Source organism: Myodes glareolus, chromosome 17 (assembly GCF_982192425.1).
Source record: "Myodes glareolus chromosome 17, mMyoGla1.1, whole genome shotgun sequence".
NCBI classification, from domain to species: domain Eukaryota; kingdom Metazoa; phylum Chordata; class Mammalia; order Rodentia; family Cricetidae; genus Myodes; species Myodes glareolus.
Genome location: NC_142042.1, coordinates 8,475,376 through 8,763,733, shown reverse-complemented (window position 1 = coordinate 8,763,733; position 288,358 = coordinate 8,475,376).

The window sequence follows — 288,358 nt, the reverse complement described above, 5'->3', positions numbered from 1 at the left end:
CTCTGATGCGTCATCAGCACTTTGATAAATATTTTCTGTATTTATGAAACATTTTGTGGATATTTTACAAACCCACAACTACAAAATTAGTGTGGGAAATCTCTCTTTATCAATTCAATCCTGTTATCACTGCCATGTCTGAGCTTTAATCTACATTCCTAATACTATTTGGAACCACATGAAATCCCGTCAACTCTTACATAGGACAATACACACATGCGCGTACTTGTGCACCAAACATTTTAGTATACTCCCCTTTAGATTTTTCTTTAATCCTTAGGGAAAGAAGGGCTCCTGCTTCATTGTATTATACCCTTTCACTGTGTAAGCCTTACATATGGACTTGGACAGTGGACAATGTCTTTTAAAATCTTGTGATGAATTACATCATTTAATATGACATTCTCATGAAGTGCTTTGCGAATTTAAACTAATTTTGATTTTAATGATCTATGTTCATATCTTGCAGGAAGAATAAAATTTAACCTGTTGACCTTAAAGAGAATAAGATTCAGACAGTAGGCAAAAAGTGGAATAATAATAAACAAAATAATATTTTCAATGTAATGATGCCTAATGATATTCTTCTCTACTCACAGATTGGTGTCTAGGCCAATTGCCATCCAAAAGCCTTCATCCAGCAACTGATGGAAACAGATGCAGAGACCCACAGACCAACATTAAGCTGAGCTCAGGGAATCTTGCTGAAGAAGCAGTTGCCCAAAGTGTCATCACTATAAGGCAGAATGAAATGGCAAAACCAGTCCCTGTTTCCAGTGTAGGAGACTCCAGAGTTGCAGCCTCACCGCTTGTCAGTGAGCTTGCAGACATCAGATGAGCCTTCATAGTGTAGTGTTATACAGTTCAAGCATGCATCCACTGGGGTTATACCACTCAAAAGCTGCAAGCAGTGTGCAGTCTATAGGTTCCTCAATATAATGGCTTTGACATGGCTCAAATAATTTTTCTTCGCCAAGTGTGACGGTTATAATGTGAATAAAGAAGTGAGTATTGTTCAACAACATAGAATGAGATTCAAAGATAAAATGAGCTTCATTTACATAAAATGAGACACTATTTTTAAACCATTTGTTTAAGTTTGGAGGAATGGATGCTGTGGGATATTTGATTGCACTGTGACATTCCTAGACTGTGTTGATAAAATTAACTTCAAATCAAGGTCTGAAGCCAGGTACTAGCTGGCCAGAGCTAGCCATAGAGAAACCAGGAATAGAAAAGGGAAGACAGACAGGAAGGAGAAGGCATGGACTTGGATTTCACACACTCTGTTCCATCTGGGTCTTGTGTAGAGAAGAGAGAAGAGACGCTGGCTGGGACTCAGATAATAAAAAGAAGGTCAGCTTGTTGCTCCTTCTTAACTTCTTTGCACCTCATTATCTGACTCTTGAGCTATTATTGGTAATTGAACAATTTAGCAAAAACACAATTTATAAACTTTTTTATTTTCATCTTTGTTAATTGTACTTTTAAAATGTGTGGACTCTATTAATTTTACAGAGAAATATTGTGAAATTATTTCGTACTCATTTAAAACGTTCAATTTTCCAAGTTTTGCTGTAGACCAATACCACAGTCACTCTCCTTGTATAACCATTTACTCTTCTGGATGAGAGGCTGACAAGCAAAACAAGAAGTTGTATGTCAACATGCAAGCATTAATCTCACTTAAATTTCTGAATGAGTGCATGGGTGGATTTCCCAACAGTAAAGTTGCACCCCAAATTGATCAAGTTCAGCATCATCAACAGATGTCCCTAAAACCATTAACAACTAATGGATTGCATAAAGGAAGCTAATAGCTCATTTGTCTACTCTAAATCCCATCAACTCAACCTTTAAAAACCCCACTTTCTTCTCATTACAGAATTAAGTCCATTGTCCTTTAATTTTTAAATGATGAGTATTTAAAATCAATTAAGGCCAAAAGACCAATTATCTGTTGAATTTGTGACAGCCAAAGTGTTTTGAATAGCTGCTGGAAAGAGCTAGCTTGGGTAGAGCAGGCTGCTGACTGATGAATCAGGAAGAGGAACCAAAAGCAGATGCATGTAATGTTAATGTATGCATGTTTGTTCCCAAAGGACTATTAAAGAAGATGTGTGTGTCTCCTTCCCGCACTTCCCAGGGGTTTTTAATAATGAAAGCTGATATTTAAAGGTGTTTACATTTTCTCTACCTATTCAAGGGGCTTAAAATTTTCTCACTTGTATCTTATTGTTATATAGCCCCCTTAATACTATAGTACCCATGGTTATCCGCTGTGACTTGTTCTGTAATTAAACATAGTGCTCATTTATGCTGGTTATTCCTCGACCAGAGTCACTAGATTCCTTCGAGTTCTTTGTTTATGTTGCAGAAGAGTCCTTCTCCCCCTAATTGTAGTCAGGTAAATGCACACAGCCATGCAAAATTTCAGTATGCTTATTGCATTGCTTCAGAAGGTTCTAGTTTTGGGATTTTAATGTATGTTTTCTTGTCACTCTGTCACTGAATAGGAAGCTATATTTAGTGAGTTAAGAATAAAGGCTTTACTATTGCTCCTAGTAAACAATGACATGAATGCAAATCTGAGGTAAGAAAGCAAGTTTGGAAATGTGAGATACTTCAGCTATATGATATATTCTTAAAAGTGCTACTCTGCAATAAGCATTCCCTTATTTTTATGTGATCTGACTTCATCTAACATATTTTATTGGAAAAATAACAAGCTTTTTACTTAGAATTTAATTGCTTAACTCTTAGCATATGAATAAGGAATATTTCAAATTTGATTTAATACCACCTGATTGTTAAACTTAATTAAAATGAGCTAATTTTGAAGGAGACTAAATTAAATGGGGGGATATGTAAGTGGATGCCTGTTGAGTAAAAAGCCTTATTCCCTACTTTTAAAAATTAAAATATAATTCACACAAAGGAAAATAATATTTAACGTAATATTATGCAAGTTTTGGCAAAGGCACACAATTCCCTGACCATTAAGAAGAATAATAGAGTATTACTATCAAGCCAAAACCTCTACAAGTTACTCTGTAGTCAGTCTTACATATTCACACACTGGACCATTTTCTGAATCTTTTGGTGACTATTACAAGTGCAATGTAAGGGTACAAGCACATGCACAGGGAAGCATACACACACTCACACACACACCCATACACACTCACACACACACACACACACACCCATGATCCTGCTCAAAGTCAGATTGGAATTGTGTAAAATCTTCACAAAAGTCTAAGAATAACAATCTCATAGGTAAGCCATGCAATTATGATCAAAATAAGGTTGCATTTTTTTATGTTTAAGCCTTCATTAATCAATATTTTATAGCTTTGTTTTGGTTAGTCTGACATGTTGATAAATAAATATATACTGGATGAATAACTATGTGATAGATATAGAAGAAATAAATTAGATATTTTGTGGTCATTGTAAAGAGCATTATTAATTTTAATTCCCTATTGATTTTTCTTTCCTTAGTAAATGTAGCTTTTCTACCTTTCCCCTTGTAACTTCACTAACCTCACTACTAAGTGTACTTCTTTTTCATGTTGTTTTTATAGATTTCTCACAAAGTTTTGCATTAGTAGCGTCCCTTTCCAACTTGTGTACAACTGTGACTTACTATTTCCTTTACAAACACACACAGTATCTGACAGTGCATAAGGTGTCAGTGTTTTATGATGGGCATACCATGTGTCTGGTCTCAGTACAATTAAGGTGTCGTTTTTGAACCACCTCCATTGTCTTATGGGTCTGTGTTTCCTTTCTCATTTAATCAAAATCAGAGATGAGTGGATGCCTATTTCATTCATTCTATTGCCCGCACTGAAACTACTGGTATCATTTTTCATATTTTATGAGGTATTGTTATCTTAAAAATAACATTCCTGGAGTAAGCCATTTATATTCCTGGATGTTTTGATAATTTGATTTCTGTGGCACTCATTTTGTTAGCATTTTTTTGAGTCTCTCTATCCCATGATCATGGTGGACATGAGAATTCTATCCCTTTCTAGTGTGTTTTTCCTTAGGATATTTTCCCAATGTCTTTGTCTTCCTTGTATGTATATAGCTTGATGCATATAATAAATTGAGAAGTAATAATTCCTTAAATTCTAGAATGATTTCTATAAATATATCCCATTTTTATTAAAATATTTTATAGAATTAACTTATAAAGATGCCTGGAACTGAAGTTGTCATTTTTGCAAGACTTCTAATTACAAATTGAATTTTCTTCCTAGATTAGAATTATTTGGGTTATTTTTTTATTATAAAATGAAAGTGATTTGTGCTTTTCAAAGACTTTGTCAGTGTCACATAAAACTGTTAGTTTTATGGTCAAAAATTATAAAATGCTACCCTCTTTTACTTTTCATTCTCTGTGACATGATCACCCACTCTGTCTTCACTTACACTTCTGGAAGCTGTGCTTGTTTCTTCTTTCCTTCATTTCCCAACTATTTGACTGCTTGTCTTAAAATAATTTCTCAACAATTTTTTAACTTGTACAATAATCAACTTTTTTCTACTAAAATTCATACATTTATATAACAATAATTTCTTAATATTAATTATTTACCTTTCCTTTCCTGCTGTTTAATTTTTCAGTTTTCTAATTCATTGCTTTAAAAAATGTAATTGCAACCCACCTTCAGAGTCACGTAAACGAATGAATTCCTTCCTTTACTGTATTAGTGGTAGTGAAAATTCAGGTACTTTATTAAGTTTAACTCCATAAAAAATGTACCTGATTTAATTTTTTCTGACCCCGCCATGTATTACTTTCAAATATTTTTAATAATTTCTGAGGTCACCTGTAGTAGGAGGCCATTTTTTTGTTTCCCGGCTGCCCAGACTCCTGAAATAACCACACAAAAACTCAGTTAAATCACTTCTTGTATTATTAACTCTAACTTCTTATTGGCTAGCCTTTACATCTTAATTTAACCCATTTCCATTATTTTATATTTTACTATGAGACCCATAGCCTACGGGCAAGGTTCCCGTGCGTCTGTCTCCAGAGACCTTTATGGTTTCTCCCTGACTCTGCCTCCCTTCTCCCAGCATTCAGTTTAGGTTTCCCTGCTTCGCTCTACTTCACCTGATCACAGGCCTAAGACAGTTTCCTGATTAACCAATGGCATTCACAGCATACAGAGGGGAATCCCACATCACTCACCTTTTATCAGATATCATTCTTTCACTGAAAGATAATTTAATTTTACTACACTCTAAGAAAATTCTCTGTTTAAGTTCTCTTGAATTTAAAGTTTTTTTTAATAATTTCAACATTATCTCACATATTCCATCTTTAAGAGTTTCTTTTTGCACATATAAGTAAAAGAATGAGTGTGCATTGTAGTTTAATGGAGTCCGTTATAAATCCCAACTAGAAAAAAAAATTGTCTTTTTTGATCCACTTAATGTTCAATGGTTTTCATGTGCTGGTTTATCATTCACAAGGAAATCTTGGTAAACAGCCCAGTTCTATGTGGTTTTTACCTCATGTAATTAAGCCTCTGGTGTTATGGTGCTTGTATGTTATGGTTAGTTACCCAGGCAACATGAACTAACCCTCTTCTCCTCACTTGATTTCCTTAGTTAGTGATCTCTTGCAAATGAATTCTGAAGATTGCATTTTCTGATATCTGTATTGCTGCACCCATCTTCAATGTGGTATTTATATGGGTGCTCTTTCTTTCCCTTAGCCTGTTAAAGTGTTTCTATTTTCTGTAGTTAGTTTTACCTATATTTCCATGTAGCATGAGTTTTGACTTTGCTATGTTTTTTTTTTTCTGTGTCAAGAAACCTGCATTTAAAGGAAATGTCCACCTGGACCTCTCACTTTTGCCTTTGCTGATGTAAATAAATTAAGAACTGTATTTGTCATGTTCTTAGTTTCCCATGTTTCTACTTCATTTCTCCCTCTATTTCTGATTGATTTATATATGGCACTGAATATCTGTTGTAAGTTTAACATATCTTCACCTTTTATTTGTCAGATGCACCACTTCAAATATTTTTTTCTTCTTTCAGGCTTTACAGCAAACAAAAGAAAAAAGAAAAAGGGACAGGATCTCACTATGCAACCCAGGCTTTCCTTAATGAGATTCTCTTGATTCAGCTTCTTGATTAATGGGGTTACAAGTATGTATCAGTGTGCCTAGCATGACAACAGATAACTCTAAACATAGTTTATGGAGAACTTCACTACTTAAGTGCAGAAATAAAGATCAGTTCTTCAGGAGTTTGCCTAGTAGGCTCAAAGTTCTGGTTTCTGTTTTCAGCACTGCACAAACTGTGTGGTGGCAGATACCTGTAATTCCAGATTTTAGGGTTTGTCAGAAGGAGAATCCTAAATTCAAGCTCTTAATTAGATACATAATGAGTTTAAGGCTAGCAGAAGCTAGCGATTTTATCTCAAAAATAATAAAGAAAAGAGAAAATAATTCTGGAAAAAAAGGAAATTGGTGATTATGTTTTCATCAGTTTCACCCAACAACAAATCAGGCAGGCTGTGATAACTGGCTTAAAGATATGCCCACAGGTGTGCAAGTGACATAAATGTTACAGGAGCCAACTACATTTTTACTGAATTTCAGGACCACTTCGTAAGATAGAAACAATGCTTGATATGGTTATCGAAGCAAAGAACCAGACTTGATAGACAGATCCTGGGCCCTCGGGGAAACTTAATACTATTATTGTGCTAAAATATCATTGTAACAAAATGATTCTTAATGAAATATCGGTGTACCCGAAGATTAGAGAACTATTCAGTTCTCATTAGAGAAGCTTCTTGCAGTGATGATACTTAGCTCACAGAACCACATCTGGACACTGTGGAGAGAGTGGGAGGCTCTGGGGTCCTCAGCCCTGAATGGGACGTCTTTGTTATTCCTCTTCACTCAAAGATCAGGGATCTATTGGGAAATGTAAGTAGAAAGATTGGAAGCATCAGAGGTGGTGGGGGATCTTAAGGAGACAGTATTTTTCAGGCAAAATGGGGCTGAGACACATGGATACACTATGATGACACACACAGGACCTAAAACAAGCTCAAGATAACAAAAACCCAAAAATGGAGGAGGAAAAATACGAACAAAGTCTCACCCCTGGCCAAGAAGATCATCACAAAGGAATCATGGTGACTTGTGGCTTTTGCATGGTGACCTTTGATCCCTGTGAACTTAAGTCAGTGAGACTTTCCATGAAAACATATGCTATGATCATTCTCTGTGTGATTATGTCTCAGTTTAGGTTTCTATTGCTAAGAGGAAACATGACAGCCAAAGGCAAGTTGAGGAGGAAATGGTTTATTTAGCTTACACTTCCACATCACTGTACATCATCAAAGGAAGTCAGAACAGGAACAGAAGCAGAGAAGAAACCTGGAGGCAGGAGCTGATGTAGAGGCTTACTGGCTTGCTTCTTTTAGCTTGTTCAGCCTTCTTTCTTGTAGAACTCAGGACTACCCGGCCAAGGATAGAACCACCCACAGCGGGCTGAACCATCTCTCAATGATCACTAATTAAGAAAATGCTTACAGCTGGATTTTATAGAGGCATTTTCTCAATTGAACTTCCTTCCTCTCTGATGACTGTAGCTTGTGTCAAGCTGACATAAATCACCCAGTATAGAACAGAAGGTGTAGCTTAGAACTGGTCAAGGATAAATATGTTCTTGTTTTATATTCAGTCATAATGTACTGGACCCAGGTTTGCCACTCTTTATGGGGGGGGGATTCGAAACAGAATTTCTCTGTTGCTTTGGAGCCTGTCCTGGAACTAACTCTTGTAGACCAGGCCGGCTTCGAACTCACAAAAATCCGCCTGCCTCTGCCTACCGAGTGCTGGGATTAAAGGTGTGCGCCACCACCGCCCGGCTTGCACCCAGCTTTGTATACTCATTTAAAACTGTTGAAGACTTCTTCTAGTTGTCCAAATGGGTTTTTACATCTTCTGTAGAGAAGTGAGAATTTTGGTTCATTAGACTTTGTGGAACTGATTTATTTACTCATTGTTACATATGTGAATGCTGCATTGGATGTACATTCTCCCTAGCTGCCTACCCACAAAAGAGAAACAATAGCAATAATTTAACGAGCTTCATAATTTAATTTATATCTGAGTTAGAGACGTACATGTAACAAGACGCATGACAAGGAGAGGGATGACATTCATTTATATGCATATGTGTGAACACAGGAAGGGGAGCGTGACTGTCAGTACGTGAGAAAGGACCATAAATGGTAGAAAATGCTAGACTTCTGTGGTCAGAAATAAGGTGCATTTATTATTAAGTGGGGTCAACCCAATAACTCCTTCACATCTGACCTAATGATGCCCCTAGTTTAACAGAACAAGAATTTCCTTTCATATATGAGAGCACGTAAGATCTGAGTTGCTCATTGTGTCTATCTGTAATTTTGTGGGATAAGAGTTATTGAAATGTTTAACTGAAAGCCATTTTGAATTTCTAATCTAAACATTTTTGATACAGCATATGCTGACATATTTGATGGCTCCCGAGTTTCAGAGACTATGGGATTTTTTTTCCTCCATGTTTTTAGAGATTTAGTAGCTGTTATGAAAAATTTGGCATAAAAGTCCCATAGGGAAATATGCGTGGTATTCTCCAAAATGGGTCTTTGCTTTAAATATCCAACATTTTATAAGCTTTGAAAAATTAGACAATTTTTTTTTCATGAAATAAAGGTTATGTGTTCTGATTGTGCCAGAAAAACTGGCGACAGGATTGATTTGGGGCACACATGTTGAGCTGGCTTTCTTACCATGGGTGGTTCTAATAAAGAAATATTTAAATATGAACCTTCTGGCTTTAATTCCAAAGATGGAAATATCAGAAATTAAATAGCTGTCCTGTTTGAATTGTGTTATATAATACATAGAGTTTAATGGGCCACAGCTTGGATTGGAATTTTGTTTGTTAATGAAATCAAAATTCATTATTCATAGACAAAAATAGGTACGAGCCTGAATGTTAGATATGGTGTTCAATGAAAATTATGGGCACTGTAATGAATTCAACGCAGTTTCATCTCCTATACAAAAAACAAAACAGAACAAAAACTTTTTACTGAATTTTAAGCAGCACCTTGGAAGCATAGCACACAATGGGCACACAGACTGATAAATTTTCATAGCTAAAGTTTCCATTTAAACAGCTTTGAGATCAAATCAAAAATGAAACAGTTCCTGATATCATCGAAAGTTATAGGCACACCCTTTAATTTTCAAGTATTCCTGTTTCTGAGAGCCACATCCTACCTTGACTTCTAATAGATTTTGTGTTTTATACGCATTAAGTCTCCCCATATGTGCTTTTTTTTTTGCTTTCTAGTTTTGTTAGATATATTCACTGTTTGCTAGGTTATTAGATCTTATTTATTTTCATTTTGCATACAGGCATTATTTAGTGTAGCTATGGCATGTTTTCTCAGATTAATATCCATGGAAGGACTACCATTTGTTGGGGTGGTGGGCACTGAAATGAACACTATCTTAGGTAGATAAGTGCACATTGTGATAGGCCCACGCTTAGCAAGAAATTTTTGAGAAAGAGCATGCCTTTGCTTTGGTTACCTTTTCCACACAGACTTAGGGTTCAGGTCTAATAATTGGTGTATCCACTTGTACGCTCTTCATGAAAATTTCAGGAACCTGATGCCCTTGTTAAAATATTTTCCCTTGTGTTCACATTGGCAATTCTGGTGTGTTTCCATGGAGCTCATTTTCATCTTAATTTGCATTATCCAACTGTCTCATGTACTTAAAAGTCTCTAAATTTCAATTTTTTAAGCAAACGTTTTCTTGTGTGAAATGTCTGCCCCATGAATCAGTCTATTGGTACTGCACAAACTGTGTCTTAGTGATTGGTTATTAAGGAAATTCATGCATTTGCAGACTAGAAATTGTCTATCATAAAGAGCGGATACCCTTCAGTCTAGCAGCTTCTTTCTGTCTAGTTACAGGTGATTTTTGACAAACCAAACTCCTTGAGTCTAAGAACTTCTAATTCAGTAAGTTTCTCTCTTAGGATCAACATTTTTTTTTAATATTGAAAACTAAGAAGATATATACAATAACTTTGATGGTTTCATTTATACTATTCTGTAGTCATTTTATTTTATTAATATTTAATTTAATCAGATTACATTTAAATATTTTTTATATTTACTAGATCAGTTTTCATACTTGGATATGAAAGGAAAAACAGGATAAAAGAAAATGAAGATAGATGTCACCAGTTATTTACCAATTCTGCTGAATAAAGACAAATACTTAATATTTTATCCAAATTACTGGAATGTTGTCCCTAATTTTGATGCAAATGTGTATGAGTGGGCCAGATTTGATGGGAAGACTTTGAACACATAATATATCGAACAGCATGTGTCATGAATGCAGTTGGATGAGTTAGAAATTTAGAAAACAAATCTGCATTGCCAATATTTCATTGGAAGCCATTCCTACATGTATATTTTATTTAAATCCATTAAACAAAATTAAATAACGGAAGAAATGAAAAAAGATAGAGACAGGAAAAGGGAAATGCATTGATCTTGGAAGAAAATCAACAAGAAGAGACTAAGAAGAAATTCAAGTATAGTGAGGGAGAGCATGGGCTATTAGAATATGGGGGAATGTGTACCTGACCTAGTGTATTTTGTAGTTCCATGCATTTATCTGCAAAATCTCACGATTTTACTTTTTTTCTTCTTGTTTTGTTTTGCCATGTAATGGAACTCTATTGTACGTACATATGTATATACATATATGCAGATATATTATATATATATAATATTATATTATATATATTATATATATAATTATATATATATAATTTTCATTAGCTTCAAAACTTTAGATCTAAGTACATAACCTAAAGAAATTGAAGAAACTGAAAGAGCAAAGGAAAGCATGAGTTAGAGGAAGATGCTAAGAGTGATAATACACATGAGAAACATGAACAGTCTCTGGTTTTGAAAGCTTGGTTTTCTCAGGGAGATAGAGGATTATAACCACAGGTGGATAGGAAAGGATGTGTGTGGAGTGTGAGATTACTGTGAAACATTCAAGAGCAGCGGGAATGTCTGGGCTACGTTCCTATTATACAACCACTTTCCCCCAATGGGAGATAAACACAGAGCCATAGAACATGAGGTCAGACCCTTCCGTTCTTTGTTTAGTTCTGCTAGAGTTAAGACTGACAGACGTAGATTTACTAGGGAGCAATTCTTTTCTGCTATAGATCTCTGACGGAGTCTCTAGTAATTGCTCATTTTTCCTTTCACTTCAAACCTGAGCTTGATATTTCACTACCATGTCCTCAGAGCTCTCGGGTGCTTCAGGGTCCCTTGTTGCTTTGTTTAAGCCACAATGCTGTCCACATGAAGCTTCTCAAAAGTGCTTCCATTAGATTGCGCCATCTGTTTTCTGAGTAGAAGAGTAATTGGTACCAGATGTAGCCTCAAGAAAGAAACTTAAAATCAAGATTGTGGGTTTTTTCCCTGTTTATATGCTCGGAAGTGCATGTATAATCTAATATGTAGGGTGGTAGATGATAACAAGCAAGTGTTGGCACCTCAGTTCCAGTGAGCAGTGAGCCTAGGTAAGGAAGACGTGACGGAAGGTGAGGCTTTGGAGTCAACTGTCCCTGGCATATAGTAGTGATGGTAATAGTAGGTATTCCATTGGTTGTAACATGATATCACTTCTCAGTAGATCCAAGATAGTAGACAGAAAATTGAAATGCTGCTCATCTCGCATCCTATTTTCAATGTTCCGATAGACGCTTTAGAAAGCAATTTTATACAGGTTCCTTGTTTCCTAAAGGATGTAATCCAAAGCCTGACTGTAGCTATAGTCAAACTTCCAAACTAATTAAATCTACAGTTCTGCCCAAAATTTTGACTAATAACAAACAGGACCTTGTTGGGAAAGATTAGAGGACTGAGACAGAGGGTAGACATAGTGGAGAAGATGTAAACTAAATTGATAAATTTCCATTTCATAAACATCTAAAACTAACAATGAATGTGTCTCCTTTCTGTATAAAACTGGACCAGTTGCCTTTTCGCTAAACTTTGCTTATCATATAGACTCATCTTTACCAACCTGAATATTCTGTAGGTCTCCTGAAAGAGTAGGATATCAGTAACATATAAAAGGAGAGGTGCAGACACAAACCAAGGAGAAAATGGGTTTTTGGTTAAGAAGTTGTAGGATCTTGTCAATTTGTGTGAAGAAAAGCCAGGAGTTTATTAAAGACAGAGGTCCTAATGGTGTAGCCTAAGAAGCATGACACAATTGAGAGCGGGTTAGATTTATTGAAATAAATGCAGTCTCTTAACATACAAGATTTCTGTCAGTTTAAACTACAAGTGAGCATTAATAACATGTGTGGATGTTTAATTTAAGACAGACTTACAATGGGTGAAAGTGAGTTGCTGGAACCTGCAGGACAAACTGAATTGGAAGGGTGCCTGAAGGCTCAGAAGATGTTAAATATAGGGCCTTCTATACTACTATTCTCTAACTTCAATTCCAGAAAAACCTGGAGAATCCATGTTTCTCTATACCTTCACAGAGAATATTTGTTAAGTGTGTTTTCAGTTTTCATAAGCTAGAGCTGATAGCAGGATTCTGCTAGGAATTAGGTTCTGCAGTTCTCAAAGGAGTGAAATCCAGAGACTACAGAATAGAAATAGTACTGGTTTGCTATATCAAGAACAGGCAGCACCCTTCAGAGAGTATTCCCAAACAGAGTACAATCCAAATATAACTAACTGATCATTATATATTTGGAAATAAACATATCAGGGATGACTACTAAGGTGTGGATTGGGATGCATGAGTGGAAAGAAACTGAGGCCAAGAAACAGAAAACTGAACTCAGTTTGCCATTGTTGACTCAGTGCCCCTCCCTCAATTCTAGCTAGGAGCTAGTTCACGGAATTCATGTGTGATCATGAAAAGGCAAACCTTCTTGAGGAAACATTCTTCAGTGTGACCCTCAGACAGTCACCCCCTTGCTTCTTCCAGAGAAATAAGAAGTATTTTATATGAAAACTGTCAATGAGATAGAATAAAGTACAACCTCTAGATTTTGTAAGTTATATCTATAAAGTTATCCTAATGTCCTGAACTGTAAAGTAACCAGCAGATTTGGGCATGTAGAATAAGAGATATTCTCACCTTATACCAAACTCATGATAATTATCTTTTCAGTCTTGTAATAAACTATAAAGTGGATATGCTTAATAAACATAAAAATAACCATGCTGTCTCCTTATTTGGAGAAATGTGTGCTATTAATATGAGCATTGCCTACAAGATAGTACTAGAATGCCAAACTTATGTATATGTCTTAGTTGGGGTTTCTGTTGCTGTGAAGAGAAACCATGACCAAGGCAATTCCTAAAGTAAAGCACTTAATTGGGGCTGCCTTTCAGATCAGAGGTTTAGTTCTATGTAAATTTCAAGTATTACTTAAACCTGCCAATGAGACACAGAAATAGGACAAATGATTCCTACCACACCCCATACCTATCTGTTTAGTCAGGGGAATCATCTTGAAATATTTCTTGCAATGGGAAAATGTGGAGGAATTTCTGCAGTCAATGATGATGCTGGGATAATCTTCTAGAAAATTCCAGATTATATTATATTCACAGATATCTTTATAGAGAATGCAGATTTTAGGTTTCTGCTAGGCTTTGATAGAGTGTAGTACACTCAGCAAGGAGACACATAATACTGGGTGTGACTTACACTTTCTGCTGAAATGGATGATAATTAATGCACAGGATTCCAGAAGTAAAGGAATACAAAAGCGTTCCGTGTTGCTTCAATGTTCCTACACAAACATATTTGGCACAGACAACTTTCATAAAAGTGCTTCTATTCAGTCCGACAGCTTCAGGAAGGGTGGCCCCAAATGACATGGGTGAGGAAGACGAGCAGATAGTTGATTGCCCAAACAAAACTAAAGGAGCTGCCCTAAATTGTAAGCAGTACTGGAGGGGTTGTTATTATGTTGTTGCTTGTATTTCTCCCAAATTTATCAGTAGAAAAGCTAATCATCAGCCAGGCAGTGGTAGTGCACACCTTAAATCCCAGCACTTGGGAGGCAGAGGCAGGCAGATCTCTGTGAGTTTGAGACCAGACTGGTCTACAAGAGCTAGTTCTAGGACAGGCTCCAAAACTAACAGTGAAAACCTGTCTCGAGAAATCAAAAGAAAAAAAAAAGGAAAAGAATAGCTAATCATTAATTTTATTTTGGTAGTAAACTGGGGTTTACAATTTTACTATATTCCTTTTAATGTGCCAATAATGTGCAGATATTAGATATGGGAAACTAAGCTAAGTAGGCTCTAAGGGGGCCTTTGATAAATTACTTAATAGGTTAAAATCCTTATGAGAGGGGGGTTGTAGACTCTAACACACTTATTTGCGTTGTTTATGTATTTTATTTAATATTTTTATTACATCAAACTGTACAAAGCAAGATATTTTGGACAGACAGAAAGACAGTGTAAGCTTGGAAGAATGTGACGAAGGAATTTTAGATCCTTTCAGGAGAAGAACACACATGGAGGATAAAGATATTCTCATGGAAACCTCCTCAACAAATATCTATACCAGGAAAGGTTCTTAGAGTCTATGACTTACAGAACATTTTGGATGATGGTCAACTTTTCCTCATCTCTCAACCCAGTACTTGCTCAACAGGTCCCTGTATAAAGTGACAAAATGTTGGGAGGTATTTATTTAATAAATTTGCCTCTTCCCGTAGATGACCAGCCACCACACTGATTAGTTCCCAAGTTGCTGGCAGTACAGGCTACTCCTTAGACTCTGATGCAGAACTACATCCCTGGAAAACAGGAGGAAGTCTTTCCACTAGAGGAGATACTGATTTGTCTTCATAAGAATAGAGTTTAACATGTGATGTGTTTAACCTTAGTAGAAACATTTCTGTTATATATAGTCTTAGTAGAAAGATTTCTGGCATTACTATATATAGTCTTACAGGATGCTTTTGTCATTTGTATGATTATTCACACACAACTCTTCCTATTAATAAAATCTAGCAATAGGAATAGCATTTGTAGATGAAGTCTATCTCATGTCCAACAAGGAGATTTAACCACTAAATTACTCATTAGAAACAACTCCAGGCTGAGCAAATGGCTCAGTGATGACAGTAATTACCAGAGGGTGTAGTAGACATTGATCTGCCACATGTTCTTAACGCCAGTGTCCCTATGGTGAGGTAGTAGGATGTGCATAGTGGTGTATGACAGTAATCCCAGCCCTCAAGAGGTAGAGGCAGGAGGATCAGTTATGTAGCAACAGGGAGTTCTTGGTCAGCACGGTGACCTAGAGACCCTGCTTCAAGAAAGCAAAATAAAACACCAAATCAAACAAAGAAAACCAAAAATATACATTGTTCCATACAATACAAGGAGGATGTCTTATAACCTCTAACATGTGCACAAGTTCAGGGCCAAGGTATGATTCCTCGATGTCTACCAACAGTCTGTACTAACCAAGGGACAGAGACAGAGCTGGATCATCTCCTCACTATACACAACAACCTCCACAAGGAATGCTGTGAACAGAATATGTCCCCTTCAAGTTTGCCAGTTGATGCTTTAAGTCCATTCTGACTTTCCTTGGAGATTTTCCTTCAGTAATTTACATTAAGTTGGTCTACAAGAGAGGGACCCTTTTGTGACTAATAACTCCATAAGAATAAAAAGGAAAATATTTTTTTCTCCCCATGTTTGCAATGAGAAAAACTCTATGTGGACATATAGAAAGAAGGCTGCTTACTGCCAGCCAGAGCCAGAATCCTCACAGGAATATGTTTGGTCTGGATGCTTATCTTGAATTTTAGTTTCTGTTACTGTGAGAAAATTAGTTTGTCTTGCTTGAAACACTCATCTTATGGTATTCTGCATATGGCAGTCAAGCGGACTTAGGCAAGAAGTTTTTGCTTCTATACTATAACCTCATGCTATAGGTCATGAGAGCTCACTGCGTGCATGGTAGAGCATATGGCAAACTTGTCTGAATTGAGAGCGGCTTTATTACCATTGTGGATTCTGCACACCGATCAGCAACAGGCAGGGATGAGTCCAGACTGTTGATACCATTGTCAAGTCTGATTTAACAGTGAAAATGGGTTGTCCCTGTACAATGTAAGGTCTGATTATAAAATACTTGAAAAGTTAATAAGCTGATTTGGAGGATTTGGGGATTTCTTGTTGGAAGATGTCTAGCTTTATTTTTGTTGTGATAAATACTATGAGCAAGACGGGGGAGGAAAGGTATTATTTCAACTTATGTGTTAGAATCTTTCGTTAGAGATACTAGGGGAGGAGCCTGAGCAGGAGCAGAGGCAGGAATCATAAGGAAAGTTGCCCACTGCCTTGATACCAGGCCCATTTTTGCTACTTTTCTTGTACAACCCAGATCCATCTATCTAGGGATGTACTACTCACGGTATGCTGGACTCCCCTACATCGATTGTCAGTCAAGCAAATTCCCTATAGATATGCGCACAGGCCAACCTAATGAAGAAAATTATTCAATTGAGATTCCCTCTTCAAAAGTGTATCAAGATGACAGCCAAGATTGTCCATAATAGGAGAGATGCTGGAAAGACACTAAATTAGAACTGGAGGAAGAAGAGACAACCCCCTGGACTTCTCCTTCCTCTTTACGTGCTGCTGTATGCTGCAAGCTATCAGAACTAGTACTTTTCTGCAAGGCTGGCACCAGGCGTCCAGGGTCTTTCCCTTCTGACAGAAACTGACCCATGTGAATGCTCAGTCAGGCTTTCTGAGTGATGGGGAGTGAAAGCATGGGCTTGTTCTGAGTTCTACAATCTTCTCTTTCTGCCTTTGAAAGCTCACAGCACCCAACAGCTTTGCAAAAGGGATTGCCCTGCAGCCATTCATGTGACAACACCCTTTGTCTGAAAAGGTCTTTCCTCTGTTTCTTGGAAAACACTTATCTTTCTAAGTACATTCAAGGGCAGCATTTCTTGGAAGTCCTCCTGACCCGCCAAGCCACTCTTGCCTCTAATCTTTGGTAATTTCATTTTTTGTATAACCGAGGCATTGTCCTAAACACACTTTACTGGAACCATCAGCCTGTGAGGCTCCTGTTTCCCAACACTGATTATACACATTCTAATCTATGAACATATTCCCTGATATTTTGAAAATTTCTAGCAATATTTGTTAAATCAAAGGAAAATATATCACCCAATATTAGGAGACATTGGAGGAGATGCAATGGAGTTACTTGCTTGCTATAGTACTTCTTTGTGTGTTGGGATGGTGCTGTTTGGTACTGATTTGCTGTATAATAAAAGATGTTGAAAGCAAATTTGTGGTTTCTGTTTTGTCTGCAGAGAGCTTTAAGTTTTTAATGCAAATACTTTGGTGTGAGTGCATCTTTGGTTGTCTTCATTTCTGACTAAGCAGCGTCCAGGGAATGAACCTCTGTATGCAACAAACAGTATCCTAGAGATGTGACTATATACTCAGCCCACATTATTCCACTGGGCCTTTTTCTAGGGAATTTGAGCCTGGGGCGAAACCGTTTCTCAAGATCTATTTCCCCATCTAAGTGCCCTAACTAAATACTAAAGACTGCACAAAAATGAGCAATTAAGAATTCAAGAGAAATCTTTCTGAACATTTTAAAGACACTTTCTCCTAAGCAGCCCATGTTTCCATTAAACTCCTGATTTTATTTGAAGTTATGAGTGTAACTTTAGGAATTGTCTCCCCACACATTAGAAAAAAGTAGATTGAGCCAGCTTGATTTTTATTGTGTTTTGAGGTATACTCTCTTAATTAAATTATCCTATGACAAATTCAAAGGAGCTCAGTAGGAAGTTGCTTTTGTTTCTAAGAAATACTTTGCTGGTAGATATCTAATTCATTTTTTTTTTAAAAAAAACCCTTCAAAAGGTAGAATTCCCCCAAAGACTAACAAAAATTGCTGAAACTATGTAACCTCTATAAACCCTCCAGGCCTCAGAGGTTAGCTCTCAAAGTGACGATCACACATCCAATCCCAGGTAATATTGGTGGGACATGAATGTGAGAGAGAAGGATGTGGGAAGAGGAAAGACATTTGTGATAGAGAGCAGAGAGCATTCATCATGTAAGCGTGCCAGATGTACAAAGACGTGTCTAACTCTGAAGTTTCAGGTCACATGTATATACATTGAAAGTACCTTTAAATGATCTTTTTCTGGGTACTGTGGTTGTGCCTGGCATCTCATTCACCAGTGCAGTAAGTTGGCTTTGATATTCCATTGCCATCATTAGAAGAATTTTTCCTACAGTAATGCTTAGAATTAAACGTGCTTTAAGGAGCAATACAGTAAAGTGTGTTTCTTACCAAAATGATTAATTTTCCATTAATTGTATTCCAGTGGATATGATTCATTCATCCCCTTTACAGACAAATTAATATGTATATATGAAATTTATTTCAAGACAAACAGGAAACAACAAGAAGATTTTAGCACTTTAGACATATTTTATTCTATAACTTCATGAACCATTGTTTCTTTTCTGTGTGGGAATGCTGCATCTTTTCAGACAAAGACAAGAGCATTTAACCTGCCTTGTTAATAAAATAACTTTTTATTGCGAGCCAGCTTCCTCATTACAAACATCCCGCAATGACTTTGCTTATACAGAACACAGAGAACTCAAAGTAAAGCAAAGGCAAGACTGTGTCCTTAAAAGAAACTGGCATTCTCATGGAGAGACTTGGGGAACACCGTAGAATATATTCAGTTCTTTGATTGTTTGCATCAAGGTCTCACCATGCAGGTCTGGCTGGTTTGGAATTTGATATTTAAATCATGCTGATCTTAAACTCATAGAAACTCATCTGCCTTTATCGCCCCAGTGTTTGGATTAAGCGCATGAAGTACCATGTCTGGCTTCACCTCTTCTGTTAAATGCTATGGGTAAAGTTCTACAGATATGTTCACCACAATATTTCCATGATATATAGATATCATTCTGAAATGTTCTATGACTCTAGTATTAAATTCCTAAATAACCACAGCCTATTTATCAAAGTTGACTAAGTAAATCACATATTCTAAGTAACACTGTTTAAAAGAATAACAAATTATGTAAGACACCTCCATTGAAAAAATCTTTTAATGAAATAGTGGTAAGTATATTTTAACTCTATGTATTCCTATTAAAACTAGATGACAAAATGGTTTCTGATAATGCAAAAATTCAGTTGGATTTGGTTTCTTTTACATCGAAAATATGTTATAAATTTGATATGGCAGATTCATTTATCTTAATAAGTGGTCTGTGAAGAGCTAAAAAATATTTCTCCAAAAACGTGTCTGAGGTTGTCTGACTTAATGTTTAATACTTCTGCCTAAATTATGAGCAAGTATTCACTTTGTCAAATTTTCAAAATCAAATTTAATTACATTAGAAGACATCCATCATACTGTGACATTCTATTATGTCTTCATTTGCGTTATTTCCAAAATGCTTATGTAAAAAAATACATTGTGTTTCACTCTGGATTAAATTATCACAGTCATAACACCATTATTCATTTTACAGAGAAATAAAAGCATGAGACTTTTTCCCTTCTGTAGTCGAGATCATACACAATGTGGCCATGCTTCTGACATTGTTCAGGAAATAATCCTCAAACTCAGAAACTCAAAGAACTGACACAAAGTTGAATGGGATAAAGAGAGGGATGGAGACATTGTTCAGATTTATATGAACACATCCAGAAAGGGATGGACAGGCTGTGATTGATGCTTCAGAGGCTCTGACACATCCTGAGATTAAAAATTGGTTTTGAAAATGGCAGGTACCTGCCAACAACCTGAGAGAAGTAAAGATATCTTTGCTGAGTATTTTGTTGATCGAGTATGATGTGTCAGACTTGAACTTATGTACACCCAGAGATTCATCAATCTGTCCAAATTTTTAGCTCTCAGGAAAAATGAAAATCATGAAAAAGTTATATTGGGGCCGACAAAGATTCTTTTATTGGTCTGTAGTTCCTTTTTAGAGTCGAATCAATAGGGACAATGTATTCATCTGCTCTCAGCTGCTTATTTTTCATTCTGTTTGTTTCTGCATAAAAACTAATGTTGTGGGGGAGGGGAATTCTGCTTCAGTATTAGACAAGAGAACTGTCAGGTGATGAAAACCACTATAATAGACTTTTAATGATGGAAATAATTTCGGGGTGTGTTCAAACAATCTATAAAAGGAGGACACAAAATTAAAATTCCCAGAGGTATAAACTATTGTCTTGCAGTTGTTTAAAGTTAGTCAGTAGAAGACAGCAGTTTCTTTATCAGCAACTGGCTCGAGAATATCAAAGAAAACACAAGCAGTAACCATCGATGTGGCTCAGCCTACTATTTCCTTGTCTTTGGCAAAGTTAGGAATTACTTTATCATCCTTCTTAGTTAAAGGATAAAGGGTATAATTCTCATACCATAATTAACATAGGTTCGATCCTGTAATATAGCCTCATTTAATACATAGTGGATGATGAGTCTGGATTATACAGTTGGGTGCCCTGTCAAACATGCAAGAGAAAGCTGAGGAGTTGGTGACTAGGAAACAGGGAAGAACGGTGGGAGCAATCAGAGGTATGGAATGAACTCAGTTCACTGTTGATTTTCCTGAATTAACATATAAGCATTTCATATATAACCAAAAACATGTATGCACTTAATACTTCATAGAACATTAGTTTAGAACCTGAAAGCCAGGGAAGTAGAGTGTGGAAGCCTTTGCATGTTGTCATAAGGCCAATAACAGATGTTTTCTTTCATTTCTTTTTACTTTATTAATTCAATGCCACCAATGTAATGTTTAAGTTGAAGATAAATTAGGGAGACACATTTTTTTCTTAGTCATTGCCCTCTGCTCTCAGTTCACATTGTGTTGAAATCAGATATTCTAAGTCTAATTTTTATACTGAGTATCTTCTGTTCACTAACATGCACACTCATGCCGATTCACTCTTCGTCATTCTGACTTTCATCTGGTGGACATACAAAGGGCTCTTTCAGGGACACTCTCCCAGCTGCCGTGAGCATGGCCTCTGCTCTCTGCACGTGATGCTCCAAGCTCTCTACGATGGCTGAATCCATTGCTTTGCTTGATGTTTTCTAATGTATGGTACCGACTTCATCTTTATTTTTCTATTCACAATACTCCAACATTTTGTCCAAATGTTGAAGTTTTACTGTAATTTTTTCTGAATTACTTTACTCTTCTATGTAAATCCTAATTTAGTGTGTTTAAATATGTCCGATCATTCTGTCTGGGAAGATAAAGTCAATATTTTGTTTCTTCATTAATCTCCCTTCACAGTGAGGTGCTAACATACAGTTTTCTGATAACAACCCAGGCAACTTTTCAAACATTTCTACTTTTTGACATTCTCTGTTAAACATCATTTGTGCATTTTTTATCTTCCCGTCTGCTCTCTTGAGCCTTGCAATGAAATTTAGGATCTATAGTTTCAAAAGGAATATAAATAAAATGAATAGAACATTCTAGAAGGCAATGAAGCTGTAGTCATTTCTTTCATTTCTTTTATGATTAAGCTCTTCACTGAAAACCTCAGTGAAATGACACTTCTATAGTCAAGCAGCAATGGCACAAGGGTATCCCTAGAAAGCATACTTTGATGCATGCAGGGCATGTGTGGTAGTTCTCACTAGAGGAGAGTAAAAACCCAAAGTCTAAATAATCCAATGTGGTGATATTTTGTTCATCCTATAGCAAATAAAGCTTGCCTGAGGATCAGAGTATGGAGCAAGCCACTAGACAGCCGGAGAGGCCAAGAAGTGGTGACACATATAGTTAATTCCAGTACTCAGGAGGCAGATGCAGACTGATTTCTACGAATTCAAGGCCACGCTGGGCTACACTAGATTGATCCAGTCTCAAAGAGAAAGAGAGTCAGGAGGTATTGACTAACATCTTTAATTCAAGTACTTGGGAATCACATGCCTTAAATCCCAACACTATGGAAGTGGAGAGAGAAATGAATATGACTGGTTGGAGAGAGGAATACAAGGTGGGAGGAGACAGAAGCTCAAGATATTCCATCTGAGGACTTGCAGAGACAAGATAACACATTCATTCTGAAGACTGATGAAGACAGGATCTTGTTCACCTTTGACTGAGGATTCGGGAGAGGTAGAAGTTCTCTCTTGTGGTTGGCTCCTTTACTTCCTGATCTTTCAGCACTTACCCTGATATCTGACTCTAGGATTTTACTATGAAAACCACTTAGAATTCTTGCTACAATCTGAACAATTTCTACTCCCAACTGTCATTTTTACCCCATTTCTTCTGAGAGTATACACAAAGACAGGAATCCAGAGAATATACACACAGACAGGAATCCAGAAAGTATACACACACACAGGAATCCAGAGAGTATACACACAGACAGGAATCCAGAGAAGAGCTGATGAACCCATGACAGAGGGAAGCTTCAGTAGGTATTAAATAAAACAATAAGGTTGGCACAACCCCTACTTTTTAAGCTGCTTAGTGATTAGTCAGGTTTGTTTAAGTAATGATTGTTAGGAATTTTTCCAAATGTGAGCTCTCGGCCGATGCAAAAATCTCAATCAAGCCAAATCACAACAAGCCAAGTTAAAAAATATTTGGGTTTAATGAGATTCATGCGCTCTTGTGTAACTCCAAGAGGGAACTGGGAGGCCGCAAACTTGACCACCTGGGAGTGAGGTGAGAGAGGAAAGAGACCATATGTTCCTCTTTTTGGAGCTCACTTAAATGCTCTGTGGGAATGGTCCAGAACCCCTAGGGAGGGGTCAGGACCTGGCATGCTGAGATTTGGAGTCCAGACCAATACAACTCTCAGGCTTGGGGGCTGGGATAGATGAGAGGGCCTGGAGTCTATGCTATCAACTTGACAATGGTATGTTAAATTCTCTTAGATAATTAAGGAATCACAATCTATTTTCATTTAAGAAAAATAGCCAAGCATCGTGGTGTACACCTTTAATCCCAGCACTCTGCCAACCTGGCCCATGGAAGAAGTCCTAGGACAGTCAGGGCTATATAGAGAAATATCATCTCAAAAATTATAAATAAATTAATAAAATTAAAAAATTAAAAGAAAGAAAATAATGAAGATTTTATAGCTGATAATTTAAAGATTTATGTGTAGGATTTTCTTTAAATATATTTATTTGTTTATAAAAATTTCCACTTCCTTTCTTCCTCCCTATACCCTCCCACTCCTCCCCCTCCAGCTCCCTTCTCCCCCCCCCCCACTCCCTCTCCTCCTCCCTCTCCAGTCCTAAGAGCAGTCAGGGTTTCCTGCCCTGTGGGAAGTTCAAGTTCCTCCCCTCTCCCTCCAGGTCTAGGAAGGTGAGCATCCAAACAGACCAGGATCCCAAAAAGCCAGTCCATGCAGACGAAACAAGACCCAGTGCCATTGTCAATGGCTTCTCAGTCAGCCCCCATGTCAGCCACATTCAGAGAATCTGTTTGCTCACATGCTCGTTTAGTCCCAGTCCAGCTGGCCTTGGTGAGCTCTCATTAGATCAGTCCCCTTGTATCAGTGGGTGAATGCACCCTTCGCAGTCCTGACTTCCTTTTTCATGTTCTCCTTCCTTCTGCTCTTCATTTGGACCGTGGGGGCTCAGTCCAGTGCTCCAATGTGGGTCTCCGTCTCTATCGCTATCCATCATCGGATGAAGGTTCCCTCTGGTCTTGCTTTCTTGCTCACGTTTTCCCTCCTTCTGCTACTCATTTGGACCTAGGGAGTTAAGTCCAGTGTTTCAATATGTGTCTCTGTCTCTATCTCCATCCATCGTCAGATAAAGGTTCTATGGTGATATGCAAAATATTCATCAGTATGGTTATGGGCCAAGGCCAGTTCAGGCATCATCCTCTCCTCCGCTGCCCAGGGAACAATCTGGGGACCTCTCCTTGGGCCTGAGAACCCCTCCAGAATCAAGTCTCTTGCAAACCCTAAAATGGCTCCCTTAGTTGAGATATGTGCTTCCCTGCTCCCACATCAATCCTTCCTCCCCCCATCTCATTCCCCCAAGCCATCCCTAATCCTCCCGCTCTCCCGTCTTTCTAACCATCTCCCCTTACTTCCACCCCTATCACCCGCCCCCCCCCCCACGTGCACCCAAGTTTGTCTGGCAATCTTGTCTACTTCCAATATCCAGGAGGATAACTATATGATTTTCTTCAGGTTCACCTTCTTATTTAGCTTCTCTAGGATCACGAATTATAGGCTCAAGGACCTTTAATTAAAGCTAGAATCCACTTATGAGTGAGTACATACCATATTTCTCTTTTTGGGTCTGGGTTACCTCACTCAGTAAAGCGTTTTCTATTTCCATCCATTTGCATGCAAAATTCAAGATGTCATTGTTTTTTACCGCTGAGTAAAACTCTAATGTATATATATATATATATGTTCCACACCTTTTTTAACCATTCTTCTATTGAGGGGCACCTAGGTTGTTTCCAGGTTCTGGCTATTACAAATAGTGCTGCTATGAACATAGTTGAACAAATGCTTTTGTAGTATGATAGGGCCTCTCTTGGATATATTCCCAAAAGTGGAATTGCTAGGTCCTGAGGGAGGTTGACTCCCAGTTTCCTGAGAAACCGCCACACTGATTTCCACAGTGGCTGCCCAAGTTTGCATTCCCACTAACAATGGATGAGTGTTCCCCTCACTCCACATCCTCTCCAGAATAGGCTATCATTGGTGTTTTTGAGTTTAGCTATTCTGACAGGTGTAAGATGGTATCTCAAAGTTGTTTTGATTTGCATTTCCCTGATAGCTAAGGAGGTTGAGCATGACCTTAAGTGCCTTTTGGCCATTCGAAGTTCATCTGTTGTGAATTCTCTGTTCAGTTAAGTACCCCATTTTTTAATTGGGTTAATTAGAGTTTTAGTGCCTAGTTTCTTGAGTTCTTTGTATATTTTGGAGATCAGACCTTTGTCTTTTGAGGGGTTGGTGAAGATCTTCTCCCATTCAGAAGGTAGTCTTTTTGTCTTACTGACAGTGTCCTTTGCTTTACAGAAGCTTCTCAATTTCAGGAGGTCCCATTTATTCACTGATTCTCTTATTGTCTGTGCTACTGGGGTTCTACCTAGGAAGTGGTCTCCTGTGCCTATATCTTGTAGACTACTTCCAACTTTCTCTTCTATCAGGTTCAAAGTGGTCAGATTAATGTTGATGTCTTTAATTCATCTGGACTTGAGTTTTGTGCATGGTGATAGATATGGATCTACTTTCATTCTTCTACAGGTTGACATCCAGTTATGCCAGCACCATTTGTTAAAGATGCTTTCCTTCTTCCATTGTATACCTTTAGCTCCCTTGTCAAAAATCAGATGTTCATAGATTTTTGGGTTAAAATCCGGGTCTTTTATTCAATTCCGTAGGTCGACGTCTCTGTTGTTATGCCAATACCAAGCTGTTTTCAATACTGTTGCTCTGTAATAGAGTTTGAAGTCAGAGAAGGTAATGCCTCCAGAAGTTCCTTTATTGTATAAGATTGTTTTGGTTATCCTGGGTTTTTTGTTTTGCCATACAAACTTGATTATTGGTCTCTCAAGGTCTGTGAAGAAGTTTGATGGGATTTTGATGGGGATTGCATTGAATCTATAGATTGCTTTTGGTAGAATTGCCATTTTTACTATGTTGATTCTCCCAATCCAAGAGCAAGGGAGGTCTTTCCATTTTCTGGCATTCTCCTCAATTTCTTTCTTCAAAGACTTAAAGTTCTTGTCAAATAGGTCTTTCACTTCCTTGGTTAGAGTTACCCCAAGATATTTTATTTATAGATTTATGTATGTTGAACCAGCCCTGCATCTCTGGAATGAAGCCTACTTGATCATAATGAATGATTTTTCTAATGTGTTCTTGGTTTCGATTTGCCAGTATTTTATTGAGAATTTTTGCATCGATGTTCATGAGTGAGATTGGCCTGTAATTCTCTTTCTTGGTTGTGTCTTTGTGTGGTTTTGGTATCAGAGTAACTGTAACTTCATAAAAAGAGTTTGGCAATGACTCTTCTGTTTCTATATTGTGAAATATATTGAGGAGTGTAGGTATTAGCTCTTCCTGGAAGTTCTGGTAGAATTCTGATTTGAAACCATCTTTTCCTGAGCTTTTTTTGGTAGGGAGGTTTTTGATAACAGCTTCTAATTCTTCACGACTGACAGGTCTATTTAGATTGTTCACCTGGTCTTGGTTCAACTTTGGTATATATTACTTATCTAAAAAAATGTCCATTTCTTTTTCATTTTCCAATTTTGTGGCATACAGTCTTTTGTAGTAAGATCTAATGATTCTCTGAATTTCCTCTGTGTCTGTGGTTATGTTCCCCTTTTCATTTCTAATCTTATTAATTTGCATGTTCTCTCTCTCTGCCGTTTGGTTAGTTTGGATAGAGGTTTGTCAATCTTGTTGATTTTCTCCAAGAACCAGCTTTTTGTTTCATTGATACTTTGCATTGTTCTCTGTGTTTCTATTTTGTTGATTTTAGCCATCAGTTTGATTATTTCCAGTCTTCTATTCCTCCTGGGTGAATCAGCTTCTTTTTTTTCTAGAGCTTTCAAGTGTGCTGTTAAGTCTCCAATGTGTGCTTTCTCTGTTTTCTTCAATTGGGCACTTAGTGCTATGAACTTTCCTCTTAGCACTGCTTTCATAGTATCCCATAGGTTTGAGTATGTTGTGTCTTTATTTTCACTAAATTCAAGGAAGAATTTAATTTCTTTCTTTATTTCTTCCTTGACCGGTGATTTAATAGTTAACTGCTCGACTTGCATGAGTTTGTTGGCTTCCTGGGGGTAGCATTGTTTTTGAATTCTAACTTTAATCCATGGCGGTCTGACAAGACACATGTGGTTACTAATATATTTTTGTATCTGTGGAAGTGTGCTTTGTTATTGAATATGTGGTCAATTTTTGAGAAGGTTCCATGGGCTGCAGAAAAGAAGGTATATTCTTTCCTATTTGGGTGGAATGTTCTATAGATATCTGTTAAGTCCATTTGATTCAATACCTCCAATAATTCTTGTATTTCTCTGTTAGGTTTCTGTCTGATTGACCTGTCCATTGGTGAGAGAGGTGTGTTGAAGTCTCCTACTATTAGTGTGTGTGGTTTGATGACTGCCTTGAGTTCTAGAAGTTTTTCCTTTACATAAGTGGGTGCCTTTATATTAGGGGACTAGATATTCAGGATTGAGACTTCCTCCTGATGAATTGTTTCTGTTATGAGTGTGAAATGTCCATCTCCATCACTTCTGATTGATTTTAGTTTGAAGTCAATTTTGTTAGATATTAGAATTGCCACACCCACTTGTTTTTTAGGTCTGTTTGCTTGGAAAACCTTTTCCCAACCCTTTACTCTGAGTAAATGTCTGTCTTTATGGTTGAGGTGTGTTTCTTGTAAACAGCAGAATGTTGGATCCTGTTTTCGTATCCAATCTCTAAGTCTGTGCTTTTTTATAGGTGAATTGAGTCCATTAATATTAAGTGATATTAATGACCAGTGGTTGTTGACTCCAGTTATTTTTTGGGGGGGTAGTAGAGTGTATGTGTTTCCCTTCTTTGAGTTGTGCTTTTGAAGGGTTGCTAGATGTCTGAGTTATTGTAGGCGGTGTTGGGAATGTTGGATTCCTTGGGTTGTGATTTTTCTACTAATACTTTCTGTAAGGCTGGATTTGTAGCTATGTATTGTTTAAATTTGTTTTTATTCTGGAATATTTTGTTTTCTCCGTTGATAGTGAATGATAGCTTGGCTGGATATAGTAGTCTGGGCTTGCATCCATGGTCTCTTAGTTTCTGCAGTACCTCTATCCAGGACCTTCTGGCTTTCATGTTTTCCATAGAGAAGTCTGGTGTAAGTCTGATAGGTTTACCTTTATAAGTTACTTGATCTTTTTCCTGTGCAGCTCTTAATATTCTTTCTTTAATCTGAATGTTTTGTGCTTTGATTATTATATGGTGAGGGGATGTTTTTTTTTTTGATCCAGTCTATTCAGCATTCTGTATGCTTCTTGAACCTTCATGTGGATATCTTTCTTTAGGTTGGGGAAGTTTTCTTCTATAATTTTGTTGAATATATTTTCTGGACCTTTGATCTGCAATTCTTCTCCTTCTTCTACCCCTATTATTCTTAGATTTGGTTTTTTTATTGTGTCCCACTTTTCCTGAATGGTTTGTGATGAGAATTTGTTGGATTTTCTGTTTTCTTTGGTCAGAGCGTTTATTTTTTCTATGGTGTCTTCAGAGTCTGGGATTCTTTCTTCTATCTCTTGTATTCTGTTGGTTATGCTTGTTACTGAAGTTTCTGTTTGTTTACCTTAATTTTCCATATCCAGCTGTCCCTCGGTTTGTGTTTTCTTCATTGCCTCCATTTCAGTTTTCAAATCTTGAACTGTTTCCATTACCTGTTTGATTGATTTTTCTTATTTTCCCAGAATTTCATTTATGGATTTACTCATTTCTTCAAACTTTTTGTTATAATTCTCTTCCATTTCTTTACTCATTTCCTCAATCTTTTTGTTATACTTATCTTCCATTTCTTTATGGCAGATTTTCACCTCCTGTTTAAGTTCCTCTATTATTTTCATAAAGATCTGTTTAGAGTCGATTTCTTCCATTTCTTCTGGAGTATGGTGTTCAATTCTTCTAGTTTTGTGATCCCTGGATTCTGTTGATGTCATGTTGCCTTTCAGGTTGTTGGAGGAATTCTTGCATTGGCGCCTGCCCATCTCCTCCTCTCTGGATGAAACTCCTCAGCACTCTCTGGATAGAACTCCTCAGCACTGAAACAGGGACAGCTGGTATTCCAAGGACAGAGGAGACAAAAAGGCGGAGGCAGTGGGGGCATGGAGGAGTTCCGTGGAACACTGAAGACCCTGCTGCAGAAGTTCATGTGAAGGAATTTTTAAAAATAACTTCCACTTCTTAAAACACAAAGTAGCAGAAGTGAGTGTACAGAATGACATCTTGAAGTGAGTAAGCACAGCATATCATTTACTGGTATCTCTCAGAATATATGACTTTTCCGTGTGCTTCTTCCTTCTGGGCCGTTTAGTAGAAATGAGGATTTCATTGATATTACTTCACTCAACCTTGGCTTGCAATATTTTGGTTCCTTGGGGTACCATGCTTTAGGACAGCATTGCTATACCATATTATATTTTGGCCTAAAATCTCTCTGCTCATCTGTGAATGGCTGGCATCTTGCCCCAAATATTAAGTTACATATTGGCTTAAGAAATAGGTACTAATTACCTGGTAAAACAGGGTAGATGCTAAGGCTCCTGGAGAAGTAAACTGTAGTCCTACCATCAAAGTTTTCTGAAAAGTCTTGGAGAAAATGGATCTCGGCTCAACATACAAAAAGCTCCACCACAACCAACTTGTGAGGGTGAATATGAATACTGATTAACATCTTAAATAAGGTAAAGGAAAATCACTCCATAAAACAACCTAAGTATCATATGCATTACCATTGTGGGGTGCTGGGCTTTTCAAACTCAATATTCATGCACTGGATCAATATTTTTAAAAAATATTAAGTGGAACATAAATCTAAGAACATAAAATTTAATGTGCCCTGGTTTTATCCCAAGTAAAATGAAGTAGAAAGCCTCAGAATGATGGAATTCCATGTAAATCTCTTAGGCTGTTTGCACAAAGCCCCCTATTTGATCCAAAATAGTATAAATGTGAACAAAAATAAAATAGAATACAAATGATTTCTTAAAAAAAACAACACAGAAACATAACTTAAAACTCTGACTGAACGTTTTATTTATAGGATAAATAGAAAAAATGAAATTTGTTTAAAGAAATAAAAATATGTACATATCAATGAGGGTTTTGTAATCATATTTTTATCTTAACTTTATTGACATACATTTCAAAAATAGAAAATTGGAAATTTTGAATTCTACGTGCATCCATCAGTCCATTAACACAACCCAAAGTTCTAGTGCCATTGTCTAATGCCTATTGTGCTACTTTAATCTCATTCTTCTCCACTTCTACTCTATCGCAGACACCAAAAAATCTGGTTAAAGTTACTATAGATTTAAATTCATTTTCTCTAATTTTATGAACACCATATCCTAAAAGATGCACTTTTTACTCACTATCATTATTTTTAGGTTTATCTATGTCATAACAAATAGTGTTTGATCATTTTCATTTTTTGCTGTGTATTATTTCATATGATTAGCTTGTTATGGAAGAACATCACTGATAATTTGCATTGTTTCCAATTTTTAAATATTAAATACTGAAACTTCTATTACATATGTTTTCTTTTGTGTTCATTAAGTTTTGTGTGCATGAGTTTTCTTGGCTAACAACCTAGATGTACAATGTCTGATATTTGTGAACCTATCAATTTAGGCAATGACAAAATTTGCTTTCCTAGCAAGTATATTGTTCCATTTTGTCTGATTGTAAGAATTACAGTTAATTCACATCCTTGCCAACCTTTGGTGTGGCCAGTATTCAATGTTAGCTATTTTGTTAGGTTTGACGTGCCTATCAATTCTGGGTGTTAATTTGTGTTCTCTGATGATTAGTAGCAACTAACACCTTCTCATGAGCTTTCCCCATGTATCTTCAGTAATGGATTAGTTAAAAACTTCTATTGAGAGTTTTATGTGTATCTATTCTGAAACTGACTTTTACCAACTATAGAATTTCCTAATATTTTCTCAAGTCTGTGACATGTTTTTCTTTCTTTTACAGCAAAAATTGACGTGGTGATGTTTCTGTGTTTTTATCAACTATAAGTTTTATGTACTTTTCTGAAATACACTTTTGAAAACATCTAAGAAATGTTGCTGCCAGGTGTGGTGCCCGCCTTTGGTCCCAGTACTTTGGAGGTAGATCTCTGTGAATCCAAGGTTGTCATGATCTCTATCCAAGGTTCCAGGTCACATAGTGAGATCCTGTTTATAAAAAGAAAGGTAGAAAATATCATTTAAATCTCCAACAACTTTTAGGTAAAATTTGCATTTCTTGTTTTCATTTTGTAAAACATAAACAGTTTGTTTTTATGCTCTGATTTAAAGGGGCACTCTTTTCTCAAGTGAATCACCATTGAATTTGTGTTTAGAATCAGTTTCCAATCTTCCTGTAGGTCCATATCCAGAAAACCGATTTGCAGAAGTGACATATTTGTAAGCCAGCCTGTACTTAATTTTAATCTAAGTTTACTCTTAAAATCTGATTGTGATAGTTTCCCCAGTACATTCTTCTTTACAGTTTGAACTATACAATCTCATTTGACTGTTTGGAAGAATTTCTGAGCATCATGTCCAGTTTGGCAAGGAAATTAGCAAGACTGAAATCTTCTGTGGTCTTCATTGATGACATACTTATTAACATTCAAGAATGTTGGCATTTTAGCAATATAGTGTTTAATTCATCAAAATATTGGGATGCCTATTAGTTCAAGTGTTCGTTGTAATTTCTCTCAGTAATGCTCTGAAGGATTTTTGTATTCAGATCTTGTATTTAGATTGTTAAATTTATGCTGAAGTGTCTTGTAAGTTTTAACACAAGCAAAAATACTATTTAAAATATTTTTATATCCAGTAGAGATTATTTCTGTCAATCTTGTATCTCACAACTTTGCTAAGTTCAGTTGTAAGGTTTCTTTAGTAAAAAGTATATTAAAACTTCCTCTGTGTAGACTATCCTCCTTTTTTTTCACTAAAAAACCTTGCCACTTGTTCTCATCTATGTGAACTCATGAACTTCTTTTCTCCTTCTCTTCAGGCATGCAGAGGGTAAGTGATGATTTACTTGTCAGACTGTAAATTCTTGTCTTATTCTTAATTTAACTTAGAAAAGAATAACTATCTTGGAAGCATATATTCTGAGAAGCATAGGATTATCAAGGCTTTGAATGCTGCCATCTTTTCATATTTGAAGAGTAATTTTATCAGTAATCTGTATTAGATTTTTATTTATTTAATTTTTGGTACCAGGTTTATTTTGCAGTTCAGGCTAGCACTGAACCTGTTAGTTCCCTGCCAGTTTCTAGAGTTCTGTTACTAGTTTACAGTCAAACATACTATATTTTCTTTAATCTATATTAAAATTTCACAATTGTTTCTCTGTATTTATTGATACAATCATGTGGTCTGGATTTTAATGAATATGGTAATTCTTGGATATTAAATGAATCTTTTATTCTTGGGTAAACCACTTTGTGATAATGGATTACCTACATTCTATTTTCTGGAAGAAGTTTGTAGATGATTTATGTAATCTTGTTCTTTATTTTATAGAAATTAGAGAATGAATCTATCCAGGGTTGTAGTTTATTTTAGAGTGAGACTAACTGTCTAATCAGTGCTTTTACAATAGGGTTGCTTGAGCTTATTTCTCAAAAGAGTAAGCTCCAAGTCTGCATCTCCTCCACTGGATTCTGGTTTATGAAGAACTCTAACACAGTTATTCATAGGTTTTAATTTCATTATACTCAAAGGCTTTCATTTTCTAACTTTCTTTCAAATCATGAGTTCTACTCCTTTATGTGGGTATATTATTTTTTTCTTTCCTATCCAGTTCTACTGTCTCTCTGTTCTTCATTCTTTACATGGAATTTTCTACTCATAGATTCTTTTAGATTTTGTCATAAACACACACACACACACACACACACACATACACACACACAGTATTTTGTGTGGAATTGGAAAAAAATGTGTTCAAGCCACCAGGTAAGACTAAGATCACAACCATAATTTTTGAGACAAATTTGAAGCAAGCTTTATTAACTACCAGCCAAAATGATGGACACTTTCCAGGTGCATACCCAGAATTCCCTGAGAATAGTACAAAATTACATAAGGCTGGGGCTTGTAATGGCAAAACCCACAAAGCTATTTACTTTCAACCTATATCCAATCGAAGCCAAGATTATATATTGATATACTTCCTGCCTATGTCCCTCCGACCTCCATGTGATCAAGTACATTCTGTGCAGCTGGGCAGTCAATCTTGTGTATAGAAATCAAAACACATGACTCATTATTGTGCATGAACAACATCACCCAGTGTTCCAGGAAATAAATGATCAGTCCTTGAGAAAGTTAGGATTTCAGGTTAGAGGCATTTTTGTTGTATATATCTCTTAAGCACAGTAATTTAAACTTACAACACAACTTTAGCCCTCACAAATTTTTGCTCAATTGGTTATAAGTGCTCACGGCTGTCACAGGACTAGAGTTCCCATCTCAGGTGCCTCTACTTGTAACTCCAATTCCAAGAGTCCCAATGCCTTCTTCTGGTTTCAGTGAGCCCCTCATGTGGATATACGCATACAAATGCGTATGTAAACACATCAATAAGCTTTAAAAATAAATTCCACATAATTTTCAAAGATATTTACAAAATATAAAATATAAGATGACATTTTCTCTTCCTCTTTAAAAACTTTTGCTTTAATTCCTTATTTTCTCTTCATTATTTTATTGATAAATATTTTCCCTTGCTTCTATTCTGTGGACTGTATGTTCCCTAGATAAATTATTATTTTTCCTCTTTATCAGTGTTTTTAATCTTGTATATGTGTGTGTGTGTGTGTGTGTGTGAGAGAGAGAGAGAGAGAGAGAGAGAGAGAGAGAGACAGAGAGAGAGAGACAGAGAGACAGACAGGCAGTGAAAGAGAGAGAGAGAGAGAGAGAGAGAGAGAGAGAGAGAGAGAGAGAGATGAGGTTCAGTAAACTTCTTTTTTTTATTTTTTAATTTATTTTTCAAGACCATTTCTCTGTGTAGCCCCAGCTGTCCTGGAACTTACTCTATAGATCAAGCTGGCCTCAAACTCAGATATCTGCCTAACTCTGCCTCCGAAGTGCTGAGATTCAAGTTGTGTATCACTGCCATTTGGCAGTAAACGTCTTTAATAGATATTTATTTTTGCTTTGACCCATTTACATGCAGTAGAGAATTGTTATGTTTCCATAAGCTTGTAGGATTTCAGTTCTTTTCAACATCCAGCTTTACTCTGTAGTGGTCTGATGTGATGAAGGGAGTCTTTTCAATTTTCTTGTATCTATTGAGACTTGCTTTGTGGTCAATTTTGGAGAATGTTCCTTGAGATACAGATTAGTAGATGTATGTATTCTTTTGTGTTTCTGTGAGATGTTTTATAAATATCTTTTAGGTCCATTTGTACTGTCTGTTATCTCCGACATTTCCCTGTTTAGTTTTTTTCTAGAGGAAATGCTTACTAGTTAGACTTGGGTATTCAAGTTTTTCATTATCAGTGTGTGAGGATCAATATGTGATCAAGCTGTAGTGATGCTTTTGTTTTGTTTTACAAATACTCCTGACACAAATCATCCAGGGAATTTGGGACAATATGAAAAGACGAAACCTAAAAATAATAGGAATAGAGAAAGGAGGAAAAAACCAAGCTTAAAGGCCCAGAAATTATTTTCCACAACATCATAGAAGAAAACTTTTCTAAACTAAAGAAGGCGATGTCTATAAAAGTACAAGAATCTTATAGAACACCAAGTAGATTGGACCAGAAAAGAAAGTTCCATTGCCACATAATAATCAAAACACTAAACACAGAGAACAAAGAAAGAGTACCAAAATCTGCAAAGGAAAAAGATCAAGTAACATGTAAAGTCAAACATATTAGAAGTCCACTTGACTTCACAATGGAGTCTCTAAAAGTAAAAAGGCCTGGACAGATGTACTTCACACTCCATGGGACAATAGATGGAAGCCCAGACTACTGTACCCAACAGAACTTTCAATCACCACAGAAAGGACAACAATATATTCCATAATAAAAATAAAACTTTAACAGTATTTACTACAAATTCACCATATGGAAGGTGCTAGAAGGAAAATTCCAACCTAAGGAAGTTAAACAACAGACAAGAAAACACTGGAAATAAAATAACCTCACACTAACAACATTAAAAGAAGGAAGACATTGAGATGTATCACCACCACCATCATCATCACCTCCACCACTACCACCAAAGGCAAAATAATAGAAATTAACAATCATTAGTCATTGATATCTCTCAGAATCAATGGTCTCAGTTCCCCAATGAAAAGACACAGCTTAATAGATGAATATGAAATAAGAATGTATCCTTTACCTGCATCAAAAAATAAAATAAAATAAACATCACCTCAGGTTAAAAGTTGGAAAAAGGTATTCCAAGCAAGTGGATATAAGATGCAAGCTGGTGTAGCCATTTTAATAGACTTCAAACCAAAACTAATCAGAAGAGATGTGGAAAGACACTACATAGTCATCACAGGAAAATCCACAAAGGGGACATCTCAGTTCTTAACATCTATGCCCTGAGCACAAGGTCATCCAAGTCTGTAAAGAATGTGTTTCTTTAATTCTAGTCATGCAAAGTTTTATCTTTTGAAATGATTGGCTTAATTTCCTATAGATAACTGACAGTTTTCTAGAATTTAGATAAATTTCTTAGAAACTATCCAAAAGTTATGGGTCTTGATCTTATGATTTATTGAAATAGACCTGCACTGTCTAAGACTAAGTATATTCATTATTTAAGTATTCATTGTATACATGTTGAATATGCTATACAATGTCTTTCGATGGTGACATTTTGTTCCTTGCTGGGTACATGTAGATATCCTTGTCAATCTCTTGGTGAATTATTGATACTCTTCCATTTAGCACATTATTATTTTTAAAATTTTTTAATACATTTTTAATTAAAAGGTGTTATGTCACTTTACCCTTTACCTTTTTCCCATCACTCCCTCCTGGTGACCTCCTTCAAGCTCCATCCATATTCATCAAAGCTGATAGCCTCTTTTATATATGCATATGTATGCACACATATAAAAATATAACCTGTTTTTTGCATGTGTAAGGTTTCAGGGCTGGCACTTTCTATTGGGTAACCTATAAGTGTGCTTATTCTGGCAGAGGCTAATTCTCACTCTCCTAATTGTCATTCGTTGCTTGCAGTTATTTTTCCATGGCTGAAGACCCCATGAAACTTCCCAACTTACATGTTAACAGATGTACTGATTTCGCCGCTGTTTCACTCTTATTTGTGCCGCCATTTCTAGGCAAGTCTGTTTTCCTTGTTTTCAAACTTTGGCTCATTGTAACACTTGTGAGACGACCAACATTCTGTCATGTCCACAAAGGAGAATCTCTGCAGTCCTCCACTCTCCATCTATAGAACTCTTTTATACTTCCATTGGTCCTATGATTTGTCTACTTGTTCTCAGAGACTCTGTAGAATCTATAGGGCCACCATCGTACAGGGTATCCACAGATTCTCCATTCACTCTGCACAGACCACCGAAACATCGAAAGTCATCTCCCAACTTCATTGCTCTGAGGTCACTGTCTTGAATTACCTGGAACAAAATACATAGAACAAATTTTTTGTTTTGATCTTTTTCTTGTTTCTTAAAGGAGAGTGTTTTTTTCTCAATCTTGGCAGGAAATATAAGGCTGCTTTAATTTAATAAAACCCACTGCTGATGACTCAATTCTTCATCAACATAGAATTCACCTGTGTACTAAATAATGTTTTCAAAGACAGAGGGTTTCCATAACTTCCTTAACTAATATATACAACTTCATTATTGAAAAAATGTTTCTTAGGGATTCATGCCTTGTTTTTGCTTTAGTCTTTTGAACTAGGCAAAATGCCCATGATATAAACTTTTGATTGATTAGTAATTTTTTTGATTGATGAGTTTTGTGAGTAAAAGAGCAAATGAAAACAGATAAAAGAGAAAATAAAAACTAGAGTCTAGTGTTGAACTTCTAACTGATATACTTCTAACTAGATATTTGTGTTTTCTTCAAATTCTTCATAAATTACTACCTTTGAATGAAGCTATAGTTCTAAATAATCCTTCTAAGGAAGTCACCAATGTAGAGTGAGGTAGAGACCTGACTGGGAAGAATTAGCTTCCTTATGCATAGAAATGATTTATCAGGACACACATAGAAAACATCATATATGAAGGGCTAGATTTGGAGGTTTGACTTTCTACAGGTTGGAAATTTTCAATAGCTATGGAGACTCCAATAGCACTCCCCAGAGGTGCCTCTTGTTCCACTATGGTCTACTCACCAGGTTTCAGGGTATATTAAAAGTAGATTGAGAGATTTAATGACAGAATTCATGTTTGTAAAATTCCCACCTCTCTCTTTCTTATTTTGGTTTTAGTACATTGGATAGAGACATATATATGGCACATCACTCCTAATAAAAAGGAATTTTCCATGGGAAGATTTAGTTCTTGATTTAGCCCTGAATTTCTAAGGTTTATATCAGAAGTGACAGCAAGGACTCTCATTGGGGATGACAAGCCATTGAAGTTTACTAGCATCTTCTTGTTTCTCATTTCTTGACAGTTCTAAATATTTTAAGTTCACATATTAATGTTCAAAACAGTACTTGTATAAAGAAAATAAATGTCATTTGTTAAATTGACAAGTTGATTCTTTCTATAGTTTCTTGTTTTCTTCCAAAAAAATCAAAGACCTCTTGTCTTTTAATTGGATATCATGGAGTATGTTCATGGAACTACTATATATATGACCAAGGACTGAAAAAAGCTACAGTAGGACCTTGAATTATTTCTACTGTGATTGTTTTAAATTTTATTACTTACAGAAAGATAGTTGCTAACTCTCCTAACACCATGTTGCACACATCTTTGAGTTTACAAAGCAATGGGAGTTCACATTGCCCTTTAAACCATCATATGTGTCAAGCCATGGCTTCATTTCACAAATGACAAAATTGGGCCTGACAGAGCATAAATGGCTTATCTATGGTCACTCAGTTAAAAAGTGGTGAGATTTACACATAGCTGTGATCTTGCTTATATATACAGATGTATTCAGTATCAGTTCTTATCTGCTGATATACAGATCAAATAGAAACTTTATACATTACAAGCCCATGATTAAAGTTATAACAGAAACTTTTTTCTCTGATGGTAAACGTGTGATGCACAGTAAGCTAACAACACACAACATAGGTCATGAAAGTGGCAAAGAAATACTATTATTGTTCAGAGTGCTAGAACTCTGCTCTGACATAGATCTATTCTAGAAAGATGGCTTTGACTTACAACTGACGTGATAAAATTTGGAAAATTTTAAAAATGTCTCCGATAGTAATGAAGTTGGTTTAAAACAGCTCAGTTTTGGAAGAAAATTCTGCTACCAATTGACAAATGGTTGAAAAGCTGGTCAGAGAAGGTGAAAGGCGTAATGAGATATCCCAGAGGACACATTAACATATTTGTTATAAAAGAATATAAAGTTCAAATTATTTCTTGGCCAGTAAAAGGTGACTCATCCTTGTCCCATGCTGCCATTGCAATACACTCTTCTGCAGCATGTAGACACATGTGGTGTGTGATCCAAATATGTCTTGGGACTTTCAACACAAGGATACAATTTGCTTAAGACAACCTTGTTACTTCCTTTTCCGAATTTGCCCATTAATATCTCCACAGACTAACAGGAGCTAATTTACTTAATAGATATAATAGCACCTCAAATAAGGTTATTAATCTAAAACATGTGTTCCAAATAAAGGCCATATTTCAGAAGGCAAGGGGCAAGCATGGTGTGACACTTTATCAATATCAGATCAAGTGGAAATGTTCATTGCTCCCTTATCAAGGCTCGGTTAAAAAAAAATTGACACCTGGTTCCTGACGAACAAATGGCAGCATTTATTGCTTTTATCTACTCTTCCTAAATAAGGTTTTTGTAAGGTTACCACTCCACACAATTTCTTGTTAATCTTTTGTTCCCTGATTTTGTAAAAACCTGAAGTTTCATGTTTCCACAAAAACACTCCTTTCAGAATTAGACAAAGACATATGGTCTCTTGAAAAATGTTGTCATTCTTCCAGCAGCCAAGTGGAAAGATTTGTGACAGAGTCTCCTCATAAAGCTTAGGGACAAATGAATGAAGACTTGCTGGCCTTGAAGGGACTACTATCCAAATCTTAAATCTCTAATGTGGTTTCTGCAACCACTTTAGAGGTTTTATTCTTCAAATGTGTTTATGATTTAGCACCGACCTTCACATCACACCATTATAAAATATCTGAGACTACATATAATCTGTCAAAAACATCATGCTATTTAAAGTAATTCTTCTGAAAGTTATCTACCCTTAATTTGTATAGAGGGAGGCATGAAATGAAGTATAGCAGATCTCCGTGTCTGGTAGCCTAACAGGGCAGCATTTCTCATAATAGCGCATAAAGAATAATAACAAAGCAAAGTGAATTTGTTTATTCCGTGTTTGGTAAAGGTCAGCTTTACAAGGACTGCTGGCCTAGAGAGAGCTGTGTAGCCTGCCTGGTATGTGAGTTTGAGGGCCTCACTTTAGAAGAGCATCTCCAAGGAAAGCACAGGGTTAATGTTGATGTAAAGTTTTGCTAAACAATGAGCCCCAGTTTTAAAATGCATGAATAGTTTAGCCAATTGTTCAATGCTTATTTTAATATAACTTAGGATGATATGCATGCCATTTTGTCTTCTTACTTGATCAACGTCTTTGATCGTTCAAGCATCTAAGTAAATTCTTAATGTTTCAATGTTTACTAAATATTTAGTGAAAGGTCATTCAGTTGGAGGCAAAACTTTGCATTATCTAATTTATTTGATATTTGCACAATAAAACGGGTTGCTATAATAAATTAACAAATGGATATTTACATTTTCAGATGCACTTTATTCAGCCCACACCATCAAGGCAATGAAGAATGAATGTGGGAAACTGACAGATTATGTGGCATAGTTAGCATCAAGTGTGTTTCTTGTTCATGTATAAAAGTTCAAAGAGAGTGAACACTAGGAATTCAGTATATTCAGTGCTTCCTTTAAAAAGTAAAACTTAAAATAATGTATTATAAAATTATATATATACATACACACACACACATATATTGAGGTAAATTGAGTATGTATGAAAAAGAGTGGGTTTTGTATATTTAGGATAAAAGAATTGTCATGTTATACTTTTTTCCTGCAGACATTTTGATAAAGGAATAACTTTTAGTTTCATGGTTTAATTTTTATAAAGACAGAGATGTTGATGTCAAATCATTCAAGGATGAAGTACTTGCAAATAAGTTCTGAGAACAACGTATAAATCAGAGTCAAATAGTATTGTGGACAGATGAGTCTTTATGGACCACCTTATGGATTTTCATCACTATTTTCATCATTATGGAAAGTGATCATCAATATAACCATCCTCAATATTGGGAAGAAATATGAATGGCATTTGGAAACGTTGGGGAAATTTTCATAAAAATAATACTATAGATTTTAGTTTCCTAAAACTTATTTAGGTGGTAATTATTCACTGCATTGGAAATGAATCTTGTTTTTATTTTTAACAAGGAAGACATTATATATGTATGTATATATATGTTTATAAGTGTATGTATGTATATATATATACATATATAATTAGATGCTAAAATGTATACAATTTTCTATACTGTTGACTGTTGTTAATTGACTCTGACTTACATGTTGTTCTCGTTCATACTAAAATGTGTGTATACACACATGTATACATATGCATGCAAAAATACTTACATGAAAATATGACTTGCTATATAAATTCTAAATTTTTAATAGTAAGTGATGATTTTTTTCTGAATCTCATTTAGAAAACATATATCTGATGCAGTTTTGTTAAACAGTCTGTATAGTATTGGAAAATTTCAGATTTGTGACAGAGAATAAGAGCAGGCATAGATTCATTTACTTTATGCTTTCTAGCCTAAAACAATTCAAGCATTGGTTCAACATCACACAAATATATGATTTCTAAAGCTTCTTTTTATACATACAGGAAGGGATTCAGTCAGGAAACTAAAATTTCTTAGTATACATAAAAAATGTTCATAGCAATATATATGTTTGCTAGAGCCTTAAGCTTAATTAAATGTACTGTATATACTGCATTCTATTAATAATTGTATTATTATATTTATTATTGATAGCGAACTTTTACATTAATTGTGTAAAAAGTATACATACCCTAAGGGAAATAAGACCTATAAATAACAGAGGAAATAACTTGCAGTTGGTATTCAGCCCCAGCAATTCAAAATGTAGTACACGGAGTCTGCCAGAAGTAGCTTCCCTGCATTTTGCATAGTCCACAGTTGCATGTTTCACTTGCTGAGAACTTACCATCTTCGAGCTCTATGATTTATATGTTGTTTTTATTCACAAATTATGTGTTTAAAATTCATCCATTTTCATATTATTTATTTTATTGAAAATATTCTGCAAATATCTTAGATATTCCAAAATATTTGCAAAATTAATAAATTAATCAGTGAGAATCAGTTTGAATGAACTGGCTTTATTAATTAAAATGATGCTTTCAGAATCTTCAAGAACTCCCCTGAATCTGTATTCTTTCTTAGTGAATAATGCATCTTATAATTGGAGATATCTTTCCCACTCACTAGTTCCAGAATAAACACTCAGAGACTTAATGTTACTTATAAATGCTTGGTTGATTGTTCAGGCTCATTATTAGATAACTCTTATATTTAAATTAACCCTTATTTCTGATATTTGCTTCCTTGCATGGTTCACAGGATTTTACTTTACTTTTTACGTGTCTTTTTTCTTTGGCGGCTGGTTGGATTCTCCCAGGCTCTGGTCTTTTTCTCCTGTATGTCTGTTTTTATTCCTTGCTTGGCTCTATTTTGCCTTGCCATAGGCCAAAACAGCTTTATTTGCCAATCAATGAGGGCAACACAAATTCACCGCGTGCAGAAAGACCATCCCGCAGCAACATTTAATGAAGTCGCAGTATAAAAAATAATCATTGTAAAAATATCAACTGTATCTTCTGACAACACACTACAAAAGGATATCTGTGTACCTCTAATTTAATCTTTCTAATTAATATTTCCGTTGCATTTTAATGGTCTTTGACCTAATAGCTATTTTTTCATACTCTTTCAATGTTTGAAAGTATTTTGTTAATGAAAAATGTAAAATATTCAGTTCCATGATTTTTAGCAAGACATAATGGACTTAGTTTAATGAAATATTGAGAAATGTGATGACATTTTTGAAATAAATATGGAATTTCTGTATAGAAATATATTGCATCATTGAGCACTTAGTTAATTCCTAAGACACAATAGAAATGCAAGAAGAAAGTTATCTCTGGTTGATAAACAAAAATGACTTTCTAAGCAATTGGTCATTATCATTACTCATACACTGGAAAGCTTGCAGGTTTTAAAGGGTAATATTCACGTAAGATTAAAGTCCTGAAGGACTTTTTCAAAGAAGAAAGGAAAGCAAGGGAAGAAACTGACTGAATCATCTCTCTTCACTACAGTTTGAGTCTTGATGGGAAGCAGCTGAGTGATACAGACTTGGGAGAAGATGACACCAAACGAGGTAGGAACATCTGAAAGTTGTCAGACTCCCACCACCAACTGGTGGCATATGTAAATTGAGTTGGAGTCTTTGAAAACTCATGATTAAGTGCTCAGACAGCTCAGCAGCAGATGTTCCTCTCCCCTATCATCCATGTTGAAACCCTCATGCTAATTAGGAATGTGGACAAATGTCACATATGGATTCGAGTGGAAATTTCTGAAGGATATTAAGTACAGATTTGGCATCTGATTGAAAGGACTCAATGGGAAGCAGAGAGAAGAAATCGCCCCTTATGGAGATTATGATGGCAGAGTCAATAGTTTTGGGGGTATCTTATTAATTTTATTTTACCATGGTTTATTGCTAACACCTGGCTTTATTTTTTGAAGACTGAATTTTAATAACATAGAGCCAGTCATCACATATGGGTGAAATGATAATGTTGAGAAAGCTTATGGTATGTAAAGAAATGGTTATAACCAGATTCTAAACAAGGAAGCCCACCATTATTTCCACAATAACCCTTTTCTTTAGCCATCTTTATTTTCCTTATATATTCCTAATCAATTTGGCGTTTGTTAAGTTACAGAATGTGTTTATTAATGACTTTATTTTTAACTACTGTTTTTTCTTGTTAAATAAAAATATAATTTCCTACAAGCTGTGGAAAGACATTGGCAAAAGTCCAAGGGCATAATAATAAATGTTATTTAATATATAGGCAGATATTTTTGGAGGCGAGACTAAACTTTCCAATAATAAGAAATGGTCAAACTCGAAAGATGTATAATGTAAAGTCTTTGACATAGAAGGCCTATGATAGTGTAGTGTATGATAAATAAAATAACATTGTATGGACTCAACAGGTTATAGCTGAGAATAAGCATGTAAATACAAATACATACATGCATATAATAACTGGAAAAAGAGGCTATGAATTTAAAGGAGAGGGGTATGAGTAGGTTTGGTATTAGAATAGGGAGGTGATAAATGCTATAATTAAAATCCAGTCTCAAAATAAACAAAAAAGTGAGCTTTATATCTAACAGTCAATGACCTGGGTGATCATTCTGTTCACCCATTTTATCAGTGAGGCCCCTTGTCATGACCATAGAATCTATTTCAAACTGTTCGACATCAGTCAGTATTATTCTTGAACCTGCCACAAGTCTCCTTAAGACTAATGCAACACCAGCTTTTTAAAGGGTCACTGAGTCAACTGTCCTTTTCTCTGTGTTTCTTTCCCTAGCTCATCAATCCTCTAAAACAGCAATAGTGGAAATCTTCACACCAATTCCTCTTCTGTTGAGAATCTATTACTGACATCCACCAAACATAGTGAAGTGCAAAATTCCCAACCATGGTCTTTAAAGCTTTAAATAAACCATCTTCTGTCTGTTTCATGTCACTTCTTACCATCTTTAATTCTCCTGGTGTTTCTGAACAAAGCCACAACAACTTCTAAGTAATTTTGTATAACCTGTGTAACAAGGAGCCTGGACTGTGATATCAGCCATAATCTCCATGTATAAATGTCTTCTTTTTGTGTTTTTTTTTTGTTTTTGGCGGGGGGATTTTTTTATAATGTACACTTTAGGTTAAACAACTTCTCAGTCAGGTTGTTTTATGAATTATTGTGTAACAAATGACTTCATATTATAGTGACTTAAAACCTGTTTTCTATATGACAATTTCTTTGTTTCAGGGGAGGCTTAGTTCATGGATTGGTTGATTCCTTGTGTCTCAGAGCCTTTAGTAAGTATATAGCCAAGATATTATGTAGAACAATGCCATTCTCAAGAGATCTCTGAATGATAGTATACTGCAAGTGCACACATGTACAGCTTAATATTATTATTGAGTATTGAACAGGGTTTCATATCACATGTGATTTTTTATAGTGTTGTTTGCAAAGAATTGGCTTTTGTCAGGGTAAGACATCCAGAGAAGGGAGAAAGGAAACTAAGAAAAAAGATAATGTCTTTTGTAACTAGTTTCAAGTTCATAGATACTTCTGCTATATTATATTCTATAGAAACTGATCAATGAGTGTGTTCCTAAGTGTTGAGTGCATAGGTTTTACTGTTTTGAGACAATAACATCAATCTATTCTAGAGATTTATGTCACTTGCACATGAATATTTCTCAAAGCTTCTAGCAACCTAACACTGGATCCTACCCAGAGTGCAGGTTCAAAAATCTCACCATTTAAATCAGTTCTTGGAGAAGATGAGGCTCTTAACTCTAGTTATTTAAATAGTGTCTGTTTGTTTAAGCTGAAGACTATAAAACTTAAGACACAGTATGTGCTCTCATCTCCCCACATGTATTTAAAGTTGATATAATTGTGAATCAAGTGTGAGATAACCCCTACAGACTTTTTCTTCTCATGCCAGTGATAGTGAAGGTCCTGAGGCATGGAGAGTCTGAAATCTACACAGGTAAATTGAAGAAAATCCTTCATTACTTTCCTTACTTGGAACGTATTTCTTTCAGGCGGTCAGCTCTGCATCAGAGGGCACTGGCCTTCTCTCTGAGTGCTGCGGTTTTGGAAAGGGAACTGATTATCTTCGATGGAACAATATCTGGATGTAGAGTTGTTGGAAGCAACTGAATTTTAGCTTCTTGTACTAGTTCTGTCTCTCTCAATCATTGCTGGTATCATTTTAAAATAGCACCTTCTGGCTATTACATATAATGCTACTATGAACATAGTGAAGAAATGTCACTGTGGTATGATTGAGCTTCCTTTGGGCATATGCCCAAGAGTGGTATTGCTGGGTCTTGTGGTAGGATGCTTCCCAATTTTCTGAGAACCCACTATACTGATGTCCAAAGTGACTGTAGAAGTTTATCCTCCCACAAGAAATGGAGAAATGTTCCTCTTGCTCCACATCCTCTCTAGTATAATCTATCATTGGTGTTTTTGATCTTAGCCATTCTGACTGGTGTAAGATGGTATCTCAGAGTTATTTTGATTTGCATTTCCCTGATGACTAAGGATATTCAACATTCCCTTAAGTGTCTTAAGTTCTTAATATTAAGAGATTCTTCTGGTGAGAATTCTCTGTTTAGGTCTGTACCCTATTTTTGAATTGGATTATTTGGTGTTTTGATATTGAATTTTTGAGTTCCTTTTATATTTTGGAGATCAGTCCGCTTTCTGATGTGGGGTTTGTGAAGATCTTTTCTCATTGAGTAGACTGCCTTTTTTTGTCTTATTGACTGTGTCCTTTGCTTTACAGAGTCTTCTCAGTATCAGGAGGTCCCATTTATTTATTGTTGCTCTTAGTGTCTATGCTACTGGTGTTGTGTGTGTGTGTATGCGTGTTTGTATGTGTATAATATATATGTATATATATCTGGTCTCCTGTGCTCACTCATTGAAAACTACTCTCCAATTTTTCTTCCATCAGGTTCAGTGTGCTCAGCTTTATACTGAGGTCTTTAATACATTTGGACTTGAGTTTTGTGCATCAGGACAGATATAGACCGATGATAGGGGAGTTCAGCCAATCACATTCTGTTTTGGAGGCATGCCGCCCTCAGGCAAAAGCCTGCCTATAAACCTAGCAAGCACGCTCCACTAACTCTTTCTTCGCCTGGCTCCTGCTTCCGGACTGATCATTTGAATTCTGGTGTAAGCTGTTGTAAGTCTTACTTCTGTTTATTAAAGCTGTATATTTTGTATCAAGATAGTCTGGGGACTTTTCATTACCAATCGCCCTGCGGCGTCTGACCTATTTGCATTCTTATGCATGTTGACATCCAGTTACACCAGCACCAACCTGGAAACAACCTAAATGCCCCTCAATTGAAGAATGGATAAAGAAAATGTGGTACATTTACACATTGGAGTACTAGTCGGAGGTAAAAAAAAAACAATGACACCTTGAAATTTGCATGCAAATGGTTGAACTAAAAAAAAATCATCCTGAGTGAGGTAACCTAGACACAGAAAGATGTAAATGAATGACTAACTCTTACATATTATTTTAACCCATTTGTATCAATCTGTATATCACCACAAGTTCGTGGCCTACCAACAAAGTCTCAGCACATCTTTCTCCGGCAGCCGGACCATGGCGTCTCTCCTACTCTTCCCTTCTTTTTCCCAGCATACAGTTCTGTCTTCTTTAACTACCTAAGTTGTGCCCTATCAACAGGTCCAAAGCAGTTTCTTGATTAGCCAATAAAAGCAACACAAAGACAGAAGGACTTCCTACACTTTTCCCCTTTTCTGTTTAAACAAAAAGAAAGGATAGTCATACAACTGCCAAGAACTATACATTCAATGAAATGATTCCTATTGAAATTCTGCTACACTAGTAAACCAGAGGACAGCATAATAGTGATCAAAAGGGCTTCATCCACCAACTAATGGAAGCAGATGCAGAGACCCACAGCCAATCATTAGGTAGAGTTTGGAAAATTCCCCAGAAGAGTGAGAGGAAGGGATCAAGGACATCACAAGAGCACAGTTTATAGAATCAACTTACCAGGGCTTATAGGGGGTCACAAAGATTGAAGAGACAGCCAGGGTGACTGTAGGGGTCTGACCTAGGTCCTCTGCATGTATGTTATGGTTGAATAGCTTGGTATTTATGTGGGACTCCTAACAGTGGGAAAAGGGGCTCACTCTGACTCTTTGGGAGGCTTTTGGGACCTTTATTCTCCTACTGAATTGCTTCATCTAGTCTTGATTTAATGTGTCTAGTCTTATTGAAAATTGTTATGCTACATTTGGCTAATATCTCTGAAAGGCCTACAATTTTATGGTAATAAAGGAGGGGAAAGGGTATAGAGGAGAGGGGAGAAGGGTAGAAACAGGGAGGTGAGGGGAAACTGTGGTCAGGATGAGTGAGAATATGAGGATATGAGAGAAGAGGAAATTAATTAAAAAGTTGAAATGCAAATATGTTAGAAAATAGACTTATAGATAAAAGTTATTTGCAAAAATTAGAAGTTTTGTCTATCTGGGTGTAGGTTATCTCACTCTAGATGATTTTTTTCTAGTTCCATCCATTTGCCTGCAAATTTTATGATATTATTTTTTCACTGCTGTGTAGTACTCCATTGTGTAATCATACCATATATTCTTTATTCATTCTTTATTTGAGGGGCAATTAGGTTGTTTTCAGGTTCTTTTTATTAAAAATAATATCACTATGAACACTGTTGAGAACATGTCCTTATAGTATGATTGAGCATCATTTGGGTAAATACCCAAAAGTGGTAATGCTGGGTCTTGAAGTAAATTGCTTCCTAATTTCTGAGAAATCTCTATGCTGACTGCCAAAGCAGATGAAGTTTGCACTACGACCAGCAATAGAGAAGTGATCCCCTTACAGCACATCCTCTCCAGCATAAGCTGTCATCAGTATTTTTGTTATTTACCATTCTGACAGGTATAAGATGGAATCTTGGAGTTGTTTTGGTTTGCATTTCTCTGATGACTAAAGATGCTCAACATTTCCTTAGGTGTCTTTCAGTCATTTGAGATTTGTCTGTTGAGAGTTCCCTGTTTAGGTCTATATGCCTTTTTTACTCGATTATTTGTTATTTTGATGTTGTTTCTTGAGTTCTTTGTATATTTTAGAGTTCTGTCCGCTGTTAGATATGGGGTTAGTGAAGATCTTTTCCTAATCTGTAGACTTCCATTTTGTCTTAAGGACCAGTTCTTTTGCTTTACAGAATCTTTTCAGTTTTAGGAGGTCCCATTTATTAATTTTTGTTCTCAGTGTATGTGTTACTGGGGTTATATTTAGGGAGTCATCTCTTGTGTCAAAAAGTTCAAGTGTGCTTCCCACTTCTCTTGTATGAAATTCAATATGGTTGGTTTCATATTGAGGCCTTTGATCTATTTGAATTTGAGTTTTGGGTATGGTGGTGGAAATGGATCTATTTGCATTATGTTGCATATTGATATCCAGCTATACCAGCTCCATTTGTCGAATATGCTTCCTTTTTTTTCCATTTTATACTTTTAGCTTCTATGTCAAAAATCAGGTGTTCATAGATGTATGGATTGATAATCAGATCTATTCCATTGGTCTCACGTGACTTACAAACATAAAGCAAAGAAAAAACAACCTATAGTCCGCAACCCCAGACAACCTAGAGAACAAAGAGGACCCTAAAAGAGACATACATGTATCTTCATAGGAAGGAGAAAAAGAAAAGATCTCCTGAGTAATATGAGAGTGTGGGGATCACAGGAGAGAGTAGAAGGAAAGGGGGAGGCAGAGAATGGAACAGAGAAACATGTAGAGCTCAATAAAAACAATAAAAATAAATAAATTAGAAATGTTAAGTAGGCTGTATAGAAGATTTCTTTTTCTTTCTACTTCACACTGTTTAAGGTTCTTTTTCATCCTGGCAATCAACACAAATATCACTTCAGGACAATTTTCATTGTACCTGAGAGAAGCATCCCATATCAAAACCATCCCAAATAGGTCCAGACTTCCTGATTTGACTATCACTATGTTCACATTGGTAAATGCTATGTCCATGAGCATTGTCAAGGTGCTGTTCATTGCAGTGCAGATCTGCCACAAGCAAAAACATTCTTACTTCATTTCTTCTTCTTTTTTTAACTTTTCTCTTTTCTTTCTTATTGTTTCCAAGACAATATATTTGACCAAGAACATGTCAAGTCAATTCATATATTTACTTTCTCTGTACTGCAGTGTGAATTGTGTTACCAACATATTGCTTATAGAAATTTTTTCTTATTATATATAGGTTTGTAAACTCAGAGTTGTAATGAATCTAAAGAAATAATGTCAACTCAAACCACTTTGTGCTACTTTCCTGTGTAATTCATCTTTGGAGTTTCAAATAAAACTCCATAGCACTGTAAATAAAACTCCCAGGGTCTGAGCAAAGACCCCAATGGGTCCCATTTCCTCATAGCTAAAGGAATCATCTATGATCTTTGCTGACACTTTATGGATCTGCCCTTCTTCCCTCCTAACCACCTGCAAATCCCAGTCCATTCAAAGTACCCCCTTCTGAATCTTTAGCTGGGGCTCTATCTGTTTCTATATTGAATTTATAAAGGATGTGTTGACACGATTTTAACAAAAGCTCCGTTATAGCAAGGGAGAAGCTAGGAAGAGGAAGAAATGAGTTTCTTTGTTCAAACCAGAACAAACCAGATGGTTTTATAAGCTACAGTAACTAAATAATATATCATTGATTCCAGCGTGAATAATAAAGGTGTTCAGGGACTGCTAGCCTCATATGTGAGGCTTTAGTTTCCAATATCTAGCAATCTGGAAACCTGCCATGGTAATAATTACTTCATGTGGGTCACAAACCACTTCAAAGAAAAGCCATGATACAGTAGAAGCACTTTGAAGAACATTTCATGAAACTGAATAAATGGAACATAAATTTATATCTTATTTTAAAATACCAAAGATTATGTTGGTTCTTAACATGACTCTTGCAGTAGACTGACTGCTTCTGTGCTAGAGCTCTGTGCTCTATTGCATTAGCGTCCCTTGTAATTGGGTACTGGTCTGTTGTTTCCGTGAAATATAAGGTTTAAATATTGGTGCATGAAACAGTTTTAGAGTTTATATCAGCAGAGATTGTGTTGTTTATTACAGAAATCTTCAGCTGACAGGTTTATACTAGCAGTCTAATAATTTCTCTTGGAAATCATTTTTTATTTTTCTTTTTTGTATTTTTTAATTTTTTATTTATTTCAAATACCAACCACAGTTTCCCCTATTTCATCCCTCCACCTGCTTTCTACCATATACTCCTCATAAAGTACCCATATACTCCTCATAAAGGGTAAGGCCTCCCATGGGGAGTCAACAAACCCTGGTATATTAAGTTGAGGCAGGACTAAACTCCTGCCCCATGCTTTAAGACTGAGTAGGAAATCATTTTTAAGTGTAGAATCCATTCTTATTTGAAATATTACAAAGTGCAAAAGACTATAACTTTCTTTAAAGAGTGCTTCAATATTTATATCAGCAAGGAAAGCAGTATTCCTAATACACCTCTGGAATTCCATCAGTTTTCTCATGCATTCCATGATGACAAAGCTGTATCCATTACGTAAATGAGAACTTCAGATAAGGAAGGCAGGATTTCAAAAGCTTATGCCCACCCAGAAAGAAATTCAACTCATTAAACTAGAAAAAAAAATAGGTTGCCATGCATAATGAACTATGTGTAAGCAGCGATTGCTCATTCATTTTCCAGCTGTTCAGACCCAATTTATTACACAGAAACTACATTAATTACAACACTGTTTGGCCAATAGCTTAGACATATTCTTAGCTGGCTTCTGTCTTAAATCAACACATTTCTGCTAATCTGTGTATCGTCATGAGATGTGGCCTACTGGTAAGGTTCTGGGTGTCCTTTCTTTTTGGCAGCTTCATGGTGTCTCCTTGACTGTATACAGAATACAACCTACATCATCTCCCCCTTTCTGTCTAATTAAAATGAAAGACTATACTTAACGTAGTAAAACTGCATATACAAAACATTTATTAAGCAAAAATTATAGGTACAAAATCTAGTCCATTTACATTTGATAAATTAAGGAAAATACTCTATTATCTAACCTATCTTTGTGAGCCTAAAGTTTTATATCTACTTTATCTTTTATTAAGAAACACATACACAGAAGTACATCCCACATCACTTATGAGACAATTTTTAGACAGATTATCGCATAATTTTAATGTTTTATTTATAAGAAGATTGCTTTTCCTATATTTAAAAGAAAAAATGAATAGCTAGAAATTAGTCATTCTTTTTCCATTTGAAGGAATATTACATATTTCATTCTATTTACTTTTTCTAATACTTTAATTGAAATGTGGACTTTTGTTTAGTGAATATGAATGTTTAGCTTTTTTAAATTTCAACTCTCTGCCTGAAATTTATCTTATTTATGGGTTTAAATTGGACAGTTATGAAGATTACTTTCAATGTAGCACATAGAGTTTCCATCACTATAATAAAATACATTAAGCATCAATGGTAGAGGAGGAATGATTGACTGGATCTCATGGCTTCATGATTGCTTAGAACTTTAGGACTGCGGCAAGGCAGAACTTTATAGTGGAACACTGTAGGAGAGCAAACCTATTGACCTTATGTTATTAAGGCAAGTGAAAGAGAGAGAAATAGGTGTCTAGGTAATAGTTTTCCTCTCCAAACATATTCCCAATGATCTAATTTCCCCCTCTCTCCTAATAGTAAAATGATTTAAGGACTGTTGAATTGTCCTACTAGCTAAAAACTAAGCCTTCAACAAACAAGCTTTGTGTAATAATCAAGATACAAAACAGAATATCTATCATTTTATTGTAATTCAGAAAATTAAATGCTTTACTAAATATCCAACAATGCATTGGCTAAGATTTGAAGTTATTGTGCCTCAAGCCTATTTCAAAAATATGCGTGCAATGTAAGTGTAGGCACTCAGTGATATAAGTCTCTTGTCACTATGGTGTCTTAGCCATTGTTCGCACTCTACCTTCCACCATACTACAATTTTATTGTTGAATTTTTAAACAAATGACACTTTAAGAAAGTCCTGAAGAGTTATTGCCAAAACTAAATTCTTGGTGATAAAAATATCATTATCTAAAATATCTTGTTACTACCACTAATGTCAAGTTTATTCTAAAGGTTATTCCAATTTTTTTCTTTTCTATATGTCAACACCCAGAAAATAAAAGTTTTAATTAAAGTAACCCAAAATATAGGTGACAGTTGATAAAGACATATTCATCTTTCACTGAATGAGTATGACATCAAGTAGATATAAGTAGTCAAAGACAAAGCAATAGGAGCTGTATATTTCCAAAGCAGTGAAGAGGCTCAGGGATTGCCAGAGAAGGGATCCATCAATGCCCTTTCCTAAGGTACAGATTGTCTAAAACTTAATGTCCCCACTTTGCTTTTCATTGCAGAATGACTGTACCATAGAGAAAAGGAATATGCTTAACACATATAAAACAGGCTGCTAACTCTAAGACACATTCCAGAAACTTTCAAAAGGGCTGAAAATGTGAGGAAATATTGGTTCATGTGCCCATGAGTAGGGATGAATCAGAAAAATTAACTCACAATGTAAATAAAAATTAGCAAATGGTGTGCAAAAACATTTAAGCTCAGCCGGGAGGGCATGCATTTAATTCCGGCACTCAGGAGGCAGAGTCAGGGGGTTCTCTGTGAGTTCCAGGCCAGCCTGGTCTACAAGAACTAGTTCCAAGACAGGCTCCAAAACGACAGAGAAACCCTGTCTTGAAAATACAACAACAACAACAAAAAAGTATTTAAGCTCTACCTGTGACTTGTGTCTCATTGGCGAAAAGTGTCAGCAGATGAAATCCTAAAGGTGGCCCCTGTGATCTCATCCTTGCGTATCCTTCACAGCCTTAACATCTCTCCTTTGCAAGGGGTTGACAAGGAGACAGCTGTCCTAGTACTTTACAGGTGACCAACAAATGCCAGCGGTGACTAATCTAGTCATGAAACTCATATGGGGACAGCTATTGGAGAAAGATGGATTTATCCCACCACTGCTGACTACAAAAGGTTACAGCAAGCAATGTGTGAGGTAAGAATGACCTTCACTTCACACACGCAAAGAGAACCCTATCACAACCAGAGGAACTGAATTTGATCAAACCATGATGAACTTGTCTGTGTGAAGTCACAAAGCTGTAGATAGGAGCTTACCCCAATAGAGGCTTGATTTTAGCCTCTGACGACAGTCACCCAAAACCCAACGGATGCCAACTCAGACATCTCACCTTCTGATTGTTAAGAAGTCAGTAAATTTTTGATGATATGCCAGCAAGAGAAACTTAATATTAAAAGATTAATTTGTGCATTAAATATGATAATATTCGTGTTGACATCTTCCTTACAAGTTGTAAGCATTCAATAATAAGTAGCAATTTTGTTGTCTTTGCAACAGCTGTTACTCCAATAAGTACTCAAACAAGGAGTCCCAGGTCTCTGTGTTTTAGAAGACAACAATCTTGCTCCACAGAGTTTTGAATATTGAACAGCTTCCTAATCTTCTAGGAGCTGTCCCAGATTGTATACAATTAGAGTCCTCAATTATGACCTCCTTTATGACCAGTAATTAGGAGTAACAGATGATGATGTAGACAATACACAGTTAATGTAATCATCAAGACCTGTACTTGGAAAAATGGGGGTTGTATTTTGGTCATGGAAAAAATAAGAATAACATGGGAGAGAGTGTGTAGAACCCTATGAATCGAGTCCAGAGAGGAGAACAAGTATCTAAGCATCCTCTTGTGCCACAGTGATGATAAAGGGAATGTCTGGATGTGAAAAAAAAAATCTTTTACTATAATTCTACTGCTATTTTATGTTATACTTTTGAGTCATTATAATGTAGAAACTGTGGGCATTTAAGCTCTGTCCTTTGTTCCCCTTTCAATTATCCCATCAGTTTTTTTTATTGATTTATTAAATATTTATCATAAAATATGTATAAGTTATGGACACCATATCAGGCTTAGTACATGATTGTGAGATCCATATAATTCTAAGAATCACCAAGACAAGAGAATGCATTTCTGCCCTAAAGGACCAAGGTCCATGTAGCCTACGTCGTTCCTTCTTTAAAACCCATAAAATTAAAGATAACTTATTTATTATTTTCAAAATCTGTCAAAGTTATGATCTACCTAAAACTTTTAGAAAATTAAAATATTTAAAATGTTCATATTTCTCCAAAAAGCCATGCTTATAGTTAGCATTAGTGGTGATAGAGATATTTTTATCTGACATTAGAAAATATTCCTTAAAATTATGCCACAAAGAATATCCTGATAATAAGGTGTTATACAGTCAACACTGTCTCTGGTTTCTTTTAATTTTTTTTAGCATGGACACTACAACTAAATTTCAGTGGATAGCTGGATGTCCAAAGTGCGGGCAATGACTATGAATATATCCAACACATTTGAAGATGACAAAATCCTGTCACAGTGTCAACAGCTTGGAAAGTAAAAGTGATGTAAAAAGTGAAGTGTATATCTCTCCCTTATGCAGTTTTAATAGTATTATTTCTAATTAATCGTTAAAGTAATTCACTGGAGAATTGTTCTTAACCGTTCCTGGAAGAAATCCCATCTTTATTTTGACAGTTCCATCAATGTCATTTTCCCTTTGCCATTTAACAATAATTGTGGTACAGAGCACCACAAAACATAAAATCTTAGTTTTAGAAATGCTGAGAATGTGACATCATCTTTCAGAGAAATGAGTCACAAAACAAAGTTTCCACATTTGAGTTCATTTTATTACAGACACAAGGTACATTGTAAGGGCTTGGATTTTGTGTGTTCTGTGTTTTCTTCAATGACACTTCATTGTATTTATGGCATCTATGATCATTTATATCGCATTACTTTAATAATTTTCTTTTAAAAACTTTAAAAAGCAATTTGTCATTAGACAAGCTAATTGTATGAATCTACTGTTTAAAAACATGAACACTTAAATTATAAAAAGAAACATTTTATAGACTTTCACTAACTTATAAGTAAACACTCAATTTTTATGTTTAAAATTGTTTATTAAAACATTTCTGTAAAGATCTTAAAAACCAATGTACAATTTTTTGGTGATTCTTATGAACAGAAACACCTAAATGCCTTTCTTCTTTGTTCTCTGTGATTCATTTCAACTCTACTGGAATGCTTTTTCTGAGGAAGACTCTTGGTAAGATTCAATGGGAAAAGTAGGAATAAGATTGTGACTAGGAAAAAAAAAGAAGATCCCAATAAACTACGAGGAAATAAAAAGAAGTAGCTGCTCGTTGTTGTAGCAGGAAGAGGGCAAAACAAATATCAATAGTTAGAAAACATCTTCATATTTTAGAAAGAAATATTTCAAGAGTCACAGTTTATATGATAGGAATCTTAAAGAAGGTGGGGTATCTAATGCACCCCCATGCATTACAATGTACAAAACGTTATTATATTTTTTTAGATATTTAATAGAAAATGGTATCATATTGTAGATTTGGTTATTAAAGTTGTGATTTTAATTAAGAGCATAAATTATTATATATTCAATACTATGGAGTAGTCATTCATATAGAATTAATATTAGTTGTCCTGGGTCCTTTGATCCTTTTCTGTTCACTACATTTTAAAATCTTTGCCACCTCTTCACATCAAATCTTAACCTTCTGGAATTATTCTAACAATTTTTTATTCATTTCCCCATCCATATCAAGGGAGGAAATAAATTGTGACTTTTAGTTAGCCAGATGTCATAGTTAGCTACAGTTTTCAGCATAACACAAACCTAGAGTCACCTGGGAAGATAAAACCACAAGAGAAATACTACTCTGATCATACTGATTGGCAGCCATGACTGAGGCATTGATTTTAGATACAGATTGATGTTGGAGAATACAGTCCACTGTGGATGGTACCTTCTCTAGGAAAGATGGACCTGATTGGAATAGAAAGGTAGGTGAAGGGAGCTGGGGAGCAATCCACTAAGCAACTCAGCATGTAGCATTTCTCTGTGGTCTCTGCTTCAAGCGCCTGCCTTGAGTTCCTGTCTTGGCTTTGCTTGATGACATGCTGTAACCTGTAAGATGATATAACTCCTCACCAAACTGCCTTACACCAAGAAATTTATCACACCATCCATAAAGCAAACTTTAACAACAAGCAAAATCTTTTCTATGCTGGGTCTGTCATTTGTAGACTGTATTATAGTTAGCAATTTGCTTAGTATCTCAGCATATTAAGAATGATTCTTACTATATGCTTCATAGAAGATTGAATGCCAAATCTCTCATGAAAAGAGAGCACTTTTTCCCTGGCAAGTAATTGCTAGTGATTTATTCCCTGTGATTATTTCTATATCTCACAATAATAGGAAGATACCATGTATCTTAATATATAGTTATTTTTAATTATATTCTTAACAGCCTAGAATAAAGAGGTACAAATTTTATCTCAATGAGTAAGTGATGTAATATCAGTCAAAAGATAATTACCTTAATCAAGTGGGTCACTACACTCTAGATAAGTTTTCTTGGTTTTGTAGTCTGGGAGTCAGAGGCCAGGATACAAGCATGCTTGGTTTCTTTTGAGGCAAATATTCCTAGCTTTTAGGCATGGCACACCTCACCATGTGCTCCTACAATCTCTATCTGTGGGTGTAGAGTGAGCTCATAAACACATCCTTCAAAGCCTAATGAAACTCTACTCTTATGAATTCAATTAATCTTGTAGGCTACATCTCTGACACAGTTGCACTGGGCATCAAGACTGCAACACAATGGATTTAGAATGCCACAATTTGATGTTGCCATAATTAAAGAAAAAGGAAACTAGTTTGACACTCTCAGATGAAAGAACTGTGAGAAAAACAATGTCTTTTAGGTACCCCACCATAGTAACTCAGCAATTAAGACAGTTATCTTCTTCTGGGAAACTTGACCACTGATAAAGATCTTTATCAGGATGTTGGCAGTGAGGATGTGATGTGAAGATAAAGGCAGATACAACTCAATTCTGCTTCAAATGGACATAACTTGACATCTACTTGGCCAAAGGTTGAAAAAAAGCTATTCAATCTGAGATGACTTTGAAATTGCTGGTCTAGATGTCTAGAAGAGAATGATGTAATATCAGAAGTAGAAAAAAACAGATTAAAGAGGAAAGGGCAGAAAAATGTGTTGGGCTAATTTGCAGCTCTTTGTAAGTCAGTTGACAACTTGCTAATTCTTATCTGCCATTATTCCTAATCAAGAACTTCAATGAATAGTAAATTAGAGATGATCCTGAATCAGGGATACTTTGTTGGTGTTAGCCAAGAATCCCCTGAAAAGCCAGTGAATTTGGTGTCTCATATATACAATGAGTTATTTTTAGTAATTCTCTATATTCAATAAAATCAAAGAAATAATGAAATATGGAAGGTTGGTTTGTTCAATTGTTTCAAATATCACAGATCCTTGGTGATCTCTGATGAAAAAATAATGTATAATTTAAAAAATTAAAATAGTTCAGTTAAAAAATTGCAAATTTTTTACTGTATTTGAGTAATGGAGGCATTTCATATCTAGGAAAGTTATCACAAATCCATCCACAATCTTAATAAAAAATAAATGGTACACAGAGATGATTGTCTCAGAAATGAGGGCTCTTTTTGGATTTTACCCATCTTCTGTCTACACAGCTTCTTTTTTTTTTTTTTTTGCAGTCATTCATGTGAAAAGCACAAAGTCTTGCCCCAGACAGCTGCAGAACCACATGAATCTCCCCAGGGAGGCCCGGATTCCTTGAAGGATACTCTGTGTAAAATGGCTTTCCACAAGGTTCATGGGCACTTTTTGTTTTACTTTGTTATCTAATAAAAACTCTTCGTGACCCAGGGTGAAAATGGGAGGTAAGTGGGGATTTTATAGCAAAGTGCAGGGAGAGCTCACGGGAAAGAGTTCATAACTTCTGTTTAAAATGAACTTGTCAATGGGAGGAGGGTAAGAACCATTTGTACAGCTGCAGCAGGCACTGTGAGAAAGTCTTCAGCAACTTAATAAACACTCTTGTCTTTGGCCACTGGGTAGTGAGAAAAAGAACGTATTAAAAAAAAAAACAACCTTTCTTTCATTTTTTCCCTTCCAATGAATGAATTAATGGAAGAAAATAGAACACATCGCTATTCATGTGTCTCTGAGAACTCTCTTGTCATGAAAGAAAATTATAGACAATTTTCTTTGCCACCTCTTCATATGCACAATAAAAATGGAAGATATTAGACATACGTTGTTTTGTTCAATGCTTGATAGCTTAGGAGTTTTGACAGTTTAATGATTTTATTAACGACTTTATTTTGTACTAACTTAAAAAATTTATTATTTCATTTCAATCGGTTCTTGTGGATACCAAGGAATAACATTGTTCAGAGGAAATTCGAGTGAAACCTTTGGGAAAATTAATAGTTTTTCCAGACATCTTGCCCATAAATAGGCAGAACAAACTACAGAGCATCACAAAGGTGCTTTATATGCTTGTGTGTTTCAAGCAAATGAAATGACTTACTGACTAAAACATGTGTATGTCACAGTCTGGATAAAAAATTATTGATTGTGCTAGTTAATATCAATTTGTATATCCAATTGTGGATAAACAAATAATAGTAAAACACCAGCGTATATAATTGTGTCTCCACTCACATGGTGTGTGCCTGTTCATGAGTGTGCACATGTAGTAAAGTGCACACAGAGATTAACTGCTGTCTATATAACCATGCCCAACTTCTTTTCCTACGTGCTACCCATCAGTCTCAGTGGCTTATCCTTGGGGAATAGGCACTTCACCAAATGATTATCTCCTCTGTCCCCCATATGCAATTTTTTCAATTAACTATTAAGTACATCAATTGCTTTGTTCTTATTCTCAGTGATCATGCGGATCTGGGGACAATGGCATGAACTGGCACAGGAGCTATAAAGCCCATTTCTATAAAAAGCAGTCTTGAATGATCTAAACAATCCTTTAGACTAAAACATTATCCCCTGTAGACTAATCACTGAAAAATGCAGTTGAGATGAACATGTCAATTAAATGAGTATTTAAAGTCTTCTTCAAGACAGGCTTGGAGGTATGAATAGGTATATGACAACCAATAAGAGAAGTACATTACCTGTGGTCACTTTTTAAAACTCTCAAAATTACTATTATTTGCTTCTTAGAATTTAGTATTATTTATTAATTTAAATACTTTTTGTCAGTGGTTTTGATGTTGCGTCTCTGGCCACAACTGCTAATACCTCTAAACAGAACACAGAACTCAATACTGTGGGTCACTATCAAGCTGTTTTTGTAGAACTCTATACTCCACTTCTCACGCTACATCAGATTCACTTGTGAGCTGTGTCTGACACCGAAATGAAACGACATCTAAGCTGTGTCCAAGCACTCAACAAATGCCGTCTCCTACATGCACTTACGATGCCGCGGGGCACTGGGAGATGGGAGAATGTGAACTAACTGAAGAATGGGAGTTGCTGCGAAGAATCTTGTGAGTGATGTAAAGAAACGTTAGTAAACTTCAACAAAATGATGCAGTCCTGCAATTGACAGCAGCAGGCAAATTCAGCTGGCATGAAACAAGTGAAATCGGATGACTGTTTGAGGGAAGGAGTCTGACAGGCTGAGCTATGAAGAAGGTGAGCTACTGAATGTGATGAGTCATAAGTATGGTTATCTGGATAGCTTTCTATATCTTGGCACAAGCATTAGGGTTTTCAGCTCCGTTTTTGCATGTGTATCATGATGTCGTCAATGACATCGAGAAACAATTTAGGAACACTTGGGAAAGCACTCAATTAGAGTTTGCCTGAATGATTTTCCTCATTGCTAAATAGCCACTATTGAACAGGTTGTGGAAATAAAGTGGGCCATCAGAAAGGTCACCCTCAAGTTTAATTATAATCACTTGCTTCATTTTATTTGGTGTAATGTCTGTGTGTGATTGTGGTATTCACAGCATTCATAGTCTGTGATCTGGTTACCTGAATGCTGTGCCCACAGAGAGCTATCAAACCATCTGTGAATGTCATGAGGTTTTTCACCTCCATCCCTCACCTGCAATGCGTTTCTCAAATGTCAGTCATCCGATCATCACTCTTTGCTCATCCTTCATAGTCAAACTCCAGTTCCAACTCTTTTTTCATTTGTAAGTTCCAGAAAGCATGTGTTTTGTGTGTCCCGTACCTTGCTAGGCTCAAGGGAATATCACGAAAAAATAATTATAGTAATAACAATAAAAACTAAAAAACAAAGACACTGTCCTCATGAAGTTTGGTGTCTCTGTGAGAAGCCAGAGAAATATGAAATAAGCATACAATGTTAAAGAGAGAGTTGGCACATGAGACAAACCCCACAGAACTAAGTACATGGGTTGGCTCAAAAAGCAGCTAAGCAGTATAATTCTGTGGAAAAAGTGCTTTAAAATATTCTAGAGTGAAATAACCAAGGAAGCTATGAAACTTTGTGAGAGAAGAATGCCTGGCAAGTACAAGGCAAAATAAAACTTGCAAAAAGAAAGTGGGGAAGAAAATGGAAGCAAGGGAGGGGCTTAAGGAGGACGGCAGGTCCAAGTGGACTAGGAACTTGCCAAGCTCTTGTATTGAGCTTAAACGTATGTGACTAGAAGCCGCTGAAAGTCTAGAAAAGCGATGATTTGTTTTAAGATTTAGAAAAACCCTTGACTTCCAAATGTGGCATAGATTAGAAGGTAAGGCTTAGAAATGGGGAACCATCTGGAAGGAATTGAAGTAGGAAGATAATAAAATGAATGACTACATCGAGAGAGGTGAGCAGTAGGAAACTCAGCAAACTCAAGATCCACTTGAATCCAGGTACACTACCTGCAGCATGTGAGCTGGGAGGCCTTGTAAAGGAAAATTTAAAGGATTTGTTTATGCACCTCAAAAGGTCAAAAGAGAGCATCTCTTTCTCTCTCTCTCTCTCTCATTTCATCTATGAAAATCTTGGTTTTTCTAGGAATTCTGGTGAGAAGTGAGATGATAGCTGTGTAGAAACAGTTACAGTTTGAGGATCAGTAGATAACTGATGATTCTAAGAAGGTAAGGGTTTGATTGAACCCTTGAATTCCCAGGGATAGAAGAAAATGTCGCAAAGACAGGTTCAGTGGGTGAACACTTGGATCCTATAACAACAAAATATGCAAGAGAAGAAGTTTGGATGAAAGTAATTTTAATTGTATTCTTCAAAAGTATAATAATTCATCTTTTACAGTGGCAAGAAAATTCTCTATTGTTATTCTAATGATGCATATTTACCTAATAGGATTCTAATTTACTCTTGTATCAGAAATGTTCTTCCTGAATATATCATACACCAATCATACATAGCTGTTGGATAAATATCTACTTGAAAACATTTTTGCAACTTGGTCAATAAATTTTGAAGAATACATTTTGGAAAAAAAATAAATATTATAAAATAAAATAATATATTGAGGCATAATATATTTTTCAAATTTAATGTTTTACTTTTTCTTTATTTTTCCATTACTTGATATTTGCAACTCAAATGTATTTCATTCATTTGCATCTTTCTAGGGTCTGGATGAAAATTTGTTCGTATTCTGTTGTTTCTTTCATTAGAGACCAGGCTCTATTTCCGTGATGACTTTTGTTTGTGTCACCAACCACCATCACACAGATCCGCCTTTCCATACATACCCCAGTTTGTAAGGACTGAGGATCACAGTCTATTGGCTCCCTGAGTCCCTCCTCATGTTCAGCACAGCATGCAATAGTGAACGCTATAGATAGACTGCAAACTCCGGGACAGCACACCTCTGCCTGCAGGCAGGTATCTGCAGATGATAGGCTGCAGGTGTTTGCCTGCAGGAACTCATTGAAAGTCAATGCAAATGAGGCCATTTTCTCTAGCAGAAGACATTAACCTGCAGGAACCTTGTAGGCACAGGTGTATTTTGAGACCATAATTGTGTACTTCTTAAACATATGCCTAGCACTATACATTACTCATAAATACTAGGTTAACAAAGTGAGGAGGCCCCAGTAAAGTTAGGAAAAGAGGAGTCATGACAAGGAGTATGGTCCAGCTTGAGATGATGTCTGTAGTTCCTTTCTTCCATCTAAGCTTCGTGTGTCCACCAGCAAAAGTACTCTTGTTCTGCCATGATTGTCAGAAAAAGAAAGTCTTAAGAAATGAAGAAGCAAGACCTGGGTTTGATTTCTAGCACCTGCATGGCAGCTCAGGACCTTCTGTAATTGCACTTCCTGGTTTTCTGACTCCCCCTTCTCGGTTCCTCAGGTACCAGACATGCACCCATACACAGAAAAGTGTGCATTCAAAGCTGGCATACTATCCATAATGAAAAGAAACAGATGCATGGAGTGGTGGTGCATGCCTGCCATTGCTGCTGAGGCAGGACTGTCCAGAGCTAGAAGCCAGCATGCCCTACACAGTGAGGCCTGGGCCAGCATGAGCTACACTGTGAGGCTCTGGCTTATGAGTAAAAATAATAAATAAACAATGATGATAAAGAGTTAAGACGAGCATTACTGACATTATCAAAAGCAGAACTGCATGCATAGTTTACTAGTACAGGTTAAAGTGGTATTAAATATCTGTAATTGTACTTTTTTGCCTTTTTAAAAAATTTTCTAAAATTGAAATGAGACAGTTTCCTTTGTGGGAAAGGAAATATACTTGGAAGAAAGAATTAAGGATGGGAGGTTATATTTATATATATATTTATATTATGTATTAAACATGAATATGCTTTTTTTTTTAAAAAAAGAAATGTTGAGGCGCTGTGAAGAATAGAAAATATAAGAAAGCTCAGTGTAACTCACTTGGAATTCTGCTGCATTTTAAACACAGCAATATTGTATTTAAGCTAAGGTTAAAAAAATTCAAAATTTGTTTCTGAATTTTACGAGTAACCAATACTAAGCCTCAATAATTCTACAAGGTCACATTGCGCTGCAAATTCAAATAGGAATTGAACAAATGTTATACACGTTCTGCCTTTTAAAGTTCTGCCACTTTCCGCTAAATTTTATCAGGGTAATCTGTGAAAAGAAACTCACTTCAGTCTCAAACTAGCCGCCTCATGGTGATCTTTGTCTAAGCAACAAGACTTTTGGTTTTTCTAGGGTGTGCTCTTCACAGTCACCTTCATGCTGATATACTGCCTTACAATTCTGCCATTTAAATTGGATAAGATTCCCACCATTGCCTTTTACAGTGTTACTGTCCCAAACTGAGAAATGTATTGTCTATTTCCTACACACCTTCTCACCCTTGCCTTCACAACATGTGCTCTTATAGAATCAAACTCTATAGCAAATCCTTAAAATAAAAACCGTCTTTGAACGCTCACTGGATTTGAATGCATGTGATTTTTTTTTTTTTTTTTGAAATTTAAGACAGCATTGGCGGGGGTTGAAAAGAAGCTACAAGGCCTTAAGCTTATCTTGCAACATTCAAATTAAAATATACATTTGACATTTGGAGGCGATTTAGCTCTGCTAAAGTTTCATATGCATGTGGGTGCTTAATAAATAATTTTTGGTGATGAGCCAGGAATGTGCTGCATATAGGGACTGTGCATATGCTCTTTGGTATTAATGAAGAAACATATGTTTAACAACACTTCCCTCAAAGCATGGGACATATTGCCTCCACCCTTTACTGAGCATCTCCTCCAAAAAGGCATCCTCATCTTGAAATAGAAGTGCTTTAACATCTAGGAAAGTTCTCCTCTTGTGGTTCTTCTTCATGCTTGCCAATAGTGTAACCTTCAAAAACACAAATCTGATAGTGCCTGTGTAGCTTAAAAGCTTTAGCGATCTGTTGCGGGGCACCTGGGGCCTTTCCCACATTTACAATCTGACTCTTGTGCAGTTTCCTGTCTTGGTTTTCACAGGGCTCCAAAGCAGCCTATTAATAGCTGTATTGTTCACCGTTCTCTGCACACATCATGAATTTTCACACCTCAGGGCCCCTTTTAGTACTATTTAATCAGCCTGGAATGTGTTTTCTAAACTCCTCTACATGTTAAAGTTGACTTCGACTTGGATTGTGTTTTCGGAGCATACTTCCCAGACTCCGTGGCCCTTTACTGCTCCATCCTGATTAATTTCAGCTAATTTCCAAGTAGGGTACTTGGATGTACACTCACATACTGACCTGCATTTTCTGTAGTGAGTGAGGGAATATACTGTAGCAGTAGAGGTTGCTAGGTCTATACCACGTCTTTGGAAATATTCTTCTCATACGCTTAACTAATTATCGATCCTCTGTCTTATCAAGTAGTTTTAGTAACTAGCCTCTAATTTCATGAAATACTAGGCTGTTGTAGGAGAAAGTGGAACACTATACATGAATAACATAGTAATTTGTAAAATATATAGAGAGAAAGGAGAAACATGGTCAATTATCTGAGATTCCAGGGTCAGGAATACATATTTTAAACAGTGACTATATACTGTTACAGAGATTTGAGCATGTTTATTTGCTGTAATATATTTTTTACTTATAGTGCAGCCAGTGATAATTTGATGGAAAATTGGAAATGATCAAGTTAAGGTGGTTAGCATGTTCTTGCTTCAGATGGTTGGAATACTTTTTACTGGCTTCTTTTTCTTTTAATTACTATGAAATATGGAATATTTTTAGATTTATTAGTGACCCTTTTGTGTTGTGAAACACTAGAACATTTTTTTTCCTATGTAGCTGCTTTTCGTGTGGTTATCCGGGTGCTCTCTATTCCTCTCACTCCTATCTTGTCCACTGGTCACCATTACGTCCTCTAATTTCGTGAGATCATCTTTTAGATTGTATACAAAATGGCTAAGAATAGATGAAATGTGTCTCTTTTTTACTCAGTTTATTTCATTTAATGTGATATTCTCCAGTTGCATTTATGTTCTCAGAAGTAACAGAATTTCTTTCTCTTTGTGACTGATAACATTCATACTGTATGGATGTCTTTGCCATTAACCACCCATCTGTTAATAAACAACTTGGTTGTCTGATTATCTTGGCTACTGTGGCAGCAGCTTCTTACAATGACTTCATAGACTTTAAACACACAGCCAGTTGTAGAGTTGTTGCTTTAAATGACTGTTCTCTCTTGTGTCTTTGGTTTTCTTTTGCTTTGCAGAATACCCAGACTGTTTCTTATATGGCTCTGCTACTTTGTGTTTTTCTCTGTCAATGGCATTTATTCCCTCTTTTCATCATTTCCCCGCAAACATATTTTATTTTGCTGCTTGTTTTCAGCTTTTTATTATGTGCTTTTTTCACAGAAGATTTTGCTTACAGTTTATATGGTCTTAAACTTGTTATCCTAACACTTTAAACTTACAATGTATTTTGATCATAACAGCCTCTGCCTCTCCCCCTCTGTTTTCCTAAATTCTCTTCAACCCCTTTCTCCTTCTCCCAATTTCATGCCTGCTTTTGTTTTGTTTTATTTTTGGTTAGTTGGTGTTGTTCAACCATCTTGGAGCATAGCAGGAAGGCCCTTGAATGTTAAGCATACAGGATTATATTTCCAAAGGGAAAGATAAAGCGTCATATTTCTTCCATCCAGAGAACTGGAAGTGATTGACCGACTGGTGATGTGCATTACCTGCTGAACCAGGCCGTATCAAGCTCTTACCATCAACACCTGAAGTGGCTACTAATGTAAAGGACCCTTATAACTAAAGGCTCCCCCAAGTTCTTACAATCAGGACCAGAAGTGGCTAATAGTCCACATGACCTCTACATTATCTGTCTGACTGAGACCAGGCCAGACCCTTAGGCCCTGAAGCTAGTAAAAGTAGTTATTTCTAGAACCAATCTTCTTGGAAGAGATGCCATGGACCCTGAGTGGATTTTTAATGTAATTATGCTTCTTTGTGTTCTGGGGATTGTATTACAGCAGTATTTTTTTTTTCAAATTCTACTGGGCTTAAATATATTGGGAATAAGCTGCCTATTCTAAGACTCTTCAAGGTGTGATCCAAGTTGAGTAAGTCAATCTTCACCAGATTGTCATTCTTACGTCTTAAACTTCCTCACATATACCCCATGGTGTGGGGCCAGCCACCGGAGTATGGATAACCTACCATAAACCACACCTTAAAGAAAATTGATTCTTCCTTCTCGGCAGCTCCTCACCTTAGGATGGAGTTTCATGAGTTGTTCCTGGTGCCACTGGAGTGTGGATTGGCTTGAACTTGTGCAAGCCTTGTTCGGGAAACCAGAACTGCTCTAAGCTATCTGTCACAATAAGGCCATTTTTATTACTATATATTTTCTCCCACATAAAAATGTTGCTTTCCTTTAGAAAATTTATACATTTTAACATACATACAAACTTTATATATTTGTGTTCTTCTCTTATATGAGAATGTAAGATGTATCCCACTTTTCTGAATTTTACCTTTTCACTTACACTGTAAAATCTTATTTTCATACAGTTCTCTGTAAGTTATGGATTGCTTTAGACTGATACTTGGGTAGTCATCATCTTTGTTGTTGTTGTTGTTATAGTTATAGTGTTTCTTTGTGCTTTCCATCTACATTTGGGGGTCCACTTTTACTGATGTGAATAATTAGGCAGTAGTTTAAGAAAATGGCTTCATCTAAAGGTAATACAGATTTATCCAATGGTTTCTGTACAACACAGATGGAACCCATTGCTTCTTTATTAAAAAAACAGATATAGAAAAATGTAAGTATTAAGTACCAGAGCTATCAATTTATATTTCAATTTCCCCTTGGGTTTTTTTTTTAGAAAAATATCTTTAGGTCATGAGAGAAGAGACACCGTTTAGACCTAATATATCCTTTTTGTTGAATAACCGACAATCTTCCCAGCTCTCTGACTAAAAAGACACACAGGTTTCCTTGTGATACTTTGCATTCCACTGCTTAAATGGAGTGATATTGTTTCTTGGCTCCTGTTCCTCTCTTTCTCTATGGCTAGTCCACTCCTGCTCTAGTCCTCACCTCTTTCTTCCCTCCCTTTTCTCTTTCTTCATGTTCTTATTAGAGATGACTCCAGTTCCTGCCTCACTGTTTCTCAGAAGTCAAAGGCAGAGTTCCCAGACTCTGTATGACCTGCAGTGGTTACTCCCCTTTATATCACAGAAGAGGAGCCTTTTTGTCTGGATTTGAAGGCTGTTGCTATCTGTAGGGCTCTGAGGCATTCTGTTTTCTTCTGAATGTCTTTCCCTCTCTGAGTAGTTGTTTCTGTGAGCAGACAGCTACTTATCATTTCTTTTCTCCCTGCTATTTTACTGCTCCTCGGGCAAAGTAAGCAGCACTCTTTATGAGAAAAAAAAGGACAAGTGCCAGCGTTTGAATTCTTCATCAGGTCTGTCTTCCTGCAATACCAGACTGCCAGTTTCTCTGGCCACACAGCACATTTGACTATTCAACTACTTCCTTCCACCAGTTCTGCTCCGACCTGTGGTGGAGTGATATTGTGTCTTATATACACAGTTTTTTTTTCTTCTGGAAAGAAAAGAGAGCTATATGTAGTAAGAAAGTGTTCAGTATCGCTCCTGTACTCTGAGGGGAGCATGAGGCCCAGTTTGATTGCTTCACCCCCGTTTGATAAAAAGATCTATTAAGGACTGAAATAAGAACTCAAGTTGTCATTTTTTAAAGGGAGAGTTTTATGCAAAGAATACACAGATCTGATAGACTCAATGAAAATCTATGCTCTATTTATAAATAGAGGCAGACAGAGCTCAGAAATTTTATTTCAAATAAAAACTTTAAACTAGTATGTAAAGTCGTGGACACCTTCCAGTTTAAATATAACTTTTTGAAGAATAAGGAATAGAAAAAAATTCTAGAAAAACTTCTGGACACAAAGTACTGACAATTAGGGTTCAGTTTTTAACGTCTTGCTTATAAACAAGATATTTTTTCCTAAAGTTAGAGAAGCATTTGAATGGCAGAAAATCAATTAGAAAGTTAATATTGGAGTAAATAACATGTATTTGGAAGACTGGGTCTCATTGTGTTTCAATGTGAGGAAGCATTCCATTGTCTTCATTAGGCTTTTGCTTCACAGTTATGATATTTATTATAGAAGACAAAGTAGAAGGCAGAAAAGCTGGACATTTCTGTCTTGTCACATCCAAGTGTCCCTCCATTTCACTGTGGACACGGAAGTCATCTGATGGTAGCAGGAGCATGCCCTGGCAGAGCAAACTCAACTCTTAGAACCTTTGCTTGCATCCATGCTGGCTGCATCAGGTACTATCATGAAAATAAATATTTCTCTCTGTAGGAATGATTTCAACTGTCATTGATCCTCATGGCTTCTTTAAAACTAACCTTTGGTAATTATGGCTGAAAATGATTTTTTTGACAAAAAAAACCCTATATACAACGTTTTCCCCTCAGAACCCAAATGTACCTTTGTAGTGAGGAGCTGCGGACAGGCCTGCTTTTCATCCCGCCCGGCTCCCGCATGGCTAGCTTAGCCCCAGAAATAACAACACACAGATTGTATTCATTTAAACACTGCCTGGCCCATTATCTCTAGAGAGTTAGTTACTGGCTAACTCTCACATCTTGATTAACCCATTTCTAATAATCTGTGTAGCACCACAAGGTGGTGGCTTACCGGGAAAGATTCAGCATGTCTGACCTGGTGGCTGGTTCCATGGCGTCTGCCTCATTGCCCTCTTCCCAGCATTCTGTTCTGTTTACTCCACCTACCTAATTTTCTGTCCTATCAGAGGGCAAAGGCAGTCTCTTTATTAACCAATGAAAATAACACATAACAGAAGGCCCACCTACATCATACCTTTGTGTGTCTTAAATTAAAGAAGAAACTAGGTAATAGAATTTCCCTGAATTCTATTTTCTGTGTAAACTTGAGGGAAAAAAACATATTTTGCCCTCTAGATTTACTTCCAGCCCCCAGTAGTAGCATATACTATATAAGATTTCTGTTCAATAGTTTTTTTCTTAAAACAAAACAAACAAAAAAAGCTATGGATTTGAAAAACAACAATGTGCATTCAGCTCTGTGGGCACCCCAAACTGCTTTCTGCATCTTAACATTTCCTAACAAGTTCATGGGTGACCAACCACCTCTCTCTTGTTACACTATGACCAAGTAGTTTACTCTCATAAATCTCTAAATGTATTATAGCAATGTACACCTGCACCCACATCACTTAGAAATATTGCTTGCAAAATTTTATTTTTGATTCATTGGTCAAGAAGATTAATTAGTTTCTTTCTTATCTAGTTATCTTGTCTGTGTGTGTCAGATTTGGGTAGGGAAGTGCTGTTTATGTGAAAGCTAGAAGGAACCATTGGAGTCTTTCTCAATAACTCTCCACCAATTTTCTGCAGCAGGGTCTCGTACTGAACCTGAAGATAGACTTCCTGGAAAACAGACCAGAAGAAACCTTTAGTCTGTACCATTCTAGTACTGGGAACACAGATGCTCATTGCATCTTGCTCTTTCATCTTTTTTTAGGTTAATATTTTGGTTTCACACAAATATATTACTAAAAATATTGTTCACACATTGTATTCTTATTACAGGTTCCCTGACTCAAATTTCTCCTACATAATCTCCCCATCCACCAAACTCCAGAATTTCCCTCTCTCTCTTTTTCTAAAGAATGAACATACAAGAAAACAAACAAAAAACAAAGCAAATATACAAAAAATGCACATATATACACACATGCAGACACACAGGTACACACAACTATGTTTCTAAAGTGTTTCCTGGGATCAAAACTCAGGTTGTATGACAAGCCTGTTATCAACTGAGCCATCTCCCCTTACCATGTTAATTGCAAGTAAGATGCTGTCAGCTGCACACAAGATGATAGGCTTCCAGCCTATCGATGTTTATAGTCTCATATAACTAGCATTTGATCTCCATATAAATTTCAGGGTATATACATGCATGTGTATATGTAAATGTGTGTGTGTGTTCTCTCCTAGTATACCAGAAAAGGGGAAGTGTAAAAAGTATATAAAGCATAGTACTAGAATTAAATATTAAAATAACACACTAGAATAATACCAGTTTGTTTTACTTTTAACACAATATATGTTTTTCAGGTGACAAAATTCTATAGAATTAAAGATACTTACAATAAAGTCTTTACTGAATTGTTTTAGACCCCACATTGAAAGAATTTGTTTAAAAATCTCCAAGCACCATTGACTTCTACAGCGCTGGCATTAGACATCCAGCTGTCAGTTTTAGTTGACATATTAATCTATCTTTCCCTTGGCTATGCTTTGGTAAGTGAACTCTATTGTCTTAATCAGAAGGCAGGGGGATGAAATTGGAGAGCAATGCTGTTAAGGGTGAACCGTGTAGGGAAAGTAAATGTAACTTCACATTTGAGTTAGCGTTGAAGTAAAAATGCCTAAATAAATCTGTGGATAGACAGTCAGTTCATAGAGTTTAACATCAGAAAACAGAATTCCCAATGATACTGGGTAGATTGATTGAATGGATATAGTTTTAGTAAATCTGCCTTGTGGTAGGAAAACTTTTCTGTAAGCAGGCACTTTATGCTCAATTGCACATGTAACCAGAAGTTGCAGTGAGTTCTCCATTCCCTCGCTCCTTGGTGTAACCTATTCAGCAGATGCAGGTTTGTCTGCATGTCCTGTTGTCCTCCTCTGTTAAATGCTGTTGGAAAAATTCCTTGCAAATTTTTAAGTTGTAGCTATTATAGTTATCGGATGTTTGGGTCGTTAACACTTTTGAGGCTATTAATAATTCTGCAAGTATTTATGAATGTTAAAGAAGAATTAAGCAGCATCAACACTGCTGTATCTCTCTGCAGATACACATTGTGTAGTTTTAACAAGTTAGCACAGCTTTATGACTAGTCAGTTTTGAGGTGAGAGAACTTTCACATTCTATGTTCTATGGTGAGAAACATTGTTCAATTTTTTTTACAGACTTTTGATATTTTTAGAAAAATAAACATAGAACACTCCCTTCGTGTTTACTACCAATGTAACCCCTCTGACATATGTTGTCAAATTGGAATGACAAATAACAATTGACCAGCTTCATTTCTATTCGCTGTGGTATATAGCTTATGGTCTAGAAAATGTGGGGAGCAATAATAAAGTAGTGGTAAACAGATCTTGCTCGGCACTTTGGTTGGAGTGCATAGTTTGAATTGTGCTTTATAAAAACCATTTTGCAATTATAGTATTCTTTGCACTGATCTGCATGCTAAGGTATTTTAATTTAGATGACATAAGTTAGCATAATTTATGATAAAGGCTTAGCCAATTAGGACACACTCCTATATATCTGTAAATAACTTTTAAATTATAAAAAAATTAAAAGCATTAGTGAGGGTATGATGTGTGTGTGTGTGTGTGTGTGTGTGTGTGTGTGTGTGTGTGTGTGCACTCCATTATGGCATGTGGAATTCAAAGGACAATGTGGAGTTGGTTTCCCCTTCCAAGTTTTCTTGACTTCTGGGGACTTCTGAATTTAGATTACCAGGCTTCTGTGATAAGCACCTCTACAGCTGAACTATCTCATTGTCCCGTATTAATACATTTTCTGAAAGAAGGAAAAACAATTGCCAATTTTATTTAGTAGCCAGTTTCTCTGCAGTATTTTTAAAATGTTTTCTGTCAAAATCACCTGAAATCTTTTACAAGATGTTAGCTTACATTTGAAATTTAGACGTGGAAGAGGTGGGAAATACTGAAGGAATGGAGGTCAATGTCTCTGGAAAGCAGGTCTACTCAAATGCACTTGCATGCACTGTCCCTGTAGGAATTCTGACTGGGTTCAATGCTCTAAACCAATAGAATGATTGAAACATTCTAGGAGTAACTTTCAAAACAAAGCAAGCTTGCCTTGTGTTGTCAGAACATTCTTTGATTGCAGGTAGTTTACTTTTCAACAACGAATTAATGGTGAGTGTAAATGATTTGGTTCATTAATGACAGTTCTTCAGAATTTTAGAGAGGAACTGGGGATAATCAGTGGTGTTTCGGGGAGAAAGAAAAACTAAAATCTTGTTGGAAACTTCTCTATCTCTCCATGCAAGTCTATTATTTTCCATGACATAATAAAGCATGGATATCATCACGAATCATCAAGAAAACTGTAGTTCGCAGGAGAAATTCTGTTTAATTTTAGATCATCACAGGAGTAGGTCATACTCAGTGGTACACTAAAAGGGTCTTGGGAGAATGTGATGGAGGTTTATTGTTGTGGCTTGGGTTTTAACCACGCCACAGAGGTTTTGTGCTCCAGGCCTAGAATTTGCCTCTCCACTGCTGGAAGTGGGGGGATATGGAGAAAGAGCATTGTAGAGAGAAGGTAGGTTACAGTGTGCTACTGGAGGGAACAGAAGACTAGAATCCTTCTCGTTCTGTGATTTCTGACTAAATCAGGCGAACACATACTTCTGCCACTCACTTTCACCACGACAGACACTTCACCCCAGGACCAAGAACAAAGACTCCCACAGTCCTTAACCTGCAAAGCCGTCAGCTGTAATCAATCCATCATGCATTTAAAGTTGACGTCTTATTGAGATATTTGTTCCAGCAACAGAGAGCTGTTATATTACATTATATTTTATACAACAGTTGAGTTCCAACTTTCTAAAACGTTTCACACTACATTAGTGTTGAAAATACATGTAGTCCAAAATAAAATTCTACTCAGGGTTTTTGTTCTTTTCTACCATATAACTTTAAACTATTTCTTAGGAATGATTGGCAGTATGGTTTCTAATTTCACATATTTCAAGAGAAAATCAGGGTTTTTTTTTTTGTTTTTTGGTTTTTTTTTTTGCTGGTTGAGCCATGCATTTATGCATTTAATCTCAAAGACCCATTTCTGGCTGAGACACCTTTTCAGCAGGATTTAGATTTTATTTGCTTGCATGTTGTGAATGTTGTCTTTATTTTACTATTTTTAATAGTCTCAAGTGTTGATGGCTCATGATAGGGCAATTAACAAAATTAGTAAAATATATAATACGATACTGAAATTCTCTGCCATTTTAAATAATGCTTTGTAAAAAAATTAGCAAAAAGAATGACAAGAGCAATGAGGGTCATCCTTCCACATAATAAACAGAAATGAGACAAAAGTGAACACTGTTGGACATTTGCTGCATACGACATTCAATATTGTAGACTATTTTCATAATATACATTGCAATTCTTAAGAAGGAAACATAAACAGACACCATAAAGAAAGTTGTCAATTGCTTATAAAAGTCACCAGGTTTTAAATGTTTTTGGTACTCTGTGGTACGATACCTGTAGGTAGCCAATTTAGCCAAAACAGATTGACCAAGTATCAAGGATTTTCTTCCAGGACTCCTCATCTGAGACGACTTCACAGATTCACTTGGACTTTCCTTACATGTTTTGCCCATGTCCTTCTCAGAATAGAGATAACCTAAATTTTGCTCAAATAGAACACTAAGTTGCAGCTCTATTTCATGTAGAAAAAAAATGCAGTTTAATGTGAATTCTTTTAAGTTTTGTGTGTAATCGCAGGCGTGCGTGTGTGTGTGTGTGTGTGTGTGTGTGTGTGTGTGTGCATGCATGCATGCAAATACCAACAGGCCCAAAGAATTTATGGAGTACCGGAGCTGGAGTCATGGGTGCTTTTGGGTATAAGAAACTGATCTTTTGTCCTCTGGGAGGCAGCAAATGCTCTTTATCTCAAGCTATCTTTCAGTCCCTTAAATAAAGATTTCAAATAATTACCAGTGAACTTAGCCTGAACCAACTAACAAAGATTATAAACCTGGATTTTAAATTTAACTCATATTACTTCACAGAGAATATTCCATGACTTTGTTTTTTTCTACCATTTTCTTCAGCATAGCAATTAAATAAAGTATCCCACAAAAATTACAAGAAGCGTTTTCATAAAATCATTGATCAAACTATAAAACCAGCTCTCATATTATTAAAATCCAATTGTGTTACTGCTAATTTTTTGTTATTATTTATTCAATGGCTACATAGTTAAGTGCAGCCCTTTTTATTATGCAATTAATTATTTATAATTAAATGGTGTTACAGTAACCTTTTTATTCAACACCCTACTAAAATGTCTAAGAAAAGATGCATTCTGGGACTAAATTGATAAAGAGATAGTAAAGGTATTGCTGAATCTGCAGAGCATGCAGTACTGGCTAGAACGGGCATATGGGTTTCTCTCTCTCTCTCTCTCTCTCTCTCTCTCACACACACACACACACACACACACACATACACACACACACACACACACACTACACCAATTTATGTGCACAACATGCAAACACATAAATCTGTTTTTTATGGAACCGCTGTTTTAGAATTTGTGGATCTTACTATGAAGCTACTGTTGCTGTTCTCTTATAACATATTTATATGCAACTGATTGAGTGTTACCAATTAAAACCATCCAGGAAATGGTTTAGTAGGGCAGACCTCTGTTGTTGTATTGGCCCTAGGTTTAAAATCTTACACTATTAGTTCATATGAGCTTGAGTAATCAAAATGCTCAGAAATATGAGGGACATGATTTAACATTTGCAGTTGAAAGGGCAACATGGCCACAGAGGTGTTCTGGAATATAGACTTTAATAAAGCAAATTTAGCATGGCTGTACCGGTGGACATATCCCCCCTCTGTGTGTGTGTGTGTGTGTGTGTGTGTGTGTGTGTGTTCTTATTTAGTGAACCTCTAAAATCTAAATGTTTGTAGTGCTGTCTCTTACCAATCTGCATCGCAGGTTTTAGCTTTGCCCACACATCTAATTCTTACATCAGATTCTCTTGCTATTTCTGTCTCATCTTTACCTCACAGATTTTCATTTCTATTCTATGTATATTCCAGGAGATGCATTCTTTTCTTCCTTGAATCATCTCTTCAAATGGTCAGATTTGGAATATCTTAGCAGGCCCTTTATCATGAATTTTCTTCTTGTGATTAACAGAATTTTCTGGCAATTTCATTCCATTCATTTAAAAAAAAAGTCTATATTAAATTTGGTTTATTTTAACAGCTGTCACTGGGAGATCACATCTCTAGCCAATATAGGAGTAATCTTTAAAATTACAGACACTGTAACTGTTTGAAGTGTATCAAATCAGTAGGACAAACACATCAACAGTAGTTGTCCAATTAAGACTTCATTAGGTTAATTCATGTTTTACAATTCATGTGAAGTTTTGAATAGCTTAATATTTAAAAATGTTGCATAGTTCTTTAAAACTGAAAAGGTGTAGAAATGATAGCAGAAAAATGTTTGTTCATTCTAAATTAAAGTTTAATTGTAATTTGTATCATCCAAAGTGTCACCAAATTTGCATCTTTCTACCCTGCCTTCACCAACGTGTTCTTTCCTTTTTATGTAGGTTCATATTACAAACAATTTTTTGCACTTTCTGCATATGTTTTGTGTCATATTTAAAGCGCTGACTCTGGAGGTCCCATGATTAGTACTGCTCTTCATTGGTTATGTAATCACACACTACTAATTTATTTAGGAGGCTCTTTGAATCTAAATTCTGTCACCTATAGTATGTGATGTAACAGGTTAATTTTTTTTCTTTTGGTTTTTCTAGACATTGTATCACTGTGTAACAGTCTTAGCTATTCTGGAACAAGCTTTGTAGACCAGGATGGCCTCAAACTCACAGATATTCACCTGCCTCTGACTCCCTAGTACTGGGATTAAAGGTGTGTACCACCACTGCCCAACAACAAGTAATTCTATGTGTCTGTGTGAGGGTTGTAGTTTTGTATAGTAAAAATATAAACTTTGATCAAGCAGATTTCTTCTCTAACTGTGGTGAGTATTATCTAATCACCACCAGAAAGATGAGTTGTAAAGATAGATCTCAGGAAACAGAAATTTCCAGAACAGTACCCTTGCACTAAAACTGCAGAATTTGATCAATGGGTCCTCATCCTGTTGGAATACATGGCAGATATGGAGTGCCCCAGCTTTTATAATTGTGCTAGACAATTCATAATTGCAAATACGTTTTGTACTATGCCAGGTCTCTCTGATCACCCCTTACAGCTTTAGTGGAACTCATGAAAAAGAATATAAAACAATATTTGCTTCACAATGAAAATGGGATAATCAAAATTTAAAACATAGTTTCCTCAAAATAAATATGGGCTAATGAGAAAGTTAATGATAGGTAAATTGATCATTTCCAAAACTCCAGAATAGATCACCAGGCATTTTGAAACTAATGAATATTTAAAATCTACCAGGTACAACAGTAATATCAAGAAAAATGATTAAGCACTGCTTTTAAATTTCCTTTTTTAGATTTTACATGAAAGGTTTTAAGAACAATTTCTCTGTGAATAAAAACAAACCTGCAAGGAAGGAATCATCTCCCTTTTCAAACTTTTATTGATTCCAATAAACCTTCATGTACTAAAGCAACCTCACATGGGAGACACTATTGCCTTTAGAAACTCTTGTTACTTATAATTTCCTACAGAAGATTACAAAATTACCAAATTAAAATTCATTAATTTAGGTAATGCATGCTTTTGACTATTTAAAATCACTAAAATTATGAAAGGCCATACACATTCCCAAAGAGCTTGAGCTACAGCAACTGTATCTGGAGCCTAGAGACATTTGATTGCTCTGCAGTGTTCTGAGAAGGAGTGACTGTCATGAAGCTATTTGCCAGGGAGGACATGGAGCAGGATCTATGAATGGGAGAATGCTTTAGCAATTTATTTCTCAGATACTGTATCTGTCAGGGAATATTATATTTGTTGCCCTGCTTCTCTTAATACTAGGAAAACCATTATGCTATGTTACTTCTCGGACACTTTAAATAAAGTCACAGTAAAACAAAACAAATTCAATTGAGTAAAAGAATTTGCTAATAATGATTGATTTCATTAAAGAATTTATCACTGTACATTCTAATGGTGCTAAGTAGGATCACGCTCAAACTTTCTAGGTTTCTGGCATAATACTGAGCTTCTTTACCACCTTTCTTCTCTCAATGTCATTCAGCAAACCTCTACAGGTAGAGGTGAGATCATTTCATAGATGTCAAGCAGGGTGTGTAATCTACAAGAGGTAGAAGGCGACATAAAAACCATCTTCTAGTACAAGAGATGGTCACATTTACCTAACGATTTTGTGGAAACACCTACGTGGCGAAAGTCCTCTCAGAATATTGAGGTGCTGCTTCCTTTAGAGAAAGTTCAAAAACTTCCTCATAGTTGTGCACACCCTGGCCATGTTTTCTGATTTCTCTGCCCCTGGATTTTTAGTTTGTTCTGCTTAAACAGTAACAGCTGTGTGGTTCTTTCACTTTCTGGACTGACTGCATCTTTGGTATCTCAGTAGCTGTTTTGTGGCGCCCTTGCATCAATTTAATAGACAATAAATGCGTTATGAGGCTCAAGTAGCTCACCAAGCATTTGATAAAAAGTGTTGCAGTTAAAAGAAAAAAAGGAATTCATTTGTTTTATTTTTAATAATGACAATGATATACACATTGGTAAGCTTTTGCTTACCCAGGAATTTGACCACAAATATAGCTGAATTTGATGTTGCCATCTTAGCTTCCAATTATCACTTGTGTTTTGCAAAGGACTGGCTTTTTTCACAGGGATATTTAAATACTTTCAAACTCATAACTATAGAAATGCAACAAAATCAAATATGAGAGTTTAAACTATCTTACACTAGTAGTTTGCTGATGTTCAACAGATAATAAGCAGAGTCCTGTTTCAAACTTTTAAAATATCTCACACTGGTTCTTGAGTTTCTTGTATTTCCCAAGGGCATTTCACCACCAAGACTGGAGACCATGGGGCTGTGTTTTATATTCTGGCCTTGAAGGCACATCATGCATGTGACAGCCTCCCTCTCTCACAGTAGCTGCAATTATTCAGAAAGTGACATTTCTGTATATACACATTCAATAATGACTGAGAAAAAAACACAAAACTATTATTGATTTTAATACTAGTATAAATTTCTCTATTGGTGAAGTATATTACAAATTAGTTTCCTTAACTTGAATTTAAGAAGGGGAAAAATAATCCTGTGTGTGATATTTTAAGATCACAGTTAAGTAGCACTTTACCCAGTTTTATCGCTCTATCTGTAACGGTTAGTCACAAAACCATGAGTGATCCCTTTTAACTCATCATTTTGAATTGCATTAAGTTAAAATAAGAAAATTGAATCAGAAGTTCCACATAGACATCCAAGTTTTACAAAGCTTTGCTCCTAAATATTATGTGGAAAGGTCCTGTTGATTCTGCTTCCTGAAAACAAAATACTTTGCCATTTTTGTAGCAATTGATATTTAATAGTAAAACTAAGGCTTATGCATAAAATTATTTGTATATTAGCATTTTATTCTGGTAATAGTACTTGTAAATTATTTTACAGTTTCTGCACTTCCTATTGATTGAAATAGTGTGTGTGTGTGAAACATTCAAAACTTAAGCACACATACACAAAATCTATTAAATCTTCTGTAATGGAGAATCGCCCAGTTTGAATAATAAATATCTTTCACAGAAAGTTACAAATATCAAATTTACTTTGTAAATAGATCCCCATGTCTTCTGACGACTGACATGTAAGTGTATCATCTGACATCATTACACATAACATTTGAGATTGTTTTTAGGCTCCCTCTTCCTTAGAATGCTCCAGAAGCAACAAATGACACATATATTTCATTTATTTTATTACAACAGAAAAAGAGAAGAGTGAAAAATCACTGAAACAAATAGATTATAACAAATTGTACTACCAAAAACACTAGCCACAGAAGAAACTAAATGTTTTTATTTGCAAGAATATCTTATCCATGAAAAATGCCATGGGGTTCTATAAGTCTACTTAAAACTGTTAGATTACCATGGATAGGAAATGGAACTCTATCCTTGTGGTTTTCAGTTAATTTTACTTGTAACTTAGTGACTAGTAGTTTCTGCACTCCCTCCAAGCAGCAGCTACTATGAATCTTGGTAGAACAAATGCTAAGGCCCCAGTTCCCTCCCACCTGGAACGGTGTTTAGACAAACTCCGTAAGAGCCCTCCGTCATTTGTAGAACACCCTTTTAAAACTCCTGCTTTATCTGCTCCTCTTTACTACTGAAGAACATACTTGGGTTCAGTCTTAGCTGCCACAGAAACTCCCGCATCGTGGGAAGTCTGTTTTGACAGAGAATAGTGGGACACCTTACTAAAGAGCCTGGCAGATGCAATCAATAATTTCTGAATGTGTCTACAAAACCTGTATCGACAATCTTGGCTTTAATTTTGACCTGTGAAGGTAAACCTCTGTAAGACATCTCTGGTTAGGTCTTACATGCAAAATCCAGAACTACAGCTGAGAAGAGAGTCCCCTAAATTCCTTTTCCTGCTTGGTATAACTGCCACACCTTCTAAGAGAATCCTTGCTCTCACTAAGTTTCTATTCCTTTTTATTTTACTAAGTTTCTTACTTACCCATTCAGAAGTTTCTATTGGCTTTCACGTTCTTAAGAATTCCAGGCCATGCTGAGTTTTGATCTATATTATGAATAAAATCCTGTCCTCTATGTTTTTTTTTTTCTCAAAGTGTTGCTATGGGAATAACACCTCCTATGATGCTTTCCTAATCACTTTCCTTTGTATTGTTCTCTTTGGCCTACTTAATTTCATCTGTATGTCATCACTACTCTGTTCGGCCTGAACCTGAAACGTGTAATTGTTTTTCTTTACAAATCAAATAAGTGTTCTCCCCACCCCCCAAGAAGCAGAAATTCCTACTTCATTTTTCATTCACTGCCATTTGATCTGCCAGCCTGCAGTTTTGGATGTGTCCTCTTACGTCTTGATTCTGCTTTCTATCACTGCAACAGAATACCTGAGCCTGAGAAGCATGTAAAGGAAAGGTTATTAATTATTCAGGGGTTTGTAGATGAGGATACAATGGTTTTATCGGTACATTTGATAAAGTCCTAGTGCTTCATCATAACGTGGCAGAAAAAGTGGAAGCAGAAGCAAAAGACGTGTGTTTTGTAATAACCCGTCCTCGTGGTAACTGATCTGCTTCTGGGAGTACTGCATTATTTCCTAGATACAAGACCATACACTCTTAACACTGCCATCATCTCTTATTTTAGTTACTTTTGGGGGCTAGGTTTGTGCACACTTTTTTTAAAAAAAAAGATTTGTTTATTTTATTTTATGTATATGAGTATTTTGCTTGCATATATGGGCATTTCTCCTGGAACTGAAGTTGCAGACCATTGTGAGTTACCATGTGGATTCTTGATATTGCACACGGGACCTCTGGAGTACCAACCAGGGCTCTTAGCCATTGAGCTGTCTCCAAACCTAGCACATACATTTTAAAGAGGATAAATTGTATTTAAATCATACGACTTGGTCTCTCTTTCACACGCCTGTGTTTCTATTTGTACCCAAATTCAGCAAGCATATGAACATGTTTGCCCATTCCTTTGTTCAAGCACAGATTTTTAATACCTAGGCCTGAAATGTAGAGAAATTCTGTTCCCTATTACGCTAAATATGTTGCTAAAATATGATTGCTTGTTTTAGACCCACAGTTTATGAAACCTCATCTAATATCAGGAATGATTTTTATTCTTATAGCATTCAATTTTATTTCCAGTGTATTACAGTCTCACTTAGAACACAGTGCTACTTCCCTGTTCCTCAAGCAAGGAGTTCCTATTATCTTCCTCTTTGTGTTATGATAGGTAGGTGCGCGTAAATTGTTGTTATAGTGAAGTTAGTTGAACTTAGCTTGAACCAACAGAATTATTATAAACATTAGGAGGAGTGATCTGCTGCCCTCTGAGTTTCCCGTGCCCCAGCTTCTATGAAAATCACAGAAAAACTACTCCTGTGATGTTAGAAGTCACCTAATGTAGAAACTGCAGAACATAGCACCTCACCCTCTTTTCCCCTGTGGGGAGTTCCACTGGCACCATGGCACAGCATCATCTAATTAGGTTCCTTGAAGCTTCTTCTGTAAACTTGATCATCAAAATGGCCGCATCATGTTTTGTGTCTCCTGCCACGTAACACTGCTCCAAATCTAAAGCTCCCAAAATGCATTTGACAGAAAACTGAATTATGAGAAGATCCAGATATCAGGAGACCGGGAAATACATTTTTTCATTTTCTAGCCTTGGCAGAAAATGATTGCACATTAAAGAGTGTTTGGGGAAGCGATTATCAGAGCCAAAGCATAGCATCTTCAAATCTCTCCTGGGAAGACTTGTTCCTTACATGTGCCCTTCATCCCTAACCAGAACTCCTGAACAGGAATGTCTGGTATCACAACCTAACTCCAAACAACATGCAAATGATCTCTCCTAATGTGAAGGTGTGCCACATCAGAGACATCTTCCTTTCCTCATTGACTACCTCAGCTATAAAGCGACCATGCCCTTTCCTTGATGTCCTTCCTATGAGCCAAGATAATATTAAGAAATATACTATAATGTACAGCACATACTATAGTGCAAGAAAAAGGACTATGTAAGATGGAGGTTGTAATAATAAATACAAGAAAGAGGAATATGTAAGAAGGAAGTTGTAATAATAAATATTGACATAATCAAAAATAAGAATATGTGGTAAGCTGATGATGTTTGTGTATGATGGTGGAGATGGCCTCGTTAGAGTTTATACAGTCCGTCTTTCACCTAAGGCAAATATTCATTTGCCTCTTACCAGTGCTTCCCAGGATTCTTTCCCTGCCTCAGTAAGTTAAAATTATTGTCTGAACTCTCAGAGGTCCTTCTATGTTGGAGCCATGTAGCTTCCCCATTAAATTTTAATAAAAATGTATGACAGTTCAATCAAATACACCAAGGATAGGCTTGACATTATGTCCTTCCAAGGTCTCCAATGTTCATTATTTACCATATTCTCTCTAATTTATGATGATTAATCATGTTTTCTTCCATACACTCTTTGTTCATTCTGATTTACTGTCATGATAAACATTGGATTACCAGGTTGAAGTCAAATAGATGCAACACGATGTTCCCTGGGGGAGAATTTCTTACTTGAGTGTTATACCTTTAAATCATGGAACATTGGGACTGAAAGTTAAGAATATAAGGACTGGAAGGAATGTTTTATAAGAAGATCATGAGTTAGAGCAATGAAAAATGCCAATTCTATTCTCATTCTTCCTGGCTAGACCCTTATGAATATGTAATAAAGCATATTCATAGTATATAAAGGTGAATCCCACATTATTTCCCCTTTTCTGTCTAAATAAAAAGGAAGATTTTAACTTTAACATAGTAAAATTACATATAACAAAACAGGTATCAACCAAGAATTACAGTTGCAATATTTAGGTCCATTTACATTTGGCAAATTAAGGAAAATAATAACCTATCGTTGTGAGTCTAAAGATTTATATTTAATTTATCTTTTATCATAACTAAAGAAAACTATAATTTTAACTTTCTGTCTTCAACTCTTCGAAGACCTCAGAAGGATGCAATACTTACCTAAGTAAACTAAAAATGCAATATAAGCAATTTCCAAAACTCTAGAATTGACAGAGTCATCTTGCTGCCTGGAAAGCACCCAAAGTTCTTCTGTAATGCTGGAGCATCCATCTTCGGCCTACAGTCCCATAATATCTGGCAGAATTCTCCATGAAGTATGAAATTTGAAAGGCTTTTTCGCCCATCTTGGCAGTTTGTTAGTCACTTTCTTCTGTATCCTGCAGAATATATGGCAGGTTCTTCTGTGATGTAGGAACCCTGAAATATCATCCCATGTTTTTGAATATTTAGCTGCCATTTTTCTGTGGGTCCTAAATTTCCATCGTATTCAGCGCATCATCAAGGAGTTCAGGCAAGAGCAGTTTCTTGCCCAAATGGCTAGCCTTGTTACACTGAAGGCAAATTCCTTAACGAGTTTCTTCAATGCCAAGGAACTTCTCTGAAGTAATTGGTGCTGCCAGAAGCACACATGTCTCATTGTCAAGAAAAGTCTAAGTTCTTATTACATTCTAAATGCCACATTCTGTATGTCTTTGAAAGGTTTGAAGAATATTTTGTAATGTTTAATCATATATTACATTTTTAAATGAGCTATGAAAACATAATACTTTAAACAAGAGTGGAAATATGCAGATAACAGAATTGACTTTAAATTTGTATCCATACACCAAAATTCATACTAACACAAAATATTCATCTCTATGTCATATTTCCCCTTTAAATGTAATTAATATTTATAAATGATCATTTTGAAAATTTGGCTGTAGTTTTCTCCAAATTGCTTCCTGCTGTTTGTTAGGCAAAGTATTTTTAGGATTTACAGAGACTTTTCAGGGGGTCTTGTTCCATAAAACCACATTAGCTTGGAAGGAATACACAGATTCTCATCTTCTGTGGAAACAAAAGCAGAACCTCTTTTCCAAAGCAACATATCCTTAGACTATATTTTGAAGTGAAGATACCTTTGTGTTTGTTTAGCTTAGAAGCCCTCAGAATCAAATGTCTCTCTGCAGTTGAGATATTCAATAAAACACATTAATATATATAATCCAGACTCTCTGGGTATATTCCTTCTTTACATGGCTTATTTTTCTTTACTCCTTTAATTAGTAACTGCCTGTACTCTTTTTTATTACTTTTTATTTATTTTATTTATTACTGTCTCTTTAAAGACTTTACTTCTTTTTATAGCTGTCTGTACTCTTTTTCTTCTCTCTCCCAAGCCTACATGCATTTTTTAAACACAGAATATGTTGTTTAGAGGTCTTTTATGTCAGAATCTGTCCTATTGTGTATCTTAAATACTTTACTGACAAGGAGCATTTTAATATGGTAAGCAGTGTGGTCGCAGCAGCCCTGGATGCTGGCTCTATCTCTCTTGGCCTTTTAATATGGTGAAGGTACGTTTACCTCAAGCTCTGGGACAGCTGGGTAGGAGCTGTGCTCACTGTCTCATCTCTGGGAAGCACCGTGCAGCACATAAACCCTTTTTGTGTGTGTAAAAGCTAAACTTGCCACGCAGCACATTGTGCGACTTGGAAATATCTCTGTGTAAATGTCTGTGTAGAGGGAATTTACTATGCTTTCCTGCCAATGAACACCTAGCAGACCCAATCTAGCTTCTTTCCCAGGCAGAGGTGCTGAGCAGCAGTTATGTTCTCAGCTACTTTCCTCCTACCCCCAAATGGGCATACAAGCACTCGGACATGAAGTGTGCCCAAACGTATGAATGCCATTTTTGTAGGCAAAGACTGTTCTTCATTACCCAACTGCCCAGACTCAAATAATTACACAGAAACTATATTAATTACAACACTGCTTGACCAATGATTCAGGCATATTTCTAGCTAGCTCTTACATCTTGAATTAATCCAATTCTGTTAATCTGTGTATTGCCACAAGTCTGTAGTTTACCAGTAAAAGTTCTGGACATTTGTCTTCTTCAGCAGTTACATGGCATCTTCCTAACTCTGCCTACTCTCCTTTTCCTGTATATATCCTGCAGCCTGATTATATTCTGTCCTGTCATAGGCCAAAAAAGCTTCTTTATTAACCAATGGTAATAAAGAATATTCGTAGCATACAGAGGGGAATTTCACATCAGGTATTTGTGAGCCCTATCACATAATTAAAGGCTGTTTATTGCAGATCCTTTTGCTTAAAGTAATTGTAGCTTTGGTGTGTTATATAGCTCAGTGACTCTACATAACAGAGGGTAGGCCTAAAATATTAATTTGTGATGATTATTTCCATGCTCAACTTTTTCTATAATGTTATCTTCTTATTTAAAAAAAGTCATGTGGCCATAATAGAGTGACAAGCAAGTTCCCAAGACCAGTGTGTTTGACCACAGTGTGTTTTTTAAAGATAAGATAAAAATAAGATAGATTTATGTGTAGAATACACCTATATTATGAGTGGATAAATTACTTTTCAGTCTACTATTAAAGGATGTAAGGCAAATAGCACTTTGCCATCCAGTAAGTCAGTGTATAGTGATATTTCAGTTGTATTTTAATAAATAAAACTTGTCTGAAGAAGAGAGAGAAAAACAGCCCACAATAGTCAACCATGCAGACCAGTCAGTGGTGGCACACAGCTTTAATCCCAGTAGCCGCATTAGTTAGCTATAGAGACTGGGCAGTGGTGTTACATACATTTCATCCCAGAACTAGAGATGAATAAAAGACAGGAGGAGAGAGGTCTCAGTCTCAATTTCATTCTGAGGATTCTTTGAGGCAAAATTGCCATTTTGGTCTGAGGTGATTCAGGTTAGGCTCCAATATCTGTCTCTGGGCTTCTGTTAATCATTCTATATCAGTATTTATGATATGATACTGTACCAGAGATTCAGCATTGCTCTCTCGACAAGTAAACAAGGCATAAGGGCTGTGAATTGTGACGTTTACTTTAAATGTCCAGGTAGTCAGGTAAAATTTAAAAATTGTATTGGGGAAAAGCATAAATAAGCTGCTTGTTGGCTCTATCATAATGTCTATGCTAATGAAACAAATACAAGCCTAGTCTGAGTTTAAATTCTAGTTACATTTAAACCCATAAACCAAAGAAAAATTGATAAAGCATTATAAATGGAGGACTAAAATAAACTACTGCTGAATTGATGCTAGGTAGGTATTTCAAGTATTATTATATTTTAATAGCAGTCAAAATATTATTTGTATAGAGGTATTTAAAATTTTAGCTTTGCTTTAGGATCTTTTTTTTGAATACACAAACAAGATTCATTTATTTTATTTTATTAAATTATAAAAGTTTCCATTTCAGCCCCTCCTCCCAACACCCTCCCACTCCCCCCACTCCCTCTCCTCCTCCCTCTCCATCCCCTAGAGCAGTCAGGGTTTCCTGCCCTGTGGGAAGTTCAAGTTCCTCCCCCCTCCCTCCAGGTCCAGGGAAGGTGAGAGTCCAAATAGACTGGAGCGCCAAAATCCAGTATATGCAGAGGAAGCAAGTCCCAGTGTTGCTTTAGGATCTTAAAAGCCTGAGAAGACAATATTGCTAGCCTCCTATGATAAGAAGAAGCCAAGTCTGGTACTTTTTGAACTCCACAGTTTTGCTTAAAGCTCTGCTTGACTCATCATGAGGTCGGTTGGGTGATTAAAATCAACTCAAAGCTGATATCACCCATCCTAAATGCTATACTGAAATGGTACAGATTTTTCTCATTTGTCAACCTCAGTGACCTGAGATAAGGATGCTGTCTGCTTTTCATGTTTCAGGAAGCTATGGTTCATATAGTTTTACATTTCCACTGAAGAGCATCAGAAAATAGACAAGACTTATCTCGAGGTCCAGGAGCATGGAAACTAAACAGACAAGGAGTAGATGGGACCATGGGGCAGAGAAAACACTGCAATGATTTGTTTGTAAGAACTAATAAAATATAAATAAGTATTGTTAACATTAAAAATGTCTATTTCCATATGAATATTCTCAGAAAAACACACAAAAATATAAACAACATTTCAATCTATTTTATCTCAATGGAATTGATAAATCATGCATTTCAATAAATACATTTCAAATCTTTTTGACTGCAATGAAAGTGAGGTCTTACACATCATGTATAAAACCAACTTTAAAAGAAAGACAATAATATTTGTATAAATACATCTTTAACATTATTTTTGTTAAAAATCTATCTATGATCTTGATTTGAGCTTAGTGAACAACTGTGAATTGGCATTTAAATCAACACTTGCCATCATGTTTATTAAGTAAAAGTTTAGATAAACTGTCTTGTTTAGAGAATTTTCAGTGATTCTTTTTTTTAAAAAAATTAAAGTATTGTATTGGTTTCCTAAAGCAGAAAATAGCATGGGTACCACAAATCACATAATATATTTCATTTTAAAAAAAGTCAGTGAAGCCGCTCTCAGAATAATAAGATGCTTCCTTTCCACCAAATGTTCTTGACAGTAAGATTTTGAAGAGATCTAAGAGTCTGACCTTTCTCTTGCCTAAACTAAGTAGACTTTTAACTTGAGCACATCTGGTTTATGTTCCTAAACCTCTGGCCTTTAAAAGCTTTCTTCCAAATTCACACAAAATACCACTCAGGATTGCTTGACACTCTGACCCTTCCCTGTAGGTGGTGAGCTAAATAAAGTGATTCAGTAGATTCAAGAATTTAACATGCGTGTGTCCAGATAGCATTTACATCACAGAGTTATTAGCACACACCACAGTTCATGCACATGATTTGAACAATTTGACATTTTGAAGTCATAAGTGCAAAATATTATTGTCTTCTAGGAAGCAGATTTGCTTCTCTTGTAAATAATTATATTGATATCATTATCTGGTAATTGAAACCAAGGCACAATGTGATAAAACACATGTTTTTGTTGGTTTCTTTTAAATGTCTGATGCCATTACAAAGGAAAAAGACACTGACAGGGTGGTCAGCTTGAGTCTATAAAACTCTATGTCCAGCCAACATTTAAAAACTCGTAGGTACTCAATTGAGTTAAGCATTAAATGTGCATTGGCTAGGAAGATTTCGTTTCTACAAGGCCCACTAATAAAACAGGCTGAGTCGTTAGTGTCGACTGTAATTCTTCCTGACGGTACCTTCCATTTGCCTTGAGGACATACCAGTTCAAAAGCGTTCAGTGCACTACAGCATGCATAACAGGTAATCTGCCTAATTAAACCCAATAAGGATGCTTTAAGTGAAATGCTGGAGAGTGCCTGTAACCTCTGTTTCACCCTCCCTTTGCACCAGGGCCTCTGAGACTGAGACTCCCCAGCCATTAACTCAAGTGTTTACACTCAAAGCTCAGACTCTACTTTGCCAGAATGGCTCATTTCACATTTTACAAATCTGTTTTCTCATTTATAGGCAGAATTTAATTCATCAATGTTTCTACATTTTAGTTCTCAACTTTTTCTGATAGGGAATGCGCTAATATATAGTTACATTGGCAATTCATAATGCCAGCATCACACTGTGGCTGGGTTGTGAAATTCAGAGATCTATCTAATCAGATTTATATCCATATTTTGAGTGCATTCATTTGCTATATTTCAATGAATTATTAATTAGGACCAACAATAAAATATTATTTTGCTCAGATGCACAGCAATAAGGAAGATACCCCAGAGAAATATTTCTGACAGCTCAAATCAAAATGGCCCAAATTCACTCATAGGTTACGGATGCATCACAGCATGATACGTATTTGCTTATCAAAACCACTCAGTGTGTGTTTTTCCCAACTTTTCAATGTTTTGTCAGAAGAACAAAAGCCAAACTTTAGCAGTTCAAGAAACTTCAATTTAAAGATTAATAAAAAATTATGGCAGATGAATAAGAGATTTTTTTCTGAGAATATTATACTGAAAATTAATAACTCTGATTTTCATTCAAGTGAAATCATTAGAACTAGAATCATTACTATGTGTAACCAAACTGCATATTATATTTTATTTGATCTAGTTCTATTGATGTAAAAATACTACCCCTTATCATACTCCCTTCTAATCATCCTTTCTGTTCTACTCTGTAAAATAGTAAGAGAGAAACCTCATTTTAATCAATGGCCCATCTTTTCTCTTTTGTTGTGCACATTATCCTGACAGCCAAATCGATACTACTGATTCATTCCACATTCATCAAAAAAGTGGTTCCTTTCTCTAATCTATACACAGACTTTCAGGTTGGCCTTCATACAGCATTTGCTTTTCTCAGCATTACAAATGGCTCAGATAAAACTTCTCCAATCTGTTGCTGGCATCTGTCAGAGGGATATTTCAGAGGCACAAAGCCAGGTCTTACGTCTTTCCAGGTAGACCTTGGAACTCTTCAGTTGAGTGGCCCAGTGTCTCGTGACAGATCACTCACTTATCCATCTTTAGATAAAGTTATGCACATAGCTAGAAATAGTGAGCTCCCAACGGACTGAAGTTGACCTAAAACACACACACACACACACACACACACACACACACACACACACAGAGAGAGAGAGAGAGAGAGAGAGAGAGAGAGAGAGAGAGAGAGAGAGATTTTCCTGGTTTTAGGTATAAATCATTGGGGGTAAAGGAAGTGGGTAGCTAGGGTATAAGTTTTTTTGGCTAGAACTAAGTTTCATTTCCTGCTGTGTGAAGACCTTGGATGAACACAGATTGTTAGCTTTTCCAAACAAGATGATGAAAATCACTTAGAAAATAAAAAAGGAAAAAGTCTGTACTATGTTTCCTTGCCAGAGACAGAGATGTGGATAACAAGCAGTAGTTCTAATAGCTGACCAACACGCCAAAGTCTAAAATAAACATTTTATATAAAAATCTCTTTTCATTATGGCTTACAAATATATCTACCATATTCAATATCTAAATTTGTTCTAGTTACTTATTCAGAAGGCATTTATTAAAAATATTCATTTTATCTATTTCTCTCTCTCTCTCACTCTTGCTACTCTGTCTCTCTCTGTGTGTCTCTGTTTCTCTCTTTATGAGTGTGTATGTGTGTGTGTTGTTTGTGTGTATGTGTGTGTGTGTGTGTTACTGCTAATACTCGTGGAAGCCAGAAGATGGATCCCCAGAAAGCAGAGTTACAGTCATTTGTGAGATGTTTCATATGAATGGTGGGAAAGGAATTTAGGTCTTCTGGAAAAGAAAATAAATAAATAAATAAATAAATAAATAAAACACTTTGACCATTGAGCAAACTCTCTAGCTTCACTCTCCACTCCACAGAACATCAAAATCTGCATTTCACGGCTTGTCTCACTGCCCTTAAAGAACCACAATAAATGTTACTTGTTTCTCTCATTTAAATCATGGTTCAGAGAAGTCTTCGAATAGAAGGTTAAAAACTGTCAGTTGATGCTTTTGAATTCATTAAATTTTAAATTTTTTGTGTGGTTTATTAATTTTTGCATAAGTTTTCACATAAAATTGAGTATTAATCTTCTATTGAGGAATAGGAAGTTTAGTTGTAGCAGCTCTGATTATCTCACGGTACAAATTGAGTAGATCTGAAGCAAGGTCCCCTTCCCATAGCAGTTCAGTCTCCGTCTGGCAACCAGCATGCCATATATCTGTTAACAGCCACTTTCTGTTGCCCCAGAAGCTTGTCTCGAAATTAAGTTTTATAAATCTGAAATGTTTAATACTTAGCATTTTTTTTTTGTTTGCCTGTCCTGTCTCTAGGAGGTATTGCTACATTGGTGAGCTCAGTCCCATTTAAACACGAACCTATCACTTTTTATTTCCCAATAAATACTTTTGCTTTTACGTGAATGTTTAAAACATGCATACATGCATTTTCTTAGATACTGAAATAATCAAGTCCACAGACATTCATTAAATACTGAATAAACTAAAAGTGATACCATTTATGGAAAGACAACTGTAATGCTGATCCTGGCCTAGTGAGCAAGAAAGAGCACATTTGATACAAAATTGTAATGAATGATGAAGTACTCTGTGATGTAATTCTAATGGCAACAAGAGCAGCATAATAACATAGACCATGTGACCGAGAACAGTGTAATCTCATAATGCCATTATATAAAGGACATAAAGACTGTGCTGTAAGTCTTGAACATGTAGTTAATTCAGAGAAGAAGCAGCATAAGAGAATGACAAAAGACCAGCAAGACAAAGCTATGAAAAAGGGCCACACATTCACATAGCTGAAATTTTGTATCTCAAGACGTAAAGAAGGAGTGGGGAGAAGATCTCCATGCTGATCAGCTTTCCACCTGCATCCATCAGTTGGATTGCTCTGCAGAAAAGTAAGGATTTCATTCTGAAGACATTAGATGAACACAAGGAAGAGGAGAGTGAAGATGTGGTCAAACTTAGATTCTATATAGCCATAAGATTTCTGTCCAGTCCAAATCTCCTCCAATGTAGGGACTCTACCAGGAGCATTGATAAGATGACCATTCATTCTGCTATGAGCAACTACAAAAGGCAAAACTATCAGCAGTGACATAATATGGTTCTCCCCTATTTTTTCCTGTAATTTATTAAACTTGTAGTGTTATTGCATTCTCCAGTGTGCCTACTAATGCATGAGAAAATCCCAGTATCAACACTAAGTTAATACATGGCTTCTTGTGTTCCCAAATAAGCACAAGACCACAGTTTTGCCTCTTGATTTTACATTTAATTATCCTTCTTTTAATAAATGCTACTCATAAAACTTTTAAAATGGAATAACATATTAATGTTCCATTCTGTTTATTATGTTAAAATCATTCTCCTTTTGCAAGATCACAGAAATTGATGGCATTCATAATTTTATCTCCTTGATAATAACATTTGCAGGATCAACATTCAAATGAATGTTCTACCCAAAATAAACAGACTCTGTAACTTTCAAGGTTATTACAGGAGGTGTGTTTCTACTTGCTGTGAACACATAATTCTGCCAAAATGAGGTTTTGTTAGGTTTTTTTTTATTATGAGTGAAAAAGATGAAATGAAATGCAGAGATGTGAAACATTACCAGGCTCTGGTGTGAATCTCCAGATGTCATCTTCTTCCTTTGCTTACATCATTTTTTTCATTTTAATTTTGAGTGTGACATGAGTTTTGTCTTCAATTTGTTCCCAGTACTCATTGCTTAAAACCTTTGTTTTTAATTAAAACACATGATTAAAACACAGATTTGGGTTAAGAGACATTATTAAAGTTTTCTAAAAAGAGACATAAGGCACAATGTATTTATTTGGGGACCAAATCTGAAAGAATATCACTAGAGATGTGACCCAAGCTGCCAGGTTCCAGAAGTCACTGGATTTCATAGTGTAAAGCCCACAGCAATGGAAATAGTTTAATTATTAGAAAAATATTAAGTGATCGTAAAATAATTTTTAATACCATCCTTATAATCATTGTTCTAGTGCAGCTTAATATCGAGCCCATCCTGTAGAAAATTCCCATGATTAAAATCTTTAAGAACCTCAAACTAATTTGAGAAAAGTAAGTTATTATTTTTTTAAAGTCTAAACATCAAGATGTTTGGTCTTTGTGCTCATTTTTAGCCATGGTCAACTTTTACGACCATTAATTTAATCTATAGAAAATCTGTGAGAAAGATAAAACCCTAGAATCATTCGGTCAAATCTTAATCAATAAAAAGTGGGAAAATATCAACATTAGCATCAATCATTAATTGCTCAATTATTCTGCTCCATGAAAGGAGGTGTTTTTTTGTTTTTTGTTTTTTGTTTTTTGCTGTTGTTATTCTATTTTGTCTCATCTAAGCACTCCTCATAAACACTCTACCAAACTTAAGGGCATACGGAAATCTTTTGCATGTGTAATGCCCGTCACCACTTTATAGCAGGTCCTATAGCACTGCAGGATCACTTAAATTGCTACAACATTTGTTTCTGGTTTTTCTCCTTCACTTTGACCCTTGCACTGTTGTTCAGTTAACTGCTTCTGGGTCATGTATGTTTTTGTTAATGTCTGTTTGTAGTAAACAGTCATCACCAAACATGCATTAACTTAGGTATGAGTGTATTTAAATATTGTAAATATTTGGACCTTGTCTATTATAATCTGTCTTGTTTGATGCTGTGTTTCCACCATTTCAGCAGGCTTTCTTTGACACCACTGCCAAAACAGAAGTGGATATGTTACCTTATCTTTTTTTTTTTTTTTTTTTTTTGCTATGTGTGTAAAACTCTATTTCCAACGATAATGGAAGACCCTTATGACATCACATTTGGGTGCATATAGGTGTACCTGCTGTGACTTGAAGACATAGGAAATATTCACCCAATATCTGGCTTTTGTTGCTAGGAGTATTTTTTTCAATTGCCTTTGACCTTTGGGTAGATATCAAGTTTTGTCTTACAGACTGCCTACTTCCTAGCTTTCTGTAGCTGTTATATCTAACATATCATGGTATTGAAACCTGTACATGTTGAGGTGTCTAGATTTTCAACTTTTTTTTGGTCTGTGAGTTAAAGCAGAGATGGCAGCAGACGTGGTCCTGTGCTTTGGTGTGCTTTGAAGCACAAAACTATTCTTTCCTATTCTTTCTCTACTTTTTACATCCTTTGTATGGTGTCTTCATAAATAATTTCCAAGTGTGGGAACTGTACATACCTTAAAAAAGAAAAAAATATATGTCCACACCATTTTCTAAGCACGTGGGAACTAAATAGTTGACTTCTGAGGAATTCCCAGGCCTGAGAAAAAAATCTCAGGGATGGTTTAAGCCATAAGTAATTGTCAAAGAAGTGTTTTATAACTAGCTCCTGAAAAAATATCTGAAGATATCAAGAGTTAGTGCATTCAGAATTGTAAGATACTGTTGCTGAGAAAGCTACTTGACTCTCCCTGTTTGACAATTATTGTCAAAATATAACCAGTTAGTGATGGACGGTGGAGAAGGTAGAAATGCCATGAAGACAATCAATATGGATGATAATGGAAGATAACTGAAGGATTTGCACTTTAAAAGAACTTTTCAGTGTCTTCTAATCCTATGGCAGTATCTTTGAAATATTGTTTAAGAGAAGATGTATTTCCATAAAAAATATCGAATCAGTATTAAAGGATATTCTTGATGAAACTGAAATCTCAAAATCCATCCAGTGTGTTAACTGAACACACAATGAAAACTTATCTACTCCTATGAGATACACACACTGGCACTCATATTGATCGAAATTTAGATCAATTTCGATCTAAATTTCTAGGTCACTTCTATGCTTCCAGAATCTTCAATACAAGAATTTTTACATTTTACATTTTTTTACTTTATTGTTGCACATTTTATTTTCTGCTTTAAAATGAATTTACAAACTCTAAACTTCTATTGAAATTGATAGAGAGTGATCCTATGCGACTGATTGCTTGAATCATTTGTGCTTCCCTTTCCCACAGATTCACTCATCAAAAAGGAATTGACTCTACTTCCAGTCTAAGAAATATACCAAATTGGTTCTGATCAAAGCTGTTCTGCCCAGTTCTGAAGTATGCCATACTCCTAGCCTACTATCCTAATATATTTTTTGTGCCAAACTTCCTACTCTCTAGTCATAGCTGCTTGAACCACAAATAGAGGTTGATCTAATAAAATAGAAAATCTGATGGGTCATAAGTTCTTAACTATCAGGAGATAGAATTTAGTTGCTTGAGAACCTGACTTTCTAGTCCACATCGTTATTGAAAATTGTCAATATATTAAGTTGCTATTGAATTTCTTGAACCGTTGCTGTGTCTTAATGACATTATTCTTTATTTGGCTTCCTCAGTCTGATCAAACTTAGACCTAACCCTGGTGAAATGCAGTGCCTGGCTCATTGCAAAGTCTAGTGCTCTCAGATTATAGTTTTTACCACACAACTCTTTAAGAAGAGAACTGGAATTTTAATAACATTACAAGCCTATTGCTCTGCCCAGAGTAGAGCCTGAAGGAAGACTTCTGTCATGTCTCTAGAGTTATCAAATGTACATTTCTAAATTTAAGTAATTTATGTATGTAGCAAAAAATGTGTCTTTTCAACTGTTTAAAGTACTTCTATATTTTCTATTAGCACTTCCCTTGGAAAAGCAAATATCTTTTCTGAGTGTCTCATTTTGATTTTGAATGACTTATTTTGCTATTTATCATCTGTGTGCTCTAGGTTTGTTTTTTCATTTTGTATCATTTTCTTCACAATTCCACCTAGCTGTTTCTTTAATGCTATTTAGATGTCAAAATACTAATATGTTTATTACCAACTTTTTTCTTTTGCTGTCATCTTCATTGCCTTTCTCCCAGTGCAGCTGAGGAATTCACATATCACAAGTAAAAGCAGTGTGAGTGTCCTGGATGGTAAACAGAGGATCATGGGTTTAGCTTTCCATCAGGAAATGTCTTCACACTTTCATTATTGGAAATCTTTTTGGTGAAACTCTACCTCTTAAGGTCTCCTAAATAAGACTTTTATTTTTCACCCACAGCCGCTTAGTACACATGATTCTAAATGCCATAAGAGAACTGTATCCATCTTGGCTGGGACTGCACTCTCCATTGTATGAAACTAGACATGCTGGGAATGATGCTATCAGTGAAACCCTCTTTATATCATGAGTAACATTTACATTTTACTAGTTGATTAGTGTTCATCTACAATTTCTAATTCTTTGTTGACACTTAAGCTAATCCATGTTACTTCATAACAGAATTATGTTTACAAAGTAATCTATAAAACATTCTAAATAATATCTTTTAAATATCCATAAATATTGACCTTTAAATATGACTAGATAATAATTTGTGGTATACAATTACTCTTAATTCTTCCATCTTTGTTATTTCCTGTTCCATTCTTTAAAATTTTAGCAGTTAGAAGGCATATGCTATGAAATTGAATAAAATAAAAAGCCAAGAAATGAAATAGTTATTTTAATAATCTTAGCATCTGCAAAACAATGAGAAGCCAATAAACCTCTTAGACAATACAGTGTGCACAGTACGGGCACAGGGCTTCTCCAGTCAAGTTGTCAATGTTGACTGTACCAGCGACAGAGGCTCTTTCCACCAGTTGTTGCTCTGCCTATAGACCCAGAAACCTTGAACATGCTGAAGATTAGAAGGAAATTCAGAGAATAACTAAGATATTTTCATCCCCATTTATGTGCAAGGTAGATTTAGAAAAAGTCATTTTTAAAAGCACTGAAAGTACATTTCCTACATATATTAGTTTGTGAACTGAAATTTTTTACTTGTAGATATTTTCAGAAACTAGTTCTGTTCCTCCTAAAATTGTGACTGTATTTGAATAAATATTTTACTATATTCAAATTCTCCATCTATTACTGAGTGAGATGTTGGGAAGGGGAAAAAGAAGTATGTGTTATAACAATCATATTTTATTTCTAGTTGAGCTCATCAATATCACCATTTTAAAGATAATAATTGTTTTTCTATTATTGATGAAGAGACTTATTTTCCACACAATGTGTCAATTCAAAGCCTAAAATTAGAAACCGAGCCATGTTTGAAAGAACTAAGGAATTTAAAAAATAATCCGACGATTTCAAATTGTATCCTAGATTTCACCATCTTTTCTTGATTTCAAACTCACAACATTCTACTCTACTATATTTATTTCCTCTCTCAGGAGACTGAATGCTTGCATAAATGACCTCCTAATATGGTAAATTGAGAAGTAACTGCTAATTACTAATTGTTACTGCAATACTTGACCTGATCTCAAGAGCTGAGAACCAAACCTCTGTCTCTAGAGTGTAAAGAATTCTAATAGGTGGCCTTCAAGTTCACACAGAGCACATACTAGCAATTGAGAAACTTTAAAGTGTTACCTTTAATGAACAGCATTAGAAGTAATGTGTTCTGAAGCTCAGATTGGGTGGGTGTACTTTTCTGAGAGCGTTTAAATGCAAAATCTCTCTATTCATTTACTTAGAACCAAGAAACACATCCATGAGATGGCTATCAGAGTGTCCTGCCACCCCATCTGTGAGAAGTCTATCAGAGTGTGTTCCATAACCTGATCAGTGAGAGGGTGATCAGAGTGTCCCACTGCCCTGTCCGTGAGAAGAGTATTAGAACGTCACACCGCACTATTCATACAATATTAATAGTTTCAAACTGTTAACAGTTGTGCCATCCCTGGGTGTGGGGTGCACATGCTGCAGTTAACTAAGCAGTGTAGTGTTTCCAAACATGCTAACATGTTTTTTGTTGTTGTTGTTGGTTTTTTGTTTTGTTTTGTTTTGTTTTCTTTTACTGGTATCAACCATGAACAGGTATTTCCAAGCAATTAAGCCTTAAATTCCTGCTGGTTTGGAAATCATGAACCTTCGAATTCGCATTCAAATTATTCAGCACTCACCACTGGCACGGAAACAATAAACTGCAACTTTGCTAGTGAAAGCCACAATGAGATCGATTGTTAACTTCTGTCTTTAGCATAGGAGAAACGCAAAGTTGCTCACATGGCAAATTAGCAACATAACTCTAAAATGACCTCATTTTCTCTTGAAGTTTATGAGGTCTTGAGTTTAAGTCACACAAAAAAAATACCGATTGCAAAATAAATACTTGAAAGCTTGTGTGTATGGGAGTTCAGGGAAAGATAGAACTAAAGATCTGGATCAATAACGAACTGAACTTTGAGGTGTCATCAATTTTTTATGAGAACTGTGTATCCACTTGATAATTCTAAAGTTAGAAAGTACACATATGGTAGCAAGATAGAAATTGAAAATGTATTCATATTATCAAGATGATTATGTATTACTCAATGCACAGACCACAAACTCTCTCACAAAAGCCTGTTAAACCATGTCGAGATATTTTACATAGGAGTCTATTTCTTTACCTTCAGGCAGAGAGTAATATGAGCTGGGTATGAAATAGTTTTATCAAAAATAGCTTTCAAAAGTTTTGGGGAAAATTATATCTATACATGTATATATGTATACATATATACATATCTATGTGTGTATATATACATGTATAGATATAATTATATATATGTATATGTATATATATATAATTTTTCCTTAGAGTGTATTTTTTTTCAAGACTTAACTTCCTCATAAGAGAGTTATGCTACAAAATCAACAATGAACTTTCAAATCTGTCTTGATAGTACTAGTGAGCTAGAAACATCAGCTCATGGAAACTATTGTATGTAACCAGATTGTTATGCTCAAATCTGCGAAGTCCCCCAAAAGTCAACAAGGAGACCGAGTCCCATATGTAAAAGCTAAGGGCCTATATTTTATGCAAGTTTGCAAACTTGATCTCTCCACATATCCAACATATTGGAATAATTGGAAAGCCCTGAGCTCAGTTAGAGTTGTGTTTTTATAGTAGTAAAGGTGAGGGTGAGGGGTTTCTGAGGCTCACGACCCCTGATTGGCTGACATTTGTCTAGGGGTGTCCTGGTGAATGTGTGCTGGCAGGTGATTCTATCTACAGCAGTTGGAACATTAGGTATTTCCTTTGGATGGTCTGTTCTTGGGTGGGGCTCAGGTAATCTTTGTTTATGGTCCTTCATGCAACTAGATATTATTTCAGGGTAAACTACTGAGACTCAGGCCTCCATTAAACTTCTATATGGCTGAGTCCTACTCTGATAGGTGACAATGGTTGGAAGTAAAGAACTTCCTTTGCGTGATCTGTTTATATTTAGCTCATTATGACTGGTTGCTACACAGACACATTATTGAAAGTGGAAGGTGCTATTAATGATTGCCCTTGTCTTTGATCAAGTTATCATTATTTTCAAAAATTAATTTAAATATTTTATAAATTTAGTTTTGCTAACCACTTTTTTTCCTCCCTCAAATAAGCTATAGGCAGCTGTTGATTGCCTGGAGGAGAATTAGTTTCTCCCCAGGCTGAGCCTCCTTATTTGTAGTCCAACGCAGAGTGATTAGCCTAGAAGTCATATACAAACATATAGTACTTATTAACAGAAGTTTTCTATTTCAACTTGTAGATAAACATGAAAGTTCAGATTAGTATGTTTATATGTGTGAGAATACCCATGTATGATTATGTGTTTGCATGTGTGTGTTTAAGTATATATATATATATATATATATATATATATATATATATATATGTGTGTGTGTGTGTGTGTGTGTGTGTGTGTGTGTGTGTATGTATGAGTGTATATAGTGTGTATTAGTGTGCATGTGTGTAACATGAGGGCCTGCTTGTTGGGGTTTCTGTCCTGCCCAGGTTCCACAGTCATTAGGTCCCAGAGAATCACACAGAAGGCCTACATAAGTTATAAAACTGATTGTCCCATTAGCTCAGGCTTCTTAGTCACTTTTATAACTTATATTAGCCCATTATTCTAGTATCTGTTAGCCACATGGCTCAGTAACTTTTTAAGTGGGGCAGGTCACATCCTGTTTCTTTAGTGACTGGACAGGACTGGGGAGGAATGGGCTTCCTCCTTCCCAGAATTCTCCTGTTTTCATTGCCCCACCTCTACTTCCTGCCTGGCTACTGGCCAATCAGCATTTATTTAAAATATAATTGACAGAACATAGAATTGTCCCACACTACATGTGTAAGTGTATAGTGTGTGTGTGTGTGTGTGTGTGTGTGTGTGTGTGTAGAGGTTAATGAACCACTTTGGTATAATTTTTCTGGAACCATCCACCTTGATGCTTTGCGATACTACTATAACACACCACAAGCAAAGAGGTTGGACAAACTTGAACTAAATGAAAATGTAACTTTATTTGTTACTCAGTCTTACAGACTTAGTCAGATAATCTTACATTATCATTTTTCCTTGTCCTTTTTGGGAAGCATAAATAAATTTGTGATAATTAACAAAGAAAGTTTGAGCTAGCTGTCCTTGACTCTCAGCCATAAGCAGTCAGGATTGTAGAAAAAGGGTGATAATGTACGTTTTTACAAAGTCTTTGTTATAAAAGATAATGTGATGGGCACAGTGCCTCACTTTAAGAAAAAAATACATAAAATCCTGGTTATACATTTGAGAAGAGACAGAGGGAGAGAGAGAGAGAGAGAGAGAGAGAGAGAGAGAGAATAAAGGAATAAATTGTATTCACTCATCTTTATGAGAAAGTGGCTGGCCCGGGGTCTTTCTGAAAAGCCATTGACTATGACACTGGGACCTGTTTCCTCTGCATATGCTGGATTTTGGGGATCCAGTCTGTTTGGACGCTCGCCTTCCTGGACCTGGAGGGAGGGGGAGGGAGCTGGAGCTTCCCACAGGGCAGGAAACCCTGACTGCCCTGGGGGACGGAGGGGAAGGAGGGGGGGAGTGGGGGGAGTGGGAGGGTGTTGGGAGGGGGGGCGGAAATGGAAACTTTTATAATTTAATAAAATTTACTAAAAAAAATAAAATAAAACCAATAAAAAAAAGAGTATTAAAAATAAAGCAAGACAAGGATTTACTTGCCTTTTTAAACTTATTTATTTATTTGTTTGTTTATTTATTTATTTTCTCATTTCCTCCTATGGTTCCTTTGAAACATGCCACTAATAAGAGTTAACTTGGCATCTCAATTTCAGAAATGAGGATTCCCATCATCAAATTTTAACTTGCTCCCCATTTGCATATGGTGCTGGGAAGTTTCTGAGTTTTTTGAAATTTCTATTAAGAATTTTAGATATCCCTGTAAAATTTCTAAGTTTTCAGCTCTATATAATATGACAAACCTATGTTAAACATACATCATCCAAATTCATTTAATAATCCCCATTGTTCAAGTTCATATACACATTGCCTTTGCTTGTGAATATTTCTTTTCTTGTATGAACTAACCATCCCTGATAGCATTTTAGTGAAGAATAGATCAAAATAAGAGAATGTGTTATCATGCATCTCTTTATAGTGATGATTTCCTTTTCAAGATAGCAATATTAAATTGAAAATTCTCATCTCATATGACACCAATCCTTGCCCATCATTGTTATTTTCGCTCCCAAGACCATGCCTATGCGGTTAAAGAGAAGAGACTATTACAATTTTATTCTATTAGAAGAGACTAAGGCCAGAAGAGTCTAAGTGTATCTCGGATCATGTTGTTTGCAAGCCTGAACACAAAACTGACGTCTGCAATTTTCCTGCAAAAGTATACTCTCGCAAAATGAACAAACTATTTCCTCTCAAAAAGGAAAAATGACAGAGGAAAATATGTCATTAAACTACCACTATTGCTAGATGCTGGATGCTTTAACCAGTGTTTCTAAAAGAGATATGAGATTTGTTTGGTTATTGGTACTCTAGTCATTTAAAATCTGTAAATAGTTTGTAATTCTAATGCGTACAAAATCTACAAAATATATGGTGGTATCACATGTATAGAATGCATATATCACCCTTACTTAATCTTTATGTTTCAATCATTAATTTTATAAACTTTATTAAAAACTTTGTTGTGGTTTCAAAAATATATTAAGAGCAACTTATTAGCAGACAGACATGGGTGAGTTTGATGTCATTCATTTCATAAATATACATATATATGTATAGAATAAATGTCAGCAATGGATATATGGTTGTGAATCCCTGCTCTGCAATGCTATCTTTAGGTAAATATACCATGACTAAAGATAAATTACGAAAGCACTGGTGATTGTGGACATACTAGTACTTGTCTTTTCCTGCTGGACATCAGTAATATGTGAATGACAATATCGTCCTCTTAAAGGCTCTCCTCAGAGAATTGAGTGCCTATACTTTCCAAGGCTTAAAGCCAAACATTCCACAACTGGCAAGCCTAGAGACTACGGGAGCTTATGAAAGAATCACACCAACAGCAAACATGGACAGTCCTTTCTGATTAGATTTTACTGCTTCATTGATGCAAAATTTGATATTGTTACTTCAACCCGTTCTGGCTTCATTTGCTCATCACCAACAATAGCTTGGCTTTATTCTTTCGGTCACTGAAGGACTGTCGACTCTGACTTTTGATTATGCTTTAAGCACACAAAAAATTTATAGGTCTATTTATGAGTTTAGTGCTTTAAAATTATCAAATGCTTTATAATTATCCATGAAAATGTAAATGTAATAGCAAACATTTTTACTCTGACTTTTTATAGTTTGAATTATATAGAAACTGCATTTTCAGTGTTTTATGGTAATATCAGATGTAAATTATTTTGGAGGATTTTACATTCACTTTTAATTACTTTTGTTTACTTAAAAAATTTAGTTACTTTGCAATTCAAATTTTTTAGAAAAACAATGAATAATAATTTAAATGTGACTTATATTTAGGGAAATTTATAGCCTTAAGAGCATAAACATGTGTGCAAAACTATATTCATGATATTGTTGGAATTGTTCAAGTACAAAGTGGGCTGTTAGACAGATCACTTCCCACCATGGTATTCTCAACTAATCCTATGAAATAATATTTTACATATTTTTCTAAATTGTTTACTGAAACATGTGCTTTTGGACCTCACTTGAAATATCAGTAATTCAGCATTGGTCACAGTGATTTAGTGATTTGCTAAGATTTAGCAAAGCATGATATGTAACACATACTAACAGTTAAGTCAGAGAACAACTCTGGGTAACAATTATGTAGCGTTGAGAGTGTGGTCCTTTGTCTGACCATGCACAGACTTCAGTGTGGATTACAACTCCAGACAAACAAACAAAAATATTATTCTCTACAATGGTTCAGGGTTCCTTTCCTCTATAAGTAAAGCTAATTATAATCAAGAAATTAACTTATCGTCTTTTCTTCATGTCAATATCTGCCTTATTTTGATTTCCACTGATTTCAAATAGTATTTGTAAATGCCAGGTCTACTTTGTGATGGCATTATTTTTTAAGTTGTAGTGATTTTCTAGTTTTGTAAAATGAAAGACATCAAATGTACAACATATTTACCTTCTTAGTAAATTTCCAGCATTTGATATAGTACTATTACCCCCAAGGACAACCCTGGGTTGAAGATCTTTAGAGAATTCCATCATGTTCATCTTAACTTTGAACTCACTGAAAAGCAGCTCAAAATTTCCTCTTCTCCCCCAGGGTCTTCATTTTATATCTGCTTCTCTACTTGTTTTTTTAACGTTTATTTCTCTTTAGACTTTACAAGAAACTTCACAAGCTTCAGTCTCTTGATACTTTTAAACCAATCATATTTTTGCCATAATTAAGAAAATCAAATGACCTTGTGCTTTAGAGCATTTAAAATATTAACAAATAAAGGACCGCAGTACCATCTCCTCTGGTCTGAACTTCATCTCCTGCTACCATCAGCATTTGATGATGAAAACATAGCATTGTCATGGTATATTTCTCCTGAGGGCAGTTATGGTGACCAAAGCCAAGGAAAATGGCAATCAGAATTGTTGGCAGTGTATGAGAATCCCTTGGGAAGATCAACTGGGAGACATGAACCTATAGATAATGAGAAAAAGGAATCACTAACATCAAGATTGAAAGGAGACTATGTAAAAGGTAGAAGGAGAGTTTGAAACAGGAACTGAAAATATTTTATGGTACAATTTTCAATCTCTCTTTGGAGTTTTTCAAGTAAGCTAAAACTAAAAATTGAATTTTAGTTGGTAAACTACCCAAATTGGTATTCAGTAGTTTTCTCTGTCCTTCCTGATAGGACAGCTTCTTAGTCAGTGTTCTATTGCAATGAAGAGACATCATAATCAAGGCAACTCCTATCTATCTAAGAAAGAATTTAACTGATGTTTGCTTATAGTTTCAGACGTTTAATCCATTATCATTGTGGCAGGCACTATGAGCAGGCAGGCACTGGAACAGTAGGTCTACATTCTGATTTATAGGCAGAGAGAAGAAGGGGGAGAGAGGAAGGGAGGGAGGCAGGAATGAGGGAGGGAGAGAGAGAGGGAGAGAGAGAGAGAGAGAGAGAGAGAGAGAGAGAGAGAGAGAGAGAGATAGACTGGCCTTGTATGGGGTTTTGAAACCTCACAGTCCACCTCCATTAACATACTTACTCCTAATAAGTCACATTTTATAATCCTTATAGTGTTATTCCATGATGACTAAGCATTCAAATATATGAGTCAGTGGGGGCCATTCTTATTCAAACCAGCACAGTCCCTCATGGTACAGGTTTAACCCTGTCTTCCTTGGTATAGTGAACTGAAATTGTTTGGAAACTATTGGCCAAAATGAACCCTATCACCTCTTAAGTGGTTTCTATCAATGTTTTATCACAGTAATGATTAAATAAATACAGCTGCTAATGAAAGTAACTCTCCAAATCCAAACCTGAGAAAAAACAAATGAGATACCATCCTTTCAAGAATTCTTAGCACCTACCTGTAACATTAGAAAACAAAAGGAAGCAACAGTAGTAAACCACTACATGGTAGAATTTAGAAAAAAAAACCTTGATCCCTGGAGAATCCAATCTAGTAGTTGACACAACCTACTATCTCTCAAAGACTAAAGAATGAAACTAATATCTGCAACCACTACCCAAATTAAGTGGAATCAAGATGAAAACACTGCACCAAGTCACATGGCTAAACATAGATGACAAATATGGGTTAATTTTAGTTTTAAGAGCTTGTTAATAATAAGTCTAAGTGGCACGCACCTTTAATCCCAGTACTCAAAAGATAGATCTCTGGTGGACCTCTGTCAGTTCAATACCAGCCTGGTCTACAAGAGCTAGTTCCAGGACAGGTACCAAAGTTACAGTGAAACCTTGTCCCAAAAAGCAGGAAAAAAAGCCTCAGCTAATAGAGATTAATAAAAGCCTCAGTATATTTCTTTGAGACTGAACAGCTCCAGCTTCATGCAGGAAAGAAACTTCTGTCTACAAATAGTGCCCAAACAAACAGTTGTCAAGGATTTCCACATAAAGCATGAGAAAGCTTTAAAAAAATGATTCTAGACAGACAAAAGAACAGAGTCAAGCACAGCTTCTGAGTAGCAATATTGTCTTGGGTGGGCCCTATTTGCTGATGAGACGCACAGGCACAGCTCCTTTAACAGAGGCTTCCTGACTCAGCCTTAGCAACAAAACTGTGCTGCTCTTTTAAGAGGCACAACCACCAGATACTGAATTGGTGTTTATGAGCAGCAAGAGGCACGAACCTAAACCTCCACAGAGTTGTGGTAAAAAATGTGGATTCCAGCAGTACCTCCACCATGAAACTAATCTCTCAGGAAGCAAAAGAGTGGGGCCAATCCAGCTGCCAAAGCCATGACTTTAATCCTAGCCATAACACGTAGAAAATTAAAGACTTATGTGGTCAGAAAAATAAAGATATAGAGAAAAGACAGAATTAGATTAAAAAAAGAAACTCTTAGCAGTTTACAATAAAAAATTAAAAATTTTACATTTAAAAATATGTGTAGGCTTAGGAGAGAAAAGAAAAAGGACAGAGAAAAATTTTTAAACAAAGAAATAGAGTAGTTCGGGGTGTGGTGCATGCCTTTAATTCCAGCACTTGGGAGGCAAAGGCAGGCAGATCTCTGTGAGTTCAAGAGCAGCCTGGTCTACAGAGTGAGTTCCAGGACAGGCAGTGATACATAGAGAAGCCCTCTATCAAGGAACCAGAAAATAAAAATGAGAATAAAAGAAATAGATTGAATAAAATAAAAGGTCACATAAAGATGGAAAACATACAGAGAAACTTGATACTGTATGTTATTGTGTTGTCTTTGAATCGTTTGACTGCTGAGGAAGGAGCAACAGCTGCTAAAAGACATTTGATTATGAATGCTTATGGATTAATCCAACCTATATTTTTTGAAAATGCCTTGACTTCAAAATATAATTCAAAAGCTAATTTACTTTGGGGCAGAGGTTTTGTTTTTGTTTTCACAGGAAATGAAAGGCTGTGAATTCATTCTAAGCTAAGAAAAATAGGGCTTGATCAAGAAAGACCGCTTTAAAAATCTCCAGTGGGAACAGATAACCCAGATGATTCAGTGTTTCAGAGCACATCTGCTACAGTTTCTTCTGAGTTCTTTATCCAGAACAATTCAACACTGCTGACTGAGATGATCCAGCCTCAGAATACTCCAGTCAGGACTTGAGCATAATCTTAATTTTTCTTTGGCTGTCCATAAGATTACCAGTGCCTGCAATCAGCAGAAAATAGTCTAGAAAACAATGCCCACATTCCCAAGAAATGGATTATGGATGTTTGCCTTTAGTTCGTGTGTTGGTTACAGGGTATTATAAGCAGTGATTGGGAAAAAAAAATGCTAAACAGGCTGGGTGGTGATAGAGCACACCTTTAATCCTAGCACTCGGGAGGCAGAGGTAGGCAGATCTCTGTGAGTTTGAGGCCAGCCTGGTCTACAAGAACTAGTTCCAGGACAGGCTCCAAAAACTACAGAGAAACCCTGTTTCGAAAAACAAAACAAAACAAAACAAAGCAAAACAAAGCTAAACAAATAAGATTAGATTCAGGGCCTTGTTTTGAAAAGAAAAAAGGGGGAACTGCATTAGGAAAATGCTTTCTGTAAATAAATGCTCTGTAAAGATTTGTCACTTGCATTGGTTTAATAAAACACTGATTGGTCAGGAGCCAGGCAGGAAGTATAGGCGGGGCAACTAGACTAAAAGAATTCTGGGAAGAGGAAAGGCAAAAACACAGTCAAAGCCAGATGCAAAGGAAGCAAGATGAGATGCCTCACTGGTAAAAGGTAATAAGACACGTGGCTAGACAGGAATGAATAATAAAGGTTAATTTAAGTTGTAAGAACTAGTGAATAGCTTCCTTCTGTTCCCTTTCTTGGCATGTGCACACGTGTCTCCTCTATGTCTGTCTCCATGTCTTTCTGTCTCTTCTTTAAGTAATAAATGTTTACCTTTAAAAAAAAAAAAAGAACTAGTGAATAATGAGCCTAAGCTAAAAGGTCTACCAGTTTTTAATTAATGTAGGCCTCTGCATGTTTCTTTGGGACTGAATGGCTGAAGGACCAGGTGGAACAAACCTTCTGTTTACCATAATATCCATGTAATTTATAATAAATTAAGAACTACTCATAAGTAGACTTTTCTATTCCAAAATCATAGATAACAATTAATTTAATAAATCTTTCATGCACCATTAAAATATATATAGATATATTTCCTGTTGTATTAACTCAATCATTTATTTATATGCCTTTTGATATACAGATGGAGAATGTTTTGTTATTTAATTTTCAAACAAATTTGGTATAAAATTCTCCAAGATGTTATAGTTTAAAAGGAAATGCCAAGTTGTAGCATCATGGCAAGAAGATGCTGGATCGAATTTATCTCTGAACACTCATTGTCTATAGCAAAGGAGGATCAACATTTGATAAGTAGTGTATTAGTTTTCTGTTGCTGTTGTAAAAAATTTCCACTAAGGACTTAGTGACTAACAAAAACAAACACTCATTGTGTACTTCAAGAAGTCAAAAGCAAAGGTAGAGTTGCTGGCTGAGAGCCAGAGTGTCAGCAGAGTTATTTACTTCCACAGGCTCCCACAGGAGAACCCATTTATTTACCTTTTCAGTGTCTAGAGGCTATTTGTGTTCCTGGGCTCACTGCCACATTCTTCATCACTCTGATCTCTTCTTTCTATCATGTCATCTGCCATTAACTGATTCTTCCCTCTCACTCCCCTAAGAGCTCTTGTTATTACATTAGGCACAAGCAAATTACATAGGATAAACCCTCCACTTCAAAATTCTCAATCAGTCCAACAAATTCTATTTTGCAGAGAAGAGTAACATAATCACAAGGACTTATAGTCTAGGTTTTAAGACACGAATGCCATTAGGGAAATCATGAGTTGATCCATTACAAATAGAGAGAGATAGAAAGGAATACAAGAGAAAACTAATACCGCGTGAGGGAGGCTCTGTTATCAGTTTGTTCATGGAACAGGTCTTCGCTGCTGCCCACTATGGGCACTTGTCCCACTGAGTCTTCCCTGTGCTCTGCAAACTCACCTTGACAATTAGAGCATGGGTGACCAAACTGGCTGTCTGTGTACAGGAGAGGATTTCTGGGAGTACGCAAGGTGGCTGTCTGTGCACAGCAGAGGATTTCTGGGAGTACGCAAGGTGGCTGTCTGTGCACAGGAGAGGATTTCTGGGAGTACGCAAGGTGGCCAAGCCCAATTTGTGTTTACAGCCCCAGGAACTCTCTGGACAACTTACATCACTATTTAACAATTAATATTTTGGAAATTAAAATATTCTCTTTCTATTTATTTTCTTTTGCCTTTTCTCTCTTTAGGTACTTCTCGACTCTTTGGGCACAATAATGGTTTGTTTTACTTTATTTTAGTAATAATATTATTGCTTCTATCACTATCACTAACTTATGAGTTAAAGATTTTCATGATTTTTGCTTCTTTGTTTTTAGTAGACTGCCTTTTAGATTGTTGTGAGTCTCTCAATTGCTTATTATATTTACAGAACTTTATATATACTATTACAGTATGCAAGATACTAAATCCTTGCATTTTTTTCTTCAACCAGATAATTTGCTAAGAGCTACATTTTCATACTACTTGATAATATGTCCACATTTGGCCCAAAGAAGCGTAATTTTTCTCATCTATTGTTATGTTTGCTTAAGTAGATGCGTTGACAGCATCAAGGCAAAGGAAGACAAGGAGAATTGCAGTTTGAAGTACTTAGCAATAAGTGTCTGAAAGGAAGGCAGATCATGCTGACTCCAAATGGAAAGCACAATGAAAAGATAGGTTGTGCACACTGACTTACAAGCCGTCACTGCATCTTGCAGGACAAGAACCTAGATTAGTCACATGGGATTGCTTGGGGACACTAACAATGACTGGTGTCTTGGAATGTAATGACATATTGTGATCTACAGAAGTGTTAAAGCATAACATTGCAGAAACCCCACCTATCAGTCAACTACAGGAGTGTATTTGGAGTACAATAAGGCACAGGCAAATGCTCAGGCTGTCCAGCTGGGAGAAAGAGCAAGTGTGATAGAGGAAATGAACAAAGAGAAAATAGGGAGTAGGGATGGGGCATGGATGAGGGAGGGGGATATAGGTGGAAATTACGTAAGTACAATGTGCCTTTATAACATTCTCAAACTAATTTTTAAATTGTGAGAAGGAAAAACTAGAGAAAGCTATTTTTACAAGTAAATGATTTAATCTAATTTTTAATCGATAGGATTTACTGTGATGATAAAAATATCTTAATAGATTTTCCCTTAACTCATCACATCACAGATAATTTAAGAATATGTGTACTAGGTTCACAAGTTAGATAAATGGTAGTTAATAATTGGTAATGTGCTTTAGATAATGTTAAAATTTGAAATAAGCAAGAAGAAAAAATTACTGAGAAGTATCCGCAATTTAAGAGCAAAGCATTTCTTTGTCCTGTTTTGACAGAGAGGATCATATAAAAACCCTTTGTTTCTTAACAGTAGAGGAAAGTGCTGTTTACCAGAGACAAGGCATTCTTCTGGTTACGTTTCATCAGTGTAAATGTACTGTACAAACCTACTTTAATTCTTGAAATTAGTTTAATTTAGAACTGTTTTACAGTTAAAAATCCATTTTTAATGAGAAACAGAAATCAAATTATTGGTTTAAATTTGAAACAAATTTGAACCATCATAAAACCTGAAGAAATCTAGTGACAGGGAAATCCCCAGTAACCCACATGGTTGACCCCAGCTAAGACTCCAAGCAATAGTGAAGAGGGTGTCTGAACTGGCCTTCCCCTCTAATCAGATTGGCATCTATCCTAATTGTCATCATAGAACCTCCACCCAGTAATTGATAGAAACAGACGCAGAGATTCACATCCAAGCACTGGGCCAAGCTTCTGAAATCCAGTGGAAGAGACGGAAGAGGGATTGTATGAACAAAGGAGGGGGGGGCTCAAAATTATTATGGAGAAACCCACAGAAATAATTGACCTTAGTTGTGTGAGCTCACAAACTCTAGACTGAAAGCTAGGGAGGTTGCATGGGACTGACCTAGTCCCTCTGCTTGTGAGTGACAGTTGTATAGTTTAGTGTGTTTGTGGGTCCTCTAGAAGTGGGACAAGGATCTGTCCCTGGAGCATGAGCTGACTTTTTGGAACCCACACTGTATGCTGGGAGGCTTTGCTCAGCCTTAATGCAGGTGGGGAGAAGCTTGGTATGCTAGGCTTTGTTGAGTCCCCATGGGAATCCTTAGCCTTACTGAGGAGTGGATGAGTGGGGAAAGGAAGTGAGGGGGGAAGCTGTAGTTGATAGATAAAATAAATAAAAAATTTAAAATAAAAAATGATCAGAAATAATCAAAACTATAAAATAATCTCTAATTTTGAAACCTTAGTGAGGTCTTTATGAGGCAGTACTGTATGACAGTGGACTATTTAGTATTTCCTATAGAATATGTTACTAAGCATTGCCACTTAACTAAAGGTCATCATATGAAACTCTCCATCACAAAATGGTAACATATGACGTGGTGAATATACCCTGGCCTATTGTACAAGTTGTTTCTGTTAAATCAATTAACACATATTCTTAATCAAATGTTCACTATCTTCTAGATACTTGTTCTGACAAGCAGAGTTATATCATAAATATTGTTCTTTTGATTGTGAAGATTTGTGCTATAGAACTGTGGTACATGTGGTTCTGACCCAGTTTATTTATAGGAGTGGTTATTTTCTCAATATTGTCAGAGACTACTTGGTAGAAACTAGAGAAGATGGGGAGAATTTACATGGCTTGTGGCTTAGAAGACAAAGGAGACTTTTCATAATAGAATAGGCACTGTGTTGGGACAGTCACAGCTGTGGCACCAGAAGTGTTAGATGAATTGCTTAGAACTGGAGAAAAAGGAAATCATAGAGTTCAGCTGGAGCTAGGGCCAAGCTATGATCCTACCACCTGCCTAGGGAACAACTCCCTCCAGGAGGAAACTGCTCCTAGAGCTTCCACAACTTCTCTTTAGTTAGTGTTCTCTTACTGTGGATAGATGTCATGACCTAGACAGCTTAAAGAAGAAAACACCTAATTCAGGCCAGCTTGCAGCATTTGAGGATGAGTCATGATCATGGGTAGGGAACAGGATGGCAAGACAGCTTGGTGCTGGGGCAGTAGCATCTTGTTCCACAAATAGGAGGCAGAGACAGATAGACAAAGAGACAGAGAGACAGATAGATGAAGACAAAGACAGAGAAGAGACAGGACCTATCATGGGCTTTCTGTATCTACCATCAAATATATATATATATATATATATATATATATGTGTGTGTGTGTGTGTGTGTGTGTGTGTGTGTGTGTTCATGTTACATGAATGTATAGCATACAAGTATATATAATGTATACATTATATAGGTATATAGGATGTATACATGTATTATATATATAATATATATGTAACCCCATAAGTGAGTTTATGGGGTTATTTTAATTAAAAACACTACAGTCTGCCAAACAGCACCACCAGTTGTGGATGGAATGTTCAAACATTATTCTATCAGGAATATCCAACCCCAAAACCTTAACATTGATAGAAATCACCACCTTAAGAATTTGAAGCCTAGTATTGTTGAAGGAGAGAGTGCCTGCTTTTGGTGCTGGCCGCCTCACTAGCTTACATCCGAAATAATCACACAGAAATTGTATTAATTAAATCACTGTCTGGCCCATTAGCTCTAGCCTCTGATTGGCTAACACATCTTGATTAACCCATTTCTATTAAATCTGTGTATCACCACATGACTGTGGCTTACCGGCAAGATTCTACCCTATGCGTGTCTCAGGCAGGAGATTCATCATGACATCTGCTACTCTGCCCTTTTTCCCAGCATTCAGTTCTCTCTACTCTGCCTACCAAAGCTCTGCCCTATCAAAAGGCCAAGGCAGTTTCTTCATTCAACCAATGAAAGCAACACAGAGACAGAAGGACCTCCTATACCATAGTATAGAAGGCATACATGTAACGTTCTGAGTGCTAGAATTGGATTGTGTGGGATGTAACTTTTAGTGTGTCCCATGATAATGTACCATAGCACCATCAGCAGGTCAAATTTTTCTTACATATTTGAGAATGATTAAAGGTGAAAGTATTGGAGACCACATGGTGATCTCATCATATTATGCTTAGCAAAGATCACTTGGATAATATGTTACAACACATTCTGGGTCATAGACTATAGTTTGTGTTAAAATATAAAAATCAAGGACTTTCTGAAGCCTGAAAATATTTGAAAGTTTCTCATTTGTTTTGCATATTAACAGCATAAGACTTTGACATAAATATTAAATAATTTGTTTTAGTTCCTTTGGTTAAGAACATGATAATCAAATTTATTTTCAAGATCATTTCCCCTTTTAAAAAATCCTTTAGTGACATGGTGCTTAAGTTGAAAGTGCTTCTTGTGTTTGCAAAAGACTTTAGTTCCTTGAACTCATGTGAGGTGGCTCATAACTCCCTGTAACTCCAGCTCTAGGGGATCTGTCACTTAATTCTGACCTCCTTGGGCACTGTTATGACCATAACCAGTACAGACACACACACATGAATGCATATTTGTTAAGTTAAATTTTTTAGAAAAGAAAATAAAAGAAGTTATTGACTAAGAACCCTAAGTCAAAGTGGTTAGCAGTGAAGGGGCTGTGCTGCTGGTGGGTATGGAAGCAAGCAGAAAAAGTTGCTTCTCTTTGCCATTCTGGCATCTCTGCTATTCATTTTGCAAACACAATGAATTCTTACAGTGGTGAAATGGCCTAAGAAACATCCATTCTGTAGTCATTGAAGCTTTATATTTTGAATTTAATCATAAATTAGGAACTTAGGAGGCATTGCTTTAAGTGTTCGCATGAATCTCCTTGGTGTTCTTCTATTTCGACAGTAGATGTAAGGCACAGCTAGACATGGTGGTGCACAGCTATGTAATCCCAGCACTTAGGAGGAGGAGTCAAGAGGATCTCTCTGATTTCAAGTTCAACCTGGTGAGATGCTGCATCACATAAATAAGTAAACATATACATAGATATACCTAAAGAAATAATGAATAAATATTGGATATTTTCATGGAATTTAGACATTTCAATTTTCGCTCACATCCACATTTGTAACTGAACTGAGTTATGCATAAAATGTTCTGCGTATTTATCATGCCTTTATTATATTTAATAAATAGGAGTTCCACCAGGTCCAAGCTCAGAAACAAATCATTGTGATTGTCTTTTAAGCCTCAGTCCCTTTGTCTTTGTGAATAACACTCTACAGTAATAACCTCATCCTCTCAACTCGTTTGGTATTTATTGTAAGGACATTAATTCTGATGGGCTCATTTAGCATTAATGTGGATGTCATGAGCACTTCACCAGGAACAGGATTTCTCCTGGAATTCATCATTAATTAGCCAGGTCATTCCTTCAAAGCATTAGTATTAGAACAGCCACACTTCAACACACTGCTCTCAACAAAGCACATCAAGGCTCTTTCTGTCAGGAGGGCCACTTCCACGTGCTTGAGTCTATTGAGAGAAAGTTATGGGAGTGAGCAGGATACAATAGACAAGGTGTGGTAATTACCAGACAGCTGATTAATGGAAAGCTAAGGTTTTAATTGAGCTTCTGTGGTCCCTACAATAGCGTGAATTGAATAAGGAACTTGATTGCACTTTAAATTTCTTTGGCATATAAAAAAGCAATCGCATTAAATAAAAGACTCAAATAAGTGCTTCAGCTTTCATAGAAAGCGTTAAAAAATAAAAAGCCACCACAGTTTAAAACTGTAGTAATTGGTGCCTTAATGAGGGACTATCTTGGCTAGAAACACTTATATATTCTTAAGTGCAAGCATTTTTAATGATAAAAAGCATATTTTTCGATTTTGTAGTATTTATCTGAAGAAATATAAATTTTGTAAGTAACTGTGATTTTATTGAATTATTCTCTTTTATTGGAACTAAGGCAGTTATTTCTTCTGTATACACTACTATCAAGGTCAACCTATTTTTCATTAAAACACTCAAGAAAGCTGAAGTGTCTTAACTGTATCACTGTGTTCTGTATAAAGTCCTGCATCTTCCCCCAAACCATTTGAGTACATGGAAAAGCATTTTAGTTCAGTGTAACTGGGGAGAGGTGTTGAGTTCACTGTTCCAGGGTGGCTTCTTGCTAACAAATCCTCTCTGCATTCTGACATTGCAGAAATTGCTTTCATTTTGTAACTTAACTGAGAGAGAATAAAAGGACGACATACTGAGAGAGACAGAGACAGGGATGAAGAAACAGAAACACACACAGAGAGAGATAGAGAAACAAACAGTCCTCACCAAGGCATTCATGTTGCTTCCATATTTTAGATATTGTGGCTCATTCTGGAAAGCAATGCTATTACAAATGTGTTGCTAAAACTTCCACTGCTTTGTTTGCTGTGAGGTGGGGAGAAACACTGAAAAGTAGGTTTGTGAGGTTCACATTTTGAAAGACTTGGGATTATGGTTCCACACTAGGACTGTGCCAATTCCAAGGTCAACCTGAGAGATATAAAGCTTCCCTAATTTTTACCCAAACCTTTTCCAAAGATTGCTGTTCCTAGTTTGTGCCACTTAATACTGACCACTGTTAGAAGTATGTGATGACATCATCATACTGTTGCATTGTAGGTTCGGTTTTATTCTGACTAGTGGTGTTAAGAATCTATTAAAATTTGCATTTTTATCTTGCCATTCTTTTCTTTCTTAAAATTTTCTTGTCTTACCCAAAAACATTATTCTAGTGCTTCTAAAATCTCAAAGATTTTGTTATTATTTTATGTACCAAATCAATTGAACTGAGTCAACACTTGCTCCTGGGGCTGGAGAATGTTCTCAGCAGTTAAGCTGCATTTTTACATACATACTGCCCATCGGTTTACCTTGTCTAAAGGAATGTCTACGTGATTATGATGCCTAATTTTTAATCACATTACATATTTGTGTGATATAAATATATATATATATATCTATATTTGAGATATATATATATCTCAACAAGGAATCTTAGTTGAGTGTAGTTCCCTTCCTTCCTCTTTACTTTGGGCATCACAACCAAGAAATTGCTGTCAAGATCTCTTTCATTATTATCTCTGTGTGTGTGTGTGGTGAGTATATGTGAAAATGTGTGTCTATACCTGTGCATTCCAAAAGGCAAGAAGACAGTAGTAGATCCTCTGGACCAATAGCTGCTGGCATTTCCAGGATACTTGGTTAGTTGTCTTGAGTGCTGAGATCTCAACTCTCATCCTCAAGAGCAAGGGTGCTTAACTGCTCAGCCACCTCTCAGGCGTCTAGGTGTGGTTGTTCAGATGAGCATGGCTCCCATAGGCTAATACATTTGAATGTTTGGTCATTATGGAGAAGCACTAACTGAGAGGGATTAGGAGGTGTGACTTATTAGAGGAAGTGTGTCACTGGGGGGTGGACTTCAGAGTTACAAAAGTCCAAGTCAGGTCCAGAGACTTCTCTTTTCCTGCTGCCTGGGGATCATGATGTAGAACTCTCAGCTGCTTCTCCAGCACCATGACTGCCTGCTTGCTGACAGACTTCTCACCACGGTGACAGTGGACTAAATTGTGAATCTGTGAACTGCTTTATGTTACAAGATATGGTAGCTCATCACTCCAACAGAACACTGACAAAGACACTAGAATTTCTTATATTTTATGAAAGTCTACAACTCATTTTGTGTTGGCTTTACTCTTTAATATTTAATAAAAGTTAGATTCTAACATATTGATTCAAATCAATTAAAATACAAAATATTTTATAGGAACTTCAGTGACACCACCTGTCAATCTGGACAGGAATCACTTCTTGTGTTACTGAAGGAACTGAGAATGCCTTCAAGTCAGAAAGACATCACACCATGGATTTCAAGGAAAACTCAAAAATTTTTTAGAGGGATAGGATTAATATCTCCATAAATTGATGGGAAATGATTGTTTGCATAGATCCTGCTGACCTGTTGATCCATGGAGAAGGTCTTTTGGCACAGCCCCATGCCTTCCCTGACTCTTAGGAAGAATAAGGAAGGCTTGAGTCTGGAACATGGCTGATCTTGTGAACTTAAACTCCAAACTGATTTACTCATGTGATTCCCAAAGGTTGGTACCTATCTTCAACATGGTTATACCTGCTTGATTCCAGGATGAAAACATCTATTGTAATGGTGGGGGAGTGGCCAAAAGACCTCAGCAGCTCAGTAAGGACTCTGAAAGAGTGTCTGTCTAAGTGGTACAAGGAAACAGGTGGGGGTGTGTTTTCTCTGGCGTAGGGCAGCCCCAGCTCCTGTACTCTATGCCCTGCTGTTAGGCTTGACTCAACAGTAAGACAGTAGATACACAGTGGAAAAAGCAAAAGAGTAGAACCACTATGAAGCTCGGTGAGCTGGCAGTGGAATGCCTCTGAGCATATTCAGTTGGGAACTGTGAAATCTGGAATGTTCTATTGTGAAATTGTAGAATAGTGTTTTCTAGGAAATGGGATACACTAGGTGATACTTTTTCCTCTCTTTGATATGAGTGTTAAGATAAAAACTAAATAGTTCACTCTTTGCACTTGAATATTCACTTCATCAACACTGATAAAGAGGTCAATTTTGTGCTAGTTTGGATTCCTGCCACATTCTGTAGGGGGGATTTCTTATATCATTCTTGATTCAGTTTTGTACTCTACTTTATTGGTCTACAGTCTGACTTTATAACAGTACCACAGTGTGCTGATGGCTACTGCTCTGTACTAAATTTTCAAGTCACAGAGTAGAAGACAGTCACCTCTGTTCTTTTTCATTATTAATTCAGTTATTTATGATGTTTTGTGACTTCATGGGAGTTTTAGGACTTTTCTGTAACATGAGAGGCTTGCTTCTTGTTTGTTGGGGTTTTCTGACCCGCCCAGCCCCCCAGCTATTTAGACCCAGAGAAAAATCAATCACACAGATCTCTATAAGTTATAAAACTGATTGGCCCATTAGGTCAGGCTACTTATTAGCTAACTCTCACATCTTGATTAACTCATTTTTCTGATCTATTTTAGCCATTTGGCTCAGTACCTTTTTCAGCTGGGCAGATCACATCTTGCTGCTTCAGTGATCTGGGCAGGAGTGGGAGGAATCAGCTTCCTCCTTCCCAGAATTCTCCTGCTCTCCTTGCATCATTTCCACTTCTTGTCTGGTTTTTCCACCTACACCTCTGGCCTGGCCAATCAGCGTTTATTTAAAACATGATTGACAGAATACAGACAATTCTCCTGCACCACTTTTCCCCTTATTTTTGAAGAAATTCCACAAAATATGGAGTACATTTTTACTGCTTAGCATCTTCCTCCCATCATTAAAATATTTTATATGGTTTTTGTTACTATATTTTTATTACTTAAAACTATTCTTGAATGTAAATATATTTTGATTATACTCTTCCATCTCTCAAGTCCACCTTCCACCCCATGAAAATTTAAGTTCTTTCTCAAAGAAACAAACAAGTCACTTATAGCGGCAGGTAGAGGGAAAATCAGTTTTCGCCAATAGAGTGACACTGGGTATATCAACCACTTCGTGAAAAGCGTCATGTTCAGTAATAGTTCAAGAACATATAATGTTTTATATTAGTAGTGTACAGCCTTTTACCTTCTTGATTCTCTTATTTGTGAGCGTTTCAACTTGCTCTTTTGTATGTTGTTGGTAATAAAAATAATTCCTTGAATTTTTTTTCAGACAATTTATTTTTAGTGTGAAGAAACACAACTGAATTTTATAGGTTGGTTTTATGTCCTGAAACTTTATGAATTCATTAATTAGCCATATCATGTGTGTTTGGGTTTTGGTGAGTCACTGATGAATTGTTGTGCTATGTAGACAGCCTGGCCCCAAAAGATGCAGTGTTGGAAGCTCTATACCAGTGAGCTGGTGGTGAATAGTTGGGGCATTAGAGTGGCAGCCTTGTGAGAGTAGTGACATGGCATGCCCACCTTTGGGAAGGGCCTAGGTATGCAGGCAGGTAGCTCTTCTGGCTAACTTCAGTGCAGCTGATTTCTGCACTATACTTACCCCAACTGCACAACTTTATAAATGAATTTGAGAATCTTTTTGTTGTAATTTTATTGAGCTATATATTTTTCTCTGCTTCCTCTCTTCCTCACCCTCACTTCTACCCTCTCTCATGATACCTATACTTCCAATTTACTTGGGATATCTTGGTTTTTCTACTTTCTGTGTAGATTAGATCTACGTATATCTCTTTTATGGTCCTCTCTGTTGTCTAGATTCTCTGGAATTGTGAATTGTAGGCTGGTTTTTCTTTGCTTTATGTTGAAAACCCACTTATTAGTGATGACACATTTTATTTGTCTTTCTAGGTCTGGGTTACCTCACTCCGTATGATGTTTTCTAGATCTATCCATTTGCCTGCAAATTTCAAGATGTCATTATTTTTCACACTGTGTAGTACTCCATTGTATAAATGTGCCACATCTTCTTTATCCATTCTTCAGTCAAGTGGCATTCAGGTTGTTTCCAGCTTCTGGCAATGACAAATAATGCTGCTATGAACATAGTTGAGCATGTGTGCTTATATATGATTCAACATCCTTTGGGTATATGCCCAAAAGTGATATAACTGGGTCTTGGGATAGGTGGCTTCCTAATTTTCTGAGAAATATCTGTTATAACTGCCAAAGCTGCTGAAGAAGTTTGCATTCCCACCAGCAATGGAGAAGTGTTCTCCTTACACTACATCCTTCTAGCATAAGTTTTTGAGTTCTTTGTATATTTTGGAGATCAGACCACTGTCTGATGTGGGGTTAGTGAAGATCTTTTCCCATTCTGTAGGCTGCCATTTTGTGTTGTTGACCATGTCCTTTGCTCTACAGAAGATTCTCAGTTTCAGCAAGTCCCATTCATTGATTGTTGCTCTCAGTGTCTGTGCTCCTGTGCCAATGCATTCAAGTGTACTTCCCACTTTCTCTTCTAAGAAGTTCAGAGTGATTGGTTTTATGTTGAGTCTTTGGTCCATTTGGACTTGAGTTTTGTGCATGGTGGTAGATATGGATCTATTTTCATTCTTCTACATGTTGATATCCAGTTATGCCCGTCCTATTTGTTGAATATGCTTTCTTTTTCCATTTTAAATTTTTATTTTTAGCCCAAAATCAAGTGTTTACAGTTGAGTGGGTTGATATCTGGGCTTTTGATATCAATTTTTTTTAGGTTCCCATTGGTCCTTCTCTCTCTTTTTATGTCAATTCCAGGCTGTTTTCAGTACTATAGTTCTGTAGTAGAGTTTGAAGTCAGGGATTGTGATGTCTCCAGAAGTTACTTTACTGTAAAGAATTGTTTTGGCTGTTCTGGATTTTTACTTTTCCATGTAAAGTTGAGTATTGTTCTTTCAAGGTCTGTGAAGAATTTTGCTGGCAGTTTGATAGGCTTTGCATTGAATCTGTGATGTGGGATTTCCCTCTGTATGCTGTGAATAGGATTGGTTAATTAATAAAGAAACTGGCTTGGCCTGATAGGGTAGAGTAGAGTTAGGCAGGGAAAACTAAACTGAATGCTGGGAGAAAGGAGGCAGAGTTAAAGAGAAGCTATGGAGCTGCCACCAGAGACAGATTTGCTGAAATTTGCCAGTAGGCCACGACCTCATAGAGATGCACAGATTAAAAGAAATAGGTTAAATTAAGATGTAAAAGTTACCCAATAAAAAAACTAGAGCTAATGGGCCAAGAAGTGATTTAAATAATATAGTTTCTATGTTATGATTTCGAGACTGAGCAATGGGAATCAGCAAGCTTTCTCTTAGAATCAATCTGTAGATTACTTTGGTAAGATTGCTATTTTTACTATGTTAATTCTACCTACCCAATAGTATGAGAGATATTTCCATTTTCTGATGTTTTCTTCAATTTCTGTATTCAGAGATTTACAATTTTTGTCAAACAGAACCTCCACTTGTTGGTTAGAATTACTCCAAGATATTTTATGCTACTTATGGCTATTGTGAATGGTGATATTTTGCTGATTTCTTTCTCAGCCAATTTGTTATCTGTTTAAAGGAGGGCTACTGATTTTTTTTGAAGTTAATCTTGTATCCTGTTACATTACTGAATGTGTTAATGAGTTGTAGAAGTTTCTTCGTAGAATTCTTGGGGTCATTTATGTAAGCTATCTATTATCAGAAAATAGTGAGAGTTTGACTTCTACTTTTCTGAATTGTATCCCCTTGATCTCCTTTTGTTGTCTTATTTTCTAGCTAGAACCTCAAGTACTATATTGTATACATATAGAGAGAATGGGCAACCTTGTCTTGTTCCTCATTACAGTGGGATCACTTTTTAGTTTCTCTCCATTTAGTTTGATGTTGGCTGTTGGCTGGTTGTGTATTGCCTTTATTATATTTAGGTATGTTCTTTGTATCCCTGCTCTCACCAAGACTTTTATCATGAAGGGATGTAGCATTTGTCAAAAGCTTTTTCAGCATCTAATAAAATGATCATGTGATATTTTTTTTAGTTTGTTTATATAAAGGATTACATTGACAGATTTTCATATGTTAAAAAAATCCCTGCATCTCTGGGATGAAGCCGACTTGGTCATAGTAGATGATTTTTCAGATGTGTTCTTGGATTCAGTTTGCTAATATTTTATTGTGAATTTTTGCATTATTGTTCATTAGTGAGATTGGTCTGTAATTCTCTTTCTTAATTATGTCTTTGGGCAGTTTAGGTATTAGGGTAATTGTAGCATCATAAAAAGAAACAATGTTTCTTCTCTTTCTATTGTGTGCAACAATTTGAGGAGTATTGGTATTACTTCTTTGAAAGTCTTGAAGAATTCTGTTCTGAAACCATCTAGTCCAGTACTTTTTTTTTTTTTTTTTTTTTTTTTTTTGGTTGGGAGAATTTCAGTAACTGTTTCGGTTTCTTTAGTGGTTATAGACCTATTTAATTTGCTTATCTAGTCTTTATTTAATTTTGGTAAGTAATATTGTTCCCGAAAATTGTTCATTTTCTTTAAGTTTTCCAATTTTGTGGAGTACAGGTTTTCAAAATATGACCTGATGATTCTCTGAATTTCTTCCTTGTCTGTTGTTATGTCCTTTTTTTCATTTCTAAATCTGTCAATTTGGATATTCTCTCTCTGACTTTTGGTTAGCTTGAATAAAGGTTTTTCTATTTTGCTGGTATTCTTGAAGAACCAACTCTTTGTCTCATTGATTCATTTTATTGTTTTTTTTATTTCTATTTTGTTGATTTTAGCTCTCAATTTGATTATTTCCTGCTGTCTAGTCCTCCTGAGTGAATTTGCTTCTTTTTGTTCTAGAGTTTTCAGGTATTCTATTAACTCACTAGTGTGAGACTTTTTGCAACTTCTTTATGTAGGCATTTAGTGCTATGGACTTTCCTCTGAGCATGTAAAATGAGGGCCGGCTTGTTGGGATTTCTGTCCCACCTAGTACCCCACAGCCCGCAAGCCCCAAAGGAAATGACACACAGGACTCCATAAGATTATAAACTGATTGGCCCATTAGGTCAGGCTTCTTATTAGTCCTTGTAACTTATATTAATCTATTATCATTATCTATGTTAGCCACACGGCTCAGTACCTTTCTCAGTGTGACAGCTGACATGTTGCCTCTTCGGTAGTCTGGGCAGAAATGGCAGAGGCAGCTTCTTGCTTCCTAGCCTTATTCTATTCTCATTGCCCCGCCTCTACTTCCTGTCTGGTTGACCTGCCTATACTTCCTGCCTGGACAATCAGCGTTTTATTAAAATACATGATTGACAGAATACAGACATTCTCCCACACCATTAGCACTGCTTTCATTGTGTTCCATAGGACTGGGTATGCTGTGTGATCATTTTCGCTGAATTGTAGGAAGTCTTTGATTTCTTTATTTCTTCTTTGATCAATTGATGAGTCAAGCGAACATTGTTTATTTTCCATGAGCTTGTGGTCTTTCTGAAATTAGTGTCATAGTTGAATTCTAATTTTAAGACATGGTGATCCAATAAGATACATGGCGCTATTCCATTTTTTAGTCTGTTGAGGTTTGCTTTGTTACCTACTATGTGGTCAGTTTTTGTTAGGGTTTCTTGAGGTGCTGAGAATAAGGTATATTTTTTCATGTTTTGAGTCATAACATCTGTTAGTTCCCTTACTTCTCTGTTAAGTTTCTGTCTTGCAGACCTGTACAGTGGTGAGAGTGGAATGTACATCTCCCACTATTAGTGTGTGAGGTTTAATCTATGATTTAAGCTTTCCAAGTGTTTCTTTTACATATGAGGGTGTCCTAGTATTTGGGGCATAGATGTTCAGTATTGAGATTTTCTCTTCATGGATTTTTCCTGTGACAAATATGAAATGTCCTTCCTTGTCTCTTTTGATTGATTTTAGTTTGATTCTATTTTGTTAGATATTAAAAAAGCCGCACCCACTTGTTTCTTAGGCCCATTTGACTGGAAATTTTGTCACAACCCTTTACTCTGAGGTAATTACTGTCTTTGAGGTTGAGTTGTGTTTCTTGTATGCAGCAGAGTGATGGATTCTATTTTCATATCCAATATGCTTGCATGTGTCTTTTTATAGGAGAGTTGAGTACATTTATATTAAGAAATATTAATGACTAGTGATTGGTAGTTCCTGTTATTTTAGTTTTTGTTGTTGGTGTTGTTATTTTATGTGTTTTTCCTTTCTTTGAGATTTGCTGCTCTGAGATCATCAATTGCCTCTGTGTTTGTGGATGTAGCCAACTTCCTTGGGTTTGGAGTTTTCCTTCTAGTACTTTGTTTAGGGCTAGGTTTGTGGCTAGGCGCTGGTTAAATCTGGTTCTATCATGCAATACCTTTCTTTGTCCATTCATGGTGATTGAAAGTTTTTCTGAGTATAGTAGTCTGGGATAGCATCTCTTAATGTCTGCATAACATTTGACTAGAACCTTCTGACTTTCATTGTTTCCATTGAGAAGTGAAGTGTAATTCTGATAGGTCTCCCTTTATATGTTAGCTGGCCTTTTTCCTTTTCAGATCTTAATATTCTTTCTTTATTCTTTATGTTTAGTGCTTTGATTATTATGTGGCAAAAGGGACTTTTTGGTGTATTTGGCGCATCTCCACATGCATATACTTCTTTAGGTTGGGAAAGTTTTAAAGCGTAATTTGTAAATCTGTGTGTGCAGGCAAACAACCATTTTCATTGTATTATGTTTATTAACATTTGCATATTATATAGACCTTTTAAGAGTTCTCCTGAGCTTGCAGGATAGCTCTGTCAGTGGAGCACTTGCAATAAAAGCTCAAATACCTGAGTAATAGGGCCAAACAAATATGTAAATCACTGGGCACATTTGTAATCTAGTACATCAAAGGCAGAGGCAGTAGGATCCCTGTGGCTCACAGGTCAGCTAACTTAGCTTATTTAGTGAACAACAGGCCAATGGGAGCCCAATTCAAATGGTGACGGGCATTTTTGAGGATGATACCTAGAGTTGTCCTTTGGTGTCCATAGTCAGAGGTATACACACAAACACACACACACACACACACACACACACACACACGAGAAAAAGAGAGCTCTTATTATCTTCATAGCGTAAATGAGTTCAATATTAATCATGAAATTTAAATGCTTTAAGCTCAGAAAAATTATTTCCTTAAACATAATGTAATAGAATTGGAAACTGATAACAAAAACGTAAACAAAAAATTCCTTAACTACTTAAATTTTTAAAATACTTCCAAGTAATTACTGATTTAACGAGTAAGTCAAAACTGTAAACATGATCTAATTGGACAAGAAAAATTGCAGGAAACCCATGTATCTTAACGGGCCACTAACATGAATTGTTGAGAGCTAAAGTCATAAATTATTAGTGTAAAACTTGCCACATTATGCCTTCCAGTTTCTATCAACTTCAGCTGGATCTTCATTTTCTTTCTGGCGAATCTGCCTAGCCTCTTCACATTTGGAACTGTTTATGGCTCCAGGGTGTTAATGGGATTACTTTATTAAACAGTATGGTGCTGATTTTGTAGAGGATTATGCTGGATCACCATTCCTCACCTACTCAGAATTCCTGTGAGCTGAAAATACATTGATGAATTTCATTTTATGAGGGACTAGATCATGATAAAACACAACCTGTGTAATTTTCATGTAAAATGGCACAGATTTATACACGTGATTCTCTGTATGACAAATCGCTTATTCTTTGCTAAGGTTCTTCAAAGAAAGCCTCTAATTTCTTTTTCCTTACTTCTTAAGGCAACAACTCTTCATAGCACACCCAGGGAAAGCAGGAAAAGGTAAGACAGACAAGTTCCCTGCTGATCTGGGTTCACCTCCCCTTTCCAACCCATTCACTCTCTGTTATCCTGCTGCCTAAAAGAGGGCTAATGAGATGGGTCACTGGGTATGGGCACCTGCTAATAAGTTTTATACTTGAGTTTTATGATAAAAAGAAAGAACATGGAAAGCATGTTTGCTCTTACACACACACACACACACACACACACCCACCCACAAATGTAATTAATTTTAAAAAGAAAACCAGTGCCCTTCCAAAGCTCAGATTTGGATCAAAGGGAAGGATGGCATTGAGGACCATAATGAGTATTCATGTGTTAATTCTCTTTCTAAAAACATTTTTTGAGAATTTTATAATGAATATTATATTTAGAGCATTTCCATCCTTTCTTCCAACTCTTCCTATATCCTACCCTTAGCTAAGAGTCATGGCTTCTTCTCTAATTATTACTAGTATTGGGCGAGGAGGGGACCTTGTGAAGTTTTTCCCATCCAAGTAGGCAGGTGAACTGATCTGGTCATTATGCAAGTCTTGTTAAGGAAGTCCCATGGTTTCACTTTCACTATCGTTTCTGGAAGACGCTGTCTGGGAGCGGGTATCCTAGTTATCTAGCTCGTACAACCATTTTGCTCCTATTTCGTGATAGCCCTCGAGCCTCAGGTGTAGGTGTTGTGCTGTAGATGGAGCGGTCAGGGCTAGATGCTCTGCATTCGCTTTTTCTCGGCATTGTTTTCAGATGTGACTATCTCTAGGAGCTTCTCTTTGCTGAACAACGCGGTCCTCGAGGAAAGTTAATAGTAATACTTATCTGTGGATATAATAATATGTGCTTCGGCAGCAGTTAGAAATTATGCCGGTTTGGTAAAATACAAGTAGTAAGTTCTCCCTAAAATCTCTGTCTTCTCCAGATAGATGGCTAAGTTTACAGTACCAGGAGTGAGTTCATTCCGGTTGAGTCAAACTTAACTTCTGTTAAACAACTGTTGGTTGTTTTCATGGTATAAGAGACACTCTTGTACCTTTGGAGATATCTGCCATATTGGTTACTTTTGTGTTTTTAATGTTTACACCTTGGTAGGACTGGCCATTGCTTTTCTACCCTGATAACTTGCTCACATATACCTTTGGATACACGAAGGGTGTTACTCAGGGAGGAAGGTTTCAACATAGTTTAAACTCAATTCCTCCAAATCTGAGTTTGAACAGTTTAGGATCTTCAGCAGTAACACCTTACTTTCAAGTTCTGAGAGACAACCAAATGCAATAGTAAAAGTCCATCCAATTCTTAGGACACTTGCAGGGTTTCAACCCTGCAACAGTTAACTTGAAAAGATGCATTGTTTTTCTGAAACACAGTTACGGAGCATGTAAGAGAGCATACAATGGCCACTATCTGCAGCAGGCATGCATGATAATGGAAATACTTTAAACCATATTTTACAAACAGAAATTAATTATATCTGTATGTTAGAGCCCTCACTAATATTGTTTTTAAGTTGAAGTTTTGTGAACTAGGACTTAAAAGATATCGTCACAGGCAGGTTGCTGGTTCTGACAATAATGTCTTTTTCTCAGAAGCCTGAAGACATAAGTCTGGATCTCCAGAAACACAGCAGAAAACTGGACGGAGATCATATGCATGGAATTTCAATAAAGCCAGTACCATAATATGGCGTGTGGAAAAGGGAAAATCAATATAATCTCAACATCCAACTAGCCTAGCATAAAGAGTGAAGAAAAGAGACTGCTTTTCAAGTAAAGCAGAAGGTGAAACTGAATAGATACCTCCAGGTGCATGTCATTGTATATGTGGCACTGTACACACCCTTGTACATGCAAGCTACACATAGTAATATCACCCATGTTATAATTAAAATATGAATGATTACCCTAACTAGAATAATTTCAAGAACTTTTGTGTTTGGTACTGGGGTATTTACCCTAAATTTTATGAGATAAGGAACTGCACTCTGGGAGATTAATAGGTATTGTCGGTTTCTGTAACCTAGACCATACAAAAATGTCACCTGGAAAGCAATTCATGATCTCCACAGAGAAGCATATGCTAGTTGCTAGGGGAGCACCTATCTGCCCATCTGTTTAGGAACTGGAAAATTTGGAGCCTTGGCTTGCTCCAGAGAGCTTACTGTTAAGTGTCTTAATATTTAGCTAAGAATGTTGTAGGATTGTTGATCTAAAACCCATTTATCAAAACAGCTCCCTGAAGAATTATCTTTTCATGCACCTAATTGCTGTATCTTTTTTTAATTAGAAGTAACAGCAGAGACCAATAAAAGAAGCACCTGGATCCCCACTATCCAGAACAAGCAAATGCTAATGCTTCAACTTATTGCGTAAAAATAAGTTTTTATGCAATAATTCAACTTATTGAATGAAAAATGTTGTAGCACAAATAATAAAATCTCATAAATATTGTGGTTCAAGCTGAAAGATCAGAGAAGCAAAGGAGTCAGCCACTAGAGAGAACTTTTACCTCTATCAAATCTTCAGACAGAAAGAGCGAGATCCTGTCTCCATGGATTCAGACTGAACACTGAGACTAAACTGAACTTCTGCATTATATTCCTCTCTAATGCTGGGATTAAAGGTGTGTCATCCAAATTGCTGGGATCAAGGGCATGCACTCTGTTTTTCTTTTAGTCTGATTTGCTCCACTGTAGCCTGGGGTGGCCTTGAGTCCTGGGATGAAAGGTGTGTGAGACCACTCTCTGACCTCTCTGGATAACTAGTGTGGCTATTGGGATTAAAGGTGTGTGCCTTTACTACCTGGCCTGTATGGCTGACTAGTGTGGCTAGCTTTGCACTCTGATCGTTATGCAAGCTTATTTATTAAAACACAAATAAAATAGCACTATAAAATGTCTTAAAAATGAATGGCCTTTAAATTTACCTTCCCCGTCTCTACTGATCATAGATCATTTTGCTATAGATATAACTTTATTGTAAATTCTCAGTTTAAGCATCATGTTTGTGTCTTTGATCCACTATATATTTATCTTCAGGAGTAATGTATAATCTTACATAATGAGTTTAAACCATTTCATCAGTGATATCATACATGGTTTTCTTGAAAAACATCTGTGTTCAGAGGTATACTGTCTAAAGGAGTCTGAAATAAATGAAAGATTTACAAGGAAGACACCAGAAACACAGAGAAAATTTATCCTCTTCAAGAGATGGTACTGGAGAAACTGAATGTTCACGTGTAGAAGAATGAAATTAGACCCTTTTCATTCACCCTGCATAAATGTAAACTCCAAATATATCACTAACTTGAATTTTATATTTGTAGAATTATTGCCAGTTTGTAAGGAAATGTATTGAGTCAATATGAAATAGATAAGTGTATTGTATATCAAAATTCAAAGAACAAAGCAAAGGAAAAGTGAGAGAGAAAAGAGAGAAAGGAAGGAAGGATAGAAGGTAAAAGAAAGGAGGGAAGAAAAAGAAACAAGGAAGCAGGGAGGGAGAGAAGAAGAGAGAGAGGGAGGGAGGGAAGGAAGGAAAGAAGGAAGGAAGGAAAACAGGAGGAAGGAAGGAAAGAAGGAAGGAAGGAAAAGAAATCACTAATACAACAATCTGACTTTAAAGACCTGAGAAAAACTCAAAGATAATTTGAAGACAGACACAGTTAGAATACTAGATAAAATAGGATTCATTTTAGACTACAAAACTGATTGAATTCAGGAGACCAGGTGTGGATTTCGTCACCTGCACTATTTCCACTTTTATCCTATGCTCTTCTTGTTTTTGAATGAGATGTACTGAATTTTGATCCTATACTTGTAACAGGAGTGGGTTTTGATACTGTATTACATGTAAATAAGGTTAAGACACATGGATAGGGAGAACTTTGGTTGGGGCATGGGTTTTGTGAGAACTCAATCATAGATATTTTACATACCTCAGATGATGATGTTTTGGAGTTCTGAGATGGTATTTTATTGAAAATTTTGGCCTTTGGTATGGCATTTTTTTAAACCTTAGTATTTGATAAGTACGCGTAGATAGATCTGTGTCTTTGTAGACCAAAAGTTGAACAAACACTCACTGAGTAATGTCTCCCTTTCACCCTTTCATTTCAACCAATGAAAATGTTGGCAAGAAGAACAAAGGGTTTTGCCTTATTGGTTAACTTGAGGGACTTAAAGGTAAGTAAAGTACCTTACATCATTTGGTAGACATAAAGTACCCATGTGGCATTGAATCTGGAGAACCTTTCTGTGTGCAATCATAAGGACACAGTTGTCAAAGGGTCATGAGGGATAAAGCTATGGTGCTTGTACCTAGTTTTAAATATTGATGCTTGAAGCTAGAGAGATGACTCAAGAGAGCTCAAAACAAGTTAATTTAATAGATGGAATTTCTATTTCATTCATGTGAGTAAGCTATTCCAGGTTTTATATAAACACACAATATTATTTTGCATTTTGCATCATGCCTATATTGCAAGACTGCCCTGCATTCCTCTAAATAGTTTTTAGATTGTTCATGGAAAGATTTCAGGCCTCTCTATGTTGTTCTCCATGACTGTCATGTGATTCCTTCATGTTTAACTGTTTCTCTGTGGGCTGTGATAACACCTCCTGGCACTGGTGAACTAGAAATTGTCCATCCCATCAAGTTCCACTGAAGGGCCATGTAAAAAAGAAGCCTCAGAATTTTCTTTCTTGTTTTTCTGCTCCTCTAGATCCATGTAACACCCAGCTGTGAAATTTATTCTATGTTCCTGTGTATGCCAACATTTTCTCAAATAATGAATATTCCTGTCTGCAGTATACAGTAACAATGGAAATATTTTAAATGGCATTTTCTAAGGACTTAATTTATGACAATCATATCAAGGTCAAATTACATTATCAAGTCTAAACATTACTGCAAGGTAAAGCCTCTTGTAGCTTCTTTTTCCCTACAAGACTGAAAAAGAATATTGCAAAAACCTTCAAATGGTTTCTTACCATCAAGTAACAGATGCAGATTGAAGACAGAACTGTCTGATAGCAGAATTTAACCTCTTAAACAAGATACAATAACAAACACCTTAAACACATCTCATTGTTGTGGTTTTAGCTGGCTACCATGCCGGTGTTTTACTCTGCATTTCATTTCTCAAGACAAATAAGCTGAGATATGGGTAGCAGTATTTATCGTTGTAATTCAGATACTAAAATCTGAAGACATTATCTGACTCATGATCATACATAAGTAGCAAAAGGTGACAGAGAGTGAACCCTATCAGGAGCTTGCCTGTTCTTTCACACCTTCTCCACAGTACCCTGAATCCTCAATGACTTGCTGAACTTTAAATAACTTCTCTGAATTGTCACTTCATTGTATTCCAGCCTCTTCTTCCAAGACCTGATGGATGAGGGCAGAGTCTATACTTAGAATGACTCTTTCTCACCTTCACTTGCCCTTCATCCCTGAACTAGAACTTCTTTCCTAGAAAAGATTTCCAAAGAGCAAGTTATTTACCTCGTTGTGACACTGAAGATCAATGTTCACACATCATCGCCCTAGGATCAACCTTGTGACTCTAAAGAAATGTAATATGAACATCTGCTTCTGAGCATAGTAGTTGAATATAAAATATTGGGAGATGTGTTTAGAGATTTTGTAACACCATATCATTAGAGGCATTTCATATGTCATTTCCTAATAATAAAGTCAAATATTTCTTAACTTATACGCAGTATACTGTCCTTTGCGGAACAAATGAAATTATAATATCATCTTACTGTTTTATTTCAGATGCCATAAAGAGTTTTCCAGAATTTATAGGGTGAGAAAATTTTGCAATTCTTTCTGTATTTGCCTTTATTGAGATGTTTCTTCCTCCTAATATGCAAAAGAAGTTCACTGAGTCAAAATACTACTTTTCAAAAGCAATTACTATCAAATACCAGTGCAGGAAAAAAATCCTGTTATCCTATGACACAGCCACAAAAATTCCCTGAAGGAAGTTGTAACAAACAAAGCAACAAAGAAAGCAAGAGGAAGATTAGTTACATCTGAGCCTCATTTACCCAGCACTGGGAGGGTGGGCATAGAGCCATCAATCACAGACACATTGGAAATGGGATGATTCCTCGTGCCATGGACTTTCAATAATCTTTACACTTTATGACATGAATATTTGAAAAATAAGTGTTTTACAAGACAAGAATATCTAACATACTCAATCATTAGAGTTATAAGAACATTCTATTACACGACCTGAGCTTTTCAGATTTGCAGCTCGGAAATGCCTTTTATTAACAATCTTTAATAACAATTCTTCATAATGAAAAATCTGAGAGAAATGCATATTTAGACAATATTGTAAAATGTGGTCCGCAGTGCTTTAGACAATAATTTTGGTGTTCCCCAAAAGAAATACACCTTCATTTGAACAGAACAGTGTCCTAGTATCGCCCAGCTAATTAACTACATATGCCACAGAACGTATCTTAAAAGTCTGTTTTAATATTTAGGATGGAAACAAGGCATTTTAATACCAGTGCAAGATTATGAACAATGACTTATACTTCAAGCATAAACCCTGTAATGAGAGAACATATTTTGAATTGTATAACCCGATTTAAATGCCAGATTTAAATAGTAAATCATATGCAATTTATTTAAAGCTTATATTCAGCCTTCATATCCAAATGTCACTTCCTTTTATTAATGGGAAACAATGTTTAAAAGCCAAAAGCATTGCTAAAAGCAAGTGGTGTGTCTGGAAAAATCATAAATAACCCTGAGCACTTTATATGTTAAGTCTACTAGAAATGCAAAATGATTATATATGAGTACATTTGAACAGAGCTGTTGATACTCTAAAAAAATGCTTAAGTAACTCTGAAAATTCTACATTGTGTTTGCCATAGCATTTTGTGTGAAATAAAATTCCAGTATATTAAAATGGAATTATTTAAGAGATTGAACAATTAAAGCTTATACCTATACATACACATATAAAACCTCAAGACACGCACTCTCTCCGTCCTCTTGTGGCTTCCTGGGAACTTACTTCGGCTGTTCCTTCTCCCTGCTCTCTGTACTAGAGACTCTCATTCCTTGCTGTTTTCTTGCCTAGCATGGATTCTCCATGTGTGGAATCTCCAATTAAAAAAAAAAAGACGTTGGCTCTTTAGAAGATGTTGCAGAGTCAGAAAGTGGTGGCGCATGCCTTTAACCAAGCACTTGATAGGCAAAGACATGCGGATCTCTGTGAGTTCGAGACCAGCCTAGTATACAGAGCAATTTCAGGACAGTCAAAACTCGTACACAGAGAAACCCTAAAAGATATTGCAGAAGCAAAATCTTTCACAGGAAAGGATAATTTAGGGATGATGTTGGCAAAGTCAATTTAATAGGTCTCAAACTGGTATTAATTGAATTTAGAAAACAAATTACTACTTTTCTGTAGGAAATGTTCAGTTTCTTCTTTTACTGCCTGAAAATATACAGGGACAAAGAACCAGTCTTGAGCAACTGAATCCCATGATTTTTTTTTCAATCTAGCCCAGCTTTTATTCCTTCTATGCAACCACAGTCTCATATTTTGCTTAAAAAGTAAGTATTTATTTTTATATTATCACACAGTTGATTGAAATCCTTTCAAGAATATTTTATACTAAATATGCTTTTTAATGCAGCTATCCATGTAGAATTTTCATGATGTAGTAGAAAACAAGAAATTGGCAGATAACTAATTTTTATTTGATGAAACCAATAGGTGTGTAAAACAAGGGTGCTGAATCTGCTTTTTACTGCAATTAATTCCAAAGACAATATTCAATTAAAGTTTTAATTTGAAAAATGCAAAGGAGCTGCTTTGTGACATATATTTATCACAGTAGCAAGTAGTTTGGATACTGAAATAAAACCTTTTTTGAATGTCTAATACAATTTTCTTTCATTAAATGCTTATGCAGTCAAGTTAAAAAATAGACTAGAAAAGTATCCGTTTTATGAGTTTATCATTAAGTCTGCATCACTGTCCTCTTCTTTCACAATAGAAACAGTTTGGAGAATTTATTCACTTTTGTGGAAGAGAATCTTTCAAGTGCTCCTGGTTCAACCTCCTATGCTGCATTATATATGAGTTGCTGCCAAGTGTTTTCTCAGGTTACTTTGACTACATGGTTAAAGCAATTGACTTGTCCATAATAATGAAGGCATGAGTGTATAATGTTAATACTCATAAATGGTAAGTCGTTTTGTTCTCTAATAACTCTTTTCTTTTTAGATTAAAAAAAAAACCTTAGAAATTTGACTTGGTAGTCAGTCTAGAAAGACATAATGTAGGAACAGAAACAAGAGCCTCCTGGCTTCATAGCTGACCCTGTACACAGTTACTTCACTGAAACCACAGAAAGCTGATGTAGCTCACGAAGCAGGGACCTGTTAGACAGGACTTAAATCTGAGAAAAGTGATGTTTTTAAAAGCTAGTCTTAGATAAAGACATTATGAAAGCTCTATTACTTTTATAAGTTGTTACATTACAAAGAATAAATTAATAAATTTAAAAATAAATATTATTTATTATAATATTATCTCTGTGTGCTGGAATATAATGCAAATATATAACCAAATGTGATCAGAATTAAAACAATAAATTTATGAAAACAAATAAAATTAATTAATATTAAGATAAATGTGTATAATTAAAATGTTTGTAGGTAAAAATTACCCCAGTATATTTGTCAGAAATGTTTGAAGGTTGAAAAAATATTGTCCACTCTCAGTTTTTTTTATTATGTTGACTGAAATCCATTAAATAGTAACAAAGTGGTAAGTACTACCGATCAAGAACTCTTCAGAAGTATTATGATTACATGTACCTAAATTTTACAACATAGGAAAATATAGTTAACACAAAGCAATGTGCTGCAGATGACAAATTAAGAAACAATGCCTAAATATCATCTGACAAGGAGCCAAACAGCCCATGAATAGGAGCAGTTGGGGTGTAATGGGTAACCTCTCACTGTGCTGCTTCATAGCAAGCCGTACAAGCAGCATTCTCATGATGATGAAAACATTAATGGTATTACCTTGATTTGTAATTTAAAAACACGTGAAAGAACTCCATCCAGACACACCCAGTTTGTGGAAGAGGTCCAATGTAGTTCTGTAGGAACATAACATGAACACCAAACAAAGAGAAATTTCCTAAATCTAAGAGCCAACCGACTACTTAACACTCTGCTGGCAAGGAATTGAAGCCTAACTGAGATTAAGTCCATGACAGAGGGAGATAAAACACTGGATTGCCCAGAGCAAATTCTGGAACAGGGCTTGTTCACGGGAGCAGAGAACACAGAACTAAGGCCAATAAGCAGAATTCATGGGTCAATTAACACATGCCTAAGGTATATTCTGAGGCAGAAGGCCTCGGGCTAACAAGTAGCATATTTTCAATGAAATCGTTTACTATAACCAGAGAAATGATATGAATGGCTGTGCACTGTGGGAGCCGAAAAATACCTTAAAAAACAAAACAGTGAAAATAAAATTGAGTTTATTTCATTGCAAAACTCTCTAATGGAATGAATAAAAATCTCAGACACATGAATTAATTGTTGATGCGTAATTTCATTTCTTTGAAGAAAGAGGGGAGTCATGAGCTGGTGAGGTATCTTTTGTTCCTAGACATTTGCATTCAATGATACAATTACAGGGACGTTCTCAGAAAGATTGTACTCAACTAATATTTTAAAAATTTCCAAAGATTTTTTTCATTCGCTTTTCTGTATGTGTTTTCCTGCCAGAATGATTTGGTACCCCATGAGCAGGCCAGAAGAGAGCACCAGACTCTGCAGAACTGCAGAGACATGGATTCCCCCAAAACAGTGAGTTCTCTCAACTGCTGAGATGTCTCTCTAGCCCCATTTTGTTTAGGTTATGGAGATCAAGTAAAGATAAGAAAACAGAATGAAGAAAATAGTTACTGTTGGAACCTTTTTCCCAATACCCTTTCTAATGAGGAAACTATTTGCAACTGGTATGTGTTGGGAAAGAAAAAAATCAGGTTTCTTCAATGTAGTGAAATGGGGTATATCCACTACATTGCAGGGAAGGCGCCCCTGCTCAGGAGGAGCTGGATAATACACATCCACAGAGAGTCTCAATGTTTATTTGGGTTTGTGTTATTTCTATTTGGTTTGTGCTTTTGTTGTTGTTGTTGTTGACTCCTTTCAGTTTCTAGCAAACTGTTTTAGCGTCTCAGCTCAGTAGGGAAGGGTATCAGGAATCCCTCTCCCTTCCATGATGTAATTTTAAGGCTGTTATCCTTGTGGTGATCTTTTGAGGGTAGATCATCACCAACTGTCTATCCTATCAAGACATTAAATGATGAAAGATGAAATTCAAACATAGACAAAGCTTTTTATTATTATTAAATTTATTTTTAATTAAAAAACACAAAAATCTGCTCATATTCATAAAATGACATATGATGTTTTAATAGACACATCAAACAGATATCTCACTCCAAACATTTTTTTTTTTTATTTTTCTGCGAAAACTCATAATTTTTGAAGTGTTCAGTTCAATGCCGTCAATAGACACTTTGCTCCTTAGGGCCTACTAACTCAACTTTACTCATTACTCTTTCCTCTTGTTTTGTTCAGGTTTCTGTAGTCCCAATTCTCCTTTTGACTTCTGTGAAATGAAGTGTATTGGTTTGTTGTTGTTGTTGTTGTTGTTGTTGTTGTTGTTTTCAAAAGGCTTTCATGAAACAGTGGAACCACATGTGACAACCTTTTTCTTTTGTTCTGGTTTATTTCACTCGACAAAATTATCCTCAGTTCAAGCTCGCTGTCGTGTATGGCAGGATTTCATTGTGTTTTAAGGCTGCAAAGTATTTTATTGTATGCTGTATTATTTTTATCCACTCTTCAGCGTATGGGCACTTAGGTGGTTTCTACCTCTAGGCTTTGTAGAGTACTGCAGTGTTCATGGGAGAGCAGGTGCCACCTTGGCATGATTATCTCATTCCTTTCAGATACAAATTCAGTACATGGATCACAGATCACATGGCAACTTCGTTCGTAAATTTTATATTCTTTTATTTCCATAATGACCTCACTAGTTTACAACCCCACTAATTTTAAGAGTCTCCTTTTCCCTCTACACTCAACAACATTCTTGACTTTAGTCTTTTTGTAAAGAATAAATCATAAGTGGAAAAAGTGATCGTTCACCTTGGTGTTCTTTTCCATCCCCCGCATTAACAGTGATACTGGGCATTTCTTCATACAATCTGGCCAATTATACATCTTCTTTGTAAACTATCTAGCTAGCTCAATTATTTGCTTCTAAAAATCAGCGTATTTTAGATGCTCCATTTCAAACTTAACTAACTTCTTGAAAATACTGAATGGTCATCAGCGCAGTCTTCCAGGCTCCCCCTGCCTTTGCAGACTGTGTCTTCACTATTGCTTGCAGAGAAAACGCGTTTCAGTGCATTGTAATTCCATTTGCTTCCTATGCTTTTGTGTCTTTTCAAATAAATCATATTCCATTGTCCTCAATATTTTCACTTGTTTTCTTCTTCTAATTTCATAGTTTCAGGTTATAAATGGAAGATTTTAGTAAATGTAGAGGTAATTTGTATAAATCATGAGAACAAGGCTCTAATTTTATTTATCTATTGTGGATTTTCAATTTTTCCAATGAGCATTCATAGTCCTGTCCAAAAATCATTTGACCCTACATGCATAGTTGCAAGAAATATTTCTAAAGGTAAATGCATAGAACTCTTTCTTTGAGATTCATGTCAGAGTCCTCTGAAAATGGCATCTTTTGATACAACAAACAACTTTAGTTATGAGGGTCAAAATTTATTTGATTGTCACTTATTATATTTCCAAATTGGTTAACTAATTTTCTTCTTCAGATCTTTCTTATCCCTTTAACCACAGTCCTGGAATTATATGAAACCCGTGTTAAACGAGCCATCTACCACTAAAGAATTGTGTGTCTGTAACTCTGAGCTTAGAGCTGTTGATACTTACAGAACCAGCCTATCTCTTCACATTAGAACTGCGCAAGTGCACTTTCTTCTATATGCCCAGAGATAAGAAAATCTGACCATTCTTGAGTTCAATAAATTCGATCTCTTCCTATGACTTCTGTGACGATTTAGTAGATGTTTAATGCCATCTCCATATACAGAGAAAGGAAAGTACCTCCCCACAGCTCATAGACACATGGATACTCTAGTTGGAGAAGATTAATGTACAAACAGTGACATTAGATCGTTAAGTGAGATTCACAGTGTGCTATCATTCACTCTTTGTTACTATGATAAATGCTCAGATAGGTTTTTTCCTTTTATATAGCAGATATAATGAAGAAGACATAAGCTAAAAGAATCCAAATGACAGATTGTTTTCTACTTTGCATTCCTGAGAATTTCTCAAAAGGTTTAGGACTTGAGCTGAACCTCATATTTTTTCAATTTTTACTATTACTTTTATTGTCAGCATAGGAAAGCTTTGGAGCATCTATATAAGCAAAAACGAAAGGTACATATATTTCAGAAATGGACTATAACGGTCTGTAAATGTGCTGCAATTCAAATGAGGAGTCAATGTTGGAATAAAAATTAGATTCCTTACTGACAATAGATAACAGACACATTGGAAATCAAAAAAGATAGGGTTAACTTTTTCTCTCTAGTCAGTATAGAGCCATTAAAAACTTTGACCTGTAGGAATTGACAGAACTAGAGATGTATTTAGATAGGAATCATTTGGCAGAAACATACAGAATTGATTGAATTAAATGTGCTTGAAAGACTGAAAGACTGCAAAGCCATCAAAAAGTATCACATGGAAGATGCATTCTGTGTATTAGTTGTCTTTCTTCTGCTGCAACATTTATTTTGTAGAGTTTTAGAAGACTGGCTTTCTTACTGAATTTCAAATTCGAGTCTCCTGTCGTTTCCTCTTGGAGGAAGTCTCTGAGTTCTTCTCCTTGAACATAGTCATTCATTTTCTATTTTTATTCAGTGAAATGCATGCTCATCGCTCTCAATTAGCCTCATTCGTTAGAACCCGAGCGCTATCCATATACAGACTCCATTGAGTTCGATCACATTAATCTTGTCTTTAAAGAGTTTATGGCACATAAGAATTACACAAACAAGGTATAAATTTAGTTGATCTTGTGTCAGAATTCAATCAAAGGCAAATTCTTCCTCCTGAGTAATTCAGCAAGTTTTCTACCTCCTAATCTTCTAGTGCTAAGATGCCATGTTATTCATCAGCTTCGTAGAACCTAACATCTCCTTGGTCACAAACCTCTGGACACATCTGTGAGACATTTTCTAGGTCTTGTTAATTTAGGTGACAAAATTCACCCTAAATGTCAACAGCAGCATTGAAAGGTTGGACTGAACTGAAAAGAGTGAGTGAGCCAAGTCATCGCCGCTCCTTTATGATTGTGTGTGTGATGTAACCGGATGCTGCATGCTCTTACTAAAATAACTTACCTGCCACGATGACTCTGTTCTCAAACTGTGAGCCAAAATGAGCATGGAGAAAGTAGAAGAACATAAAAGTGTGATTGACAGAGGCACAATTACACAGTCTTCTATCAGAAACTCACTTCTACGGTACAAGAATTAATGCGTTTGTTAGGGCAGAACTGCATGGTTTCCACTGTTTACCTCGCTACATTGGCAATCAAGTGTCGAAAATACTAACTTTAGGTAACACATTCCAACCAAAGAGTACTTAATGTATAATCATATTCCAGACTTCTTATATTCAAGATGAATTATGAATTCAATATATAAATAAAATAAAAAGCTGATACTACTTAGAATTTGGGAGTTCAGCTACTTTAAAATCAATGGATGAAAGTCCATGTCAGAAATGACAAAATTAAACTATATTATAAATCCTTATCTGCTGAAGTGTTCATACTTATACAAAATGGAAGAATCAATGTAAACGAAATATAATATATGTGGCTATACTTCTTTTCCATAGATAATGTGTAGTAGGCCCACAATGCATGGTCGTAGCCACAGGTAATGGTCAAGACTGAACACTTGACGTAAGAACTTTCAGCGTATGTTTAACATCGCTTTATATGCTAAGAAAATAAACACATGGTCTATGTTCATAAAGTATATTTACTAGGCATATTAATAATTATCATTCAACTAATGTTTGTTATAATTAATACCAGCATTTAAAAGAAGAAGAAAGGAGAAAGAAAGGGAGAGAAAGAGAGGAAGAGAGAAAGAAAGAAAGGGAGGAAGGAACGAAGGAAGGAACAAAGGAAGGAAGAAAAGCTACCCATGTGGTAGTGGCTCGCACATTTAATCCCAATCTAATCCCAGTACTCAAGAGGCAGAGCAGGCAGATATCTTTGAGCCTGGTCTACAGAGTGAGTTCCAATACAGTCAGGGCTACACACACACACACACACACACACACACACACAAACCCTGTCTTAAAAAAACAAAAGTCAAAAAAAATGTAAATCCAAAAGTGTTATCAAGGACAGAAATGGTGTTCAATATGATGAAATGTGTTACATCTTTTCCTTTGGAAATTATATTTGAAGGTGTTATAATTTTAGAAGTAAACTACCTATGATAAACAAAACACATATTAAGTAGAATTCACCTTTACGCACGGGAAAAGTAAATGTGTTATTGCTTGCATGGCATCCTAAACAAAAGGAAGAGCTGACAAAGAATTAAGGCATGAAGTATAGATTTTGGAGTATTCAATTGTTCTATTTTTGATTAAGAACCCATATGTATAAGCCAAGGCAAGAACAAATTTATTCATATCAAGAACAATTAAACATAAAGGACCATCCCAGCATTGGAATTTTTTTTTCATTGAGGTCTTCGAAATACTTAATAGTAAAGATGTTTTTCTAGTTCAAGTAATTTGTTAAAATATGAAGTTTTAAATTTCTTTACATATTTATACCTTTTAAACATTTTTCCTAAGAAATATTGATATTTTGAAGCAAAGTTATTACCTGAGTGTGTGAGCATACACTATTTTTCAAAAATTTTATTACATTGCTTGTTTGCTTTGTGTGTATATATGTAGATGCACCCATGCTATATCATGGATATAGAGTCTAGGGATGATGTATGGGAACCAGTTTTGCCTCCCATCATGTCCTGTGCATTCAAGTCACATCATTAGGCTTGAAAGCAAAGCAACTTTACCACCTATTCCGTCTTAGTGATGCCATCTGAATTTTTAATACAAGTTAAAACCTTTAAAATTCTAGCTACAGCAACATGTAGTCTTATGTTTCAATTCATATCATTATATTATTATTTTATTTTTCTTATACTTAGCTTAAGGTTCTTAGCTTAAATTAATTAGTCACTAATTGATTGAACACTAGCTAATTACTACTTCATGTGGAAGCCTAGGATAGAAAGAGTCGAAAACCAGTTTTGGAAAAAAAACTAACCAAACTACTGCATCCTACTAACAGAATGCATTTTATTCTATTTACTACTGTGAGTTTTTAAAATAAAACTTTCTCATATTTGTCCTCATTCAAAATAAAAAATACAACATAGTATTCTATATTGAATGTCATTTGTATAGGAATGTAGGTCCAATGAAAGAAAAATAAATGCTGTGAAAAAAATTCAATAAGAAAATTTGAGAAAGAATATCTATGCTGTCCTTAAAACTACAAGTTTTTAGGTATAAAACTCCTTAAAAATACCCTAATTAACCCAAATGAACTGACACTACTGGAAAACATATTTTGTAAATGAGTAAATTGGTGTTTAACCATGCTGTGACAGCATCCCGATTAATAAACCTGGTGGGTAACTGCTGCTGATAGGGTGCGCTGAGGTTTCTTCTGCATCACACAACACTGCTAAGCTCACTCCGCTTTACAGATGAGGAAATAAGCAGGGTCTGACTTTGATCTGATGAACTAAACGAGAAACTCATCAAGGATCTGTCTATGTTGGTCCAATATCAACTTGTTCTATGACATTTCTAAACAATTTTCTTTACTTAGTTGTTTATAATCTTGTTTTATCCAACTACAGTATAAATTATTTGTTAAATTATTTACAGTCCCCCCCCCACATAACTGAAATATCCACTGCTAAAGCGAGAGACTAATTTCTCTCTTATTGCCATGTGTTGTATCTACCAGATGAATATTGGAATTATATTCAAATTATACTCAATAAGAGCTAAATAAGTCCTTATTGAAGAAAGAATGTATGATGGTACAAGAAACAACATGTCAACATTAGTCTAGGTTTGTTGATATGTAACCACAGATATATTATCACACAGCATTAATTCCCAAATGATTATTGGCCAAGATCAAGTTCGACATTATAATATGGTTTTTAACAGAAGACCAATGTGAAAAACCATTATTTATTTTTGGTTTTCGGTCCTCTTAACATCTTTATATTTGAAAGGCCACAAAAATAAAAGCTTAACAAGTGGAGCCAAAGGTCTCACAACTACAATTACTTATGGGACACTTACTTGGGATATAACAAAGACAAATGCTCAATTGACATTGCCCAAAATAAAACTCAACAGGGAATTACTAGGTGACTTTGAATATGTCACTCAGTCCCTCTCTATGGGGCAATGATAACTGTTCAGATTGGCTTAAAGCCCAGCTGGATCCTTGAACCCCACATGGTACAAGGAGGGAACAGACTTCTGAAAGTTATTTCCTAGAAATGGAAAAACAAAGAAAATTGTATTTGACACTTGAATTTGACGTGATCTTAATACTTTATTAGCAAATAAAATTCTTAGTTCAGTGCTTGGTATAGAATAAACAATTTTTTTAAATTCAATATTGATAGGAAACCCTACCTTTCAATTATATCCAAGTAGTTTAGAAATCTTATTTCAAAAACAAAAGGCAATTTATACATTCAGTAACATACATTTTAATGCCTTCACAGATATTTTTATTTTTTGTGAGAGAATGATTTTTAAGTTTTGGACTCAATATTCTCATTGGACATTGTTAAATTAGTAAGTGTGCATTGTTTTGCTTATAGTTGTGAAGTCTTTGAAATGGAGAGATCAAACAGAACTATTTGAATCACTTGATTTATGTGTTAATAAAGCCATTAAAGATTTCTGAAGAAGACTTGTTTTCACTAACAACATTGAAAATATGAGCATATATAATTTATTAAACGGATCTAGACATGAGTTAACTATCAATGATTTAAACATTTAATTGTTGAATATTTTTGTTGTATTAAGAAAAAAATAAACTACCTTCCTGTCGTAAGATTTAATTCCTAATACATACCGTTTCAATTTTTCAAATATGTTTCGTTAAGTTTAAACATATTTTACAGCTTTACTCTTTGTATTTTATATAATTCCTGTACCTAAATTTAGCAATTAGGAGGAAGAAATTGTTTGTGATAAACCATTGTCTCATCACCTAGATCATATATTAGCATAACATATTGTGTAGAGCTTGCAGTGGTCCAGTGAGTGACTTAGAGAAGCCAAGAAAGACTAAATTCTAAAATATTGCATATCATTGGACAGACTTGTCTCACCAAATATTTTTGGTGGTGTTTTCTCTCCACAAACTCGAGTTGCAGAAGTCTTAATCTTTCTCATCACATTCTTGTCCACAGGGAACACAAAGAAGCTTTAGAAACCTCTGCTGCCAGGTATTTCTGCCAATCAAGGTAATCCAGGAAATAAACACAACAATGAGAAAAGACCCTGGTCCTTTGTTCACCAATGTGGCATCCCACTGCAGGCGGGATCTAAACCGCAGCAACACAGAGCTGACCTTTAAATCTGAGAGTCTGTGTCTGATCCTGACTCCCACAGGCACAGGTTCATTGCGCTCTGCCTGTCTATTGCTCCTCTGTTATTTCTCCTTACCTTTCAACTGTTGGCCATCAATAACATTAATACAACTAAACACTACTATCTTGTTGTGAAATTCAAGTAGTCTTTCTATCTGTCTGTCTACCTATCATCTACACACCTATTGTCTATTTTTTTAATAACCCATCAGAGCGCATTCATTATCGGTGGTTGCAACTATTCTGTCTATCTTTGCTTTCTGAGATTGAGATATATTTGCCGTCATATACATGCCATCCAACAGTCAAAATGCAGCAAAGATTTTCTTTTTCTTTTTTGACTGACATTTGGTTTATTTTTCTGATTTCACACCAAACATTTTAAGAACCCATTTCTTTACATATTCCTATTCCCAACAAATTTTGAGTTAATTATAAAATTCTACTGAAAGTTAATTCCAGGAGTTTTATTGAACAATAAAAAACTTTAGACCTCTAGGAACTTTTTTTTTTCTCTGAAATAATTGCTTCTTTCCAACTGGCATAAACCTACCTGACCCTCTAGTACATTTTCACTTCTAACCAACTGAAAGTTAATGAACCACAGATTACACTGGGGAAGAGAATTTACTTTTTACAAGGAACCCGAGTGTATTGAGTGGGGTGAGGCATACTTACGAATCTCTCAATTAGCTTAGGAAGTATTTTGAATTTTATGTTCTCTGTGCTTTCCCAATACATCAAAAGTTTTCTTTTCACTTTGTTTAGCATGATTTCTAATAATAAAAACACTCAGACAGACTTTTCTAAATCTATAATTTGTCCTTTACGACAGTCTTCTATCAAATTTTCAGAGATTAGGTACAGACCCTCAGATTCTGTAGTCTTTGGAGAGGAGGAAAAGTGACCATCTAGAAGGTCTTTAACAATTCCTGAAAATAACATAGTTAAATTTAAATAATGATCCTACAACATTGTTTTAAAATTGTGTGTGTGTGCGTGTGTGTGTGTGTGTGTGTGTGTGTGTGTGTGTGTGTGTAGCTATCCTTCAACATATAAATATTGAAGGGAAAGAGAGAAATTGTTTTATAATGTCAAAAACATTTTAATGCAGGTTGGTGAGATGTCTCAGAGGGTAAGGACACATGATCTATAACCCTCGGGACCTGAGAAGGATCCCTAAAACTCTCATAAAGGTGGAAACAGAGAACTAACTCCAAAAAGCTATTCTCTAGTTTACACAGATGTGTACTTACCCACATACACTGTGAAGACACAATAATAGTAATGATAAAATAAAACAGTAATGATTTTTTCTTATATAGAAAATAGACTCCTTCTGTAGTAATTAATGGTTTGCAAGACTATTTACAACATAATCTTTAAATTCCATTTTAAAAATTTTAACATTTATGATGGTTTGAATAATAATAGCCACCATGTTCCCATTCATTATGGTCATGGACTCACCTCTGAAACTGTAATCAGGTCCCCAATTAAATGCTTTCTCTTACATATTGTCTTGTTCCTGGTATCTCTTCACAGCAATAGAGAAGTAACTAAGACAACATTCTGCCCTCTTATACTACTTTTGTTCAATATTTATCTATTTTATATATGTGTGATTTCCCTGCGTGTGTGTGTGTGTGTGTGTGTGTGTGTGTGTGTGTGTGAGTGTGTGTGTGTGTGTGTGTATTTCTAATGCCTTTGGAAATCAGAAAAGGACACTGGGTCTTTTGGAATTGTAGTTACTGATGCCTGTGAACCACCAGGTGAATACTGAGAACTAAACTTAGGTCTTCTGTAAGAGCTTTGTCTTTTCCACTAAACCATCTCTCTGAGATTTTACAATCTTAAATTTTTTATAAATGCAAAGGGAAGAAAATCCATTTGCCAATCCATTTGGTCATTTATTTTAAATCAACAGTTTCAAAATCTGTTAAATCAGAAAACCCAAACCTAAATAGAAAGTTAATTAAATACTAAACATGGTGCATTATTCTGGAAAAAAATAAATAAAAAGAGGAGAAACTCTTCTAATTTAGAAAATACCATTTGGTTCCATTTTACTTTTCACTCTAAGAACTAAATCAAAATCATTATTCTAGAATGTCATGGTATAACACATAAAAGTTGATGGTCCCATGTTTGAAGGAATAATACACATTTGAAGGACCCAAGTTTTACTGTGTATACACACACACACACACACACACACACGGGGGGGGGGGGGTAATTGTTAATTTTTATTTTAGAGTTTCCATTCATTACTTCCTCAAAGCTTGGCACTATCAATGAGTATTAATAGAACATTATATTTAGGATTAGAGACTAATAGCATGATTACTGCCGCATATCTCTGCATTGAGAGATGTTGAACAATAGATTTCCCTCAGGTTTGAAAATACTTATCAATGTAATAATGAGATTGAAAATTATAAACAAATATAATATGAAAACCTGGAACTCCTATTTTAATCTTTGTCCTCATGGTGAATCAACTGAGAAAATGATGCTGCATGATCCATTGGCACAAAATGATACTGCATGAGCCATTGGTACAAAATGATGTTGCAGGTTTTATTGGCACAAAATGATGCTGTATGTGCTATTGGTACAAAATGATGCTGCAGGTCCTATTGGTACAATATCGATCAATCGTCTTTGGGATACTGTGGCTTACCGCGGGGTTTGATGGGAATTCTGTGGACAAAAAGTTGTGGATCCTACCAGTTTTCAACAGTTAAGCTAGTCTTTTTAGCTTTTTAGTCTTGTTTATTTATCATTCTTTATCCCACAGATATCTAACCATTGTGTTACCTGTTGAGAGCAGTATTCTAAGGAATAAATTTATCTTAAAAAGCTCTCATATTTTCAGTAGTGTTAGCCTTGTCACTGTCATAGTAGGGGAAACAAGCCTAAGTCCTTTTACAAGGTTATGCCTTTGTAATGGAAGTCAATGAGCCACAGGCGTCAGTTTCAAGGCTGCCGCAGGTCTCTGCAGCTATGCTACAAGAGTGCCTGCAGACTGCACAAGCTAGCCCCAGACCTTGTTCCCCTTTACACATTGCTAATTTTGCAGGTATGCAGAAGTAAGACATAAAATCAAGCAAGATCACAGCCACAGTTTTTTAAAATGCTCACAATGGCGAGAAGTGTGTGGAAAGTCTTGTTAAAAGAAGCTCTGATGCAAGGGCAGGTGAAACTGTGAGCGTGAAGCCAACACCACAGTCATGACCCGAGGTTATTGAGCTTTCTGCATTGTGGGACATAAACTGAGGAAATCTTCAGACAAGAAGCTTCAAAAAGAGCCATGCACTAACTGTGGCATTAGGTAGTCTTCTCCCAGCTTGTTGATGATGACACCGTATATCCCAGATTATAGCCTCAACTTCTGAAGCACCTATTATATGTGAGCGTTTTGGTCACAGTTTCTGAGCCTCTGCTCAGTTTTCTCCTATGTATTTTTCTTTCTGTTGTGATATCCAGAAAATATTTATTAGATTGTCTTCCAGCTGGCGATTCTTCCTCTGAACCTATTCAGATCTGTTGTGTTGATCTGTGTCGTGTTAGCAACTGTACATCACTGCTGCTGGACTTTTCCTCCCAAGATCTTTTACCTTTAAAAACTTTGTCACTATTTTGATGTACTCCATATCAAGAGATGTAGGGCTATATTATTTTCTGATTCTTTTGACACCATTTCTTTATTTGGGGAGGGCATATCTTAAAATACTTTATACAAGATCTTTTTCTACTGTCAAAATGCCTGACTTATTACACAAACAACTGTGTTTGTTTTATCAAAACTTATTTGTTTGTATACCTTCCAATATAATTTTTTAAAAGAATTTGTCTCAAGTAATACAGTATGGTATACCTAGATATCAGATTACCTTGTACTTTGGGGGCTACTGCTGCTGCTACTTGTGCTGTTTCTGATTAATTCATTAAAGTTTGTATTGTTTGTCATGTGTGCATTAGTAATTAAATGGAATTGTCTTTCTTTAAGTCCTTGAAGTAGTGAAGAAGTTTCTATATGCTTGGGAATGCCCTGATGCTTAAGGAAGGCAGTTTATAGCTGTCTTCAGCTTCATTATCTTTCATAAAGCCCCAAGGTCATAAGAACTCGGAGCTTTGTTGGATCTTTCTTGCTCATATGCAGTCCTATGAAAACCCCTGGCCTTCGGGGTTTTCTGCGGGTGAATCTGAGCTTTGCCTGCTTCGCTGTGCACAGGGCTACTCAGTCATGCTTATCCTTTCTTTTCAAACTCATGCTTATTTTCTTATTGGGCTCAACAGCGATCATTGCCCTAGGCATTGTGTGATATTAAACAATTTCTACTGATTATTTTGACAATTGCCTCTGGAGAAAAGGCTGATTGCACTAGGGAGGCTTGGAGTCAGGTCAAATAAAGTCAAGTTCTGAGATTTGAGTTTTCCTAGACTTCCCAAAGTTCAAAAAGGCAGATTTTTAAGCATAGTGCATTGAGAGAATGCTATGCCAGTTTGGTTACCTCAAGTGACTGCCTTGCTTCTTATTTCTATCATGATGGTGGGCTGTGGGGTTTGAGAAAACGCCTGCCCCTGTAATGAGGAAAAATGAAAACAACCAAATTAAAGTGCAACAAAAATGATCATTTTGCTCAAAAGTTAACTGTTTGTCCTAAATGTGTGAAGTCTAGGTTGTTGTATATCTCAAGCTGAATCTCAGAGTTCTGAAAAATTGATTCTGCCAGCATTGTCACTGTTGATACATATATGGAGAAGAAGAGCTTCAGAGATGTTGGGGAGCTTCCTGAATTCCCACTGGCCTTGTTGTTACCAGTGTTCTCTGACCACTGATGACCCAGGACACTTGAAAATCTATAAATAGTTGCCTACTGCTCCGCCAGGCATTATATCACCTTTTATCTATAAGTCAATTACTGATTAATGATGACAGCCTGAAGGTGAGTATGATGACGGTATTTAACAAGTCTGTGAACTTGCTGTTTCAGACATTGCGCAAACCTTTTGGATTTGCTGAGGAATTTATCTCTCATTAATCCTATGATTTTCCAATTCAAGGCACAAATAGAGTAAGCAAGACAATGCCAAAGACTGAATATAGTCTAAGAAATCCTGAGTAAACAAAATTCTGGTAAATTTACATAGACTCTAGTATGTGTTACTGAAGCCCATGAAAGTGATAAATATTAAACATTCAACTACAGATTCAGAAGAAAAAAATCGCAAAAATGGCAGGAAATTTCTATGATTTTCGCTTTATATTAAACATTAATAGGACACATGCATGATCTGAGGACTAAAACCTCCTGTCTTAACATGCTGGCAGTGACTTTATGGCGAGGGCGTCAAGTGTGTCAGATGCATTGTAGGTGGCCTCAGCAACGAACAGGGCAGACATGGCGATTAAAGATGTATTGAGGATTACAGAATCTTGAAAGGCACTTCACATGGCAATGATGCAGCAAGATTTTGAACTGAGGTGAAACTGATCCAATGGGTCTTGATCTACTCTGCTGTACTGTGGATCATTGTGATTCTGTGAATTAATTATTGCATTAATAATGCCCACTGCATCACAATTGAGCATATGCGATGTCAGCACTCATCTCTCGGTACAGATATAAAACTGAATCCATCCTGAGCAGAAATAATTTGTATGATTTTGATAAGTAATATACTGAGTGAAAATTTAAAGACTTTCTCAATTCCTTTAAGTAGAGATAAATTCTATACTACTAGTAAGGTTCAACTCATTTAATTATAATTTTAGATGAGAATTAAGGAAAAACTGGCCTGAATTAATCAGTTCCTGAACTTCTTAACATAAAAGGCCCCATTCTTTTTAAACACTTCAACCATATTTCAGATATGGGCTTCATTTACCATGCGTACCTGTAAGTATCAGACTCTGGAGACTGAGGCAAGAAGGTGGCTATCAAGTTCACAGTTTGTCTTCACTTTGTTAGATGACCTTCTTTTTAAGAAAATATAGCTCAAAACATATGCATTCCATTTTGTAGGACAAGTTAAAGCATTTAATAATGTACCGATGGTACAATGTTTGTTAATTAATCATGGCCAGAGAAAATTAGGGAAAAAGATTAACTTTCATGAACTTTAATTGTTTTATGTAAAATTGTATTTTATTTATTTTTAATATGATTATTGTGTTAAATTTGAATTTATCTAGAGCATTGCCTAATTAGGAATTATTGAATTTTTACAGAGTCCTCTTAATTTTAATTTTGTATACCTAACATATGGATGAACTCATGGTATAGTACAGTTATCTGTGCTTCAGTATGCCATTGTTATAAAATCTCAGCTTTGGAAGTTATGAGTTTTCATGAAAAAAAAAAAAAAAAACACACCAGCCAAGCCATTTCCCAGTCCTTGTCCACTGAGGTCACATTTCAGATATTATAAACAGGAGCAATACAACATATTTGCTATTTATTTCTCTAGTGCTATATAATATTCCTTTGGTTTCTCTGAAAATGCTATTATTTTATAATGATTTTAATCTTGAATAAGTACGATACATTTTGACATTTTAAATTTTTATATATTTAAAGAATTGTTATTACCAATCGGAGAAGTTGAATTGAGTAAATATAAGCACCCTACATTCTTTTATTTCATTTAAATCCTATCAGAATTATACTAATAAATATATTTATAATTCTCTTTTATGAAAATAATTTCCAATTGCCTTGTAGCACAGAACTATTTGTTTACAAGTAGCACGCAGTACATTTGTGAGCAGTCCTTTGTTTTGATAAATATTAAAGCCTTCCTTTCAAGTAGTGAAGAACTACTTTTAGGCTATTTTTTCAGTGGCTTGGGGTGGGTATTACCAAGATAACAAATTCATGAAGTGGCAAAATATTTAACATTTGGCTTCATTATGAAGAGTTCCATATTGAAATCAGGGTACTTTGTATTTCATTTTGTCCTCTTAATACAAGGCTAATTATGACATAAAAGAATAAATTCATGAGCACACTATTTATCACTAGCTCTGTGTAGCAAAGAGGTTTTATTAGGAAAGAGTCCTCATTTTCCTAGACTGTTCCTGATTTCATCATGAAATTAAACTGTTATACAAAAATCATGCAACACATAAAAACCTTTGCCACTGTAATAACTCTGATGTCTCAGTGAATTAGTCTGCTACCATATCTCAAGCAGCACCTCTATATTTCAATGATATTCTTTTTACATATTTAGAGAGTATTGTATATAATAAGTAAATGTGGAAATAAAATGTTATTATGCTAGCGATTGAGATATCCAAAATATTCTTCCAGATTAGTGCTCTAATTAAAGGTAATTGACAGATCCTGTTTACTTCCTATAGGGTCAACAGTAATCTATATAATAATAAGTTACAAGGTACATACCACATATGACTCTTAAGCTTTTGAAGATATGATACTGGAATGCATATTATATCTGTGATCCAACCGTTTAGTACTCTGATAGGTGACAAGCTCAACAGCTGCCTTTGATGATCAGGAAATGTTTGGTTGGTGGATTTTGTCATTATTTTCAGTAACAAATGAATGATAACTATTGAATATTGTATTATGACTTACTTATAAAGCTAGAGGATGTTTATATAGCAAGATGAAAAGACAGTGCAATGCAAATAATCCCCCCAAGTAAACTTCAATCTCTTTTCATCTGTGCCTCCCAGTTTATAAATATCATTACGGTTTGTTATTGCAATTTTTATAAGTCATGTCCAAGAACACGTTCCATTTTTTGTTTGTTTGTTTTTCAGTACATCCCAAACCAGTTTCTCCTTGCTCCATCCTCTTAGATCCCATCCCTCAGACTCACTCCTCCTCTTTTCCCTTCAGAAAAGAGCATACCTCCCAGGGATAAACCAAACATTTATAACAATCTGCAACAAGACTGGGAACAATCGCTCATATCAAGGCTGGGAGAGGCAACCAAGTGGGATAGAAAGGGTCCACGGGGCAGGTAAAAAGTCAGAGATACCCCCATTCCCACGCTAGGAGTTCCACAAAAACACCACACTAGCAATCATAGTGTATAAGCAAAGGACCAAGCCCAGACCCATGCAGGTTTGGATTGCCACTTCCCTCTCTGTGAGTCCCTATGAGCCCTGCTGATTCTGTGGGCCATGTCAAAAACTTGTTTTAAATCCTCTGCAAAATGATGACATTCTGTGTGGGTAGTTTTTGTCATTAAACGTTGGCTTCCGTGACTGGTAAGAGGCTCAATGGTGAAAAAAAGCAACAACCCAGATTGAACTTCATGAAAACATGTTTTTATTGTTCCTATTTCATACAATGGGCTAGTAGAAGTGTAGATCCAAAGATCTTTGCACAAAATCGAGTTGTATGGCATGTGAGTTTTTCAGTTATGGTAACTGAGTGCATGTGCAAGCATCAGTGATATCTTTCTGTTTTAGTAATGAGACAATTTTTCAGATATTTTGAGTGATAAAATTTTATCTGATAATTTATCTGACAAAATTTCATATGGGCATATAAGAAGAAAATCAAAACTCTTGTCACTGATATAATATTTTAACATGATATTTTATGAAGATGTTGTTAATACTGTAGCTGTATATCTCGGTGTTATTGTTATTCTCCATCAAAATTATGATATCATTCAGTTGAAGGTGATGCTGGTTAATTTTATTCCATAGAGTTCACTCATGTCAAAACCTAAGTTAAGGACCAAAATAATTCAGGATACTAATTTATTTCTACTTAAATTTCTATCTTCAGGCACAGAACACATCACATAACATCTGAACTGCAATTTATTGAATATATATTCTTATGTCAGAATCATGTGCTAAGTATGTTTTTCAATCTGTAAGCCCATAAAAATGTATCAAGAACTACTTTCCATGAACATTGCTCTTCAGCAACCCTATGGGAGCTGATGGTCTCTTTCCCTCAATTCACCTGATAAGTATTGCTGAAACCTATCTGACTGTTTTTGCTAGTTTATGCATGTGTAGGATGTATTTTAGTAAATGTCAAAATAAACAACTTCTGGAGAAAAAAAAGTGAGTTCTTAATGGACCTTATTGTTAAAGAATGATTGTTAACCAAACCATGTCAATATACTTATTGTTTTATAGTGTACTTGATGGCATGTGCAATAGTTCACATATATTATGGGAGTAACCAACCACTTTCTGATTGCATATAGGGTCAGTTCCATCCACAAGAAGGAATTTCAGCTTGGCATTGTTATCTGAACTAACCAAGAACCTGTTACTAGGTCATAGGCCATAAGGAAAGAAATGACTAGTATCATTCTACTAAACAGAGTATAAAATTACTCTTTTTACATTTTTTTGCATTTCTCAAAATTCAGTAAAGTGCACTTCATTGAACAGTAGCTTGTGATTAACACTGAGATCCACAGCTGGTCAACTGCAAAGAATTACAGACTGTGAACTGGTCAGTCCTCAGAATGGCACCATTATTTAGTCTCCCTGATTTCAAGATTCAGGAGTCATTGATGCAGAGTGTGCAGAAAAATTGCAAGGGCATGAGGTAGTGGATGTACTGCAATAAAACTGTTATCCAAACCCTAGGACTGTTGCCCATATGAGTTCACAGTAGTGTGGCAGCATGCTGAAGACTTGTGCAAGATGAAGCCAGCAAAATCCTAGCATGGAGGGAGGAAGTAGTCACAAAGTGTCTTCCATAGCTAAAGAGTCATTGGAAATGTATGGCTGCCAGAAGGGATAATGTCAGTGGTCTTCAAAGATGTCAGGTTTGAGAAGCTACTGTGCTCTCTTACACAGTCTACACCGATACACAATTGACAGCACTGAGTGGACTGAGATGATAAATAATCAAAACATAACAAAATAGAGACCATGAAGCTGAGGGGAGTAGCAGTGGAAGAATGGAAAAACTGGATCACAGGGAACAAGAGGTGGACCTGAATAAAACACATAGCATGCATGTATAAAATCCTAGACAACAGTAGCAAGACCTTATTCATTTTCCTATTTACTTTAAGATTTCCGATAATGTTTAAAGATGCACATGCCACTCTGGTTTCTGTGGGCACAGAGGAGCATGACCTTTGATGTTTTGAACTTAGTCCATTGGGGCATTGGACATAAAATAAATTGTAGCCAGGAGAACTACTTAATTAGAGTTCTTATGCATTTAGAAATGGAAAGAAGAGAATGCTGTCAAACAAATTAATGGAAGCCTTGAGTTGTTTATGAGGAAGACTTAGCAAAGCCTTGTCTGAAACAGTTGCATGTTAACATTTAGTGAGTAATCATCCAGTCAAAGAGTCTGGGAAGGGTCTTCCAGAGCTCTCTCCTGTACTCATTCAGAAGCATAGCTAGTTGGACAAGAAGACTCAGCAAACAGCTGATTACTCTGATTCAGTCATCATCAAAATAAGTGGAATCAAAAAATTTTTCCAAAGAAACCCACTCTCCAGAAAAATATAGCTCCAAGTGTGCAATGCTTAACATTCAAAACAATGAACTTCCTTGTGTGTCAAAGGTGCTCAGCCTATATGTACATCTCCTGTTTTTATTTTATTTAATTATTCCCTGCTCCATGGAAAGAAACTTCAGGTATAGAACACTGAATACTTAACAATCTAGTCAGAAACTGGTTGTTCTGAAGAATTGCAACACGGTGGTACTGAGATCTGATTCTTGCTACCAGCTTGGAAACACATATAATACAAATATACAAATATATTACATATATAAGTTTATGTATACATATTATATGATGGTATATAAATACATTGCATTATTATTATTATTATTATTATTATTATTATTATTATTATTATGCTCCTGAACATAGTAGATATTTTCTTTTCCTTATCTCTGATCAAATGTCTTCCACTTATCAGAATGCTTTTAGCGCACTCTCTTCTAGTACTTCCCTCAAGGTCCAAGCTAAATCCCATCACTTGTTTGAAGCTTTTTTCTACCATAGAAGTTATTTATTTCTCCCAATTCTAATCTCCCTCTGCACTTACAAGTCATTTGGTGACTGGCATTTATTGACTTGCATGGTTATTTTAATGTGCATTTCAAAAGCACCGTATTTTGATGTTGAAAGGGGAATTAGAGTTCACTTGGTCCACCAGATTTCAGAGGTCAAGTTTTACTCTGAATTATTTCAACCCACTTGTCAAATAAATTTTGCTTGAGTAGCTTCTCTGACAGACAGCTTGATATCTTTTGATTAAGTATATTTTATTTTTTGGCATCTAGAAGAGAAAGTTCTTTAAGTTGAGAATAAATGTCAAGCCACATTCGTATCTAGCAACTGTTTCTCATCCTTCATAAAGCTGTCTTCCTTTTTCCTGGTCTCGCAAGCTTTCAAGTTTTCAGGTTCCTTGGTTGTAGAGATTATTATTTTCTAAGAAACCCCTCGAGTATTATGAGATAAAAGTATTACTCAGCTGTATTGAAATAGTTGTCTTCTATTTTAAATGTTGCAACAGATAGCATAGTCAAAATATCTTACATTTAATAACTATAAAATTGAGATTACCTTATGCTGTAGCCTCACACATTTATTAACAACCCATTACTAAATTAGGTATTCTCTTCATTGATTATTGTAGTCACTCAAAAACTTTGCTGAATTTTTAATTATATCGTACGACATCTGATAGTAGGAAGTTGAAAGAAACTAGTGAGCAGCAGAATGTTTCTTTCTCTAATAATAAGTAGATTCCTACAGTGAGAAGCCTGTTTACTGTCTTGCCTCGATTCCATAATATAATGAGCCACAAAGCAAACAGGTGGCACTAAGCTTCTTATGGAGACAGGATGATTTGTTTATATGGGGTTTTGTTTGTGTGGACAGGTACAACTGCATTAAATCTTTGTTTGCTGAGCATAATTCCTAAGAAAATGACTTAAAGAAATGATTGTTTATTTTGGCTTATGATTTGAAGGTGTCAGTCTTTTACCGTCAGGGGACCATGGTGGAGCAGAGATGTTCACCTCATAGTAAACAATAAACACATAAAGAAATCTCCTACAATCTTTACCTCCTCTATTGCCCACTTATCTGCTCTCCTCTTATACACTTGGCTCTCTTGTTTTGTTTTGTTTTTTAATCTGTGAACAATCAGATAAAGCCATTTGCCCTTCTTTATCTTCCACATAGAATGGTGAATGCCCTAAATCTTCACTTCTTGCACCAAACAGTGGCAATAGTGTCTTTGGAAAATATCACTCTGAGTCAAATGAGAATTTAAAATTCTATGGTATAGGCTTACATTTTTGTACATTTCTCTTGATATTATGATTCTTCTCAGTGTGAATAAGCACAGAAACTGAAAGATAAGTGTTTGATGTAATGTAGACTACAAACCAGCTAGTTAAGTCTCTATGCCTCATCCCACTATACTGATGTCCTTTACACCCTAGAGACTATATATATATATATACATATATGTATATATATATGTATATATATATTATATATTTAATTCAATATTCAGTTTCCCTTCTAACTAGAGAGTAACATTTTAATAAGGATCTTACAAGGAGAGGAGGCTGCTAGAGATTCCTGCAGTGTGTGATTGCTAAAATTCAGTCATTTTTCCTTAGCCCACAGTTAGCCTTCTGATTCTACATTATTGTAATCAATGCTAAGGAAGCAGATTTAATATTCAAGATTTGATGTGTGACTTTGTGATTATCAGCCAGCTCGGATTCTTTTCTCTTTAAAGTGGAGTAGGTCCCCTCGCTTCTTTCGATCCCATTGTCTGAAATGGCAATGTTCAACTTTTTCAAACTTCAGATGATTAAAAGTTTATAGAAGATAGCATCCTTTTTAAAATTTCTTTCTCTTTTTCAGTTTTCTGATTTGAAAAAAGACAACTGTCAAAACTTGATCCTTTACAAATAAGAACATAACAAAAATAAATTGGGTCAGGTTGTGTGACTTGTCCTCAGAAAATCAAGAAAGCCATCAGAGATAAGGAAGTATGACAAACACAATCAGGCCATCCCCTCTGTACTGAGGTTATAATCTCCTATTGTGCAAGAATCATGAAGCATTAAGAGCCTACACTCTGAGACAATCTTCTGTTTCTTGCTAATGGATTCAATGGGCATTTGCTTCTTGACATTTCCTATATGATAACTTAAGGAAATTCCAAATGATATAGTTCTTGTAGAACTACACATTTTTTTTCATGTAGTACATGTCTAATTACTTCTCCATACAATGAGTACCTCGCATATGACTTAAGACACGTGTGAAAGCTATTCATTCCAGGACTTCAGTTAGTCTCCTATTCCTTTTGACAATGAGTGAACAAACCCGGTAAACGTAGTCGTCAGTATTGCTGTCAACAGGGTGTTGGTGACTGCCTAGGACATCATAAAGCGCATCCTCCTCTGTGTCTTTGAGAATTTTACCAGAAAAAGATTTGTTGTGAGGTAAAGACCTGTGTTTGTGATGGATGAATGACAGGATCCTGTAAGTAGGCATGAAGAGACACAATTGTGTGAGTTGGAAGTGGAGGATTCTGGACTGTTGATCATTTCCTTTCTCTCTAAACTAAAATAGTTTTTGTTCTCTGTGTTTTCCGCATCTAAAATATCATACTGTTCAACTGTATTGAAGGCTTCATATTTTACCTTTCAAAATATAGCCTAATTGCTTCTTGCATTTATGATAATGTAGCTTTGTGGATAGCCAACACGGAAAACTTCAGACACCTGTGAATGTATGTTAAATTGGAAGAGTTGGGGTTAATTAGAATTATTGTCTTGATATATGGCTATGATGAGATAAGAGGGAAGCTGTGGGGTTTGGAGTATGAGAGGCATCAGCAAAATCATTACCGCATTAGATGAAAACAGGATTTAAGTTTACCCAGAACTAATGATAGGAAAGTTTAGAATAAAGAATAGTAAAAAAAAATAGCTGTGTAGACTGTAGGTAATGTACAGTAAGAATTGGATATTCTAGTAGATACACTGCTTGGGAGTAGTAATGTAGAGAGATGCTTAAAATGATCATTAGGGAAACTCCAGTTACTAAAAATGTCCTGGTTTTGTGAATGGTCTAGTGGTGCATGACCAAGATGAAGTACATGACAGAGAATTCAATCATCACAGATCAAGGACTTGAGAAACTAATGTTTTGGAAAAAGTACCAAAATGGTAATAAAGTCACCAAAAGGCCAGATAGGAGTAGTCTTGAAAGGAAGGACTAGAAACCAAGAGGTTAGGAGTTCTTACATACCTGATGAATGTTAGCTATCTACAAAAGGGTGGGTAAGCAGGAGTTATACTCTATATGATGGGAAGAAAAGGACAAAGTAAGGTCATGAACAACAAGGAAATTATGTAAAGAGACAGTAGTGGTTATGGCTGTATCAGAAATATCAAAGAATGAAGTTAGCTCAAGAATATAACACTTTATTGGTTAAAATTAAAATGTAATTTCTGCACTCTAAAGTGTTTCAGGAAAGCAGGTATCTTTACTAAAATACTAAATCCAAAGGCCCTTGGCATTTAAGAGGTACCAAACAGAGTCTGTCCAATCGAATTTCTCTCTACATTACAGATACGGTAAATACTAATTAATTCATAACGATGCAGTGTCCAACAGATAATGAAACATCCAATAGAAAACAGAACAAAACACTGTTCTAAGGTATTAGGAAATTTAAATGATACCAAGACCAAGCTAAACAAAAGTCAATCATAATCACAAATTTTGTTCTCCCACAACTGTTTTTATTCTTGAAAACCTACATTGACCTCTCAAATCCTTTTACATTGCTCAACAATGTAAATGATCCTATTACTAATTGTACCACATTCACAATTAAGGTTCTATGATCATCATTTTCTCTGTTACAAAAGAAATGTAAGAAAGAAATCCATAGGAAACGAAATTTGGTTCGCAAACAAGCATATAGAAACTATTTCATATTGCACAGCTATTTGAAAATACACATATTAAAATTAAATTTTGATGTTATGTAACAATCTGAATTAGAAAACTCTAAATAAAATACTAAGCTAATATTAGCAATAATGAGGGAAAACTAGATCATGTGCACTCTACTAGGGACAAGCTTCAATGACCCAACTACCAGGAAAGCAACTTGCCCGCTTGGCTAGTACTAAGCATGCAATTGATGATTGCCAAGCTATAGTGATATTTTGTTTGAGTTTTAACAAATAAAGCTTGCCTGAAGATTAGAGTGCAGAGCTAAGCCACTAGATTTTAGGGAGTGGTGGCTCACACTTTTGGTCTCAAGACTTGGGATCTCATACCTTTAATCTCAGCACTAGGCAAGTGGAGACAGGAGTGAGATGGTTAAGCGGAGAGAGTAATATAAGGCAGGATGAGTCTGAGGAAAAAGAACAGGCTGTCTGAGGTTTGTTGGAGACAGATTCAGCCTGGAGATGCATTCTGAAGACAGTATCGTCCTTTGGTCTGAGAACTGATATAGGCAAAAGAAATTTCTAGTGGTTGACTGCTTCTCTGATCTTTAGCATTAACTCTTGTATCTGACTCTAGGTTTTTATTAATAAGACCAACTAGAATTTGTGCTACACCAGCAATGTCATATATTAGACAAATGACTAAGCATTGCCTGTCTGTTTTCTGCATTATCTACAGTTGCATATAAATCTGGGATTTCTTAGAATAAGTTATTTAATTGCAAAAAGATCGAATGTAGTAGTACAACATCACTGTACAATATCCTTACAGAAAAGTAACACATTCTGAGTCACAACAGGTTCCAGAGGATTCTACACATTGCTACACATACTCAAAAGCATATTTTTAAAATAATATCTTCATATTCGGAATTAAAAATGGTACTAATTTCAAGTTTTCTATGCTAGATATTTAATTAACTTCAGGGCAGTTAGTTGAAACAATTTAACCTAGTACCATGATTATATAGAAGACTTCATTGTAAATTGGTGTAAAGAAAGAAATTCATTCACAACCTGTAACTAACTGTAAGATCCAACTCTTGAAACAGCTTAGCTGAACTGAATCCCTATCATTTCAGAGGCAAAGATGAATCTTTAAAGTCTCAACTAGTATAGGTCAGTATTGGAAAGTCAGCTTTCCTTAATATCAGGAATTCTTGCAGAGATGTGTGCAAGTTTCAGTGACCTTAGAGGACATTTGTTGATGCATGTCCAAGTGAAAATACACAGCAACACATGATTGCATGATATTCACAAATAGTGGATAATATTCTAACCTTTATTTTATCTTTCACGTTACACCCATGAAATGTTGAGAGGACTTCCTGATTTTTGGAGGGAGAGACAAGAGCAGACATATATGGTATGTCTAATAATCAGCATCAAGCAAAGTTTTTTGTCATACAGAAACTATAGGTTCCTATGCAGGATAAAATATAATGCATCTTATCAATTACTGAAAGAATAAAATTTATTAGTAAAAAGAATGGATATGTAATGTTAGTATAAGAGCAATTTTACTTATACATTTATTGCTGTTGGAAATTGATTGATGGATATGAGATTACAAATGTATTAAATGTCAAAAAGTCAAGTTATTGATAATTGGCTTAACATGAAGGAGACATTTGATTAGTGACAATGACAGGTAGAGACTAGAACAATCCCAGCAGTAAAACAGATCAATAGCAGGTTGTATCCCCTTAAAAAAGACACATTTGAAGGACATATGGTTTGAGAGGAGTGCTTAGTCACTAGAGTTAAGAACTAAAAATAAAGAAAGATGAGTAGAAACAACCATTTAAGGGCAGATATTTAGCTACATAGATGCTTCAGTCAATAAAATCCCTGCCATGTAAGACCTGATGTGAATTCTTAGAACTTTACACACACACACACACACACACACACACACACACACACACACACACACACAGGAGCAGGCAGCTAAAGTTCACAAGAGTCTGAAAGTGTTTAGTGTAATCAAATACTAATCTGAGCAGATGGAATTCGAGAAACTAATGTGTGTGATGGATTCTCTTATTCCTTCAGCTTGAGAAATGAGAAAGGGAAAATTATTTTCTAATGAATGACTAGGCATTTTAGATAACTCAGAAAGATAGTACACTGTTGTAAAATTTACCTCTTATAGAAAATTAAGAAGAGCTGAGACTACTAAGCTAGAATAACGATCTTACAGAATTTATTATTATTAAGGATGTAAAATAAGGAATTGCCAGGGTGACTGTAATTCAGACTCATTAAGTGGTATCACAGAAAGTGTCAGTGCCTTTATCAAGAATCTACAAAGTTCAGTAAGTTTCTGTTGGGAGACAGACCAGAAAATCAGGAAAATTACTTTTCTTGTCTATGAAACCGTGAGTGTGAAACAACAGATATTTACTAGATTTGTGAAGCTTAAGTGAATTAATCTATGTAAAGGGGTTTTAATCATCTGTGGCATTTAGAGATGGATTGATCAATGTTAGCTGTCATCACCATTAGTTCCTCTGTTCTCAAGTATTACTTTATAACTGAGTGGAATCTAGCACATTGGGCATTTATTTTGCAAACTTTGCTATAGAGAATCAAGATTATTTGTGTTGCTACTCCGGTTTACTTACATTGTCTTTACTGTACTGAATGCTAGAATAAAGACAATGGTCAATATAGACATACTCTTCTTCTTGGCGAGCAATGTGACTGGGGAACTAGGCAATTAAATGAATTAAAATGGAGGGGGAGTGCCCCAGGAGAATCACATGTGGATAAAAGTGCATTAAATGCAAAATATTTCCCAATAGTAATTTCTAAGGGTTGGCCCAGTGATTGTAGAGCTAAGGAAGTCCTCATTAAGAGATGAGACACCTCAGATTCTTTTCCTAATCCCATTAAGTTTAAGAAAGCATAATTTGTAAACCTACTTGGAGCATAATGAATTATGGTAGGAATTCAAGTAAGAAAGAACCCTTATAAGAAAGAATTTCAATGACTTTACTTGTATAGTGTCACAATAAATATTATTAAAAGAATAAAACTCATCATTCCTTCTCTGAGGTCTTCTTCACACCATTTTTTCTTCCAAGAATTCTGCGACAGATGTTCAAGAAATGGGAGAGGAAGCTAATTCAGAAGCCATTTCCAATGAAAAGCTAATTGAAAAAGAAAAAATAGTTTTCTCCAAGTGAGGAACAAATCTCACTTGTGAAACAGATAACTTGTAAGAGTAAGCCCCATGCCCAGCAGTAAATGATGAACAAAAAACAAATTCAATGGCATTTTGGATGGGTTTTGTCTCATAATGTTGTGTCACGGCTCTTCTTCTTCTTCTTCTTCTTCTTCTTCTTCTTCTTCTTCTTCTTCTTCTTCTTCTTCTTCTTCTTCTTCTTCCTCTTCTTCCTCTTCTCCTCCTCCTCCTTCTCCTCTTCCTACTCCTTCGTCGCCACCTTCTCTTCTCCTTTTCTGTTTTCTTCTCCCCTTCCTTCTCTTTCTCCTCCTCCTTCTTCAACATATAGGACATTTGTGTGCATATTACAACTTCTGGTTTTCTGTTTTTATGAGATCCCTGTGTGTGCAATCAATCATGTGTGCCTCTGGATCTATATGTGCTCCTTGGTTTTTTTCTTTGGCTTTTGTTCTCTTTTTCTATTCTAATTCATTTGCTTTTCCTTAAATGTCTGTTAGATTTATAAAAGACAGAAATGGTATGGATCTGGAAGGGAGAAAAGGTGTAGAGAGGAGAAACTTTAATCAGAATTTATTTTATGAAAAATATAATTTTTATAAAATAAGAAAGAGGAAAACCTTTAAAATCTCAAAGTGTCATCATGAAAACAGTATGACTTATTAATGAAACCAAAAGGAATAACTTGAAGTGTGCAGTGCTCCATGCTTAAGAACACTTGCCTGATTTACAGAGGGCCTCCATTCACACAGTAACTCACAACCATCTGTAACTACAGTTTCAGGGTATTCACAACCTCTTCTGACTTGTGTAGGTATCAGGCACACATGGGGTACACAGTCATATGTATTGAAAAATGTTTATATGCATAAAAATATAATAAATGAAAATTAAATCAATTAAAGACTGATGTACATTAGCAAACAAAAATTTTGATTAAACAGTTTAGTTCAGTCTGTCTTTGAAAAAAATAAAGGAAATAATTTTGAAAAAAATATAAAGAAATATCCTGAAGATTGAAAAACATATTGTTATCAGGAATATCATGTTACCATTTATCTTGACACTTTATTCATAAGCTTTAACATTATTAATATTACTTTGATATTATTTTAAAATATACTCTTTCTTCTCTTCTTGTCCCTGCTCCTTATGGATCAAACAATAAGAGTTGACTTGTGAAGTTAGGTTTACTGAGTAACTGAACTATTTCTTCAGATAAGAGTGAGTTACATGTGGTCAAATGCTGAATAAATGATGGGGAGCAGATGAATTAGTGAGGATGAAAAGCCTAGAAGCTTTACCCCGAGATTTAGTGCAAACTCAGGAGTCATTTTAGAGAACAACCATCCTGTCGACCAATGTTTTCAGGAAACACTGTTTTCTTCAGGCCAAAACATTTTTTCTCTAATCCTTTTCTACAACACTATTTCATCATAAGAATATTATGCTAGTAAGCCTCAAAATCAAAAGTCATTTCAGTCTTTAAAAATATCTATACTTAGATAGTAGTCTATTTAGAGCCCACTGCCCCCCAAAAATGTCAGAAAATAAAGAGGTGTCAAGTGCAGCACTTAAGGCATTACGGCTGCCGCCCTCCGTGTTAACCTGTGACCCCTGGGTGTTTGGGTAATAATTTATTCATTAAACCATTAACTCTCTTTCCAGCAGCTTCCCCTATGAATTTTTAACTGGGGCAATTCTCTAGATAACTTTCTCTTCCGACCCGCCCTACCATTTCTCTCTCCGTGCTGCTCCCACCTGGCTCGGACCTGAACGGGATAGCATGCTCAAACTCCTCTTGCTAGATGTCAGTTCTCTGAAACACTGGACAACTGCCAGGAGCCCTGCACATGCTGTACCATTTGCTCACATTTGCTTGTCTTCTTTGGTTGGTTTCTGTGCTTCCATTGTATTCAGGAAGAGTGAAACATCTACCTGCAGTTCAGGCTTTCTTCAAATCCCGGAAAGAGCCCTCGGATGACTGCAGCTTCTTATAATCTCAAAGCAGTGTCTACAGAAGAGCTATGAAATCAGAGACCCATGGCGTCCTCTGTAAACCAGTCTGCATTTAGTAGTGACTGACTGGTGCTTAGTTTCGTATCAGATCTTGGGATCTGGCTTCAGATGTTTGGTATAAGGGTCTGGAACACTTTAGCACTTTCTTTTTAAGTGCTGGTGATTATTATCTGTGTTGTTAATTTTCTGTAGTCCTATAAAACTTGGCCCTAGCTGGATGACTCAAACATTTAGGTATAACTCTTAGTTCTTTTAAGTAGGTAGGATATTTAAAACATTTACAACCATGAAGCAAATAAGCAAATATATATAATAATATTTATATATTATTCTATTATATAATAATATAATATAATATATTCATATATAATATATAATATATATTAATGTATATTTATATATTATATAAATATGTTATATATCTGTGCATCTATTTCTACACATATGTGCGTGTGTGTGTGTGTGTGTGTGTGTGTGTGTGTGCATCTACTTCTCCATGTGTATGCTTGTACATAGAAAACAGGGAGGCGAGTATGGGCTAGGTGTTAGCTTCTAAGATCTTTGAAAAGTTCCCAGTGGAGTAATTGCATTTTTATTAACTCACTTCCTCTCTCGGGAATTCAGTGAATGAAGGAGACTGCTTTGTGCCCTTCCTAGATCTTTATGTTGTTGTCAGATTTCACCCTGCAGTGGCTACATTTTCTTAACAAATAAAGCCAAAATGGAGACATGAAATCATTGTGCTTATGCCAATGAATTTTGTAATTCTCCCTCATTTTGAAGAAAGTGCAGAAAAGAAGAGTTGATAGTAGCAGGGTTAGAAAAAAAACCAAGGTGGTCAAAAGATTCTTGTTTTAAAGACTTTTATTTTGGTTCTATGCCATCCCTTCAATTTTGATGATTTTTATCCCATAATGTAAAATCAATGGATTTACCTTTTACAGGTATGCCACTTGGACTGTGTAGTGCTCTCTCTCTCTCTCTCTCTCTCTCTCTCTCTCTCTCTCTCTCTCCCCCCCTCCCTCTCCCTCTCCCTTTTCCCCCCTTCTCTCTTTAATGCAGCCAGGCAACAGATACAGCTATTTGGTTTTTGTCTCTGAATAATGTCTGGTGACAACACAGATGTTAAACACGAAATATTACAGGGATTAATTCACAGTGCTCTAGTTTGAATCCAAGGTCATGTGCAGTGCAAACAATAAGTTACAGCCCAGCATTCTGTAGTGGCAATTAAGGACCACCTAGGGTGGGGGTGAAACTGAAGGTGCCTCTGACCCTAGGAGGTCGGCACTCACTTCAGTGTTCTGCCTCTCAGTGCCTCCATATAAATTAAACAAAAGTGAATTTTCTCCCCTTTAGGGAACAAACAATCCATGCATTAGATCCTGCAGCCTAAGCATTTCCTCCTCTGGAATTGCATCTGAATCTCCACTAAACAGCAATTAGCATTTTAATAGTATTAATAACATTCTTGATTTTAACAATCTGAAGCCTTCTGCTTTTTTATTGATGTCTTTTGTTGCAATATTGTCTAATAGTGTGCCCAGGGTAGCAAAACACAACCAATTAGAGCATTTGCCAAACAGCAAGAAGCTGGAACATTTCAATTCTGTTCACCTAACTATAAACATGGTCGTGTGTGAATAACATTTCCAACCAGCAAGACTAAGAGAGACACTGGCTACATAAGCCTTAGAGTCCACTCCTTACTGATCTTCGAAAGTAGAGGAATTTACAGTTTCCAACACTATTGTCAAAATGCAGATCCAACCTAGTGATATGTAGAGTTTCTGAAACTTGAGATCTCTATTAGTTTGTATTAGAGCAAGGGCCCTGTACACAGCATGAGTCTGAAAGGGTTTCTAGTGTTAGTCCTTTTGAAGGCACAAAGAGGATAACACGATTACTCCTGAAATATGGAGAAGATTTTTCCTGAAGATATAACAGAGGAAGCAGGCAGAAGGAAGAGTCCAAACTGAACATGGCCTGTAGAATAAACTGGACCATGAGAGGAGAGAAGGAAGGAAAGAGAGAGAAGTCACAGGCCAGGAGACAGGAGCATAGCTAAAATGGCTGAATTAAATGGACATCAGGCTGGGGTGGGGGAGCAGAAGCCCAGCCTCTAGGAGCAAAAGGATTAGGGTAGCTGTCGGGTTTAGAAGGGCTTGGAGGATTGAAGGAGCCCCACATGTTTGTCCTGGGTTTCTTAGAAACATACTCAATCCTGTCTTCTTGAGGAGAACCACTGTTTTTGTAATACCTTAAAATTAAAAACAGAAAAATAAACATTTATTTCAGTTAAGTCAATATACCTTTGTTAGGTACCCACCTACTCCCAACCTCCATCCCCCAAAATGGGAGAAGGTCCTAAAGAGAAAGATTTGGCTGGGATTGTTATCTGGTAAATAATTATAAAAGGCAGATTTCTGCTTACCAACAGCCGATCCTATAGCAGTTTGCCTTTTCCTAAGAACCACCATTGACCCTCCAGGCAGGCCCCTTACCCTTCCCCTAAGGTCAATTACCTTGAGCAAGGGAACCTAGTCCCAGGTCAATCTGAAAGGCCTGGCCTAGCTCAGTTAAGATCCCCACCTGTGCTGACTGTCAGAAATTCATCTTGCTTTTCTGCCAATTGGATCCTCTCTTTGCCCCACTCCCTTGGCAATTTCATTCCCAATAAACCTTTCTTTCTAGGTAGTTTTGCTTCTACCGTCACTTATAACCCATTAACAGAGTCACAAGAAATAAGTGACTTTGAGAATTTACCCTCTGCTAAACAATTAGTCAGTCTAATATTTTAATATTCTGCAAACTTCTGTTTGGGTCTTTTATTTTTTTTTCTTTGTTATAAACTCTGAATGTTAAATATGTTATTTCTTCAAGAGCCAGTGTTCAAAAGTTTACCTTCTGAATACTCACTGAACATCATATAATCTTTGTGGGCTCTTTTTTTTTTAAATTGAATATAATACCAGGAAAAGAGGCTGGACATTCCCAAACGAAATCAATTCCTAGGACCTAATTTAGCCCTTTGATGGACTCACTCTGCCTGCATTTCATTCTGGGAATAATCTTGTGAGCTTATAAAGTGCACATTGCAGATTTCAAGACCCAGAGAGCAATCTCTGTGATTCATCTGAGGTGACATGTCATCGTTGGCATTTCCAACAAGCTCCCTAGGTTACTGTAAAATCCAACTCAGGGAGCCCTGACTAGCCTGTATCAGAGTAGATGTACACTCAGATGATAACAAGAGAGGTGTCATAGGAGCACTTTGGATTCCTGCCACAAGGGTCTCAATCTTAGATCAGTTACCTGGTGTACACCAGATGATGCCCATCAAGCAGGGTGGTGTTCCTGAAAGAATATACTTACAAAGGAGGAAAACCAATGGAATAAAATAAATACATAATGGAAATTTTTTCAAATAACAGAATTACAGTATTTCCTCCAATTCTTAAATTTATTAGATTGTAATTCCTGCACAGCATTCATCTCCTTATATTGTTGTTAATAAACAGCAAGCATGGAAATCTGTTTTCAGAAGCTGAAGAGATGGCTCAACGGTTGGTTAGGAGCACTGGTTGCTCTTCTAAACAGCCTGGGCTAGATTCTCAGCACCAACATGGTAACTCCTCACACTCAGTTCCTTCAATTTTGGTGCATCCAGTATATTCTTCTGACCTTCGAGGACACGAAGCATGTGAGAAAATGTTCATGGCCATACATGTAAGCAAAGCACCCATACATGCAAAATAAAATAAATTCAGAGCTGTTTCCATTATTGTTTTAGCATACTTCTGTTTAATCTTTCCATTCCCTTTCATAAATTTTTCAAATTATGTATATGCATGAGTGTGGATCTGTATGAGAACACACCAGTAAACACATATGAAAGTTAGAATAAGTCACTTAATCACCCCCTACATTACTGCACACTTATTCATTTGAAGCAGTCTCCCCTTGCCCTTGACTAGCCTGGGAATCAGTAAGCCTCAGTTATTTTCTTGTTTTCACTCCACTCAGAAGTTTTGACAGTTGGCTCATTATATATGTATGCTGGGATATGAACTCTTGTCTTTATGTTGGTACAATAAAGTTTCTTTACTATACCATCTGTAGAAGGCATTTCTTTCCCAATATTGGTGGTTGTATGATGTGGGAATCTCCTCTGTGTGCTGTGATTACCATTAATGAATAAAAATACTGTCATGGCCTGTTGATAGGGCACAATTATATTATCAAAAACTTTAGGTAGAAATGACATGACAATTCATGGCTAAATATTTGCTGTTTTTCTGAGTTGTGAAACTCTTGTTCCCAGTTGCTGACTAGCCTGTGTAGCACACAATCCTCTATACAAAGGAAAAGACAGAGTCATATCAGCATGCATTGACATGTTCTATAGAGAGGAAAGTAGAAGCAGTTCGGAATATTTCTCAGTATAGTTCTTCACTGCTGTGGGAACTCCTTCAGTCAATGGCCTTTAAGATACTGGCCCACTTTGGACGTGGTCTCATGTACGATAAATGCAGAGAAAAAGTGTGCACGGGCCTCTTGGATGCTGAATTTGATTCCAGTTCCCAATGCATGCAGAGGTCTGCAAATCACTACTCTTTCTGTGAGTTTATCACCAAATAAATAAACCTTTGTCGTACTCCATTCTGGGCTATTGTGGAACTATTTTGTACACCATTGGTGCCCAATGAGGCATGAGTCCATGCTATTGTTGGGTCCTGCTCAGACTCTCATCTGTGACCTTCTTGCATGCCACACAACTGAACTACCTCTCTGGTGTGCAACAGCACACAGTTTAGATCAGCTGGCCCACTGAGGTGACTTGGCAGTTTCCTGCCAGCCAGTACCACATGGCATGGTCTCACCTGCAAAGTGGCTGCTGCCCACGAGTTTCTACTACAACTTCTTCATGCCTTCTCTGGGTTCTGTCTGGCCTGCCCTGATCAGGTCAAGCTCTCAACACTTCACAGTTTTAGAAAAACTGGCACTACTCACTAAATCTTCAGTTGGATGGGAAGCCTGGAGATGAAAAGACAGAGCAAAGCAACCTCAATCCTTCAGGGTTCCTGCTTCATAAAAGAGTCTACTATACATTCTACGGGACACACAAAAAAGTGACTGACAAACTGCCAATGTAGGCAAAACTGTCTTCAAAATTTCCTGCTTTATAAAACAGTCTACTAAATACTATGGGGGCCGGTAGGCTAAAGACAAATGTCCCAATGGTACAAAAAAAAAAGCCTTTAGGTGACTGTCCAGGCAGCGAGATGTCTTTGTCTCTGTTAATTCTAGAGTTTTGGTAGTTGCTTACAATGTACTTCATATTAACTTAGGTATTGTTATATATATATATATAATATATATATATATATATATATATCCTTCTGAAGTATTTGATGGAGTTAAAGAATTTATAGTTATAGTTTTCCTTAGTTATAACAAAATAAGAAGTAGATATAAATATTGTTACTGTAATTCTTGCTTGATACCTATTTTGTTATATGTAATTTTACTATGTTAAAGTTAAAACCGTCCGTTTTATTTAATCAAAAAAGGAGAGGTGATGTGGGAGTCCCATTTGAGTGCTGTGATTACCATTAATAAATAAAAATGCTGTTTTGGACCTGTAACAAGACCAAACTTAGGTAGACAGGAAAAACCAGGCTAAATGCTGTTAAAAAGGAGTCACAAAAGCCATAGATCTCTCACCTGAGACAGATGCTAAAAACTTTAGCTGGTAAGTCACAGCCATGTGACAATATACAGATTAATAGAAATGGGTTAAATTAATACTAGAGTTAGCAAATGAAAAACTAGGCAAATGGACCAAGCAGTGATTTAATTAATATAGTGTCTGTGTGATTATTTTCAGGCCTAATCTAGCTGGGTGACTGAAAACCAACAAGCACCCCCTTTTCCCTGCAACACTTCCTAAGTCTTCCTCATTATTATAAACTCATGCAGGGTACATATTATAGCTTCTCACTTGTGTTACATCTGAGTTCCCTGAATCAACTGTAACTCTAGCCTTTAAAGTGAATCAGATTCCATAGTATTTTATTATAAGATTTGAGCACTCATAAAGTTTAAATGAAATTTAGTTAAGATATAAATATTTGATGCCCCCTCAATATTCAGAATTTCACAGTTTGAGTAAATCATAAATGGCATACCACTTTAAGATTTATTATCCAGTTGTGGCGACCTTTGTTCCAGCACTCTGGAGGCACAAGGAGGCAGATCTTTGAGTATAAGGCTAGCCTGTGCTACATAGTGATTTGCAGGACACCTAGGGTTGCGTAATGAAGTTCTAGTTCAAATGGATGAATAAACTGATGAGGTATTCACAATAAAATCGCTAAAGTCACAATGCTTGCTGTCTATTCTGCTTTGGAACAAGGTTTTCTCTTGTTTTGCTTTACCTTTTTGCTTCACTATGATTCCTTTCTACACAAATGAGAGGTGCTCCAAGTCTTCTTCTGCCAAAGAAACTAGCCAACTCATTCAGAATTTTGTGTGTGTGTGTGTGTGTGTGTGTGTGTGTGTGTGTGTGTGAATGAATGGCACTTGAGAAAGTAAGAAGTCCTTCAGTCCCAGGTTTATATTCTTCTAGAGGTCAACTTGACTTTCCAAGTCAATTACAAAATGTTAACAAATTTCCACTCCCAAAATCACATTTTTTCCAACTTGCTTAATTTCTTTGTAGACTCGTATAAGGTTGCAGAGAAAAAAACAATTATTTTGCAATGAAATTTAGATCATCAGAATAAAAACAGCAGTTATTTTGACTCTTATGACATGAATATTCAAAATAATATATAGAATTTAAGAACCTAACAGTAATTAAAGTTTTTTTAACTGATTAATCAATGACTGGATGAAAGAGTAACATTGCAGACGTATTTTAAGGACAAATGACATAATGAGAACAGTGAGATCAGTTTCCCCATTTTTAGTATGCTCCCACTGTTTCAAAAGTAAAGTAAGGCAGAGGATCTTGATCTTCTGAAATGATGGAAGCTAATAAGTAATCATAAACTGACTATCAGTGAGTCTTGTAAATAACAGAGGTAGAGATTTCATCCTCCAAACACTTCTCTTGTAGTTAAGTGATCATATAGTCAATATATAAGAGATAGGTCACTTCTTCATGAAAGAGATAATGTCTATCCTTGTGTTAAATTATTTTCATATTGTAATTGTAATCAGAGCTTTCACTTTAGCAGAAAATGGAGGACAATATATTTTCTTTAAACACTCAGCACTGCAATGCACAGTTTACTGCACAAATAGTTACCTGAGTAATCACAATGTTCTTTGAGCATACTGTTGGAAAAACAGGTCCAAAGTCCTAATGGCTAGACTCAGTGCTCAAGAACTTGGTAAAAACTTTAAAAATCAACATGTGCTTTAATCATGTGGGACTTTTAATCAGAGCACAGGGATTGAAGTGTTGCTCTAGCAGAGTAGAACTGGGTTAAGCAAATGAGTAAAATGAAATAGTTCACAATGTCTCAAGGGACCTACGGTTACACAGCTCAGAGCTTAATACGAATAGGATGGCAGGTCCTGTGTCTTCATAGTCTGAACATTTTCATCTTTCAGTATGACTTGCACAACACAGTCAAGGACACTGTGTATCAAGTTCAGAGCAAATGGTAGAAGCAAGAAAAACATGTGTCTCATTCTTCTCACTAGAAGCCGTAAATGACATGAAGGGTGGGTCCCACAGTTCCATCAATTGCACTATTTTGTCATCAATTTTGAGTTTATGTAAAAGTTTAACTTGTTTCAGATCACTAAATGCTTCTTCTAGACAATGGAAGCCTTCATTTGCTGTGAGGCTCATCTAGGATAAAGACATATAAGAGGTGTATATAGATTGTGTTCCTCAGATGCTCTTCCATTTCAGGATCTATAAAAGTTATAAAAACATTTGACTTTCAGTAAAATGTTGTATCATATTTTTCTCATTAGGTAAAATTTTATGCAGTAGCTAAGCAAGGTTCCCAAAGAGCTATTTCATTAAGCAATATATTAAATAAGTTCATGAGTAAAATAAGCATTTTGTTTCATTATTATGAAAAAGATATATTTAGAAGTGCTAACATAGACACAAATTTGTCATTCATAAGAAAATAAGTCATCATGAAAGATATATCTTAAAATTTTCTATTAGATCAACCTGGTATTCTTCAGTTAGTCATAAAACAATAAATATAAAATGCTTCTTGCCTAATCTTTGAAATTAGTCTATGTTTTGAATCACAACTCAACACTTCTATAATTATTTAATATATATAATATGTAAATGTATATACACATGTATATATAATATATACTGTATATACATATGTATATAGACACACACAGGCACACAGACATACACATATGCTTTCTTGTATATTCTAGTCACCCTGATACTTTTGATATTTGTAGGGATTTTTGGTGTGGAAGATTCTAATGAAATTTCAAAAGATACATGCACTGTGGTCTGGCAAGATGGCTTAGTGGAAAAAACAAGTACTTTCTGCCAAGCCTGACAATTTGCATTTAATACCTGAGATCTACATGGTGGAAGAAGAGAATTGCCATTCTAGATCCATGAAATGTTCATTGTAACAACTTTGAATTATTATGAAAGTTTTAGTTATTAAGACTATTATTAAAATAAAAGCAAGGGATAAAAAGTAAAACTACAGTGAAATTTAACAAACTCTCTTCAATGTGGAAAGATTTTTAAAAATAATTTTGGTCAAAGATTATTTTAACAATGAACTGTTATTTACTCTTGTCTGATATAAACTTTGAAGCAAAATATATGTATTGAAATATCTTTACTCTTTTCAATTGGGGTTGTGTTATTTTTTAAGTCAGGAAAAATGATGACAGTATCAACATATAGACATCATCATTAACAGACCATCTTGGTACTTAGTTTGCCAATATTACAGCTAAAAGCCAAAGCTCCTTAAGTGCGAATCGGTATTTCTAACTCATACTCTTTTATGAAGATTAAAGAGAGAATTTTTAGAAGCAGGAAGATCACAGTTAAAAAGAAAAATCAAAAGTCAAGGTTGATGTCAAATCAATGACCAGGTTTGGTTGAAATTTTTACTATTTTTAGTTTCAGCATTGATCTGATATGGAAAGTACTCTGCACACTATGAAATCAGTAGAGTGCCTTTTATGCAGGGATAGGTTAGGTGAAATAAAAAATAATTTGCCACACACAAAATCAACAAGTTATTAAGTTAAGCATATTTTATTAAACATTCAGTTAGAGTGTAGAGAATTATTGGTTTTTCACTGTTTCCTTTCTGTAATGATTATCATTGGGTAGTAGAACAATCAGGTTCTTAGCAGAAATGATGTTTTTCTTTTCCTCCCTAGATCAAATATCATGCCTGGATGCTTCTATTCTCCTGGTAGGGCTTTGTACAAATGAATCAACAATTATTAGAACATATTGCAAGTCTAACTTTTACGTGGTATGTAACATCCTGAACTTCTTAACCTGGCCAACCCTAAATGCATACATGTTAGGGTGCATGTGAACACAATCACTTAACACAAAGCTTATTCATAATGAAAATTGGACCATCATTTGCAATTTATCAAACACAGTGATGGGATAAATATATAAAGCCATTGTAAAGTTTCATGTTTATACCAACCTGGTAAAATAGAGAAATTGGTAAATCAAATCATTTTAATTTGAGAACCACATGATGCAGTAAGGACGAGAAAGGCCATCTGGCTAGCTTAGACCTGAAATAATCACACCGAAACTGTATTCATTAAATCACTGCTTGGCCCATTAGCTCTAGCTTCTTATTGACTAACTCTAACATATTAATTTAACCCATTTCTATTAATCTGTGTATCATCACGTGGCAGTGGCTAACCAACAAAGTTTTGGCAAGCCTGACTCTGGCGGCAGCTCCATGGCTTCTTTCTGGCTCTGCCCTTCTTTCTCCTAGCATACAGCCTAGCTTTTCCCACTGAGTTCTGTTCTGCCCTTGCCATAGGGTCAAAGTTATTCTTTATTCATTAACCAATAAAAGCAACACATAGACAGAAGGACCTCCCACACCAACATGACTATTATCATTTCTATTATATTTTAGAACAACTGAGCTAGTTCCTACCATCTCATGGTAAGCTCTTAAAGATAAGAAAATGCTAATGTTTTTTAGGGTTCCTTGTCAACCATCTTCTCGTGCTCTGGAATGGAATTTGAAGCCTGCATGCCACCATATTCTGCCACAAATGATAATAAGCTAAAACTCTGAACTATAAGTCACCCCATTAAATACACTCCTTTATCAGAGTTGCATGATCATGGTGTCATCACAGCAGTAAATTTCTAACTTAGACAATACCCCAATTACCTGAATATAATTTATTATATTCTCATCAAAAGAAAAATTAAATAAATGTTACAAAATAGTAAAACTAAATTTTTTGTTTAAGTCATGATATTTGTAAAACAACAATGCATGTCCTATTCAGTAAATAGATTTTACCTCTATTGTCTGTAATATGGTAACTGTAGGATTGACAGTATAAGGCACTGAAATTTGGAAGTCTATCCATTCATCATTTCTACTACACACCGAGTAGTTAAAACTACTCCTCATAATTTAGTTTCAAAAACAGTCTGTGTAACTTGCCTAAGTGTGACAGAAATGATATAGGCTCATAATATGTAAACAGAGCCAGAAGTCTATTGGGCATCTATCTATATCCATGTGTCTAGTCTATTCCTGTTAAATAGTAAGTACATTTGCTAAGGTAAGTCAGAATATTTTTATGCCATTGAGTCACTTCAACTACCCATTCACATCATTCCTGCTCAATCATGACTCTGACTCATGTGTGACAATTGACAAGAGGCATATTCTATTTCACTTTGAGGCAGTGTTTGCAAGCTCCTAGCCTCTTTCAGTTGTTCCATGTAGGCAATAGCCTTCCAGATTTGTTACTTTCATCAAAAAATTTTAAAAGCAAGATATTACTTAATTATGTCTTTTGCGATATTTTGAAAGTAATAAAGGAAAATAAAAATCTCAATTGAAATAAAAACACAGACATAGGTTTCTTTATAGACTTTCCTTATAGACTCCTGATTTCAGAGCTGGTGGTATAGCTGCTCACACCCTTTTTGAAATCTGTGACACTTTTGGGATGTAGAGCCAAAATGGTTGAAGTGAGTCACTACATCCATGTCTTTGGAGGAAACAGTCTGGCCCAAACTCTAGTGCTGTTCTATCTGCTTCCTATTTTCCACACTGCAACAGACTGTGGTCCATCTCCTTCCAGTGTGGACAGAAGCCATTTTCAGCTCTTCCCTAACAGCACTGACTGAAAACTGTGAAACTCAATTGAATCTTTTGTCTCTAACGTTGTCTCTTTACAGTATTTTGTTATAGACTCAATGGTAACTTATAGAGAAAATTAGTTTTGGAAAGTGTGTGAGGTTATTTTTACTTTTCCCAGCTAAATCTCGTTATGTGAAGGAACAGGAAGACAAGACAAATTTAGAACATTATGAGATGGAGAGGTTAGAGAAGCCTTCAGGAATTCAAAAAACTAGAATGCTGACAAAGAATAAACAGTAAAACCTACACTTAAGAGTCTTCACAGGGAAACACAGACACTAATTGTTAATTAGACAAGAAGCCATTGATGTTACTTTCTAGCCAAGCATCTGTCCATATTCTGCTTGTGTCTTAAATATGCAAGTTTTATTGAATTCAAAAGTCGTGAACTAAATAATTTGGTGGAAGATATTTCAAGGCAGCCTCTCACCCATAATATGTCATGGCTATTTCTGGATGCTTTTAGCTTTGTTTACAAGAGAATCGACTAAAACAAAAAAAGGAGAAGAAATTTGAATTTAAAGTTGAATACAACGAAAGTGTGTGCAAAAAGCCAAGTGCCATTAAGAAAATTTTCCAAGCTATTGCAGTCAATAGGAAGGTGGCGTAAGAGGATTTTAGAAGATGAAATAACTCTAATAATGGAAATTTACAATGTGTAAATCTGAAAACACATTTGAAAAAATTACCCAAAAAGAAAATGCTGCTGGGTGTTCTACTGGAAAAGAGCTCGTTAGACAAAGGTTTTCCTGATCAGTGGGTAAGGCCAGGTAGTTGATGGTGAATCAGTCTATAGTGACATACACAATATACAATAACAAGTTGCTTTATGCAAATAAAAAAAGACAACCTTGACTACGTAGCTATTTACGATCCCGAATCATTCCCATCATCATCTCATAGTTTACAAATCCTACTTTACCAATGCTCAGCACTAGTTTTCTCCATTTCAGAAGTTAAAAACATCACCCATTGGAAGGGGAGGTCTTTGGTTTCTAAAACCAACATTGTTGTGGGTCATTTAGAACTTACTATTGCTTTGAGGTCTGTACCACTGTCTTCTGATTCTGTAGTGTTTTTTGTTTTAACTCAACATCAACATGTGTGACAGAAACTGTCAGCTTTTTTTTCCAACTGAGGGGAAAGCTCAGCTTCTTTCATTAATATTAAACTTCTGAGTAGATATGGTGGTTATGTTGCTGATATAAGCATTTCTTTTAAGGCTGAAGAAATTCATATATTGCTATTGACACGGTAATTGAAATCATAGTCAGTAAAATAAATGATGACATTACACTCATGTATTCTAAAAGGAAGAACAATAGTGGACCAAAAGAAGGAAATGCATGTTATCGCAAAATATGCAACAGCTCTTACCCTTCCTAAAGGGAAGAAACAATGAGAAGAATTACTGTAGGCATCCCTTACTGTTCTAATGAGCATCAAAGGGATTGCGATAAAGAAAAGTTATTGTCAGTCATTGCCACAGAATATAGCTGAATCGCTACATCTTTTTATGACAGCGCTGGCAAGTACAAATTGGATGTAAATCACGTCTCTCGCATCCCACTTTGCAAAGGACTTTGGTTGTACTACACACAGAATTTGGATGGGAGGAGACAGGAAGCCAGATTCTCATTTCTAACAACTCCTAACAGAAAACTCCAGAGTCTGCCGAGAACACTGGAAACTGTGGGCAGTGTGAGATCTGCTCTTGACAGCTGATGAGAAATGGCCTTCCCCCTTTTTTGCCTCTTGTATTTTATTTTTTCAGTTGGCATAAAAAGTAGAGGCAATTTTCCTTTCGCTGTCTACCTCAACTCAAAGGCGTCTCTTTGAAGGTAGACATGGGCGGAATATTTTCTAACACTCTAAATCACCTCTCCCCACCCCTTTTCCTTTTGATATATTCCATTCATTTGAAATAGAAGTTTTATTTTGGTAATAAATCAGTGGGAAAAAAAATCACATTCCGGTTAGGGGACTGACTAAATGAATAAAGCTCTAGTGTTTTGCTGTTACACTTTTATTCCTGACAAAATTGGTGCATGTTTAGAAAAACTGGTCTTCCAGTCCATTGCACTTGCTCATAGTTAATACTTAAATCCACCTTACTATTAGGAAAACACGATGCCTCCCTCTGCTCCTTGTCACACTTGAAGAGAATTGTGTAATGGTTACTACTTCGTTGTGATTTTGTGTATAAGGAAACCTAATTTCAAAGATACACCTTGATTTACGAGAGGCAAAGAGAGGATTCCAGATTCTGTTGTGGTGGAGTGACATACAGTTGGGAACTGCTTAACCAGGATGTTGGGAACCCACCTGTTTTGAGAGAGTTTACTTGCCAAGCCATCTGCATCTCATGAGCTATATCTTGAAAACAGGAGATTTCAATTTTAATTCCAAGATTCCTTCTTATTATACAAATAACCTCAGTATTTTTTTTCACATTATAGAAATTCTAAGTAAATCACCAAGATAAAATAATTCAGGTTTTTTATTGCTGTCAATATTATTGAAACTGATGGACATTCTTTTCTTATTGAACATAATGGAGTTGGAAAACTCAACTGAACCCTAATTGAGCATGGAGAATTTTTCATGGGCCACCATGTGAAAAAGTGTAGTCTTGCCACTAATCCCAGTGAATCAGATTGGCCTTCTTTCATCTCTTCCATTTGAGGACTTTGTTTTTGGCTAGTTTTGTTTCTCTTTCTTCTTTTTCTACTTTTTACATTTTATTTATTTATTCACTTTTAGACACATTAAGAAAACCCTGGTATAGGTCTTTGAGAAATCAATGGAAAATCTGTTACACAGTTGGGTCTAAGGATCACACGATTTTCCTTTATGTCTTTAAAATTATTTCTTGTTTCCTTTGTTTTTCTGAGGAATTTGTTTTTGTTTTGATTCTCTTTCTTCTTTTTATTTGTTTTACTTTTTATTTATTTATTCATTTTTAGCCACATTAAGAAAACCCAAGTATAGGTCATTGAGAAATCAAAGGAAAATCTGTTACAAAGTTGGATCTAAGGGTCATATGATTTTTCCTTTTTGTCTTTAAAATTTTTCTTGTTTACTTTGTTTTTCTGTTATTTCATCAGATTGACGTTTAGCAACACATTATTCTCTTTAGCTTCATGTAAAGACTCCCTACAGCCAACTGACTAGTTAGACTAGCTGAATTAGTTACCACTGGGTAGGAGTGAGAGATTCTGCCTCACTATATAAGGTAGAGTGTGATACAGAAAGATACACCCAATACAGTAGCAAATATACCCATGTGTCTCCACATATATTTATATACACATCACTTCACACACACATATAGACACAAAATCAATGTTTTTAAATATATGGGGTTTCTTGAAAAAAGTAGCTGTATCATCAGTCAGTTATTTCCTGACTCAAAGTGATAATGTCTTAGAACTAAGGGAACGACGATGCTGGACTGTCAGGTAAATGAGCTTCAAATATTCTCCGTCATGTTGCCAAGAAAACCCATTTCACCTCTTTATTTTTAAATTTTCTCATCATCAAATCTGTAACAGGGTAATTTACACTATAATGACTGATGGAAGTGAAATAAGATACATCTCAATTCTCTCTGGCACATAACGATGGTACGTGCTCCATGAAAGCCCCTGTTATTACTGTTGTTGCTTTTGTTTTTGTATTTTCCTGAAGTTGCTGCTATTAATTGGTCAGTTTATCGTTAGGAAAAAGGCAATGCTCCCATTAGCCTTCTGTATTTGGCTTTTGCAATGCCTCCCGGAAAATATTAAATGAACAGATTTGAAAACAGAGTTACATGTACTGACAATTGGTCTTTGGAGAATGATGGCAAAGGCAGAAATTTCCCTGCCACTGGAAGACCACAGAAGCCATCCCCTTTGTTCACTGCTATGACCCAAAAGATGTTGCTCTTTTCTTGGATACCATATGTTTTTGTATTATTAGAAAAATTTTATTTTTGGTGGTTATTGAGTTAGTTGTTATAAAAACTGTCCAGGTTATCAATAGTTGTATACTTTCAAAAACTGAGGTGGGTTTATTTGAAATGGAAAGGAATTGTTCATGAACAACAACAAATTTTCAGATACATTTTCTCAAATTGAAGTTGGAGTTCATGGCTTTACTAAAGCTTCATCTAAAGAAGTGCTTCATAATTATGTCAGATGTTAGCTACTGGCATGTGGACACCATTCCCAGGTGATAGGCCAGCAAACAAATCCTCAGGAACTCCAGGCCTTTCCGAGCAATTATTTCCCTAATCTTAATAAAATTTTGCTACTTTATAAAATATCAAACATGTGCTGCCAATTATGACAAAATACAGTGAACATTTATTAACTATTGAGATCACTGTGGCACTTTTAAGTAGATATTCTTTATTTAAAAGTTTAAAAGGTCTTGGAAGTAAAAGTTTGACTGAATCACATGCATATCCATGAGAAACTTGAAAACAAATACTGATATAATGAGAAGGGTTAAAAGTAGTAAAAATAGAAGATAAATGTTATCATAGAAGTGAGGAAAAATGAATATATCCATTAAAAAATCAACTCATGTCAATCACACTGTTTCTTTCACCGTCTTATTACTTCCTTCCTTCTAGTTGAATGTGTTCTGCTCACACACTACCTATTAAATGAGACCATGCCACTTCAGGAGCACAAATCTTGGGTCTTACATACCAATTGTTGTTATTTTAAATATTACATTAAAGTACCTCTCCTTTTCCATTGAAATTAAGCAACATACAAACTAAATAATTAACCCTAGTCAAAGCAAAACAGCAACTGTAGATGTGAGCACGCACACACACACGACTGAGGATATTTTGTGGAAGTTTGAAGCATGAAATAAACACAGGTCCATATTATTATAAAGAAATACAGTAAGAAATTCACATGGTACATTTCCTGGAACACATTTTCTGTTATGATGTTTTTACATAGCTTATATGAGGCCAGAGCACATAGATGTGTTTTATTTTATGTGATTCTTGGACCAATGAAAGCTTCTAAGTGAACCATATTTTATACACACACACACACACACACACACACACGCACACGCACACACACACACACACGTATATATATGCCCAGTGCCTGAAATATTTAATAACCATGTATACTTTGCTTTAGTCTTAATAGTTCACATGGCTTTCTCATTTTATCCTTAAATTATCTTATGTGAGATTGAAGAGGACAGTTCTAAGGAATTAAAAAAGCAATAGATAAATACATAATTAATAATTTATCTTAGATGTGATAGAGAGGAAAGCATTTAGTAGATAGCAATTAAAAGCCAACTGATTAAACACAAACAATTATAAACAATGCATGAAGATACATTAATACTGCTTGCCTTGGTAAAAGGATAACTTTTAGTGATCAAATAGGACTGACTAGTGGCCTTATTTACTATAGTGGATAATTTTGTCTTTAGTACTTACCTTACTTCCCAGAATGTTTGTAAAGTCTTTTCTCCAATATGTACCTTTGGTATCTCTGTAAAAAAAGAAACAAAACAAAACAGGGAGCTGCATTGGGTGAGCTAGAATGTCTATCTGTGTTATTATGTTGGTCTATGTGGTTGTTTCGGGCCTGTGCCATGTTGTCTTTAATAATGTGATTCTGTAGTATAATTTGCAGTCAAAACATGTAATAGCACCTGCAGTCTTAATTCTGTTTAAGATTTCTTTGACTATCCTTGTGTTTTTATGCCTCTATATAAGCTCTTGGGTTGTTTGTTCTATATCTTAACAGAATGATCCCAGAATTTTGATTAGGTTTGCATTCAATCTGTGGACTGTTTTTAGTAGCATGGACATTTACATAATTTCTTTTATTCAGTGTTTTAAACTTTTTATTGCAGAACTCTTTTGTTTGTCTTAGTGAACTTTATCACTAAGTATTTTAATTCTTGTGCTTTTGAGAAATCAGCTTGTTAACCAGATGTCTTTTTCAATGTGTACGTCCTTGGTACATAGAAAACCTACTGGTTTGGATGAGTTCATTTTGTATCCTGATACGTTGTGGAAAACATTTAACATCTCTACAGTTTTATCAAGGGGAGTAGTGGTTTTATTATGAATAGGACAATATTTAAGAGTAAGGATATTTTGACTTTTTATTTTGTTTTCTTTTCTCATCTCATTGTTCTAAGAATTCAATACTGTATGGAGTTCCTTGCTCATCTTCTCCCTCCTTCTGCTCTTCATCTGGACCTTGGAAGCTCAGTCCAGGGCTCTGATGTGGGTCTCTGTCTCTATCTTCATCCATCGCCAGATGAAGATTCTATGGTGATATTCCAGATATTCATCAGTGTGATTACGGCACAAGGCCAGTTCAAGCACCCTGTCCTCTACTGCCCTAACTGGGGACATCCCCGTGGACACCTGTGAACCCCTGTAGAGCCAAGTCTCTTGCCACCCCTAAATGGCTCTCTTAATTAAGATATCTTCTTCCCTGCTTCCATATCTGCCCTTCCTCCATCTCAACCATCTCACTTCCCCAAGCTCTCCCCAGTCCTCCCCTTCTCCCTTCTCTCTCCTGCTCTCCCCTTCCTCCACCCCACAAATAATTTTCTGCATCTATATAGACAGTCAAGTCACACAGTGTACTTCTTGTCTCTGTAACAACATTACTAACAAACACAACTTAAGAAGAAAGATTTGTTTTGGCTCATGGTTTTAGGGAGCAGTCTATCATGCAGGGAAGACATGGTGAAGGTGTCCTAAGGTGCCTGACCACACTAAGTCCGTAGTCTGAAAGTTTTGATAAATGAAGGCTGGTGCTAGTACTTCATTCAATTGCCTCTTTTTATCCAGCCCATTATCCCTGCCCATGAGATGGTGCTGCTAGTATTCAAGGTGTGTTTCCCTTCCCAGTTAAAACTGCAAAATCCTTCTTAGTCAGAGTATGTCCAGAGGTGATTCTGCCCCATCAAGCTGACAATAGATATCAATCATCATACATGGATATATTAATTATGAGCTGATAAATTGCTTTTATACAAAGGAATAAAATAACTCACTGTCCTTTGCTGTGTTTGATAGTTATGGGGACCGAGTCTGCCTTTGCCATCATCTGAAGCACTGTGATTTTATACTTGAAAACAGCTTTTGAAGACATCATTCGAAAACTGCCGCGATTCCCCACCTTCCACACTCACTCACTACAGACCCAAGATCCTGAGGAATATTATCTTTTACAATTGAAATTGTACAAGGAAGGCTGTTTCTTAAATTTTGAGAAAGATCTCCCCTTTTGACATTCATACTTAGTACTGACTTCAAATTCAGCACTGTAATAAAGCATTGCATAGGTGTGGCCTTGCAATATAGTGAAGGGCAAGGCTAGAATCTGCTGGAATTATTTACCCACATTATAGCTCCACTCTTGGAAATGGTACAGGAAGGGTACACATACAATTGAAAATTAAAGAGAAACTCTGTTAACAATTTCAAATAGTGTAAATGAAAAAAAGAAAAACAACCACCAAAAAGTAGGAAACAAAAAAGTGAATTTATACAAATTTTAGAACTCATTAGAGATGAAATTGTCGACAATTACATAAAAGTGATATATAAAAACTGGTCAACTTTTATGTGAAATAAACATATCTTGATATACTGCACTTTGATTAAAAGCTATTTTTTTAATTAAGGAGAGTTTTCTCTTTGGATAATGTGTTTGCTTTATTTTTGCATGAATTTCCTGTTTTAAAACTTAAGAGTAGGCAGTGAGTGCACCAACATGAGCCTTGCCATAATATATTCTCACAGCTGTGACATGCCTCTATATTATTATTTTTATTCTTTTTTTAAAATTATTTTTAACAGAGTATCTCTCAGACTTAGGAGTCTGTCTTGAGTATGGGAGTATGTGATCAGCAAGTCCCCAGGATCCTCCTATCTCTGAATTTTAATGCATGGATAATAGATACGTACAGGCAGAAGGAAGCCTCATTTCTAAGACAACTTCCTTGCGGATGTTTTAATTGTTAATTCACTATTCTGGATTTTTCTTCCATCTTGAAAATATTTGTAAATTCACTTTTAGCAGCTTCCATTCTAACTAATCCCTAGTGTGACATTTAGAGTTTGGGGATTTAATTAAAAAATCACTTTGTTTTTCTGGAAGAAAAATATCAAATTTTCATGTATTTGTTTTTAAAGTGCTTTCTTTTTTCCAGACATTAATTACATGGCTGAAGAGATGATTTCTCAGCCAGGGACACTGAAAAGTGCCATGAACTCTGTGTCTTTTATGTGACGCTTATGCTAGATTTTCTGTTAGATTTAGTGGAAAGCATAAGAACTACATTTAGCGAGATGTCAAATCAGAATTCAAGTGTCATTCTGCTTTGAACTGCTGCTTAGTGCTGGAGGAACATGTCTATCATGCATGTTTTGGAAATGGCTGCTTTGCTTATTGAATTATTCTTAGCCTCCGATGAAGGATGGCCTTTGAAGGTAAACAGGATGCTGGAAATGAGGGGAGAAGTGGAGCACTGCCGAATCACTTGGCAGCAGAGAGCTTTATTTTCTTCTTGAGTTTCCACTCCCGAGTTTCTTTGAAATCTCTCTTTGAAAGAGTGGTTATGTCTGGAAGTCTTTAAAAACATATGATGTCAATTTGACAGCATGATTAGTGCTTGGCTGTTGCGATGACGTGATTATCTGTTTTTGCAGGACTGATAATTAGCTTTTGCACTTTTTATCTTTCAGTGTTAAGTAGCTTTGTGTACTTAATCACAGTCTTTTTTTTTCTTTCAAAGTGAACAATTTGGTAGATCTCATTCAATGTGTTTTAAGGAACTGAGTAAGAAAGAACTCTATTCCAGCTCCCTAGTGTAGAATCTTTATTACTTAGGTCCTTGATGAAGACAAAATTAATATATGGACAGGCATAAATGCACACAGGCAAAGGAATTTATCAAGAAGTAGTTGATATGACTATGGTGGCTGAGAAGTTCCATGTCATCCTGTTTGCAAACTAGAGACTTTAGGAGGCCAGTATTGTTGCACAGCCTACATCTGAAGGGATCAGAACCGGGGAGGATGACAGTGTATTTCTGAGGATCTGGGAGGTCACTACTTTGAGTCCTGGATGACTGAAATCTTGGAGCACTGACATCACAGCCAAAGAAGGAAATGCCATTCAAGCCTGGGTAAAGAGATAAATGTGCTTCTGTGTTTCTTCTTCCTAGGCTCAGGACGCAGTGCCTGTTCCATTGATGATTGATCTTCCCCTCTTACTATACATGAAACAACACAAAGATCTTTTCTTGTAACTGTTTCACTAACATACACAAAATGATGTTGCAATTAGTTTTTATGTACTTGTGTGACATAGCATGATGCAACTGTATTGTGTAATAGTGAAAATTCACTAGGCCTACTCTATAATTTTTGTTATTCATTTTAATATTGGGCATCTTGACATCCATGATGACAATCGACAGCAATGGTTTAGAGTTGAACAAGGAAATAAACCTTAGGAAAAGGTGTTTTGAAATTCTGTATTAAATATGTGAGTATTTTGTATAAATAACTTTAGAATGGTGTTGATTCCAGGAAGTGTAAATTATCAGAGAAATACTCAGAGAAGGGCATAAGTGGTGCATCTATCAGCCACTAAAGACCATGTAGACTGGGCTGTAGGGGTGATGCACGTTGGTGTGCTCTGTGTACCACTCTGAGGTAAGACACTTGTCCTGCTAGGAGCATTAAAAGGAACTTTTCAGACTTTTGTATTACAGACTAATTTGGGGAGATAACTCAGTGAGTAAGATTGCTTGCTTTGAAAGCATGCAGACCTTAATCTGAATCCCTACTATCCTTATAAATAGCTGGGTGTGGCTCCACATGCCTGTAATCCCAGCACTGGGATGAAGGCAGAGACAGGGCAATCTCCAAAGCGCCTTAGGAGGCTTAAGAACAGCAAATTTCTGGTTCGGTAAGAAACTATCTTAAAACAAATAAGATGAAAATCTGTCCAAATACACCTGGTGTTCTGTTCTGGCCTCTGTTTAGCCATGCACAGGTGTGTTCATGAGCTCACTGACATGGATTTCACACAAACATACACACACCACAGCTATTTACATAATGCTTTTGCCTTTTATAAATGCTAATTTATTTTATCGTGGAAAAATTTTATAAAGTAGTGGATCTAGTCCTCATTTTATACATGAGAACAATGGCTTTGTGCAAAGATATTTCAAAACTTGACCCGCCTAATGCAGGATCAGTTTTATATTTAAACTTAGCTCTTAAGCCTGACTGCTGGTTAAAATCATCTAGAGAGCTTCTTAATCAGTATTTAAAATAATAATGATACTTAGACACATTCTGAGAAATGGTAATTTAATTGACCAGCAGTCTAGACCATAGTCCCTCACAAAGATAAGGTTAAAACTCATTGATTTTCTTAATTGAAGGAGTGGTTGTGAATAAAAATTAAGGCATTCAATAAAGTTGAGTAAAGAGTAATAGAGCCCTGGATGAGGAGGAAGAAGAAAGAAAAACTTACAAATGGCTGCTCCTCAGGATTCCTCTCAAACATATGTAACAAATAGAAGTGAAAATGTTCTAATTTGCAATATTTATTATTATTGTATTAGAATATAAATATGCCCAGGCAGGTGTGTAGACTTAGTTGATCTCCTTTGTTCACCATTTTCATATTTGCAAGTTTGTCTGTTTTACAGAATTTAAGTGTGTTGCATAATGAATATGTATATTCTTTGATTATACATAGGCAAGCAAGTTCAGAGAAGCAGGTGAAAAGAAAATGAATCCTTCAACCCATTTATTCTGAACTTAGAACTGGTCCCAGGTAGCTAAAAAAATACTCACTTGTTTTCAGTTCTCATACTGCTACACGTCGTGTCCCTTTCAGAATGCACACTTTCCTTCCCTCTTCTTGTTGCTGCTGGTGTCTCTGGCAGTGGCTCCCCAGGCTTCACATGGTCCTCTATTATACTGTTGACAGGCTAGATAGCGCACAAAGCCTGTGGTGTTCCTTGTGGAGAAAATGCATGTAAGTCGTGAGTTATGGCACTATTGTTCATAAGTTCAATGTTAATGGGTTAGCACTATAAACTCAGAAGGAGTCCTTCAGCCAGAAAACCCATTGAAATGGGGTCATTTTTTGACTAGTTGAAAAAAAAAGTTGCATAATCAGAATTCTGTGAACATAATCCTGTGTTTCACACTGGCTCAAGGGTTAAACATCTTATAAACAGAGTTCCCAGTGACCTTCAAGAGTATAACGTCTTTGACAGTTTCCAGCTGTATGTGCAATTATTCCATTTACCTTATGCGTTTAACAAAATAATCTTATATACAATACAATCATTAATTTTATGTGTTCACTTGGCAGTCCATACCATGTCTCGGCAGTTGACAGAAAACTGCTTTGGGTGTGTGTGTTAGGGTGTTCCTGAATGAGTTGAATTTGTGAAATTTTAGACCAAGTCAAGCAAATTGCCCCCATTAATGGCCTTGGGTTCATCCAATTAGTTTCAGGCTTGAATACAGCACTAAGGTTGATATTCTTAGCTGCCTCAGAACTGTGAAATGACTTTCTTCTGTTGTGGAATGGAACTGCTGTACCGATGCCTCCAGCTTCACAGGCATTTGTGCTGTAAATAGTCAATAGGTTCCACTGAGTTTTTAGCTCCAAAGGAAATGGCAGCTCTAAAGAAATGTTTGTGTGAGCACACATGCATATGTGTCTGTATATAAACCTGTATATGCATATAACTCTAGTTTATTTCAAATTGACAGAAAACTAGGCAGGAAGGTATGTAAAGATATAGAATAAATACATGTACACCATTCTCCAGGAAAAGGTAAATACCTTTACCTTTTTAAAGTACCTCAGGTTTTATGTTTATCCTTTAAAATTTACTGACTCGACTACCCTTGATTGAGAAAATTTTAATAGATAAAGTATCCGAAATAGAACAATTGAATAATTTTCACAGAACTGACATGGGAGAGCCTTAAGCTTGTATTTGTTTGCTGTGTATTTGTAATGGGTAGGCAATAGACAAATGCTAAGTAAAATAGGTAGTTATGGCATGGTATTCCAAGTATTTTATAACCAGTGTATTTAAGAATCATAGTCTCAATGGGAAAGAAAATAATCAAATCTAAATTTTAATTAATATAAAACAGATTAGGTAAAATCCTATAGTCCTAAATTTTCATTGTTTTTACCAATATTGATATTTATATTTATTTTTATAGATTGTAATTATTACTGTTTTCTCTGTCTGAGTCTATCTGTCTTTTTCTCTGTCTTTTAGAAGCAATGACCAAGCTTAATAATAATTGTTATACATAGGACTTTGGACATTGATCTTGGTCTGTAGTTAGGATTTTTTATTAAAAAATATTGCTTATTAGATAATAGCTAAATTCATGTTTGTCAGGAACTACAAAACATAAACACACAACAGTCTTTTTATTGTTGTTAGTAAGGCATGCAAACCCTGACAGATTCATGTCTATGATCCACATCTGCCCTAAAGCCCACTATGCCTACAGAAAGTCCTTTGATAATTCATTTAACCTCATGATTCCAGATTTTGTGATAATATTTGTACTTTAGTGGCATGTAGCCAACCACCCCTAATTAAAAAAAACTAAACTAACAACAAAGAATGTATGAGTGTTATGTGTGTGCACATGTGTAAGTGCTGTGCATATATGTGTTCACATCTGTGTGATATGTGTAATCTGTGTGTATATGTCTGTGTATGTAATGCATGTGTATATGTGTATGTATGTGTGTGAGCACATGCATATGTGTGTGCTGTGTGCATATTGTATGTAAGTGTACATATGTGCTGTTTGTCTTCTATGCATGTAATGTATGTGTATATGTGTTTGTGTATGCATGTGTAATGTGTGTGTATATGTGTGTATTTGTGCATGTAATGTGTGTATATGTATGTGTATATGTGTTTGTGTATGTGTGTATGTGTTTGAATCCATAGCTCTAGGGTGAAGGATCTCCTCTATCTTTTGTTCCTGTTGCTACAGAAAACCTTGTTTGTATTCTAGTTACTGACTAAGGACATTAGTTACTTTTTTTTTTTCTTGTCAATGAAGTTTCTGGTCAGGGCAACTCACAAAAAGGCAGCTACCAGGAAGAGGTGAGAGCTGCGCAGTGTGAGCCTGAGAAGGTAAGTCTAAAGATTAATCTAAAGGGATCAGCTGGTGACGTTACAATAATGTTGTTTTCTCAGTGCCCTCATTCTCACTATGCATTCGCTTCCAAGCATGCAATACCCTAAGTTTTCTGTATCAATGTTTGGAAGCTCTTCTAGGTAATAGACTTGTAAACAGTCTCTGTAACTTCCCTCCCATGCTCTTTTCCACAGTGAAGTCTTTTACCACCACGTCAATAGTCAGAGTCTCCTCAAATCTTTGGAAATTTAGATCAATTAGTTAGCAGGAACTGAAGTGACTTTATTTGCTCAGTTGAATGGCATACAATGACAATTTGCAAATTTGAAACTCTAAGAGAATGACAGCTGTTTGAACGCCTCAGTTCTGGAACAATCCTTGGAATTCAAAATGGTTGACCCAAGAAATGGGAGAGCTGAGTCACACTGAGAAGCCATGTATAAACATCTGGCAAAGCCACAACTGAGTCCAACCCTCTCCTGACCATCTATTGCTAGTCACAGCAAACAGCCATCTTGAATCTTCCCTCTAACTGAGCCCAGGATTGATGTAGCTCCAATGTAAGCTCAGGAAACAGTGAAGCCCATTAAGGGCTCTGAGATACAGAGCTGTAATAGAACAACATATTACTAGCAAAGAGATCCAATGACACAGTATGATTCGAGACAAAATGTCCACCATTTATCAGAGTTTAACACAAATGCATGTGATTGATGTTATGGTTTTAGAAAAACATGATTTTGAAAAATTCTAATTCATCTTATTTGTATTATACAAACTTCAACTCCAAGTAAAGTGATAATCTTGTTTTGATAACAACATATCTGCTTCTCCCTTTTGGTGGATGATCTAATGTGTGGCACAGAGATCAAATTTCTTCTTTCTCATGGTTTTGAACCTTAACTCTTTAAACACTAATTATCTACAATTCATAAAGCTGTTTATTAGTTAATTTAGATAAATATTAGGAAATAAATGAATGGTGAGTCAAAAGCATTTAAATGTGTTGATGTATAGTAGTGTCTTCACCATTGTTGCTGGAAGATGCTGTTTTTAAGTTTTTGTGTTTCCGTCCTGTTTCTTTGATGTTCCATGTGTACTTAACTCTCAGATGGCTTTTACACTTCTCCACACCAACAAAATGTGAGGTTTGTATCAGAATTTAACTTAACGTCAATCAAACTGCACTTGCTTTTCTTCATTTTAATGAACATTTTTAGATAATAGCGCATCAAATCAAAACACTTTCAAATGCTTCAACTTTTCATATTGGTGAATTTTCATCAAGAAGTTTGCATAAAAGAACTATCCACTGTTTACTTTACAAGTCTGTGTCTATTTCAAAATGTATTTCAAACATATACTTTCAGTCAAATCCCTGTATCTGCATTGAAGTTGTTTATCATCAGTCTAAACAAATGTGTGGCCAAATGAGGCATCTTGGAGGAAGTCATCAAATGGTAACCTCGACATTTTAACAAATACAACTTGATTTTTTTTATTGTTGCAGCAAGTTTGCTGCAGAGATGGACTAAGGTTGTGCCCTTTCCTTTTCTTATAATCTTTGACTCAGGAAAGAGGAAGGATAATTAATGCTTCGTGTAGTCTGGGAAATGCTATCAGCTTTTAGCAGACTTATTAAAGTATGGTTGGTTTTTAACAGCATGCTGCTTGTTTTCATGGACTGTCTGTGGAAACTGGCATGGGTTCACAAGGTCATATAAACATAAGAGGATGTAAATACTGCGTGAGAATCAAAGTAGAGAAAATGAAGAAGATCAAAGTGATTTAGTTTACAGCTTTCATGGAATGTGAGGCCAGAATTTGACTTCTTTTCCTGATGATATGAACCATATCCTTTGTAGACTGATTCCTGTGTGGTGCAGCACTGCTAAACTTACTAATGTATTGAAGTATTGCCCCCCCACTTTTCCCTTTAATCTGAAATAGGAAAGTAAGACTTAAAACTGGAACAAATCAAGACTATGAGAATAATTTCAAATAAATAAGATATCAGAGTCTTTAATTGTTGGAAAATTGAGAGGAAATAGTGCAGGGCTTACAAAATCTCCTGAACCTTTGTGTGTGTGTGTGTGTGTGTGTGTGTGTGTGTGTGTGTGTGTGTGTGTATTAGTCATTATTAAACAAAATTAACTAAGGAAAGAGATATTCAATAGCTATAAATTTGTTATGCAACCTAGATATGTTTCTGGTGAAAGCCAACCATACCTTGTGACTATTCCACGTAGACACTGAATTTCAAGCATTTCTGAGTTTTGAACTTACATTCTGGATCTCGGGACATCAAGACATTGTTGAACTTCCCATTTTTAGATGTAGTCAGTACCCAGGATTGTGAGAAGGAGCTTTATGGAGTTAAAAAGGACTCACAAGCCATTTGTCTCTATGCTGCCTTTTGGTACAGCCCAAGGAATGGGGCTTTTGGACTTTATCAAGGAGGCACTTAAATCTGAGGCTGTGCTAATCCAGATCCTTCCTTCCATGGTTACTGTCAATGGAGATGAAAAGAACAAAAGAACAAAGAAACGACAACAAAAGGAGTCCTAGCAAGTACGGTTCCAACCACAATGCCGTTGCCCTGATCTTTTCCTACGGCAACCTTGGCTAAAGATGAGTACAAATATTAAAATCAAGACGCAAAATTTGTCAAGCATAAGCTTAACTTTCCTGGGGAACACGAGTGGAGTTGCATTTGGCAAAACAAACGAACTGTAGCGCATCCGTCATTTTCTAAGTGACACCCACTTGTTTGAGTAAGAATATCCTCTAAAGTCCAGGGACTCCTCGTGTTATTTCTGCTCTGCTTCCTTCCTTCCTTCTTTCCTTCTCTCCTCCCTTCCTTTCTTTTTCATCTAGTTTCTTTAACTGTTCACTTTCTCAGAGGGTGGGCTATTCAAGAAAACTGTTTCTCCTTCAAGATGGCTGCTAGGTAGGACATTTTGCAGAGAGCTGGTGTCAGCTTCTCTACAGCGTGAATTCTGAACCAGAGCAAGGTGGGCCCTGCTAGCCTAGCTCACACCCCACCACTTCCCCTTAGGCAGATCTGCCCGAGCAGTAGCTGCTGCTGACACTTGCACTGGGGTCTGGTCCCGCAACTCCTGGGATGAAACATGCAGGTGAGATCGATAGGCAGGAGCAACGACAAGGCAGAGGCAAAAGGCAGGGGTATCTTTTTCATATTCTTGCATGAAACATTTCTGTGAACTATGGCAAAAAAAATAGATTGAGGAGGATTGTACAGCAGGGAGTATTGATGATGTTAGAGCTGATTTTCCCTTTCATCTCTTAGGTTAAATTTGGCAGTGTCTGCTTATGTATGCATAAAATGACTCCCCCTGAACAACCCAGAGCAGGTGCCCTGAAAGGTTAAAGGAAATATAGATGAAATAATTTCCCAGTTTTTATTACTATATTTAGGTAGTTTTCTACAGGGAAATAAATCTGTCATTAAAGTACATCTTCTATTGTGTTTCTTTTTCTGTGTAAAACATTCAATTTCTAAAAAGTTTTAATGAGTATTTTATGGGGTCTTTTTAAAAATATACATCATAAGTTAGGTAAAAAGAAATATTCTTACTTTCCTTTCTCAAAAATACCCTGTGCACTTTTATACCCTGCATCTTTTTTTGAAGGGGATCAGGACTTGTGATCCATTTCACTGGTTTCCATGGCAAATGTCAAAGTTTTCTGTCTTAATCAAATGGGTATCACTTTGGAGAAAGTGTTTTTATATGTGGTGGAGATAACTGAGTCCTTAAAGTGCTCTTGAAAGGCATGGGGCCTTGAATCTGATGCCTAGAACTCACACAAGAACCCAGGAGTTGAAGTAGGACCTCCCTGTAAAGCAGACACAGAGGCAGGAGGATTACTGGGTTCCGCTGACCAACTCACCTCTCTCAGGCAAATGAGACCAGGTTCCTGTGAGAGACACTCTTGTCTCAAAGAAAGAGGGGTGAGTGACATTTGATAAAATACAGTTCAGATCTTCCTCTGACCCCTATATGTACTAAAACCATGCGCAGACTCACATGCACACATCCAAAAACAAAGAGGGGAAGGGAATAGAGAGAATGACCAAATGTCTTTTAAAGACTGGGAGCCATTTTTTTTTACTTTAATATCAGTTTTCTTACTATATTTATAAATGAAACTTATTTTGAGAAAAAATAATGGATAATCTGAAAAAATCTTAGGGAAGAATAGAGACTAACTACATATAAGTTTCTGTAATTTAAAGAATAACGAGACTTCTGTTTTTCTTTTCAAAAGGAAAGAATACATTCCAGTTTTTCTTGTCTTTCCTAATTCTTCCAGATTTCTTCACAGTCCCTTCAAAATCCTTCAGGTCTGAGCACACACATGCACATACACATTCTTTTAGGCCAATACTCAATTCCATTACCTGTTTGAAGAAGAAATGCCTTCTACAGTCACATGCCAGAGGCCACAGTTTTACAAAAGTCACGGGTCAATAAAGATCACTTACATTTCTTATGAGTTCTTTTCATCTTTCTTTTCTCCTAGGGGGCAGGGCCAGGAAAAAGGAGAAAAGGTATAAATGTCAAGGGTTCCAGCTGTCAAGTACTTAAAGACACTCTTCTCCTTCCCAGAAATGTGATGGTCCTTATCCTTCTGTTCTTTGTCGTAGGAAAGATGACCCTTTCTCTTCAATCCTGCATCACATGATGCTCTCGGTTTCAAAGCAAAGTTAAAAGCCTCAACACTCTTCCTTCATGATACAAAAAAAAGTGAGATGAAATTAGTAGGTTTTCTTTAAATTTTGCTTTATTTTTTTCTAACATCTCCAAAATTTTGCTTTATATTTGCTAATATCTCCAAAACATGCGATATTTTGGGGACTGCTTCACACCCAAGCAGTAAATAATGGCAAAGGACAAAAAACTTCATGCAACTAAGTTATCATTTGGTTGAAAAATTGTATCATACCTAATTATTTGAGGTCCAGTATTTACATGACTGTTTTGTTTTACAGGTGTTAATCTTGAATTCTATGAATTCTAGTCATAACAATGAGAAGTCATGAACAGAAACAAAATTCTCACCATTGAGCCTATACTTTCCACAAAACAGCAAAACTCACACACAGGAAATAATTAAGTCAGGATGCTCTTTAGTTTCTTATTTTGAAAGTTTAGAAATGCTGTGATATTTAGAATTTCCCTCTTTCAATTTTTTTGCTGTTAATATGCTACTGAAATGAAATATGTGGTTAAAACATATTTTGTGTGCCAGAGGATGTTCAGACACCCATCATTCCTAGAAAATGTCCTAACATTGATCTCAGGAATCATCGAGCAAAGAAAAAATGTATAACATAATATAGCATCCAAACCACTATTAGGGATAGATCTCTGATTCTTATTAGCAAATAAAGGTCTACATCGTATCTAAATTATGTTTATTTTTGCTTTTGTCTGCTACACACACACACACACACACACACACAATACACACATAAATAAAATTCTCATCATTGCAAGTATGTGCTTGTAATTCCATTACTGCTAGACAATGAAAAAAACTCAGGTACTTTACAAAGCATAATGAAAGTGATGAGAAAATTTGATTGCCGAACTCTGTCTTTTTTTTCTCATTAACTGGAGGAAGAGAACTTTGTCCAAATAAAGTAGAAAGGAAAGGTCATTGTCTAATTAAAGTGGAAAAGAAAACAGATTTCATTGATGTGTTGTACTTCAAGGACAATTACAACGTATTGAGTGAGATCAATAATTCAGTAAGAATTAGTAAATTAAATAATTTGCAATTGGGAAGCATTCTGGAGGAAGCATGGAAACCTAGTGCTGTGGAAACTTCTTGGAATCTATGAGGGTGACCCAAGTCAGAACTCTTAGAAATGGAGGATATGGAGTCTGAACTGGGCATCCTTAGGAGTGACATAAGGCTGCCAGTGGTGAGAATGTTCAAGCATTTGGTTGAGTTGTTAGCCAAAGAAGTCCCTCAGAAATCACAAAGCAGATCAAGCTAATTCTAGGAAACAGGATTGCTGTCTGCAAACTGAGAACAAGGAAGGCCCCATTGCCTAGGATGACATCTATGAAAGTCACTCAGTGGAAGTAGAGAGGTTGAGCTGCAGACTGAATGGAACTTTCAGCCCTAGGTTCTAGTCTTTTTGGCATGGCAAGACACTCTGAAGGCTACAAAAGAGATGCCTGAACAGCAATCCATTCACAAAACCCTTGACCTTCAACTTGTCCTGCCTGCAAGATGTGCTGTGACCATGGTGGCACAGGACTCTTAGGAGGGGCCAACCATGTTTGGCTTATCTTGAGTCCCATGCCACTAGAGGGAGCCCAAACCTTAAACTGTTTACACGGCTAGGAACTGGAGACAGGATGGCCAAGAAATCTAGAATAGAAATATACAAGAATTAAAAAAAAGGAAGCAAGGAAGGAAGGAGGGAGGGAGGGAGGGAGGGAGGGAGGGAGGGAGGGAGGGAGGGAGGGAAAGAAAGAAAGAAAGAAAGAAAGAAAGAAAGAAAGAAAGAAAGAAAGAAGTGAAAGATGGAAGAAAGAAAATGGAAGGATAGAAAAAGAAAGGAAGGAAGAAAAGAAGGGAAGGAAGTATGGAGGAAGAATGGAAGGAAAGAAAGAAAAGAAAAAATATTCCTAATTATATTTTTCTATACTTATAGATTGGTACCTTGTCCAGTCGTCATCAGAGAGGCTTCCTCCAGCAGCAGATGGGAGCAGGTGTAGGAACACACAGTCAGATATTATGCAGAGTCTAAATTGGAAAACCCCATAGGGTCCCTCCCACTTAGGAGCTCCACTTCCTCCCAGGGAAGTGGGAGGTTCTGTAGGAGTCAGAGGGTATAGGGGACATCAGGAGAAGGTGACCCACAGAATCAACTAAGCAGGTCTCCCATAGACTCAAAGAGGGTGAAGGGGCAAGTATGGGGCTGTACCAGGTCCTCTGAGTATATGTTATGGCTTTTAGCTTGGTATTTTTGAGGGGCTCCTAAGAGTGGTAATGGATGTGTCTCTGACTCTTTTGCCTGTTCATGAGACTCTTATCCTTCTATTTGTTTGCATTGTCCAGCTTCAATATGAGGGCTTTTGCTTTGTCATATTGTCCCTTGGTTTATCCCATTTGGTTGTCTCTTGGAGGTCTGCTCATTTCTGAAGGGAAATGGAGGGGGAGTGGATCTTAGGGAGAGGGACAATGGGGGCAATTGGGAGGAGTGGAGGAAGGGAAACTGTGGTAGGGATATATTGTGTGAGAGAAGAATCTGTTTTCTATTTTAAAAAAAGAAAAATGAGATATTAAGTATTTAAAAAGGCTTGAAAGACTCATGTTTAATTTTTTTCACTTTTAACTACGTGGGTATGATGTCACAGAGACAGAGCACACTCCCATCCACAAGACTGGCAGCAAAACTATGTTCACCATATTCTCTGGGCAGAAAATGAGACAGAGGCCTTTTCTGTCACTCCATTATACTAAGAATATATGCAGAAGGGTACTGACTGGTGGTTTGCCAGTTTGTAATATGTATGTATCCATTCAACTTTTGTTGAAAAGCTGCTGTAGATTTGATTGTATGCTGTTTAAATTCCCAACATACAGAATTGAGTAAGACTGTAAAGGACTAGAACATTGTGACCAAAGGAACTATGAACATTCGTGGTGAAATTTCCTGAGAACTTTAAGCATTTCCTGTGATATTAGATTAATTTTATAAGGATTATATTTGCATATAGTCCATTTGAATTGGCAGCCATCTATTTTTCCTCAAAGAGTTTGCACTTAAAAGCATGGTATCTACTGGCATATACAGTCATAGCATGCCAGTGTGAACCTACCTACCCAAATGGATTGTATCACGTTGGAGAATTAGAAAGGAAGACTAGCTGAATACTTTAATTTTCTTGAAATACTTATCACACATCGTGTTTGGGATTTTCCCTATCACTATATGCATGCAGTCCTTTAAAACAATTCCAGAAGAATGGATTTTGTCATGATTTAATGTTTCTGAAAAATAACTCCTCTTTACCGTGGTCTTTTTAACATAGCAAAACACTTTATTTTCAAAACCTGAAACGGTTGACCATTTCCTTAAAGGACAATGGGTAGTTTCATGATTAAATGCTCATGCAAATGAGATACATATTCACTTAGCTAAGGACTGTGCTCAAGAGAAGAGATTAACAAGCTTTTTGGAACATCTCTCTGGATCCATCTTCAGACTTCTACAATGGTGCTACTTCAAGTCATGAGAGAAAAGCTGATTAACTCATGCCTTACGTCAAGCTGTTTTCACAGGGCTCAGGTCTTCATTTTAAACTGATGTGTAAGAGTAATTATATTTGTAACTGTCCTCACCTTGCCGTGGTTAAAACACACCGCCTCCCCTTCCAATCAAGAGAGGAAAACTTAAGACAAATTCTGCAGGAGGCTCAAAAGGGTCATGTTCAATTTCATGCCACAAGCTGTCAAAACTCCAGCCCTCTCCTGGCCCAGTCATTTTATACTTTATAAGTAATCCCACTTGAGGCGTGTTTATATGCCTCGATGCTTTCGGACATATTCACTGACAGAACACATTCCTTGAAGAAATATATCAAAACTGTTTATCTCCCAGAGTGTTACCCTAAGCCCTGTCAGTGCTAATGACATCAGGATGAGGATTAAATAAATCCTTTGGAGAGTGACTATGGGTATTTCTTCATTCAAATCACAGACACGGGAATGGTGGTTGCCAAATGGGCAACAGATATTTCAACCTCGGCAGCATTTGGTGGAAAGCTCAGAGAATTCCAGATTTGCAGTCAATGGTGGGTTCACAGACAGTGGTAGCTTCACACAGGCTGCGAGAAAGAATACTTATGCAAAAATAACAAAAATGAGGACCATCAAAACTTACTGGAGCAAAAGAAAATTCAAATATTTTAAACTGTTGAATAGGCAATGATGATTTGTTGGGTCATCTTCTGTCATCAGTTAACCCAAATCTTAACCTGGGTAGATCATTTACCCTCAGTGGTTCCAACTTATTACAGACACATGGAAATTATGTGAATGATGAGGTTTTTCACTGTTTTTTTTTTCAAAAATTAGGGTATTTATGTGCTTTCAAATGAAAATTATATATTTTAAGGAACAGACATTTTTAACATCTTTCTACACACACTTAACTGCTGATTTAAAAAAAACCCTTAACCTTCATCTGGCAATGAATGGAGATAGAGACAGAGACCCACATCGGAACACTGGACTTAACTCTCTAGGTCCAAACGAGAAGCAGAAGGAAAGAGAACGTGAGCAAAGAAGGCAAGACCAGAGAGAACCTTCATCCGACGATGGATGGCGATACAGACGGAGACCCACATTGGAGCACCGGACTGAGCCCCCCAAGGTCCAAATGAGGAGCAGAAGGAGGAAGAACATGAAAAAGGAAATCAAGACCGCAAGGAGAGCGATCACCCACTGATACAAGGGGACTGATCTAATGAGAGTTCACCAAGGCCAGTTGGACTGGGACTGAACGAGCACGTGATCCAACCAGATTCTCTGAATGTGGCTGGCCTGGAGTCTTTCTGAAAAGCCATTGACAATGACACTGGGATTTGTTTCCTCTGCATATACTGGATTTTGCGGATCCAGTCTGTCTGGACACTCACCTTCCTGGACCTGGAGGGAGGGGGGAGGAACTTGAACTTCCCACAGGGCAGGAAACCCTGACTGCTCTTAGGGATGGAGAGGGAGGAGGAGAGGGAGTGGGGGGAGTGGGAGGGTGTTGGGAGGAGGGGCGGAAATGGAAACTTTTATAATTTAATAAAATTACTTTCAAAAAAAAAACATGAAATTTACAGCAAAATATATGTGTCCAACAGAATTTTTAAATGTATTTCACTTCAAAATGTTTTCTCCATAAAACTATAGAGATTAGAGATTTTAAGGCCTTTTGTTTAGTTTTGTTTATTTAGTACATCTAAGAATGACTTAATGGCTTAAACTGTCTGATTGACAAGAACATTGCATTTAATATGGAGATTAAGTTTAAGAAGGAATTAGAGATACTTTGTACTGAACAACTAAATTTACCTTCATTGCTAATGGCTTTAAGGCATCAATCTGCTTCACCTTTATTCTACAACTATTTGTTAAAGGATATTCTTTACCTTCATTCCACAATATTCAATTCAATACGACACATTAAAGTTGTTACTATTGTAACTTATATTCTGGGATAGATGTTTAATTCTTTAAAAATTTTCTTTAAAATTCACAGAAAATATGTATTTCATTAGATTCAGACTCACCAAGTTTGTGTTGACAATATAGAATCTTTCTTCTAATTACTGACTCAGATATTCTACTATGTATGTTATTAAAGTTAGGACAATATTGTTTTTATTATTACTTCTATTGCTTTTCTAAATTTTTGAAATATTTGTGAAGAATTATGCAAATCTTTAGTATCCTTTTAATTTGAAAACTAATTTGATATCTTAGTGAGATCTTGAACCATGGAAAGATTCATCTCTGACTAAACTTAAAATCAGTTTGCAATGTTTTAATAAAAAAAACACGTGAAAGTCTCCAAATGATACAATTATAGAATTCTTTTATTTTTAAAAAATGTGTTATATCTCATACTCTTCAAAAGAATATGAATGTCCTTTTTATTACGAGCCACAGTACAACTGCTTCTTAGCGAAATAACCAAATAGTATGGGAACAAGTTAACTTCACTATGTCTAATAGTATGAATCACCTTTGAGGATAAATTTACCCTATGTAAAGTTGAGGAATTATTGCATATTACCATAAAGTAAATTTCTAGTATGAACACATAAGTATATTTCAGTTAATTAAGAGTAAATACAGCTTTAGAATTGAAATCACACAGTTCTAGTTTCACTTTCTTTTTGACAGTGTCTGTCCTTATTTACAACATGGACAAGAAGCGCCTTGTAGAGAGCTGTCTCACAGCCCATTAAGGCAGAGCTGTCACACTTGCCATCCCTGACTCTGAAACTGATCTGGCACACTGTGGAGGGCTTCACTGAGGGGAAAAAAAAATGGAGTTCAAATACAAACAGTCTTTATTGACTTATTCTATGTTTTACTATTCACTCTGCTGAGAGCCACATTCTGAGCAGCGGCAAACAAACTTTTAACACAAAAGTGGATGCGTTTTTGATCACTGTCTTCAGCCGGACTGCGTTAGCTTGAGAAACAGCACAACTGAGCACTTACAGCTCCTGAGTCTGCGGTAGTGAAGTTAGCAGCGTGCTCAAATCCCACTGGGCTTTACAAGTTTTATCGGAAAGTAAAAGAGCAATATCCAGTGTTGCCCGAGTTGAACATAAATAAATTAAATCATTTCTTCATGAAAATGAATAACCATGGAAGTATTTGAGAGTACATTTCTCTTGGAGGAAGGGAAGTCACCATTCTCTTATCCTAACAGACATCTTTACCGTGCATTGTAGTATCCAGAATAAACCCAGGGACGCAGTTTATACTTATACAAAAGCTAAATATATGCCAGATGCACATTTTACAATACATGTAAACTTACTTGTAATGAATATAAATGTGCATAGCCTTACATCCTCATGAAACTGGAGTCCAGTCACTGAAATTGCTTGCCGTTGTGCTTATCACAGAATACGTTTGCTTCTGCTCAGTGTATTGGATGCCATTATTAGTAACAGGAGTTAAAATCCATTGTTGAATCTGTATTTGGTGTCTGCTGATTCAATTTTGGGGATGTTGCATGATGAATGCAATCTTTTGCAAGTAACCTTTAGGCAACTCTTAAAAAATTTTTGATTTTCTGGAAAATATCCAGAGTTTTAGCATAGAATTTTAAAATATTACCCGGACTAGATTATTCCCTTCATAAAGGTAGATAAAGGATTCAATCACTGATGGTACAAAATTGGATAAAAATTCGAATAGGATATTACAGCAAGGAATAATTGAGAATTTCTTTAGCGCATTATTTGTGGTTTTAAATTCTGATAATGAATACTGATTTATGTTTGTTTTTTTTTTTACACTTCATGCTGTTCTTTCTTTGATTCACTACTCTAGAGCATCATTTTGCACTGATGGTGACAACCAACTGCATAGAGGTCTTCTGCTGACATATTGTCATAGAATTCCAAATGAGAGAGAGATGCTTCGTGTAAGCAACAAGTCTACACAATTTTTGACAGTTCACACATAATTGAATAATTTGTTATTATTTACAAAGTATGTTTTATAGATGCACTGCTACTCCGTGTTTTTGGAAATCTTTCTACATGGTGGAGTTGTAATGTGTGGGAAGACTCCCTGGTCCTTGCCTGTAATGAAGATATCTCTATATCTGCCTATCTACATATTTATCTATCATATCAAATCTACCCATCTATTATCTGGATATAGATCATGTATCATTTATCTACTATCCTTTGTCTATCATATATTATGCATTGCCTAACCACAATTTACCTTCAATCATCTATTATCTATATCTATATATTATCTCTATTTCTCTATAATCTTCTGCCATCACCCTATAATCCATGCATTATCTATCTCCGGTATCTATCTATATATCTGTCTATCATCTACCTACTTATTAATTCACCTATCTTCTAACTTTTCTATTTGTTCACCCACCTACCTGACCTGCCAGTTGCATTTGTAAATATTTTATTTCCTTTTTAGCAAACTTGTTAACTTACAAAAGACAAAGATATTTGAGAAACTTCCATTAGCAATATGATAATATCTTTGGACATAGAAATATTGTTATAAATGATGAGGAAAATTCTTCCAGATTTTCTCCATTAATACATATTACACACAAACACACACACACACACACACACACACACACACACAAACACACATACACACACACACACGGACATCATTCTAAGAGTCCAAGGCAATATGTATCTTTTAGCCAAACATCATGATATGCAAGTTTGATACAATTACTTAACAACACTTAAGAGTCCAAGGAAAGGTTGAAATAAGTAACGAGATACAGGCCCGCATGGCCTATGAGAAACTCTATTTCAATAAATAAAGAACAAAGTGAAAATGGTTGATCTCTAAAATTTTCCTCTGAGAGTTCTGATGTTCACCTAGAAAACTAACAAGGATCTTCTTATTGTTCTTCTTGCATACATTGTATTTTCTTTTTGTATCTGAATACAGTTTTGAGTCTTCTAATGTTTGTTGTTTCAGGGTATATGATTTATAAATAAAACCACCAAGGCTCTGTGAAGGTAAAATTTTCACCTTTCCCAACTGATGACATCCATTTTATAATATCATGCAAATGAATAATTTCCACCATCTTAAGATGTGATTACATATTTTTCAGGGAATGTTTGTTTCAATTAATTAACTTGTTATTGCTGCTAGGTATCCAAATCCAGGACCAAATGCATTGTCTGTAACAGCTTTATCAACAAGCTATACTCCAAACTTCTTAGTGAATAGGCCCTATCAGTTCTATCAAGTAGAACCACATATGCTTTTAGTCTTAAGAAAAAAACATGGTACTGTGGGCATCCTTCAGACAAATGGATGCTTGCTGACCAATTTGCCTGACTTTTTGTGATTTTCATGTTATTTCCCTCACATCAGGTACCTGTTCATAGAGTAAAACTTATAAAGTAATGATCCAGATACCTAAGTTTTAAGTTGCTGCACAGTAAATACTCTAGGTCAAATAAGGATGAACAACTCATTAATCTTGAACTTATATTATTTTAATAATAGGATTTAAGACTTTACATTCTTCATTTAAAGTTTTGTTTTCTCTGCTATCTCTGCCATTTATAATCTTATTTTCCATGTCAATATTTGCCTGTGATGAACTATTCAGAAAGTAATTATGCAGCTATGAATTACTTCTCTAGAACGTGTTTCACATATACAACAAGAAAACTCAAACACAAAGACACTTTTAAAATATCTGAACTCTTTCAAAGCTTTACTTAAATACTTAAACTCTTTTTAATGGTTGTAGGTGGACATAACTCTTTAAAATGGTCATTTATGCAAAAAGTCAGAGTAACAGACATATTTATATAATTTAATAATTACTCCTGGAAATCATAAAGGAATATTTAAGCAAATGCAATGAGTGATTTGAGTCCCATATCATCCACTCTTGTGAATATTCATGAACTCAAAGATTTGAGCAATCACACTACGCTTTTTTTTCTCCTCCTTTTTAATGCGGAAAGCAAGGGCATTCTATTTGAAATTAACATTAACACAATGTCATGATTGAACATTTAAGTGAAAAAAGTCAGGAAAATCATTTTCTTATTTTTCTGGTAACGTGGGAACAAGCTCTGCATCTCAGAGCATGAAACTGCTTAGAGACGGGAGCTCTTCCTGGGAAAATCACTGTTGTTTCTTATTCTCCCACAAGGATTCCTAAAGAGAATGAAAGAAAATCTCATGTCATGAACAAGCTGAGATTCACAAGACATCAAACCAGACAAAACATTCCTAAATTCTTCTAGTTTACACCAAAAAGCTTTGCCAAAGGTGTGTAAAGTACAGAATGTTTGAAAGAGAAATAAATGAGCCTTCTGGGTGTGGAGGAGATAATCCTGATGTGATGTCCCACCCCGATCCTCCATTGTTACCAATATTTAGCACAGATTGCCTGGCATCTCCCATGAACATAGAGTTTACCTGAACTGGTGTCACATTTGCTCAGAATTATCACAATGATTGATGTGGAAATACTCTTCAAGTTTTATCCAGTAAGCTAATCAACCATGATTACTTAAATCCTCTCTAACATAATTTAGATTGACAAGGAAAGAAGTCTTCCACTTCTAGAAATTTTCTTTCTAATGTAGATTTCTGCAGAATAGAAAAAAAATAGCATTATTTATTTTATTGAAAGATTTATATGAAAGCATATTTCATTACTTTTTCTTATTAACATTTAATCCCCAGAAAATATTAGTTAAAAGTATTGAACAATAGAATTAGAAATTTGAGATAATTTTACTTGATAACATTACCTTAAGGACAAATCAAAAATGATACAACATGAATAAATCTTTAGGACTCAGAACTGAATTTTCTGTACTTTCATAGGTAAGTTTTTCCACATATAGATAATAAAGAGAAGGAAGGTATGACATGGGTTTGGGAAATGGAAATATTTTAGGAGATTATTTGGAGAAAAATCAGAACTGAGTATATGGTTCAGTTCTTAAAGTTCTTGCTATGTAAACACAAGTACTTAAATTTGGACCCACCAACCCGCATAAGCAGCAGAAAGAAGAAACACCTATCCTTACACTTGTGCTGCAACTTGGGGTGGGGACTGTGAGCAGGTGATTCCTACTAGTCCTTGGGCCAGCTAGTCCAGCTCTATCAGATTGAGTCTCATCAGGACGTGCTATTTCAGAAGATAAGAGGAGGTCAAGAGAGAAAAACTATTGATGTTGACCTCTGACCTTTACATACATGGGTATACATATGCAGTGCCCTGTGCATATGTGCATGTGTTCATCCATGCACCATGAACACATACAGAAAGCAGAAATAGTTTGTTAGGGATTTGGATTAAGAAATGTCAGGTGAAATGGATGAGAAAGATGTAGTTCATACATGTTCTAGTTGGTTCCATGATTAAAAATGTCTATATTAAAAATTGTCCTTTAGATGCAACTGCAACATGACACTGTGTTCTGCATAGTTCCCTCCCAGAGACTAATCAAAAATTCTTTCATTCTTTAGAAAGTCTCTTTTAAAATTTTTTTATGGGGCATAGATCTGTGTGCAGATACATGTGTTTGTCCACATATATGTGTTTATATGATTGCATTGTCTATGAAGTTGTACCATTGTATATGGCACTTTACCCATGTGTCCATTAGCACTGTAATGTCACACTCAAGAGTGCTGAGCACCTTCTGTGATAAGTCCTGTCGCTGGCCTGAAGTTCACCAATTAGGCTACATGAAATGGTCAGAGAATTGCAGGGCGTCCTCTGTCTCTGCTCCCTCAGGACTGTGGTTATAAGCCTTGTATCTTGTGTACAAATTATTTGTCATAATTATTAATAGAGTCACTAATCAATGAGTCTAAAAATAAATAGTTTTGAAGTTATATTGCTATGTGATGTGGGATTCCCCTCTGTATTATGAAAATATTTTATTGCCATTGGTTAGTAAAAAATCTTCTTGAGCCTATGGCAGGTCAGAATACAGGTAGGCAGGAAATCTTAATTGAATGCAGGGAGAAAGAAGCTGGAGTCAGTCACATGCCATTTAGCTGCCAAAGGATTGAGAATCCTTACTAGTAATTCACAGCCTTGTGGCGATATATATTAATAGAAATGGGTTAATTTAAGATGTAAGAGCTAGCTAGGAATATAGCTGAACCATTGGCAAAACAGTGTTATAACTAATTCAGTTTCTATGTGATTATTTGGGTCTGGGCAGCTGGGAAATGAACACGCAGTCTTTGCTTGCATATTATAGTTTTATACTGTTTATAGTTTTATACTGTTTCTATTTAGGAAACTAATAGTAATATGTTCCTCTTAGAATCTATGAGTTCTCAAGTTATGAGTTCTAGGATAGATTTAGAACATATATCATGGGTTTCCTCTTATAAAGTGGGTCCTCAATTCACTTAGTACGTGATTTGAAACTCATATTCTCCACTTTTGCTTACAGGTGTGGGCTGGCAAGAGGGATTACCAATGTAAGAAGTGTTGATGTAAGCATCAATCTAATTTTCTGGTGGTGAATAATGTAATTATACATTGGAATGTATATAGTTAACAATTGGTGCATTCAAGACTGATGATTGTCATTCCTTGGAAAACAACAGGAAACAGAGAGACAAGTTCCTGTAGCTTCCAGTCACGGATGCACCATAACCAGGTTTCTTCCATAGATTTTTTTTTTTCCTAATAATGTCCAACTCATCACATCTTTCTTTTGGGTTAGGATCTGATTTCAAGAGACATTCAGACATCATAGTAAAGATTTTTGAGCTTGTTTACCAATGATATTCAGTTCTTTCTAGCTTTTATTTGTGCTGGGATCTTTCACTGTTTCTTATGTACACAGCTGCATTAACAGTGGGGTTTTTTTCAGTTTTCATATTCTGTATTCTCAGTCTCCCTACTAAAGATCTATTCTTGTTCATTTTTATCTATTTCTTCGGCTCACAAGAAAAGAAGGCACTTTAAAGATTCTTAGAATGAGGCCATTGGAAACCCCAAGAGACTATGTTGCAATGTCTGTTTGAACCAGGGAGCTCCAAACAACAGCATGTGAGACAAATCACATGTATGGCAAAGTTTTCTCTGTTTCTTCCCTAAAAATGATCTATACAATTTGAAAGACTTGAAAATTATTAAAAAGAATATTCCTTCATTATGATAAAAATTATATAGAATTCAAATTCCAGTATTAATAAAGAATGTTTTTCATTTATTATTGTCTGCCATTGTTGATGTGGGATTCCCCTCTCTATGCTGTGAATGTGTTTTATTGCCATTGGTTAGTAAAAAACCTGCTTTGGCCTATGGCAGGGCAAAATATTACAAGGCAGAAAATTCAAGCAGAGATAGAGGAGGAAGGAAGAAGAATTCAGGCAGATGTCATGTGGCTGCCAACCGATAAAGACATCAGAGCCTTACCAGTAAGCCACAGCCTTGTGTCAATACACAGATTAACAGATATGGATTAATTTAAGATGTAAGAGCTACTAAGGAATATGCCTAAGTAATTGGCCAAACAGTGTTACAATTAATACAGTTTTTATGTGATTTTTTTTTGTGCCTGGGTGGTTAGAAAATGAAATGCAGTCTCTGTTTACACATTGTTTTCTGAATGCAAGGGAACAATTAGGAAGTTGTGGCATGGGGTATACAACCCACAAAGTCTAACAGTGTTATTCTCCAGTGATAAAAGTCAGGACCATGAGGGGTGCGTCCACCCACTGAGATGGTGGGACTGATCTAATGGGAGCTCACCAAGGCCAGCTGGACTGAGAATGATGGAGCATGTGATCAAACCGGACTCTCTGAATGTGGCTGTCAATGAGGATGGACTGAGAAGTCAAGGACAATGGCACTGGGTTTTGATTCTACTGCATGGACTGACTTTGTGGGAGCCTGGTTTGTTTGGATGCTCACCTTCCTAGACCTGGATGGGTTGGGGAGGACCTTGGACTTCCCACAGGGCAGGGAACCCTGACTGCTCTTAGGACTGGAGAGGGAGGGAAAGAGGGAGGGGGAAGAATGGGAGTGAAATGGGAGGGGGGAGGAGGTGGAAATTTTTAAAAAAAAAAAAACCACACAAAAAAAAAGATTTTATCTATCTAAGCTATTCGGGCCTCCAGTATTTCTTTGTTTCCCAGCAGTATTCTAAAGAGGGTGTCCATAGGATTCCCATCCCAGGAAGTGAGGTAACAAAGTAAAATTCTGAGATCTGGCTTTATAGGAAGCTTCTGACATCCCTGCTTCATTATGAGAGAAAGACCAAGAAAGAACCATGTCACTAGGAATTGGTGAAATCCAATTATCTCCATCTTTCTTTATATTTTGTTAGTAATTCAGTGTTTTGTATCTCCTGTTTCTATAACCCTGTTCCCAAGCCAGCTTTTCTTTAGTGTTTTAGATAAACAAAGTACTTTTTTAGGCACCATAATGTCTGAACCTTTAAATAAAATCTATTCCTCTTTTGTTTCAGACCTATTACCTGGTGAATTTGGAAATCACTCAACAAGCCTGAGAACTGCCAATCCATAAGTGTCATTCTAAATATAAGCAATTTATTTGGTGACAATAGTAGGTTTAAGAAAAAAAACAGCATCTGTGTAGAAGTCAGGCCAGGATCCTCTAAATCCCCTTTTGCTGTCATTTATAGAAGTTAACATTTATTTGTCCAACAAGCCCTCTAAGAAATGGTTCACCCGTAGTACATTTCACTTAGTCCTGACAAAAACCATATAATTTACAGTATACTATTATTTTATTTAACAAATGAAAGCAAAATAACACAAATATTAATTACACTGGAATAACACATTTGGTTCATAGGTAATAAGGACAAGACTTGATTTTGCTTGTTTGTTTTTGGACAGCCTCAAGTTTCTAATCCTGTGTGCATTTGTATGGAGAGACAAAGCTATTGAGAGACAAACTGAAGGGGAAAGAGGAAACAAAGAAGCACTCTAGGGATCTTAGAAAAGGCACATTAATCTTGAGTAAAACAATATTAATAATTTGTATTTGGAAATTAAAATTCAATTGCATTATTTTTCCCTTCTTTTTCCTCTCTTGAATCCCTGCCCTTTCCCGAATCTGCCTTGCTCCCTTTTGAAATCAAGACCTATTTTTCTTTGTTATATGTGTGTATGTGTATCAATAACATGTATTCAACATGCTGAAATATATAAAATATATAAATACATGTTACTTAGTAGAGTTAGTGTTGCTTGTACATGTAGGACTTTTGGTTCATGAGCCATCAGTATTCAATAATAATTATGGGGCTCAGCCCTGGGGATGACTATTTCTTCCACACTCAACTTTCCTTAGCTGTTTGTATTTCTTTGTCTATATGTGGGGGCCCATGAGATTAACTCCCTACACATTAGCATGATTATGATAGGACATACAAAGTGTGAAAAACAAATCTATCTTTGTAGCACTTAGTAACACACTTTTCAATGATTCTACACTTTAAAAGTAAAATGTTTGAGGACAGTGTGGCTGTGCTATAATTATTCTGAAAGATTTGCAGTTATTCTAGGTTTAAGGCAAAAAATAGGTTAACTAGGTATATCCTTCAATTTAGTAAAGAAAAGTTCATGATGCTCTACTGGTAGTAGTGGTCTAGGTAGGAATGGCAGGAGGAGAGTATTGTTCATCCTGCTTCCTTTTCCACCCTTTGCCTCATGTATTCTCACACCAGAGTCCATAATTAAGCTTTAAAATTTCCATTTCTAACTTTAAAAATTTTAAATTTTTAACTTTAAAAATTCCGGTGTTTTAAAAAGTCAGAGTCTCTTCACCTAGATCTTAGAAAATAAAATCAAGTCACAAATTTCCACCATATAATGTCCCCAGTAGACACGGCTATACAAAAGAAAGAACAGAGATACAGCAGTAACATCAAAAGAAACCAAAATCCCTGCAAACACCAAATCCTTCAACTTCATGTCCAGCATCTGAGTCTCATTATGTAATTTTCTGGGCTCTGAAACAGGCTTAATTGGTCCACACACTTCCAGCTAGGTAGGATGTAGGACAGAACCTTCTCTTTTAGGCTGGTGCCATTCCACTCCTGCAGTTGGCCTTGGAAGATATCTTGTAGTCCTGCCATATTGAGTATCATGGTATCTTCAGTATCACTGCGACATCACCTTCAGGCTTCATGTAATGGTTCTCAGAGCCTTTCCACGGGCTGCAACCATGATATACAGTATATGCTCTCTGCTCCTCTCCATAGCATCCTCAAGACTTCAGATCTAGTATCACGTGGATTATAATTATGATATTACTAAATTATGCTACCATTTTAAGTTGTAGCCTTGTCCATGGAAACCACAGTGGTTTCTGCTACTGTGTTCGGGCCCTGGGTAAACAGTGTCCTAGGCAAATGCTTGAAGAGCAATGAGGGCTCTCAACTTAGCCTTTCCTCCTTAAAGTGAATTTGGATCTTCATAAGGAGAAGTCTCCTCCAAAGGGTAGAATATTGTCTTCAGGATAGTTTTTATATTCAGAAATTTCTCCACAATTAAGCAAATCGCTTTATTAATGAAAGCTGCTCACTCAATACAGGCCTCAGCAATATTTGGCCTTGAGATTTCCCTTGCCAAACAAATTAGTTAATCATCTTTAAACTTTGTTTTATACAAGTTCTCAGAACAATAGTGGAATCGAAGCATATTTTTCGCCAAAATTCTCATGGATAACACCCATTCAAGTTCCTGATCAGAGTTCCTCTTAATTTCTGAAGTTTCGTGAGACATACTCCTCCACTGTCCTTTTGTCCTTTGTCACACTTGTATTCCAGGCTCCCTCCAGAATGGACCATTTTCTGTCTACCAAGATGCTTCCAGAATGACTCATCAAATTCTGTTTGCAATGATCTCTAGTTTCCCACCAATAAAACAAAGACTTTGATGCTCTTTAACAGAATATTTCCAAAGCTTTAAAGGTGCGTAGTCAGGCTTGTCACGGAAATAGCCCCACTTCTTGGTCTCTTTCTGCTTTGGTGTCACCGCCTACTGCTGTGATGAAATGCTCTGACGTTAACTTACGACAGCTCAGGTTTACTTTTCTAACATTTCCAGGTTACAACCGTCACTGCAGGAAATCAAGGTGGCAGCGACTTGAGGCTAGAACAGAGATACAATACAGGCATGCATGTTTAGCATGCAGCTTGCTTTTTGCTTTTATGACGTTTATAAAGTACAGTACCTACGCCTAAGGTATGGTGTCATTCACCTTTAGACTGGGTTTCCACACACTGATTAACGTAATGAAACACACACACACATATGTAGCGACAGATCAATTTAATCTAATTCTACATTGTGACAACCTTCCCATCCGACTTTACATTGTATTAAAAAAAATTGTTGAGAAGGACAATTAACCATTACAGAAGGTAAGCCAAAATGTATAACTACAGAATTTCAAAATACTCAAGATATCATTGTGAACTTATTTGATTCTTTCCCTATGGTAAGTGGACTTTCAAGTGATAAAGTGCTTTCTTAAGTAATATTTTAATTATATAGATATTAATAGGAGATGAATAGGAAGAGGTATGATATTGAAATATGTCTCTATTTCCCTTGATTGAATCTTGGTAAAATAATCCATTTGATGTTCTGATTTTCTTAAACTTACAGTTCATACTATACATCTTTTCAGAGAAATATAGGTAGCAATGTTAAATTTTAGAGTAAGAAAATATTTTATGTGTATCTATAAATCCCAATAAAAACATAACCTTGCATGTAATGTTTGGATACAAATTTATTGTGATGTCTTTAATGCTTTTAGGCCTCAATGTGTACACATAAACATATTTTATGCATGCTAAGTAAAAAAGAAAGAAAAACATATCCATTATCTCCATAAAATAATATCTGGAATTGCCGGAGTTCAGACTAGTTTCCTGGAACTGAAAAATGATGAAATTTTTATTATGTTATGAATAGGAAATTGTGGAGAAAATCAAAGGTGAATCACTCATCTGGGTTTAATATAGTTTCTTATTTTTACGTAAGAGATTTAGGATACATTGAATTGCATTCAGTGATACAATTATATTTGTTTCCTAGGACCTTGAGAAACTTCCACAAATGTAGTGGCTTAAAAGATCAGTTATTCTTTCCTATTCTGAGGCTGAGAGCAATGTCAGGTATTGGCAGAGCCATACTTTGCCCCAAATATCCCTGCAGTGTGTCATTCTTTGTGCCTGACTTGGATTTCTCATGGCCCACAAGTTTTGCTACCCCTTGGCTTATCTATGCTACCGCAGTACTATCATCTACAGTACTCCTTCTATTTCTGTCTACCTGTCTATGTTACTGTGTCCAAATAGCCCATTCCTTATAAAGTTTGTAATCTTGGGATTATGGATCATGCTTATTCATTTACATCGTTTTATTTTGATGACACTGAGACCTTGCTTAAAAATTAGTCTATATTGATAGGTAGCAGTGGTGCGGGAGAATTGTATTCTGTCAATCATATTTTAATAAAATGCTGATTGGCCAGGCAGGCAGTATAGGCGGGAAAGCCAGACAGGAAGTAGGGGTGGAGCAATGAGAACAGGAGAATTCTGGGAAGCAGGGAAGTTCCTCTGCCATTCCTGCGTAGAACACCGAAGAGGCAACATGTAAGCTGTCACACTGAGAAAGGTACTGAGCCCATGTGGCTAACATAGATAAGGATAATGGGGTAATATATGTTATAAGAGTTAACAAGAAGCCTGACCTAATGGGCCAATCAGTTTATAACCTGATGTAGACTCCGTGTGATTTTCCTTGGGACTTGCTGGCTTGTTGGGGTACTGGGCGGGACAGAAACCCCAACAAGCTGGCCCTCATGTTACATATGGCGCCCAGACGTGGATAACTGAATCCACAGAAAGCTTGAGAAAGCTTGGGAAAGCATGTTTTCTTGGTGGTAGCAATTTCTTGGGTCTGCTCTGCTTGCTAGAGGCAAGCAAGCACTCTCATCTAAGAGAGGCTTCCTGATTCAGCTTTAGCTGCAAAACTTTGCAGCTCTTTAAAGAGGTCCTGCCACAAAACACTTAAATGTTGTTGATGACAAGCTGAACGCATTCTTTTCAGTTTTCAGCTGTAGCAGGAGAAAAGCTGTGCCGTTTTAAAATGCTGGTTTTCTGGGCTGTCCTGCCAGGACAAACTCTGACTCTTTCAGGCAGGCAGTCCGACTGAGTGTGGTCTGTGAGCAGAATGCTGCAGCTTGCTTGCTGGCAAGGACCTTGAAACGCCATAGAGTTGTGGCAGTGAACACAGCTCTGGCTGGTATCTCAGACGTGAGGCTGAAATGCTAAGGAATGAGCTGGATCTAGCTGTCAAAGCCACGGCTCTCCATATTGCTTAGTAAATTAATGGCTCATGTGGTCAGAAAAAGAAAAATATACAGTAAAGAGAGATTCAAAGAGGAAGAAAACCTCTAAATGGTTTACAGTGTGTATATGCAGGCTAAAAGTTAAAGTTCTTAAAGTTAAAAGGAAAGAAAGAGAGTAGTTGGGTGTGGTGGTACACACCTTTAATCCCAATGCCTGGGAGGCAGAGGCATATTGACCTCTGTGACTTCAAGGGGTAGAGGTAGATTGACCTCTGTGACCTCAAGGTGTGGTAGTACACGCCTTTAATCCCAATGCCTGGGAGGCAGAGACAGATCTCTGTGAGTTCAAGGTGTGGTAGCATACACCTTTAATCCCAGCACTGGGGAGGCAGAGACAGGAGGATCTCTGTGAGTTCAAAGACAGCCTGGTCTACAGTGTTATTCCAGGACAAAGATATACAAAGATCCTGTCTCAAAAAGTAAAAGTAAAAATAAAAGAAATAGAGGTTAAAATAAAGCCACATAAAGATGGAAAATGCACAGAGAATCTTCATACTGTATGCTTTTATGCTCTCTTTAAATTGTTTGATTGCTGAGGAAGGAGCAACAACTGCTAAAAGACTTTTGTTTATAAATGCTGCTGAACTAACCCAAGATAGGAATTTTGAAAATACCTTGGCTTCAAAACTGAAGTCAAAAGGTATGTTACTTTGGAGAAGAGATTTTGCTTTTGTTTCCACAGAAAACGAGAGACTCTGGATTTATTCAGAGTTAAGAATAATCATCTTTGACCAAGGGAGGCCACCTGAAAAATCTCCGATAGGAACAGATGGCCCAGATGACAGAGGTCTACATCCAGAACTGATCCAAGACTGCTGCCTGAGATGATCGAGACTCACAGGATACTCCAGTCATGACTTGATTATAACTCTAAATTTTCTTTAGGTCCCCATAAGATCATCAGCGCCCCCAACCAGCAGGAAGTAGCCTGAAATACTACGCCCACATTCCCAACAAATGGATTATGGGTATTTTCCTTTGTTTTTTAAAAAAAAAAAAGAGGGAAATGGTGCGGGAGAATTGTATTCTGTCAATCATATTTTAATAAAATGCTGATTGGCCAGGCAGGCAGTATAGGCGGGAAAGCCAGACAGGAAGTAGGGGTGGAGCAATGAGAACAGGAGAATTCTGGGAAGCAGGGAAGTTCCTCTGCCATTCCTGCGTAGAACACCGAAGAGGCAACATGTAAGCTGTCACACTGAGAAAGGTACTGAGCCCATGTGGCTAACATAGATAAGGATAATGGGGTAATATATGTTATAAGAGTTAACAAGAAGCCTGACCTAATGGGCCAATCAGTTTATAACCTGATGTAGACTCCGTGTGATTTTCCTTGGGACTTGCTGGCTTGTTGGGGTACTGGGCGGGACAGAAACCCCAACAAGCTGGCCCTCATGTTACATAGCAGGTGTTAAGATTTCACCTGGCACTGAGCCTTTTATTTGATAGTCTATGGTTTTTTTTTGAGGGGTGTTATTGCTTCATTATAGATTAAGTGAATTTAAACACATTTTAAATATGTATATATAATTATGCTGTAGGAATATTTTATAGTAGTATGTTTCTGTATATTTTTAAAGTTGTTTATTGCTAGCCATTTCTACCAATAATGATGCCTACTATGCCCTCCTATCCTGGCCAGCAAATATCTGGTTTCACTAGAGGTCCACATACCAAAAGAGGGAGCCCATACCTGTCACTACCTGAATAACCAGGAACCAGAGACTGGATAGCACAGAGACATAGGGTAGAACCAAACATTCCTAAACAACATTCCTAAAACTTAATTATTCTCTCTCTCTCTCTCTCTCTCTCTCTCTCTCTCTCTGTCTCTCTGTCTCTGTCTTTGTCTCAAATCAATGAAATAATTCCATTGTTCCAATGATTCCTAATGGTATTCTGCTAATCTCATAGACTGTTGTCTTCTCCTGTTATCTTCTGAGGGCTTTTTACCTTATCTTACTGTACCTTGTTTTGTTGTGTTAGGTTGTTATCTTCTGAAGGGCTGCTGTTTTCTGAAGAGAAATAGAGCAGGGTAGGGGGTAGGGGAAATGGGGGGGAGCTGGGAGGGAGGGGGAAACTGTGGTCAGAAACAGAAGAATCTATTTCTAATTAAAAATAAAAAAAGAAATTTCTATTCCCATTTTTTTCACTGTGGTGGTATCTATCTATCTATCTATCTATGTGTGTATGTATCTATTTTATGTTCAGATTTTTTGTCTGCTGGATAGTTTATAAATATTTTCCCACTCTGTGGGCTGCCTCTTACCTCCAATTTTTCTTTAAAGAAATCAAGCTGATATTGACTTAGAAACTTCATCACACTGACTAGATTTCAGAGCTCTGGAATTTGCTATGCATGTGTTGCAGAAGGGAAATAATCAGCATTCTTTCTTACACAGCTGTGGACCTAATGGGCTACAACAGTGACTGTCCTGGAAAGATATGTCCACTAGTGCTGCAGTACCATGAAAGCTAAGGGAGCAACCAACCAGTTTCTGAAGTCTACCATATAAGGTGGTGTCCCGCGCTCGGCCTCGCCAGCAAGAACGACGCGGGGCACTTAGGATTCTTCTGCAGTAAAGCTTTAATGCGTCTTGAGAGGGAGAGCATCAGCTTCCAAAGCGGAGACCCAGAATGAGGGGAACCCAGCCCTTATAAAGGAAACAGTCCTCGCTTCTGACGTGTCACTCTTGGATTGGTCCGCTGCCCATTATCCCAGATGATGCCTCGGAAGTACCAGGGACGCAGCAGTAGAGAGTTACCAAGCACGTGCGCTGGGATTAAAGGCGTGTGCTACAACACCTTGAACTCACAGAGATCTGCCTGTCTCTGCCTCCCAAGCATTGGGACCAAAGGCGTGTACTACCACGCCTTGAGGTCACAGAGGTCAATCTGCCTCTGCCTCCCAGGCATCAGGACTAAAGGCGTGTACCACCACACCTTGAGGTCACAGAGGTCAATCTCTACCTTTGTTCCTTGAAGCAATGGAGAATGTGGTTGCGGCCCTCCACAAGATGGAAGCTTTAACAAGGCTAGAAGTCCATATCTGCCTAGGTCACACACCATGTGGAAAGAGTATTTACCTAAAGAGTATTTACATGTGAAAATACAAGTATTTACCTAAATAAGCACAGTTATGAACTGCATGCTCGGTTCTTAGCTTGATACCTTATAGATCAGTGCTTCCTTTGGCCCTCATTAGAAAAGACTGTTTATATTGTGGATAGTGATGAATACAGAGCCCCACACTGGTCAACATTCAGAGAATGAGAGAATGGAGCGAGCACTCCTCTGAATGAATTAACTATATTGTGTGTCATCCCGCCCACAGACCTTACCTGAACATACATGAAGACTGTATGATCTTCATGTAGTGTATTTCTGTGTCAGCAGCTAAACCATATGTTCTAAACTTGGAAGCTGTATGGAACACATGAACTGTGATGGTACCATCATGCACAATACCAACACATGATCCAGTCAACAGAAATCCCACCATGTATGAAGAAATGGATCATGGAAATCCACCCCTAACAGACAGAATATTTCTGGGAGTTATTGGCAGTTCATTGAACCCAGAGAGGGAAAATCAGGCTTTTATTCCCTGCCTAATAAGTTCCTCTTATTCCAATGGATGGTCCTATACCTGTGAACATACATGCAGCTCTAAATGGACTCGAGAAAGAGAGAGAGACACAGAGAGAGAGACACAGAGAGAGAAACATGGGGTTAGGAGGGAAAATGGTGAAGATACAGAGGAAAATTGTAAAGAAGGAATTGGGGATGAATTTGATCAAAACACATTATATGCATGTACCAGTTTTCTTATTTTCATAATGGGGCTAGCAATTTCATCCAACAAGTTTCACTAATAAGTTTGGCAGTACATTTAAAACACTGATTATAATGCCAGGAGTAAAAAAAATGTTGCACTAATTTCAAATAATTATTTATAAATTTATTATCATTGAACTCACATTAGCATTATTAAAAACACAACTAAAGCTGACGATGAAGAACTTTAAATATAAATTTAGGTACTTGTGTCAGAATTGGCTAGGATTCAATGCACTAACCCTCTAATCTAAAACAATAGCTAGGATATACTAATACCCAGGATTATAATAATAATAATGTATATATTTATCATCAAAAGTGGTTTCAGGTCACTCAACTTCCTTGGGATCACAGTTTGGTAATGCTCACTGCTTTGTAATTTTTCTCCCTATTGAGCTAAAAAATGTTTTTATGAATGAGATATTTGTAAGCATCTATATAGAACACATTTAACTTATGTTTTTGTTTTATCTGATTTCATTGTTGATCAAAACACATGTCATAATTTACATCAAAGGTGAAGAAAATATTACATCATCACTGAGTAGCAATAGGGTAGAACATCACTTTTATTTTTTCAATTACAGCCCTACATTACACTATGCTTGGATATCTCCTACTTCTTGTTATTCTACTTTTCAGTCTAATAACAAAAGAAATATGTAGTAAGGAGGCCACTTATTGGTTTCCAGCCACATAGCCCAGAAATAAACACAGAGAAACTGTATTAATTAAATCACTGCTTGGCTCATTTGCTCTAGTTTCCCATTTGCTAACTCTTATGTCTTAATTTAACCCATTTCTAGTAATCTGTGTATCGCCATGTGGCTGTGGCTTACTGGCAAGATTCCAGCTGGCATCTGTCTCCAGTGAGGCTCCATGACTCCTATCTGACTCTGCCCTTCTTCCTCCCAGCATTCACTTTAGTTTTCCCCACCTAGTTCTGTTCCCCTATAGCTATGTTATAGGCCCAAAGCAGTTCCTTTATTTACCAATGATATTTACAGCATACAAAAAGGAATCCCACATCAGAAGTATTTAAGATAACATTAAAAGCCATTGGGAATATATTACAGATGTTAAAATGATGAGGTTTTAAGTGACATTTTTTACCATATGAACTGTATGTAAACTTTCCTTTATTAAATCTCATATCATTTGAACACCTACTATGTGCTCAACATTTACATGGAAATTTGTTAGAATTATGTTACCATTCAACATAGGAAATTCAATGTTTTATCCGTGTAGATTACTAAATACTAAAAGACAAGCATGACCATTAAAATGATCTACCATAAAACATATGAAAAAAAGACCTCCAAAGTTTGTTATTTTAGTTATATCAAATGATATAAACCAAAAAACAGGAAAATCACTACTTTTCACAATCTTGACCTGCTCATCATTGAAAACAGTGTGTTCTTGTTTGGTACCTGACAAGGAAACACAGAGGTTGCAAGTGGAATCTGTCAGAAAACCCTCTAACAGAGAGCTAATTAGTGTGTTTGCAGAACTGTCAGCTAAGACTTTTTTATCAGTGGAAAATAAATGAAGGTAGATTCGAGAGATATGCCAATAAAATTTGGGGTCACATATACTCATATGAATATCCTTTTTCTCACACTTTGGAGAAACTAATAAAAAGTTGTTGCTTTAATTTGCTACTTCTCCTTGATAAATGGAGATAAAAGTGCTCATATAAAGAAATCATGATTTTATTAAAATATATAATTTAGTCACAGTTTTAGCAAATAGCATAGCAATGTGTCTTACAGTATTGTATTGGTTCAGAGCTCACAAGTGTGCTTGATTTATCTACCTCAAAGGACCTACGGAAGAGATTTGAATTTCTAACAAAGGTGCTGGGCATGAGCAAGTGAAGATAAAATATGTTTGAGACTCAGAGTCTGCACAATAGGACATTTTACTTACTAACAGAGGGCTTTTATTAAAGGCAGACAGACAGTAACATGCAAAAGAGTCAGAAGAAGCAGCTAAAGTTCTTTTTTGCCCTTTTTATAATCTATCTGAGATTGCTGCTAGCTTTTCCCTATCTATAAAGCTTTGAAAAAATTTCTAAATTTTCCACAAAATATCAGTATTTCAGGTGTACAGAATTAATCACTCGGTGATATTACCTATGCTTTCAAGGTCTGCAATAAACAGTAATTTGAAATTACATTCTCCAATATATTTATTCATTGTACTTTTCTTGTTGCTGTGCTAAAGCACCACGACCAAGACAACTCACAGAAGCCTGATTCAGACCTACAGATCCCAAAGCTACAGATCATAATGGGAGGGACAGCTTGGCAGTTGTGATGAATAGAACCATCCTCAAAGACATTCCCATTCCACTCTTCCTGAAGATGGGTACAGTACCATTCCCAAAGGAAATATGTGCCATTGTGGTAAGGATCTTGACAGAAGATCTCCAAGTTCATTTGGGGATTCCCATATATGTTCCTCTCAAGAGAAAGTTGTGAAGAGCAGACAGAAAATAGCTAACACAGAAGGAGTGAAGGGAATGGCATGATCTGAGGAAGAAAGAAGGGTCAAAAGAGGAGTAATTCAGCATATGAGGAAGGCTAACAAAAGATTGTCTCTATTTTCTAGAAGGTTCTGTCAATGAGGAGTAGATTTTCATCCACAAGGTATGTTTCAGAGATGGAAGAAGGTAAATTCATGTCATGTGAAGTCACCAAACATCATGAAGTGGAAACAGTACTCAGCTCATCACAACCCTGGTCAGCCCTGAAGTCTCTCTACCTTTCGAGGCATCGCTGGATTGTGGAAGTGAGAGAACGTTTCTCTGGCAGAAGGAAGAGGATTCTACTTCTTAAATAAAAACAGAAAAAAAATCCACAATAAGAGAGATTTATCTATATTTTGTTATATATTTGGTTGACAGTCAACCAAAACAAACTATGAATGAAAATATCCTAAGGAAAGCAGCTCCTTTCTTAGCTGACTTAAAATGTCGAAAAGTTCCGATGTTCAAATGAAGTTTTGTTTATGATGACACAAGTAAGTGCAGAAGTTTGCCGTGTGTACTTTGTTAAATGATTGAAACAAATTACAAATCAATCAGAAAAAAACATTATTTCTAGAGTAGAAGCCTTGAAGATATATTTTCACTCTTTGCTTTAACATTTTTTACCCTCTTACTCTTAGAGCTTTCCTTTGACCTGTGTAAGCACAACATACTCTTCATTCCCTTCCACACAGGTGCTTTAGGAATTCCTACTGCCAGTAGACTTTAAGTTACTCTCCCACATGGGCATGGCTTCTTATACTATTCATGCTGATGTAAAGTGTGGGTCCAGCTTCTCTTTTCCAGCTGCGGAATTTGGTTGCTCATCTCCATTCTAGCATAGGATTGTGACTTGTGAATCTACCCCTAAATAAATAGCCCTCTATTATTCTCAAAAAGTGGGGGGGGGGAGAAATTGGATGGGATAATAGATTAGTGTGATCTTACACTAATAATAATAGTGAATAATAGAGTGAATGTTTGTGAGCTATTATTTATAGGCAATATGCATTGGTATAGATTCTTGTATACTGATAAAAACAAATTATATTGAATATGTTTCTATTTTAATCAATAATATTTGTATATCTTGGTAAAGTCATTTTGTCATATTGTATGTATGCATGCTTCTACTTCTGACTAAAACATTTTTGTATTTTGATACAATTTTAAAATATATTTCTCATATTGCAATGTATATTTCTACCTCTGATCAAAATACTTACACATAGTTTACATTTTGAGGTTATTATTCTCATGTGTTGCACAGTTGTTTATTGTATAAATATCTAATATAAATCTTAGTTTTTTAGTTATATAGGTATTGAGAATCAATACTTTAGAATACTATAGGTATCAATAGTCATCTGTGTTTGTCATACTTATAGTTAGACTAATCAGTTTCTTTAGATCCAAAGAGATTATATTTTGCATAGACAGGTAATCTTCATCAACTTCAAAGAGTTGTAGAATATGGCATTTAAATAATTAGGGTTCTGTTGACATGAGACACAATTGCTCCTGGTGGCAGCAATCTATTCCTGAGAGAATGTTGAGCACCAAAGACACTCCACACAACCACTGACAAGGTATGTAATACCCAGAAATGGATAAGCAGGACACAAGAAAAAAGAGTGTCAAATCTTGTCAAGAAAGATGGTTCTGAAAAATTTCCTGCTTCTGGAAATGATCTGTCAGTTATGCTAGGCATTAGCTAAAGTTCGTTGCTCCAACATTGCAAATGAGACTTTGGGTGATTGCCCAGGTAACCAGTTGTCTCTTTCATTTGTTGTACATTTTTGGAAGTTGCTTGACTGGACTTTCTGCTTACTCAAGTAATATTATTTCCCTTCTAGGCTCTTTGATGGGGTTGAAGACTAGATAGTTGTAGTTAGTTGCCTCTCATGACTTGGCCAAATTATTTATTATACAGAACTTATTCTCATTAGGGTAGGATAATTATTGAAACATTTATCACGTTTTTTTGCTTGATATATTTGTTCTTATTACACATAATTTTGTATTAGGCTTAGAACTCTCTTATTTAAACAAAAGGGGGAGGTGTTGTATGAATTCCTACCACCAGTAGCCTTTAAGTTACCTGTCCACTTGGGCATGGCCTCTCATACTACTTATGCTGATATAAAGTGTGCATCCGACCTCTCTTTTCTGGCTTCAGGATTTGGTTGCTATTCTTTTCTCTGTTATGGCAGAGGATTGTGATTTGTTAATCTACCCCTAAATAAATAACCCTCTATTATTCTCAATTTTGAGCTAGTATGGAATTTTTTTTAAGCATCCTTCACACAAGCATAATGGGTGTTTTCAGAGAGCTCCTCAGCTACTAAACTAAGGCATCTGTAAGGCTCAACTCATTTGCTCCCATTTCTCTTAGATTGTCATACATTGTAATGGTATAAAATATTCTCAGAACTTTTTCTTAATATGTTAGTCCATATTGGCCAGAACTATAAATTATATATAATGCAAATCTTGGTTTATGGATTTTCTCTTATGCATGGTAATATTGGAAAAACTGAGGAGTGCCATGTAACATGTGCTCTATACACAGATATTTCAGAAATACACAACACAAATCACTTAAACAACTGGATGCTGATAAATAAGGAATAAATTTAAGTTGTTTAGTATCCATCAGTGAGTTCCTCTTGAGTGTGGCTTGGTACGTACATCTCATATTTCAGTGAAGTCTAGAAGGGAGCTTAAGCAAGAATGGAAACTATCTCGCTTTTTCCTCACTTCTGAAACACTGCTGGAAATCCTGCTTCAAAAGATCCCTGAACTCCAATAAGATTTTCACATTTGGACAACTTGTTAAACAGTGTTCAGTTCAAGCCTTTTCAAATCTTCTCAGCTAATGAGCAGAAAATTGCTAAATTGTCCATTATTATATTCTTTAGCCATATATGGTTTTTGACAACTGTGATTGGGTTTATTAGTTATTGAACTGGATAAAGTTATCTAAATGAAAAAATTTAATTTTGTTTGTAGCTGAAATATTAAATATGATCATAACCTTGAATTTGTGGATCTAACAAATGTAAAATTTTTGAATTCTAAGTACATACTGAATATTTTGTGCAATATTTTAAATGTGTGTGGGATAAATCATAAATGTGAATATCATTATAGTGACTGAACAAGTTATACATAGGAATATATATGTGTATCAAATATATTTATGTATGCATAAGAGATATAAAAAGTGGCTGTGAATTTTCAGCATAGGAAAGGGAGGGGGAAGTAAAGGGTAAAATGTAATTAAAATGCAATTTCAAAAATAAACAAAATACAGAAATTTTTAAAATGTACTAAAATAGCTTCTTATTAATTTTATATTGATTAGATGTTTAGACGGCATTTTTGCTATACCTATAATTAAAGAATTTTAATTTATTTAAATTATTTTAAACACATCTACTAACAAGTCTAAATTCTTAGATGACATTTAGAATACTATAGTAAGAAAAAAGAATATTATCGTAGATGATTTTTGACATAAATTTTTATATTCTAATATATATATACATATATGTACATATATATGTATATACACATTTTATATATATGCACATACATACATACACACCAGGACTCAGTTTTCTAGAATTTGTGCTGAAAAGTCTACATGCTCCTGTAGTTGTCGAATAGGAAAGAGAGCTGAGTACCTCATGGTCTTCAGTACCTGGATTATCTTTAACTCACTGATTGGAAGCCAGATGTTAAATTTTGCTGCTTATGCATTATTTTAAAATGAAGCATCAGTTACTACAAATAAAATAAATAAAAGTGAGAGGTCAATATTTCTTTTCAGAAATATTGAAGCAGAGAAAGGCCAGCAAAGTGGTGTCAGAGGTGAAGATACTGCTAACAAGGAGTTTAATACCTAATGACAGACATAAATCCTGAGTTTTTAGAGACTCTGAGTAGTTGGTGCTTAGTTCCCCTCACAGACTAGTCTAAAACCTGAAATCTAATAGATCAGCTGGTGAAGAATGTCTTTTCAAATGTATGGTTTAAATAGTAAGATCTAAAGAAAATGATCTGTGAATTTACCAATTAAATATGTCAGTTTTATGAGACGTGTGAGATGTTCCTGAATACGGCTAGTGTGAGCATGAATGGGTATGCTAATTCACAATGTTAGTTATGAGATAAGGAAACAGTTGGTTGTACAGCACTTGCCCTGTATGTTTGAAGTCCTGAGTTGGAGTACCAGTGCATGCCTGGCAAGGTGGCAAACAACTGCAATCCCAGGCCCCTGAAAGTGGAGACAGGTAGATTCCTGGAACTTGCTTGTCTGTAAATCTACCTGAATGAATGAATTTCAGGCCAGTGTGAGATGTTATCTCATAAAACAACTTAGGTGGCATCCTGAGGTATGACCACCAAGGTTTGCTTTTGTCATATATTTGCATACAGTCACCTGTACATACTTGAACATCCACAAACATGTACACACACACACATGCGCGCGCACACACACACACACACACACACACACACACACACACACACACACTCTGCATGGGCCTGACAAGAAAAGGAAAATGAGCAAATGAGGTACACATTTTCTTTCTACTTCTGATAGTCCTCTCCAATTATGCAGGGTACCAAACTGCAGTTTTTTGCCTAAGGCTAAATCTATACTAGTTTTTTTGCTCTACAGTATGTTGATTTTTTTCCTAACAGGTAAACCAGAATTGTTGTCAGGAGTCTTTTTCTTCCTCCTGCATTAATACAACAGATCGTACTTATGGTTTCTTGTTCTATAAGGCAAAGGACACCATCAATCAGACAAAGAAGAAGCCTACAGAATGGGAAAATATTTTAACCAACTCTTCATCCACTAGTTTTCTAATATCCAAAGTATATAAACAGCTTAAAACTCAGATATAAAAAAGTCAAAAAAAATCAGTTAAAAGCTGGAATACAGATCTAAATGGAGAAATTTCAAATGACTGAGAAACATTTAAAGAAATGTTCACTACTCTTACTCATCAAGGAAATGAAATCAAAACAAATTTGAGTCCATCTACATTTGTCAGAGGACTAAGAAAAATAAAACATGTGACACCTTATGCTGTTAAGGATTTGGATCTAGAAGAACACTCTTCCATTGTTGGGCGGCAGGGGGGGGGGTGGCGGAGAGCATCCCTGAAAATCAAGCCACAGTGGCCATCAATAGGGTCATTGCTCCAAAATTGGGAATCAACGTAACTCAAGACACAGTTATACCATGATCGTTTAAGTAGCCAAAGAATGCTCTGTCTTACCACAATGACACTTGCTCAATTATGTTCATAGCAGCTCTATTAGTAATAACTAGAAACTGAAAACAGCCTAGATGTCCAACTGAAGAATGGGTAAAGAAAATCTGACAATTTTACACAGTGGAGTATTATTTAGTTATTTAAAATGATATCATGAAATTTGTAGGCAAATGGATGGATCTAGAAAAAAAACATTCCTGAGGTAGGTAACCCAGGTCCAGAAAAAATAAATATGGTATGCATTGACTTATAAAGGGATATTAGTTATTAAGTGAATGATAATCAATGTTTTCTTGTTCAAGTAACCAAAAAAATATTCAGAGCATTTGCCTGGCTAAACAATTAGTCATATAGGAAATTATTAATTAGGTGGATGACAAGTGTAATACAAAAGATGAAATAAAAAACAAATAATGTGTTCTGAAAATAAAAATATCATTATTATAAATTTGTGAACATAGCAAAATCAACAAATTTTCAAAATGTGGCATGGCACACTCAAAACAACAGGTAGTAACAAAGTATTCTATTGCTGGTATTCTTTCTAAGAAATATTAAAAACCCACACATGCATAAGGAAAACTGAAGCCAATCACAAAATCTGTACCATTAACTATTATTCACAATATGGACATGAAATGTATACATATGTTATGAATACTAAAACCACAAAATAATTTCATACAACCACTAATAAGCAATATTTAATTTTATAAAAATTGCCACTATCTATTGCAGTGAGTACAGAAAAGAACATATATTGCTTGTAGATAATGACATAAAAGGTGGCAGCCAAATTATTGAAGCATGTTTTAATGGGTGTAAAGAACACATATGGACTAGAATCTCATTCTTAACAATTACTTTATGGAAATGCACACACCTGCACAACAAAATACTCACCTCATTAGTTTAAGAAGGAATTCGCAGTGACTTTTAATTTTAAAAAATGCTCAATACCCTTAAGCAATAGAGTCTGCTTTAGAAAAATGCACAAAATGGAATACTAAACAACTCTGGGCACATAAACGATTGGTGTGTGCCGTACTGGGGATTAATTTTACAAATAACAACATTGAGCAAAATTAGTGAGATTTACAAGGACATCTACTTCTCTCTTCCACTTCATGGGAAGATCTTCTTGTTCTGCTTTGCTAATTAGTTCTGCTGTCTTTTGCAAAGAGGATGGTGGAGGGGGCTGTTTCACAGAGGGCTTTTCTGAGGTAAGGGATGAATTGCTATGCTATTAGCCTTTGGTGGTTGTTTCCGGTTTACTAGTTTTGTGATGATGATTTTAGTATGAATGTATTTCCATTGGAAAAATCAGGGTGCATATATACTTAACTTTAAGTATCTGTTCCTCTTTTATTTTATTTTATTTTATTAGTTGCAGAATGTTTAATTTCTATTTTTCTTTATAAATCTTTGAATTTGGAGCATTGGGTGGAAAAACAAAAGTTAATAAGAGATGCTATTTGAAATCGGGGTCTCTGGGTATGATTAAATTATAAATAAGTCAAGTGATTGACTCAAATTAAAGCATGAATTGGAAAACTTACCCATTATTCAGTTCCAGAAATTCAGGATTATGTGACATCTGAGGTTCAGTTTTAGCTCTACAGGATATTGCTCACCATTCATGCTTTCACTACAGTGGTTTTCATTGAAGAACATGGTGTTACATAGTTTCTTGCGGAAAACGAGCATAATTGTAATCAGAGAAAATAGTGTTAGAATTCATTGGAATCTGTGAACACTTCATATTGGCCAGACAGAATTTCCAGCAGGAATTTGAAATGAGTTATTTGCAGGAATTTTAGGTGCAGTGAATTTAATGAAATCAAGGTGCCCTGTTTATTACCAACAGCTGAATTTTCTTCATCTACACTATGTATGAAACTGAGTTAATAGCCTTTCTCCACAGCCACAATTCATATTCAGAAAAAAAAAACCTTGATAGAAAATCTCATAGTTTTCAATCTAATGCTGACACTTATAGAATTTAGTGTGGCTATGTACTTTTTATTGACTCCTTTCATGAGAAAAATAATTATTCTCTGGAATGTAAGAAAGTATATGTTCTAATCTGCTGTGTACAGAATAAGAAATCTACACAGGTCCTGTTTTAATAAAGGGGAGAAAAAAAAGGCCCACGACAATTCTGCCCTCTGAAGATGTGTTTATTATTTGACATTTTCTCAACAGTAAGTTATTGAGATGTAATGTGGAAACATGGCAGAAAATGCATAGATTGTTTTGGATTTTAAACTATTTTTTTAAACAAATGTCACACTTGGTGTTAAATACCTGGTGTCTGGAGAAAGGATGTGTAGCCTTAAATGAGATAGATTCTCATAGCATCTTGATTGTTAGACGTTATCATGTAACAATTTGTAGGAATGAATTATTATGAGTTAGGGAAAGGAATAATGGCTATTGAAATAGTGAAGTTTACTTATTCTAAATTTTAGCTTTTAACCCTTAAGGGGATTTAAAATTTACCTTAATGTAAGGGATCAGTCTATTAAAATTCATAATTCTTCTTTCAATTAAAAGTTATTATTTATTATATGTGCTATTAATTAATAAACCACTTTGCATGTATACCAAGAAACTTTACAAAGCATCATACCATGGAATGTTCCTTATTTAAAATACAAGTTATGTTGTATAGGTATAAGGTCAAGCATAAATGAATGTTCACAATTTATTTCAGAACCTTTCATTCTACACAGTTTTACCTTGTTTGTAAAAGTGCAGATGCCCTTAAATCTCCCCTGGAGTGTGGATAGCAATTAGGCACTGTGAACAAAGGCTGTCTTCTCTGTGTGGAGAGGGTGTCAGAAGGAGTCACTCCCTTTGAAGCTCCCTTTCTGAACTTTGTCTTTGCTTTAGTCAAGCAAATTTATTCATGGTCAAGACTCCAACTAAATGCAATGTCAATTTGCAGTCATCAAAGAAAGCAATATTTGGACAATGAACATCATGTTCAGATAGGGTTTGAATTTGTAAGGAAGGAAGTTTAAGTTTTTCTTAAAGTGTATATCCATATTATAAATGACAGAGTTGCAGAATTTGATTTTCAGTGAAGTTTGCCTGATTCCAAGTCCATGTTTACTGATTAAACTCTCGTGGCAATTTGTTCTGTTAAAAATAAATAAAGTCTCTTACAATACGCCAAAAGAACACACCCATTGGACTGTCTTCGGTTGTCCATTTCACCTGTTTCTCAGGAACTTAAAGTTAGAAGTAACATTCAACTAAAAGTAGAGATAAGTGTGCTCTGTGGTCAAAGAGTCATTACTAATTTCATGTGTCAAAAAAAAAAATTAGGCTAGCCCTCAAGGACAGAATTTCAAAAGGTTGAGCCACACAAGATGGAGAGTAGAATCAATCTATATTTTTCTTCCTCTCCTTCTCTCCTGTCTCTGCCCGCTTTTCCAAGGATTTTAGTATTTCGCTGAGTCTGCCCTATAATGCCTATAGAACTTGGTCTGGTCCTGAGTCTGTGATCTCCTTCTCACTGCTCTGCAATGTCAAAAGTTTCAGGCTGCACCACCAAACCCAACTGAGTCTGAAGTTCAGACCTAAGTGTTGACACAACTAAAAGAATTCCAGAAAGAAACAGGAAATCCAGTTTTAATCAGAATCTTGAAGACGTTGAAGGCATAACAGTTGTAAATCAGTGCACTCAAGATCCATGTATGGAAACTGACAAGGTGCTTTAAAGGAGGATGTGTACCTCAAAACTCAGAAATTCATTCTGTGGAAGACTTAAAACAAAAGCAAAAGTTAATAATAGTCCTCATTTGAGACTTAAGAACCAAAATAGTTATGAATAAATAGCAAAATTTCTCATTTCATTAGACACTTAGACAGTGTCTGAGTTTAAAGATCATAGAACCTTTCTCAGTCACCTGAAAGGGAACATTAAAGCAACTACTAACCAGCTAGACCTGGCATTCCTTCTTCTCCTCACCATAAGAATTGTCAGTTTTCTACAAAGGTCAGTCTTCTAGATATATCTTATTTCATTCAAACTTGGTTTGCCATAAAACGCTACCATTTCTTATTATTTTATTCATTTGAAAGATAAATTTTAAGGTCATTCTCTGAAGCTTGATCACTGTTCATGCTTTCAAATGTCTAGAAGTCGAAAATAAAGTAAACTTGATTCCTATTATTACTGTGCAGTACATGTAACTCAGTTGTGAGGAGCATCACACAATTTTGCAGCATAGCTGCACTGTGTAATATACTGACTAAATGTTACAGCGTCCCTGCCTCCTTCTTACCATAGTCTCTGCAATAACCCTGTACTTTGTGGTAAGACAGCGTAGAAGTCATGCTTCATATTGCAGACTGTGTATGAGATTTGCCTTTAGTCAGGATTTAAGGGTTTCCCCATCTTCTCAGGGGAATTTTAAATCTTTTAAATGGGATTTTTCTTTTAAAATCCTCTTCTGCATTTGAGCTTTTTCTTCTTTCAAAATCTCCATAGCACATCAAGTTTTTTGTTGTTGTCTTTTTTTTTTCCCAGAAAGAGTCTCTAACCTCCACTAGCCCATGGTGGAGTCCTATTTATTTTCTCTTGATGACCTGTGAAATGAATATTAGGAAATTGCTGCTATTATTTAGATGTTTTGTCTCCTAAGACTTCATGCATTCAAAGTTTGGTCCCTACTGCAATAATGTAAGAAGTAGCATTCTTTGAAATTTGGGCTTTGAGTAGGTACTTGAATTTCTACTAGCTAACTTCAGTGCAGATTGCGGGAGATTCATGAGACCCTGAGTGGCTTCATTAGAAATGTTTGAATGAAAAATAGCAAGTCCATCCTGCAATCCTTGGTCCTATCTTTCACATTTAGATAATATTTCTTTCCCACACCCTCATTATCCACCTTGGCAATACAGGCCATGGGATTCCTACTAGACTAGCATCAAACCTTGAATTCTCAACCAATTCTTTAAAAAGTATCCATATTCACATATTTCAAGAACAGAAAATCAAACATCCCCATTTAGTTATTATGCCTATTTCATGTCTTTTGAAGCTTTGGTTATAGTGAAAAGATCAGTTGTAGTAGTTTTCAGTAATAAATGAACTTGGAGTAGCCATGAGAAGACTCTCATAGTTCACACTTCTTTTCTGAATGATTTGATTTCCTTAACATGGCTACTTTTAAATATGAGGCATTATTTTTAAAATAACTCTAAATTTGTCATTTTTGGTACCCAGTTTGATCAAGTTTTGCACCTTGCAATTAAAATCAAATAATTAAATTCAGGGCATAATTAGTTATTGATGTTTGTGTGGACATTAAAAAAGGATGAGAGCCATGAGATTGGTGCCCTTGAGTTCACTGAAATTACTGTGTTTTGTCAGTTTTATTTAGGATTAATATATAACGAAAATAAATATGCACACCAAAATAAAATAATTTAATTTGTTCTGGTATACAAGGTTCATGTTTAAGAAAGCTGTCATTTAGCACATGAAAAATCAAATCATTAACATCTGTCATCCTGTAAAGATCCAAAGACATAAAAGCAAAAATATATAAATTTTATATTCTGCCATAGTGGTAGAATACAATCGCTTTCCTAACTCTATTTTGAACAATATTAATCTACATGTGAAGACAGAGTTCACATGATGCTAGTGTCTCCCTTACATGTTGCATTAGAAAGGAGGTTTCCAGCAGATGCAGTTAAGGGAGAGGGGATTTGAGCAAAATATCCAGGTGGAGAGCCTTCAGTTCGTCTATGGGCAAAGGAGTATGATGATGCACACATCACCGCATTGCAGTGGCAGTACTATGATAGCAAGAATTGTGGGGATAGAGATAGTAGGCGAACAACATGGTTTTGACTTATTTTTCTTGGTGTATAGTAACTATACATACTTTTGGTACTTATAGCATATATTGTGACACTTCAATATATTTGCAGTGATTAAACCATGTTATTGATGTATATATCAGCATGATATTTTTGCTATGAACATTAAACATCTTTTTAACTATTTTGAAATACCTAGATACAGTGTGTTTCATACACGAAAAGTGGAAAGTTTGAGTCCTAGCATCACACATACAAAAATATCACCAAAAACGAAAACACACAAAAGAAGAAAACTTCTAATGAACATACAACTGATTGTTGTAATCATATTTATGCCATGTACTATAGAGAACATAAATATAGTTTTTTATATCTGAATAGAAATGTCCATTTATTTCTGTATTTATTTTCATTTAAAATGTAATATAATAATATTTCTCCTTAAAAATCTACAAGTCTTGTTTTTATTGACATAAACCGAAATATTTTTGTGTCTCTACAGCATAATTTCTGAGTTATTAAGTATGTTAAAGACAGATTTACTAGGATTTGTATGAATGATTTCTGAATGCATGTCACACATTAGCCACAGAACCCACCATGGTAAAATTTATGAATAGAACGTGTGAGGCATGTAAACATATACCACATTGGCCATTATAGTAGTTAGCTATTATTGAACTCATTGCATTAGCAATCATATTTTTAGGCATTCTTTTGGTAACTTCTGAAAATATAAAAAGTAAAATAATTAGGCAATTTAAAATTCAACGAGACTTTTTTTATTTTGTATTTTACCTTCTAATTACACCAAAATAAAATAACTCATTAAAGTTATACTAAATCTTATTAACAGTATAAGAGTACTCAAGAGACTCCCACATTCCAATGGACACAGAAAATCCTAAGATGTCAATTGGGGCTGCCTCACAAATTTTAGTACAGAGGGCCTTAGAAATTGCGAATGTGACTTGAAGGTATAGCCTTTCAATGAAAATATTTGACACAAATACAAGGACACATATTATTCCGTATAATATTTCCCAATTTTCAACTCCATCTTTTCCTAATGACACAACTAAGGAGGCCATCTGCTCATTTATCTCATAGAGATGAACGCGATTTGCTAATGCCTAGATGCGCTAATGTTGGATAATAATAATTTAGATGGATAATAATAATTCAGATTTCACATTTTAAAATGCATTATAGAATATAATGTAAAGCAGAAACAATTCAAAGGTTATTGAGGGCACAAATGTCTAGAATTTCTCCTTTAAGTCTAGAATGAATGAAAATTGAAAGAGAAAGAAAACTGGGAGCATCTTTTAAAGTAGGCAAATGGATGTCGATTATTACTATCCAGCATACTTTTGACCAGATCAGAGAAAAATCATCACAGCTATGATCATCTAATTTATTAATGTTGAATTATGTTTACATAAACATTTGTTCATTATAGAACAAAAGGATGCATGTTGGCAAACATAGTTATGATCATTGTAAAATAACTATAATCTGATACCACAAAGCATTCAGTGTGGTAAGACGTTGCAGCATCTTCTAACACTGCAGCAAAGATTTAACTTAGCATCTGAAATCGACTTCAATAGCTCTAGAATTTTCAAGAAATTCTTGCGACTTAAACTACCAACGAGGATTATTTAAGTCTTGAACACAGCTGAGATGTGAGAGGATTGCTGGCTTGGTGGTAGTGTCTCCAGCTGGCTGAAGTTGTAGAAAATACCCAAAATGAGAGCTGGGAAAACACTGAGACATTGTAAATAAATAATTGTACTTTTCTTGTTTTGATCTACAAAAATTTTGCTGTTCCTTTTCTCAAAGAAAAATATTCTCTTTATGGCTTCCTCCAGACTCAGGGTGCTGTGAATTCATACTTATAAGTAGACATATGCTTCCCCACTGGTTTTAACATAACAATCTGCAATCTGCAAGCTGGAGAACAGCTATGGGCCATTGCAGTAAGGAAAAGATGCTGCATGTCTGAAAGCTTTCTTCTGCAACACATCTGTCATTTCGTAATTAAACAGAAAAGAGTACACCAGGACAACTGATGACAGACATGGTCAGCCCCTCGCACAGCAGACTTTTGTCTTAATGTGTTTGTCAGAAACCGAGTGATAGCCTTAAGTATGAAAACTCAGCAGTCCTGAAACTTAAGGAAAGGCAGAATGGTGTTTCGTGGTCCAGGGTGCTTTTCAATAAACCTAAACTTTAAGTGACAGATGAAGGATTTAAGCTGCTTACAATAATTCTACAAATGAGGTGTGTGTAAGAAGATTGCATTAAAATGAGTCTCAGTTCACATGGACTCATAAGTGTGGCGGATGGTGTTTCCAACTCTCATTAAAGGACTTGCGAAGTGTGAAAGTTCTCCAAAACACTTCTTGATACTCCATATATGTTTATGTATACCTTGATATATGAGTTTTACCAGGAAAACGTCTTGAATGAATATTTGGATTGAAAGTATATTCATGACATGAATTAAACAAGACCTCCGTTTGATCTTTCCTGAAGAGAAGTACATTTACATTTTCAAATGTTATCGTTTATTTGAGTGCTAGAGTTTGTGTTAGACATTGTAGAAAAGATCATACTTGCTTGACAGAGAGCAGAGTTTGGCCATGGGTGAAGATATTTACAAATCAGCAGTGGACACATTTGTAGTATTTGATGAATCTTTCAGTTCCTTGTCATTATTACAATTATTAAGACATTATTTTGATACCCATGCCCAAGGCTTAGAATAAGCAAAAAATCTGTATTTAAAAGTTGCAAATTGTTTTTCATAACTATCCTTGATATTATTTTGATATTATTATGCCCAACACATGTGCTTCTTTTATTAAGTACACAAGGCAAACAAAGCTTAAAAATCAGGATACTCTAATGTTTATTTAAATTTTCAGAAGCATAAGAGGCCTTCTTATTAAGAGAAACTGAAACATTCAATTGTATTACTAGAGCATTGACTTTTATTGTTCTAAATTAAGAGATGGATATTTTGTTTTCATATAGTAAAATAATTATCTACTTATGTAAGTGTTTTTTCTGTGAATTGTATTTATGTACCATTCAAAATTTAATTCATCTCAAAGAAAGCTAAATAACACTTAGATTTCCATGACTTACCTCCATGACTTTTACAAGCTGAAGTTTGGTCCTGTGATTTAAAGTTAATAATTTAACATGTTAATAATATCTTAGATGTGGATTGTTGAACATCAGCACGGAGATTATTTAAATGAATATTTAATTTTTATTCACCTTGCCAGAAGACAGAACATGTGTTTAATTGCCTGATAAAGATGAAAAGAGAATCAGTACAAGTGTTAATGTAGAAAAAAGGGTTGTGAATTAAAATAGACACTTGTATCCTACATATGGGCTACAAATAAATACTTGTCATTTGGAACCTTATAATAAACGGCATAGTGCAATTTCCCTTTATTTTTCTACTAGAAGAAATTGGGTCTATAGGAGAGACACATACTTTCAAAATGCTCATTGTAATTTGACCCTGTTTTTATGAATATCTAAAATAACCTGATGAATATTTTATTAGTCTAAGACGGTGCACAGAATGGATACCTGAGAAATAATACTTTTTTGTGTATTCCTTTTGCACTTACTGCCAAGAAAACACTCCAGAGAAGTTGCCATTAAGGCAGGAAAGAACATCAACCCACTGATAGACAGTCAAGATGTTGCTCTGAGCAAAGTCCTTTGAAACTTGCAGAAAGGAATATTTTAATACTAATATGGAAAGAAGGTGAAATTCAAGGGGGAAATAGAGTCTAGACTACAAACACCACACTTATGTATACTGGATGTTTTCTCTCTTGGCAGGAACTCAGCAATTGAGGGACAATGTATCATATAAATATATATGCACACCAGGAGTCCATGTGAAATAAGAGCTTAGTTCCCTGTGTGGCTTGGAAGCACGTGGAGGTCAATTAAAGAGTCGTACTCTTATGAACACAAATCACTTGGCTGTCACTCAAGGTGGTCTCCAGCAAATGCTGTCTAAACACTGCCAAGTATACGTACATCACTTCTTGTGGCTCAGTAAGAGTGGATGTGGCCAGAGACTCCACAGAATTGTAAATCAATATTTAGGATTTAATGTTAATTTTAGGAAAGACAACATTTTCCTCTGACGTCTGTTGTCATTGTCCTGCCGTCCTTCTAACCCTTTGTTCTGTGATCTCTCCTCATTCTTGTTGCTTAACGATTGAAGGCCCACATTGTGAAGAAATGCAGGATCAGGACTAAAGACTTTCATTGCCGATTCCCTTCCTTCTTTATCCCTTAGAGTCTGATCCATATTTTCATGTCCCTAGCTTGACAAGTACTCATTTCCAACATCTAATATTTTGTACAGTCGATCTGATTTAAACAGCCACAACATTGGTGATATGTTAGTACTAAAGTCAATCCTTATATAAATAGCTTCAGGATTAAGGAAGAAACTCTCTGGCCATTTTTAATTTATATGCATGTATATGTGAGTATACACATATATGTACGAGTGTCTATGGAGTATAGAAGAGAACATTTGATTCTCTAGATCAGAAGCAATAGGAAGTGTGAGCTGTTTGTTGCATGTGGGCACTAGGAACTAAATTTGGGTCAAGCATTTCTAACCAATGAACACCCCCGTGTGTGTGTGTGTGTGTGATATTGTGTAAATGGGGGATTTAATCAAATTATTAGCCTGAAGTTATGCCTGTATCCTCATCAAGATTCTTACCTGATTAGATAAAACTGTTTTAATCATTTTCAGGTAAGTTATAGACGAGTTTAGTTTCAAGAGCTAAAATTTGTAAACACTAAGGTTTGGTGATAATAATCTTTTCTATAAGTCACTGTCCTTGGTGAGCAGAGTCAACTACACCCCTAGTAGTGAGACCAGAGTCATTGTTAGGTGTCCAAATTCACTCATTTGAGCTACACAGAGCTCCTTTCTAAAGAGATCGTTTCTAAAAATACACAATTACACTTCTACTAGAAATGAAGTATTTCCAATTACATGCTTCCCTGTGGGCAAAAAACAAAGAACATCTTCATGTAAAATGTTTACAGCCAGATGGACTGGTAGAGGATATTCTTTTCCCAGTTCAATCCAAGTCCCGAACTCCCTCGAAGCTTTCTCAACAATATGTCATGTGATGTTTGAGTTAGCTCTTTGAGCTACTTCATTCTTGGAAACATGTCCAGTTAGGGATTTTATGCCAGCATACCAGAGGAATTGTTATTTTCCAGAATCCCCAAATGAACAAGATACTGAAGTGTCTGCTGTCATTGTTCTTTTTTGTTTGTAAGTAAAAGAAGATTTAGGTGTCATGATGAGAGCCCCTGTTAAAACTTTACAGTGGTATCACCGGATGACTCTTTTACACTAAACAGATACGTGAACCATTGGCAAGTGAGCTCCGAGTTTCAGAGTTTGATCCCAGAGCTGTCATTAATTTCCTTTGCTATAATGAACGTGTCACCCAAGTCTTCTCTACTTCACTCTTCTTATCAGAACTTCCATAATAAGATGATAATACCCACTGACTCAAATGATCAATTTAATGGGAGAGATTTATGGTTAAAATATCTGGAAAAATTGTCTGTTTGATGTACACAATAGAAACATATTAGATATACTCATCATTTTTTTAATATGGGGTCTCTGCAGTTATTGCAGAAGATAAGGCATTTATTTATGGGCTAAAAGTAAGAATAAAGATGTTTTCTTTTGGAGTTTCTTGGCATTCTATATGAAGCATAGGGTGAAACTAGAGTGTCACATATTTGTTGGGCAAATCTGGGTATGTGTAAAACTGATATCTCATACAATAAATTGCTATTATTATTCTCATATGATATAAAATTGTATATGCTGGGCATTTGATGAAAAATGGAAGTTCTAGTGCTTGTATCTATTTTAATGCAAAGTAAATAAATCTAAAAATTAACACAAGCAGTAGAAAGACACCAGAACACACCATTTCAAACTATTGAATGGAGCCGGTGTTTCAAAATCCATTAGGCAACATCACTGTACCTTGGTCAAGGGAGTATAGACTTTTAGGAAGTGTCTTCTATGATAGCTCCTCTTAAGGATCTTGAGAATTCAAGCCATTCCTAATGTGGACTTTGCTCTTTTATAGCTTGGATCTAAAGTAAATTCATTTTTCCCCAACAAAGAAAATATCAAATTTCATGGAACATATTATTTTTATATATTGCTCGTTGAGTTAAAAAACCATTTTCTGTGGCTAAATAATCATGCTGGCACCTTAGTCTATTTCTGAAGAAGTACTGTAACTTTTCTTCATTTTGATCACAATGAATAAAAAATATATTAACAATTTGAAATTTGTTAATTACCTATATTAATTTAATTCAAAGTTCATTTGCTTATAAAGAAGGTATGAAACCACACTCTGAGTGGAATGGTTTTAGAGACTTTTAGAACTTTCTGTAGATGTAGAAAACTATTGCTTTGAGATATTAAATATACATATTAAATAAACACTGTTCTTCCTTACATCTACCTTTGAATTATGCAGTGTTAATTACAAACAAATAATTGAAGACAGGGACTATGGCCTATATACTGTTTATAGCCAAAGAGATTGTTACTTTATGGCATTATTAAGTATCTATAATATTTTGTTGGGCAGATGAATTATTCATTTTGGATTATGTATATTAGTTAATATTGGAAGGTTTAAACTACATATGAATACAATATGTGCTCCATAAACTAGTAGGAAATCCACATTGATAATTCAAAAGCCTAGAATATATTAAAAAATTCATATTTAGGAATAATTTCCACCTCAACAAAATTAAATGTACTTCATAGAAGGAAGTAACTTTTTAAACAACACAGTAAAGTATCAAGCAAAGAGGGTCAAAACCTTTCATTCTTCAACTCTAACTTTCTACCCATGACCCAAGACAAAGCAAGGATCCTCCCCTTTATCACTTTTGCATAATACTTTCTTACTTTATGTAGATATGTATGTTGAGTAAAAATTAATGTAGACCTCCTTTAACATTGACCAATATCCTGAATACAGCTCCATGCTCTATTCTGACTATTCTTTGGGTTATAGACACAGAAGCTGGTTCATTCAAAATTTAAAAAGAATGAAAAGAATAACTGATAAGACTTTGAGAAAATTCTGGTTTTACAGAATATGATAATAAAATTAAAAATCTATTGAGGAGCCTGTATATCTGAGATCAAATTATTTTCAGTTGCAGACTTGGATTTGGTGAAGCATTCTTACGGATATGAGCTTGCAGTTGTTAGCCTACTCTTTATTCCAAATTTAATAATTTTTCCAAAGGTGAAATAAATAAAGCCAAGTATCTGTTAAGATACTAGCTTATAGATTATTTATAAATGCTAACATTTAAGATTGTGAAATATTAATTTGAAAAATATACTGAGTTTTGAAAAACAACTTAAAAGTAGGCTTTATGATGGAACTGGAGGAGGGAAAATTGACAACATTTAAGGCAAGAAATTAAAAGTAACCCAAGAATTCTGACAGTTTCCCATTACCCTTGTCATGCAGTCAAAGCTAAGAATCTTTTCTTAGAGTAGGAAATTAAGTCAGATTTGTATTCAAAAGTTCTCATGGAAGTAGTACTCAAATTATGTAAATATCAATAAAAAGAAATGCTGTATTATAATAAAGACAGATTGTGATTATTATTATTTTGGTACAAGTATATGTTAACATTAAATTTATCAAATGAAGAAATTCAGTAGTGGTGTGGAGAGTCTTCTAAGAACTTGTAAAAAGCTTGTGGGTCTTTTTGTTTATTATAAAGCCCTAAGATTTTACATCAAAATTGAAATTTCTAGGTTATAGCATATATTTTCCATAAGGAAGAAAGAATTGTGTCTTTGCGCACATGCAGGAACGTGTGCGCACACACACACACACACACACACACACACACATACACACACACCCTCAACATTATAGATGAAAAATTAAAATTTAAGAGTTTAAAAAATAACACTAGTGATTTTGTAATATAAAATGATTTGATTGCAATATTTTGTTCTGTATTTGCTCAATACTTTAAAGATTATGTCCACAATTTATAATTTTGAAAAGATTGATTTCTAAATTTTGTGGTATCATTTTAGATGAACTTTCCGAATCAATTTCTATTTCCTCATGCCTTGGTTTCCACAAAACAAGACAAAGCCATCAATGATGAACAGCCTCCAAGGGATAAGTATGAGCATTAGTTAATGTTTGTAAAGCTTCTGCTGAGAGTTGGGGCTGAATAATGAAACAGAATCTCAGCGTTGCATGATCATTTTTGTTTTCCTCGATACTCTCCAAGAGGCTTCTTGCCAACTGTTAAAATTTCAGCTGCCAGAGTGGGGGTTTCTCTTTTAATTTTGGAAGGAAAAGTGTGCGTTCTTGAACATCTGGGACTCACCTTGGCGTCATTCCAACTGTGCTTCTTTGGAATCAGGCACACAATGTGTGATGGACAGCAAGCACGAAGGAATTCAGATCCAATTTTAAGCCTGCTGTTTCAATTCATAATTTAGCTCCCATATTAAACCTATTAGGAAAAGCAGAATATCAGTAACACACTTGAGATTTATTGAAGGTTTTATGTGAGAAGATTTTGCTTCAAATAAAATCTCATTAAAAACAAGTTATGGGGATTGGGCCAGCAGAATGGGATTCAAGCTTTGGACAGTTCCACCCAGAGTAGCTTTCCGTAAATATCAAATCCAAGAAATGCACAAACATTTAAAATGTTTCTATAAAACCTTTATTTTCTTCATTTATTCAAAAGTAAATACTGGAAGTTTGTGTATGTATGTGCATGTATGCACATTCATTTGTCTGAACATGGATGCTTATGTCATGGTGTGCCATGTGGAGGCCACAGGAATATCTCAGCTGTACACAATGTTTCATATAGGTTCTTTTTGATGTGTTTCCAGTGTTTTACTTTGGCCTATAAGTCTTTGGGTACTTACCTGTTTCTTCATCTCATTTCCCAAAGGACTTGGTTTCCTGATATTCACACTATGCATCTAGTTTTTCTATGTGTGCTTTGGGCCTGTTCATTCAGGTCCTCATGTTCAGATGTCAAGAATTCCTACCTAGTGAGCCATGACTCTGACCAAAATTTTCTTTTTGAGTCAAATTGTACTTGGACAGAACGAAGAGCACAGACAATTTAAGTCACATTGTGTACCACTGGGGAGCAGCTGTAGGACACAGAATGACCTGAGGATTTGCCTTGGTCTTCCCTAGGCTGTCATGCAGCCTGTTCTAGCCACCCAGATGATGCTTGATAAAAGGAAGGAAGAATGATACACTCAAGTGCACCTTGACAACTCAAACTCAGTTGGGGTTTCCATTTCTATGAATTTTATTTTTGTGATATAGCATCTGATCATTATAAGCCAATCAGAATTAATCAAATTTTATTCATATCAAACAAGTAATGTTCTTTTTAAGATTAAAGTCCCATTGAGAGTAGAATACATGGGACATATAAATGATTATTTGTAAGTGTTTGTTTACATATAAAAGGGGATATGCTATAGATATTTGCATTGGTATGGATCTTGGTCTATTGATACAAAATTTAGTTCAATTCTGTAATATATATATATATATATGCATATATATTTCCACTCTTGATTAAGGTATTGTGTTTGTGCAGTGCATTTCAAAATGTAACGTATAGTTAAAAAATATAAGTTATTAGATAATCATCTATAATAGTCAAGTTTGTAGTCATGTTATTTAGGTTTTCTAGCTATATAGTGATATATTTCATTTGGATAGGTATTCTTTAGATCTTTCAGAGACCATCAGAATATGGCATTTAATATGTTTAGGAACTTAGGACTTTTCATGACAATGAGATTCATCTGTTCCTGGCAGTACCAATCTATTTCAAGTTGATTATGGGTATCAAAGAAACTGCTTCTTATGGAGTTTATTAGCCGTTTGGGCAAGAAACTGATCTTGCCTGGACTGCTTGATATTATGCTGTATGAAATACATATGCAGGACCCACAGAGAAATGACTGCTGAAGATGCCTAAAGAAAGTGAGACAGTCCTTCAGGGTTCCTGCTTCATGAAAGAGTCTGCCAAACACTCTGCAGGACACAGAAGAAAGTTACTGACAAACTGTCGATATAAATTGAATTGTCTTTGAAATCTCTGACTTCATGGATAAGTCTACTGGACACTCTTGGCCTGTAGGCTGAAGATGGATGTCCCAATGATACAAAAGAACTTTGGTTGACTCTCCAGGCAGCAAGATGTCTCTGTCAATTTTAGAGTTTTAGAAGTTGCTTACAATGCACTTCTTGTTTTTTTGTTTTTTGTTTTTTTTTTATGTAATATTATATCTTTCTGGAGTCGTTGATGGAGTTGAAGGATAGATAGATAGTGATAGTTATAGTTTCCCTTATTTAGACAGAAAAGGGGTGATGATGTAGGAGTTCTTCTGTATATGTGCTGTTTTTGCTGTTTTCAGCCTACAGCTTAACAGAATATAGCCAGTATGAAAGATGTGTGTGTGTGTGTGTGTGTGTGTGGTGTGTGGTGTGTGTGCGTGCACACACACCACACACCACGCACACACATATGGAGAGAGAAAGAGAGAGAGAGAGAGAGAGAGAGAGAGAGAGAGAGAGAGAGAGAGAGAAGTCATGTAGCCCTGCCCAGAGAAAGACGCTGGATGGAACCTGGCTGATAAACCTTGCCGGTAAACCAGAAACATGTGACTATAAAAGACTAATAGAAATGGGTTAAATTAAGATGTAAGATCTATCCAATAAGAAGCTAGAGCTAATAGACCAAGCAGTGATTTATTTAGCACAGTTTCTGAGTAATTATTTCATGTCTGGACAACCAGGAATGAAACAGGCTTCCCACAACAGCATGGTTTACAATAGCGGGTCTACTGAGAATTGTGCTGAGAAATTCTGTAAATTTCTATGAACTACATGTACTATTAATTGCTTGTTAATATTTTGTTTCTGAGAACATCATATTTCTCAAGATTTACTTCTTCCTTCTTCCTTACCACTTCTGTGTACTGTCACATATAATTCTACAGTGTCTCAGACCCTAGAAAGTGAATTCCATCCAGTGTTACCTTCCCCCAGAATAATATATTGATACAGATGACTTGGGATTACAGCTAAAAGAAGTAGAATATTATATTAAGATGGGAAAATGGCCTCTCAGTCACGCTAGATTACCCAAGTTATAAATGCAATTTGAACTGATGGGTTTTAGCAACTGCTCTTCAGAAATAGATCATATTAAAACCCAGAGAGATGCAGTGATCATATCTTATCTGATTGACATAAGGAGAAGGTGGATTTGGATCCCTGGACATCTCTGATATTTGATGCCTAAATACTTATTTAGCCTTTTCAAGTTCAAATATCAATTTGCATTTATCAGTTAATAGATTTTTATTAATTATTAGAGAATTATACACAATGTATTTTGGTCACTCTATCCACACTTCTACAGTCTAACTTCTAAATTAATTCAGAGCCTTTTCGTGCTATCTCACAGATGATGTCCTGGTCCTTTGCCTTTTAGAATCTGAGCTTTGGAAAAAGCTGCAAGACCATGATAAACTGCAGCCTATGACCAGCAAGGTCTTCCAATAGTATTAAGATGCAGTCAGTGACCATGGTGGTTAAGTAAAGTGGCAGAAGTGGGTTCTCCTTTTATTTCCAAGTCCACACTAGTCATGGGTATTTGGTTCCTTTCAAAGTGCCAGGCATGGATTCCATCTTACTCGGTGGATCCTAACTCCTGATAGCTGCCTGCTGGTTACACTCACGATATATGTACCACCATTAGGAATATCTCGCCATGTCAGTCTCTGTTTTTGGGCATTATAACTGAATAGGACTATTGATTGCTTTTTTTCCTTGGCAGCTTGAATGGTTCCTAATGAAATTTTGAGAGCTAGTCTTCAGTGAGGAGGCCTCTGGGTCAGATTCTGATCTATTCCTTCAAATCTTGCGTCTGAAGTATCTGGTGTCTTTAGCAATGAGGTCTTATCTTCTGGAGGCACCAAAAATAAAAACAATTCTGTACTCCAGTAAGTTTTATTTTATATATTAATATTGAGATGAGCTTCTTCTTAGTGAATTGATAATAGCTACTGTTACTGCTACATAGGACAAAGATCAAAGGGGAACAGACCCAGAAAGTCAGAAACACTGGCTTTGAGTGAGACACAGAGTGAAACATACTAGAAAAACTGTGAAAAAATTAAACAAATATCAAAATTGGAGAGAACAAGCCAGTTGTCAAAATGAGAAACAGTGCAGTCTGAAAGAGAACTTGGTGAGCAAGTAGAAATTGCACTTGGATTTTACCACCCACTGTAGAAGTCAAGCATGACTGCCTGTGTCTACAGTGATGGGCCACCTGAGACAAAGGTCAGAGGATGAAGAGGGAATAAGGCAAAGACTGATGGATCGGGACACTCAACATCCTCTGGACTATGATCTGAGGTCACACGGAACCTCACACACACACACACACACACACACACACACACACACACACACCACTCACAATTAGTATAAAGAGGTATCCTTAAGTGATCATTTTATAAGTGTGCAGAGAGCATATTTGCTTACAGGACATGCTTACCAGAGTTAAGAATTAATAGACAAGGAACTCATAGCTCATGATACTTCTGCATGATAAAACAGTGTTATTTACCAAAATCTTTTTTTCCTTTCCAGTGTTAGACTAATCCTTGAAGCATGTTCTTTACCTGTGCTTGAGTGTGGTCAGCCTCAGTAGAACAAAAAGAGCAGCACTCATTATGAAATGAACGCAGTCAAAGCTTAATTATGATGTTTTCTCATATCTGCTAGGAAATTCTGATGCATTCACGTTAGTGACATGACTCCATTGATTCACATACATCCTGTTATTGGCAAACAAAGGTACCTGAGGGAAGATCACACTTTGATAGTCCTAGCCATTCATGAATATGTGAGGACTGCTGAGAATTTCAAGGTTACAATCAAACAGATATGAACATGTCCTGAGAGCTTTGTGATTCTTATTGAAATTATCTACAGAGGTGATCTTTAGAGAGTATAAGAATCCTAATGAATTTCTAAGTACACCTATAAAACCCTATTTTATTTCTCCTTGTGAAAAAATGTCTAGTACAGTCACATTTATCTCATTCATTACAATTGCTGAGTGAATAGTGTAGTACATTTGAACTCCTAAACATTTTATTATAAAAATAAAATGTTGCAGATGTATATAAGTATACTAATATCAATATTCTTTTGTTGTTGATTTCCCTCTGTATGTCCTGATTACCCCTGATAAATAAAGGAGCCAGATGGGGAAAACTAAGCTGACTCTTGGGAGAAAGAAGGCAGAGTCAGGAGAAGGCATGTATCCCCCACCGGAGACAGATGCCAGAACATTAGCCAGTAAGCAACGTCCATGTGGCAATATACAGATTAATAAAAATGGGTTATATAATATGTAAGTGTTAGCCAATTAGAAGCTAGAGCTGATGGGCCAACAGTGATTTAAATAATATAGTTTCTGTGTGATTATTTCTGGACTTAGTAGCCAGGAACCAACAAATGGCCCTTCTCATTCAACAAATTGGTCCACCAATGTGGTGGACTAAATTCCACATAAAACCTGAGAAAGCTTGGAAATGAATCTTAGACACAAAAGGACAGAGTTAAGCTCAGCTTCTTGGTAGCCAGCATTTGGCTGGCATCATGCCATAGCCCCTTAAGAGAGGTTTTCCTGACTCAGGGGTAAGAGGAAAAACTGTGGTGGTTTTGAAATGCTAGCTTTCTGGGCTGTGCTGCCAGTGCGAACTGTCTCTTTCTGGAGGTCCAGCAATGGAGCTTTTGTGTGGGTCTGTGAGCAGACTGCTAAAACTTGCTTAATGGCAGCATAGACTAGTTGTGTGCCTAAAAATGGGTCTATGAGCATTGCTCTCAGAGGCATCAAATAGCTCCACCATGCTAGACTGGGCAGGGCAGGCAGGCAGTACTGTATTTCCCCTACTAATGCGGTCACTTAAATTCATAAGAAGTGCTTTGCTAAGTGCATTTTAAGAAATGTTCCTGAATAGTAAAGAATTAGAGATACACAATAAAACAGATTCAGACACAAAGGACCTCTAAAATGTGGGTGCTTGCTTGTAATTTAATATCAAGTAAAATAATGAAGCTCATTGCTTTGCATATTTTTGATAAAAGTAAGATTCCCTGTAGTTGGAGGCAAGTTTTCCAATCTTCTTTCATTATTAGAGTCCAACCTTTGTTATATTTTTCCTCTTTGATACCCTCTGATCTTGCTTTCCTTCAAAAGCCTCACATTAGATTTTACATGTGAGGCCACTATAATGAAACCTTGATCTCTCTGCTTTCATCCTGACAATAGGCTAACTTCTGACATCCAGCACACAAGGCCTCCCATTCTGTCATTTTATCACACATGTAAGTATGTAAGTACTTCTTATGGAAGTAATGTTCTAGGAAAATACTAATTTCATATTTATTTGATCCCTTGGCTAGTTGTAACTTTACAGAGGTTAAGAGTATAGGTACATGTCTGGGTCTACGGTACTACCTCAGTTGGGGTGTGTACTGACGTCTGAGTCTAGTATTGCCACCAAACATCTCACAGAAGCCTTGAGTTGGGGCTGCAACCTGAGGCCTTGGTGGTGTCTAGGGGCCAGAGTCATCCTGATCTGAGTGGCCAGTGCTTCCACCCAGAGACAGAATGTCATCTAGACCCAAGCTGCTGCTGGGAGTTATGTCTGGCTGTGTGATCCAGCTTCAGTTGTTGTCTGTGTTGATGACTGTGTCTGTTATCTTTTATCCACCACCTTGGGAGGCCACAGGAAAAATGTGTGATGAAATAAGGGGGCCATGCTAAGCCATTTATGCCCTTCACTGGCTAAGGGAAAGCAGGCCCTGCATCTTGCTGGACTCTGCTGCAAAAGAGTTGGCCTTGACTCCCACAGGAGAGCTGGTTCCTCCCTTCATCACAGGCAAAAGAGAACTTATCTTAACTATATGTGTGTGAGGAAGTTGGAGTTGTCTCCTTGTCTGAGGAGAGTGGCCACAGCCACTTTGAGACCAGCTCAGATACCACCCAGGTTATCCATAACATTTACCACATCTGGGTCTTGTTGGAGTTCATGAAGCAACCGGCCCTGTAGAACAATACCCATAGGATATCTGACTCAGGAAGGTCTCAGGCTATTCTAGAGGAGTTCAGGTGAGGATCCAAGGATGGTGATGTACCAGAAACCAGAGACCTTGTACCAGACCAGTGACTCATTGTAATGAGCTGCTATAGGATTTTGATTAGCAGTGACACCTGCCTTGTTTTCTATTCCTGAGTCTATTTTACCAATGAACCCTTAATAAATTATTGACCAGACTTTGTGGGTTCTCACTTCAGTGAACATTTTTTAGTAAAGCTGATTGGGTAGAAGGGTACACTATGTGGCACACGGCTACCGATGCCACCAGGAGGGATGAAAAGGTGTTGGAAAGGCCGGAAAGATGGAGAAGTGAAGACGGTTTTTTGTTTGCTTGTTTGCTTGTTTGCTTTGCTTTGAATTTTTTTCAGAGGTGCTGCAGGGGTGAGGGGAAGGTACAGGGAGATTGAGAGGTGAGAGGAATTGGAGTGAATAATGTGGAATTCCCAAGGAGGTAATAGAACAATTATATTTTAAAAAATAAAATTAAATAAAAACATTAGAAGAAAGGAAAGAAAGAAAGAAAGAAAGAAAGAAAGAAAGAAAGAAAGAAAGAAAGAAGAAAGAAAGGGGGGAAAAAAGAATATAGGCCCCATTGTGTCAGATTGGCTAAACTAAAACCCAGCATTGCTAAACTTGTATAACTTTTGACTAGACAGACCCTTTGATCCTTTTTACTTCATGTGTGAAAAAGAAACAAGAATAGTCCACTCATTGACAATTATGGCCTTAGGTCAATATTAACAAGCACAAGTAAATAAAAATATGGTGCTTGGAAGAGTTACTGAGTGTAACTAAGTATTTGCTGTCTTTTTTATTTGAGATGTTTATTATGGATTGGATGGCACTAGGTGTGCCATATGTATTGGAAAATAAGGTTGTAACCTAAATGATTCTGAACATTGAATGCTTTTCAGCTCTGTGAGGAAAATGCTTACAGAAATGATGATTCTGAAATACAATATACACACTACCAGAATGCATTTTGAGTGCGTAGAAAAGTATATAGAAAATAACTGACCATGTTTTGGATATCAAGTTTTCTAGTGAGTTACGTTCAGTTTGGACTTGTGGAATATGTAACATATCAGAGAAAGAGGAAAACAAAATAGGTAAAACTCAGACTACAAAACCATTACCAGTGTTCAATTTTTAAAAAATCAGAATTTTGTTAGTTCAGAAGTGGTTCACTAGTCAGTAACAAGCCTGATATATTGACTGAGCATTTATAATTAATATTAATCCTCTGTGTGGTTACTCGGAAGCAGCTAATGGGACAGAAACTTCTAGCTACAGACCAATTGATTTCCTAAGGTAGCATGATATTTAGCATTTTTTTAATTGCTACATAAAGAACAACCAGTTTCTAAGGAGTCACTTCACTCTGTAATCAGGAATATTCCACATTTCTCTATTAATATGTTTTTTAATTAGGACCAGTTTCATATTGAAAGCTAAATATTCTGTCCTTCTAGGTACCAGTTTACATCTCTGGCAGATCTTTGGGTGTGGCTTCTTTAGCACTCTCCCACTTCTCTCAGTTTTCCCCTTCTGAGTCTCAGGGCCCCTTCTTCCCCTTGGTTATCTGGACCTTTGGGGTTACCTTTTCCTCCAGCAGATGCTCCTGTTCTCTGAGGTGTTTTTTCCCCTTGACTTCTCTTAGCCGTAGAAACACACACTTGGAGTCTGTTAATATACAGTTGTTTGTCTTTCTTAGTAGTTGAAGGCACAAAAGACAGTAGAGAAAAGGGAAGACCTATGGGGGATCAGAAGGCATGTCACTTTGAAGGCTGTGGCTTTTTACTTAGAATGTTTACCTAACAACACAGGCCTACCTGACTAAAGGAATACAGGAGCATTTAGATAGCAGGAACAACAAAACAACAGCTTCCCATGCTTTTCCAGAAAAAAAAAAAATCAAAGTATAGCTGAGAGTCTTCTACTTCCTGCTGGTTTTGTTTTTCTAAAAACCCATATTGATTTCTTCCACCTCACAGATTCATAAATGTTATTAAAAATGAATGGCAGGTCTGATTTAAATTAAATGTCAGGTGGTTGATAGGTTTCATAATACTTTTTTAAAATTTTAATGACATTCTTACTTGATTTGGTATTAGAGGCATGCAAAACATGGAATGCCAAAATCTACAATGATGTGCGAAAGCAAAGTGCATGAATAATGACAGCCTTGCTCTTTAGAACAGCAAAAAAATAAAAAATAAAAAGGAATGGAATATATTGTTTGCTATAGCTTTTTCCAGTGCCACACAAGTTAAATTAGGCTAAACAAAAATCCCTACATTTGACCTTGCCATTCTTATTCTTGCCTTACCTTCTAAAAGCTTTACTATATTTAATATCTCTCTCTTTCTCTCTTTGTCTCTCTCTCTCTCCTCTCTCTCTCTCTCTCTCTCTCTCTCTCTGTGTGTGTGTGTGTGTGTGTGTATGTACATGTGTGTACATGTGTGTGTGCTTCTGCACACAAATAGGGAATTCAAGCACATGCATGCCAAGGCACTTGTGAAGGTCAAAAGACAACTTCTGGGGGTTGGTCGCTATGTAAGTCCAAGGGGTCAAACTCAAACTGCTAGGCTTGGCACCAAGAGCCTTTCCCAACTCAGCCACCTTAGCCATCCTATTCACGTCTTTTTAAACAGGAAAAATGTGTGAATAATTGGTAATTCATTGTTGATTGAGGAAAAACCTTCTATCTGTCTATTAAAATTAAGGTGGAGGGTTACTTCCTAATAAGATCTATCAAAACCCCTTCAGGACCAATGCCAACCTTTAGAAAGACACAATCAATGGACGAGTGAAAACAGAGGTTGTTTTATATGCCCAAAATGGCTTGTCATCTGTTTTAAAGGTCCAGATGAGTAAAATAGACTTTGTGTGTGCTTAAAGGCACAGGGTTTTCTTCCTAGCCCCTTCCTTTGCCCAGATGAGGGCTCACTGGATGGAATAGTCTGATGGTTATACATCGCAAAGAGGTTTACCCTCTCACATTCGATGACCCTAAGTGTCGCCCTGCACCTACTCATCCCCACCTGGAAAGCTCTCAATTAACCGGAAGGAAGAAGCAACAGCCGTCTGGGAACTTGACGAGTTTATCTCTGGCAGACAATTTGTGTTATTTTCTCTCTTTGTGGAGCTCACCCCATGCTGCTCCTTGCGATCCAAAGTACCCCTTTCATTTTTTCTGACAGTGTTCAGGGAGGATGCTAGCACACTCAGCCATCTCTACTTAACTGTGTGCTATTCGACCCCCTGTGAATCATCTCTGTTGAATTTTCTTTTCCTTTTATCTTTTTCTTTTCTGTTTTCATTTTTTTTCAACTCCTGCTGACAAAACCTGAAAAGACAACAAGCATCCTTAATAGACAGAGCACCCTGTTCCCAGCAGGGTGACACAGTCATTCACTGCTCAAATATGTTCATGCTCCTTAGGAAAAACAAAAACAAAAACAAAACAAAAAGTAAAACCAAAAAAACAGAAAAAAAAACAAAAAAGCAAAACTATCTCTTCACCACAACTGTCTGAAAAATCTTTCTACTTCTCAGAGGACCTATCTATTCATCCATGCCAATTATTTCCTTTCTTTTAAAGGAGGAGGAAAAGATAAATATAATGTCATTGCAAGAATTGTAGCAAATAGTAATCTATTTGATTCCTGCGAGTGGTGCTTTCACTTTCTCTATCAGTTGAAGAATTAAAAGACAGGAAACAGTCTTGTGTGAAGTAAAAGCTTATTCACAAAGATGAGAGGATTCTGACACAGAGAAGGGGTCCCACACAGCTTGGGGGATCCCTGCCTCTAAGAGGGTTTGGATTTTTATTGAGTTTATTTCCTACTCTTCCCCTTCTTCAGTTGATCTAAATGTGACTATGTATTTGGTCTCTGCTGCTGTCCAGACTCTCAGAAACACCTGAATTGCTTATTGTTGGATAAATACAGGCAAACAAACATCATCTGCCTTTTATGAAACAGGTGTGAAAGACCAGCACTATTTGAGGGGAAAAAGACTGTGTTTTGGAGAAATAGAAACTTTCAATGTGATGGAGGAACAAAAATCCACAACCCCCCAAAACCAGGGCTATTTTATAGGACCTTTCCTCACCCTAGGACTAACAGCCTCATTTACACATTCACTTTTTTCCCTCATAGAACAAAAATAAACTAGTTCAAGGATGAGTCACCATGAAATGTAAAAGGGACTGTGGAAAGAGCTCAGTGTGTAAAGTTACCTGCTCTCAAGCCTTACAACCAGGCTTGGAATACTAGGACTCAAGTGGCCCGAAAGTCAACAAACTCCCTCTACAAGTAAACACATAAACACATACGTACAAAATAAGTAAGTAATAAATGTAATTAAAATTAAAATGTCTTTAGTTATGCTTCAAATATTTTTCAATAGTTTAATAACTCATTTTTCCAGTAGAGTTTTAAAATAATACTATTATTTCTCATTTCAAAGGAATAATCTGTCCTGTCAGCATCTGGTAGAGTGACCAGCATCACTGTATCCGCATGTAAAAGCAACACTGATTAGCTGATTAGAATTAACGGAAGTTAAAGGTTGTTTTTTTTTGTTTGTTTTTTGTTTCTGTTTTTGACATTTATTGTTAAATATGAGTGGGTGCAAATTCCTTGGTGTACCATGGGCCTGTGGTTTGTGTGTGTGTGTGTGTGTGTGTGTGTGTGTGTGTGTGTGTGTGTGTGCCTGTGTATGTGTACATGCATAACTACATGATTTTGTGTGTGTGTGTGCCTGTGAATGTGTGTATGTTTTCACAGAAAGGTCACAACATTCAATAACATGAACAAAGAACTACCTTTTTCTGATTGAGTCTCATTTTGTCATTCATATCAATCTTTACAGCTAAATTGACTGAGTTCTCATTCATATTCTTCAAAAACTTAATTGTTTTTTGAAGCAAAGCAATTAAAGCAATTAGATATGCAAAGCAGGAAACCTTACGACTGTTTTATCTTTTTTTTAAAAAAAATCAAATACATACACAGTGATTTCAAGACAGAAAGAGGAGTCGGGATTGTGTCACAAGTTGCTATGCCAGTTCACTGGGGACCCAGCTCTCCACTGATGCACCATAACCTCATTCCTCAAGGGCCAAGAGGAATCAAAGCCTTGGCTCTACCAATTCCCTCACCATCCCAGAGAGCATGTAACCCTCATGGTCAGTTCTTTTCTGGTCATGTACCCAGAGAAGATTAAGCCCATAGAAATAAATCACCCAACACCATTGGGTTGTCAGACTGACTTTCCACAACATTTCCCCCCTTTTTGCCTAGTTCAGAAGGTTCTAATGCTAACATAAAATTATATACAATAAACAATTATTAAGTATTGTGCAGAAGAAAGAAAAGATAATGACATAAGCAAAAATAAGACCAAAAACAACATTGAGTAAGCAACACATTCTAAATGTCCGGACCACAAATAAATGGCAATTTACAGTAATTGCTTCAACAATTGTCCTTTCCTGAAAAGTCTAAGTCTTGTATGTTATATGCCCTTAGCTAAGATTGGAGAGGTGGGAGCATTTCATTTGTATATTAATAAATAAAGCTTGCTTGAAGTTCATAGAGTAAAGCAGCTGCACTGGCCAGCCTTACAGACCAGGCTGCAATGACACACACCTTTAATCACAGTAGTCGCTCTATTTTGCCCTAGAAACTGGGTGGTGCCTTTAATCCCAATGCTAGAGAGGACTGAGAGATGAGAGGAAAGAGCTCAAACTCAGTCTCATTCTGAGATTCCTGGAAACAGGATCACCATTTCAGACTGAGGCCTCGGTAAGAGCCAGTGGCTGGCTACTTTGCTTTTATGTTCTTCAGGTTAAATCCCAATTTCTCTCTCTGTGATTTTTATTAATTTTGCTTCAGAGAATGTTTTAACTATAACTCTCTAGTCTTCAATCAAATCAAAGGCCTGAGTAGGAAAGTAATATAACCTAATAAGTAGGAAGTACAAGCAAGTAACTCCCAAAAATTTGTAAGAAGTGTCAGAAACACTGCTTCCTGGACAGTCACCCAAGGTTTCTCTGCAATTTTTGGACATCCAACTTGGCTTAGGGCCTAGAATAGCTGAAAGACCATTTTCAGAATCAGGAAAATTTGAAGGACTCTCCTACCCTGTTGAGGCAAGGATCAGAAGTTGCTTTTCCTTGTGTCCTGCTTGTCCAGACTGGACAGCATGCTTACTCTCAGCAGCTGAGGCAAGGGCAGTTTTTTTGTCCAATAGGTCAATTTTTCCAAGAAGAAAACAAACTTGAAACGGAGTATGTTTAATGCCCATTATCCTCTTAGGAGTAGATTGGTGCTGCCAGGAGCAGTTGTGTCTCACATCAACAGAATTCTAAGCTAGTAAAACATTTAAATGTCATGTTATGTAGGTAATCTTCAAAGATTACGTATCCTTGTGGAATATATCTCTATACATCTTGAAGACCTAAATAACATCACTATAAGTTTGACAAATATGGGTGACTATTAACCTGTAATTGTTAATAACCTATAAATCTTAAAAACTAAAGCATCACACTATAACAATAAACAATCTCTAAACAGAAGAACAGTACAAGGACAATGACCTCAAAATTGTGACAAAATACAGATGTATCTTAACCAAAGATAGAAATGTATAGTGCAATATGACAAAAATAACATGAATTTGCATCAATATTCAAAAATTCTAAACATAAAAAGATCATATATATAATATGATAAAATTTACTTCACCTTTGTATCAATATACAAAAATATTTTAAATAGACGTAGGAACATATACAACATAACAAAAATAACATTGAATTTGTATCAATATACAAATTATCTTAAAAAGAAATTAATTTTCTGTTAGAAAATAATTTTCAATTTGTATCAACATACAAGAATCCCCACCAAGGCAAATTATTTAAAACTGATAGCTGCTTTTTGAATTTACAAATATATGTAATAAGCTACCTTATTATCTTATCATATCTATCTCCTGTTTTTCTATTTTATATGAGAACCCTGAGTATATTCTCTATTGCTTTGTCCCTAACACTATAACAATTTATTACCAGCCTCCTACAGATGACCATTATCCATAATCCTGAGAGAAAACAAGACCATTCAGCCCTACCTACTGCAAAAGGGACTGCCATTTTCTTAGAATTACCTTCTGCTGTCTGGGTGGCAATGGTATCTATATTGGATCCTATAATAAACTAAAACAATAGTTAAGTTTCATGAGGACTACATCTAATATTTGTAGCCAGTCTCTGAGCAGTGGGTAAAGCTTATCTTAAGTTGTGGCTAGAGTGATATAAGAAGGTGGACCATCTCATTTAGCCACCTTGGAGTTGCCTTAAACAGTTTGTAATCCAAAACTGACCTTTAAGTGGTGTTAATTGGCCCTATGGCATTATTATGATCCAGGTAGAATCATTGTTGTGGGGCTTCATCATCTTTTTGAAGACTTCAGAGATTACTGCTAGTAAAAATTATTATCCACTGTAAAACAGTTAAACATTATTAATATCAAAAAGGAAAGTTTAAATATTTAGCTGACTTGGATTTTCTCAAAAGCCTTTTCAGCATCGAATGGGTTGATCACGTAATTTTTTAAATTAATTTTTATTGAGCTCTACATTTTTCTCTGCTCCCCTCCCTGCCTCTTCCATCCCCTTCAACTCTCCCTCTTGTTCTTCATGATTTCTTATGAGTGGCATATGCATCTATTATCCTGGATATCCTCACAAGTGGCTCAACTCTGAAAAATTCAACCTTTCCCACAATGTTTAGGATATGAAGGTACTAGACTCTTCGACTGAGTTTTACATAATGATAGGCTTATTTTTCTACTCACTTTGTAGGTTTGCCATTTATATTGTCTTTATCCTCCTTAAATATTGTTTTTAATTTAAACATTAATTCAGATATTGTGCAACAAAATCTCTGTTGAATATTGGGCAAAATTTTCAGTTTTCTTCTGTAATAATCATCAGTGTCTGTGTTTATTCCTTCCTTGAGGACACTTATTTTAATCATGATGTTTTTCACCACTGAAAATAACGTCCTTTGTTTCATAATTATAAAATGTAAAGTTTATTTTATTATTATTCCCATAATTGAAATATCTCATGGCAACTTTATATAATATGTAGTATTTCTTTCATTCTTGGTTTATATACTATTTTCATGCTTCTTAATGGTACATAATTCCATATTCCACTAATGTCATTCTTTCATTATATGTAGAATTGATGAATTGTATTGATTCACACCTCTTATGTAACTATGGTTTTCAGTATATTTATATGTTCATAATCATTTTTGTAGTCCTTATTTATATTTCCATTCTTTTATTATTACTGATCTTCAAGGTCACTATCTTTCTGTTTATCTTTGTCTAATTCTTTTGTTAGCTTTTTTCCTTTTTAATATAGATTTTCCTGAACATATGATGATTTTACTTACTATTTTGAAATTTTATGTTTCATAAAACAACATAGATTCTATATAAAGTACATGTTTAATGTTTTATTTTTTCCTACAATAACTCTTTTGTAAAAGATGTGTCCATGATGCTAGCCTGTGACAGTGAGCTGCAGAGCTTTGATGCACTAATATAATCACTAGGGCAAATATCTGGTGGACTACGGAGGATTTGTTTGCCTACATTCAAAGTATATACATGGAACCTATGACCGAAATGGAGCTGGTTTGATGACTTATTGTCAATGTTCTCTAGACTAGATTTGGAATAAAGTGGGAAATATACCTCAGGCAAAGTTGTGAAGGCATTTCCAGAAGGTTCAATTAGGAATAAAATGCCTATTCTGAATGTGAATATCACCATCCCTTGGACTTCGAAGAGAGAATGAATAATAAGAAGAAAGAAAGGTACATAATTGCTCACCACCATTCATCTCTGTTTATTACTGTGAAAACAATGTGGCCAGCTGCTTCATGTTCTTTCTCTCATAATGGAATACATTCTCAAATTATGGCTCAGAATAAGCCCTTCTACCCATTGTGTCTTTTATATCAGTGCTGCAATGCTCCTTATACATGTATTGTTATATGGCAGCTGTCTAAAATCTATGTAAACCATATTGGGAAATGATGCGTTTGGAAAATATGGTTTTTCATAAAAGAAGAAATCAAGTATTCTTAGGCTTTTTAATTTTATGAGATTTTTTTATTGGCGATTTAATAAAAAATATTTAAAATCTGAAAATCCACACAGAACTTGTGTTAATCCTGAGATTTGCTAGAGAAAAACCAGTTCCACTATTCTCATTCAAATTTGAAGAAAGCTTTATTAAGATATTAAACACTGGCCAAGACATACTAGGTCAGGAATATTCTCTGTAGCTTCCAGGTTAATGGCCCTGAAACACAAGATACAAGGGACTATAAAGACAAAACCCACTGGCTGTTGTACATTCCCATGAGACTTTGTTCTTTCTATTTCTTTTTTAAACTACAATTCCCAGAATCCCAGGAAGTATCCTGGTACTTGAGTAGGTGATGCTTACACTTGGTTTCACTTACCACCTCAGATTTTGTTGTAAGTTTCTAATGGAAATCTATAGTTTTAGTTCATCAGAGTTCCAACAAGTTAGGATTGGCCACCCAGCATAATATATCAATTAAAATTTATGATCAAAGTTGAAAAGGTAGAGTTAACAAACTTAATAAAAGAATTCAATGGCCCCCAAATTTTCTTTAGAGCTCTTACATGATCTTCGGTTAAAGAATCATAAGAGGGGAAAAGAGGTACTCATAATTAAACAATTTTGATCAAGGTATACTGTGATCATTATCTCACTTCTGATGCATACAGGGAATTAGGTAGTCCTTATTTAAATATGTGTGATTTTTGTCTGTATAAGACAATATCCTTTACTCTAGGCTGCATTTTTCCATTGCAGTTCTTTTCCCTTATTTTGGGGTGGCCTGACATGTGTGCAGTGGTTTAATACTAGTCTGTTGTCAGTAAAATGCTTATGATAGAATGTACTCTGAATTCAGGGTACCTACTGTTTAGAACAACGGCTGTAGACCTTCAGATGTTTCTGAAAGCTCTGGACAGGACACTGTGAGAACCAGAGTAAGATTTTCACAGGTGATAGTCAAGAAATGGAATCAGAAATACTGTTTTTATCTGACTTTTGTTTCTAGGGGACACAAAGGCAGGGTCAAAGCTTTGCAAGACTTGTGTCTATGCAAATGTTAAGGAAACACATTCAGTTTTTTTTTCCGAAATTCAACCTTGGCCTCTCAACATGGAGACTTCTGTTTAAATCATGCAGTCTATCCTGAGTTAACTCTTGTTCTCAGCAGTCCACTCACTGATAAAGTAAGGAGGAACGGATGGATGTTGGGGCTGAAATGGCAATGTCAAATTTCAGGCTACGTGCTAAGGCGGTTTCTCATTTTTAATCTGTGGCTGCGTGTATCAAATGCAGGAGTCTACTTCTTTGGCTACAGAATGTAATGCAAGCTGTTTTTCTGATTTCGTTATTTTTCCTTTATCTGCTATCCTGCGGGTCCTGTGATTCAAATTCAGGTCCTCATGTTTGGTGGCAAGCTCCCTTACACACACAACCAACTCATAGACTTCCCCTTTTCAGTCTTAACATATTTTTGATGTATGTTGCTGATACTAGTTGTCCAACATGCAGTTTCACATGAACGAGGCAACAGCACTATCATTTGGCTTCAGTGTTCCCAGCTGTGAATTTTCTTCACATTATGAGCATCAAAGTCAATTTGAGCTTTGATTTTTGTCTTAATGTCTTTTATGTAAGGTTTTCTCTAAGGCTTAAAAATTAAAGAACACCTTGGATGACTATCCATCTTTCCATAATTTTCTTTAATGTCTTTACTATTATCAAACACATGGAAATAGAAAAAGGACTTCCAAGTTTCTACAGCAATGATCCAGGCACGGCTCTGAAGCTATTTACATATTGAATTTTTTCAGGATTTCCGATTGTAGCTACTTAAAGTATAGAGAAAATAAAAATGTGATTTTTCCCTGAGGATAAGAGAAGAAGTGTGTGTGTGTGTGTGTGTGTGTGTGTGTGTGTGTGTGTGTGTGTAGTGGGGCAAACTGAGTACATTAACTTAACTCATGTCTAAATCTAAGTTTTAAAATATCTTGTTTCCTTATGAATAAAATATTTTGTCTGCTTCCCCTAATATTGACATGTGTACAATACCAGAAAAATTACTGTAGAAGTGTTTTTGATAAGACAATGGATAAGCAAAGTGAAGTTATGCTTCACTAATTTTTAATGAAATATGATTGGACTTTATTGATTATTTTGATTGTCATTTTGAAGTGTCATAGTTTCATGTCTGATGGTGGCTATTTTTAATCTGGCATATTAGGATCCAACTTAGCACTTGTTATACTATAGAAATTCTTCTAAAATCTTGAATTAACTAAGTGATTTTCATTAACAAATGGAATTCAACATATAAGTGTTTCATGCCTAGAAATTCTAAGTGCAAATGCATCACGTAGTTAAGTCTTAAAAATATTTCATTAATATTCTTTTAGTACTACACTAGATAATGTATGTATATTTGTTTAAATATTTCTAGGCTCAAATTATTTTATTTATTAGTACATTCATATATATGTACAAGTATTTTATATATGTGTGGTATTCGTGGAAATGTGAACATAGATACACATGCTTGCCTGTGTCTGGAGGCTAGAGAAGGAGATGAGGTGTCCTGGTCTATCACCTTCTTTCTGATTTTCTTGAGGTGGTCTATTAATAAATATGACAATGAACTGGAGTTACCACAGTCTCGTGATTCTCCTCTCTCCATTAATTCAGGATTTTGAGATTGTAGACACACATATGGTCACACACTACTCTTTATGAGGATGTGTTCCAGAACCCTAACTCATAATTTTACATTTGAGCAGCAAATTTTCTTTCCACTGAATATAAGTGTATTGAAAGTCTGGATGATAGTGAATTACCATGTGAGTGCTGGAAATAGAACCTGAATCTTCTGCAAGAACATGTTTTCTTAAATGTTGAGCCAACTCCCCAGCCCCAGAAATTAACAGTATTTCTTTAATAAATGTTTCAACTGTAGATCATTGATGTTTCATTGCTAATTTGCCCTTGTTTTCAGTGGAAATGAGAGCTGCAGTGTAGTATGTTTATACTTGGCTGGATACTTCCCCTGCATCACCTTGTAAAGGTGTTGAGTGACATTTTAGTCCCTCAACTATGTTGGCAGATATTCTGTTCAATCAGTAGATAATAGTTATGTGATTAGCAAAACAGGCATATTAGTCCTACTGGGTAACAAAAAATATGAGTTATTGGTTGGTAACACATAATATGATCTTGACTTCCCTTTCTTTCCTGTCTTTTGTTTCACTTTACCATAATAAGCAACATATCTTGAGGTTTCTAAGACATACACAGATCTGAAATTCTCGAATACCCCAGCTGAGCTGGGTTTGCATGAAGCAAGTATGGATCAAGAAGGAAACACACTGCACAGGGATCTAAAGATCAACCCTCATGTTAATAGACACAATAAATAAGCAAGACTGGGGAAGAGTTCTGATGTTGATGGACCAGCAAACTGAAGTACCTAATCGTGGAATTTATCCCTTGGTTCCACCATTACAGCCTGATTTGGAAGAAAGAATACAGGTACTTATACCTTCTTCCATCTGTCAGTGGTTTCTGAGCATGACCTTGAGTGAAGCACCCCTTCTCGGTGGATGAACTCCAAAGTTTTCCTGAATGCAATGTCTAGCTGATAGCAATACTCCCAGTCTGCTATCAGTAAATAGAGCCCTTGCCACAGAAGGGAAATCTAAGCATGACACCATTTCTTCCTCCAGGGAGACTGAAACCTTTGCATCACATGTCCTTAAAGGAAATCCACTATCCTCTATCATGTTGCAGGCCTACTCTTTCTGGTAATTCAGGGTCTCTTGCCTTTGTGTTATAATTTGCATAATTCATGCATTCTAAGCAGTATCGCCTTTTTGTTTATTTACAATAATATACACTACCCATAACTCTACACAGTTGTTGAAATTCTGATACTTCACCATACCTTTCAGATTCACAGTGAATTATGTCTGTAAATGTAAGGCTTTTTCTATAGTATCACCCAAATTCATAAGATTTTTTTTTGATTTCTAACGTTGCTCTCCTAATGGAGAACTTTTATCTGTGTTGAGAGCATAAAGATGTTCTACTCTTTTGTATTGTATAGTTATATTTGATCACATTTACTACTGTAATGACTATAACATAATTTTATTTGATTCTCTCTGGATAGCAAAAGTCATAGCAGCAGTCACTGACTGGCCATTTCTATCTCCACAACAATAAGGAAAACATTCATAAAATATGGACATGCATCTTTTATTTCTAATTTTCTTTTTTTAGTTTATTTATTAATCCCAAAGGAAATTCCACTGCGATTTGTTTTCTTTATACTGAAAATAATTCCTGAAAAGTAATATAGGAATCTTGCATTAATTATTTTTTTTGCACTTAGTTCACTCTCTCAAAATCAGTTATAGACATATTGCTGATTATTCCCTGAGTTTTTACATTCTTTAGTGATAATCAGCATCTTTAAGACACTATGCCAACTTTAGCTATTTATTTTTAATTTTCCTGTTATAATTTTCTTGAGTTTTCAAAAAGAAATGTAGAATTTTTCACTTCCATTTCTCTTTGTAATTCTCTTCCCATATATTCCTCCTTTTTTTTTCAGATCATTACCTACTTTTTAAGACTTAATTGTTGTGGCACTCATATATACTCAAAATATACATATACTCAAAATATAACATGCTCAGTTTTTATAATGTCATTTATAATGTTTTCAGGCTTACCATTAGGCGTTGGATAAGAAGTTGGTGTGCTCTTCCTTGGAGCAGACTATTTCTCTTTCTTGGTGTTCCTTAGTTGCCTTTAGTACTTCAATTATCTTTTGAGATCATGTTCAGTTCCTATTTCATCCTCAAGCTCCTTCTGAATCTTTCACAAAATACCTCTTACCAACCTTATGTCTTCTCTTTTGTGTTTTTTGTTTCACTATATCTATATTTTTCATATAAAATAATGTGTGATATGATGATTTTAGAGGGATGTTAAAAGCTGCTAAAACTTGTGGCTGTACAATGTTCTAGTTTGATTTTTTTCGCCCAACCAATCACATGTTGAAGATTGATCCATACCATGATGTCATGTGGAAGTTAGACCTTTGGGAAGTGTTTAGCTAACAGAACCTATGGGGTTAGATTCCTAGTGATAAGGAGCAGCAGAGTGGGGACCTTGCTCTGAATAGGCCATGCCAATAGAGACCAGAAAGTTTACTGTTTGCAAGTCCCAAAATAGACTGCCCTCAAAAAAGTAGACCCATTTTTCATTTTTAATATAAATGTCTAATTAAATCACTTCTTCCATTTGCTTTTCTCCTTCCAACAATTTCCAGTTTCTCTCCCGCCAACCTCCATGCCCCCTCTTAAATTGTTGTTTTTCTCTTGTGTTATTATTGTTTATATATATATATAGGAAGTATATATTAATACATAAATTTAATATTTATATATAAATGTATACATATATAAATTCCACTTGAATTACATTTATATTAATACATGAATTTTACATGTAAATATATAATATATAAATGAGTAAATACATATACAATCTGAGGAGTTCATTTAGTGTAGTTTATGTGCATCTACTTTCTGGACTGACCACTTTGTAGTAGATAAACAATTTGTGATCTCCTCCCTGGGAGACACTAATTCTCTTCTCTCAGCAGTCATTAGTAGTTTGTGGTTCTTTCTGTAAGTATGGATCCAGTGAACTCTTCATTTTTCGAAAATAATTAATGTAGAGCTCAACAAAAATTAATTACAAAAACAAAAACAAAAAATAAAAAAGTAAATCATTAACGTTGTCATTGCTTATATATTCTTTGAGTAGCCATATTGTTCAGATTTTGAGTATAGCTTCCCTGTGTGATACAGACTTCCAGATCCATTGACTTTTAGAATCATTCTGTTCATTTTCTCCCAAAATTTCTTGAGGCTCTGATGTAGGAGTTTGTGTATGAGTGTTTTTCCTGTATGTATATAGGAAGACCATTCCTGTTATACAGAGAGACCAGAAGATGACATGAGATCCTCTGAATATACAGTGACAGACAACTGTGAGTTACCATGTGGGTGTTCAAAACCAAAACCTGGTTCATCAGAAGAGCAGCACATGTTCTCAACAATAGAGCCATTTATCCAACCCCCAAGAAGTACTTTGATCTTAGCCTTTCCATCCAAAAGCCTTGGTAAATGATTATTTATTGCTTATGCTTATTTATTATTTATTGTTTATGGTAAATTTTTTATTATACTAACTTGAATTGATTAATATATGATTTAATCATTCATCAGTGTTGTTGGGAAATAATATAAAAACAAATAATATATGATGAACAGTATATTTTATTAATTGTTCTACAGATGCAAAATATTTTTTCATTATATTATTTTATCCATTAATTTTGACATATTATCAATAATATAATTCAACTCTGTACTAAGTTTATTGTATTGTGACAAATTGTATTAGCTAGGGATAACCTCATCTTTATGTTTTGTACTTTGATAATCTAAAGTTGTATTATGTTAAATGTTTTATAGTCACACATGCAGTTATATTTATAAAAACAACCACTCTATAATACTTTCCAGATAAATATGTTGATTTCTAGAGGGTGCACACACATTCTCATTCATGTAAATACACACACCTATGCACACACTTTTAGATATAGTTATACATGCACTCTATGCTGATACTCTGTGCTTGACTTCTTCATTTTCTTGATTTAGTAGAGATATGACTGAAATTTATAGGTTAAAAGTAATACAATAACAGATTTTGGTAGACTCTTATTACTGTCTTAAGAAGGTTCCCTGTATAATTGATAGAATTACAGGATGCTGATTTGTATTTTTTTACCAATTAACATCACAAAACATGGGTCTTTTTAATTTATATGAGTAGCATTTTAAAAATCTGACATTGAATGCACATATCTATTTACTTGAGGACATCATAAAAGCCTCCCAAGAATAAGCAATTCTTTAAATATTAATTTTACTGATATAGTATTCTTTTCATGCAGTTGATACTCAATTTGCTCAGTGGATAACCATTAATTTTGATATTCTTATTAGATTCTAGTATTAAGTTTCCATTTCAAACTCCTAAGAGAATTATCAGTCATACCACTTGCCGCAAAGATTTAAAGTTGTTGATCGATAGTGGAAATCACTCATGAACTCTTCTTGCTTTGGTAGATTTTCAGGTGCAGCATATTCTTTTGTAATCATGAACTGTATTTGTTAAGAGTCATAGGGATCATGAACACTTTATGTGTGTTTAGAATCCTTTCTAAGTAGTAGATTGTTGCAAGAGGCTGCTTTTTCATTTTCTCGGCTGTTCAGACTCCTAAAATAATCACACAGAAGCTATATTATTTGCAATACCCTATGACCAATAGCTTAGGCATATTTCTAGATAGCTCTTGCATCTGGAATTAACCTATTTCCATTATTTTATATTTTACAATAAAGCTTGTGGCTGATTGGCAAGGTTCCGGCAGAACAGCGACATCTTTCCCCTTAGGCAACTATATGGTGTCTCACTGACTCCACCTTCTTTCTCCCAGAATTCAGTTTAGTTTTCCCCACATAGCTCTACTTTGCCCTATCACAGGCCAATTCAGCTTCTTTAGTCATTAACCAATAGAAACAACACGTTTACAGAAGGACTTCTCACACCAATTGATGGAATAACAGCTTGTAATCTGCCACTAATTTTACTACAGGTAGCAGTATCTGTAGTATTCTTTTACCATTCTCACACCCTTTGCTACTTCATATGCTTTATGAAGCTTTCTGTTATTAAAAATGTTTATTTAGTTTTTTAGTAGTTTTTGTGAACCCATCATGACTCTTTAATACTAAAACACTACATTTAAATTTTTATTAATTTCTATTTCATTATCTTTGCTATGCTATTGCTGCTGTTTCAAAATTACTCATACATTATTTAGTTATGTGTTTGTGAAACATTTTACTCTGAATGCTAGGTTTACTAATATAGAACTTACTCTTTCAAACCTTTAATGTTCAATTCTATATATTGTATTCTCTGGTAAAACTCATTCTGATAAACTTCAGCCTGCCAATAAATGGTGTCTGTTTATTCATAAAACATGTATTTTCATTAAAAAGTAAACAACAGTATCTCATTTGTGGTTTTGCCTTTGCTTGATTGTTGCAGAATATTTGGTTAACTATGCAAAGACGTGTTGCATTTGCTTAGCTATGTAATAATGTGCTGCATTTTTTATGTTACACTATATTTTTATAATCTATGTAGTGATGTGTTGTATTTATTTATGTTGGAGAATATTTGTTTAACTATGTAAAGATGTGTTGAAATTGTTTAATATGCAAATATGTATTACCATTTAATCCTGCCTGCCTATGGCATTTGATTGGTCCAATAAAAAGCTGAATGGCCAATAGCAAGAGAAGATGTATAGGTGGGACTTTCAAGCAGGGAGAGCAGGAATAGGAAGAGTGTAGGTTCAGAAAAGGAAGAAAAGTAAAGGATACATCAGGGGGATGCCAGCAATCATCAAAACAGACATGGACGAAACAGGAAAGTAGGCCATACAGAATGAAATAAAAGTAAAAATCGCTAAGACAAAAATTTACATAAGTAGAAACAGGCTAAATTAAGTTAAAAGTGCTAGTGAAGCAAGCCTTAGCTAAGCCCCAGATTTCATAATTAATAATAAGTCTCTGTGTCTTTATTTTAGAGCTGGTTGGTAGTTCAAATGGCATCTACAAACAACACCCTATGTGGGGCCCTAATTTCTACACTGAGCTTAAGAAAGCTGAAAGCAACAACAATCCAGATATGGCTCCTTTAAGAGGCACTACTGTGCAACAGAGCACTTTATTTGCTGGCATGCTAAATAAAGAGAACATGTTAGGTAAAAATGCCTGCTACAGTGTAGCACCAACTGCCTAGAGCTGAGATGGTTAAAAGCAGCTCTTGGATAAATATAACTCCCACTTAAATACAGCTCTCAATTAAATGCAGCTCTCTCTCAGTCCCATGTGCTTAATGATCTTCTATCACAGAAGAGGAAGAAGAGCCACCCACCAGAGTTGCATGGCTGAGGGCCTGGCTGTTGCTTACATTTTAAAGTTTGGTTTATGTGGGTATAGAATGGTACTGCTGCATAGTAAAATAGGCCCAACTGATAAAAAAATAAAAAATAAAACACTTTTAATGGATTATAGTGTGCATGGGTGCTTAGGAAAGAAAAGAAAATGGATATAGATAGTCATAGGAAAATATTTTAATATAATTAAAATTTTTTAAGAAAGATTGAAGTAATATAAAAAGTAAAATAATCTGTAGTAATATATTTTTTTTGTGCTGTAACAAATAAAGTTTACCTGAGGATCAGAGTGCACAGTTAGCCACAGAGGCTAGGAAATGGTAAAACACACCTTTAATTCTAGCACTCTGAAGGCAAAGGAATATGGATCTCTGTGAGTTCAAGGTCACCACAGTCTATACTAGATTGATCTAGTCACAAAGAGAAACAGAGCCAGGCAGTTGTGGCTCACACCTTTAATCCCAGGATTTGGGAGTCACAAGTCTTTAATCCCAATACTAGGGAGGTAGAGTCAGAAAAGTATATGACTGGTCAGAAAGAAGAATAAAAGGCAGGAGGAGAGTGAACTCAAGGCATTCAGTCCTAGGATTTAGACAAGATACCACATTCAGTCTGAGGATTTCATAGAGGTAAGAACGAGTGTCTGGCTGCTCTGCTTCTTGATCTTTCAGTTTTCACCCTATAATATCTAACTCTGGGGTTTTATTATTAAGACCAATTAGAATCTGTGCAACATAAAGCCATGTAAAGATGGGAAATACAGAGATGGTTTTAGTGCATAATTCTACCAGACTGTCAAAGAAGAGCTAATACCAATGATCCTCAAATAGCTAAAGGAAATAGAAAGAGAAAAAAAAAAAAAACATTACAAAACTCATTTTATAAGGTCATAGTCACCCTGATACACAAAATACATAAAGACTCAACAAAGAAAGAGAATTAAAGATCAAGTTCTCTCATGAAAATAGAGGCAAGAATGCTTAATAAAATATTCACAAACCAAATCCAAGAACACATCAAAAAGATCATCCACCATGATCAAATGGGCTTAATCCCAAAGATGCAGGGATATGAAAATTTCTTAATATAATCCACCATATGAAAAAACTGAAGGAATAAAAACATTATCATCTCAATAAATGCTAAAAAAGCCTTTGACAAAATCTAACACCCCTTTATGATGAAAAAAGTGTTGGAGGGATCAGAAATACAAGGACATATCTAAACATAATAAAGACAAATTTGCAGCAATCCCATTGTCAGTTTAAAATTAATGGAGGGAAGCTCAAAGCAATTTCACTAAAATCAGGACAAATACTAGATAGTACACTCTCTCCTTATCTATTCAATATAGTACTTGAAGTTCTAGTGAGAGGACTAAGGCAACTAAAGGATATCAGAGGATACAAATTGTCAAGGAAGACGTCAAAGTATTACTATTTTCATTGGGAAAGAATGGTTGATGTTTGGATTTCTTCCTCCTTCACTCAACCTTATTTTACCATGCAGGGTCTCTCACTAAACATGGTGGTCATTTTTTTCTGCTAAAATGTCAGCCAGAGAAGCTTTGAGATGTTCTCTTTACTCTCAGCTTTGAGGTTACAGACATATGTGGCTATATACACCTATATCATGGTGCTGTTGATCTGGACTCAAGTCCCCATGCTTTCACAGAGAGCCATTACCACTCAACTGTCTCCTCTACATGGAAATTCCTGTGTTTTTAGTAGTGTATCTCCCATTTCCTTTTGAGCTCTCAGTGGACTGCTCCATATCACAATGAGAAATCTGTAAGGTTATTTGAGTTTTCTAAAGGATGATTCAGTTTGTCTCAGATACAAATGATTTGAAACACTCAACATTAGCATATTTGATATCTATATTTCTATTAAAATCTTATATGGAAGACTCAGAATAGATGATTTCTTTCAATTTTGGCTTACTTCATTTTTACGTATTTGTATTTAAGATGTAAAGATTGAGTTAACAGTTATTAACACCACTGTTTGTAGGTTACCATCTCTCCCTGCATTAATGTGAGAATTAAATTGTCTCCTCTATCCTAAGCATCATGAAATCTAGACTTTTCAGAGTTGTTTTCGTATGTGTGTGTGTGTATGTATGTATGTATTTGTGTGTTTGTGTACTGGTATGCATGGGCACCTTGTGTGCTCAGATGCCTCTGGAGGCTTGAAAAGTGTGTCATATCCTCTGAAACTGCATTTATCTGTGATTGTGACCTATCATATCTAACCGGATTCTCTGTATGAGCAGCAAATATTCCTAGCTACTACTAATCCATCTCCCAGCCTCTGATTTTTCGCAACCTGGGGTAGTATAAGCTTCTTCATTTCTAGTGTTGTTTGCCACATTCACTAAAAGATATACATTTCCAGTTTATGGTGTATCTTTCAGATTCTTGAAAGTTTGTCATAAATCAATTAATTTGAGGACTATATTATAAAACATGATTGATAAAAACTCAGAGAGAGAAACTGGGGTTCAGCCTGAAGATCTGAGCAGCAAAAGTGCCAGCCACTGGTTCTTACCTTCACCTCAGTCCAAAACGATGATCCTGTCCCCAGGAATCTCAGAATGACAATGTGACTGAGAGCCTTCTCCTTCTGTCTTATAATCCTCTCCAGTTCTGAGAAAAAAGCTGTGCACAACTACTGCGTGGTTTCTATGGCAATCTAGTGTGGCTACTGGGATTAAAGATATGTGTTGTTGTTGCCTGGTTTATAAAGCTGACCAGTGTGGTTTCCTTTTCTGATCCTCAGGCAATTTTTCTTTATTAAAGCACAAGTGAAATGCCACCACAATACTGCAGTGTTTGATTGAGCAAGTGAGACTACAATCCGGTCTATGTCACCCTGAATAGCCTCCTTCCATAATGTCTGTTACTATTTCTCATAAATAGGTGATCTTGTATTTGTCATTTTCTTAGAACTCAATTTATACTCTAACTTCCTTGAAATCTCTCCAAAGTAGAATTTCTCAAGGTACTATAGAGATGCACAATTAGATTACCATAATGTTTTTGAACTCTTATCTTTCCAGGTTATGTGGACTCAATACAAATAGTCAAACGTCACCCATTATGATTCTTCCTTTCAGGCATATAAGTCTTTAACTGGACATTCTCTAAAAGGGAAATCGATATGACAGGAACTGGTGGTAAAATAGCTTGAGAGAATATGACATTCTTCACAGATAAAAACGTGAGTACCTCCGTAAGTCATGGTCCTGAAACTTCTAGCTGTTTGAGATTCCCTATGGGAGGCAGGTGACATTTGAATGAGGCCTCAGGGGTATTGACTGTCCTATGTTGCCTGAGAGATTTATTTTGAACTAAATACAAATATGTTTGCTTTCATGCTGATGTACTTCTCAACTTCTCATCACTGAGAAGATACCCACATAGTTAAGGAGATGTGCATGAACTTTTGACAGTTTTGAAATCATAATAATGCAGATTAGTTTGAACAAAAGCATAACTTAAATTTTCAAGTATTGGATCAAGTACTCTATAACTCTTTAAGATCTGTATACTGTTAGGAAGATATATTGCTATCTAAGGTTTGCTTTACCTATCAGATTAAAAGTAGCAGTATTAGGATCTAGTTCATTTAAATTATATTCAAATTTAAACAATAACACAGATAAATTGGAAAACTAAAATAAAAGTATGCATACTAAAAATGGAAAAGAGCAGAGTAGCTATCATTCGGTAAAGGATCAATAATTATTTGTTGCTTTGGTGATTCACACGAATGTTTATAACATAGCAGTTTTATGTAGCCTACATTATTGATTTTTAACAGTGAATTAAGTACCACATATACTTTATTTTACAGTGTAGGAAATTGAAGCTAAGAAAGTTATGGCAATTATATATCATTTGATAGAATTCCAAACTGACACCATTTTTGATGACTTTGTATATTCATTTAAAATGTTTTGCAAAATGATCTATATTTCAAAAGAACATTCTGACATACATTTCAATTGATACTTATTTGTAATGATCATTTCACCAATATTTACAGAAAAATTGAATTATATTAGGTATTGACTTCTAATTTCAAGTTTTAGCCTTTTGCTATTGAGAGCCTATTTTTTAATCATGCATTATTTACAAAGTATGTATTTTATTGAAATTTCGATAACAAAAATAGGATAGTGGCTGATACCATGAAACTACAGAGTGTCTTAGTGACAATTACTATGAGAGTTTTTATTTTTGGAGAGAAGTCATTAATTTTTATATAAATTTATGATGTCAAAATGTACTTTATATGTGAAAATACATGTAAATATATCATGATTTCTGAAATCTACTCATTACTTGTATATGATTCTTATAATAATATTGTCAAATGAAGTCCTAAGATTGTCTGCTATGGGAAAATGGTCTTATAGTCTTTAAAAATTTGTCAGTTGTATTGTTTTAATGCAACTTAAAACACTTTAATCAGTGTTTAATAAAACACTGATTGGCCAGTAGCTAGGCAGGAAGTTTAGGCAGGACGATCACACAGGAAGTAGAGGCGAGTCAATGAGAACAGGAGGACTGTGGGAAGAGGAAAGACACAGTTTGCACTCATCACCCAGACACAGAAGAAACCAGACACAGAGCAAGCAAGATGTGACTGCCTCACTGAAAAAGGTACCAAACCACGTGGCTAACACAGACAAGAATTATGGGCTAAGATAAGTTATAAGAGTTAATAAGGTCTGAGCTAATAGGCCAATCAGTTTATAATTAATGTAGGCCTCTGTGTGTTTATTAAAATAATTTATTATTAATAATATTTATTTGTTAAACAGATGTGGAACCTGGTGGGACAGAAACCTCAGTCAACGTTAGTCTTTCATTGTTATTTTGTTCTATTGCTGAATGTGCTACTTCTCCCCATCTCATGTCTCAGTGAGCTCAGCTACTCCTCCCCACCCCCATGTCAGTGAGCTCAGCTACTCCTCCCCATCTCATGTCTCAGTGAGCTCAGCTACTCCTCCCCATCTCATGTCTCAGTGAGCTCAGCTACTCCTCCCCACCCCCATGTCAGTGAGTTCAGCTACTCCTTTCTCATCTTTTGTCTTAGTGAGTTCAGCTACTCCTCCCTGACACTTTTATCTCAGTGAGCTCAGCTACTCCTTCCTGACTCTCACATCTCTGTGAGCTCAGTTACTACCTCCCCACCCCCATGTGTCAATTAACTCAGCTATTTCTCCCAACCCATGTGTCAATTAGCTCAGCTACTCCTCCCCGATGCCCCATGTGTCAGTGAGCTCAGCTGTTCCTTCACAACCACCATGAGTCAGTTAGTACAATACATTTTCATTCCTTCCAAGTCTGTCCCGTGATTAATACTAAATGGGGACCCCTTTAACTTTCAGAGATTATCATGGGCATATTGTGTGACCTTTTCCCCAGTTTCTCTTCTCTGAGGTACAGGACTGCATTGGTTTCAGCTGTTTTCTACATGACTTGCATTACCCTTGCAGGTCCCTTTCCCTTTCCCTGGAGCCCTTTGGATCTAAGAATTCTAAAACCTGTTCCCAGGCCTCCGTGCTGTGGAACGTGAGTGACACTGGAAATAACTCCGAGAGATTATCTAATTTTTGAGGAACAGGAGTATCATCTCCGGGAATGCTTTCCTCCTCTGTAGGATGTTCTTTTCCAACTGGATTGATGATGGCTTCAAAAAGACCTTAAATTCTTCCAATGTTTCCCCGTGCTGTTTCGTTTCACTGAACTAAAATTATCAAGTTGTTCTGTGTATATAGTGTCTAAGTACTGCCCGAAGCATAGTGCTCTACTTAACACATTACACGTGAGTACTTTATTAAATTTATTTTCTCTTGATTCCATTTAGCAAACATCCTTATTTACATATCATTGAAAAATTGTGACAGTGTATTTTCTAAAACCTTAGAGAAAATAAAAGCACCTTTTCATGTGTAAATTAATTCTAAAATTACTTAATGAAACCTAATTTTGTCCTGGATATTGTGAACATGAAGTTTAGTGCGCTGAACATAGTTCATCCATTCATGTATTCTGTTTCATAGGAAAATCCATTCTACGGAGAACGAAGCAAGTTATTTGCATCTACATGTGGCTTTCAACAGTCCAGCAACCTTAAGTCCTTGCAGTGCAAATAGAAAGCTGTCTTTTTACACTGTCGCAGCCTACTGTGCCTTCCCTTGTTGGACCCCCCTCTTCCACTTTCTGATTAGGTTTTCAAAGATTTACTCTTTATACCTTTTACGGATCTAAAGCAAATCTGTGTCTCCTTAAATCCCTCTATCTAACAGGGGACAAGTATTGTTTGAGAGCGGCTTCCCTGCCCTTACTCCTGGGCTGACCTTAGTTGAGTGGACAGTTCTCAAGCTTCAGTTAAAAGTCATTGCTCTGGTGGGCTGTCAGAGAGAATGTGTGTTCAGAGTTTCTCAGACTTCATAGTGCAAACACTGAGGAGAACGCTCAGTCACCACACTGTGCCCAGGTAACCAAATGGCTAAAAATTGAAACATATTTTGTGGCACAACTGCATGACCACCATTGCCTTTAAACACGTGTGCACACACAAACACACACACACACACACACACACAAAACTTTGCTACTAAATGACACAAAAATTATAATGAGTATCTTTTGTATGATTTTTGAAATTAGGTATTATAAGTACCTTTCTAAAACAACTGTTCTCATCATCTTATACTGTTGGGTAGCATATAGTTCATGCCGAACAGTGGTAAATTCAACTGGCCTTGAGCTACCGGGGACAAAGCAGTTTCCTGTGTGTGACGGAGGGGGAAATCTCTAGAGCATTTTGTGGAAAGCGTGGATTAGTTTTTCAGCTACTTAGTAGACATGGTTTAATCCTTTGTTTAGACTTCCTTCAGAGAAGGTCTTTCAAACCTACCACATAAATACTTGATCCCCATGCCTCTAGAATCATTTTCCTATTTTTCAAATTTATGCTGAGCCCAGGAAACCTGCATAAACCTGAGCGCACAGGGAGTCGAATATCAGCATGTGCGGGTTGAATTGGGCCCATAATGGGCATAGAAATAAAGAGAATAATGATTTGAAACCTGTGTACTTAAATGTGTGCTTCCCATTTCTGACTGAAAATGGTGCTCATGTGAAAGCCAATTTTCTTTTTATGAACTGAACTCATAATTAGAAACTTGAACTATAATAGTCACAAAAATGGTGCTTATAATATACACATATTACATTTGATTAGATTTTGTGCTAGGGAAAGTTTCCTTTGTATTAACTGGGCATTTAATTCCAACACCGCAGAAAGTAACCTTGAAACGGCAAGCTGAGGATTGTCTCCTGCTCCAGCACTCGAGAGGGTCACTGCAGCCCGCAGAGCAACAAGGCCAGCATTGCCTGAGCTTGACATGCCAATTGTCATTTCATTTTTTTAAATTTCATCTTAAGTTATTTTTGATTGCTGTGATTGCTTTGTCCACAGTGTAAGTCTGGGAACAGGATTTGCATTTAGAATGCTGTAAAATACACTGTTCCTTTGGGTGTACTAAAGAAAGCAGCATGTACCGCTTCACATAAATCAAGATAAGAATACTAAACGCAGAGCGATTTGATTAGGTACTAAATTAGAAACATTACACGATTGTGATCCTACAGCCACCAGGAACTTAAGTCATCTTACATCTATAGCATTGTCTAGTGTGCAAAATTAAAATGACAGCTTTAAGAGATAAAGGCAATCTTTGCACATTGAGCTTCATCACTTTTGCCAGTTTATCTGGGTTAGGAGGTGTAATGTGATATTATATACACATGTTCTATAAACATTGAGATTTTATAGACATGTCAAAAGGGTACCACTCCTTGTGAAATAAAGTGAATTACAACCTTGTAAAAACTCCATGATTTGCTCTAATGGGGGGGTGGGGGATTCTCTTTCTAGCATCTGAATTCCCAGGAGAAATTGGAGGTAGGAAAGTGTAAATCTTAGCCTAAGAGTAGTCAGACCAGTGCTGTGTAGTTGTTCAATGGCAGGAATCAAAATCTCCCTTGCTTTTATCATAAGATTAAAATAAAATTTACATGTCACAGGCTAAAAGCAATCTCTGGAGATTTTCGAGATTATTTACATATACTGTAGCCATATAGTTTGTCTCTCAGTCTTAAAAAAGGCATACATGTTTTGAATGTGCACTATAGCAGTTTTATTTATTTAAAATCATAGCCCCCGCTTTTCTAAAACATATATAATAAACATATCTACATAAGATGCATATTAGAAAATTTCCTTTTGTCTTAGTGAATTCACTTTAAATGTAATCTATTTTCCCCTCATCTTGTATTCTATGGATGACATTGCTATGCGCCTGATTCTATTTCTAATGTGTAAGAGATGTTTGGCAAGTGATATCATCCCTTTCTTATCAAGTTTTACAGCTTTTATGTCGCCAGTACAACCCATTTAAACTCATATTTATTCTGTGTGTATTGGCTGTTAGTGAGATTTCTTCTTTCTATGCCCTCTTATAATTAGAAAGAAGGCCCCGAAGGGCCCAATTAGCCAACATGTGAATGTAATTATAACTCTTGACTTTTCCTTTTCACTCTTTGTATGTATGTCTGTGTAGTATATAGCAAAACATGGCTGGGAGAAAGACCCAGTCAGAAATAAATTCTATCTTGCACGCTAGGCTAATTTATGGCAAGCATTCATAGGGTTTCCTCGGAGACTCAGCTTTCTTCTGTGTCTATTAAGGGAGTTGGTGTACAGAGCCATTTACACAACCAACTCTCTTCCCAAGGGGAAGTTGAACTAATCAGCCCAACTTGCTATCAGTCCTGTGACTGATGCCTAAGCCCCAATCCAAGTTGAGTTCATTAGGATCCTTAAGAATGCTGAACACTGTGTAGAAAGTTAAATAAGATATGTTGTGCAATCAGCAGAAGTTTATTAAAGAAATTAAATTGTATTTGTAGAAAGACAAGACTTTGGATCAAGATTAAGACTTTCCCAAAGAAGTTCATTCCAAGGCCTAAGGTTCTAGATTATGATGATGTTATCACAAATACTCAGGGTTGACCACAGGCAGACATACACCCTACTCATATAATGCTTTATTTTGACATCTGTGGGCATTTCCTTCTTCTCTGGGGTTATTTAAAGTTTATCCTGTACGTAGTAAATACCAAAAGACATACTGGTCATTGAAAACAAGGTATTTTTAGTATAGTGGTGACTAGACTACTACTTGGCTTGCTTCCAGTTAATACCAAGCAGGAACATTAAGGATCACAAAGATGCACAGGCTTTTTGTGTGCTGTAGCTGATGTTTGCAACCTAGGTGGATGTTGCATCAGATTCATAGTAAAGTAACACCTTATCTGAGTTCCACAGTCATGGTCATTCTGGGTTTTAACCTAGAAAGTGCTAGTCACAGACTGATGTTAATGGTGCGCTGTACTGCTCCAGACTCAGCTGTGTCAGTGATGGTAAGGAAAATATTATCTGTTAGTAGAACGTATTGTAAAGAGGAAGAAAAAATTCTGAGTTCCACACCTTAACATCTATATCCTTCACAGTGTTTGTTTGTTTTTTTCCTTTCTAAAGCAAGAGAAATGATAACTACAAGAAAGAAAATTATATAGAAAAACAGAAAGAAAATTATGATAGGAATTGAATGTGCTACTATAGTTAAATCAGTTTAGTTCTCATTAGCTACTGTCATTACAATCCATAGAACGCACATGCCCGTATATAAAAATAAACTATTGTTATAAAAACAAGAGATAGCAAATCACAAAATAGTAGAATAGGTTGGAAATTAGTGGGTCAGTTAACCTAAAGTGCACAAAGCATCATCAGTAACGAGAGAACAGAGAACCTGCTTCAAAGTGAGATGGTAAGAGTGAACTAACTCGAGAAAAACACATACTGTATAAATATATGTATATATGTGTGTATGTATTTTATAGATATATATATAACTGAAAAATCAGTTAACATCCTAAGAGATTGCGATGTGGGATTCCCCTCTGTATGCAATGAATATGTCTTATTACCATTTGGTTAATAAAGAAGCTGCTTAAGCCTATTAGAGAGCAGGATATATCCAGGCTGAAAGAGATAGAGAGAGAGAGTAGGCAGAGTCACAGAGATGTCATATAACTGCCAAAGAAGAAGAACCTGGAAATTTTTCCATAAGCCACAGCCTTGTGGCAATACACAGATTAATAGAAGTGGGTTAATTCAAGATGTAAGAGCTAGCCAGAAATATGCCTGAGTCATTGGTTGAGCAGTGTTGTAATTAATATAGTTTCTTTGTGATTATTCAGGTCTGGGCAGCTGGGAAATGAACAAGCAGTCTCCATTTGTAAGTCTGACAATTATTGCTACATAAAATTATTTTTATCAGTGACTACAACTTAATAATAAAACCATTATGTACAATGAAGGATTATTCAAAGACTAGAGTATAAAAAAATGAACTATACAATTTGAATTTTGAGTGGGTCCATAAAGTGTATAAGAATTTTAACTAGGTTTCAAAGGATATTGATTCTAAGAGTCAATAAAAACACACACACAAAATTGTAAGGAAGTTCATGCTGACTAAGGAGGAGCCGTTTCATAAAGGAAAAAGACAACAGTGCTTTTTGGAGAACTAAACCCAAGAATCAATTCTGGTCTGTTTCCCCCCCAATCTCTCAGACAGAGTATGGAAAAGAAGACTGAAATTCTTGCAAGAGTATTTAAGCTAGAAAGATCTGTGTACATAAACACACACACACACACACACACACACACACACACACACACGTTTATATATGCCTGGCCAGTTAGCTCAGCAAAGAAAAGTGCTTGCTACCAAGCCTGAAAGCCTGAGCTTTGTTGTGACCCACATGGTGGGGTGGAAAATCAACTTCTGGCAGTTCTGTGACTTCCACATATGATCTTGGTTCACATACTCCCAACTTCTGGCAGTTCTTATGTGACTTCCACATATGCATCTTGGTACGCATACTCCCACACATTTGAACACACAGAAATGGAAAAAATAGCATACAGTAAGAGAAAATTGATTTTTTTCAGGTTAAAAAATAAATTTATGTGAGAAAATTGTTTAAGAGTATATTAAGTATAGCTGATCATAGAATCAGTAGATTGGAAGACAGTTCAGAAAGGAATATATTAATTACCTTGAAGAAGAAAAGGTAACGTATAGAAACAGAAGCTTATTCAGAGCTTAAGTGACACGTAAATTATCCTCCAAGAGTCTCACATGAAGACTCTCAGGAGCCACCTATTTGCTGCCCCCAAATTCATTCCACCTTGGGAGACAATGAAGCTATTCAAACACATCAAGACTGTTGACTCTCCTTTCAAAATCCTGATCCTTTTCTAGGCCAACTGCCTTCCACAGCAATGTTTTCTTATTTCTTCCCCCTTAGACTTTCTTTAGAATGCTTGTCAGCTTTTTTTAATCTTCTCTTGATGATCTTACTAAACAAGTGTTTTCATAGGTACAAAAGAAATACCTGATAAACATTTACTGATTTGCACACTGTTATATTTCTCTCAAGAATTTTCTTGAAATATGAATAATCTTCAGTAAAGGAGATGAAATCATTCCCCAATCATGATTAAATTTTCCAATAAAGCAAAAAATATTAAAGTATTTATGCCGAACAAAAACTATAGAGGACTGTTTGATGGAGAATATATTGCTATAATTTTATTACATATAACATTGATCTAGAACCAGTGACGTATTATTTAAAATTCTCTTCAATGCCTTTAACATAGATCCTCTAGTCTCACTTATTTTACTAAAACTGAAATTAAGACTCAAAGATAATATTAGCTTCTCTAGTGCCGTATAAAACAGTAGGTGATGACCAATGAGCTACAAAGTCCAAATACTATACGTGTATATATAAAATCAAAAGGGAGGACCATTTACTTCTCTTGCAAAACTAAAATGCCTTGAATATTGAAAGGATAAGAAAAGAGATGATATTTTGCTTAAATGTGGCAACAGTTATATCAATATCTTTATATAGCTCATGTTTACAATATGATTCTCTGGAGATTTTATTTTATTCTCTGTCTAATGCTATTAATTTCAAATATTTATTTCAAAAATAGATGTCTAACATTTTGAGTTAAAAACATTGGCAGGTAAAAATGTTATTTGGCACTATATGTAAAATCATATTATTTGTGAATGATCTACAAGCTAAATATTTTCTACCTTGATAAAATGATATTCAAAAGTGCTTCAGAGTGACAACTTAGTTGTGACATACTTCTAATTTATTTTTGTAACTTTATTATTAAAATATTTCTCAGTGGCTTCATTTTCTTATTACTGAAATTGTCAGAAAGTCTTCTGTGATATCACAAATTTGAAATACAGAAAAAGACCTTTGTATCCCAGACAGCTAAGACCACCCTTTCCATTTTCATTAAAAAAACAACTCTGAAGGAGATGGGCTTCAAAGATGTTTGAAAGATTGAAGTACTAATGCATGGGAGAATTCCATCGCAAGCACTTCCTTCAAAGCACTTTAGTGCATGCTGGGCGATGGGAGGGAACTCAAGAGCCCTCTTAATCTTGCTTAGATCTTTCCATTAATAGAGTGTTATAAAATTACCTTTAGCATACATGAGAAAAAAGGGGTCTAGCTGGGAGAAGCTTGTCTCTGCCCTGAACTATCTTCCATCAGGTAGAGTTTTACACATCATTCTAACTAAAGACAATTTCAGCTGCAAATGATGATTTTGGTTGGGAATTATTTTATTAAATATTGAACATTTTATTCCTTGGAAACATATGGCATGCAAATGTTAAGTATTTCAACAAAATCCAGCATCTCACTGGAAAGGCATCCTCTTAGAAATGGGTACATAAGGGATTGGTTAAAGTATTTATTACTTTTAATTTGTTTATGTTCACCATTTAATATATACATACATATATATATATATATATATCCTTTGATCAAAGTCCCTGCATTATCCTCATTTATTTCCTAGTTCCTGACTCCAGATCCCTTTTTGCTTCCCAAGTCCCTCCCCTTTACCTTTATTCATTTTATTGTTATTTACACCTTTTAAAAATAGTTGTCTGCACTTGAATTACGTGAGTCAAGACTATATGCCAATTTCGACACTACCGATGATTGTGAGACACTCCTGAAACTTTTAAATATCTTTAGCTACAAGTGTTTAAAAAATGTACTGCTTATCTTTCAGAGTGCAATGGTATCACCACAAATTTCAAGTCTACATTAATGTCTGTGACAAAATGAACTACTATTTAACGTAGTTATGCAGAGAGGCATGTTGGTTCTGAACTGTGATGCTGTCATAGCGCATAAACTGTATCATATTTGAAGAGCCTAGTCCCACAAAATGCTAATTTCATGGGCATGAGAATCTGGGCAGCAAACCGACCATTCAACAAAACCAAGAAAACCACTAATACAAAAAAGAAAGTTAAAACATTTGCCAATTAATGAAAGTCTGCTTTATTTTTACCAACAGTTAAGCAAAATACTACAGAAAACTTTCGTATGTTTATTGCTCCTGAGAAGTCTCCAATAAGCAAAAGCTGTATTTTCAGAAATTATTTCACCCCCCTAAATTATCAACCATTGTATAGTTTAAGTATAGAAAATGGAAATGATGTATGTTTCTAGAGGGAATGTATGCTATTGTGCTGGTTTTGTTGTTGGTTGTTTATTTTTTCCATTTGCATTTCAATTTGATTTAAACTTGTGATAGAATAGGTTTAACTTCTTGGATGACTATTAGTTCTTGTATCCCAGGTAGCAAAAGGAAAAAAAATCAAACCAAATCCAACAAACAACAAATACTTGTTATTTAATTATGAATAAATATCTACCTTGTGTGTGTACAATCTGTATGACCAGGTTGTGCATGGTGAAGGACGCTCCATTTGGATTCTACTCACAAATATGTAGCCAAATGACAATGATTCACATCATCTATCTGCAATAGCACAGTATTATTTGTATTGTAGTATAGTGACTACATAGAAATAAGTAAATTTTGAGCAGATGCTTTCAATGGTAATGTCTGATTACCATTTACTAGCAATAATTATATTTAACTCTGGAGGCTCCACTTAGTGTGGTCATTGGAATGCATTTTCTCTCTAGTTTACAGCTCCTTTTCCTTCTGGTTTATGGCTGGACAACTTACTTCCCTCTACTTAATAGAGTAGGGAGTCCAACTGTGATGACCTCCCTAAATTAGATGACAAGAAAAACAAAGACCAGGAACGATATTCTCAGTTCATCGTTGCTCTCCACCCATTATCCCCACCATCACCTCTGCTAATAACAAGAGTTTCACTCGATGAAATCCCTGTAAATCAGCTGGACAATTTACAAGGACTCTTTTTGTCTCAGAGATTTAAACATAGATTGGACGCTTGGGTAAATATTATGCCGTTTTTATAAAATGAAAGTTTGACTGCAACACCATTAAATAGTTGGGAACCAATAAATAAGACAGCATTCCAATCCAGACAAATCATTAAGCAAAACAGCAGTGAAATTTATAAAGGTGAAGGCAAACCTTTCAAATCAAGATATATCTCTCACATATACGAGAGAGAGAGAGAGAGAGAGAGAGAGAGAGAGAGAGAGAGAGAGAGAGAGAGAGAGATTGGTGGCCTTTGCATAGCACAGGATGTTGTATGGTGCTTTGTAATCACTCACTTGAAAAACTTCTCTTAACTGTAGCAGTTATTTCCTCCCCATACTGAATGACATATTCATCTCCAGTATTCTACCATCAACCTTTAATGGACTCAGTGTATATGTTATGATTTCTTTTAATATCAGCATTGCTATAAGAAGAGTAACCTGCTTTCCTTCACTTCACTTAATTGTTTTTAAATGTCAGTTTTTGGTTTATTTATTTGACATAAAACCCCTTTATCATTCTTGGCCCCTTCTGCATGTCTTGCTGACCCAGCTGCTTTATGAGGAAGGATGTATCAGCCCATTTGGGGAAATATTTTTTTGTGGTTCTACTTATGTTCATTTATTTATTCAATCTTTAGGACTGAAAAATGAGTAAACAGAGCATCATAGACAACCTGGAATATGAATCATCAAAGAATGGCTACAGAGGGTTTTTGGTGAGGACTTAAACAGTGAGCAATAACCTTGAGCCTGCTGTGGGGGCCATGACTAGCTGCAAGTACTCATTACCATGTATGATGTGTTCAATGAGACTGAAAACCCATTTCAGAACATGTAAAATTGCTTCAAGTCTTTGTTGTAGTTATTAGCTGAATGACCCTTTTGAACTGTACAATCATTCTAAGCTTTGATTCCTAAGAAACAAATGATAAAAACCACTAATAAGAAATTCTGAGTATAGTAGCAATTTTTATGGTAAAAACATATGTATGTACATATTTTATTTTGGAAGAATATGTTTGTGATTCTCTTTGCCTGTCGATAAAGGAAATGAGGTGAGATTGGGAAGAAATTCAAATTGTAGAGTGCTTGACTTATGAGCAGGACATAGACAACATCTCCAGAACTACATAAACCAAGCGTGATTGTGGATACCTATAATCCCAACTCTTGAGGTAAAGACAGAATGCTGTGGATACCTATAATCCCAAGACTTGAGGTAAAGATAGAACACTATTAGAAGTTGAAGGAAAGAAATCCTTGGCTAGGGAATTCAAGTTCATCCTGGAACACAAGAGATCCTGAATCAGAAAATGAATAAATACATAACAAAATTCAAATGACCTAGTCCCTGTGAAGAAGTTATAGTCCTGCAGAAAGAAATGTGTATTGTGGTGAATTTGATGTTACAGTTGATTTTTGATTAAACAGCAAGCAATACTTTTAAAGAAACGGTGGCTTTGGTGTGTCTATTCTTCAAATTAACAAATATCTAAGATCAGTGGCTTATTTTTTTTTCTGACTCCCAAATCTTTACTTTTATTATTTATTTGGTTGATTGGTTTGGTTTTTCTTATTTTTATTGAGCTCTACATTTTTCTCTGCAACAGCTTATTTTTAAGAAGTGGTAACTGATTGGTACTAGGAATTTTCTAGGTGTGTAAAATACTTGTTTAAAAGTACGAAAACATGCATTTAGATTCCCAGCATCACACAAAAATGTTGGGCACGGCTGTGTGCATCTATTATCCTGATGCTGAGAAAAAATGGGTTCCTGCAGCTTACTAGTCAGCCAGTCTGGTCATGCCGGATGCTTGGGAGAAAAAGGTATTGATGATCTTACCTAGCTTTGAATCTTTTAACCCACAATACCAACCTACAAGGAAGATGTGCCCAGTTGTGCAACAACAGCACTCTGTTATGGGGTTAACCAACTGTTCTCTGACTAAATTTGAGGCTCTGTTCTCAGATGAACTCAAAGCCATGAGTTGTAAGTCTGATCAACAAGTCATGCTAGGAACCATCATAGGCCTAGGGGGTGATGTGAATACTATAGCTAACTTGGCATAGCATCATCAAACTGTCTTGTAACTACTTATGTTTAGATCTGCAGCCAAATCTACTCTCTGTCTTAATCAGAGATGTTTCTTTTCAGTGAGTGGTGATGAATGCAGAGACTCATAACTGTACAAGGTGCTGACAATAAGTGACAGAAGAGTGCTCAGTCCTAAACATGACCTTTAAACTACCTTGTCTAAGTAACTCACCAACCCTCGTAGGTAGTGTGTGTGTGGGGGGGGGGAGAAATAATATAAGATTCTGGAGATAATGGATACAACAGCAAAGTGCCATCTTCCGAGTAAGACAACAATGAAAATGAGAAACCTGCAGTAACTTCAGATGCCTGCATTGTGTCTATGCAAGAATAGGGCTAGCAATAATCAGACATGGATGGAGAAGAAACTGAGCAGGATGGTAAACCTGAGTGCTGAACTATTCACTCCTGATGATCCAGGGAGTAAGTGAATTCAGTTCTGGACTCACAGCTGACCACACCAGGCTCTCATAGATTGTTCCAACTCAATCACCACAAATCAAAATAAAAGCGATGAGTCTTGGAAAGGGATTGTGCTAGGACAGGTGAAGTTGTTAGTGGTGGGAGGAAGATGAGAGAAGGTGGGCAAAGAAGAGTTATTACATCGCATTATTTACATGTATGAAATTGTCACCGCACAACTTAATAAAAATTGAATTGCAAGATCTACCTGTCATATAAATTCTTTATACCTCTATTCTGAAACTAAGTTTGAGAATATTATTAGCTACTTATTCAAGGAAATATTATTGCAATATAAGCCTTCTTTAGTTGCCAATGTGCATAAACTCTCTCTTTCCTTTTTTTTTCTGGCGGGGGGCGGGGTGTCAATACAGGATTTTTCTCAGGAATCTGTCCTGGAACTTGCACTGTAGACCAGGCTGGCCTCAAACTCACAGAAATTCGCATGCCTCTGCCTCCCAAACGCTGGGATTAAGAGTGTACACCACCAACCCCCGGCTGAAATATCTCTTTCCAATTTTATATGTGACTTATTTAGATTTCTAATATTTTACACATATCATTTTAAACAAATGCTAGAATAAACTCAGTACAGTGCAGCAATTTGTAAATTACAAGAGAGGAATATTTTAACTATTTAGATAATTATTCAGAATTAGAAGTCTGATATACTCATTCTTGAGCATTTTAAAATATATTTATGGACATTTTAGAAGATGTTTTCATCAGTTTATTTTCCATGAACAAACAAGTAAAAGCTTAACATTTTAAAACCACGATTTACTTGAATCAATCCTAGGATAAGTCAACTCTGTTGGAAATTGAGTTATGTGACCCTTCTCCATAATTTCTGTTTTTAATTTTTTTCTATCTTACGCTACCTGGAAAAACGTTGTTCTTTATTTTTTCCATATTTGGTTTGAAGATATAAAGTGCTAGTAAAAATATCTTTCCTTTGAAGTTAGTGCCAGACACCGAAGGTCTGGTGCAATTTTCAGAAGGGGAGATTTGGATTATGGAATGGACGTGGCAGGAACGCAATGTGACAATCATCGGTGAGCGTGTACTGGGGATAGCGATCACAGTAAATCTGACCTGTCACTACGTATATAGTGCACTGTTCAGCCCAAGAACGCTGAATGAAGACTACAATTTATGTACACTATGGAATTTGTGGTATTATTCTTATAGCATCTGTAATTAATTAACATTGAAAGTTACTATTTTTGTAATGACTTTTAAATTTCTGTTTTTCAATTGAAGAAATTAAAATGGTAAAAATATTCACTAATAACTCCATCTTATTTTTAATATCTTTTACTATCATGAGGCATTTTTTCCAGACATCACAATCCTAAAATATAAAGATTTCATATTTCCTATTCAACTTTGAAACATAGTCTCTAGCAAAAGTATTGGCGGTCATGACCAAACTAATTTAGAGATACTGATGATAGAGATATCCCATCCTAAAATCAAGTATAAAGTATTAAACTCAGTAAATTGAAGATATAATTTCAAGTAGAAATGGTCTATGTAATTTCTCTGCTTGATTTATTTGTAGAGAATTTTGAAAAGCCTAACTTCACAGTCAGTGTTCCTTGAAGATGTGAGGAAGTTCCAGTTTTCATTAGAGCTGAGGTTTGAGCATCTCCATGCTGCCCTTGAACTTAAACTTTACATGTTGTAAAAGTGCTTAACCCAAAGGCCGGGTGTTCATGAGGAGTGTGGTAAGACGCTAAGATCACACCTGTGCTTTTCAGTTCAAGCACTCTTGTTTTAAACTGAATCTCAACTTAAAAGTAAAGGATTCAATCTTATATGCACATCTTGAAAACTGCTCATTTTAGTTCTATGCCAATGAAAACTAGATAGGACACAGTCTTGAACTCAGACTTAATTTGTTTTCTGTAATCTGTGGGTTTTCTGCATGTCTTTGTACATTACTTTTTCTTACTGTATAACATTCTACTACATAAATAAACTACAATGTGTCATTCATATGCATGTGGAGTAGGAAATTAAGAGTATCAACTAATATAGTTAAATATCAATGAACAAAAAGTATTTTCTAGCATTTGAGAAAGAAAATCTTTCTTAAAATGGACAGAATTAAATACTGATTATGAAAAAAGTTGAAATAATTTTAAAATCTAGATCATTTTCACCAATAGCAAATTTTTAAAAAGAAACACGTACATCACAAGCAGAGAAACTTTTACAACCCTATACTTCTTTGTAAAAATATGCTATAACTTTCATAATAAAAAATGACAGATGATGCAATTAATATTTATCAGAATACTTCCAAAGACATTTCTCACAAGAGTCATCAAAGAGTCAATGGTCACACAAAATGTTCATGACCCCGTTTCTCCACTAGGAAACATGACTTAAAACCATAAAGATGGATAATTACATTCTCATTATAATAAAAAAATTAAAAGTATCTATCAATATTAACAATTTTTTTTGGGTGGAAATAGTTTGGGCTTTTGTTTATTACTTATGATATAATAAATTTGGAATTTATATAGTAAAGTTGATTAACTGCCTACCTGTTGCCCAAGAATGGCATGCTTAGGAAATTTCTTAAAGAAATTAAAATTACAGTTATCAAAAGGTATGTATGTTCTCCTTCCTTCCAAGGAGACACTGTATTTCAGGGAAAACCTGTATCTATGGGAATCACAGTACCTATCAAGGAAGTTGATAGTAATATTTAATAAATGGATTGAAGTCAAACCTTCTAAACATACATGTTTATACACATAGACTAGTGTTGCTACCATCCTTGATTGGAGAAATTTGATTTTGCAGAGGCTGACACTTAATGCAGGCTCATAAATAGTCATGAACCTAAGAATGAATGACTGCTAAGTCTTCAGTCCCACACTGGATAGCCGTAGCAGCTGTTAAGGACAAGGAGACATGGTCAAAGAAGGGGTCAAATAATTTGAAGACACTTACTATGAAGAGTGCTATGGAGCACTGTCTTATGATCAAAGTAGGCCAAGGGAATCATAGACTTACTGTCATTGTGGTCCTCTACACAAAAACAAAGGCCTGAAAGTAAGAAAAAACTAATTAAAAAGAACAAGAGGGTAAGCAGGACAGGAAGGGCAGGAAGATGAGAAAGTGTAATGAGCATGCAAATGTGATCATATAATCTAGAGTTATTAAAATTACTATTAATGTTGAGCCAGTTGTAGAGAATATAGGTAGCATTTTAATTTGTTTTCTGTCAACATGAAACGCCATGACCAAAAGCAACTTGGCATGCTGCTTACAGGTTACAGTCTATCACTGGGGAAATTCAGGCAGGAACTTGAAGCAGAGACTACAAAGGAGCACTGATGACTGGTGTCTTCCTTGACTTGTGTTTAGATACCTATCTTGTGCATTCCAGAAACACAGCTCCTATGGGTGGCACTATTCATAGTGGGTTGGATGCACTTATATAATAGCAATCAAGAAGATCCCCACAGAAATACCCATAGGAAAATTTGATGGAAGCAATTCTTAAGTTGAGTGTTTCCCTTTGCAGATGTGCCCATCTGACAACCAAGTCTGTCTCTCATAGTTGGGATGAAGTGAGAGGAGGAGACAATGTTCTTTTTTATCATTGGAAGCAATTTTAACAGTCTCAAAATATAGTTGTATTTCATTTTTCTTTTTATTGCTTTTTATTGAGCTTTACATTTTGTTTTATTTCATTTTAGAGGAGAGAATGTACATAGCCATGAGAAGAAATTCATATACATTCCCCAACACCCTACCTTGGTTATTCATGGTAGGAAAGCAAAGTAACAGATTTCACTGAGGGTTTTGAAGCATGGAATAGGTTTTGATGGAATTCTTGTTGCTAACTCAGAAGTCAATGTTGGCCATGCATATCCAGAATATTCTTAAACAAGCCCTCAAGACAATCTAGGCTGAAAATAGACATATTGCCTTTCAGATATCCTTATTTATTTGATCTTTGTTGTATCACTACGTTGGGTTGACAAACATGATCTATTACCATTTATAGTAAATACATGTGTATATTCTCTGTCTGCACAGGGAAAGGCCTCTTCGGTTATAGTTTTGTCATGGAACAGTTAAAAAGATGGATTATCTAATTGATCAAATGCTTATACTGCTATATTTTACAGATTTGTATTTGGCATACATACACAGGATTGCTCACATATGCTTACCATCTTAAATACTTTTAAGATAAACAACCTCAGTACATAATCTGATGAGACATCTCCTAAAATTATGATTAAATGACAATTACTTTCCACCTCTGGTATTGAAAGAGAATAACATATTTTAGAACCTCACATATGCTAGGCACAGTTTTCTGTGACATATTGGTAAATATTACCTCTGCCTTGCATCATGGCTTTTCTGACAGACACTTCTAGAGCAGAACCAAGAAGTCAGGGAGTACAGGAACAGTAACTGAAAGCAGAGAGGATAAAGTTCTGTAAAACAATTAAAGAATGTCTTTCTAATCCAGTGAGTTTGAGAGAGAGTATTAATGAAGCAGGTGGAGGGAGGAAATTAAGTTTAATAACTGAAAGAAAAATCAAGATGAATATTATGTCATAAGGGGTTTGGTCTACTTGATTCCTAGAGACAGCGCGGATAGTAAAAACATGGAAAAAATCAGCCTCATGAGTAACAGCAGAAGCTATTCAAAGTCCAGCCATGTTTTCTTAATACATTGCTGTTAGACACTGTAAAAGGTAGATCCAATCAAGGACAGGCAAAGGAGAAGACACAAATCTTGGAAAAGTACTGTCTTCTGCTGGAGTCAAAGACATTAGGGTGTGACTAAATGTTTCACTATCATCAATGGTGTCCTTGCGAGGTCATGGATGAGGCAGAGCAATGTAAATCAGGACGGAAGTGTTTGCTAGTTGCAAGGGCACTTTGAAAAGAGGTTGTTTACTGGGGACTCTGAAGACTTCCACAGTTCCCATGGAAAACAATGTCAATCAGAGAACCAGGAAACATGCTGAAACACAGCTCTGATATAGAAAAGGAAATGATAAAAATAGACAACTAGTAGGGAGATGGAAGAGAAGTCTCACAGGGGTGACAGTAAGATTGGTTCAACCCTTTGCAAATAAAGATTTATTTTTAAATCTTGAAAATAAAAAAAGAATGTGAATCTAAGGAAATATATATTCCCTAAGGCTTTAAGTTACACTTAAGTGTTAAAACACCTGTACTAATCTGACTGACAATTAAACCATTAGGAAAGATTATGACAGTGATGGTTGTTCTCAAATTATATGCCGAAAGAATTCCTAGGGAAGGTTGATACATGTCTGTAGGCTGTCACTTCAAGTGCTTGGAATATTTTCCAGAACACAAAGAAAAAGCTGCATTACTCACTTCATAGACAGAAAGCTAATATTAAAAACTTGAGATATGTTGGTGGAAGGCCCGCTTGCTGGTTCCCGGCTGCCTGGCTAGCTTAGACCCGAAATAATCACACAAAAACTGTATTAATTAAATCACTGTTTGACCCATTAGCTCTAGCTTTTTATTAGCTAACTCTTATATTAATTTAACCCAAGTCTAGTAATCTGTGTATTGCCACATGGCTGTGGCTTACCGGCTAAAGTTCTGAACATCTATCTCTGGTGACTCCATGGCTTCTCTCTAACTCTGCCTTCCTCTTCCCATGTTATAGGCCAAGCCAGTTCTCTACTTATTCATTAACCAATAAAAGCAGCACATAGATAGAAGTATATCCCACACCAGAGAGAGTTTTAATAAATAAAGAAAATAGTTGAAAATTCATCATGATAATCTGTGAAAGAATAGAAGCAATTTGATGTTTCTTTTAGTAGCTGATATAACACAAATTTTAAATATTTTCTTGATAAAGATTTCCAAATCCAACAGAAATTGACTAAAACTTCATACCATTGCTAAAAAGCTCTTTAAATGAGGTAGTGAAGCTATGATGATGGCAGCCACTCGTGCTTCTTGTGATCACCTTCGGTTTACCCAGACCTGTTCACACTATTCTCGAAATCCTATGGTTTGTGCTGCTGTTTTCCAGAGACTGGAAATCATCAAAGTGTGATGCAAGAAGAACAAGTAACTTTTCCCTGATGAGAATCAAGGAAGAGGTAAAACGGGGCACCAGGGTTTTTTACTTCAGAATTCGTATATGAAAGTTAAAATGTCTCTTGAGGTGTCAGAGGACACTTTACATATTGCTCCATGTTTGTGAAAATCATGTCTGTTTCCTCTTGAGAAAATCTGGTTGGACAGAGAGTCAGAAAAAGAGGACTACATTGGTGAAGGTACATGAATTCTCTTGTAATGGAATAAGAACTCAAGGCTTTGTCTGCAAGGTTCATTCAGTATCACCAGAGTTCATCTATAGAGAAGTCATTCAGAATATTTTAAAAATGCAAGCAAGGTAAACATCATACCATTTTGATATTAATTTTATTGGTATGTGATCTTGTGAAAGGTCCCCAACTTGTTATTTAATAAGAAAAGGCATTGGCATCTGGGCAATGATAACACATTCCTTTACCTCCAGCACTTGAGAGGCAGAGGCAGGCAGATCACATTGAGTTCGAGGGCAGCCTGTTCTACATAGGGAGTTCCAGGAGAGGCAGAGATACACAGAGAAATACTGTATAAATAAAGAAATGAAAAGACATCGACATTGAGTGTACACTTCTGATGGCATAGTAAAGTTTTAAAATCAGTTACAACTCTATGAGATATTTTCTGTACAGTTGTATATCAAAGAAAAGTTGGGTAATTTGAGAAAGTTCACCTAGAGGTATGAATATCACAGAAAATCATAAGATGTATTTAATTTTCAAGCATAGTTATATGTGTGATTATTCAACTATACTGCTGTATTATTTTTGATTACAAAAATAAAGGGTATAAATTGGTTAAATACATGAAAGGTCAAGAAGAAACTGTGGTGGAAGGGTCTAAATCAAAAGACATTGTAGTAAAAGATTAAGTAAGGAGATTGATCTGTAAATGGACTAGCCTTTGATTCTCTACTATGGCTCCAACAGCTTTGTAGTCAAGGGCAAACACATTCTATGCCATTCCTAAAGGACAAAGACAACATTTCCACACGTCTCCCAGTGTTATAGTAGAAAACTATTACATATCTGTGATTTTTCAAAGACAGCTTTGAAAGAAAAAGTTACTTTTTTCTTAAAATATTCCAATTTTTATGAAATCTATTATTTACTGTTAAAAATGAAACAAAAATAAGCTCTTCAAGAACATAATTTATACAGACTCCTGAAAAATTCAAGCTATAGTTTGGAATGAGCAAAACTTCACTGAATGTGTCTTATGGAGAAATAGGAAATATTTCATCATTCATGGGCTTCTTGGTCTAACAATAATATAAAAATTAATAATGACTGAGTAACAAATGCTACATATTATTGGCTATATAATATTTTTATTTTCTACTTAAAAGTTTCATCATGACATTTTTTCGAAATGATCTACGTTTTCAGAGTAACCAGATCTCTACTCTCTTTCTCATGTTACAGATTTTATGATTTAAAAATATTCCAGGTTGTTTTATTTTATTTTAATTTTATTGAAAATAGATTCTTCTCTTATACAATACATCCTGACAGTAACCCCTCCCCCCACTCTTTCCAGCTTAACCCAATCACCTCTTTGCCCCAGATCCACTTCTCCCATCTTTTTCTGCAGAAAAGAGCAAATCTAACACATAAAACAGGGCATGATAAGACAAGATGAAGGCTCTCATATCCTCATATCAAAGATAGACACGGCAATTCAACAGGAGGAAAAGAGTTCCATGAGAGGCAAAAGAGTCATGGTCATACACATTCCCACTGTTAGGGGCCACACAGTAACAAGATAATAGCCATGACATTATATGTTTAGTACCTAGTGCAAATTCGTACAAGTCTCATGATTAGCTCTTCACTGTTTGCAATCACATATGAGCCAGGCTTTGTTGATTCAGTGGACTATCTTTTCCTGGTTCCTCCATCCTTTCTTACTCCCTCTCTTATTTGGGGTTCCCCGATCTCAAAGTGGAGGGTCCCTATGGAGACCTTCAATTTAGAAGCTCCTCATTTTGTCTAGGTGTTGGCCTTTGCACCTCCTCCCATCTGCTTCTGACAAAAGACTGGTGACTAGACAAGGCACCAATCTATGTATATAGAAGAATATCTTTAGTAATCACTCTTTGACATTTTTGCCTAGTTTTGCTTACATCATTTTTTAAATAAACAATTTCAGTAACAAAGTGAGTGTTCTCCCAGTACAATGATTGACTGACAATTTCTTTCCACCTACCACATTGAGACAAAACTATATAGATTTTGACTTGGAAAGATAATCATCAAAACTGTTCAATAATTTGTTTTTGCTCAAATGTATTTTAGTTCCCCAAACCAGAGAATATAATTTTATAATAGAAAGCTTTACATTGTTTGCCAAAATTGTGTAAGGGAAGTTATCATAATGAAATTGAGAACTTACAGGTTTTTAAGAAGTTGGCAATGTAGGTGTTTCTCAATGTAGACAGAGTATGTAGAAAAAGCTGGGGATTGTTTTGACAAGATTTAACATCTTCTGGAAGATAGTTTTCTGAAAAAAATTCCAAAAATTGATGAGGAGTGTTTTGTTATTAACAAAACAGTGTAAACATAGCAATTGTAGATCCTCACAGTATTCTCAGACCCAGTCATTGGTAATTGTAGTTTTAGAAGTCTCAGAAAATTCAGGTGCGTCCCTAGTTTTTACAATTTTTTTAAATTTTACATTTTGACTTCTGCAAAGAAGAAATATTATCCAACATAGAAATTATAAATCAGTGAATTTTGATTGAAAAAAACATATTTTAAATTTTCTGTTGCTAGGCATGGTAGCATGTACTTTTAATACAGCACTTTGTTGCGGGAAGATCAGGGCAGGTCGATCTCTTACTTCCTGGACAGTGAGATTTGCATAGTGTTTCAGACCAACCACTGAAACATAATAGACCCTGTCTTTTAAAAAAGCAAGAACAAAGTTGTTATATGTATTTACTGAGGGGGCTAGAGCATACCATTGTGTGCCTGAGTAGATCAGAGCACAACTTGTAGGAGTTAGTTCTTTCCATCGACTATGTATATCCTAATAATAGGATACAGATTGTCAGACTTGGAGAGAGGTGAGTTATTTTGTCTGTCCCATGAATTTTTTATGGTTTGTTTTAACTGAAATTCCAAATATGTATCTAGTGTATTACCTTAGTTATCTATCATCATTATTTATTGTCTATTAGTTTATCATCCATCTTTATTTTTTATTTACCCCTATCTTGAAAATCTCAAAAAAAAACTCATAAAGTTTTATTCACATGCACACTTTCTCTCTCTCTCTCTCTCTCTCTCTCTCTCTCTCTCTCTCTCTCTCACACACACACACACACACACACACACACACACACACACACACACACACACACTTTTATTCTGGATATTCTCCAAGACCTAACTTCACAGAGTTCCACAGTTAAACCTAACCCTGACAAAACCTTATAGAAACTCCATATCTGATTGGCTCATCTAGCAAAAAGAATCACCAACAAAACGGTAGAGATATAATAAGAAGTAAAATTGAAAAGAAGTGATTTTATTTATACGTAAATTTTAAAATAATTGCATTTTTGCATATCAATTCACCCATTCATTTGACAAATTTTCTTTAGGCTCACCATAAATCAAATAGTCAGATAGGAGGATCAGTCAGGTAAGGAAATAGGCCCATACTTCTGCCATTGTGGAGGTCAGAGTTCAGAGGGGGAAACAGTTATTATAGATGGGAGGTGAGGAGGATCCAGGATT